The sequence below is a fragment of the Vanessa cardui genome, chromosome 7 (genome assembly GCF_905220365.1).
Source record: "Vanessa cardui chromosome 7, ilVanCard2.1, whole genome shotgun sequence".
NCBI lineage: Eukaryota > Metazoa > Arthropoda > Insecta > Lepidoptera > Nymphalidae > Vanessa > Vanessa cardui.
The window spans coordinates 4871078-5159435 of NC_061129.1; the positions used below are offsets into that span (position 1 = coordinate 4871078).

A 288358-nucleotide genomic window follows, 5' to 3' on the forward strand; every position below is an offset into this window, starting at 1 on the left:
TATTTAAATGCTACTTAAGGCTCAACTCGGAATATAATCGTGAAATGTCAAAAGATGATATGCGACACTAAATGAAAAAATATACATTAAAAGAACACGCGCATCAAACGCGTAAATCGATTCATGAACAATAATTCTCGAGCGAGATACAGGCTTGAGTTATTGCAAGTAAAATCTTGATCCCATACATTTTTTTCATATTGTAAAGGTTCAATTACATGGAGCATACCTAGCTGGTTATTTGAATATTGATTTGTCAGAATAACCGCTTAATCTTATAACTTGTTCAAGAGTTGCACGAACCTTGTCGTTTTGTTGGCTATCGGACGATGTCGAACGTCGGCTCGCATCAAAGACGTCGCCCCACGAACCAATGCGCCTGCGCCGGTGACTCGGCGTTTTACCTTCGAGTGCGATGTAAAAATTTTCCTTGTACCTTCGGGATCGTTGCCTCGATGTTTTTATTATAACGAAGAGCAACAAAATAGAAATCATAACACAAAAATAATGTTTAAATATAAGTTTCAAGCCGACAGATTCGAACGAGACCTTTTGCTCCGGAGTATAACAAAAACAATACTTCAGTCGCGTTCAAGTTATTAATTTTAAATTCACGCAAAACTAAAACGACACATATCGAAATAAAAATACGCAAAATATAATTAGTTAAGTCGTTTATCTTTCGTACTGGCTTACATAAAGGTTCTCATCTCGTTTTTTACGATACTCCTATCAATAGAAGACATTCAATCCAAATCCCGATTCATTTACCTGGTCTCAATTACATCGGATATCCTCAAATAATAATTGAGGACTTCCTACCGTTACGCCCAAACTATGTTTGCCTTTATAAAAAAAGACCCCCAAGCTCCAGGATAAAAATCTTTCAACGGGTTATACTGAAGTGGAGGTATCCGCTCTTTTGAACAAACAGATACTAGGAAATATTTATGCTAATCTTGATTTATTTTCCGCAAACCTAGATAGCAAAATAACTGTTTATATAATCTGTTTCTATATATAGATTAATTATAAATGGAAAAACCTACTGTATTTTGCAATTGAGATTCTTAAATGTGTGCGTTCTATAATTGGATTTCTTTGGGCAGCCTTTTTTAAATTCCGTCTTGATTTCCTACTCTTTCTGCTATCGTGATAATAAAATTATCTTACTGTTAGTAGGAAAAAACGAACGATAACGTTACAGTCCATTAAAAAGTCACATTTTATATAACGGTTTATTTATCAATGTAATAGGAATCATTACTTTATATATAAAAGTCAGTGAGTAAATGGCCGCCATTTTGCTCTCGCGCAGCATGCACGTGCAAACGGTGTAGACTTTCTAGTAACCTAACCCCGCCTTTCGGTCACACGGCGCAAAAAACTGAAATCGTACACCGACGGGGGGTGTGTGATCCCGTTTCAGATGGAGGGGATAAGGCACATATATGTTAAATACATATTCTTATACTCACATAGAATCGAAGATAAAATATCATATGGAATTATACATTTTCAAAGATAATTTATAATTAAAATTTGAAACAGAGTAATAGGAAGCGACTACATATGTAAATACAAATAGAGTATTCCATTCATAAGCTAAAATATATGCAGCTTCATTCATATATAAAAAGCTGTATATCTACTATGAAAATGATATCAGCATCAATGAAATCAAGTGCCCCATTATGATGGGAATGTTTACTATACATAATTAAGTTAATCGCTTCCACAAAAGATACCAGACAAAATGTTCGCGACTATTGATATTATAACAATATCATGCTTTTTAAAACCTATCCAGCCTAGCTTGAACCCCGCGTGCGTAAACTGCCCAACAAAAGTAACAGATTGAAGGATAAAATGAGCTAAACGTTAAAGGTCTTGATAAAAAGGTTGAATTATAAAGAGCTATAGTGAATTGTACACTTGTAAACTCGCTTTGTTAAGCGGCGCCTGCTATTATGGTCTGACAATACAACTTGTGTAAGAAATGTTTTTTAGGAATCTTTCATTCATGAAACTGTTAGATGCGTTTTGTGGCAAACACTCTGATAATGTAACCTGTTGCGACTCACGTTTGAAAAGAATTAACAAGGAAGTTTATTCGCTCACTACACAACAATCAAATTGTAGTTTTACGAATTATGGAGAGAATTTGTTGAGATAACTCGTAAAGAGCTTTAGGAAATCTCGTCTAATTTCATATAGTTATTTGGCCGCTAAATAACAATTGTTTATATTGCTTTGTTACAATTTTAAAGGTAAGTGAATAAGAACAAACACTTTACAGCTCTATCATTTTAGATCTATGGTAAGTAGCGCATTAACGATGTATAGACATTTCGTACATTGCCAATATATATGTTACGCTTCGCAATTTAGCCGTATTTTCAAATCCCTGTGAGGAAGATTTAAATTAAATTTTAATGAACGAAAGCAATTTATTTAAAGTTTAATCTTCGAAAAAAAAGACACTGAAATAAACAATGACTGTTAAATATTTTTGATACCCAATGACTGTGTTATTTCGATATTAAGGTACCAATTTAAAATAAATTGTCCTAATCATTTGGCAAGCCATTATACTCGTATAATATTATCGACGGTTTGATTTCTACGGTTTCAGTTCTTTTCCTAGTATTCCCAGCCATTGTTGCAATGTTATATTGAACATAGTAATTTAAAGTATATAACATATAATGTATGTGTGCATAATTATATTTTACATACATATTGTAATAGGTAAACGAAAAACAAATAAATTTTGTATACAAAACAAGTATTTAATACCAAGTAAATAAACAAGTACGTAATTATACAGATAAAAAATCAATAAAGAAGAGAAATTGAATAAAAAAGTATTTTATTAGTACTTCAAATATTCCTATGTAAATAATATTATATGGATCACGATAACACATAATTGTATGTGTACATACAACGCGGCGGTGTGCGTGTGCACGCATGCGCGGTAAGGAAGCTGCGCGTGAGATCCGCGCCGCAGCTGCGGCGGCCAGGTGTGCAGCCACCCCTCGCCCCGGCCCCGCTGTACTGTCGCTCACTCATTTATTAAGCTGAGATTTATTAGTTAAATGAAAATAACTGTATTATTATTAAACCTTTTACATAAAATATATCGTATTTAAAAGAAAGAAGTAATAACGTCTATTGAGACAATACCTTTATTTATAAATACATAGCTACGAGTGTATTTAAGCCTTCAGTAGTTGATTACATTTATTATTTATAGTTAGTAAATTTTATTTTTGTATCAAAACATTTCAAATTTGTACAGAAGTTAAAATCCATCAATAAATAAAGACGATATAAGCGTACCATTTACAAGGTTACACTTATGAAATATAATTGCAACGTCATGTAATATCTTCGCGACTGTACTCCACTACCCTCAACTAAATCTGTGAATGCTTGCGCAAACCCGCTTCCATGACACAAACAGCCCGTCAAGTATCGTATTTATTCGAGCCAATGTACGCTCGAAATATCTTCGGACTTTATTGGTAAACCCTCATGGGGTACCGGTCCCGCGAGTAATTATCCTACGTGTTTTTATATCGGATTTTTAGTGAATTATTATTTACGGTTTCGACTACAGTGTTCTGGAATTATTTAGATTCCGATACGATTGTCTATTTAATTTAACAATGTACAGTTGCTTGACAATGTTTGCATACATTTTTAATTAAATGGCCAATCACTCAATAACCAATTATATCGTACTTATGGTTTTAAAATTTTTAGTGAATTATATATTATTATTCATTTAAGCATTTGCTAATAGCTCTGCTTTATTACGTACAACAAACAGATGATTAATATATATTTATTTGTAATACAACATTCGATCTAATTAAAGTTCCAAAGTTCCAATGTTGCGTCGGTCAAAACACGATTTTTTTTGCTAATCCATGGATTTAATCAAGCACCTTAGTTTATTTAGACGTCAATTCAAACAATCTTTGAAAGCCGAAGAATTTACTTACAATTTTTGTATAAAATGTTAAATTTCTTATTGCAAATTACAAAAAAATAACAATTGTTATTCACCGGGAGCTTACCAACGCATAGATCTTTGTCAAAGATATGATTCTTCAATCCAATTTCCAATTTCAAAAAATATGATCGTAACATACTATTTATCTCAAACCCAATCATATATATATCAAAATTGATTAAAAGACTCATAAATTCTATCAAAAGTTTAAATCCTAAAACTCATTGGCTGTTGCGTTGGATAAATCCAAACGTACTCAAAACATGTACTTTTCGAAATCGACTTTCATTATTATTAATATGCCGTTTAACAAAGACTTTTTTCAGTTCTGAAAATTTATTTTATCAGTTGGGCGAAAACGACCTCACAGTCAGAAAAGGCTTAGGTAAAAAATTCTGATAGAAGTATCAGCAACATTTACGGGATGTATCTTACTTTTAGATATATAATAAACTATTCAGATTTTAATACCATCCTTTTATAAACGATATTATTTTCGAATAAAATTATAAAACAAACATTGTGACAAATAATTTTCCGTTTACTTCTGACCTGAATGTACGCCATGCGTTTAAATTGACCTCGTGCGATCAAAAGGTGACAATGCGAGTGATGATCACTTTCTGCATGATTTCGTGAGTTGCAATCTCGAAGCAACAATGAAATAAGAAATTACTTTTTTCTCTTAACGTTTTTGACGATACAATGCATTTAATTCCTTATGGTTCTCTTATACAGTTACCTAGCACTAGATTTGATTAATATTTTGATACCTAATTTCTATAAATTAAATTTAATATTACTAATCGATGATTCAAAACGCATACAATAACAACGCTGCATAGTATTTATAATTAAATAGTATAAGACAACGTCGCTTACGCTGTCTGTCCCTACGTATGTTTAGATGTTTAAAATTACACAACGGATTTTGAAGCGGTTTTTTTTTAATCTATTAAAAAAACGATTGATTCAAGAGGAAGGGACATAGTAAGACATTCTGCAGTATATTTAGTATCAGCATTGCAACCGTGCAAAGCCGCGCGGGTCGCTAGTTTGTAAATAAAATATACATACTTTTTTTCTTTGTACAGTTTACTTAATTTTAACTTATTAATTTTCTATTTGATACAAGCATCTGTATCTCAATATTAAGTAATTTATTTATATATATATATATATATATATATATATATATATATATATATATATATATATATATATATATATATATATATTTTAACCCATTACAACTTGCTTAGCGCTAATATTTGCAATAAATACATATAACATTTATTTTATATAAAAAAAGTATACGTAGCGTACACCAAAATATGTTGTAATCAGTCAAATATATAAAAGTAAAAATAATAATTACTTGAAATATATGTTACTAAAATTCATCGATTCTTATTTAACAAAGCAGTTGATTGTTTTAGAAATATTATGCTGTTCTCAGACTAACCCAGTTAATGTCAGGAATAACTTGACTTTAATTGATATTTAAGTAACGATTCGTGAAATTGTATTCATGCTTATGTTCCTTCCTGTTGTTTGAATTATTGTTCGTTAAAATAAAATACATACTTGCGAAAGTGTGGCGACGGATTCCATAATTTGATAAGCGATTAGGAACGTGCGAGTCGGGCCACACATGATCATTCTTTTGGATATCAAGAGACTTTTGTTATTTACGATTCTTTAAACGTTTAAAGATTTCTTCCTCCATTTATAATATAGATATATCTCATGCAAGAATCTAACGGAGTAGTGGGCAAATATGGTGAATTTCACCTTGGCAGATATTTGCCATATAATGGAAGAATTTTTTGTTAATGATTTTTTTTTTTGCACGTTCACAGTATTTTAAACGAGGATACGAAGCGATGAGGTCTTCTTATTACATATAAACTTTATTAAGTTTAAATTCTTACCTATTTATGATAAATTTCGTTTAATAGTAACCTATTTATTGATTTGGTTTTGTTGCAGGTTTGCAGTATATTGACCTTTCAGTGTCTGAACCGTACGATAAATCGCAAGTTATAAAGGCATTAAGAGAATGTATAGCACGATGCATCGCGGGCGCACGGCGATTTGTCGCATTTCACGGCGCGGTCGCAGGTCACGGCGCGGGGTCACGCCGTAATGTCACGCGGACTTTCAACCGGCCACGATAGTCCGATAAGCAACAATTTACTGTTTGTTAAGATCTAGATCAAATGAAATTTGAACACGCTGATAGGATTTTTTGGTAAACGGTTGATGCCATTCGACTGTCAATAAACACTAACAAACATATCATTATTTGCACCTTTTTGTTCGAATAAGAATACTCGTATACGTCATATTTTCGAGCTCCAGTTCTTGTCTTGTTATATTATCATATTTTTTTTTGTAATTAAAAACTACAGTCACAAGGGACATAACATCTTAGTTCCCAAGGTTGGTGGCACATTGACGATCTAAGGAATAGTTAATATTTCTTACAGCGTCATTGTCTATGGGTGATGGTGTCCACTTACCATTAGGTGGCCCATATGCTCGTCCACCAACCTATACCATAAAAAAATAACATCATACACAATGTATTGTATATGAAATGCTTATTTAATTTTACTTGAAATATTTTGGTAATCATCTTGAAACAACGTCACTTTAACATCCGGGAAGTGTGATAATTTTTTGCTAGAACTTGTATTCAGTTATTAATTTGCTTATAAAAAATTAACATAATTTAAATATATCCATCCTACGTCATTACGAAAAAACATTTTGATTTCAATGGCAAGAAAATTATATACGATTAATTATTTATTTATTTATAATACAGTAAATTCTTACTGCATATAAATACTAAAAATAAACCTAATTATCATCCCATATGTACATTTATAACATATTTATAACTGCATGAATTGGGCTAATATAGTTTTAAGCAAGTGTTCACGTTTAAGAGAGCCGATATAGCCCAATGATAATTGCGTGTACAAACCCAGGTAAGCTCGGCGGTAAAACATGAGGAAACCTGCATGTGACTAATTTCAACGAAATTCTGCCACAAATGTATCCAAAAACCCACATTGGAACAGCGTGGTGGAATATGCTCCAAACTTATTCATCAAAGGGAGATCAAGCCTTAGCCCAGCAGTGGGAAATATATGGGCTGTTAATTTTATACGTTGTTAATATTTATAAGCTGATATATGATTCCTACTAACATAAACATGTTAGGAAGACTCATGCTTATAAAAGCGGAGAGGGAGTTGACCACGTGGTCAGGACAGTCTCGTACCACCCATGCTTCACCAATCACGGATGTCTTCGTTCAATAAGGCCTTTGTACCTGTAACGACACTGGTACTCAATGTAACTAATTAATGTTTTTTGACGATGTTTCTATACATTATAGATTAACTATAACAATAAAATGAATAATAAATAGTCAAAATTAAGAACATAACTCAAGTATATCATTATATACAAATACGTTATGTCATGTATTTGTAGGTACCTATGTTATATTTTACAATGATATGTTTTACGAAAATCATTGTATTTTAAACAATTTGCTCTATTTAACACGCATAGCTAACACAGCGTACCTTTATAACTACATGTTCGCATCCGACCAACCTAGTGATTCCGTTTTCCACAGCTGAGTGAGAACGCGCCTGACTTCCGCTTCCGGAGCCGCGCCCGCGCAGCATCCGCAGCCACCAGACCGACGCGATCAATGCCTGTGAGTATCACTGTACCTGTTTTTTCATAAATATCTATCATTCTGATCATTTTTATTTTAATATTTTTTTTTTGTTTCGAATTTCATAACTTTATATTAGAGATTTTTTTTGAAAAATGTTTGAAAGAATATGTATACTACGATGCCTTGAGGTAATTAGAAAGTTAGTGTAGTCAAATAAAAGATTATATACTAACAACTATTTTAATTGGTGGTAGGGCAATGCACAAGAACATCTAGGTAGGGTATACTTTTACTGATATTCAACCGACAAACAGCAGTACTCAGTACTTGAAGGTTGTGTGGGCCAGTGCTACAGGCACAAGCGACATATCATATTAGTTCCCAAGGTTATCAGCACATTGGGGATTTATGGAAAATTAATATTTCTTACAGCGCCATTGCTTATAGGCGGTAGTGACAACTTACCATGAGATGGCCCATTTAGCTGTCCGCCTACGATTGTCGTAAAAAAAAAGAACAGAAAATAAAATCATTCAAATTACAGCGACAGTCACTTGTCAATAAAACTAAAATAAGTGGAAAATGTTTTGCAAGGTGATGACCTCCGTGGTCGAGTGGTGTGTACACCGGTTTTCATGGGTACGCCACTCTGAGGTCCCGGGTTCGATTCCCGGCCGAGTGAATGTAGATTACCATTAGTTTTCTATGTTGTCTTGGGTCTGGGTGTTTGAGGTACCGTCGTTACTTCTGATTTCCATAACACAAGTGCTTCTGCTACTTACATTGGGATCAGAATAATGTATGTGATGTTGTCTCATATTTATAAAAAAAAAGGTACTCTGTATGTAATATATATATTACTTCAGACGTATACCTAGGTTAAGTATATAAAAGAATTACTATTAAGTGCAATTTTTTTGTCGTATAAGGCAGATTGCAGATACTCGTGTGTCAAATCGGCTGAGCCGTCGGATGTCTACCCATTAGCCCGTCCGCCTTGACGCTTCCGACGCGCAGGAAACAATGTCCTGACGTCATCCGCGTCTCATGTACATGTCATGATGAGGGTATAATATCCCGTTACAGAAACACGACTATGTTGCTTAAACATAATTAAATAATCAATATAGATAGCCGTGCTTGTACAAACTTCGCTAGGCGTGAATGATGCAGTGTTTTATGATTTAAAAATAAATCAGTAAGTTACCTACATCCCGCTCAGCGACTTATTTGTCTATATATCCCAAATACTCAATGATTACATGAAGAATGATTACGAGTTCAAATCTGGAAAACTTGGTCGACTGTTTTTGACGCATGCAATTTAAGCGCAAAAGCTTTTTCAATTCATTTCGTGCTCTACGATAGTAAAATTAAATCATGAGGAACACATCATATGATAATTGAAATTAAATAAATAAAAAAAAGATCATTTACCTTCTATACTTCATTAAAAAAACAAAAGAAACGCTTAACACATTAATTATATTTTTATGATATCTACGCGTATTACACCTCACACACATACATACGCATATCATACGATTGGTTGGATGTTAAATACAAATAGTCATGTCTGTGTTGCCATATTTACAAATCATTACATCGACGTTACAATATCTCTATATTAGCTATTAGCTGAAAGATATTCAGTATAATAGACGCGGAGACGTTGATAAACGATGTAATTTGAATTAGTCGTATCAAACCGTTATAGAAAGTGCGATTAGATTCATAGAGGTCGCTTATACTACACATTCCAAAATCAAATCAAAATTTTATTGACTTAATAGTTCATTTTTTATTTTATATTAAGCTTTACCACAGATTCAAAATAATTTACACAGAGAAATCGGTAAGAAACTAATGATATAAAAAACTTAATAGGAATTAAGTAATCACATATAAGCATGGCCTACTACTTCGCTCATGCCGCTTTCATTTTAAACTATTGGCGTATTACTAAAAAAATGTATTTATTACGTCTGGATACAGTAACGTTGTAATGGGGAAAAGTAAGAGTAAACCAGATCAAAATAAACAAAGAGCTTTAATTAATACTCATGTGTTATAATCTTTTTATCACTTATACCTTAACAACGTTAAGGCACTTGTTAATAGTCCGGTTTCAGAAGACGGTTAGGGACGTTGAATAGGTATACATAACCTCATATCCACTGACAGCACAAATGAAAATCTCAGCTAGTCTTCATTGACTATTTCGAAGAGTGCTGACGGAACAAAATATATGTAAAAGCCTATACAATATTTTTAAAAATTGATGAAATGAAATTATGTATTTTTTATTATGTTGATGGATACATTAACTTCAATCATATTTTTTTATATTTCTATTCTTTTACCTCCTCCTAAAGCTGAGGATATTGGAGAAAAAACCTTCGGACTAGTAACAAATCTTGAGCGTTTCTGTCAATCTCAGTAGGAGCTCGAAGATCGTAGTTCGGCAGTGATAACACTCATGTTCTTTGGAAAGGACCTAGAGTCGTTGTTCCTGAGCATGATCTCTCTCTTGCCATATTGTATTGCCATTACCTCGGAGAGTGAGAGAATGTGTGAGCAAATTATGCTTCATTACATACTATAAAACAAAGTCGCTTACCGCTATCTGTCCCCATATATGCCTAGATCTTTAAAATTACACAACGGATTTTGATGCGGTTTTTTTAATAGATTGAGTGATTCAAGAGGAAGGTTTTCATGTATGAACAATATAATAAACACTGACAATTTTATAGGTTTTGAAGTGATGTCGTAAGTAAACATAATTTTTGTGCTTACATTGCGACCGCTGGCTCAACACTACGAGATCAAAATAATGTTTGTAATGCGGTTTGTATTGTCTAATGACAAAAAAGCTATGACATTCTGTATCATATTTAGTATTAGCTTTGCACCTGTGCGAAGCCGGGGCGGGTCACTAGAAAAAAGTAAATTTTACCTTTTACAAATTAAATAAATAAAATTTACTAAAATTTCCAATCTTGCCCATCTTTTCTTCAAATCAATATGATAATAATGAATATACAAATTCCTAGAAGACCGTAATTATATACTTAGCAAAAACCAATCAATAAAGCATTCTATTAAAACGTTGAAAACAAATAAAACACTAGTAGTATTGAATTGGTACATTGAATTCTATTAACTTTTTAATTTATCTACACCAGACAGCATGATCGCGAATTTATATCCGTGATATACAATAAAAGAAAAAAGTTATCATTCGCACCATAACATGATTAATCTATATTTAAAAAAATAAACATTGTTTTCAAGAGACTGCCCTATATATAGATATATGTATAGGTAGGTCTTTAAATAATTATCTGATGAAAATGTATTGATTAATGTCTAACAATATATGTTGTTTTCGTAATAAGACAAGTATTGTTTTGGTCTGATTCTACCCAAATATCTGCAAAACTGATTGACATCAACGGTATTGGTATTGTATTCTATACATAGTATGTCGCTGTAGTATATCGCATGGTACTCTTCTCAGGTCAAAAATAATGATCACATACAATAAAACATGAACTGCATATGAAATGAACTTGTAAAATAAGTTTAACTTTTTTGTTAGGATAATTAGAATTCATTTGAATAATAATGACATTTATACTAGTTTTAAGAGATGTTCTATATATTTTGTTGTAGGTCAAAAATATTTGAGTATGTTTTCTGACATGTCTTGTCTATTTATTTTACAGTTTTGCTTGCGAGCGACTGTAATCAGCAGTTATAATTTTTTTTTTACCTGATAAGCTTTACCTAAATAAAAAATTTGAAACAATATGTGGTCAGTCACTCAACACCTAACTCGCGAAATATGACAATCCTCATCTGTTTTATTTTATAAAATATGTATATTACCTACCTTAGGAACTAATATGTTATGCTATAAGTATTGCTGATTGGTGAATATTTGAACAAGACATTTTTTATCATACTTTTATTTAACAAGTTTTCGACCAATGATAGAGGTTAGACCTGGATCATTAAAGAAAATCTGAGCAAAACACATGAATTTCAATTCATCCATTTTTGTAAAACAGAAGCTCGTAAACCGCAACCAAACAATGAAAAAAAAATTGACAAACATATAAAAAAAAGTCTTAACTCTTTCCTCCTATCAAATAATTTTATTTTATTAAGCTGAACTTAAGTTCACACCTCATTTCTAACACTGTAAATTTAAAAAAAAATACAGACGAATTGATAACCTCCTCCTTTTTGAAGTCGGTTGAAAAAAGACAAGTCAATTGCACAATGTTACTTAATCTATTAATTAGTCGTATGCGCAAAGCATGAAGGTTCAGTGGTCAGTGGTCAGTGGTCAGTAAGAGGATAGATCAGCTGGTAGCTCACATAGCACGCGCAGCCGCATCCTGCGAGATGAGACGGGCCTTCCTGCGCTACGCGGTTGCACGCGCCGCTGAGCGCGACGGTGAAGCGAGGGAAAAATAAACCATGATTAAAAATATAATTCTATGTTTGTTTACGTCACATTTCCGTAATAAACGTAAAATAAAAAAGTAATAGGTTCTTTAGTTACTTCTGTGTATTATGAAAATGTTATCATTGTAGGACAAAAATGATAACTAATATGCATAGATACATATATACAACTACCATTAATATTATACCTATAACAAATAATTAAGTAATTTATGTAAATTTCTTAAAAATGCATTACAATTAAAATGAAAAGTAAAATTGAATTACAATTATTAACGTTATAGGATTGAAATTAAAGTAGATTTCTTATTATTTTTATGATATTATTGGTGTTTTTTTTTTGGTCCAATGTTCCCCTAGTTCCCCAACTAGTGCGCGGTATAACATTACGTAGCGGCCGGACATCGCGCGCCCACCGTGCAATCTAGCTCGCATTTAATTGTACCTACAGCATCACCTCACCTCACCTCACCTCACTTCACCTACTTCATAAACAACTCAAATTAACCTTCCATTAAATACAAATTCGATTTTTCACATCTAATGATCATATTTAATAAAACAATCAAATAATATGCGTAGTTATGTCAATTTAGCATAATTTTGCAATTAGTAGTTTTAAATAACAGAAGTTTATTCGGATTTCTTTTTTCTCTATTTAGGAAAGTTGCTCGTTGAACTCTTTCTGAAAGTACTTTCACTTCTTCTTTGCGAGTATTATTTAAATAAATATATTATATTCAATTCTAGTTATATCACGGTTAGTTCTTTTGTAAAGATACAATAGTATATAGATGCGGTCTAAAAATCATAATATAAGTAATAATAATATTTGTGAAAATTGTCATTGCTATTTTGTTATTACAAAACAAACAAAAAATAATCCTTACGTCATATATACGTCTCATTATTAACTACTTTGATGAATTCATAAATGAAAAGGGTCAAAAGTAAAATAAAAAAAATCCAAACTCAGTATTCGCTAATAGTTTTAGAAGTCAGTGTTTACACAGCCATGGATTTTGTGGATTGCAAGTCGTTCTAAGTTCTGAGTTATATGTTCCATCTGAGCTTATATATGTAAACAGGTACATCTGAATATGCGTAAACACTTGTACATAGTAATATAACGCGCGCAGCGCTCCTTTGAGAGAATCCATTTCATGTATCGAACCAAACAAAAATGTATTCTCAAAACAATTATATTCGATACTCCATAAATAAAATCATAATCAAAAGTAGAAAACCCAAACAGTTTTCCTAAACTTTTATAATAATATTAGCCGCCGCCTTTCGTAGTTCAGATGCATTCTTAACGCTGTAAGTACCAGATCAATTGAAATGACATTTAACATGATCATAACAATTGTTGCTTAAATTATCAAACTTAATTTCAGATAATATAAATCGTCTTCAAGATGGTAAATATCTCGTATTCCCAAATAAAGAAGTCGTGAGCACAAAAGCTTGTATAATATTCAATAGATAATATCGTTTCACGCACACGCTTATTATACTTCACACATCTTATATAATAGTACCTTTAACGCATCGATATTATATTATTATCGAACATGAAATCATTATTCATAAAATCTATAATTTTATGTAAATAAGTAGCACGCGTCTTAGCACCTTTTTATTACGAGCCAACGTCACAATATTATACTCGTACAGAGAGATTGGCACGGGGACGAGATACATTTACACATTAATACGTCAAATTCGATAGTTATGCAAAATTTTATGTCACCTGACGTTACTCAAATATTTATATCATGATTTTACATTCGTGGTCATTGAACTTTGATGTCGGATACAGTCGACGCAAAAAGCATTGTGAACGTTCATACAATTTTTTATTTTATTTTCTGAACTAATTTGTTAGATAGTGCAGCGTTCTTTCTTTTCACACAAAATAGCACTTTCTCTGACGGAAACCGATTTTATCGATTACAAATTGCAAGTTAATTATGAAATAACCTTTAAATCGCAACGTTTATCGTAGAACATACATCGAACACGCTAATATATAATGTAGATAATTATAAAAAGAAAACATTGACGAATTATCGACGGATCTTTAAACAAAAGAGAACAGGTGAATCAAAGGCAATCATGGGTCATTGACTGCTTGAGTGTCATTTGTGTGCGCGACTGTAGTTCTTTCGAATGTGCCATTGTAACCTATTGTGTTATCTATCGGTGTAAATTGTTCAAAATAAACACAATGTTTAAGCATTGTCGTCCTTTGTGTTCTATTATGATCTCTCTGATTATAATAAGGACGAGTGCAGACATCAGGCTTATCGATTTCCTAATAGACTTGTTAAAGAGTCTCATTTTTATAGAATACCCGTGTGCTATAGAAATGCGCTCAAACATTCTATTTTCAAGCTAAATAGATCCGTTTCGAGATGTAAAGAGAGTTGTTTAGAAAGGCTTTGTTTCTCAAATTGTCGCGACTCGACTTGTCTGCGTCGGACTTAAGATGGCAATGAATGCTTTTTATGTAGTCATTGTTGGTTAATTAAGACGTCGTTTGTTGTGTTTTATTGGTTCTGTGGGTCACCGGGTGAGTGGGTGTGTCTGTTTGTGTCTCTTACTGCTAAATCGATTCTTTTGTTGCTGGATGGGTGCAATTATGTGTTTTATGTAACGATTTGTATTGAAATTGATCGGAATCATCGGTTGGCTTTGTTTTATTGTTTATGTTTATTGTAACTTATAATCTTACTACAAAGATATTATAAAATGTTTCTTTATAGATTACTAAGGTAATGTTTTATAAATTCGAATTGTGATTTCTTTATCGAGTATTTCACTAAAAAATCACGGAACCTCAACCTTTTACCGAACAAACTATTAATTTCTAACAACCAATTTGTAACCTGAAGATATAATTTAATGATAACGCATAAACACGTGTTGGAATTCACATAAAAATCTGCGCAACAAATAAATACCGTCACACACAGAATTATTTCTGCCCTGAATGAATTTAATACGCATTTTAAAATATCTTTTCACGTGGGATTTATGACAGCGAAACCCGTTCGAAGGGTGGTCCGACTTAGGGTGTCGGCGAAGGGTACCTTGGACCCATTTCTTATATATTTTTTCTCCTTGACAAACCCCAGCTGCTATAATACGACATGTTATAAATAAAATCGCGATTTTGACCCGTCACGCGTATAAGGGATGCTCGTTATATTCGATGTCACAAATCGTTTTATCGCTTTGATATTGAACTGTAATATCTAATGAACAGGAAATAAAGTCGATTTTCATGTGGACAAATATTTTTTGACTGTATATCAAGGTTGGGTTTGCGTTACAGATTCGACACAGGACGTCCTTTCTGTTTTGCAACAATTATTTCTGAACCGAACTTGAACAGCTTGAATGCGTATGTTATGATGATGTTAAATTTTTAAATATTAGCGATATAATGCAATTTTAATACGACAAACAACATCTATAAAATCTGCACCACCCTTCTTAACTTTTATTAATAATAAATATTTAGCGCACATTTAATTGCATCCCCAGATTCAAGACTCTTCCGCGGCACCGTGGGAACTGCCTGGTCCCCTCCTATATACAACCTCTAGCCAATCCACTCACTAGCCAACCGAATTGTTGCTTAACGCTTACTTCATAAAACAATATCGATATTAGCTATTTTCATTCGATATCGCAATCCTAACTCGATCGATTCGATTTTCGAATGATTAAATATTCATAATATTTTTGTTGTTATATAGGCTATTAAAATTATATATCTACGGTTGCTTTTAAGTAAATATCATATTAATCAATAGGTCTACGTAAGCCGCTTATACAATATTGATTAAAAATTAATTATGTAATACAAAAAATAAACGAAATTTAATTAACGAGATTGTAACAGCCTAAAAAAAAGTCCTAAATTTATCCGATTTTTTTACCACTCATTACCTCACAAAGGCTATCGTAACGTTATTATAACGAAAGTAATAATTTCGGATCGCACAACCGATCGGGTGTAAAATTACATCTACGAAAATAAATTAAACACCAATCACGTAACACCATCTCTTTAAGTTACGTTGAAATATCGTTATAACGCATAAAGCCAGCTACACACACAGCGTCTTTGTCACTTCTGAGAGTACAACAAAAATGAATTTAATTTGTTTCTTTTTCATTTATATTTACTACAAATTAAAAAAATAGGAAGTAGTGTTTATTTCGTAATTTATAAAACGTTAAAAATTCGAAAGATGATTGAAATTTCCAAAGAATAAATTGTATGATTTTGCCGTCGTGGATATATATAAAAAAGGTTATTTTACTTTTCACTTTTTTGGTACTCTTGGAATTTTTATTTCTTTTAATATACATGTTGTATAAATATATAATATTTCCTAGGTACTGCCCTTTCAAATAAACTTTGCTTTATCATATAATATCGATGGTACAACAACTGTGAATTAATATTGTAATTAAAAAATGTACATCCTTGTACTAAAAAAAATATGTGCTTATTTTGTAGAATAAAATTATTACTTTCAATTTTCATCTTGAGCTACTTTTGAAGGCGTTATTCGTTTAAGTCTGTAGTAAGCCTTAAAACCAGTCATAACGAATGGACCGAAACATAAACTTTTCAAAGCACAAATACGCGGACGTAAAGTTTATTGGAAGGAAAAAGTAACGGCAAACAGTTCGTAGTTGTTCGATATTATCACGACTATTAATATAATATTTGCTATTTCGTTTTTATATTATTTCCAATCAATTTAATGATTCGAAGAAAAATATTCAGATATTTGTTTTTCTTTCTAGGCATTGCAATAAAATTTCAAATCGTTAATTTCGTTTTTTAGTACCAAGTAATTCGTGAAGCTAATTTATAATATACTGATAAGTTACATTAACTCTACACCTGAAGTTAAATTTGAATGATAATATACCTATGTAATTATTAAAACCGTTCTGTGGCGTCAAGTAATCGCCTGCGCATAGTATATCTATTCCGACGGCATATGCCATTATATAAATCGAATAAAATAATTTAAACGTAAATCGAGACATGTATCCTCATTTACGTACATAGTTTACTACTGTTAGTTTTATATAGCACTGTCAATTAAATACAAAATCGTTCAAGTATAAATATAATCTGCAAAAATAAATATTACCCATTTGAATAAATACCTTCTTTTCTATTCACTTACAAAATACAAACCTGTCAACATTAATTATACCTTATTTAACGTAAACCGGCCAACGCAACGGCTTGTAGAATCAACCCCAACAGAACGTCCGTTCTCTAGAATTATCGTAATTTAATAACGCAGTCTTAGACTCGTTACTGCACCGGTCCGGTTCCCTCGGCATTAAGCGCTATTCACTTGCGAAATCATACAATTGATCACTTGTCTGTCTGTCATTGTCGAAATTCTATGGCATATGTAAATTTCTATGTCGCAAAAAGTGTTTTAAGTCGTAAATTCGTAGATTATTATGTAGATCAGTATCTAACCACGTGTTTATGAGAAAGATTTAATGATAAACGTAATGATCTTGTTTAACTTGCTAATCATTTGTCCAAGTTGTAGATGTGGCGATAAAACTCGCCCTAATTTCGTATTTTTCATTCAATTGACGCTGTAGAGGGGGAAATGGTATGTTTAGGAAAGATTTTATGCCTAAAATGTATAAGGTTACAATAGGTACCTGTTAAATAAACTACAATATTTTTACTATTTTTATGTGTCTTTGTTTTATTTATTTTAATTAAATTAATTATGTTATTCGTAATTACTTCTGAGGAGTTTTAGTACTTATTCTAATATTTCATAAAATAAAGAAAAGGCAAAATCTCCTTTCCTTTTAGTAAGAAGATTGTAATCTATTACTGCACCAACACACGTTGATGTGGTAATTTTTTATGCAACACTTTCATCCATTTCATCTCAATATTAAATTTAATTAATAACAAAGTATAAAAAATCAAACGATTAAAAGATAAGTAATAAACAACATAAATCTTACACCGGACTATCGCACCTACGAAATAATTCATAACTATTTAAGCCCGTCACTAAAAAAAGTGAAGGTCATAATCCAATACAAATAGCACCATGTGATAGCACGTAAAACAGGTGACCTTGGCAGCTTATGATGATAAAAAAGCTTCATTTACACTGCAACTGTTATTTTGAATGAAGAGCCATTGTGCGACACACGCCCACATGCGACGACCTAACAGGTGTTGCATTGTTATATGCAAATTACACTTTCCCTCTCGAACTATACAATTTTTGGCTACTATGTTGCTACAAATGATTGAATTAAAAACTATGAATCAATGATCGTGACTCGGAGCTTAGGAGAACATTTTTACGAGAATACATTGTATGACGTCCACAAATATTGCGATAGATGATGGATTTTTATACGGAACACGGATATCAATGTTCCGTGATATTTTTTAATTAGGTAAATATAAGAATAGAAAGAATCATATGAGAATAAGAAAAAAATACTTTTGTTCGTTCTTTCATCGATTTCTTGATTCTTATAATTGTTTATTTTTGCTAAACAATTTTCTCAAATGTCAGTATGGATGAAGAAACCGCATGGCTTTTAAATAGTACTTGTGACAGTCTGTAGAAGTTCCAAACCTAAATATTAGTTTCCCTTTTGAGAACATTGGAACTTATTCCACCACGCTGCTTCAATTTAGTTTGGTGAATATACATGTTACAAAATATACTTCAAATTAGATATTAATAATTTTCCCCGTAATTCATTCTCCACCTAGCTCAAACCAAACCGATGAACTGAATTTGATAAAAATTTAGTATGAAGCAAACTTGAAGTATAAGGAAGGATAGGCTTTTTTATTTACTTTTTATGACTAACACATGACAATTATACCCCCTAATAGCTACATATTACATAAAAACAGCAAATAAATCGTCAGCCATACATCCCCCAAGAACATATAACGATAAATCAATCCTTTAAACTAAAAGTAGTTGCCAAGCACAAACTGAACACGACAGACAAGCCCAGGGCTTTGTTCACGTTCGTAATGCGATGTACGTGCGAAGTATCAATTTAAGGAACTTACAAGTTATATTCGCAACTTTATAAAGGGTCAAACTAGTATTCAAACGGATCTATTTAACTACGAAGGTCAGACGGTCATTATCTATCGATTTGGTTTAGTGATGTGACCGTTACGACTATTAACGTGGGAAATGAAATGAAATACTATTTAAACAAAGACACGGCCATTATATTTGTAACTTAGATTATGTATATCCTTGTTATATTAATACGTAAGTAGTGGTAAAAGTTACTCTTTTGTTACTTTTTGGAGTTAAGGTTGTGGAATTTCAAACGCTGTGGGACATTTTTGGAAGCAATACATTATTTACTCATACAAGGATTTTTCCGAATATATATTTGTATTATGCGCAGAACATCTAAACTGTTTCTGTATTTTATTACATGTGTGTGTTTGCAACTAAATAATAATAATAATAATAATCATTTATTTCAGGCTACGCCCATATAGTGTTAGTAACAATGTTCTTAAAACTAGTGTTAGTAGAGAATTACATCACAGTTACATTTATTTATTTTTAATATTCAATATGGATTTTAATCCAATGACGCAGCATTGGACACTCCCATCTATCAGCGAATACACTCAGAATATTATTGTTGCTGCCGCGGACACGCGAAAGCAACGACGCGCACCTCTTACGCATTATGGCTTTAAAGCCATCAATGCGCCATTCCGCGAACATGTTGGAAGCACTGTAGCGCCACGGCAGCCCCAACAACATCCTGAGCGCGTTGTTATACTGTACACGAAGGTCGCTATATTCCCGCATGCCATACCTGACCCACAGGCTACATGTGTAAAAAGACTGACAATATGCCTTGAATAAAGTCACTTTGACAGCCTCCGTACATCGAGCAAACCTGCGAGCCAGCATATTACAGCGAACCGATAGCGACCTTCGCTCCCTATCTATGTCAGCATTGTCTCTTAAATCCTGGGTTACCCAGTGACCCAGGTACTTAAAGCTGGTCACCCTACGTAGGGGTGATCCACAGAGGGATATCGTAGGTATAGTGCAGTACCCTTTGGCACCTGATTTAAAAACCAAAACTTCGCTTTTTTTGGCATTGTACTTGAGTCCATGGGCTTCCGCATAGAGTTCACACATTTTCAATAGCTGCCTAATGGCACCGATCGATGGGCTCAGCAACACCATGTCATCCGCGTAGCTGATGTTGTTAACGCACACTCCGTCAATATGACATCCAACACTACTTTTACTAAGCCCATCGATCAGCTGATTCATGTAAAGGTTAAAAAGCCGAGGTGAGCTTAAGCCTCCCTGCCTCACCCCGCACTCCAACCGGTATACATCGGAAAATGATTCCTCCCACTTCACACTGTTATGTTGATGATTATACCAATAGCCAAAAATTCGTATTAAGTCAGCCGGTAAACTGGTTTCTCTATGCAGCTTTTGCCATAGGACATTATAATTAACCAAATCAAAGGCTTTGGACAAATCCAGAAAACAGGCAAAGACAGGCGTCTTTCTATCCGTATAATACTGGACAGTCTGTTTGAGACATAATATTGCACTCTCCGTTGATAGTCCCGGCTTAAAACCAAATTGATTATCGTGAATCTCAGTATGTTTCATAAGTTGTTTATCAAGCAGACTGTCCAGCACCTTGGCTACAATAGTCGCCAGCGATATTGGCCTGTAACTGGAAATGTCCGAAACATCCCCAGTTTTGTTTTTGACTATTGGTATAACCATCGTGTACATGAGGTCATCTGGCAAATAGCAGTGACTCAAGCAAAGGTTGAAAAACATAGCCAACACCCGCGGTAGATGTATACCTGCGTATTTCAAGTGCTCGATGCTAAGACCATCATGGCCAGGTGACTTACCTCTTTTCATTTTCGATATTACTGTCGCAATCTCCTTTTCGGTGAATTTGACGGTACTGTCACCTAACACAGCCCCTGCATCAAACAACTGAGCCGATTTCCCGAGGGGTGAGTCGACTTTAAAATGTCGTTTAAATATATTGGCTATGTTTATTGAACCTGAGACTCCCGCTACGCTCACAGGGCGGCTCAACTTTGGACTAAGGCTGTTCGTGGACTTCCAAAATGATCTAAACTCTTTATTTGAGTGATTCTTGGCTAGTATATCCATTTTTATTTGTTGTTCATTGTCAGCCTATACCGAAGCGTTAAGCATTCGTACCTTTCCTAATATGAAGAAGTGCTAGATAATCAAAACTCGTCTAATCAAAACTTATAACTAACAACTGTGAAATTCCTTGAAACGGCAAAAGAACAAGGAATCGTAATAGCCTTAGTGGAAGAACACTATGTAAAATAACTTGTCAAATTTGGGTAAAGATAAAGTAAAAAAATTCGACGCTTTATATATTACCCTATTCTAGAGTGTCTTGTATGTATATAATGTACGCATTGAATTCATTTACGTGTAGTCTAGGTGTGTCTCACCTCGATAAGTCTGGAACGTTCTCGATTTTCCAGTCCGATATTGTTGCACAAGCAAATTAATCGAAAATTTTATCTATCGGGTCTGACCTAACAGCTTACTAATTTGACATAACCAAATGTCCATACCCGATCGAGATAGTCGACTAAGCGACGTTATTTTATGGAATAGGTTGGCGGACGAGCACATGGGCCATCTGATGGCTAGTGGTTACCATCACCCATAGACAATGACGCTGTAAGAAATATTAACTATTCCTTACATCGTCAATGCGCCACCAACCTTGGGAACTAAGATGCTATGTCCCTTGTGCCTGTAGTTACACTGGCTCACTCGCCCTTCAAACCGGAACACAACAATACTGCGTACTGTTTTTAGCGGTAGAATATCTGATGAGTGGGTGGTGCTTACCCAGGCGGGCTTGCACAAAGCCCTGCCACCAAGTAAATGACGTTATGGCATGTGCGTGAAGGTTTCTGACAGACATAAACATACAGGAGATATAATTTATAAATATATGTGCTGACTTACATAAATAAGAATATATACAAATGTAATGACGTATTACTTGGAATTTATAATATTTTGCTTTCTTTCATTTACTTTTTTATGAAAGAAAACACATGTTTAATTGAATATAAGTTATTGTTATTAAAGTCAGTATCGTTTTTTTATGACACATGTGAGCAAAATAAAACACATTAAAACTTATTTCTTAGATTACCAAAAAAATAAAAAGTAACATATTTATGTATAAAGTACAGTAAGTATCTAACTCCTAGATCAAAGCCTAACACCTCTAAAAAGAAAACAATTTCAATGATAACCTCATACTTGTCGCGATATTGCATCTTCGCCGAGCACGGGATAAAGAACAAACGCAAATCAGGCACATGCAAATTCAATAGTAGTTGCTTGCCCAGGTTTGAATCATAGTTTAAACCAGGTTTAATCATCGGTTAAAATTTACGAGTTACAGTACCTCACTTTTCAAATAACCTAAGTTTATACACAATTAAATACCTGTAACTATGCATGAATTTGTTTAGTTTCAAAATACTTTAAACCTAAATTGTTGAAAAAGTATTATATTAGCGATATTGTAACGTAGGCTCACACGTTGAGAACCTTGTATGTGATATTACAGCGTTACATACTAATAAACAAACATACGTATTTAGAACACACCTGAGTCAACCGATATCACTTGGAGGACGTTTACTCGTGTAGAAATTCAAATGTATACATGCAAATTTGTGTAATGTAATATATTGTTGTAACTAAATTATTGATATAATATTTCGCATTGTTGATGACGATTAAAACATAAGACATAAACTATTTATATTTCATAAAAAAGAAAATCAATAGCTTATAATTATGAAGTTTTTAGATACTGAAATTACTGGTTCAATCACGATTCAGGCCTTTTAAGAAATTTTTGGTAGCAGTCTGGAATTCGAAATTGAGTTATTATGTGTAAAATAAGCAGGAGCGTTCTTACTACGGAAATTACGTAAAACGTTAGTGTTGAGTCGAAAATCAATCTTCTTTATCAGTCTTATTTATGTCGTTAAAATCGCCCATGTCCCACCAATCTTTGAAAACTCAGATGTTATACCCCTTGTATCTGTAGTTACACTTGCAAAATAAGCCTTCAAACAAGATCAAAGCAACACTAAGCTGCTTGGCGGTAGGCAGTAGGCTATAAAATGATTGGTTGAGTCTACCCAACTCAAAAAATAAGAGTAAGGAGAGAACTTCTGGCCAGTAACTGTTTGTCTACTATTATTTGCACGCTGAGAATAGCCACCCCATCAGAAGATTAAAGATTTGTTCATCAGCAACCCATGTTTTTCCACTGCTGGACATAGGCCTCTCCAAATACACTGTGTTCTTACTTCCTGCCAGCCGTCTTGCGTCAATCCTCATTAAAGATCTGTTAAAAAATATATATAAAAATCATCATCATCAATCACATCACGGTCTGGTCTACTATTATTTATACCATTCACAGTTCTTGGTTTGCCTGAACTATATTTGTTTACTTAAAAATATTAAAGCCAACTTCGTCGGATGCGATCCGAGATTTGAATTCAGAACATCGGATTCTGCAACCATATAAGCCAGTCAACAGTAGCTAGTAGTAAAAAAATTGCTCGAATAAAAAAAATACCCTCAAAATAAAACATATTTAATTTAACGTCATAAGTATTCTTCTGTACAGTAACACTTTAATCCAAAAAATGATTAGAGATTCGGATATATCAACAACAAAACACCTATTCAATTTATTTACAATGTAAATGTTTAAGTTAATAAGTTCATTACAGTATTACCAACATAAGAAATGCAAAAAGTAATGATAACACCGCAAAATTTCGTAGCCAACTATCTAAAGATTAATCTGCTGTCAATATTTGCAATAGCAACATTGTTGAGTGAAAACCTTAATTTAAAAATAATTACCGTTCAATACAATTATACATAATGGTAAAAATAGATCAACATCGTTTTAAATTTTGCAACGAAATTAGATTAAAATAATATTACGGAAACGTTCTAAAATAAAAAAGAAATAAAAAAAACGTAGCACAATCATTTTTTTAATTAAATAAATATTTAAAATGAGAAATCTTAAGCCCACTACTTTTTACTTGCTAAATAAAGAACTGTTAAAAAAGTTCAAAGTCTATGTTGTGTAGTGATGCAACCACAAAAAAAGTATTAACAGCTAATTAAATCTGCCCACGTAAAGTGGCGCAAGCGGCACGCCTCCGCACCGACGCTTAGATCATTTTAATTAAGTAAGAAAGAGGATAGAAAGGCTCACTGCTATTTGTTTTATTAACTCTCGGAGAATATTTTGTTTGTGAAAATTAATTACTTAATTTTTTTTAACGTATATCGTGACTATTATAACGTCTGGTAGTACGATATGGAGCCTAGAATTTTACTGTCATCAAATATATCTAAGTACAATTATAGCTGATATATTATTTGTACTGTACATCATATTTAAGTATACTACGGATGTTTTGAATTATTTTAAGATTGACAGGAGGAAATAAATTGTATACTAACAATTATGAAATCCTTGTACAACTGTGACATGTATTTATAATTTGCAAGGGTTTTAATTCATTCAAATTTTTATTTGAATTGTCATAGTAAATGTCAAATTAAATCGATGTTTTTTAATTGGTACTAATGTATTTTATTGCACCGTTTTGGTAGTGATTTGTATAAGGTGACATTTCCAAAGGCAGCAATAGAAAATGCGATTTCCACGAGTCGAACGAGTCGCTGCGTGCGCGTAACGAGCGCTCGTCAACACCTACCGATAGCATCGCTATGACTGGCTGGAAATTATTCCGAATCGTAATTACGACGATTATTCACGGCTGGCCGGGGGCGGCAGCCATTTTTCAACAGTCACCGTTCTTAATTATGAGCCACGCTGGACGGCTGTCGAAGCTTTGAGTCGCGCCGTCACCTCGGGCCGACTTTGCTTTGCTAGCCGTACTCCGTGGACGGAGACGGCTATTCTTAAGATGTTCGATATATTCATAAGTATCATTAGAATGATATATTATGAATTTTAAGAGGTGTTGCTTATTACTCATTAATTGATGACACCTAAGAGTGCTTTTTTGTTAGTATTCTAATCACCGCACAGAAACTTTTTTACCACCGCAAAAAATAAATCAAAATAAATGTAACTAATATTTTTTTTCTATTTTATTTGAATTTTATATACATTTTAATAAGTGTAACAGGTCTTATTGGAAAAATAGACGAAAAATAAATATAAAGTTATCGAATGATTTGAAAATAGTCCATTCGATGTAACTCCATACAAGAACTTGACTAGTGTTTATTTATCGTTTTTGAAGGCTTAGAGAAGACAGATGGAATGCTATGTTTTTTATTCGAAGACGAAACATAAAGTAGGAAAAACAAATTTCAAAACTATAAATGGTTACGCGACATACATTCCCTCTGTTTTAATAATATAACTCGTTCCTATAATCGAACCTCATTACTGTGTTAATTAAAAAAAAAAACGAATGTTTTTGACTTTTGTCATTACGCCGGATTAAAAAAAAAATCAGTTCTTCGATCAAATATATTTGAGTTTAACTTAACGATCAAGTGATTGAATACTTAATACCATGTTATAAAAACTAAGCAAATCATTATAAACAGCGCAAGGCAGACCACGTGACGTCAACAGGCGTCCATTTATATTAAAAATAGGATAACAGCATGATTAAAATTACTACCACGCTAGTGAGAAACGACTTCTAGATAATAATTGAAATCGCCGTTTGGTCACGACTGTAGCGCGTACAGTTACAAAAAAAATACATTTAATTTAATATATTCTTGACTTAGATTAACATATAGGAATCCTTACATATATTGATGCATATTATGAATTGGACAATTTAATAATAATATATATTTAAAGCTATTTAGTCACATAGACTTAAGATTATTTCTCGATTGAGTAGTTACTACTATTAATACAATTTTTATTTGCATACTAATAGCATTTAGTGTTGATACATATCAAAATAAGTACATAAATAAATAAGGACATCCTTATCCTAATAAAATTTTTTTTCAATCAAATTAATTTATTTTACAAAATTATTATATCTCATATTATAATTAAATGTTGTTATATTAATATGTGATTCATTGATATAATATTAAAACCAATTTTGCCTCGATCGAAAAACATTCGAATGTGAATTTGAGCTTGATTGTACACGGCGGTTCCCGGGCGTGCTGACGCCGGCGCGTCTAATCGTCGTTTATTGGAGAAAACCGATTACTGCTTCGACCAAAAGTGTTTCGACATGTCACCAATGGGATTGACGAATCGAACTGGGCCGCCTGAGGCCGTTACTTTAATTATATCTCTTGACTCTTGCTTTGTACGAACTGCACAGTTTCAACATTTTGGAAAAGCTCCGAACTATTCGTTAGGATTGTGTTGCGAAAAGTAACGATTCGTTAGTCGTTTATATTAGGCAATGAACTAAATTCAAACGACAATACAACGATTTCGATACTCTTAAATAGATAGACAAGCAAATGTAACATCTAGCTATAAATAAAAGCAATGAAACATTATAGATATAAACTATGAGTGAATCGATATTGGTTTAAGTTAATTATTAAATTGCCTTACATACACAAAATTATGATACGTAGGCCGTACCTGGCAGGCGCTGCGTGACGGGCGCTTTCTCGTGAAAACTACAAAAAGTAAATTATATCGAGGGAATCGATCGTTTGATTGATGATGAGTGAGCATTTTTTAATTTATTTCAAGAATTCGTCCGCGTCTGTTGGGGTCAGGTCGTAATGTAAGATTAGTTGGTTTAGTGGGTTCCTTTATGCTGCTCTCAAAGTCTTACAGTACGTATTTGATTCAAATAAATATTTGATAAAAGAACTACACATATGTAAGTATATATTTAGTATCTTTAAACATTATATTCTTCTGCGATCGCTTTAATTGTAATAACTTTATTTTAATAATGACTATGAATGCTAGACCTTATTTAAATAGAAAATAAGAATCATTTTTAATTGTCATTTGATGAGATGTCATAAGATGTGACTAAGTAAAACCAACAAGATATTCAACAGTTACACTTTTGTATGTATATTAATAAACTACAGATATAAATACATTTAATTCCTCCATGTAAGCCAACGAAAAATCGAAGGTAAATTTAAAAATAGAATGTGAAATTAGTAATCCATGAGAGTCATTAAAGTAATAACATTTCTGTGCGGATTTTTATTGTCATAAAGTTATAAATATCAAAGAAAAGGAAGAAGAAATAACATTTAAAAACAGAACATTATTGCTAATTCTGTTAATTTTTTTTTACCAATTCGACGGAACCCAAATAAATATAATAGTATCGCGAGTTACCTTTTTTTAACACAATTTTTGGCTCAGGTGTCTATCGTGTCTATTAATATTAATTGACGTTTGTGAAATTTTGACTCTAATATACGAAGAACAATGACTGTGCATCGTCGGCGTGTAATTACTGCGCGCTCAATTTCTTTAACAAAAAATATCCAAAGTGTTTTTGTTACGACTTTTACCGAATTTCTATAATACTGTTAAATTTATATAACACGGAATATATAATTGAATTGATAATTGTTATAAAGAATCAAAGTCGAATTAAATTGTCGCGGTGTCTCTCGTTACAATCAAATTGACAGTTTTGTATTCATGACATACATATTTTTTTAAGTATATTACGACACAGCTTAGATGTAGCATCGGCGAATTCAATAAAACCAAATTCAAGAAAATCTATTGAGCTATTCGACGCTATTCGTCGCTATAGATTCTCGTGTCAGTTCAACCCGAGAAAGCAAGTGCATGTAAACCGACGTGTCAAATTGACGAATATACGAGGTCATATGATTTTACAATAACGTTTGTGTAAAGAACATATTTACATAAGAAATAAATTTTGGATAGCGTAATTAATTTGGATGTGATCGGTTTTACAAATTTTGCCGATGCTACATCTAAGTTGTGTCGTAGTATAACCTAAATAAATAATATAAAAAATATTATTGAGATCGAACTGTGTTACAAACATTTAACACAATATTTAATTGAATAGATAAATACATATAATAATATTATAATAAGTGATTAAAATAAATTAGTCTGCAGTACCCACAATTTGTTGAAAAATATTTTCGTTGCTTAAATTTTAAATTGGTTTAAATGAATAAAGCGTGGAATCCTCTATCTTATATCCTAAAGTATATATGTTTATTCGAAAACATGTATAGGTAATACATGAAAATGCTATTTATGTATTTGTAATCACATTGAACAACAATAAATATATAAAATATTGAATTTAAATAAGACGTAACTTAAGTGCAAGACAAAATTATGTTGTTGTACATACATACATACATATATGCCTACTGGATTTCAAAATTTATGTTACAATATAATAACTAACAAAAATATTAGTTAAATAATAATAATTGTACTCTGTTTTATTTGATAGGTACACTGACTAAGAGCTATGTAGGCATTACCACCAACGCATTGTAGGCAGGGTAAGAAATATTAACCATTTCTTACAGAGCCAATACACCGCCAACCTCGGTAACAAAATGTTATGTCCCTTGTGCGTTTAGTTATCGAAATACAACACTTCTTTGTAAGTATAACTGCTTAGCGAGCTGAGATGGCCCAGTGGTGGAGCTGAGATGACCCAGTGGTTAGAACGCATGCATCTTAACCGATGATTTCGGGTTCAAGCCCAGACAAGCACCACTATATATATAACAACAGGAACAGCGTGGTGGAATAAGTTCCAAACCCTCTCCTTACTGGTAGAGAATACCTTAACGCAGCAGTGGGAAATTTACAGGCTGTTAATGCTTGAGTCGAGATGGCCCAGTGGTGAGTCGAGATGGCCCAGTGGTTAGAACGCGTGCATCTTAACCGATGATTGCGGGTTCAAACCCAGGCAAGCACCGCTGATTCATGTGCTTAATTTGTCTTTATAATTCATCTCGTGCTCAGCGGTGAAGGAAAACATCGTGAGGAAACCTGCATGTGACAAATTTCATAGAAATTCTGCCACATGTGTATTCCACCAACCCGCATTGGAACAGCGTGGTGGAATATGTTCCAAACCTTCTCCTCAAAGGGAGAGGAGGCCTTTGGCCCAGCAGTGGGAATTTACAGGCTGTTGTTGTTGTTTGTTTGTTGTAATGCTTAGCGATAATGGACAAAAAAGTATTTACTAGTCAATTAATCTGTCGATTGGAAAAAAGGAATATATTAAGTGTAGCGTAAGTAGTATACTTGCATTATCAATATCATTACATGAGACTGTTCGAAACCATTCTACTTTGTTTCATGTTTCTTATCACCTGTCTACTTCATAATTATTTCAATTATATATATAATTGCTATTACATTTGGAACAAATAATTGAACTTTATACTATTGGATAACTTACGTCGGACCAGTAACGGGAGCTGTATAAATCATGAATAAAATAAATACCTATAATAAATTCGAATACTACGCTACTGTTAGTTGTAAAACGGCGTATATGACAATTAATAGTTTCAAATAAAAACTCCTAAGTTACTGTAGATTAGAGGTTTATTATTATTAAGCTATGTTCACAAACAAATATGCACTCTCTATACCCTGACCCCTTTAATCTGATGTGACAACAAGGTAAAAACGACATGACAAAGAGAATGAACTTTCCGACACAAGAAATTGTTAAAACTGCCAAGTCTCTTCTCAAATCTCAACTGAGAATTTATTTACAACTAGCTGTGCCCGTGACTTCGCATTTGTATTTAACAAAAAGTTACTAATGAAAGGAAAAAGAAAGAAAGAAATGTTTATTAGGACACGGTACATAATAAAAGAATAAAAAAATTATAAGGAAAACAATAAAAATAAACAAACATATTAACTAACTATAACTACTGACTAACTTAATCTACAAAAAAACAAGACAATGATACCTAACGTATCGTAAAGTTTACCTTATTTAAAAATACAGACAGATAGGGCAAGCAAATTTAACGACAGGTAGACAATTGAGCACGCCAAACTTAATTTTTCTTTCTAACAAATATAGAATATGAGTCCAGTGCTTAGAACGCGTGCATCTTAACCGATAATTGCGGGTTCAAACCCAGGCAAGCACCGCTGATTCATGTGTATAATTTGTCTTTATAATTCATCTCGTGCTCAGCGGTGAAGGAAAACATCGTGAGGAAACCTGCATGTGACAAATTTCATTGAAATTCTGCCACATGTGTATTCCACCAGCCCGCATTGGAACAGCGTGGTGGAATATGTTCCAAAACCTTTCCTCAAAGGAAGAGGAGGCCATTATCCCAGCAGTGGGAATTTACAGGCTGTTGTTGTTGTATAGAATATGGCTCGACTAAGAAAACATCATGAGAAAACCTGCAAGTCGAATGAAATTCTTCCACATGTACCTGCGAGCGCTAAGAGAACGAAAGTGGAATATACCTTTCTTTTTATTCTTTATTTTTTCAACGTCGTTTGAAGTCAAACGTAGCCTTTACATTCAAAAATAAAAGATTCATATTTTAAATTGAAATATCATAATATTTAATAGCCTTAAATATTCTATTTCACTTTATTTATTAATTATAAACTAATGACATGTATGATTTATTCAAACATTTAATGTCTAAACATGTTATAAGTTAAGGAATATTATGATACTTAAATATCACTTAACATTAGGATTATCTTGACCTTCACTAGTATGTTATTGACCTTAACATTTGAATAACAAATTTAATAAACACATCACTTATAATATAAACAAACTCACCAATGAGTATTTATATGTTTTTGTTTTTTTTTTTAATTTCGTCCTGGCAATAATAGCTATGTTACCAAATACCAAGTCTATAAATATCACGTTAGGCTAAGGCGAAGGTTTGGAGCTTTCTCCTCCACGGCTCTTAGGGCACAAGTAACTTTATAATAAATACATAAAATATTATTCAAATAAGTTATGTGCCAAAATAGTAACAAATACAATAAATGTAAAAAATACAATAAACGCTGCTTCTCATTATACTGTTAAAAACATTTTTTTTATCTTAACATGTAATTACTCCAACAACAACATCTAACATTTAATGGTCTTCCTTCATAATTTATTGATGATTTGACAGTCCAGTGGCTAGTTTATATTATACTCCTTATGCTTAATTATCCTCGGTTTTAATTCCGGGTTCTTCCATTTCCAAAAAAGCATTCCAAGTTTTTCCTGTAAATAATTTCTCCGAAGCTGCCTAGAGTCTAGAAATTAATAGTATTAATACTGTGCCTCAGAGAGCACATTAAGAAGTTAGTCCGACTGAACTATTTTAGTCAGGTTCTTACCTCTCACTATGTAAAAAGCGTGAGAATAAACAGTGCGTTGATTTTCTGGACACTCTTGTACATTTTTTAATATAAATATATATCTTGAAAAGAGGCTTCTAAATCGGTCTGAAGGCTATCACCACAACATACATTTCATCACAACATAATACTATTTTACTTGGTGGTAGGGCCTTGTGCGGGCACGTCTGGATAGTTACCACCTACGCATCAAGGTACATAGGCGATGGTGACCACTAAACATTACCTTGGTGCCAATCCGCTTATTTATTATAAATATGTTTGTATTCAAAATTGGTTATAAAAAGAACATAGAAACTTAATAAAAATATATTGTTTGTAAAACAGTCTTTTGTTTTATTAGATGAGCAGAACTAAAGGGCCAGTTTGATTGATCATCAAATTAATCGTCGAACTCGTCACGTCGACTCGGAATGCGTTATTTACGATATTTCATTATTTACCGGCTCCTAGCAACGCTTCTCGTAAATTTTGATCTAAGTATTTGAAGATTTAAATACAACAGAAGTGGCATTGTTAATTATTGAAAATAAAATGTTTTTTTGTTTTATCGAGCATAATTTTGTTATATATTTTATATTATTAAACTATTTTCTTTAAAAGATAGATATTTATTTTTTCACATAAAATCTATTTTATTTTTTTTTATTTTATGGCATAGGTTGGCGGACGAGCATATGGGCCACCTGATGGTAAGTGCTCACCATCACCCATAGACAATGACGGTGTAAATAAATTTAACTATTCCTTACAACCTTGGGAATAAAGATGAAAAATGTTCCTTGTGCCTGTAGCTATGACTTTGAACAAAAATAAATAATATTTATTTTAACATTATATAGGTATTATATGAGTTAAACTATATACCATAGATTGTTAAACCAACCGATTTTTAATTCCGATATGTCCTATGCTACATATATGTATTTATTAAATTAGGAACAACTCCCACATTTTGCATTGTTACTACGTCTACCACGTAATTAGTTTAGCATTATTTATTAATATTATTAATGGATAAATATTTAAATAAAAATAAGTAAGGAATCGTATAGGTGGGGACAACCCATTTATTAGTTATTCTACCGCCAAAGAGCAATACTTAGTATCGTGTTCCAGTCTGAAGGATGAGTAACCCAATGGAACTACATTATAAGATATTAATTTAAACGGTTGGGGAAGCAAAGAATAGTTAATATTTCTTGCTGAACCAATGTTGCTGCGGTGGTGACCACTGTTCATCGGGTGAAATATGAAATGAAATATATTCCATATGAAACTTGAAAACTAAATAAAACTTGCAAAAAATTGCTTAATTAAAACACTTAACTTATATTATTATGGGTTTGGGTCAGTAAAAAGGCGATTCGACATTTCTAATAATAGGCTATTTTACAAACGAAAAATAAATTGTGAATTATTGTAATCAGTGTATATTATGAGTTAAAAATGGTTATTTACTAAGGAAACTTGAAAATTAATACTTAATTTAAAATAACTAAAAATGCATTTTTTCAAACGTTTGTCACGTGACACAAAACGCTCCTGATTGGCCGGGCTTATGATGAAGTCACTTTCTTGTAAACTTTGCTTTTCTACTATATGTACCACAGATTAAAATACAGCAAAGTGACGTCACCGAAGCAGCGCAGCGCCATATTGTCTAAGTAGCGTTTTCGCGCGTTATTTAAATATGGAATTTTTAATATGATATTTTTCGGCAAATATGTACTAGAAATAAGTAAATCAACTTTTACTGGGTTCCTTAACCTCTACTAAATAATATAAAATGGATTTTAAAAACCAGTTAAATAGCCTATTAATTAATTCGGTATAAATAGATGAGAAAAAAGCCTTATAACTATTACTAACCTACTTTACGAAACTCTTATGTAAATCCTGAATCATCATCATCATCAATCATCATATTTGTAAAAAGAAACTGAAAAAAAAACCATTTGATTGAATATCAACAATATGAGTACAATGATACTAATTTTTTAGTATATCTATCAGGCATAACATTTTTCATTATATAGATACAAGAGCATCATACTTCATAACAGGCTGCTACGGAGTTATTTATTCGGACAGTCGAGTGTACCAGTACAGGATAGTGGCAACAAATGTAATTTTACAAATGAAAACAATATTTGTTTACCCAAGTGTATAATAAAAGCAAAATCAAAACATTCATTTATTTGTAAAAAAAAAACAGCTTTATTGAAACTGTTTTTAAATTGGTACCAACAACAACAGCCTGTAAATTTCCGACTGCTGGGCTAAGACCTCGTCTCCCTATGAGGACAAGATTTTTGAAACATATTCCACCAAGCCGTTCCAATGCGGGTTGGTGGGATACACATGTGGGGGTATTTCTATGAGATTAGACACATGCAGGTTTCGTCATGTTTACCTTCACCACCGAGCACGAGATGAATTATGAAAACAAATTAAGTACATGAATGTACAGTCAATTATAGGTACCAAGTACCTTAAAATCAAATCAAATCAATTTTATTGAAATAAACTTCACAATGAAGCGTTATTTAAATCTTTAATAATAAAATACTACCACGGTTTCGGAAATCAGCCTCTAGCGAGAAGAAACGGCAAGAAACGGGATTCAAACAAAGCTAACATTTTAAAATGTATTTTTTATATTTTTTAAATTAGTAAGCAAAATAAATAACGAAACGTCACATCGACGGAAAACAAATTAATATCACTATAATTGGTATACATATTATGTGTTAAAAAGTTCAAACAAAATCCTGTCCCTTCTAGCGAAACGAGTTCATCACGCAAGCCAGGTAGCGGAGCGCGGCGGTGCGTGCGTGTTATTAAGATTGTAATTTTAAATGAGCCCTTGTTTTAATTGAGTTATGGTCAGTGTTACGCCTGTTAACTGATGATATTTTGTGTTAGCTGAACTTTCTTAATGTAATCGTTTTGGAATTTATACAGACTTTATATACAGACTTTAACTTTTACTTGTTGATGCGTGTTTACAGGCACGTATTTCATGTGTCGGGGATGATCTAAGTTAAGATTATTGTATACCATGTGCAAATATTTTTTCGCACTTATAATCGAGGGCCTAACTTTAACTTAATGAAACCTGAACAAGAGCTCGCATGCTCAGTACCTTTTCATAATAATTATTATATAATATTATTTTAAAATAGCATTGTGTTATCTATAGTCATAATAATTTATAAACTAAGTTATATGATATATATATTTTAGTGGTTATATAAACAATACAGTAGGTATACAGGAAGGCAGAATTAATATTGTACACAAAACTAATATATGTATATAGAGCTATTATAATTTTATAAATGCGAAAGTAACTTTATTTGTCTTTTAGTCTGTTGCTCTTACAAAGCAGTGTATGTATATTTTAATAACAGAAGTCGAGGTTAATCTTAATCGCGAGCGGAGCCTACGGCAACCAGTTACTTATATGATAGCATTGTAAATTACAATATAATATTACTAGGTGGTAGGGTCTGGGTAGGTACCACCCACTCATCAGTTATTCTACCGCCAAACTACAGTACTCGGTATTGTGTTCCGGTTTAAAGGATGAGAAAGCCAGTGTAACTACAAGCACAAGGGACATAATATCTTAGTTCCCAAGGTTAGTGGCGTATTGACGATTTAAGGAATATTTAATATTTCTTACAGCGTCATTGTATATAGGTAATGGTGACCACTTACCATCAGGTAGCCCGTATGCTCGTCCGCCAACCTATACCATAAAAAAAAATATAAAATGTTTATATTCAATTATGTATTTTAAAAACTTTATATTGTATTATTGTAAAACACAAAACAACACAACGATAATTACAGACAACACTTAGTGTAAATGTAAATTAACTAGATACGACAGTACAATAACTTTTATTACTTCGCTCCGAGTTAATAAATATTTATCATGAAGTCGTATTAAATTTAATATTATTAATTTGTCGTGTTGCATTTAGTCAACCTAAATTACAAATATTCTATATAATTTCACGCCACGAAAATATCTAATTACGAAAAATTTATTACAAAAGAATTGCCTAAGAAACTCCGTTTATATAAATAATTCATACGTAGACATTTTTTTAATTGAATTCAATTGAAATTTGAGGGAATTGTTAAGCTTTATCGAAATGTCAGTATCCAAAAATTTTATCCGTTACTTTGACTTTGTTACAAAATACATTTATGTAAAAAACAAGCTTTTATTAATCCACGTATTAAAAGGAAAAAAAATCGTGTACTGGATTGAATTGTAGCCGGTAGCGAATGATGATTGAAATTCCTGTTCAATCAAAAAGTTTACTTATTTAACATTCAATTGCAATGTTTGACTCACATATAAATTAGAATCAAAAATATATTTACATATATATAGAGTCGAAATGGCCTAGTGGTTCTTGGCCTTGGTTCAATCCCAAGCAAGTACCGCTGTTTCATGTGCTTAATTTGTCTTTATAATTCATCTCGTGCTCAGCGGTGAAGGAAAACATCGTGAGGAAACCTGCATGTGACAAATTTCATAGAAATTCTGCCACATGTGTATTCCACCAACCCGCATTGGAACAGCGTGGTCGAATATGTTCCAAACCTTCTCCTCAAAGGGAGAGGAGGTCTTTAACCCAGCAGTGGGAATTTACAGGCTGTTGTTGTTGTATATAGACAAGGATCTACATGAATGACTCATCAACAGAAAACAAACTATCAAAGCTTTTCTTTTCAAAAGATTTTCTTACGTTTAAATATTGTTGACTAACTTAATAGCTTAAAAAAAATTACCAATTAAATAATTAATAATAACGAAATAAGTTTAGCTACATGTGACAGATATACTAGGCTCTCCTCTGTATATGATAATAATATTGAATTTCGGCCACTGAGCGCTCACTAGCAACAAATAAAATGTTCATAACTGCTTACGTTTAGAATTACACTATGAACCGTTCTCTATATAAAAAGAGGTCGTTCCAATGAAATCGAAAAGCAGTAATCATAAAATACATGACATCTAGTATTACAAGTCCACAGTCGTTAATATAGCAGATTACATGCCGTGAAACAATACGTTCTCACGAAGTAACGTACGTTTATTTTGGACGCGCACTACCTACGTGTAATAGCGTAATGATATTCTATTTCTTTGTAACACAAGGGCATAACTTCTCACGGAAACGAATTGTTTCAGATGTGAGAAACATCAATAAATACGATTGCATGTAACCGAAATTATATTCAGGATTTCATTTTAAATACCTATTTGAATACAAAAGTTTACTTTATAAATGACGTAAGTTTTAAAAATGTGAAGTAAAGTAACAGCCTGTAAATTTCCCACTGGTGGGCTAAGGCCATCTTCCATTAAGTGTTTGGAACATATTCCAACACGCTGTTCCAATGCGGGTTGGTGGAATGCACATGTGGCAGAATTACAACGAAATTAGAAACATGCAGGTTTCACCGCCGAGTACGAGAAGAAATGTAAACATAAATTAAGCAGATATATATACTGGTGCTTGCCTGGGTTTGAACCCGAAATCATCGGTTAAGATGCCCGTGTTCAAACCACTGGGCCATCTGCGCTCCGCTAAGTTTTAAAAATGATTGTAATTATTTAATACATAAAAGAAATATAGTAAAATACAAACAATACCTTAAGCATTCAGCAAACTTTTAAAACATAACATTTCAGAAATACAATTAACGATTATAAAAAAGATTATTATCGAAAATAATATTATTTTATTAATCTATCGTCGCCAGGTATTTCCTTAATAACGTTCACTATTTGCATGGACGAAAAATCGAGACGTCATTTAATAAATCACCGAGTGAAATATTGGTGGACGGTCGAACGGCGACCTCGCTTCCGAAACCCATCAGAGACGGGCCAGCAGAAACAAAAAGGCGCTGCCGCCGGTGCACTTCCGGTGCTGCCACCGCTGAAAAATTACTAGCGAGTTAATACATTATGAATACTTGGTGTAGTGTCCCGTTTGAATTGCTGCCCAAGCAATCATTACAGTGGGTCGTTTTATTCGAATTTCGAATGTCAGTTACACATTTTACGAACTAGCGAATAGATTGTTCGTTAGGATTTGTTCGAGAATAAATAAAACTGATATTGTTTGTTTTTCTGAATGAATTAATTCATTCTTCAAAATTTATCACTTAATTGTAATTTTCAGATGTTACATGTAGTAATTTGCAAGCAAGTCAATATTAAAGGACTATATATTTAAATTATATCCAAATCACACTTGACTAACTTTTCGTTTCGCATTGAACTCTTTTTGTGCGACATTACAAATGATAGCCATAACGATTGCCATTTGTCAATGTACCGTCTCGTAAGTACCAAAAAATCCTAATGAGATGACGCGCCACAAGATCTACCTTCATAATGGATACACTAATTCAGTTAAAGAATAACAGAATCACCTAAGTGATGTCCTTCAAACCTTCCGAGAAGTTGACGCATGATTGCTTGGTGAAAAAATTGTACAATTATAACTTTGTTGCTGTAACGTTGAGTCGCTTGTGGAACGAAATGGGCCCTTTCTTTTGTTTTCGACAAGCTCACGGGGCGAGCCGAATCAACTCGGCGACTATATTTGTTTTCTCTAGCGCTGTAAACATGTGTTTTGACATAGTCCTTTGTCTAACAGGTATTTTTTTGGAAATTTCTTCTATTTATTACCGATTGTAAATCTACTTGGAGACAAGTGACGATGTCGCTGATGGTTTGAATAATGTCCAACAATATTTTCGGTAAAGTAAATAAATAGAGACGATGAAGCAATAAATACCGTGAAGGAGACACTCTGACCGATTTCGGCTAATGGCGGTCACTCTCAACCAAGATTACACAACTCTGTAAGACTTCAAAAAAGAAGGTGGTTCTCAATTCGCCTTTACTATTTTTTTGGGTGCGTAATATACACAGATATGTGCACTTTCAGAACTACATGACATGTTAATGATTTTGTTTGCTTTTCAAAAACGGAATGTAATGGTGTTTTTGTAAAACAGAGCTGACATTCACCTGAGCCTGATCATTTTATTAAGTATTTATTAATTTAAAGTAAATAAATATGTTGTCCGTCGCTTTTCAGCATACACTTAATTTTGTTATGTTTATACATAAAAAATAACTATGTAAAAAATTTAAGTACCTAAAATAACTACCAGGAACAAGCATAAGTTAGAAATGAAAGAACGATAAAGAAAAGTTTGGCAGAGTATATATGTTTTAACAACATGACACATAAAAAAGTCGTTTAAAATCATAACGTACTTTTATAACATTGTTTTAAATACCATACTTATTATATTTTGGATAAATAGTTGACATGTTTTATTGGAAAAGGATGGCAGACGAGCATATGGGCCACCTTATGGTAAGTGGTCACCATCACCCACCCATAAACAATGACGCTGTAAGAAATATTAACTATTCCTTACATCGTCAATGCGCTACAAACCTTGGGCACTAAGATGCTATTTCCCTTGTGCCTGTAGTTACACTGGCTCACTCATCCTTCAAACGGAACACAACAATACTGCGTACTGTTGTTTACTGGTAGAATATCTGATGAGTGGGTGGTACCTACCCAGGCGGGCTTGCACAAAGCCCTACCACCAAGTAAACATATTTAAGTGAATGAGATCCTTCGAAAGATTTATCTAGATATTAATTAATTATTATCATAACCTTTTAGGATATAGCGTATTAGTTGAAAATGACAAATTTTATTATACGAGTATAATCTAAAACTTTACCCCAGACTGCACTACTTTTGCGGAGACGAAAAGTTCATGTTAGAAGATTTAGTTAATTCTATATTAAAAAAATATATTATCATGAAAATATATATTTTACTATGAAAGTTAGAAACACTATCGTATATGTACCGTTACCAAAATTGGTAAACAGGACAAATTGTTAATAATTATTGCACCTTCAGCAAAAGTAGGAAACACTTCTTAGAACTGTTAAGGCATTAAACTGTACTAAGAATATCGACGGTATAAACATTGACAACCGTTCAACAGTTTTTAAACAAAAAAAACTTGCTGAGTCAATTAGGATCATTCTGTTATTACCATTAGATGTGATACATTGACAAGTAAATAGAAAAAAAATAGTATATTTGCCATGAAGACATACATACGTATGTATAAATGATATATTCAATTATTACTAATTTTAAACCCTTGGAAATTGTTACGATTAATGCCACTTTTTGGGACACGTGGTACTAATGTTAAGCAATTCGTTTTGTTATTATTAATGTGAGATAAATTATGATTGAAATTATAATCCTAGCTTCGTCTTTTACTCTAGGGAAAGGTTCTTTCTGTGCAAACATAGCTAATAAAACTATCGTGAAAGTTTGAATATTTGTACGTTAGTGTCACTTTCATGACTTGTCTTAGTGGTAGTGAAAATATAAATACAATGTCATACCAAATGATAATATACATTATATTGTAGAGTAAACAAAATAAAATTAAGTATTACACAGTTCGTGTTTTAAAAGAAAACAGTTTGAAGATTTTTCTAATCTCAGTAATATTAAAGACAAGGTTTATGTGAAGGCGCGTACGCAGTCCCAACAGCATAACCTGCAAAAAAGTACCCATAAACAGTCCGTTTATGATGGCAAATAAAGCTGGCCATCTTCCCTGTAGTCCCGTAGTGAATTATTGCTTTATTGCTTCAGAAATATTTCACAAACAGAAAATATTTTATGATTCTCCACTTAAGAACCGCCATATATCATTTTAAGCCATAGATAATAAAATTCGTAAGTCGCCACGGGCGAGACAAAGGTTGTACGGCCGGTTGCAATCCGACGGATCTAAATTAATAACATTTCGAATATTTTAATGTAACATAAGCACTATCTCCTAGAATATTCTCGAAGCTCTTGTAGTATTTTTCGTTTGGAATATTTGTAAAAATATATTTGTAACATATTTGCCAAGACCCAAGCAGACATATTTACCCGTTAAACAACAATGTTCATCGGTATAGAACCTCCATGCTCTGTACCTTTGTTGAATCTAAATTGTTTTTTATTGGCACTTAAACCGAAACACTAGTATTTTATATAATTATGTTTTGAATATTTATTTGAAAAACATAAACACTCGAGGCATTTCGCATCGGGTCCGAGCAAACATAAAATTGGAATAGTTAATGCTCGAAGAAATCGTTAAAACGAGTGAAGACTGTAATTGGAAGACATTAAACGTAACCAGGATTGTTATAGCTTACTCTTAAAAACCTTTACCGTGGGCATTAGTCGTCAGTATTTACTCATATGTTACAATGTTAAATGATATGTGTAAAATTAACCATAGATTCAATCGTTCTTACAATAATTAGCACGTCATATTATACAATTTTAATTATTATCAAATTCAACTATTATGAAAGGATTGTAAGGAATCTTTAAGGGTCATTTTTAGGTCCTGTTCTATTTATCGTATTCATAAATGATCTTTCTTTCGATTTTAAAATGTACTTTTTGCAGACAATACTTTATTACTTTCCACGATTATTTGAAAAAAGATAGTAATGATGACGTAAACTGTGAATTAGCACGAATAATAAATTAGTTTACGAATCATATCGGTTTTAAGGTTACGCAGTATATTGATGCTAGAAATTAATAATTTAAGCTACCGATCGTAATGTCTAGAGTATTTTTAAAGTTATTTTTAGTATCGTAACTTTAGTGAGATCGCACTTATTTATACCTAATATAGGCGTACAGGCAAATGGCACACCCAATAAGTGTTTACCACCAACCAGCCAATAACCAATACCATACAAATAAATCAAGATGCTATATCAAATATTAATCATTCCTTACATCTGCAATGCATAACCAACCTTGGAACAAAGATTTTCTCTCTTGGCTGGCATCGACTTATTCAATAACGGAACACAACAATAATGGGTACTTCTGTTTGATAGAATATTTGATGAGTACCACCACCTATCCAGCCGGGCTACCACGAAGCCCTAAAATCAAGAAATTACTATCCTCATTCATTAACCCTAACAGTACGATTGTTTTCTGGCTTTTACAGATAGACGATAAATTGATAAATTTAATAAAACAGATTTAACAAAAAGGTACCTTGACAACTGTTATATAATTTAAGTTTTACCCACTTTAAAAAATATTAAATTAACCATTAAGGGCGGAAGAGCTATAGCTTGTTTTCATTATTTTTTTTCTACCAATATCGTTATTTTTTTAAAAACGTGATGTAAAATATTAGCCTAATTTTACATACGATGATAACGTCTATCAGAAATATAGCAATACCAGAAATTAATTGCAGTAGAAATGTCACACATCCAACTGGATGTGCCCTACCCCACCCATTTTTTAATAGAAAGTAAAGGAGCTGAAGACTTACCCGGTGGAACGTGACTACCACCGCCCGTGGACATCCGCAACACCTTTAAGGAATATGTAGGCTCTTTTTTTGAAGACGTATAGTTTCGGAAAAACCACCGACGAGAAAATAGACAAAAATAAAATTCCAAAAACAATATCGAGAGTTTATTCATTTCCTTTAAATAATCTTCCGAATTTTAATAAATTTTACTGCATATTTTTTTATTAGTTTTATTGAATTAATATTTGAATAACAATTAATATTGATGTTTCACATCTGATGGGCATCCCGTGACGGCCACATTTTTTCTTAATCATTTTGCGTGTTTTGCATGTCATATCCGCCATATTGGATTTAATATGACCATAGCCTATAACAGTAGTCAAAGACAAAAGTATAGAAATCTGATTTGTTGGAATATGATTAGTTGCTTAAGTACTTAAAACCGTTCTTATTGTTAATCCGTAATCGAGTAATTACATAACTTAGGTACAGCCCTAGTCCTACATGAATCATAAATACTAATTAATTACTTAAAGTGTAAGGTGCGCATAATGTGTATGAGACGGACATCCCACCATCCCATCTTAACGCGCCTCATCCCACCCCTGCGAGGTATCGCTAGGTAACAAATAATTCACATTATATTTGTTTACCTACAAAATATAAATGTATTACTACCTTCATTTGATTAATATTTAATGACTGATATAAATCGGTTCTGTAGTTGGTGTGATATGATTATCAAAATATTAATCCCTTATTTTTAAAAAAATCATAAAAAAAAGTTTAAATATAAAATTTAGTACTGTTTAGCCAAGCTACTGAACTGAATTTGATGAAATGTGCTATGAAACAACTTTCACCTTGGACTCTTAGGAAGGACATATTCATATTACATAGTACCGTAAAACACGAGCGAAGCCGCGAACGAAAAGTAGTTTAAAAATACTTTTTACTATTAGCGATTATCATACTAATCTATTATAGTCAATTACACTCAAACGGAAATATATTTAAAAAGAATACTCTGCTCACGAAAGAGATATTTTACAGTGCTAATGTAATACACATATGTATACATATATACATGTACATTGAGAGAATCTATTCTTTAATCTTATCTAAACGGTCGGTCAGCCTGTCGGCATTTTACACTTCGTGTGAAACTTTAGAAGTGGCGACGGGGGGTTCCATTAGTCAAAGTGATTAGTTTTCGACGCTTTAATGTTTCAATGAGATGAATAATCACCAGCTACAGTGACAAATGTGCTGGTTGCGCGCGCGCACCTGTGGAGGGATGCCCCCCTTTCAAGACACCGCTTCATCAATCTGCATCGCGGCCTATGTAATCGATGAAGATGTACATTTATTAATACATGCCAGTGTTACCATATGTGTATGTAAAATAATATACTGTTTTTAGAGACTTCAAGCCAATCCACCAGCTTCAAATTAATCTTTACTATTTACCTACAATGGATGAGCGATGAATGTTTTCTTACATCATTTGTACTATGTACGTTACTGTTGATTTTATTTTGACTGCTTGAATGCGATTAAAAGTTATCTTATTATCTTTCTACTAATGACAAGGACTTGGAGCTGACAAATCATTATAACTGGGTTGATTGGTATATATAAAATGGTATGATGTCATCCTGAAATATTTCAACCAAGACGACTATTCTCAAAGAAGCCTAGCTATATTATTGTTCACAAGTGTGTACGAATAAGTTCAGTTCTGATTCTTTCCTTCTCATAATCCAACAGAAATGAATAGAGGATAGACCTAATAGTTTTTCGTCCTTGAGGATGAATTCCATCGGAATGCAACTGAGAACTTCCCAACAAAAAAAAAACAAAGCAACTTGAATCCAGGATCTCGGGCGTGAGGTCTTATAGACTCGTCACTTGACGAACAGAGGTAGGTATATCGATGGGTAGCACAGCACTTTCCTACCGAGACTTCATAATTGCAATGGTTCATTATGAAAGGCGAGTCAGGGCTATTTCAAACACAAGTGACCACATAAGATCTAGATCAACACGTATGCCATTAAAATATGAAAACTAAAATGAGACTGAAACAAAATATTATATTTGAAATAAATATAACTAGCATTAATTATGTTTAGTATAATATTTTTTTTTAATTTTCATGAATTTAAGGTACGTTCATAAAAAATATTACCATATTTATGGTCACCCTATTTTTTATAAATGAGTTAACTAAGGTTTACGAGTCAAGGGTTAAAGCCCGACGTGGTCTAGTGCCGGAGTCTTCCACTCGCATCATCGAATCGATATTTTTAAACGTCAACTGCTTACTTACATCGATATTTATGTCGAATATATTATATGTATCTCTCGATATATTTCACTTCGCTATGATTGAACATTGATTGAGTTCTTTGAAGTAAGCCGCCTTCCACCTCGTAAGATTTACAACTGACGTAATAGCTACTGCGTTATATTATTATTGCTCGAGTCATGAAGTAAGCAAATATGACTATCAAAACGAAAGTGTATTAAAGTTTGTAGTGTATTTTTATGCAGATCATTTTGACCGAACTATTCCACTAGCAATTATTTTTCTTGGTAGTTTCGCGTTAGACAGTCTTGGTAAGTTCGTTAGCTTAATATTATTGTGTTCTGATTTGAAGGATGAGTGAACCAATTGTACTGCAGTATACTCGTATTCCTTAAGATAGTGATTTAGTGGATTGTTTTGGAGTTATTATTACCAATCTCGATGAACAGTAAAATCCAATTAACATTACGAGTCTACTTACCAATTTAAAAATAAAGATATACTATGATCATTAAAATAATTTTTAAATGTTGAAAATGAGTAACTACGTTTTTTTTCGGTAGAATCTGCATTCCCAACCGGTGATAGGTTCACTTAATATACTTTGTTAAATGACGATTCAATGCTTTTCGAAGCGTACTTGAATGAAGTATATTTTGAATTACAAAATATCTAAATAGTTAAAGATAAAGATATATATGAATAGCTATATGTATAATTATACCTATATAAGATAAAATTGCTTTGCAATTTTCATTCCATACAACCGTGTCGTAATTATTTTTACTTCAACAATGCAAAGATACTCTAACACCGTGCGGACATACTCAACCGTCTAAAGAAAATACTGTTCATAATTTCTCTAACCAATTAAAAAAATATAATACTTATCCTGATGAACATTACGACGATAATATAATATCCAGCCTAGGCAGGCAAATTCACAAACTGGCATTAGTATAATATGTGCCTAATAAGTCAATCGTAACGTGAATCTTCCTAGACAAATTTCGCAGTCACAGTTCGCAAAACGACATTAGCCACGGTTTTGCATACTGGCATATACGTAAGTATGTGGGCATGCCAAGTATGCACATCGCCATCGTCATAGACACAGATAACTATAGGTGATAAATTCACGTATTCGAACCATCGATATAGAACAATAATCATACCATATTAATACATTGAATAAGACTATGATGTGTTTATGTTGTTTAAATATATTGCTACAATATATAAATAATAAGAACACACATAGATACATACATAGTAATATTACTTTATTTATTATATGGCCATAAGTCACTCGGTTATGATGAGACAGACCGGCATCAGCCGTAGCTTCATAAATCAAAACATTCGTGCTGTGATTTATCAAACTTGGACGATACACTCGAGTTTTAAGTCTAACACCTGTCAGGTATCGGTAATTAGGATGCTGCGTTAGAATTTTTTAAGGTTATACAATTTTTAATGTCACCTCTACACTGACCTTTCCTCATATCTCTATTAAAAAAATCGAAATATACGTTATTCAAGTCATTTAACAACTTTTTTTTAGATTAAGTGAAGCTAATACACTTTCGAAAAGTAGATTCTACCGAGAAGAAACGGCAAGCAACTCAGTAGTTACTCTTATTCAACATTTGAAAAACAGTCATGTAAGTTAATTGCAATTATATATGCATGTAATATATCCTTATTAAAAAATGAACAATTTTTTCATTAAACACAATACACAATCAATAACAATTTAATAAATATTATTAGATAAAGATTAGCTTAGAGATATAGAAATAGTACATTCGCGTGTAATTACCTGCCTCCCAAATCATTAAACACGATTTAAGTGTTTCAGACTGCGGTTACCGCGGTGACCGGCCGCACGCCACACAACACGATGATGTTGCGTTTTTTCACGTGCCGGTCTCATTTGTAAAATGTTTTATACCTTTTTTATATCTATAAATATTTTTATGATACATTCCACACTGCTATTCGATCGATCGTAATCAGATTAATATTCATCATGCACTCGCGTTTCGATTTAAATAAGAATAGAAGTGACCTTACCCATTTTATAAATGAGCTGTCAATTTTTTTTAAACGTTGGAAAATGGCGCAAGGTCGTGTCAATGACATTTCTCGACAATATATTTAATTTATATTTATATCTAGCATAGATTGAATTCAATAAAGTTAGTATCAAAATTTTTAAAACATCTTATCGAAAATATTGAAAATTTAAGAATAGTTTTATAGTTTTAACAGTCTCACGATCACATAACCAAACAAATTTTACCAATTTGTACGAAACTCCATATCTTTATTCTCAAAAACCACAATTTTATTGTGAATTAACATGTTTATATTGAGACTCATTTGGTCAGTGGTCTTACGATGTATTTTTATTTATCTCGTATATCTGTTGATAAAAAATGAATCATGTATATTTAATAACAAGATATATTTTCGAAGAGTTGAACTTTAATTTCAAGTTATGTCCAGGCAGACTGGATGTCAAAGTTATGACGTGTTAGATTGATTATCGGATGGATGTTAAAATACGTTTTATGACTTTAAGGCGAGCTTTCTGTGTATAAGTATCCTAACAGATTCGTTACCGGCATTGGTTATGCTCGGCTCAATAACCGATGTGTTCTTTTTTTTAATTTAAAAACATTTCATCACCCGATGAAATTAAATTTGCGCAGGTATTTTAAGCAGATTATTGAGCGTTGTATTTCGAACAATATAAATAAACAGCGTTTTTAAATAACACGGTTATTTAAATGGGCGTAGTGTTCGCTTTTCGCTATCAATTGTTACAAGAGGTAGCATGAAGCTCACGTAGACGTATCATGAAATATTTATAATCAATGTTGTTACAATTTACATTTATTGACAAACACGTTATCGAAAAATAATATCATTACATAGTACCAAACAAAGTAGCTTACTGCTGTCTGTCTGTCCCTATGTATACTTAGATCTTTAAAATAACGCAACGGATTTTGACGTGTTTTTATTAATCGATATAATGATTCGAGAGAAAGGATTTTGTATATTACACATGGACAATATAGTAAAGAAACACTTATAATTATTGTAGAAGTATCTAATGCGATGACGTAAATAAACAAATTCTGTAGAATATTTAGTATCAGTATTGCACCCTGCGAAACCGGGGCGGGTCGCTAGTTGTTTATATAATTAAAACCTGATATATAATTAAAAAAAAATATTATTCTAGGAAATAAAATGTTTCATATATATTGGTGTAAAGTTTTGAGCATTCTACCGACAAACAGTAATACCTATGTAGTATAGTGTTCCGGTTTGCAACGTGATTTTACCTGGACATACAAGAGGCATACATCAACGATGTTTAGAATTAGCATCAGATGGGGACCATATTTAAATCATCAATATTTTAACTCTACCTCTACTTTTCAGAAAGTAGTTTTCAGTGAGAAACGGCAAAGATTTCGCATAGTTGGTTATAAAAAAAAAAATACAGACGAATTGATAACCTCCTCCTTTTTGAAGTCGGTTGAAAACAAATCTGATTTACAATGTGTTTAGTATCCATAGTTACTATTCTCTTCTCTATTCATTCGAAACCTAGCTTAAATCTATCTATATCCAAAAACGATTATATTCTAATGTGTAAATAGTCATTGATTTAATAGAAGTTCTACGTATGTTGTTATATAATGAAAAGGCATTTTGGCCATGTTTCCCAATAAAATGAAAATTATTCCACGGTGACACGGAGATCGACGACGTCAGTGACATGTGACTCCAACCTGCCACACAACCGGAACAAACGCGAGTTCAAAGCACGCGCGACGGCCCGTAACGTCAAAACATTCCCATCGCATGCCAAAACACGCTGACATTACATTTAAAATAAACAAATTTTTGTATATTTAAAATAGTTCAAGAGGAAATGGACCAGAGATTAGGACACGTGGAATTACCGACCCGACTATGCACGGGTAATGTCGGAGTCTATATAAGAATTTATATTATGAAATATTAAATTTTATTGGTTGGCATAATTTTTGCCAACAATGTCAACAATCATCCTAATCATCATTCGCCAATTTACACAAAAATTATATGAATTGATGACTCACTGCGTCTATGTGTGAAAACGTAGGTATAAAAAACGTTTTCTTAATATTTGAAATTATCGCATAGGTACAGATGCGGTGGACGGACTTTATTTTAGAGTTTACAGAAATTCTTGCATTCGACTTTAAAGGAAATTATAATAAAGAAATCTTTATGTTTCGGATCAACAACTTCCATAGTTAAATCTACCAACCATCATTGGAACAGCTTAAATCAGTTTAAAGCCTTGATCAAAAGAATAGTCTTTTGCCCAGCCTTAATAATAATCTGTTAGGTAAGCCTATTATAAAACAATATACATATACATACTTTTACTTTATGAGGAATAACCTTAGTACGTTAGTACTTGACCATAAACATTGCTGTTATTAGCTAACAACCTTCAACAACAACAACAGCCTGTAAATATCTTACTGCTGGGTTAAAGCCTCCTCTCCCTTTGAGGAAAAGCTTGGAACATATTCAGGTATTAGTTAACATGAACGCTTACAGGTCAAGAGTTTCCGGGTTCCGATAGTATAATGAATCGAAAAAAGATTATAGGTTTTTTTTGTCCAGAAATGATCTAATACAATTAAGGGTTTTGGGGTCCTGTATTTTCGCACATAATTGTGCCTTATAATATATCCTAATTCGATAGGTAATTTAGTAGTTAAAAATGGTCTCCAAAAACGTTTTCACAGATGAAGCTGTCAGCAGCGTCAATGGGTCAGCGTTATTAATTCGGATTAATATTTCGGATTAATTTCTTCGTGCTTTTAACTTGATTTAATAAAAAAATATATAAACAACATTGTTGTGAATTTCTTAGGCGATAATTAAATCTCGTCCTAATGAAAGCAAAAATCATGTATATTTGTATTGCATCCATACTGTTTTCAAATCTAATGATGTTCATATATTCGGATGGATATATTATTTTACAGCGCAGTAAGTTTCTTTAGTCAGATTTCAAACAAGCCTTTTTAACTTGAATACTTCCGCAAAACTTCAAGATTACAGCGCTTGAGATGACCTTTGACCTAAAATAAAGCGTCATTAAGAATACTCTCTATTCATTATTTAATCACAAAATAGTTTAATTTTTTGTTAAATTGAATAAACAAAACTATAACATAACATTTTTAAATTAACCTTTTAATTTTCCTTGAAACAATCACAATCTTAGTATATAGAAAATAACATAATCAGACACGTATCACTTTAATCTTTATAACTTTCTGTAGTCATTTTGTTTTCATCTTAGATAAAAATGAAAAAAACAATTAGATTAGAAATATATCTATAAGAATACAAGTAATCGAAGTATAATCTACTTAGATTAAACTTCTGACTAAATAAAGTGGAATAATCCGAATAATATATTACGAAAACACATATTATTAATAAATCGGAAACGGAAGTAGCTCCTATTTGATTAGGGAGAACATGCGCGAGCGCAACCTAGCTCCGCGACCCGAAACAAAACGTTCCATCCGGTTACGAAACATTAACAACAAGTACTTCGTTCACATTTAGTTATTAATATTAAATGACAGTTCTAACGAAAATAAGCAAACGTCGCTTTAAAGCGCTTTGTTTACAGCCGTTTCGCTTTAGTTCATACAATGTATCATTCGCGTGTCGTCTCCATAATCACGCCCACACTTGTAGAAAAACCATTATATGAACATGATAATTCCCGTTTTAGTGACTACGACATAAAAGTAAAACTACCTGCATATTGAAGGTTTATCTAACTCTTTAATGTTTGCTAGAAACATTAAAAAGTTAGTTTGTAAATGTTTGCAGTGGGTGCTATGACTGCTTATTATTTTTTGACCGATTTTATCTGCTTAAAGGCATCATTAGAATAACGAATTTCTCTCACAAATAATTTAATTGAAAAAAATGACGAGAAATATTGCATTGTATTCAAAACAAATGCTATTACTAATAAAAATTACTGATATACATACACATCAAAGTTTGTTCTAACTCATATTTTAATTAAATATACATTATAGCTGCGGAAACGCAACGTCGATTATATTCCAATATGACAAATTAATTCGGCTTTTGATTTTAGAACTGTTACGTTAACATCTAAAATATTCTCCGTTTCCGATCGGAACATAAATTTATATAATCAACATTGAACAAACTCGGGCAAACATAATTGTTAGGGTCCACACTCTACGGAAACGGTGCCCTAATGACACGTCTAATACGACCACGCGCGAGGCATCCCACAATTTACCTGTTACGAATTAGACGCAACCCATTATTTAAGTATCGGTAGCTAGCGTGCATCGTTATCATTAATTTGATTTCTTTCACGAATTCTACGGCGCCATTTGGCCACTAATAAGGCCGTTAAGTCTCATCGTAAAACGCAATTTCCCCTAAACTCGAAAAAAGACAACGCTTACAACTCAACATGAGTTAACCCGATTTGACGTGAGCTTCGTGCAATTGGTTACTTCTCATTATTATAATTCGCGGCTTTTAACTCTTGTAATACGTGAGCGTTGCGCTTATAAGAGACTACAAAGTTAAGGTAACGAGATATTTTAAATGGTACTTATGAAAATTACGGTTCGCCGATGAATTAGTTTTGGGAGTACGATGTACTTTTTAGGACGCGTTGGCGTTGTACCGCAAAGGTTAATTATTAGTGATGCCAGTCGCTTCGTGCGTGTCAGACAGCCTGTAATTAACAATAGCGTTTTAATTATATAAATTCTAGATGACTCGAAAATCTCTATGGTAAACTTTGAGCGATTTGTTTATTAGTAAACAGTATTTGTTAATTTCAAACTATAACGGCAAAAACCAGTCTGGATCCACCCACTCGTCACAACCGCCAAGCAATAATACTTAGTATTGTTGTCTCTGTTTGAAGGGTGTTTGTCACTACAGGTATAATATAATACTTTAGTTTGAAAAGTTGGTAGTGCATTGGCGTTGACCATTTTTGGTGGTAACCACTCACTATCAGGATAGACTATTAGCCAATCTACTTTTTTGAAATGATTAAACAAAAAATAGTAAAACCAAAAATATAAATATTAAAAAAAAAACTATATCTCATTCTAAAATTATTTTATTGTATTTATTTTAAGCTTGTAATAATTATACTTCTAAATAAAACAGTTACTCATTATGTAGGTTTATTCCTCTAATCAAAGGGCAAGTAAAGTCGTACGTACATATATAAATAAGCCTTATATTTGTGACATAAATGGTACAAGAGTTAAAGACAACATAAAATATTATGCGTGAAGCCTTGGATAGCAGTAAGAAAACAAGTTCCAGTTTAGTTTCGCTTTAAACTCTAATAATAATAGATGCAGCATTAGGAAATTATTATTTTTAGGCAATTAATAATTTATAAATAAATAACAACAGCCTGTAAATTGTCTACTGCTTGGATAAGACCTCTTCTCCCTTTGAGGAGAAGGATTGGAACATATTACACCACGCTGTTCCAATGTGAGTTGGTGGAATCCACACATGTGGCAGAATTTCCATGAAATTAATGAAGATGAATTAGAAACACAAATTAAGCTCATGAATATTCAGTGGAGCTTGCCTGGGTTTGAACCCGCAATCACTGGTTAAGATAAACGCGTTCTAACCACTGGGCTATCTCGACTCAAATAATTTACTCCTAGGTCAGATCTCACAATCCACTATATAAGTTCCTTTAAGTAGTAGTTCCATTTTTAAATCATATCGGTGTAGGTTTAATGACATAATATGCCACAGACTAAAAAAATATACACACGATCTATTATTTCTAACAAAGAGTGAAAAAAAAAGTTCTTTTACCGATAATAATTTAATTAGTTATCGATATACCATTCATCAACATCTTCAAATAGTAACTATCTATCTATCTATCTATTGAAAGGTCTATTGAAAGATGCCCGTCATTAGTTAGTTATTTCACACGCGAAATGAATCATCGTTCTTGCTAATTTTTAGCATCTAACGGAATTTAAATGTGCGTTTAACGATATTACACGCTTTGTTTAACAAAAAACTACTTTATAAAAATTATCACAAAAAGTATTGAATATTGTACAAGTAGTATATTATATAATTATTGTGATGTTTTACTTTTTTATTTTTCAAATGTTATATAGAGCCTAAATTGTTGTATAATTAGATTCAAGTGTGAAAGTTAGTAACATTTTGATTTATTATTAGGGTGCTGAGATAATACATATAAATACAAAAAACTGTTTATGGTTTTGGAAACCGAATAAAATGATGTAGAATATCTGTTTCTGCTAAGTTAGTTGAATATTAATTCCACTAGAAACAATCCGTGCAATGTAGACAGTGTGTCTCGTGTGTCGATACATCGATGCAGGTAGGCATGAATGACCGGCGAGGCGCCCCGCTGGCCGTGAGTTATGCGCCGGGCTCCCGGGGCGCGGCCGCTGCCTTCACACCTCCGCCCGCGTGTGGTCCCGCGGTTTACGAGCCGGCTGTGGCTGCTGCGCGCGCGCAGGTCACTTTAATGCAACACTGAGCCATCTCGCTGAATATTGTTTTGAAAAAAAGGGATATTTTTAGACACTAAAAAGATTATTATTTCTGTACTTTTGACTAAATAGTACTAAAAAAACCGTTCGGATTTTACTAGTACGCTAAAAGTATGTTAAAATTGTCTTTTAATATTTTTTACGTTATTTTTATATATTGTAATATAATTCATGTAGTTACACTTTTGACTCATCAACATCGAAATTAAAAAAAAAATACGAAACATATAAAAACTCTTTGAATTTTAGTACACTTATAGTTCTTTGATAAGATCTAGAGCTGGCTACATACGGCATAACGCTTTTCAAAGCCCACCTAAATCTTCCGGCGTTACTAGAGTAGATATCTTGAACGCGAGTATTATAATATTAGTCACATTAGTGTGTATACTTCACTTGGAAATTATTTTATTTCTCAGACTTATTACGGCCTGCCGGTATTCCTGAGAGATACGATACTGGCTGCCGCCATTTTTATTGGACAAGAAGGAAATTCTAACGTTTAATATATTGTGAGTAAAATGTTTCGACTTTTATTTATTTAAGTACCCGTGAGTACGGATCCGGTGTAGGTTGCATCCAGAAGCTATTTTAATAATAAGTATATTTATTTTTCTTTTGTAGTAGTAGGGTTTTGTAAGAAAAGTACAAAAATGATGTGTTACATAATATTTTTGAAATGTTCGAAAATGGAATGATTTTAATAACAAACAAACCACGTTTTTTTTTTAAAACAAAAGTGATTTTAAATATGTATTTTTTTTTGAGATATTGCTTCGTAATTGCCAGATGACATTCTTATACTTTTACTACATAATTGGTGGCTTAGTCAGGGGATGGAATAGTTAGGAAAAACCTGACTAAAGACATTATCTCTACTTAGGATTGGGACTGAACTGGAACGCCTATAGGAGCACTCTTGTGTCTGGCCATCCACTTTTTATCAGCACATCAATAGTGGTAATTACCAAGGAATATTAAGGAACTTTCTCCACACAAGTACGATTTGTACTTATTGTCATAGAAACGTTCTCGCCGCGAAGGTTACCCCGCGGGGTTATATATAAATATACATTAAGGAACTAGGAAAGGCTTTTTTCTCTTAGGTTAAAGAATTCTAAAATAACATCATTTTTAAAGACTCTCCCTTATACATTTAGTTGTAATTCCATAACCTCTTTAAAATTTACTCAATATTTACAGTTCCTTAGATTTACAGCCTTTTATAAACACATATATACATTTATAGAAAAAAAAATACCTAGCTACTAAATACGGGATGTCAGATATTTTTATCGTATTTTATACCCTATGTATATTGTAATAAGGGTTATGAAATTCTTTAAAAACTAAAAGGTTTACTGTAAGTCCGGTTATTTATCGCCGTCCTACTGCCCGGTAAGATTTATGCAGCCACAGGAAATCACAGCAGCGATTCTTTTATCTTAACCGTAAATATTTTATTTAGTGCCTTATAGAGTAATTTAAGGCTGGAAACCGAAGTAACTTAAACAATTTATACAATCAAGTATAAATTATTACCAATCTTAACTCAAATATAAGAGTTTGGGTTAAAAATATTTTTATTTTGTTTTAAACCTATGATATAAAATGTTTGGAAATTGTACATTTAAAAGTCGATAAAATACTTTTATATTTTAGCTATTTTAATATACCTTTAGTAGTATTAGTCAAGTAAGTAGTAATATCTTGATTATTTATTGTAATAAAAACTTACATTCGGATTACCTATAGTGGCTATCATTATAACTATAATCAATGTTATTTTAGTAAATAATAGGCTCAGTGACACAATATTTTCCATTTCAAAACCATTATAATGCATTTAAGAATATCCAGTAAATTCCATTTTTTCCAATAATTATTTTATATGTCTATATAAATGACTTAAAACACGTATTGCTATATAAATATCTCCAATATGCGCTTAAAATTTATATTTAATTTATTAAGTTTTTCTTGTTTATATCGAAGAGATTATATTCTCCTTTGTCAGAGCAAACATCCACTTACTATTTATGCCAAAAGTAATAGGTATAGAGATACCTTATTCTTTTTGCTAGTTTAAATGTGGTCATTAAACTTTATACATATGTATAAATGTTTAATAAGGCAAAAAATCTTCTAAGGCGTTTTATACGAGACTGGTGTTGTCAATAATCTGGAACGAAGTTTAAGTTCACATATATTTTAAAATATTTCTATGTATAAAATATACATAGAAATATTCAATAATTTTATATATATTTTTTATGGTATAGGTTGACGGACGAGTATATGGGCCACCTGATGGTAAGTGGTCCCATCACCCTTACTTTCTCAATGTGCCACCAATCTTGGGAACTAAAATGTTATGGCCCTTGTGCCTGTAGTAACACTGACACTTCAGACCGGAACACAACAATACTGAGTACTGTTATTTGGCGGTAGAATAACTGATGAGTGGATGGTACCTACCCAGACGGGCTTGCACAAAGCCCTACCACCAAGTAAAAAATATATAAAAATAGTCTCTATTATAATGCGTGACACATGTTTTTAAAAGTATGTAAGAAAGTACATAAGCAACAATTAGCATGAGTATTAATAAATGCTTTATATATAATAGTAATTTTGAATTTATGAAAAAAATGCATTTTGGATGTTAACTAAGCTGTTATTGGAACTGTGAAAGTAAAACTAAAGTGAATATTATAGGATTATAAGACCAGGACCATACATGACTATTAATTCTTGCTCATTTCTTAGAATGGACTCAATTGTGCAATATTACCGATACATATGAACGTGGTTATTTAAATTGTAAATTATTCATAATCCTTTTTTCATTCGTGCGTCCTGGACCTAATATCGTATGGCGGGCAACGTGCGGGGGCGTCGAATGCGAAAGATTTATTAAATGGCTACTGTATTTACCTCACAAACTGAGCAACGTAAGTGAAATTTATTTCGCATTTAAAATAATTATCCTCGCGCTGTTACATCGGTTACTTGGAAACTATGTTATTCGAAATCCGCTTGACATTTGCAATGCGCCGTAGATATAACTGATAAACTTACTGAATCTAAACATTAACATATTGCAATCCACAGATAATATAAATAATGTAAGGAAATGTTCGAATTCTAATTTTAAAACTATATTTTCTATAACGTTCAAGTGATGGCTATGACAATAGGCAGACTCGGCTCGGTACAAGGGATGCAATAAATATAGACGTTACGTGTTTTCAAGACCATAGTTGACGCACCTCAGTAAAGCTATCGCCAGAACAGTTCTTGATGTCCTCTGCCATTTTATGCTGACAATTGGTTAATAGACAGGCCGTTAATCTGGCTTAGGCGACTCAGACACAAGATAATACTATATTTGTTCCAACAACAACAACTGTAAATTTCCCATTGCTGGGCTAAGGTCTCCTCACCATTTGAGGAGAAGGTTTGGAACAAGGGTTGGTAGAATACACATGTGGCAGAATTTCTATGAAATTAGACACATGTAGGTTTCCTCACGGTGCTTGCCTTCACCGCCCAGCAAAATGAATTATTGGTTACGTTGCACCGAGAAGAGTTATTGTATATTTATAAATTATTGCATTACAACCTGTTTGGAGATTATGTGGGGATCAAATTTCAAGGTCATAATCAATCGCAATAGTTTTACATGCAATTTTATCTAAATGACATATTTTTGACACAAGGAGGTTTTAGCTCTGACATGGATATTAGCATGAGTTATTTATCATTTATTACTTTCTTAATTATTAAAAAGCTGTATACACCCAAAAGCCAGATTTCAAAAAATTTCTTCTAACTTAAATCCCTCTAGAGATTACCTACCCTCTGTAAAGATTTATAGGTTTTTTCATCGACTGAGCCTTCTCATTACTCGATTTAATCTTAATCGCAATTACTCATTAGACGAGTAACGATTACATAAACACAATAATTAATTACGATTTATATCTTTATGAATAGTACACTTCCTTAACAAAAATAATTTCATATACGAAAATATTAAGTAACCAAAAATGTTTTGTTCGTCCGAAATATCGCGGAAACAAAAAGGCAACGAAAGGCAGCATAACTCAGGCAGCAAGATTAAGCCCCGTTCGCAGATCCCATTTGCAGATTCATTCTCTTAGATTAAGTTACAGCCATTGCTACATTGTGGCGTTTTCATGAGAACTTTATTAAACTCCTTCATATATTACGCTACACGCTGCCCACGCTACACAGCACAGACATCCTGTCACCCTTGTTAACGTAAACGTAGTATCTTTCAAAAGAATAACATTATAGTTATGTACATATACTTAAAGAATTTACCGTGGTTACTGTCACAATATTGTAAAAGTGGTTTTAACTTTAAAATCTTAACAACCAATATTTTTACGTGTTGGATTTTCGTATATTTATGCCGCGTACCTTGGCTGGTCTAGTGGCTTCGTACAAAAAACGCCACAGACTCTGCAGTTCATGGATACACCAGGTTTGGCCAATAGAAAGTCATTACGTTTTTCGATCGAAACATTCTCAGTAACAGCTCATAGTCTGTAAGTTGGAAGTGTGTGCAAATTCGTACCTCGGAAAGCACGTGATGCCGTTAATCAAATGCTTGAGTTCCTCTCAGTCGTTTGCCGACTCATCGAAATATGAGAGTAAAGGAGTAGAGATTGTCTCTGTGTTAGCAAACACTACTCGTGCACTATAATAAATGGATATGTCTCCCTTGAGATTGGACGCCATGACAAAAATCGGGCAGAACGACATAATTATTATATTATTTATTTTTTTTACTTTTTCAATGCTCTCGTTATCGGATATTGTCCAAACAAAAATGGTTAGGAGTACCTAATCATTAGATAAAAAAATCCGAACAATTCTATATGTATTGAGTATGACTGCTTTCTGTAATAAAATAAACGTGAGTTTGTGAATACCAAACACCTATAAGCTGGAATAGTGAGTGAGGAATGACTCCGGTTGATGTGATGATATTATTAGTGTTATTGAAATTGGTATAAATTCGCTATTGTACTTTTCAATACATAAAACCTTACTTTAAAAGGATCAAAATGACTTATAAGTTTGTTGAATTTATTCTCATTTTGACAAGGAGAATGTTTATTTAGTTAACAAGTAACTACAAACACGAGACGTTTTTAAGTACCAGTTTAAAGGCACGTACCTACCTGTTTAATTGTCATCAAAGTAAAATAAGATAATTATTAAATTAACCTGTTCTGTTTAATAATAATCATATAACAATATCTATTAATATATTAGGTTTAATATCAAATCTTTTTAGATTCCTATTTTTAACAGCATATTTAATTTTCTCTATATATTTGATATATGATTTATAACAGTGTATTATTTCGGAATAAACATAACACTCAAGTCAATAACGACTTATAAGCTTTTAATTTAATTCATTTTATTACAGGGAATATAATAAATGGATGTACTAGAATATGGCAGTTCGTTATTCTCGACTGACCTTCACGATTAGACTCCACTCCCACTTACCATCAGGTGGATTGAGGCGTCTCTGGATAGGCATATAAAAAATATATAAAAAAATCTTAATATAATAAATAATAAACACGAATGAAGGTTCAATTAGAACCCACACATAAGTACATACATAATTAAGTTTTAAATAACATTTAACAATATCGATCAATATCGAATTTAAAATTATTTATTTCCAGAACAATTGTTATAGTTAACGCGTACTATAATCGAAACCTATCCAATAAACCTCTTGTAATATGTCACAGGGGTAAGATAAAGATGGTTGCAAGTTTCACGTAAGCGCGGTAGGCTACAAGATATCATGTTATGCTACCGTATGAACACTACCAAGCCTTAAGGTTAACTGTCCACAAAACTGAACGCACTAAATAGCACAAACATTCGAAAAAAATATCGAAAAAAAATACAACTAACCAGACAAACTTAATAATTGAAATCGTCAACAATATAACGCTTAATATATCTTCGCGTAGCTTCAAACAATGCTATACAACTGGTATACAAGCCTTAGAAGTCTTATATTCCGCGGAGGAGATGCAATCTGGACGCTTACAAATCGCACCGAGCAATGTAGGCGCGATTGAGTTATTATATCTTCCTGTTAGGCTACTTGTTTTTGTAGACGGCGTGTGTTTTTATTAATTACGCGCTATAAATAATAAATATTTTATGTGTAATGCGATACGAGCGCAGGTTAGCGCGAGATGAGGCGGTCCGATACAACGCGGGTGGACCATACTGTTATTATTCAACTTTTTGTAGTGATTTTTTATATTGTTTACTTACTTTATAAACGTTTAAAGACAATATACTCATACTTTGAATTGCTGATCAAATTAATGATGAATCTTAGGCCCTTACCTTAAGAATCTATTTAATATCTGATAAATAAACATAATATTTAAGTATCATATTTAACAATTATTATGTTTTTTATGAGTAGGCTTTACGTGTCGTGAAAAAGACTATATTTACATGAGTAATATATTGATAATCATCATCAGTTATTCTACCGCTAAATAACAGTACTCAGTATTGTTGTGTTCCAGTTTGAAGGGTGAGTGAGCCAGTGTAACTACCAGCACACGGGACATAACATCTTAGTTCCCAAGGTTGGTGGCACATTGACGATGTAAGGAATAATTAATAATTCTTACAGCGTCAGTGTCTATGGGTGATGGTGACCACTTACCATCAGGTGACCCATATGCTCGTCCGCCAACCTATTTCATAAAAAAAAATAAAGATAATCACGATTGCTGACTGAGTTTTTTCCAGACCCTGACGATTCAACACTAGATACTCGTTAAAAAGAAACTACACGTAAGGTCTATTTGTTAACTGAATACATAACATAGTAATTTATTATTATAAATTAAACAACATTGAACTTTAATGATAGTTTTCATTAAGATCGTTATTGAAATAGAAAGTTTATAGTTATTATAAAATAAGAAATTTAATTCGAACCTAGGTCTGTACGAGTATACAGAATATTATCCAATATTAAGATTGGAAATGCTTCGTTACGAGACGTGACGCTGCAAGCCAATGGCTCGTTAAATGCAACTTTTGTCCCAATCGATAAGCCTTCGATAACTTTGAAATACAATTTCTCTTAAGTTTAATATTTCCGAAGTAATGTGTTAGATGTTATATATTGATTTATTATTAAAAAGTATTTATATTAATGTTTTTTTTTTATTTACATAAAACTTCTTTGGATGATTGGTTAAAACAACATGAATATTTTTTTAAGACCGAAACATAGACGAAATTTTACCGGAATTATTCATAAAAAAACATTATTTGTCCATCTCTGAGCTTCTATGAACTGTTCTGAATTATAACAGTTATACTAAATAACGTTCTTTTTTTGTTATTGGTAACACTAACGCTCGTCAATAACTAATACAAAAAGAAATGAAACCGTCTATCAAACAAAGAAGAAAAAGCTGCTGAACCCTTTTTGTTTTTGCTTGTTTATAAACAGATTTACTTTACGACGATTACTTTAACAATAGTCAAACCTTGGTACTATTTTCATATACAATTTTACTTGTGTTCTAATCATTGTTTAGTCACTTAAAGCTTAAATAAAATAGATATTGTATACTTAGGAAATATATTTAAAAAAATAACTATGATACTCGTACCATAAGAAAGAATTTCTTAAAAATCAAATTATAGTGCCTTGAAGGCGGTATAAAATTAAAAGACGCGTCAAGCACGCGACACTAAAATATTTCACTCAAGCACTTCAATCACGATGTACGCCCATTGTTAAAATTTAAACGGCCCTTACTGCGGCACTTAATATTAAGACTTTTCAATAAATCACGAAAGTACTTATAAGTAGAGGACACGAAGCCAAATGACATGAGCTCAAATAATTTCACTAATATAAGTATGTTTAATTTTATTAATCATCGTTGAATATGCGTTCCTAAACTGGTCTTCATCCAAAATCTTCTAAACGAAAGATTGATATTGAAAAGCAAACAAATGTAACGATGTCAAAGGATTTTATTATTTTTTATTTTGGGTCCATTCTAGAAACAAGTAAACTGTGTCAAACGAAAAATAACAAAAATCTATATAGCCAGTAAACATTATTAAAGACCTAATTATTGATAAATATTTTTGTAAAACCCAATGCATTATGACATTGTTTATATTAGACAGCTCTAATACTAAAAAGGTCTTATCTATAAGTAAAATTAACTTTCTCCTTTTAAAGATTAAGCGAAGATGCATAAAGAGAAATAAATAGATATCTTAGATGATAATTATTACGAAAATAGACACACAAATACGAACGTTGTGAGTTGTGACATGAATCATGAACAGAGTGTGTTTTATTATTTTCTTAATTTTTTTTTTTTTTATTAATTTAAAAATGAACTCTGTAATAATGGAATTGGATGTGGGCGTTGATAATTGCAACACGTTTTTACATCCGCGGTGTTGTCATCATTCTTAATCATTTTAAACATTATATTTAATCAGGAAAATTAACGAATTTGTTAATTTTTGCTGATTAAATATACCTGTAATGACAAAATCGTGTTCTTTTATTCTGAACCTTTGATATATTAATTTAATTTTTGTTAATTAAGTATATCAATTAATTTGAAAATAAAATTAATGTTTGTTTCATTTATTATAAACAAAATTCACAGATTTACAGTAATACAGTATTTTGAATATTAATTCCTGAAAAATGCTCATTTCGCAATTATATGTCGTTTCATCGTTATTCAATCGGTGGTATGTTATTTAAATGATTTATCATGAAACATAATTTTAAGCCTAAACGTTTGAATGTTTATTATGATGCGCTAGGATTTGAATCAATATTGCAATAATATAGCCTCCGTGTCCTCCGTCCTCGAGCGATCCGGCCGGGAGCGTCTCGCACACGTCGCTTAATGTACCGATTATTTATTGTCATTATACGCTATTACCGTCGCTAATAGTCCACGCCGCACGACACACCGAAAATCATTTTACGAACGACATTTTAAACGGGCCCGGTTATTTGAAAAATTTGAAAGACACGTGCCTCGAAAAACATGTCACGAAATTTTCTTGACGCGTTTTTTTTTTTAAATATAAGTGAATTGTTCCGTAAAACACATACTTAAATTTTGAATAAAAATATGAATTCATTATTATGTGTTCAAATTATCGCGACTGAAGCGCTCCTTTTTGCCCGCCATGTAGTTGTCACGATTTCATCTCTCTTATATTTTTAAATGCTCGTATTTATTTATTTTATAATATGCAGACGGCCAATTGGGCTACCCGATGACAAGGGGTCACCACAAGCCAAACACTTTGTAAGAAATGGTAAACATCATCATTTTGCCGCAAACCTTTAGAACTCAGCTATTTTACCCCATGTGTAATTACACTGGCTGACTCACCTTTCAAACCAAAACTCCACAATGCTTTTTGGCCGTAGAATATCTAACGAGACGGTTGCCAGACCAGGAACGAAGCCCTACAATCTTACTTTAAACAAAAATAAATGTAGTACATAATTTACAAATATATAATAATTTATATTTATACTAACGACCCATTCCGGCTTCGTACGTGTGCAATAAGTACTGGTACTAAATATACTACAGAATTTGTTTATTTACGACATCATAGAAACTTCTAAAATTATCAGTGTTTCTTAACTATATTGTCCATGTATTATATACAAACATTTCCTCTCAACTCATCAAATTACCTATTTACATATTTAAAAAAAACCGCATAAAAACTTTATAGATCTAAGCGTACCTACATAGGGATAGACATCGGTAAGCGATTTTGTTTTATACTATGTAATGATCAAAACAATAAACGTCATAAACGCTAAAGTTGTTTTATATACATAGAAACCTTTTTGAAATAATGAATACGAGGTAAATTAAAATCCTTTATAATCTATAATGTATCGTAACCATTTCATTAACCGAAGGGTCTTATTAGGCACGTCACATGAGGAGGGCGGCCGCAGGGACGAAATCACATTCATCATACCCAACATATGTCGATATCAATCAGTCGATTAATGAACCAACCATCCATTAGGACACAGATCGCCCTTTAGAAACTCTACTCCTTTGATATTCGTATGTTTTAATTAGTTGCTTGACTTATTAACAAATTGCTTCGCCTACCAACATTTACATGGTATTATTATATAAGTTCATACTGAAACTTTAGAATTATTAACTTAAAACATTTTAAATTTAAATAATAAGTGTTGCCAATTAAAAAATGTATTTCAAAAAGTATTTATTACATTTTCAATCAGAATTTAATAAAATAAGCAATATGTAATAAGTTTTGTTGAGATAAGCCGCATTAGGTTTTTTTTTTACATTCACCAACCCGCATTGAGCAGCGTGGTGGAATAAACTCCAGAAACATTCATAGGATGATATTTATTATTTACTTTGATTTATTTTTTATCGTGTGTTCGGTCCAAGTACGTAACGAATTGTTATTTTTAGTTCCGCGTCGCTAGTAACAAATGGAAAATAGTTACCGTACGTATACAATTCTACCATCCGTAAACTATAGAAATCATTACTTGAAAATAGTAATTGGTAAGGATAGGTCGAAAATGGTCGAAATTCCTTTTAAAATATGGTTTATCCGAATTTCGGCGCCTCGAACCGAACCTCGACATTCGGCCGAAATTCGTTACAAATGCCGAACTTAATAAAACAAAAAATTACTTCCTTACATTAATTTTACTGATTTTTATGGATATCATACTATCTAACATAACTGTTAAAAACCGTTTGGCCTTTGTACACCCTAATAGGTATAAAATATTTATTTAAATAAATACTTCCCAATAATTATCTTCTCACTCACTGAGAAGGTGTAAAAATGTACAATGATTATTAACTTTTTATATTTCCTTGTTTCAGAGTCCTTAAGATTGGCGCGTTCGTGCTCTCCTGATAGAAGATAAAAGAAAAAAGTTGCCGTCTAGAAATATATTATAATTAGAAATCTTTAAAATTGTAAATAGTAAACAGTATTTATATCAAAATATTTTTAACGATGCGTCTCTTAATGTTTAAATAAAACTTTTTTTTAATAAATTTACGCCTTTTTTGTTACAAGAACTAACCAAAAATCTTCCTATTTATTTAAACAAAATTTGTTACCATATAATTAATTATCTGTATCTAAATTACTTTATATACGATTAGTTCTCGCTCACGTGTCAAAAAAGGGAAAGATTATACGTTTGAGTCAAAATATAACCTGAATCCTTCCATGAGGTTAAAGGTTCATACCAAATTTCATCATAATCGGTTCAGTAATTTACCCACGAAAGCGTAACAGACTGAGTTATAGACAACCGCATTTATAGTCTTAGTATAGATTGTTTACTCGAAACAAATTAAAATGCTAAAATAATACCTGTAAAAATTCGGTTAGAGCTAAAACCCCTTTCAAGCAATATCAGTAAACCTACTTAAGAACTTCTTGCAGGCTGTAAACTCCTTGGACAACATGGTCGCTCAATTGACTCCGCACACAATTGAGGCGCTATAGGCTGAACACAAACAGGGTTTTAAAAAAAGAAAACGACACATCGCAACTGTTGTGGCGATACATAATCTAATCTACCTTCCCTTCGTATTCAATTCTAGCACGAAGATGATGTGTCATCTATTTGTTTAATTAAGTGACTTAAAATCTTAAACTGACACACAATTTTCATTTTTAATTTATTAATGTAGAGCATAATAAATAAATTATATTACATATTTATCTGATACTCCTTGCTGAAAATATAATAACGTATTCGAAACCATATTGGCTGAAAATTTGCCACTGAAAACCCAAAAACCTGATCAATAAACAAACCTGTGCAGTAAGCTTCAAACCTCTTTCGTAATCTATTGTTTTTCTATATTTATGACTTTGAATGTTTTACTTCTAAAACACATTATATTATTTTTATAAAATAATATCAAGATACCTAAATATCATTACTATTATTAAATCATGTATTACTATTAAATTAATTTGTAATTGTGTTTTTATATAATTTACATGATCGATGAAGTCTCAGTAGGTACATCGTTGTAAGCTATGGCTATACTCTATTTACAATGTTATGGCGGATATAAGAGAGATTAGTATTTATTTATCAAAAATAACGATATCTAATTACCAATTCCAATAGTTATAATTCGCACTAAAAGTTTCAAATTACATAATTTCTACATACTAATTTCAGAACACTGTTGTCTTTGGAATTATTTTATTTTAGTTGTAATTTTACAAATATAGCATCTCGATTAAGTTTGGTGATACCAGAACAGACAAGAAACTCAACAATTACTTAAGCAGTCGTTCCATACTTATGACTGTCTTTATAAATTTAATTATTCTGCATAAATTATATAGGAAATACAATTAAATATGATTAAGAGCTAGAAACTAATGACAGTTAACCACTTGACACATGTCTCTTATTGCATAAAAGAAAATAAATTAAAAGGGTGTAAAAGAAACTCGACTTTTTATTACTTTATTTAATTACTCGCAGCTACTACTTATGTTAAGCCAAAACTTTCATTAAAGTCATCATTTTAAATTTGCAAACGAAATTGTTATACATTATACATTGCTTCTAGTGTACTGTAACTCAGAAAATTCTTTCTTAAATAGTAATCAATGGTTATCGGCCATGGAGAACATCTTGTAGTTAACATCAAATGTGGCTTAAGTTCGCGTGTGTTCAAACAGTCGACATATGGACGTGGGATGTCGATGTCAGGTGGGCCTGAGGGCACCTGTTAGTTTTCATATTAAAATAGATCTACCACAACTTTTAACACAACCAAAGAACAGTTTTAGTTTTGCGATTAGGTATAATATTGTCAAAATTAAAACTCTACAAATTTCTAAAAAACAGTAGCAGCTTTGAACTATACTCCAGCTATCCGTATTTACCCTTACTATTGTCGATCACAATACTCCAGTGCGAGTTGGTAGAGGATACAAATTTGCCATAATTTTATCAATATATATTAGTTTTCTGACGTTTTTGTTAACAATCATGAGAGGAATTGTAGACAAATCAAAAATCTAAATAATAAATAGTCAGCAAGTAGTTCATACGGCATTGTCCATCTCGACATGTTCAGCTAACTTAGTGGATAGAGCATGGAAACCACCAAACTGTAGTGAGTGGTAGAATATATCATTATCAGATTTGAAAAACTTCATCAAGCAGATATTACGCCAAACATTTTTGAGGATGTTTCAATATACTGTAAGCAACTATGTATCCCACTAGACGTATTTAGACGTCCGACTTAATGCATACATTAATCAAAGAAATAGGGAAAATATAGCATTTTCTAGATATTTGTCATGTGTTATCAACATAAGGTACATATGGTACCATAAATTTTTGCTTAATTCTATATGAATTTACGACTACCGGCAACATTAGCATAGCTATAAACGTATTATGTCCATACTTCAGTCCATACTTTCAAACTTCAGTGGACATGTCCAAGATAACCACCACTGGCCACTGGTACGTTGTTATTCAATTGTCGCCATGAACGAAATCATTTCACAAAACTCATCTTGCGGACGGCGGGTGACGACATGACACGGATGTAAGCACCTAGGTCATTTCGTGGAAATGCCATATCGATTAATGAAATAAAATGAAACCGGATCTTTGAAAATATTACAATAATCGTTGAATTTTGGGTAGATTTTAATCATATTAATGCCGATGGAAGTATTATAACTATTTGAAATATTTTAAAATAAATTTCATTAAATTTAATCTTTATAAAATTCATTTTAAAACTATACTTATAAAAAGGTTTAATTAAAAATTCTTACGTAGTTAATATCAACCCTATCTATACTTCATGGCGTAGATCGGATAACTCGAAAATCATTTCCAGTTTTTCTAGGTCGCTGTAAGCAACGGCGGCGACGCGTGCCCGGAAGCGTCACGGCCGCGTGAAGACCGGAAATGGGCAGGATGACCGGATCCTATCTCCGCTCCTGCCTACCTGCCGCCATGTTGTGACGTCACTCGCGCTCTGTGACAGCATCGCCAGATTGTGGATATATTTGGGGACTATTATTATGTTTATAAATAATAAATCTGTGCACTATGAATACCATAGTAATTTAAGCTATACTGGTATTATAATCTAAATGTAAATCAACTGGATTTTAAATTTAATCATGATTATATTATGTGATTATACAATAAAAAACATTCTCTTGTATGGCGAATGTTGAAATCTGTCTCCTAATTAAAAAAAATAATGCGTCACCGTATGCTCATCTTACAATATAAAATCTTAAATCATAGGTTTAAAACGTCACTTAAGTAGCATGAAAATTTTATAGAAGCTATTTAAAATCTAGAAATTTTCTAACGGAAGCTTCCAAGCTTTTGAAAACGCGATGTTCTATAAAAATCTTCTAAATCGTAAGTCTCCGCGACGGTTCCGAGCTGGAGCATCCACGGTTATCATTGCGAGAGTATATAATTGTTGGCAATTTCATGTCTCCATTCAACCCATGAATGGCAACCATTAGGCGAGGCTCTCAGCGCGCCCTCCTCAGCTAATAAGTGCATTTCGCTCTACAGGACTCCTTAGTGCCATTTTTAAAAACTCGGTAGTTTTTTAAAAATGGCCGGAGAGACCATTCTGTAGCTGTGAGCGGAGTTATAATGGGAATTGTTGTTTAATTGACGCTATTAAGCAATTTAGTTAAGTAATTAATAAGATGCGACTAACTCTCTCGCTTCTTGGCCGCGGGAGTAGTTTGTTAGTGAAAATTTAAGAAGCGGTTTAATTTCTGCGTATTCCAATGTTTCTTCTGAACATTTGAAATACAGCGTGTATTAAGCATTCACGTTAATAACATTCTGAACGGCTATATATTCGTAATAATACATATTATTGGTTTCGTGTTAAAAAGTAAAATTAAAAAAGGTATTTATAAAAAATAAGTTGTTGTATTCTAAAATTAGCATTTTATATAAAATAATACCATTTTTAGGTCCAATTGATCAGTTTTGAAATACTTAGATTAAAACGAAAATTTAGCTCTTCATTATGTCTACCTTCTTATGGCTTAGTATTTATTAATATCTTAATTTCATGTATTCAATTTTTTCTTTTAATTTTTAATTTCAAGGTTTTGTTATGTTTGTGTTATCAGTACATAATAAAATTTAAATATGAAATTCATTTTTTTTATTACATCTCCCAAATTAATTAATCCATTTGAATACTTTAAAATTTTGAGTACATTTAGATTTTAAAGTTGTAAGATAATGTCAAATTATATTTTTTACCTTTGATCATTGTTAACATTTAACATAAGAAAATAATGACCAATCACATACATTTACCGATGGAACCATCTAGGGTACTACGAACTCACCTTGTATAGTATCGTCACATAGCAATACCATATGGCAATACTTTGAACTAATGTATATTATAGTTTGAAGTGAGAGATTTTAATAACAGGGACAAGGGACATAACATCTAAGATCCCATGGTCTGCGCTTTAAAAGTAAAAAACCCTTGCGGAGAAAAGTAAAAAAACCCTTCTCACTACCAGGTTCTATGGCCAAGATGACTTTAAATGACCTAGGTCTTATTGTTCGAGGATCTTCCTAAAACAAAAATTAAAAAACCAATCTGCGAAACTGTCTTTACGTTTTCATTTAACGTCAGTGTTTGCAAATGCACTGCGGATTTGATTTTATTAGCCAGAATAAATGTTTACATGGATTAATTAAACTGAACTATTAATGTGACATAAGTACGTTAATATTAACATATGTAATTAATATAATATGTTGTCCTTGGTTTATTACAATCGTGCCTTCTCCGCCCACCGTTTGCGGCTTCGGCATTCTCACTCGTATACCAGCTGCCGTCCCACTGCAAAGCTTAATATTTACCGTAAAACATAACGAATTACCGTAATAATACCTTTTATTTACTGCTATGTTAAAGTCAACTGCTTATATATTGAAGGTTGCAATAAATAGACGTATTGTCAATTACTTAGGTTGTCCCTTGAACAGGATTATTGGTTACAAAAATATTACAGACAGAATTACCAAAAAACGGAGGTGAAAAGTAAAATTAGCACAGAAGATTACCTAAACAAGTACTTACAAAATTGAGGACAAAGATGCACTTTGTATACTTTTTTAAATCCATGATGCAATGAAACTCGCTCAGAGAGATTTATCCCATAACCAACAGAAATATAACTGCTATCTCGGGATTACTTCTGTGTACGACAGAAAATCATAATATTCCTTAGGACCTAGATCCTAAAAGACCTTCAGCATTCTTATAAATTATTCAATACATCAACAGCAGCTGTATTAAAAGTATTTCACAATAAAATTTGTGTGTGTAACATTTTTCATTATAAAAAAATCATTACACCTTTGTTCAAACTTTCTGTAACTTCTTGTATTTTGATTGGAGTTTTAATAACTGATAAGTAGTTACTTAAAAATAGTTGTTTAATAGTAACATCGAATTTAAAATAAAGCCAATTTCACTAAAAAATTGAGAAATTTAACACAGATACACTTAATTCTATTCCCTCACTCCCATATTCCAATGGGCCATCAATCCGACACGTCACACGACCATATACTTCCAGTACGAGACCAAAGACATAAGGCATCAGCCCAACCAGAGATTTTTAGTCATGACCTACACATTAGATCATAAAGGTAGTCCAATACATTTTTCATATTATCCATAACACAAGTGCTTTAGCTACATTGGGATTAGAGTAATGTATGTGATGTTGTCCAATACACATTTTACATTTAATGTCCTACTTAGTGACAATTTTGTGTAAGCACGTCTAGGTAGGCCTAACCTACTACGACTTTTTACATACTGGATTACTGTGTTCCGATATGAAAAGTGAGTCTGTTTAATTACAGGCAAAAGGAATAACATATCAGTTTTAAAGGTTACGGCGCATTGGTGATCTACAGAATGGTTAAAGAAACTAATTTCACTTCCTAATAAACTTAAAAATATCGTCCCATACCAATAACACGAATACTTAAGTAAGGACCGACCGTTCATATGTCTTTCACTTAAATATTGCGTGGCGGTACAGATTGTACTTAATTGGCAATTTAGTATACATTATATGCCGTCATTTAAACCATATTCCTTATTATTTCAATGAGTATTATCCCTGACAATGGAGCAGACGAGGTAAGTCACGACTCAGTGTCCCGCGGGCGGCCACCTGTGCTCCTGTGCTCGAAATATTGGGAAATATTATATTTTTTTTAATAATTCCACGTCATTACCAAACCGCAACGTGATCGTGTAAGCGGAATGCAAAGATTTTATGTTAAAACATTCATTACGCACATTATTAGGCAATTGCTTTGCAATTATAAAATACGTCCGAATCGTATCGAATGAGTTCAAACTAGAAATAAGTTTGTAAATAGGTAGATACGTCTGTTCAAGAAATTTATTAAGTATGTAGGAATATCCTAAGTTCAAATTATATTATAACCATTATTACATTATAGCTAAAGTTATAATATAATCCAATATAATGAAGAATCATACCTAAGATAAACAAAACTTAGGATTACCTGTTCAATGCAATTTCTTAATAGCTTTATTGATAGTGATCAAGTAGTGACAAACAGTACTTGATTAATATATCTTATTTTATAACACAACACGCTTCCACTTGACTACTTATATCCATTTTCATTTTACTGCCAAAATTTCGATAACCGCATCGTCAATATTCAAATCTCCTTTTTTCGAAAATCCATATTTCAAGATCATCCAACGACATCGCGTCATTTCGTTGACAATATTGTTTAATTGGCATTTTCCTAAGTTGCAATAGCCTAGTTTATGTAATATATTATTTATTATTATAGTCGTATATTTCTTTTTATATTGTACTTAGAAAATAATGAAAAAAGATAATCAAACAAGAAATAAATAATATAGCTCGAGTCTTTATTTATAAACACAACACAATAATATAATGTCAACTGTCTTAATAATTAATACGTTATGATAAATTCGAAAGATAATAATATACACAACAATATACACAACTAAAACCAACTACCCCTATCAAACAAAAATAAATATATGACATGCTAGTTGCCATCTACAGCTTCGCTCATTTAGAAGTAGTATTTATGTCTTTCATTGGTGTTTAAGCTTACTTCATACCAAAATTCATTAAATTGGGTTCAATGATTTGAGCAAAAGTCAGACAGACCGAGTTACTTTCGATAATTATAATATTACAGTAGAATTACAAACTATTACATGTGTATTAATGTGAAATTTTCCTAATATAAAATAAAGTAGCAAATACTCAAACTTGTAAATACTCAACTGTTGGTCAAAGGCCACCTCTGCAACTCTTGGAGCTCATTCTACTGCTCGAATACGGCTTTATAATAATACGCATGTCGCAAAATCTTATGTGATATATACAAGTCTAATAATGTTATCTATTTAACGGCGAGCACGATATGATGTGTGAACAAAAATGATTTCTTGGGAATTAGATAAGAATCTTAAGTTATTTCTAAGTAATATGTAATTAAATCAAATTAATTTATTTTTAATTTAAACTAAAGTCACACGATCCGAAATATCAACACAGTTATGAAAATGCGAATGTGAAACTTCAGACGTCTTCAATTTATTTTCTTCTAGTTTCACCACTTCGCTTCTTACAAGCACTATGACGTAACACTGCATTGCTATTTAAAAAATAAAGGAGTCATATAAGATTTTAAATTAACATGGTTATTTTTAATACTACGACCATTTAAAACGGGATGTCTTGTTCACAACTCTCTTGAACAAGACATTAGTAAATAAAAAAACTTGGTAAATATCCCGTTTTAAATAATTGTAGTAATAAAGGAGTCATAGATTAAAAAAATAATTAAAAAGTACAAAATGAGATATTTTCTTTAAAAAATAAGTTATAATTTATGCGAGTTAAAATTAATAAAACTGAAATTCATGAATAAATCTGAAACGGTATTCAAACAACCTGTTTCTCTACAAAAGTATTAAAAAAGTAAAATCTTTTTTTACCTATTACAAACAAAGCGACGAACACTTCCGTGAACATTTTTCTGGAAAACAGGAAGCAGGTTGGCACTAAAGCGGCTAGCGTTGTGACCAGCGCGTAGTAGTTATACAGACGTAACATCGAAACATCTTTCTAAAAAAAGGGTTTATACCAGTATAATTTATACGAAGTATTTCGTATAAATTAGATTACTTGGAGGTAGGACATTGTGCAAATATAAACTCATCTCAAAGATATTCTAGCGATAACGGTTATGGGATATTATTTAATTCCTATTTGAAGGGTGATAGAATCAGTGCAACTTGTGTAAAGCCACGTGGGTACATAACATCTTAGTTCCCAAGGTTGGTGGCGCATTGGGTATGTTAAGAATGGTTAATATTTGTTACAGTTCCAATATATGGGCAGTGGTAGCCACTTACAATCAGATAGCACCATCAGATTTACCCATTCACCAGCCAATATCCTAAAAAAATTTAAAAGAATAAATATAATTATAATATAAAGACGTGAAACGACGCAAAACATTTTTGATAATTAAACTTATGTACATGGTTATTCTAAATTATATCTGCACTTAGAATATAGAACATAGGCAAATGTACTGTGAATTATGTTCTTACCTGATAACCAGCAATAAGGAGTAAAAAATTGAGTATAACTCCCATTCCGAGAATGCTAAAAAGGACGGTAGACATCATGACCTCAACCGATGGGTCGTGGGTTATTGAAGTTTTTTGCAACTCCGTGGTAATTACCAAGCATGTTACAGATAGCACTGAAAATATCTGTGGAATACATAATTATATGATGAGGTTATTCACAACAATGGATTTTTAAACAGTTTCCGCATTAGCAAAAAAAACAATCAATTTTAATTTTGAAAAGTTAATTCATTTAAATCTAATAATCTAAAAATGTTATACAACAATGTAATAAGAATAACAACAGTCTGTAATTTTCCCACTGCTGGACTAAGACCTCCTCTTCCTTTGAAGAGAAGGTTTGGAACGTATTCCACCACGTAGTAGCGGCTGTTCCAATGCGGGTTGGTGGAAAAATTTTATACAAAAAACATCTAATATATATTTACAAAACAATATCACATTAATAATTATAGTTTTTACAATTAATGTATTCTTATCAACATACTCACAATATTTAGATAAGCAAACAAAATAATTCCCGGTCGTAAAGGTAGGCAGAAACAGCATCGATTGACATCTGGTACCTTCATTTGCATCTTAAGCATAATAATCTTAAATAAAATAAAAATTACGGTTAATTGGACGTGCGTGAACCACGATTAAACAATAATTACTGTTTGAATAGCAGACAGAAAAATAATTCGTAGGTGAAGGTTTATATTTTATACACCAATAGTATAACAACTCGTTATCTTTTCTAAAATTAATGCTTAACTGTTACAAAATGTATATATAAGTAATACGCATAATTGATTCAATATTAATAATAACTTATTTTCTCCGTACACATGCTCTACTAAGCGGATCTTACTAACAGTATTTTATAAAAGTGCGAAAGTATAGTTATTACTAAATAACCCATATTGAATTTATTATTTTAAAGAATGTTAAGCAAAATATATTAAAGATAATCTAGAGAGAGAATTTATATGATACTAACGACCCACCACAGCTTCGCATGGGTGCAATACGTATACTAAATATTCTACAGAATTTGTTTATTTACGACATTACATTAGAAACATCTAAAATTATCAGTGTTTCCTTACTAAATTGTCCATCTATACATATAATGTAATATACTAACACTCCTCTCGAATCGCTCTATCTATTAAAATAATTAGTTAAATTAAAAAAAAAAAAAACACCATACCAAACAACAACAAGACAAATTCAATGGGCCCAAACTCGATGGGTTTATTAAAGGCAGTCTTATCTTCGAGCCCTAACAGACCAGCTCATTGGTTCCAGTAGACATTAGTGTTTCAAATGTCAGATCTAAGAATCACACCTATCACATCTAGGAAACGACCTTATGACCTTGAAGAACTGAACCAAATTTCCACCAAACAGCTTAGAACACTCTCGACTGATATACTTTTAAAAAAAACGCATTAAAATCGGATCATTCGTTTGGGAGCTACGATGCCACAGACAGACACATTTACACAGCCACGTCAAACTTATTATAACACCCCGTCGTATTTGCGTCGAGGGTTAAAAAAACGAATCAAAATCCGTTGTGTAATTTTAAAGATCTAAGCATACATAAGGACTAAGGGACTACTATGTAATGATTAAATATTTTTATTATAACTATATTTAAAAAAAGACAACATTTATACTCTTGAAAAACAACCGTTTAATTTCTCGCTAGATAACACTCAATACAATAAATCGATGACAAAGGCAAATAAAAACAAAATATTTGTACATTAAAAATTTATAGTTTGTGTTAATACATCATAACCTTTACTGTTCATTGACACTTATATCATTTCAATACTTATTATTTACAAACTATATTTTTTATCAACTGTAGCTATTAAACATTACTACAAATATATATAATATAGATTAAATATTGTATAAATTATGACAATAAATTTAATGTGTGTACACTATCGTAGAATTGTACCCACGTTTGTAGGATAGTTTTTAATTTTAATAATAAGGACAAAAATGATGCTGAATGCTGTCGTTATAACTACTTTTGAAACCTGCTAATGTTGAAGTTATACTTCACGTTATGACAAAAGTATTAGAAAGATGTGCGCACACCGGGTGACTTGAAAATTAAAAACTACGCGATTAGGCTACTCTACTTTACGCCCTATCTTTTTTAACAATTTTAATTCAAATTATCGATAGTTTCTAACAATTTTACTAATAAACAAAATAATGTAATTTGGCTTCTAGTACAATATCTGTGTGGAACCCTAACAAATGTCATCGTGAGAAAGCATAATATATCACAACTTATTAAGTAATCGTTTTCAAAACCTGCGTAGGCGCATCAACAATCACTCTTAACTCTAATAACCTCTAATAACATTTAACCATGTTATACTTTATAAGCCTAATGATTTGCTTATTGAAAGTTATTGCATAATTGAGCCACCCGTGCGACCCTCAGCAGAGTCAAGCTGATTATTATTCAAACAGTTTGTTTATTTTCCTTCAATTACCATCTGCTTCACTTGGTAATATTTATATGTCGGTATATTCATATATTTATTTGTCTTCGTCAGAACATAGTAGTAAATGACACAGTAGCGACCGGCTTGATGGACAAGAATTATTGTTTTTCTCAAAACCTTATATATCTTTCTAAAACTACACTCATTGTCAGCTCTCATTATTGTTTTTACTAAATTTGTTTATTTAATAAACATATTTAAACTGGGGCAGCACTGTACAACTGAATTATATATTTTTTGTAAAATATGTTGTATAATATTGCATATTTAATAAATATTAAAACTCATCCTGACTAAAAACAAAAAATATAAAGATTTTTCGACAACAACATTATCACGCATAAATTTAGAATTCTGTATTTTTTTTATTTCGATTTCATATAGTTGTAGATTTGACTTGATCTATAATCTATGGTACCTTATAATCGCAAGTCTTACGTGAGTGGAATCGGATTTTTGTGACTTTAATTTAAAATATAAATAGCTAAATACTGTAATTACAAGTTTATCACGTTGTACAATTTACTATAGGTAAAATATTCAACTAATGTTCATATTATTTGTAGTAATTTTACCATACTGATCGAGTTGTTTTGAGGTTATATCAACTTATTCCGAAAAAGTTTAAAGTAAATTTAATTACGACTTACATAATTATGAGAATTAAACGAAATTACTTAATGACTACGGCAAAAATATTTTATACAAAACAAAAACATAAGCCTTGTAATAACATTTTATATGGTGTAACAGCAGACCAAAGTTTCCCTTTTAGTTAAAATTCACTCATGATTCACCGATAACCTTCTATTTTGTTATACATTGTTTACACAATTAAATTTCAGAAATGGCTGCACAACTTTTCAACCGCATTGGTCAAGTGGGACTGGGAATGGCCCTGGTTGGAGGTGTCGTGAATTCAGCTTTATATAATGGTAAAGGCATACAGTTTTTGTATCACCGTTGAGCATATAGTATTTTATCTTAAACATGTTAAATACATGCAATACTAACTAAAACAAAGTATAAAAATCATATACTCATTTTAAATATAGTTTAATAAATATTACTCTTGTGTATTCTATTATAAGGCTTTGTCAAAATAATAAATTAATCATTGCAGTGGATGGTGGCCATCGAGCTGTTATCTTCGATAGATTTGCTGGAGTCAAAAACTTGGTTGTCGGCGAAGGCACCCACTTTTTCATACCTTGGGTGCAGAAACCTATCCTTTTCGATATCAGATCAAGACCTAGAAATGTACCTACAGTGACTGGAAGTAAAGGTAATTAATCTAAAACTTACACTTACATTTAAAAACTGTGTTTATTAAAATAAATAAGATTGGACGTCAATCTATTGAAAATACTTTTTCTAAAAAAAAAATACTTTTCTAAACCCAATTACTTTAATAAAAAAATGTAATGTTTTCAGATCTTCAAAATGTAAATATCACACTCCGTATCTTGTTCAGACCAGTGCCTGATCAGTTACCTAGAATTTACACAATTCTTGGAGTAGACTATGATGAAAGAGTATTGCCATCCATTACTGCTGAAGTATTAAAAGCAGTTGTTGCACAATTTGATGCTGGAGAATTAATTACACAAAGAGAGGTGTGTATTTTTATTCTTATTTAAATTTCTTAATTCAATGTAGACATTACCATTACTTTTTAATAATTAAAAGTAATAAAACTACCTGTAAAACTAAGAACTAGTGAATGAAAATTAGTAAGGTCATCTTTTGTCTATCTTGGCATTTCCAGGAAGTGATCATTTATTTCCCAGTGTGTGCTGAGAATGTGTACAATGTATATTATTTCCAAACTCACTAATTGTAAAAATTATATTAACTTTTTACTAAAATCCTTTAACACTAATTACTTATACATAAAAAGGGAAAGAACAAATATATATTTGATCATATTCTTTTCTATATTGCAGGTAGTGTCACAAAAAGTAAACGAGAGCTTAACAGAAAGAGCAGGACAGTTTGGTTTAATTTTAGATGATATCTCAATTACACACTTAACCTTCGGCAAGGAATTCACACAAGCCGTAGAATTAAAACAAGTTGCTCAACAAGAAGCAGAAAAAGCTAGATTCTTAGTAGAAAAAGCAGAACAACAGAAGAAGGCAGCCATTATTACAGCAGAGGGTGATGCTCAAGCAGCAGTTCTGCTCGCCAAATCCTTCGGCACTGCTGGTGAAGGTCTAGTTGAACTTAGACGTATTGAAGCAGCAGAAGACATTGCCTACCAACTCTCCAAGTCAAGAAATGTTACTTACCTTCCTCAAGGCCAAAATGTATTGCTAAACCTTCCAACACAAAACTAATGAATGAACAACTTACAATTGCTGGTAGATGTTTAAGGTTCATGTATGCATTTGCATTATTAAAATAAGAAGACAGAATGTTGCATTTTGAAGAGTTCATATTGTTCCAACGGGAGTGTAGTCATGTGTTAGCTTTATAAATGTAATTATGCATTAAATAAACTATAATTTGTTGAATTTCAGTGATTTCATTTCGTGACATGAAAAAATTTAAAAAATGTTACAATCATTTGTATTTTTAAGAAAAAAAAACATGAGATACATAATGTAACTTTATTGCGAGAATTGTAACAAAATGTAAAAGATTACCCTTGATTCATGAATCATCACACAACCAATTTTATTTTGCTGTCTAGTAGAAAAAATTTGGTTTTAGTTTCTTCAAATGAATAAATCAATCTTTGATTCTATAGGAACCTGTTCTTCCTCTTTATCCAATAAATATTCTTTCTGAATTTGATTACAAAACAAATTTTCTTTAACACAAGTTTCTTTAATGTAATCCATTTCAGCTGCATTTAAATTACAGGGTAGGGTCAGTTTACATATATTAACATTTTCCTTGAAATTCTTTATCAAATTATCTACTTCCGTTTTAAATGCATCATTTATTATATTTGAGTCTAAAATTTTATTTTCAACAAGTTTCGCTTGATTACATGAATCTCTTGTCTTAGTGAGAATTGTTAATTCAGCAATTATTTTCTCGTTATCAGGACTTAGCTGAAGTGCTCTTTTTAACCTTTTCTGTGCTGCATCAAACTGACCAATCATTCTCAATGCCTTTGCATTATGAAAAAGAGCTTTTACATTATTCCACAGACTATTTAACCTATTAAGCTCCTTACAAATCGTACAAGATTTCAGGGGTTGTTTTGTTTCATTATAACAAACTAACAAATTGATGTACAATTTAATTAATAGTTTTTCTTGTATGTTCTCCTCTTTTTCATCAGCCAATCTACATCTGTGTAGCATATTAATTGCCTTCCTAAAAGACTGTATTGCTGCGGTAAAGTTTTTTGTTTTATGAAATGTAACACCTAAACTATATAGCACTTTAACTTCATGATGAACTCTATCAAATATATTAGGCTCTGAAAAATCTAGTTTTCTGGAAAAAAACAGTCATATTGTCATAATAAAATACCAAGAAATGAAAGCTATATTCATTTTAAAGTAAACCTACCCCTCTTTAGGAGTGTTGATACTTTTTATAAGCTTTATATAAAAAATGCAATCAGCTTTAGGCTTTATTCTAGGTGGGACACCCATTTGTCCATACATGACTACATATGACAAATGAAACACAGCCATCTCACCAACTAACATAGATTCTATGGCAATTTGTATACCCGGTAACAAGCCATTTTCATTAAGATTTACTACCTAAAACAAATATAAAATTATAAACTATAATTACAAAATATTCTTAATTTAATGTTTATGTATCTTACCAATGGTTTGTGTGACTTTGTATAATCAAAAGGCTCAGTCTCATTTTCCCAATAACCTGAAAATATTAGTGAAACAGTGCATCCTTTATGTAAAGGTAATCCTCCACCTTCCTCCAAAATCTTTTTCTTGACAAGTCCATTTTCATCTACTGGTTTCAATTCTTTCTCAAATTCCTCAAATGAGGACACCGGCTTTCCAATATAATCAATTATTTTGTCTTCATTATTATCAAATATGGCGTTATATTCTGCGTCATCATAATCTTCATTTATATGAAGAACAGAACCCGTCGTCAATAGTTTGCTGTAATGTACTTGCACTTTAAAAATTTTACTATTTTTAGTGAGTTTGAACTCCTAACTTTGTATAAATATTCTTATAATATATTATTTTATTGTACTGTGTGTTATTTCTAAGTTTTATTTATGTTATTGTATTATATACAGACTAACAGACTGTAACTTATGTGTTATTCAATATAGAAACTTGAAACAACATTGAATTGTCTTGTTGGTAATTTAGGTGTAACTTTAAGAGAATAACAGCACAAACCCTAAATCCAAGCCATTTTCTAAAGCTAAAGGAGGCTCTTTCGTATCCATTTTCGTACAAGCTTATTTGGAACAAATGGTAAGATTAAAGATGTTTATAATCATATAAATGTCAATTTAAATAACAATTGCAATACATTTAAATAAATCTTGACATACGTCATTGCTAAGGGTTTTAATAATTTGACATATTTTTTTTGTTAATTCTTTCCCACTGAAGTCTGAGATAAGCCAAAGGTATTGCACCATACGTCTACACGTTTAAAGCATTAAAAAATAATTCTACATATTTAAGTAAATTTTCAGCTTAAGTAATTTTTTGATGTTAAGGTATTTATCCTATTTTTTTATAGTTTGCTTAACATTTCGCTATCCATGTATGTTCCTAGATAAAAAAACTAATTATTTGATGTATAATGATTTTTTCAAACAACTTATTTTCGCTGAACTAAGCTACGACAAACAAAACACTCCAAAGTTTACCGTCATTTGTTATTTTTTTTTTTCAGATTTCTTTATTCGTTTAATTTCTAATTAAGCTAAGACTTAAAGACATTTTTAAAAAATAATAGCCGGACGAGCATACGTGGTATTATGAAAAAGAAGAAAAGGCTAAGAGTAAGTAAGAGCATTAAAAATATCGGAGGAAAAAACGTAAAGAAGGAGCAACTAACACTAGGGAGGCCAGATTTTGTGAAATAAGTAAAAGAGATATATAAAAATGTCGAATGAGTCGAGATGGCGCAGTGGTTAGAACGCGTGCATCTTAACCGATGATCGCGGGTTCAAACCCAGGCAAGCACCGCTGATTCATGTGCTTAATTTGTCTATATAATTCATATCGGGCTCAGCGGTGAAGGAAAACATCGTGAGGAAACCTGCATGTGACAAATTTCATAGAAATTGTGCCACATGTGTATTCGACCAACCCGCATTGGAACAGCGTGGTGGAATATGTTCCAAACCTTCTCCTCAAAGGGAGAGGAGGCCTTTAGCCCAGCAGTGGGAATTTACAGGCTGTTGATGATATAAAAATGAAAATTGGTTTGTGAGATGACTACTTTGATTTCATTGGTAGAGTGGAACTAGAATAGTACCGTTTTTTAAATATATTTTATTTTTATCATTAAATGCCCTTTAATTGACGGTGATTGGTCAAATGTCAGTGGCTTAGAAGGCTGTCCAAATATTGTCATTTTCTAAAATGTAATATTCTTTGTATAGAAATATAAATATTATATTATATATAATAGAGCAGTATTGGATGTTAACAATGAGCTATCCACTTTAACAACAAAACGGGTCATTGCGGGGTATGGCCTTGTGAAGACAAATTCCATGGGTAGTGGGCACCCGGTTTTATTTTCTAGCGTTTCATTAAGGGATACTTTATAAAATATAGGGTATAACAAACTCAAATAAATTTAGTATTTTACAAAATATTTATTAGCTTTTTAATGTTCATAATTTAACTTATATATGCAACATCACGTCCGTTGTTTTTGTTTCATTGCCTGTCGCAATACAGCAATATATGATGATATAAGGTCGTCCATTTTGTAACCTAACGATGTTTCACAAAGAATCTTCGTTCCACGAACAAAGTTGCCCATTGTCATGTGGAAGAAAGTATTACCTGATGACCAGTTAGATAGTTGAGAAAATGGATAGGTTACTAACAAATCCTGCAATAAAATAAAATATATAAGACATTGTTATAATGATTTTTTCTATCCATGAAAAACTTAGTTCATTAGACGATGACGATGTAATAAATTCATTACTTTTTTATATGTAAGCCCAAAACTTTTATTTCATATAACAAATTCAAACGAATAATTTTCGATTTTACTTACGCGACTTTGGGGGTGTATAACACTGACACCATTTTTATTTATCCCTATGACAACCATTTCGGGATAAGAAGGATCTGAAGTTTGCTTAACTTCAAAGAATGCTGTTCCAAATGTTGGAAGTTGATAGATTTTCTTTAAAAATTGCTCTTTCGCTTCATCTTCTGTCATAGGACCATGTTTAAGATACGTTGCACTAATCGCAGACTTCCACTGGGAATTTGATTGGATACTCGTCATATCGGGTGGTATAAACTCTTCTAGCATTTGTGTTATTTGGGGTAACAGAGATTGATCATTGCCATATCTAGCTCTATAAATTAGTGCAGCTAATTCAATTAAATCTTGTTTTGAAGTTTTATGATATCCACGTAAATATTTTGGAAGTTCTTGTGGGAAGTAAAATATTTGATCTGCGTTCTTATCTCTACCAGGTATTGTGTTAATCCACAGCTTCTTCATAAAGAATATTTGGTAATTCATCTGTAGTTGATTTCCCGCTGAAATAAAAATCAGTGTTAATTTTCTAATAAAAAAACTGGACTCAGAAAAGATAAAGGCAGTCTGTTCATTTTTAATACCTACCTCCACGCCCTGGACGTGTTTGTTTCATCCATTCTACAAGTTCATGAATAAAATCAAAGAAGTAATAATTTTCTGGAACAGAGAATACTTTATCAATAATTTTTACAAAAAGGCTAAAACCATCACTGTTCTTAAGGTTCAGGCGTCCAGTTATCTGCTCACAAAGCTCTCTAGCTTTTGTGGATGAATCAACTTCAAAGGCTTCATCGGTATCATCCGGGAAATATACTTTGTGATATATTTGCATACTTCTATGTTGTATGGCTTCAACCTCTACTACATACGGGGCATATATTCTTGGTCCACCTCTTTGTATTTTAAATATACGTTTTAAGCAATCTTTTGCAATAGGATGTGGTCTTGTCTTTAAAAATTCTACAGTTTCTTTTATTAAAACTTGTCCACAAGCAAAAATACCCGTAGCAAGCCACAGTAATTCCCATCCCCTCTCTTCACTAAGCTGTATTCTATTATTTGTTAATTGCTTCATTATTTGACAGTAAATCTCATCCCTCATTGCGGGTTCGTTTGTGGGTCTAAATATTTCATCTGTATATTCAGTAACGGATCTGGCTTTTGGCGTTGGCATATCACCCATATATTTCAGTATAGCAATGAATGATGCAACCGCTGCCTTAGACAACTTCTCATCATCTTGTAATTTTTTAAGTAACGGTTTTCTAATAGGTTCTCGAGCATGTGACCATAAATTACCAGAAACTGTTCTTTTAGCTGGAGTTATTGTTGATTGTCTTGATATTGTAATATTAGTATCATAATTTTCTCTAAAATGTTCCTCAGCAAACTTTTCAAGCGTATGCATCTTTTTCCTTTGTATTGTGTTGTACTTAGAATGAACATTTTTGTTAGTATTTATATTTCCTTTCTTAAATACTTCTAGTATCATAGGTGAAGGTTTCGATAACGTTGGTAAAATGTATACTTGCTCTGTTGGAAATAGGCCTTCTTGGCCATTGCATTCACCATGGCCCCAAGTTGCATTCATTAATGTTTCTCCTGTTGATTCTTGCAAAAGTGTAATTAGATCGCCTTTCTTGTATTGCAAGAATGAAGCAGCGTCACTGTATCCTTGAGAATCGCTTTGAGTAATAACATAAATTGAACGTCTTTTTAATCCATCTATCAAATATATAATCAGTGCACTCATTTCACTGGCATCAACACTCTGGAAAACAAATTCTTCTTGTTGTATTGTTCTAATCGTTATTCTTCCAACTTTATCAAATTCTTTGTCATCATCATAGGCTACATAAGTAACTTCAGGATATGATATTTCCAGAAGTATATGCTCTGATTGGTCTACGATATAAACACCAGTCCAATTAACAGCTATAATTATAAGGTCTTTATTGATTGTGTCACCTTTCAATTTAATAGCTTCAAAAAATCTTGAAAAGAGCATAGGCCATTTTATTTTAGAAAATATCACAATATCTTCTTTACATCTTAGAGGATCAACTGAAGATTGTATGCTCGGAGAAGATTCAAAAGCTTTTGTTATAAGATGTTCCCATTTTGTTAAAGCGGCATCATTTGATTGAATAAATTGATTCGGTATGTAGTTCACTATAACCTTTCTCAACACGTTAGGATCTATACGTGGGCCATACTCAATGTAGTGCTGCTGTGCGGCAATTATTGCCAAATCTTTTTCTGAATTGCAACGGTATTCTCCAAACTTTACTCCTTTCACCACCTGGTGATAAATTAAATTGGTAGCTACTGGATCATCCGCTGGATCGTGCCACGGTGTAAATACCTCTTTTCTATAAAACAAGCGCCAGGGAGCATTCTTTTCAGGAGTACCTTGTTCTCGGGCAAATTGTTCACATTGTGATATTGCGTCCATGATATGTTCGGCTTCACTTCCCAGTGAAAGGACTTTGTCATACAATGTTATATAAAGTGAAAATCCAAATGCATCAGAAAGCTCAATATTATCGGCTATTTGTTGACAGACTTCTTCAGATGTTGTAGCTGAATCTGACTGAACCGTTTTTATTGTTTCATTCATTAATGTCACAGTCAGAAGAATAGGTTTTTTTGTTTTCGTCGCTTGCAATTCCAACCAACTTGGAGGTTGCGTACGTGGACCATTTTTAAATGTTCTTACAAGTCTACCTTCACAGTAAGGGGCATAACCAGGCGGCCCTACTCGTATAAACGATCGTAAATAAGTAATAAATCGTTCAGAAGGTGGAAAACAACCAACACAAAGAGAGAGTAAAATCCAACCACGTGCATAAGAAGCTTTTGAAGGGTTATTGGTAAGTTGCTTGCATAATTGGGCAAAAATTTCATCTCTGCAAAAAAAAAGTTTATTATTAAATACTATTTTTGAATATAATTGATATAATTTAATTAAAAGAGTGTTAAAATTTTGCTACCTAAGTTCTTTCCTAATAATACCATGCCCAATAATAAAGTGAAGTTTCTCCAAATTCGTACTACGACGTGAATTCAACCATGTACTGTACATTTCGTTTGTCATGTCATCATTAACGAGATTTTTGAAAAGTTCTTCATTTAATTTAGTCTGCTTTTTTAGGGTTTTTTGGAGCATTTTACTCTTTCCCTGTCCATGTTCTTGAGATATCATTTCCTGAATAAATTTTAAATTAAAATAAACAAATTAGAAAAAAATTACAGGATGCTAAGGCCTCCTCTCCCTTTGAGGAGAAGGTTCGGAACATATTCACGTCCGGAACATATTCCATCACGCTGTTCCAATGCGGGTTAGTGGAATACACATGTGGCTGAATTTCTTTGAAATTAGATATATGCAGGTGTCCTCACGATGTTTTCCTTCACCGCTGAGCACGAGATGAATTATAAACACAAATAAAGCACAATAATATTCAGTGGTGCTTGCGTGGGTTTGAACCCGCAATCATCGGTTAAGATGCATACGTTTTAACCACAGCGCCCTTAATTCTGTAATCAACGTTTAATATTAATTTAAAACTAACTTACTTCAAATTCTTTGCTTTTTTTAAAAGCTCGGCCAACGGTATCGTACAATTTAGTCATGACTGGTACATTATCTATTTTATCATCTGTATATTTTGGTTCCGATAAATCACCCATAAACCTCAAAATTGTAATCCAAATCGCTTGAGATGCCATTTTGTCAATTGGAGATGGTAAGTCTAAAAGGGAGTGTTTCAACGGCTTTCGAGAATATTGATGGCTTATATTTCCAAGGAAATATGTGGCTGCAAACTTTTTAAAGTCATATTCGTCAAAAGGTTCTTCTTCCGGTTCTTGTGGCAGTGGAATAACGCTTGAAATTGTTGGCTTAGCTGTCGTTGTCTGAAAGTAAATTTACTTATAAAAACACATATTAATGTTAATGAATAAATAAGTTTTATTTATGAATATTATGCAGTTATTTACCATTCCAAAGCCTGTACCTCGTACCGTACCCGCTGGTGTCGCAGTATCTTTCAAAAATCCGAAAACATCGTCAACATATCTATCATCTATGACTGTATTGTTTTGGACATTACTTTCAACAGCAGCTTCCTTTGCTATCCAAATAGAAGACATGAGATCATTATATTTCTTTTCATACCCATCTTCGGCTTTTTTAATATCACCTGAATTGTTTTCTTTTTCTTTCATCAGTTGGGCTAATTTAGCTTTCATAATGTGACCCTTTTCCTTAACTAATTTTCGTACGAGATACCCTCTACAAAAAGCTTGAAGATGTCTGAAGAACGTCCTTAAGTTTAAGAAAGTTTTTCTAAGTTCCCTTGATTTAAGAACTGCTTGTAATCTAAGATAACCTCTTCTCATTTTAAGGAAGTTGCTTCTAAAACCTCGAGCTCGGAAGTGTTTTTGAATTGTAATAGCTGCAGCTCGAAGCCGCAAATATCTCTTTCTGCAGATTAATCTTCGAACATTCGCCTGCACTCTGATTACTGCCGTTATTAGCACTTTATGGCGCAGTTCTTCGAGCAAGGTGTCATGATGGTCTTTGAGAAAAACTTTTGTATGACCTAAGCGGAAATCATCGTCTTTCAAAACTTCACTACAGATCTTTTGAGTCGAGCTTTTACAGTCCGTTTTCTGTGGCAGTGGAATTCCAGGAATCACAAGTCGGTAGCGATGCACAAACTCAGAGTATGAATATCGTATAGGATATCCTGCCTGTCTTATTTTTGCAGTTTCCATCAAACCGGCATATCTAAGTTGTCGAACGCACAGCGCTCGGTCAAAAACCTAAAACAAGTTACAAAAACAGCGTTTTAGTAATTCCAGAAAAAAAGACGGATTTGCTTTTTAATGACTTACCCGTGGCTTTTTAAGTTCGTTTGGTTTTATACACCGTATGAAAAACGGATGACAGGCAAACAAAGTTTTCATAAGTGACTCGAGTGAGGTTTTGAATTTGTGACTTAAAGAAACAACTTTTCTGCTTCCACTTTGGGCTGTTATAGTTTCCGCCGAAAACAGATTCTTTAAAAACGTGTTATTGGAATCGAGTATCATCTCTTTTATATCTGCGGTTAACATATCTCTATTTTTGTCCAGAAAGCCTGAAATATAAAGTTTATGAACCTAAAGCATACACATCTATAATTTTTTGTAGTAAATATTTCATAATAATTGTATTTACCTTTTACTTCATACTGAACATCTCCAGCAAAGTGTCTTACACCAAACTTATGTTCGTGGGTTGACTTTGGAGTAATATAAGAAGTTTTGTTGCTATGATTATTATTAAGTTTAGATAGAAGCGTGAGATCAGTGCCTTTAGGAAATCTTGATTCTTCATCAATAAGTGAGAGTAAGTTCATAGGTTTCTGTCCGATTAAATCAAGATTTTCTTGATTATCAACATAGTTAATATTTGACCAAGTTATTCCTTCTTTAGCATATTGCTCTTGTTCCAACTTGAAAATATGTCTTACGAAGAATTGTTGCAAATTTTCATTGGCATAATTGATGCACAATTGTTCAAAACTGTTAGATTCAAAATTTTCAAAACCAAAAATATCAAGAATTCCAACTGAACCACTGGTAAGCTGTTGATCTCTATGTAAAGTTTTGTTTATAATTTCTACGATATATTCAAAAATATGCCCGTATATGGCTTTTACAAGAGCATCACGACCTTCCGTCGCAGCTCCAACTGAAATTGGGGACACAATTTTATCACCTTGAGCAATTAATGTTTTTTGAGTTAAAGCTTCACATAACCGTGCTTTGTTAACTCCGAGAAGGGCAGATATTCTATTAGCGTTTGTTGCATCTGCCACTTCAGAAGATTCAATATTGCTTACGTTAAAAGATTTAAACTTAAGATTTCCCAAGTGTAAAATCGCAGCAAGGAGGCTAAATATATCCCAAACATCGTTGTCAGAAAAATTAAGTACTTTAAAAGCCGACCTTATGTCTGAGAACTCCAGAGCATCATTACGACCATCACAAGTAAGCATTTTTCCTGAATTTAAATATTCAAAGTCTGCAGGTTTTCCCAGGTCCAGTTTCTTTTTTTCATCAGCAGAAAGTCCAGTTACCAGAGAATAAAATATGTGGTAGTTTCTTTCTCCTTTACTTTGCCTTACAATTCTCGATTTTTCTAATAGGTATTGATCAATATTTCCACCTTCTATAACTCCTTTACGACTAAAATAAATGTTTATATATTTTCCGAATCGAGAAGAATTATCATTTTTGACTGTTTTGGCGTTTCCGAAAGCTTCTAGAATAGGATTAGTTTCTTGGATTTGTTGTTCAATCCACGAATGTTTTCCACTCGCAGCTGCAAGATATTGCAATAGCAATTTGGTGCTTTCTGTTTTTCCCGCTCCGCTCTCTCCGCTGAAATGTATTACGTGATAATGATAGAATTAAATTATTTATTGAATAGTCAGGGTGGGTGTAGAAAAATAATATAATATTTAAATTTTTATGTGTGTTTTATATTGTAACGAATTTATGCATACCTGATTACCACACACTGATTTGTTGACGTATCTAATAATTCTCGGTATGAATCATTTCCAATGGCAAAAATATGAGGCGGTATATCGCCAATATTTCTATCTTGATAAAAATGAATTTGATCCATCGTATAAATTGGTAATATCTCATATGGATTTATTGCTATTAACATAGTACCTGTATAAGTCTGAAAAAAAAACCAATCATTATCATTACATACTTAGTACAAAAAAGTCGCTTACCGCTATCAATCCGTATAATATGCTTAGTTCTTTGAAATTACGCAACGTATTTCGATGCGGTTTTTTTTTAATAGATAGTGTTTCGAGAGGATTATTTATGTATACAATAAGTGTCTAACGTAATGTAAATAAATAAATTCTGTAGTATATTTATTGTCAGTATTGCACCCATGCGTAGCCGGGGCGGGTCGCTTGTATCTTATAAAATAAGATAAATTAAAAAAAAATTAAGTATATATTAATATCCAAATGAAGGAGCTCTTAAAGCACTTTTCCTATTACCTACTTGCTTATCTTATATTCTGAAACACTAAGAAACTCCACAAGTATGTAATTAGTTCTAAGTTTCATTATCATTTAATAATCATTATTTTTTTATGATATTGTTAGAAAGAGGTGCAAATGGGTCGCCTGATGGTAAGTGATCATAACAACTGTAACAAATATTAATAACTTTTTTCATCGCTAACGCGACCAGACCAATCTTGGGAACTAAGAAGTTATGTCCCTTGTGCCTGTTGTTTCTCTAGCTCACTCATCCTTCAAACCGAAACACAAGAATACAATAGTATTGCATAGTATAAATACAATGTTAGGCTGTTGAATGTCTGATGGCTTAGTATCATAGTTCGTACCCGGGCTTACATAAAGCTAACGTAATCATTTCATTCGTTTATAAATCTACTTGAATTTATTTCGTTAAGTACTATGCCAAAGGTAGGTTGCACAAAAGACTGTGTCTAAATTAATGTAGACCTCTAGGTATACACAGTGATTTTCAGTGAATTTTTGGTTTTCGAGTATCTAAAACCTTTTTCTTGTAGGTAGGTTCCTAATTATTGATCAGAATAAGGCCTCTATGATAGTTAAATACCTATCATAACAATAGGTAAGCAAAAAATAAATAAAAACATAAAACTAAAAATATCGACTGTCCTTACGTATATAAGCTGTTGATTGTAGCGTATATGCAGGTTTCGAAGAATTGTGTACTCTTGCAGTTCTCCGAGAGTGATCATGTCTTCCACGCTCCTAATAGAAGTCGAGTGTAACGGCTTAATGACATTTGTTGCAGCCGTTGAGAACACTTCTCCATTGTCATCTTTTACTTGTAATTTACCACCAGAACTATTTAGCACTTTAACGGCAAACGGTATGTCAAATTCAGACTTGTTCTCCGGTTGTAACCAAACATAGTCCTATAAAAAATAATATAACTTATCTTAGAACATTGCTAAAATCTCTGAGATTTAAGTGCATTTATTTACAATAGTTACTTACAGATATTTGTATGCGTTCTGCCATTTTTAACCCCTTTTATTGAGATTCTACTTATTGGCTAAATATTCCGGGAATTACATTACTGCTACAGTAATAAATGAAAACTGCCACATTTTTTATCAATGTTCTAGATTATTTATCATCATTGTATAGATAAATCAATCTTATCAGAAATACCGAATGATAGTGTTATATGACCACCTTAATAGGCATGATGATTGTATACTACTTCAAATTCAAATAAACAAATCTATATTTATACCTATCTTTATAAGATACGTAAATCATATCTGGGCTTGAAATATTTACGGGAATTTAATAATTATGCAAAAATTTAAATTAGTAAATACCATTTATTAAAATAATTCAGTGTTACAAACAACTTAGACTAATGATGATTCCATATTACTTCTTTTTCTCTTCTTTATCTTTTTTTTCTTTCGTTTTATCATCACCCTTCTTCTCATCCTTTTCATCTTTCTTCTCTTTCTTGTCTTTATTGTCTTCCTTCTTTCCTTCTTCTGCATCTCTATTTGTAATTTTATTATTTATGAGATTGTGTAAGGCAATAATTGATCTTACTAAAGCAGCTAAGTAGACTACAAGAGACTGATCATTTGTTTTAATGTATAAATTGTCAAGGAAACTATCGCTAAATATATCAGGAAGCAAATTGAATATATCTTGCAATTGGTAAATAATTTGATGGTTCATCGGCAAGGAACCTTGTCCAACTTGGACTAAATAATCTCTGATTTCACTCAGTTGCGAATGAAGACCACGAAGACCGAGTAATTGATTTGTAACTCGTTGGGAAAGGCTGCCAACAGTTGTATCCTTTATATCTCTTAGTAGATGTTCAACACCAACTTCTTCAGCTTCCTCGGCTCCAATCTCACTCGGTACATGTTCAAATGTCCTTGTTGTAGGGCTGCCATCATCATGAACTTCTTCTACAGCTTGGTATGCCTCAGTGGGCAAACCTAAGTCTTTAGGCTTAGCATCGATAATTACCAAGACAGAGTTAGGACAGTACCGTCTGATAAGCTCATTTATTGCTACATCATTCTGATGTAGTTTGGGGCCAGTGTGATACCAGCCTACCACTTTCTCACGAGCGTTCACCTTTTTAAACATTCCATACATGTTTTCCAGGTAATCATGATCAAGGAACCATACTGACTTATCCTTATCATCTTCATCAAAGGGAACTGAAAAGTAAAATAATGTATTCTTAAAAAATATTGCTAATTTTTCATAGATTTAATTTAGTTAGTACATTTATAAGAAAACAAAATATATATTGTAAGACTTCTTTGTCTAATTTAGATATAGTTTAATAACAAACCTTTATTTTAAATGCCAAAATAAATAAATAATAATGAACTATTACTTGATAAATTTTTTATTAAACTGAGATGAATTAAAGGACATTATTTGCTGTGACATAGAAACATATAGTTTAATGAAATTTGTTAAATATTAATCATCCGTAAGACCAAAATATAATTACCTGCAAAACTATTCGATACATCCAACACTCCCTTTGCTCTCCAACAGCCAAGAAGAACTCCTACGACACGCTTTTGGTTGCCAATTTTACCCATACGATTAAAATGGTCTACGACACTAAGTAACACCAAAGGATGAACCACCACTTTTGTGGTCACTACCTCCTGACTCGGCATTTTATGATTTTATATTTAAAATTCCGATATAGAGAATATTAGTACTGATTTTAAGAAATACGACAAGAATCAAATATTTTGTTACGAAGGAGAGCTATAGTGACAAAAGTAAATTCGCCGATCATCAACCAACAAACGAGAATTTGACAGTCATTCTAGATATATCTACTCTGTGGTCAATACAGATAAAAAAACATATAATTAAAAATTAGGATAGAGAATAATAAATTAAAAAAAGAATAAGAATATAAATACAAAATCCATAATAAATTAATATCTTATATAATCAGTATTATATAAATTTCATAATAAGGGCGTAGTTCTGTTAAGGGTGGCTCATTACATTGTATTCTTTTGTAGAATTCTTCTTTTATAGAATTGCTTCCATATAAATGTTTATCTATTTTGCTAACTATGGTGGTAGCTTTGGTTTAAATTAGTTAATTTTAAAAGACTTTCATCATGCATTTTGATGTTGCGGGTGCCTCCTTTTATCAAAAAAGAATAACATTCTATGTCACTTAATGCACTATTAGCTACCAATTAAACAATAATAATAGTAAAATTGTACTTTAGGAGATACATGGAACAAATGCCCCCAGCAAAGGACATAGTATATTATGTAGTATAAAAACATTATTATGGTGGATGTTTTAATAAATACGAATAATGAATACGAAAATTATATGTTTTTACCACATCATTACCCTACTTAAAATTGTTTCAATTTGAAATCTGCTTTACTCTTTAGTATTGTTATTTTTCGTGATATTTTAACAAAATTATATAAGGATTCCATGACTATGAAGTATGATGCAAATCTAATAATAATTATCTGTACTTTTGGCACTTGAAAGCAGCGTTGCCAATGTGTGGGGAAAAAAGGAAAACACAAAAAATAGATAAAGTAACATGACTTTTGTCCTTTATTTCTGTGTGGGTAACTTGTGGGGAATTGGCTAATTCTTTTCCCTGAATTTGGGGAATTAGGTGAATAGGTATTGGCAACCCTGCCTGAAAGTTCTATTTCAACAGAACTGTCAAATGTCATTAAAATAAACCAAAATACTGAAGGCTGAAGCACATGTTTCGCAGATATTCAAAATATTAACTTAACACTATTTGTTGTAATAAGTCCACAATAAATTGTAAAAACCCTCTATTTCTGTAACAAAATGAATAAAAGAACTCTCACATTTGTCACAGGAAATGTAAAAAAGTTGGAAGAAGTGAGAGCCATTTTAGGGAACAATTTTCCATTGGAAGTTGTAAGTCATAAATTAGACTTACCAGAGTTACAAGGAGAAATAAATGAAGTGTCAATTAAGAAATGTCAAGAAGCAGCACGCCTTATAAATAGGCCGGTATTTATAGAAGATACAAGCCTATGTTTTAATGCATTAAGTGGCCTTCCTGGACCTTATATTAAATGGTTTTTAGATAAGTTAGAACCAGAAGGCTTGCATAAGCTATTAACGGGATGGGAAGATAAATCGGCAGAGGCAGTTTGCACATTTGCATATAGTTCAGGCAATATTGATGATGATATCATAATTTTTCAAGGAATAACAAAAGGAACTATTGTTCCACCAAGAGGTTCTAGAGATTTCGGATGGGACTGCATCTTTCAGCCTCATGGTTATGACAAAACATATGGAGAATTGCCAAAGGAAGAAAAAAACAAAATATCCCATAGATACAGAGCACTAGATAAATTAAGGACTTATTTCTTAGAAAGGAATGGACAATTATAATAATCACAGTGTAGTGTATGTATGATGATTAAATAAATAAATGTTACAATTTGTTTTTAAAGTATTTATTACCACTATTAAATCTAGTATATTATAAGGATTAAACATAACATTGCTGTATATTTTAAGGTTATATGATCTACCATAATATTACAACCTAAGGAAGATTGGATGCCAGGTGCAATGTAAGATTCCAGATTAGATTTATTGTAATTCTTATAATACCAATCATTATTATCAACTTGTCTTGGCTTGTTATTATTTGAACTTTCCTCTGAAAATCTTGTCTTACCCTCGCGATTGATAACTGGGGAATAATTATATCTAAGATCATAGTGTTCTGCATGTGGTAAGTTAACCTTTGTTACAGTTGCGGTTCTACTGTGGTTTTTTGTTAAATCATCATTGTTTGGTAAAAGTATTGCAGAGAGAGCTGTAGGTTGGCTCTCAATATATTTATTTATTTGTGGTAGTGGTTTTGTTGTCACAATAGTTGGTGCTGCTGTCACAGTACTGGTTTCAAGCCATCCTTGAATAGACATATCATTACTTGTATCTGTAGTAATGATACCCTCTTTTTCTGTTGCTTGACTAATTGTTAGATTAGACTCCATTAGATTGTATTTACTTATATTTAGAGGATCAGTATTTTGTTCTTCTATATTTTTAGTTCTATTATATGTTACATGAGTACTATTATCATCACCGTGGAATGCTTCAAGCTCATGTATTTCACTTTTCATTTTTTTATGAGTTGTACTGTTTTTGCTAGTCGTGGTTGGTGGTATATTATCTACAGAGACAACATTATGATTAAATTTTTCATTATTAAAACTAGCGGCATTCCCTTCCATGCTTGTTTTTGTAGTATGTAATGTACTGATTGTTGGATCTGGTATCGGTATAAAACCATTTGTTGTAACAGGAAGCATCGGTGAGAAACCACCAGTTTCAAAGCGTGGAGGTTCTGTTACTTGATATTTTTTAAGATGTTGCTGACTATTTTTATTATCAGACCAATCTATTTTCCGACCAGTGTTTAATAATTTTCCCATGTCTATTGATGGTAAGGGAACACCGAAAAAGGTGAAACCACTGCTAGGAACTGGAACTTTCAATGCAATTCCTGTTTTTTTATGAGTTGTGTTGGACATTGCGGCATAAATTGTTGGTGTGTTACCTAAATGATTGTGAGATTTTGTAGACTGATTGACAGCAGTATTCATATTTTCCAGTAATGTTTCATTGTATGGGTAATCCACATAGTCATCATAAAAATATTCTGATTCTTCTGGTAATGGTCGGTTGTTTAATTTATTGCCTTGGTAATTATTTTTAATGTGTGTTTCATAGTCTTTGATTTTATCCAATGATGAGTAAACTTCTGAAGTAGCTAAGCTTGGTAGTAATGCTTCATTTTCATATGTCATGCAAGATTTTAGATCTTGATTCTTAAATTGTACATTCAAACAGTCGGTTTTCGAAAAAGGCATTCCTTTCACATAGGAGCCATCAGCACATTTTGGCCCAAGAGATGATGATTCCGACAACCATGACTTTAACCAAATAATGGCACAATTGCAGACAAGTGGGTTACCTGTATAAGAAAATAACATTAGTAAATCTATAATAAAACATTAAATTTCTTATAACATGTGACAGTGAAACTTACCATCAATATCCAAAATGGCGATATTGTTTCTCAACTTGGCAAAATTATCTTCGAACACCGATGTTAATTTGTTATGTCTTAACGACAAAACCTTTAATCTTGGCATGTTGTCAAATGGTTGATTACTAATGTGACAAATAAGATTATTGTCTAAATTCAGTTCAACGAGCCACTCCATATATTGAAAAGATTCCTTATTGATTCTTGTGATCTTATTAAAACTTAAATCTAGAACCTCAAGTGATACCAAGTGTTTAATACCTAAATTGTCCAAATTAATTAGTTGATTATTGCTTAAATTAAGATATTGCACCAAAGGTAAATTTTCGAAAGCTCGTATTGATATATATTGCAGTCTGTTGCTTTGCATCTCAATGATTCTTAATTTTGAAAGGTTCGAAAATGCTCGATCAGGTATTTCTATAATATGATTTCTGTTAAGGTAAATAGACAATAACTTCGGGAGATTGGCAATAGCCATTGGATGAATTATTTCAAGTTGATTATTTTCTAAATCGATAGACTCCAAATTATTCAAATCACGAAAGCTTCCAGTTCGTAATTCAGTTATTCTGTTGCTGTGCAGTTTAATTTCCGCCAAAGTTTGTATATTATTGATAATATTACCATCAAAGTTTTTGATATAATTATTGCTCGCATCTAATGTTTTCAATTTTGATAAAACGTTTAAAGAATTAGGCAATTCGTGAAGATTATTAGATGATATGTTAAGTATTTCAACATCTAAGCCCCTGCTTATTATATTAGGACTTATACTTTTTAATTTATTCTTGCTAAAGTCTAGCTCTGATAGTGCGATATTATTTTGTATTGCCATGAAGTCAAAATTTTCAACATTATTTCCATGTAAATTTACTTGTTTAAGGTATGGAAGTTTGATAAAACTTTTTGGATGAATAGTTATGATTTGATTGTCACTTATGTCTAGCACTTCTAAGCGTTCTAAATCACTAAAAGTGCTAGCTTCAATCTGTCTGAGGCCGTTTCGATTTATATAAAATCTACGTAAATTATGTAAAGTCTTCATACCTCCATACTGTATTTTTTGTATGCCATTATTTGAAAGGTCAAGAGTTCTTAAAGAAGGCAAATCTAAATCAGGTGATGGAAGCATTGGCAAACTAGTTATTTGATTTCTTCTTAAGTATAATTGCTCTAAGCCTCTTGGTAGACCTGGTAGAAATTCAACTAGTCTATTTGAACTCGCATCTAATTCATATAGATTTGGTAAATTACGAAAGGTAGCTGGGTGTGTAGAAATTAATGCATTTCCCGATATATTTATGTATTCTAACAAAGGAGTCTCCATGAAAGTAATAGGATCTATTATAGTTAATTGATTGTTACTTATATCAATTCTTCTCAAAGCTGGTAGATTATACAGCAATTTTGGCTGTAACCTTTGAAAATAATTATTAGACAAATCTAAACCTTTTAAAGCAGGTAAATTCCAAAATGGGCCTTCATTCATATCATTTAACGAATTATTACTTAAATGTAATTCTCGTAATGCAGGCATAGCAATAAATGCATCTGCATCAATAAATTTTATGTTATTTCTGTTTAAATGCAAACGTTCTAAACTTGGATGTCCTCTGAGAGCGCCTCGTGGAATTTCTTGTAATAAATTATCACTCATATCCAAATATCTTAATCGAGGCAATGCGTCAAGTAACGATCGAAATTCAGATATGTGCATTATTTTGTTGCCGATAAGTGAAAACTCTTCAACTCCGCTTCCTGATTGTTGTAAGAAGGATTCAGGATGTATTCGTACTATTTCGTTATAATTTAAGTCTATTACTCTTAATTTCGGTACTCTATGAAAAGCTCCGTGATGAATTATATTTATATTATTGTTTGACAAATATAAAATTTCCAACATGGTTTGATCGACAAACGCCCCTTCACTTAATTTACTTATTAAATTAAAATTAAGATTTAATGTGGAAAGCATTGGTAAGTCTCTTGTAGCTCTTCCTATCATAGTTGCGTCTGATATTCTATTATTACTTAAAGATAATTCGTTTAATTGAGGAAGTAAAGAAAGCGCTCGCATATGAATAGATCTAATTCCGCATTCGGTTATTTCGAGTTTTTTTAGTTTAGGCATATCGTAGAAAGCATTTTCTTTTATTGTATTCAAATTTAAACTTCCTTTAATAAATAGCTTTTCAAGATTTGGCAAGTTACCAATACTGTGTTCATTTATACTACTTAAACTTGCAGACTGTATGTTCACATATCGAAGTCTTTGCATATTAACTAAGGTGGGTATTCTTTTAAGATTATGTGATTGTATCGTTAAAGCTTGTAGGTTCTGTAGCTTCATCAAGCTCTCCGATGGTAGACTCCTAAGATCATTTTCCACTATAAATATTTCTAGTAAATGTGGTTCTTGAGATTCCAACCATGTTGCCGATACTCGTTCCAAACCGTTGTGCCGGATCATTAATCTAAGAATCTTGACATTTTGAAATAGTTTTCCAGGTAAAGAAGGCAAATAGTTGTTTTCAATGATTACTTCGTCGATGGGATTTCTAATATATTCGCCTATCCTTTGCACACCTTTTAGTACTTGTGGCAAATCGCTGTGCGTGCACCTAAAAATAGATACAATTAGAAAATATGCTTACTTTGAAAATAATTTTGTTTAAATCCTTGACTTACCATATTTGTACATCGTCTTGACGATGAGTACATATGCAGGGAAGAATTGTATCTGGCGGTGGACATACTGTTTTCTGTCCTAAAGCAGCTGTAATTATTATCAGAGTAAGATATATTAATATTTTCTGTTTGTAGAACTCCATTCCTCACAGACTGTCATTGTTGCATTCTTGAATCATTAATCGTAATTGTTATTGGTAACATCTGAAATAAAAAATATGTCTATTATAACTTTACACCTTCCGAAAATATTTAAACCCATTCTAATTAAACATCAATTCAACAATCAACTCCGGTATAGATAAACTTATCTATACGTGTATTAGTTGCTTATATATAGATCACAATGTCTTACATAAATAATAAGGGGCCATGATACCATTTTAAAGTTTTGAACTGCATGAAAAAAATTATGTCCAATCCGGAAGATTCAATAGTAATAATCAGTACATAGAGGACAAACATTTATATTGGGCTTAATAACTCAGAATTTAATTATTTATACAAGTTCAAAAACTAATTAAAATTAGAATTAAGTTTTCATAATATGAATAGTTGCGAATGTTACTTTTATGTAATATTGGTGCTGATGTTATTATTGTTATTGAGTGTTTTGATTTGTTTTTATAATATAATCGATATTTTTTAGTATTTTTGTTAGTTGGTATTTCGGTTTCATCTAAGTCTAATAAGTCAAGGATAAAGAAGTATGTTTCATCGGGTCCATATCGTGTACAATTGTACATAACCATTGGTAGTATTTATGGAAATGAACTTAATTTCAGACCGTGTTACAATAATGTTTCCTGTATTTCAAATAATAGTTTTTATTGTCGAATTGCGTCAAGGACGTAATGAAACAATATAACTGTTAAGACAATGGTCAGTGGTATACAGTGATTAAGTAACACTTTCACTACTCCAGCCATTGTTTTTATTTACTATCTGTGCCTTACTACTTGACGTCTTTGTTATTTAGGAAGTGTGCTTACGCAAAACTAAATTATTTTATACCATATAATATATTTTAGGGACGGTAGGACAGTTTTTCGAATTGATCAATATTTTGATTAATGATGAATATTATGATTTTGAATTAAATGTATGCATGTATGTTATTTTTTAAAAATATTAACATGAAAGTTTGTTGAACGGAAGGGCACAAATATGTACCAAGTCATTATTCTCCTTCAGACCTAGTGTCGCTACGCTAGTTGTTCTCAATGCAGACAAGCGAACTGGGTAGGAAAATAAGTGTTCCTAAGTGTTCCGGCGGGCTAGCAAACATACATGGTATCAGCGTGTACCGTCAACTTCAAGACAGAAAATCTCAACAAACGACCCAGGATTTGAACCTAAGACCTAAAAATCAGCAGGCTTGTGCGATTAATAAACGAGGTAGTTCTAATGATTTTGTATTTAAATGCAGACGACAAAAACATAGCACCTCACGATATATACTTATACTGCAAAGCACAAGTTAAATTATAATCATGTAAAAAAAAATATTTTTTTTAGAGTTTGGCTCGAATTAGACCCTGCGATTTTCGATGTCGACAAAACTGCGAGTAGTGTAAATGATGTATGTATTATATTAGTACATCTGCAATATACAGAATATCACTTCTTTATTTAATCGATAAAATACACTTCATACATCATTATTACAACATATGACAGTCACAGTTACGTGTAAGCGAGTAAAATAATTTTGTTTGTACAGTTTTCTAACGTAACTTGTAATCACTCAATGGGACCATGAGTTTTCGTTACAGTTACGTAGTTACGTCGTACATAACTGTCACATGATGGTATTGTCATAAAAACGTATTAAGTGCATCCTACGCAAAAGACTTAAGACTTTTTTTAGGAATCGCAAATGAAAAAGGAATGTGTTACAGAATTATTTTGGCCGATTTTAACTATTTATGTCTATTGCTTAATTATTCTTTCTTTATAATGTATTCAATAAAATAATTTATGCCTAATATAAATCGTCCTGAGTAGAAAATAAATGTTTACGGCTTTTTTATCGTTCAAATAGATGAATGCAAAATAAAACAACACTTTTTAGTCCTATGTTCCAGTTTGAAGAGTGAGTGAGCCAGTGTTATTACAGGCATAACATATTAGATGACATGGTTCGCTGCGCATTGACGGTGTAAGGAAATTAATTATTATAAGGTATCATCATTTAGTCCCGACTGGCATCTATATCAAATACAGAAAAAACCTGTCCTTATTGTCTAATGCAGCAATAACTCATTCTTTGATTTGATCTACGTACCCAAACGCATTGTTAATCTTTTCGATTGAAGATAAGCAACGTACCAAACTGCTTTACAAAATGTTGCAACATTTATCTATTTACGTTCATCAATAAAAATAGTTGCTAATATCGTTCTATCTATACTGAAATATAATTGGTCTATTTGTAGAAAATGTCACAATTCGTGTCCTCCAATGGTAATAATACTAAATTATAACATTTTCTCCACATCTCGTATCTAGATCGTGATTGCAGTCATCACAATTTCATGCATTTGAACATGTCCCCTTTACAGTATTCAAACGCTTACCTAATACAATACTTAGATTTGTCCTAAAAAACATGCAACTAACGGGTGGACATTTGTGCTCGAGATATAAGATTAGCTGAAAATACTATCAACTAATTTTGAGGATATTTTGATTGGTGCCAGAAGATACAAAAAGTTTGTACCAATACCAATAATATACCATTAAGGAACTATCGTATTGTGCAAATGAGTTGATCATCAATGAGGCGCAATTTTCAAAATATAAACGCACCTTTTAAAAATAATATATTATGCTGATGGTATTTCGGTTTCTACATATTCACAAAATCCGCAAATGCCAATCGAAATATGTACAAAATTTATTGATTATCTCTCAATACCGTTTTCCTGTAGTAATTGATAGTGTTTAGTTAAATTAATTAACACATAATATGAACATAATATGAATGCGATACCAACATTTCTATTTTACTTGGCAAGGTAAAAACAAATAATTAGTACCTATTTCATCTTCGTTTCTGAATCGACTTTTTTGGTTCATATGTAACAAAAGTTACTTTAATTTGGTAAACAATCTCTACATAGTATAATACAAAGTCGTTTCCCGCCTTTTGTTCGCTTAGATCTTTTAAAATGCGTAAACGGATTTAATGCGGCTTTCATAATAGTATGCTTTATTAAGAAGGTTTACATGTATAATACATGCATATTACAGAAACGAAAAGTTGAGAAAATCAATTAATTATACGCGTTTGAATTCAGTATGGGAAGCTTAATACGTATCTAAAAAATATCTGGTATAATTGTTGTCATATGTATTAGTTTTATAAATTGTATTTATTTTCTGTGTTACTTCCACTTCCATTGTTTTTTAAAATAATGACTTGCGTGAGTTCAAATACTGCCTACCTATATTATCTTGCGTGTAAAAATTCTGAGACTGGTCCTTATCCAACGCTCAATTGAGGATAACACATATGCTCAACATCTATATATTTACTAGACATTTATGGCCTCTTTAGAAAAATAATAATAGCGACTTTCAAGCAGATTTCATTACAGGCAGTATGTCGATATTATAAAAAAAAAAAACAATGAAATTTATTGCCCGAAAATGTGTCATCTCTATTTGACTATAGTAAATAGATACCTACAGCTATTAACTGCTTCCAGATTCTTACTAATTATTCCTTTGTCTGAAAGGATCCTTATTAAAATCATACTTAATTCCAAATTCATACATTTAAACCCTGTTACCTTTTAGAAAAAAAAACAATTCCCATAAGATGTGATGATGATGATGATATCAGTCACCAATGATCCAAGCGCGGTTAACGTGCGATATTATATTCGTACAATATCCAATTGCGTAACTTGGTGTTCACTTTCAAACAATCCCGGACCACTGAAGTCTCTGATAGATAAACACGGACTGTACACAAAGTGTATTTCGCATGCAAACACCAGACTTTCGGTTCATGGCTCGATGCGCACCAAGTAACTTATCTTTCACCATTGTAGCGCGTGCCTTCATACGTAACCTCGTCTTCTAGAAGTAGATGTGCAAATCGGTATTATCTGTGCCGATAATTTTAACACTAGAAGAAGACTGAGCAACAGATATAAAAATTGATTTACTAGAAGTATTACCAAATATAAAGTCAATTGCTAAATGTTTATGTAATTACTGTACCGTATTCGGTAATCAAATTATATTGCGTACATTTAGTGCGAAACATTAGGTACCTCCGTCAAAGTTGTAAGGATTATTTTCATATTTATTATTGCTTTTGTTATTGATTTTGTAATTTTCACGTGACGTAATAATTTAAGCTTCGTTTGTACCCTATTTTAAAATTATCAAGTTATCGCGTATTTTTTTTTTGTGAAAAACGATCGTTATGGGTGAACATTGATTTTATCTATCGCTAAACTATGCAAATTCTTTTTCAAAGAAATTTGTAAACGTAATTTAATTATTGTACCTAATAACTATTATTTGAACTGATTTCCAGTTCTGAATGTGGCAGAAAAACATACATTTTTGAAATTTCACAATCGAACTCTCGTTCTATTTTCGAATTTTCATCGTACAGAATATCTATAATAAAAAAATAACATGTCTGAAAAATTGTTTGCGTTAATCTTTGACTGATTGCAAAATAAAGATTGCATTTATTTTTATCAAGATTAATCCAGTAATGTAGCAACTTGGAATGTTTATACAATTAAATTGACATATTATTTAATAGCACGTTTGTCGTCGGTCGAACTATTTACTGTTAAATTACAACGTAACAATAACTGATTGATCTTAATTATCTACATACGACGTACATTTCCCTATTCCTGTTTAATTTTTTTTTATTATTAAATTTAAATGTTTACGTTTACGCTTTGAAACATTGAAGATTTCAAATTACGTAAGCAATTGAAAGTGTCAACTCCAGATTCCTAAAGGAAAAAAAAGCGATGTCGAATTACTTTTTATGTGTGCAAAGTGTAATAGTGTACCTAGTAGCAGTAGGATAGTGGGAACATTGCCGGAAGCAATTTTAAAGAGTTTTTATGCGAATTTTCTACCTACTACACTACGATGACCGTCCTTAGCATGGATTCCAGTGCAGTGATCCGCTCGTGGCTCAGTGAAGCTCTGCTCAGGGGGCAAGATTACCTTATCGTCGGAGGCGAGCGGACTTCTCGCTAGTGTATACGGCAACTCGAGACCATCCTGATTACCGTTCTTCTGATGGCCGTTTGTAACGTGAGGACCCCACCCGGTGAAGGTGACTTGTCGTCTTATCCAGGTTTCGATGGCAGCTGGATGTTTCAGGCGGAGTCAGCCGCATCTCATAGCTAGAGCCCTCCAGCGTTCGCGACATTTCAACGCGAATGCGAGTCCAAAGGTGGAAAGGACGCTCCCGAGGCTCAGGATATTGCACTCCGCACTATGTGGATTGCTAGTCTCCGCTGCAAACTGTACATTTTAGTCCGGATCCGGCCGGCTTGAGCCATCTAGGTGTTCCGGACTGGACATGCAGTACGGCACCCTTTAATATTTGACCAGGGACGGACTTCGAATAGCCCGTCTGGGTAGGTACCACCCACTCATCAGTTATTCTACCGCCAAACAACAGTACTCTGGTATTGTTGTGTTCCGGTTTGAAGGGTGAGTGAGCCAGTGTAACTACAGGCACAAGGGACATAATATCTTAGTTTCCAAGGTTAGTGGCGCGTTGTCGATTTAAGGAATAGTTAATATTTCTTACAGCGTCATTATCTATGGGTAATGGTGACCACTTACCATCAGGTGGCCTATATGTTCGTCCGCCAATCTATATTATAAAGAAAAAAAAATTATGTAATAATGTGTTCCAAGACAACTTTAACAATTTTATTTTTTTACTATTATTGTTTATTAAGGTTATGCGAGGCAGGAGACAAGAGCCTCCTGACCACACCTCGCTTCCCCAAATTTGGCATCCTGGGCCGTCGCCCAGGATGCCAAAATTTAAAAAGTTTTCAGTTCCAGTTCAAATTAAAAAAATCATTTAACATTGTACATTTGTGTATTTATTCAATACCTAATTTTATTCGTGAAAAGTCGAGATAGTTTGTAATGTAAATACTTAGTTTAAAAAAAATTATTCACTTTATGAATATGTATCAAAAAAGTGTGGAGAACCTACATTTTCTAAATTCGTGTAATCGACATCGTTTAGTTATATTTAGACTTAATAAAAAGTCATAAAAAATTTGCACATAAATGCCGACACGCCCGCTAATAAGGGCCTCAGAAAAATAATATTATTAATGAATTCATGAGTTATTTGCGACCATACGATATCCGCATTACAAAACCAGTTGACCTTGTATATTGCCAAATCGTTAGAGACGCGCAAAAAATTTTAGTACCTGCCCGACGATATGTATAAACAATTCATTTGGTGTCAAATGTGATACATTTCCTTATTTTGTTCCTATTCCTTATATTATAATGGTGCACTAAAATAACAACCGAATATACAAAGAAAATCTTAAGCCAGTAAATAAAACATATATATCAGTCATCGCTTACTATAAGTACCTTCCAACATTTAATTTACCATCATAAAAAATAATTCCAAATTTAAATGAAATCTTTGTTTAGGTTTTATGTTTAACGAATTTTATCTAAATTATATACTAAATATATTTTTTGAAAAACAATTTCGACAAAATTATGTATTTTTGACCTCAATAACTTACTGTGGATCTTATTGCAAAATAAAAATAAAAAAAAATAAAACATACGAATTGTTAAATTTTAACAATACGCATTTGATCCTACAGCCATTTAACTATGGACAGTAAGTTATTCACCAGATTATTCAATATTCCATAACGTAGCACATATTATATTATATGTAACAACTACAAACACTTGCTTTTAGATCATTGTATTGAGAACCGGTTACTACTATACTTATACTAATACATTATAACATTTCGAACTAAAGGGATCTTATTTTGCCTTCAAATTATTCATCTCACGTGCTCGCTGAAATTTATTGTTTATTCTATTTTTTTAATGGCACCTAATATTACTCTTGAATAAGGAACTCTAAAAAGGATTATTATAATTCTGTATATAAAACTATATTAATGATGAATGTTTAAATTGTACTACTGGGTTGATATGTCGTTTACGTATACCTCTTACTGTACCAGAGTCTATGTATGAAGGTCCACTTACCAGGACCTTAGAAGCCATGTAGAGACACCTAATCCTTTCCTCTTTCCTCTTCAATTTGGTAAGGTGTTTTTCTAACGCGTTAGGACTTAGGAGGTTAGGTGTATGCTCAACACTTAATATTTAGAATTAATGAAAAATCTAAAATGCCTCTACTGAAAAAATAAATAAATTGAAGGATAAACTGTTTTAACATATTTTGTTAAGAATTACTAACCTTCCGGAGGTTCTCGGACGGACACAAAAAGGAACCAGCAACGATTTCGAAGTATGCCGTTTAAAAACTTGTTAAGCAAAAAAAAAACGTCGTCGGCTTGTGTTCGATGTTCGAAAACGTTAGGTTCCTGCTATAAAAAATTCCAAAATCAATTTTAATTAATAAAATATATATCTAAGGCCCTCACTAAGTACTTGTTGCATGTCTATTTTAAATAACTTCTGTTTTTCGATTTGATAAATAATAATAAAAAATTGGTTAGTGCTATTTTTATATAAAGTTCAACTTAACCGGTTTCAAAAAAATAATGTATTTTTGCTAATTTAATAACATAACGCTCGTGTTTTAGATTCAAGTCTTGTCTTTTGAGTAGAGGTCGTTGCGGATAAAATAGTAATGATTTACATTTATTCTTTTTTTTGCTGTAATACTTAAGTTACTTTTGATCGCATATTTTCCAGTTGATATGTCACATGGACACAAAATTAAATTATTCTTTTTGTATCACAATTTTCGTAACAACTTTTGTTAGTGGTTCTTAGCATGAATTCTATATGAATTCATATTAAATGTATATGTTAATAAATACTAACAATAATATTATACCATTATTCCATAGTGATCTATAATGACAGTGTACCGCGTTATTATCGCAACACTAACCGAAAAATCCTTATTGAAAGCCGGCCAAAACGTCTTAATATTTATGAGCTTAATTTGTGGTTATAATTCGCATCTGACGTCTAACGATAAAGAAAACTAGGGAAACCTTTAAGTGTCAGGTGAAAATCTGCCACCTGTGTATCCATTAACCATACCTTATCGTATAAGATCTTAAACCACTTCTCAAAGGGAGAGCAGCCTAAGGCAAGCGGACATTAACAGCGTGAAACAACAAATTTTCTATTTTCATGAAGGAAAAATCGTTTTATCGATAAGAAAATCTAATTTGCTACATACTCGAGTATCCTTTCCATACGTACGTAATTAATTTTCAATGTCAAAATGGTATAGAATATTTTAAAGGTACAAAACACACCCACCTCTTACTCCAATAGAATTTATTCGTGACGTAAATATATAAACAGGTATACGAGCCCGTCTCTGCATTAAGATTCATTTTCGCATAACATCAATACATAACCAGTTTTTGATATCAAACACTAACTTAAACCTTACTGTTCACTTAACACGTTAACAGTACAAATCGGTCTATAAGACAGCAATAACGTATTTTCGCAATAATAAATTTGTTATATAAATAGTATATATTGTTAAAAATGACGTTATTAAGGAAAGCATGTTGTGCCCTGGCTATTAATGCAAGAAGATATAGTTCTAACGTACAAAACAAAAAGCCTCCGAAAATTTTAATCACCGGTAAGTATATTTAGGGCATGCATGTTTTGGTGTAGAAACTGAAAGTAGAAAGTTTTATTTTGTTTTGTAAACATTATTTTTTTTATTAACAACAATACAACTTTATTCAATTTAGAAATTATATTTACCTAATATAAAGTATTTATAAATAATTAATGATAGAAATAAATAATTATTACTTGTTTAAATATTGGTATCGGTATATTCAATTTGAAAGTAACTTAATAATGAAAATTTTCGAACTGAATATCACAAATAAGGGTCTAGTAACGACCTAAATTATAATCAGTGTATAATTCGCGTTATGTTCGCTAGAAAACCTTGACACGCGGTTTTGCAGTAATTGTATATTAGAACAACTCGTGTCGATATTTCGATATAATACTGATTTTTTTTAAACTAGTTTTAAGTGACTCGGTAAATCTCTAAAAACAGACAAACGTTTTTTGCCACTTATTATGGCCTTGCTATGTATGTACTTCGCAAATATACAAGCAAACACGGCAAATAAATTATATAACTATACCTAATTTGCATGTCAAACAACTTGCCTAAAACAACTTGTCAAACAGATTTATTGATTTTTTTCATATTTTAATGGAAAGTTTTTTATTCTAATTTTAAAACTAAGTATAAACTTATGACTTTAAATTAATAAATTCATCTATTTATGTGAATAGGCTATTTGACAATACGAAAAATAAATTGTGATTTAATGTAATCAGTGTATATTATGAGTTTAAAAATGGTTATTTACTAACGAAAGTTGAAAATATACTTAATTTATTCAAAAATACATAAATAAAAATGCATTTTTTCAAAAGTTTCAAATTTTTTGAAAAAATACAACTTTTACTGGATTCCTTAACTTCTGCTAAATAATATAAAATGGATTTTAAAAACCAGTCAAATAAAAATAAAAAGCCTTTTGTGTAATATTGATTTCGTACCTTAATTGCCTATGACCCTTGGTTTTAATATAATTATATGTCAAATAGTGACTTAAAAGATTTTTTAATTATTTACCTTCCATACTGTGTCATCACGATATATTAATAAATAAAAAAAAAACAGAGTGTCAAATCTATGTTTTGATCACAAACAATGCAGAGGGCCGTTATATGCTACCAGCAACAAAATGTTGGAATATTCTGATTTGAACAATGTGTAAACCTGTGCAACTAGAGGCACAAGGGTCATAACATCTTCGTCTCCGAGGTTGGCGGCGCATGAGCGATTTATAGAATCGTTAATACTTCTTGCAGCACCGAAGTCTGTGGGCGATGGTGAATTAAAATCAGATTACATTTACTCGCTAAAAAAACAAATGACGCGTTGTAAAATAATTTCTTTAAATGGTCTTGAAAAAGTAAACAATATATTAATAATGTTCACGCAGTTTAGTTTATATCTGAATTGTTTGTTGAACGGGTCTTTCCACGTTTTCACATCAGCATAAGTAAACGTATGACGAAGTGAGATAAAACAATTAACTTACACGATAATATTTCCTATAATTATTATTTAGTTTCACAAATATTGTATACTTAAATATCAAAATATGGGAAGTATTTAATAATATCCAATAATTCTCTTTGAAATATATTATATTTAAAGTTAAAATAATATTCTTATAAATAACAATAAATAGTGTCAGTGTTCGTATATTTGTAAATGAACAAGTCGGAAGTAAAAACTGCATAAAAATAATACACACTATTGTATATATTATTTGGAGTTATCCTAGACGCTTGCAAAAAGCCTGTTTGGGTGGGTTAGCCAATATTACCATATCTACGGCCAAACAACAATAATTAGTATTTCAGTGCTCCGGTTTAAACACTAAGTAGGTAATCCAAGCACAAGGGGTATACAATTTTAGTTCGTAAACTAGATGGCGCACAAGTAAAAAAACTTCTTACTTTTATTTACAAAACATTGCCTAGTACTAAACATAACTATCAGATGAGAATGTTATTATGTATGTTTTTCTTCTCCATGCACGTGTTTGTTTAGATCTTAGATTACAATAGTAGATCCGGCACTGACAACATAATATCAACATATAAATAGGTGTACACAAAACAGCTTAGTATCAATATGATTATCTTCTGTTTCTCAAGCGATTTTCAATTCAATTGAACGCATTTGTTTATACTATATGTATAATTAGAAGTAACAAATAATTATCACATTAATTCAGATTCTGATTTTATATTTCAGTAACTCTAACGCATTTCTTATTTAATATTCTATTTTCATTTTTCAAACAAATTAAAAAAAAAATCGCCAGTAAAGTCTTGCAACAGACACGCGCTTAAGATATCGCTAAAATTTTAATGATTAATTTTGTCCAATGAAATATTTAATTAATAAAATCTATGTAAACAAATGACGTTTCATTTTACAGGTGGTCTAGGTCAACTTGGAGTCGAGTGCGCAAAACATTTAAGAGGAAAATATGGCAAAGAAAACGTTATACTGTCGGACATTATCAAGCCAACGAACGAGGTTTTTAACGATGGACCATACATCTTTGCCGATATTCTAGATTTCAAGGGTCTTCAGAAGATTGTCGTTGATCACAGAGTTGATTGGCTAATACATTTTTCAGCACTCCTCAGTGCCATTGGTGAACAAAACGTACCGTTAGCGGTGAGAGTGAATATCGAAGGAATGCATAATGTTATTGAACTTGCTAAACAATACGGGCTTCGTATATTTGTTCCGAGTACCATTGGTGCGTTTGGACCTGATTCACCGAGGAATCCCACTCCAAATATAACAGTGCAAAGGCCGAGAACTATTTATGGTGTTTCCAAAGTGCACGCTGAATTGTTAGGCGAATATTACTACCATAAGTTTGGATTGGACTTCCGCTGCTTAAGATTCCCTGGCGTTATATCCAGTGACCCTCCAGGTGGAGGCACCACAGGTTGGTTTCATACATATGTAGATATAAGACTTCCTTAAAAAAATTTTAATAACCTTTAATATTTTTAACCAGATTTCAAAATGAGTTCCTTTTAACAAAAAAACTTCAACGTAAATCTATTATGCAATATAATTTTTATTAATGATCTAAATTAGTTTCTACCGCCTGTGATGCGTTTATACGAGAGGTCTTCAGGCGTGAATTAATTTAGTATTTAGAAAAATATTCAAAAGTTACGAATATTTACTCGCACATTATTCCGTTTTTTATGTGATGTTTATGAAGTTGGTGCGGATTTAGGTACTCTTGTTTCTTATTTGAATTATGTTAGCCTTTATGTTTGTAAGTCTTAGTAATAGTAAAGTTTTCCCCATGAGCAAAATAAAAAAAATTGTAGGTACAATGCAAAAATAAAAAAGATACATGTCTATATAATATAAAACCTAATAGTCACCCGCGGCCTGCTCACATTTTAGGGTGTTGGTTGTCATGTACCCTAAAAAAAAGTACCCTATGTCCCTTCTTGGAGTTCAAGTTTACTTCATACCAAATTTCATCAAATTCAGTTCAGCGGTTTGGTCGTGAAATGGCGATAGACAGATATACAGACATAGTTACTTTCACACTTATTATATTAATATAGAAAGCCATATAATATTCTTAAAGTTTATCCATATATTCACCATTCAAAACATACCTTATTCAACATACCCATACACACACAGCTTCATATAGCTTACGAATGTTTCGAAACTGTGATTTATATCACCGATGTTGAAAGGCAGGTAAGGTAACGTTTGATCTCGCATCAAATCAACGCTTACTTTACTTGATTGCGGTCAAGCCCATCTCACTATAACAAACAAAGTACCTATTTAAGTAGTTTTATTTCTATAAAATTAAAAATTTAACCAGTAATATTTTTAAGATTAGAATATGACCATTTCATTCATTCGTTTTTCATTCATGCCTTATTGCTAATTAAAACAAATTAATATGATTCCTAAGACTGTAATCATTTTTGCGTTTGATTTTCTAGACTAAAACTCGATCCCGGCTTCAGCGTCAAAAAGAGTTTAATTTAAATTATAATTATTTTAAAGTACACTTACGCTTATTTTATCATAATTATATCGCAATCGCAAAATTAGTCCCAGCTAGTACCTAAATTGCAAACTCAGTTGCTCATACCATACAATTACTGTTAAAACTGGAACAAAACAGCCTCCGTTCGCTATCGACTACCGTCCAGCACTAATCAAATATTAATATCCAAACGGATAAATATATTCGCAATTAAACTCGTGTTTTAATTGTGACACAAAAAAAAATTTTTAGTACTAGCTTGTAATGTTAGTATCTTGTAATAGTTATTCATGGTCTGGTCTAACTATCACGGCTTCGCAAAATCCTTTCTTAGTGCACCTCTGATTTGCGAAACGAATGTGTCTATGTCTTAAGGTCAAGCTGTTCATTCATAATAATAATAATCTGTGGTACTGTACTATCAATATATCTATTATTAGGTTTTAGAAGTGTTTTTACTCAAATAGATATATATATACACGTGGTAAATTAAATAGAACTTTATTTTTTTACATTTATAATCAAAATAACAGTAATCAAAGATTCGTCACAATAACAGGTTAATACCTGTTAATAACAGGTTAAACGCTGTCTGCTCCTCACAATTTCTCGAAAAAGTAATCCCTTATCCATGCGCGCGCATCTCCTTATATACCCTATTTTTTATAATTATTCCAAGAATACATATACTTAGCTTATCGATTATATGTTTTACAGATTATGCTATAGCTATTTTCCACGATGTGCTGCGCAAGGGTCACTACGAATGCTACCTGAAGCCCGACACCAGACTACCAATGATGCACGTGAAGGATGCCCTTCGCGCACTTTCCGAATTCTTAGAAGCACCGAGCAACACGCTCAACCGAAGAGTATACAACGTGACATCAATGAGCTTCACTCCTGAAGAACTGACCGACAAGATGATCAAACATATTCCAGATTTCACCATCACATACAAACCTGACAGTCGGCAGGATATCGGTATGTCACTACTAATTACTACAATTGTAAGCTGTTACGAATAAGCCAAGTGTAATCGCACATGAACAATTTTGCCATTCAATTTACGTATTAACAATCATCGAAAAGTCTATGGTATTTAATTCCAGTTATTAAGTCAATATCGTAATTTAGGAGGTAAAAACTAAAGTGGACATAAATAGGAAGAAAAAGTGTTGTATTATAATTAAATATAAGTACCTACTACTAATATAGTAGAGCTATTAGGAAATAGCTTGATATGTAAATCCAAGCCTTTGTTTTTTTTTTCTGTGATTGGATGAGTAGGATATAAGTATTATTGCCTATAAAACCCACAAGGCCTCTATACTGTGTATAGACAAGATCTATGCGAATACCCTTTAATGTTAAAAATATATCCAAGACCAGAAGATTTAGTATGTAATAATAGTAGTATCAAACTAAAGTCACAGTTTATAGAAGTCCCACAGCTGAGTTAAGGCCTCCTCTCCTTTTTGAGAAGACTTGGAGTTTACTTCACCATTCCGTTGCAATATAATTTGATGAATACACGTAGCATATTTTGATACGCCACATACAGTTGGTCTCTCGATGATTCCTATGTAGCACAGCACGAGGTGAATTGCAAACACAAATAATGCATACGAAAATCAATGGTGATTTACGTCTTCTAATCACTGGGCCATCACGGTTCGTAGTGGTAACAATGCTTTGTAATGTCCAACTGCAGAGCAAAGTTCACTCTTTTTAAGGAAAATTTTCGTTACTATAGGGTTGCATACTGGGCCCTCTAAATATGCTACCTACCCACTAACTATATTATGAAAAATCTAAAAATAAATATGTAATTTTTTCCAGCTGATTCCTGGCCCCAAGTGTTCGACGACACCGAAGCGAGACGAGACTGGAACTGGAAACCCACCGTGAACTTGGACGATTTAGTGTCACTTATGATAAAGGAAGTTAAGGAGAAAATAGTCGCTAATGGCTTTTGAACGAATATTTCATAAAAAATGTATATACAATTTTAATTACTTCCGTCGTTTTATTTATAAAAAAATCAAACATTATCATAAATTATTTAAGAAGTATTACCCAAATTTAATAAATAATAGTAATTATTGGCCAGCCAGCCGATTCAAAAGATCTAGGAGAGATCCTAATAATTTCAAGAGTATTGTGGTGTCCACTTCTAGAAAACGCCCTATCTGTAGTGAAAATAGGACTTTTAGCTCCAAAAATATAAAAAAAATTAATGAAAATTAATAATGTTGCCTAGACATTTCTATTATTCCGTACTCGTCTTTATTATGGTAAGGATTCTTTAAATATTAAGCCATTGCTAAGTTGAGGAACTATTTTGTTATTTAAAAAAATACCTAATATTAGCCTCAACTCTTGCATATTTATAGCAAGCATTTCATACAAATCGACTTGTAATTAAAAAGTTATATTCTATTGGGCGACAGTAGATACCTAGCTATGTTTTTTATATTTTTTTGTTGTGTTTGCGTGTTTAGAGTGCATGCACGTAACGAGTTTGTTTATATCGATTCCGTTGATATAAGATATCACAATAATAATGACATTATAAATGTGAAAGTTTGAATATTTGCATGTTTGTTACTCAATCACACTAGAAAGATAAGGGAGTTTGATTAAATTTTGAATAGAGATAGCGTATACCCTAACTTTACAGCACAAAGGTGCTTATTTTTGAGAATAGTGACATCCTTATTTTATATTATATATCAGATTGTGAACTGTCGAAAGATTCGGTAGATTATGTTCTAAATTTTCGGTAAATTATAAAGACTTCAACCTAGTCTAGCCGAAATATTATATACTATCGAAATTGTATACATTTAATTTTAAGTTGTAATAAATATTCACAATCTTTCGACGGTTTACAATACGGAACATGCACATATAATATTTATGAAAAATTTGCTATTAAAATGTTAATAAAATATAAAAGAAGGGCCACTGCATGGTTTATATTTGATATAATTTTGTTTTTTTTAACAACAATTACGAATTAAAGTAACGTGGAACGGAACGTATTTCAAAATACTAATATAGCGTTCAGTGACGTCACTCCTGTTATGGCTACTTATTTGAGGTTATAGTTGTAAAAAATTAACATTGTAATACAATTTATATATCATTATAAATTACAATTACAATGGAAGTTGGGTTTGTCAAAGCAGACTCCAGATTCCATTCAGCTTAAAATCGCTTCTCTGTTTCGTGACAGAAGGTCCAGTTAAAATGTATTTAATAACTTTATCGAAGTAGATGAATAAATTGGCACAAAACATACTTCAACAAAGCTTTCTTTCAGAGTATCGATAATCCATTTCAGATTTTTACAAAAAAGTTTTTCAAAGGTCGAGATAAAATACAAAAGTAACAACAGCAGTGACGTCATACGAGATACAGTTCCTTTTTGCGCGAAAATTTAAATTGACATTTTCATTGACAATTCCAGTGTTTTAGATTTTTAATATACTTGCGGTATATCCTATATGGAGTTCAATAAAATAAACACAAAAATAAAAATACCGCATCTTCTCTATTGCTTGAGATAGATTATAATCTAACGGTAGAATATAAAACTTAAAATTGCATTTATTAGATTAACTTAAAATATTGTTCCGTTTGTTTTAAATTATCGTTTAAATGAATATAATATACAGTCGTTATACATAGTCAAATTTAAAATAGTCTCCCCCGGATCGTACCCGACGCAAAGCTGCCCATAATGCAGGCTGCATTTCCACGCTGTACGGCAATGGACAACCTCTGCGCCAGTTAGGACCCGGAGTGACTGTCAAGTCCCCTCTCTCTAAGGCGATAGCCAATCTCCCTGATTAAGGAAGGGCATCCGACCCCCAACATCCTGACGTCTCGAAAGCTAGTGGCACAAATAAAAATATTTTACACAAGGAGGCATACTTCTACCGCTTTTTCGCTGCCACACTCTCAGCAGCCGCCCCAGCCGTCCGTGTTGTATGAGCCAGGTGAGATACTGAAAAGGTTGACATAGGTAGCATCCCACAACAAACTCCTCCACCTTTACCATGGGACCAGTGTCAAACCATCTGATCTCTTGCCATCGAAGCGACAGAGACCTGGTGGTTCCAGGGCGCATGGAACATTCGCCGAAAGCAAGGCCCTCTGAACAATGTCGTTAAGAGCGTGGTGTCGGGGAAATTTCCGTCAATTCCGAAGAGCGTCTCCAACTCCGCTACTCCCTCAGCAGCAAAAGGTATGATAATCCTGCCTCCATCGGAAGATAAAATTTTAGAGACCAGACTAACAACCCCATGCGCCGATGCGAGAAAGGCAGGCAGACACACATCTCTCACTCGTCGCACACCTAGACCCCCAAACCGTACAGGCAAAGAAGCTTGGCTCCACTGGGTGTCATTCAATGACACATTCAAGATGCTTTCCACCGTACACTTTAAGAAGCTGTCAAAGGAAGATATATCTTAAGGGAACAACCAGACAGGAGACGTCCTTATAAGATAGGTAATCTGTGGTACCGCAAAAGGTATATAAAATACAGATTTCATATAATACTATCATCACCTGGCAGACGGATTCCTACCTTTCTTCTATATTATATAGTGAATGGCTGAAGCGTCATCAGTCATTCAGTTCAGTTGCATTAAACTTTATAACATAAACACATAAAGTACGACACAAGTTAGATGTAGCATCGGCAAATTAAATAAAACCGATTACTGCCGATTTATAGAACCAATAGAAATAGCTCCCTATCGCGCCATTCGACGCTATTCGTCGCTATAGATTGTCTCGTCAGTGACTTGTCAAATTGACGAATATATTAGTTCATATGATATTACATGTTATTATGTTCGTGTAAGGATCATATTCGCATAAGAAATAAATATTGATAATTAGTGATAGCGTACTTAATTCGGATGTGATCGACTTTACGAATTTTGCCGATGCTATATCTGTGTCGTACTATACGTACATATAAAATCAAATTTATTGGTGATCGATCAAATTATATCGAAATAAGCAGGCAGGTAGATTTTAGTCTCTAATATTTTTAATAAATAAAACATTTATTTTTAACATAAACTTTTATTTAAGCATTTATTCATCATCGCCATTTAGTTAACTGTTAGTACATATAGGCAATATGCTATTAGTGTAAGAAAACATGACATTGACAACTGTTATATACAATATAAGAACTAAAATTGCATATCTTAAATAAACACTTATTACCTTTAAAGTACTATGTACATTTTAATTTTCAAGTATATTCTTACACTTAGGCATTTCACTATAAAATAGTTTCGTAAACACTAAAAAAGCGAAATCAGGGTAATACACAGATCCAGTTTAATACCAATGCAACAAACGTGATGTTTAATTTAACGCATTTGTGAAAAAATATCTACTTATAGATACATACAACAATTACTAAAAAAATACACACTTTCTATTATTACGATTTCCTTTCGATATTTGGATCAGAGTTTAGGATTATAGGCGACAGTTTCCATTGTATTCATTTTGGATCCGCATCTTCGATACGTATACAGGCAGTCCTTGACTTACGTCGTTTAGACACTAATCCACAAGCGCACGTCAATTGTTTCGAAATTCCAGCATAGGATAATTCACTTGTCGCGAAGTCAATGACACAGCAAGACGAAAAAAACGAAGCAATCTAATATGTCTCGACTTAAGTCGATTTTTTTTTTGAGACAACATCATACATTACTCTGATCTCAATGTAAGTAGCTAAAGCACTTGTGTTATGGAAATCAGAAGTAACGACGGTACCACAAACACCCAGACGCAAGACGACATAGAAAAATAATCTACTACATCGACTCGGCCGGGAATCGAACCCGGGACCTCGAGAGTGGCGTACCCATGAAAACCGGTGTACACACCACTCGACCACGGAGGTTGTCGTCGTCGTTTTGATTTACGTCGTGTATTTCGACACCCTACATACTATAACTACGAGGACTGCCTGTCCTTCTCGAAACTGAATAACTTTTTGAAAACCTGAATAATTAATATTAATATTGTTTATAATATTATCATTAATTATCCAACTTAAATTAAGAACCACAACGAAAATGGCCATGAAGTTAACGCCTTAAACATTTCCAGTATACGAAATAATTCCAGAGGTAATACATACAGTATTATATATAATACAAAGTATTTTTGATAGTTCAGTGTTTAAAGAAATAGTTGCCATGTCAGAATATAACACATATATATATACGGAAAATCAAATTGCAAAGTACAATTAACATTGAAATTTGATTATCTTTTAAAATTAAATAGTAAAATTATGTTACTTGTGGGAGTATAGATTGAGTTAATTATCTGTTATGAGAGCAATATGCTTTCTTTATTGACAATCAGTCTTCGCTGCAAGTCGTTAATCTTATAACGAGAATGGACGTAATTCAAACTATGCCTACACCTCCTATCACCACTACGACGATCGCTATTAATACGAAGTCAATGTATTATATAACTGGCTTTATCTTAAAAATGAATGCGTGTGCAAATTCAATAAAAACTTTTTGTGTCAAAACCGTTTACATATAGAATCGAACCCAAACACAACATTCATTTTTTATTAATTTACGTACAGAATTATTTAATTTCAATAAAATGCAGAATTTTATTAAAGTTAAATAATAAAAAAAGTCGCTGTAGTATTTCCTTACATTAAGTCACGTTGATACAATCTACTCGGTGTTACTAGTTGTGAAAATTCTAAACACTTAATAGCTATATTCAACACGTGACATTACTATATTGTTTTTCGTATTAAATATAATAATAACATAAAAAGTAAAATTGTATGTATATTTTTAACAATAGTAATTTGTTTTCGAACACAGAATTTTCATTTTGCTGTTTTATACCAACGCTGCACTTATAAAAAGTAGACAAAGACGAAAATAAAAAAATGGCGTCGGAGTATTTACAGCGCCTTACAAAACATATTCTATAGATACTATATTTAAAAAATAAAATGTTTCCGAAAATAAATGTCGGTCAACTTTTTAACGACGCAGCGTTATATATTTGTATAGTTCATCTGTTTAAGAATAAATGCACCTAACGAATTAATCTTATATTAATTTAGAATAGTGACTATCGTTTCAAATTCAACAATTTCAGCCTACAATGCGTTGTATTAGGCAAGTTTACATCGAATTATCAGCACAATTACATATATATTATAAATTACATAACACAATTAAAGAAAAAGTTGATACCGATGACTTTGTTAATCAAGAGATGTATTTTAATTGCACGAATACAAATTGTTCCATCACCATTTCAGTGAATGACACGTGTCTCATAAAGTACAGCACTAGTTGAGCGGGTACGTGCCGCGTTAGAACTAGCGCGCACTGGTAACTTTTGTCACGGTGACTGTTTCGTCACTATTGTCGAGTCCGAAGACGAGAGACAAAACAGTCACCGTGACAAAAGTTACCAGTGCGCGTTAGTGCTTAACCGCAGAACTACAACATCGCTGTCCAAGCTATATAGATGTATTAACTCATGAACGAACGGCATTCGTGGACGACGCGACTTACGCGTGGGGGGGCGCGCCTTTATGAGTTAATAGCTTTATAAATAAATATTGGACAACATCACATACATTACTCTGATCCCAATGTAAGTAGCTAACGCACTTGTGTTGTGGAAAATCAAAAGTAACGACGGTACCACAAACACCCAGACCCAAGAAACATAGAAAAGTAATGAACTTTTTCTACATCGACTCGGCCAGGAATCGAATCCGGGACCTCACTACTCGACCACAGAGGTCGTCTGAGCTTTAAATCGTTTATTTATTAACACGATAAATAACTTACTAACATTTCTATGAATACATGTGATTATCACGTAGTATTTAATCTGTTAGAAATTTGATATTATTGTTCAGCAAGTGTACTAAGGCACTTTATTTATTTGGAAGATATATATAAATGGAAAATTTATGGCACATACAAAATTTGTTACACACTGAATTATTGTATAACGTTATTTTTCCTCGGTAACTCGTATTTGAATTAATTTTAAGAACATATTATTTAAAAAAAAAAATTCAACCTAATTTATTCAAGCAAATGAATAAAACAGAGCTCATATTATATTACACTGTATACTAACTAGATATTTTTGTGTAAATTTATCATCAAAATAAAAAAACAACTTGCTTATCGCAAAACTTAACGAATAATTACATAAAATACAATTACATTTTAAATATCACGGATCCAGACTAACAAAAATTTTTATTAAGTCTACATTATAAAAAAATAAAAATATACGTATACCTATTTAATGGTGCTTTAAAGTACTTAAGTACACGGCTTCTATCGAGATAATAATTTTATATTATCATTATAATCACACGAAAATTATACTTTCGGTTCGCGAGGAATCTAACATAATTAAAAAAAAACGGATTAGTGTTAACGATAATACATAATTATCATTTGTAGTGTTGTATCTCTCTTCCATGTAGTGCTGTAAAACATCGATATTTTAATAACGACATTTTTTTACAAATCAATTTACTAAGAGCAAAAAAGAAATAAAGTATACTTCATGACATAGATTATATATGAGTTAGACAAAGGTAGGGCAAGATTTAACCAAAACGCACACAAAACTAGTTCATAGTCAATTAATAGTAAAACCTCTTGCATAATGAGCTATCGTAGATTCTTTGTTCATTCTCACATTCGTGTTTAATGACCGTAAAAAAAATTAACACGCAAGATTTTTTGATTACGTTTTTACATAAGTCATTCCAAATTCAAATTATGAACATAATAGCAATTCAATAACAGTAAAAAATAATGTAAATTTTTGTACACAAATATTTGTATCATTTTAGTTATGGACATTCCGTTTCATTACAAACATGACAAACAGTAAACAAACTTCGAAATATGAAAAACATCCGGAATTATGTCATAAAATTTTTGTGCAAGAGTCACTTTCGCAGAAAAAAAAGAAAAAAAATTAGAGTCGTTACCTACTAAGAATATTGACACGAATTCCAAATTCAAATATAATAATTTTTCCTTCAAGTCGACTATGAACAATAATTCGTTTTATATATGTATGTAAATTACGCAAACCTGTACCAATTATACAATAAATATGACTTTAATTAATTGTATAATAAAACGTGTTGTAATAAAACTCAGAAATATATTTTTAAAATATCTTCTGTTTCGAAGTTTAGTTAAAAAATCGTTTTGAACTAAATTCAACAAGAAATTTACTACCAGATAGTCAACATTAATTTCTCTAAGTTAGTCTAATCGACCTTGGATTTGAATAGTGTTAGAACTTGCAGTCAAAGTTAAAACAAACAAGCGGTATGTTTTACTTAACAGAACTTACTCTTACATTAATAACTTAGAATATTTGAATGGATATTCTCTTGACATTATGTTTATGAACAAACACCAATTTTAATTAAACTTATATAATAACATTTATATAGTAACAATCATTAAATATTGCACATCTTATTATGGCCATTGACAATAATTGACGTAGAACACATAGATATAGTCATCACCACATTACCAATTTAATACACAAGCAGAAAAGAAAAATGTTAAAAATAGTTTATTTAGATTCAGTAGACAAAGAAAGATAAAGGTATAAATATTTGTATTTACGTACAACAAATTTATTTACTCATTGAAATAGCCAAGTGAAATATAAGAAATGTTATTATAATTTTAGTAAACGAAAAAAAAATGCATCTATGTTTATAATAATAACGTGAATATGTTCGTTACATAATATATATTCTCTTACCATTTATATAGTACATGATAAAATAGAAAATCATAAATTTCATAGAACGCTTTATGTATACCGGCTCGAAGGACCAAAATTTCAATCCTACATAGTGAGTTATTGAAACGATAAAAAGCAGCACATATAACGCGTTACTGTTAAGATCTTATCACTAAAAATTAGAAAACATATTTCTGCGAAAATCCAATACAAAACTCTCAATGACATACATCCTATACATTTTAAGGCCTAATCATTTTAACTGAACGTTATAAGCCGTTTGTGAATATGAAAATAGGTTTAGGATAAAATATTCATCGTCAAATCGAAATAAGAATATTGTAAAATCAGGATACCTTGCCTCAGATGTTAACAATCCGATATCAAATCAGTTCCGATATAAACACAGTATAATACAGTTTGCTTTAATTATTCCGCCTTCATGTGTAGCTGCTGCTCTCTATGCATGTTCAGTTCTTTGAGGCGTTGTCTTAGCTGCGCTTTCTTCAGATTTGTCATCAGTTGTGTCGATTGGTAAAGCCATGAACCCTGGAAATATTTTATATGCTATTAAAATTCTGTATTATGTGTACTATCTATGATTCATAATAATCTTATTTTAAAAAGTCTGACTAACAGACTGAACTAGTCGTAAGGTACCGAAAATTATACTAATAAATCGTTATTTTTATGTGATATATATTAAAAATAAATAAAAAATTTAAAAAACCAAAAAACACGCTAATTGCATTGTCATAGGCACTTAATATATTAAACTTCTGGATATAATTGAAAATTGCGCTCAAAGATTCCGTTACATAGTTACATACATACACACAACCCATGCTTATAAAAGCGTGTTAAAAAACAAAATAAATGATAGTTGCCGCTCGTGTCTTCGTTCGCGTTTTAAGGGTTGATTGCTCATATATTAGATAGATAGATAGAACCCGTATCTTCCCTTGTAGTTAAAGCTTCCTTCGTACCAAATTTTTAAGTCAGTTGTTCACCCGTGCAGAGAAAAAGACACACAGACATAGTACAATACTTTTGCATTTATCATTTTGTATGTATACTACATTGTGAACTGTTTAACCTAAAAACATGCAATTCGCAATTATAAATACTTTTCGCTCTATCTGATCTTGAAGTGTCTTTATGAAGATATGCAGATGTAAACATTTTTGATTGGTAATTTTAAAATACGTCATATTGTAACAGCGTAACCAGTTTCACAAGAAATATAATTGCCTTAATTAACGATATTTATCATACGTTTTCTCAAACGCTTAAAAGTTTTTTTTGCCCGATTCGCTTGTTTTACCCCAGAAACTTAGGATACAAGCCATCTAGTAATGACTAAATAAACTAGTAGTTCAAGGCAAAATCACATTAATAACTATTTATATAAATACTCGAAGCTAGTTCAATATTAGTTTTATTTAAAACATGTCGAATAAAAAACTGTTTTCATGACCAACTGATCGAACCCGTTTTTTTTTTTATAAAACTATTTCGAAAGAGCGTAAGGTCGTCAATTTGGTTTGACAGGCAACCATTCATAAAATGACTACTGTAAAATATAGAAGTATTTAAATAACAATAAACGTATATGTTATTCTCATACATTCCATTTTGTTAGGATAATACAATAAGTAATAATATTTCTTTGTGTTTTTTGTATAACTACATTTTTGTTTCGAGAAAAATCTTACGATAAAATTAAAAGTTAAAACGCTTAAATCATTTAAAATTCCAATTCGGTACTCGAACATAAATATTTTAAATAACGTATCTGAATAGATTACAAAACAACGTAACCTTTGGATGTCCATTTAATCTCACAATCCGCATAAACGAATATATACAGCTTAATAGCGATTTAATGAGTTCTTTTTTTAATTTAATTACGTTTCTATATACACTTATAGTCTTTCAACGGATCGTGTAACGTAATTAAAGTAATGATATCTTTGTATTGTTAACATTGTTACTCTTCTAAATTTATATAAAAAAAAAGTAATATGCAATTGCGTTTTTCATATTACTAAAAGACTTTATTCGAGTCACTTAAGTTATTTATCGCGAATAATTGATATTATTTTGACGATAAATTAAGTAAATGAAAGCCGGAAACTTTAATAATAATAACATTAGGACTACTTATAATTCGTTTACAGTTAGATAAAAATAACTTTGAAATAAATTATTTATCCGCCCGTCCCGCTGTACGAATAAAATAAACAAAGACTCATACAAAACACCCCTCCCACTTTTCCCCTTAAACATTCAAAACTATCTTTTGTTTAAACATTATAAAACTAATTTATATTCCAAATTTAAACTTTCTAGATAAACCACTTTTAAAAGTGTTAGTAAAATCGGTTAGGACATCGATTTAGTAATCATAGTTGTTATATTAATAAAATTATTTAGAACGGTTATAATCGAGGAACTCTAAGATAAGGTACAATCACCGGACCGTGGCGTGACTGTAATACGAGATACGAAAAAATATATCAACTTACCACCATTATCATGCAGTTTAATAATATAGGTATACAGAAGACTACCGATATGAATAGTCCTTTGCTATCGAAGTATTGCTGCCTTGAAAATAGATTCCAGTTCCTCGCTGCAACTTCATTTATGCTCTCCGAAAAATAAACGAGCAATACTGCAAGAAAAAAATATATAACAATGACTTTTCAAATCTTCAATAATAATTTTCATACACTCTTACTTCGATTAAACATTTCATTTCGGTTTTTTATTTATCATAAAATAATAATAATTTTATAATGGACAATCATTCAACACAAATTATAATAAAATTTAAAATGAATGAACTTTTGAATGTAACTGATTGTTTACTTCGTCATTTTTGACATTTAAATTTTACTCATTGTTATTTCACATGTACATAATATACCAAAACAATGTGAGATAAAAAAGGTCATAAAAATATGTAAATAATACTTTATTAATTAAAATTAAGATAATAATACTATATGTGAAATATTTTGACAGGTACAAACAATCACAAATTATAATTGTCTGAGGAGCAAGATAAAATAAAACCTTGGGTTACAGATAAGAAATATGTAAATAATATAAGTAAACCAGTGAGGCGTTACTCCAAATTTTCACTAATTTTATGCAAATATTTAGCATAAACTAGGCGCCCGTCCCGGCTTCGCAGGGGTGGAAAGAAGTTTTTTTTTTATTTTTACAGTGTAATTATAATTTTTTTCTTGCCTATTTCCGACATGTTAACAATTGTTGTTCTATTTCAACTTTTTTACACAAAAAACCTTAATAAATTATATACCTAAACCTTGCTTACGAACCCAACTGTCTATTAGTAAAAACTGCATTAAAATCCACTCAATAGTTATGGAGTTTATCGTGAACAAATAGACTGATAGACGCGGCCGGGGGACATTGTTTTCTATATAATGTTTTAGTAAAGGTAGTCATAGTAACATTGATTTTAGCCCATACAAACCAACATGTGAAATCATTATTTATTTATAATATACAGATTGGTTTATCATAAATCACCTGATTTATGAAATCCAATGGCAATCAAAATAACATTTCAACTTATTGTTGTTTTTATTATTATCTATAGACATTGACATCTAAAATCAATTCAGATAAGTCCAATGTCCAAAGTCCTTCAATAATCATAGGAGGATATTTTATTTATAGTCCCTAAAATGGGTAGCAACTAAAAATAAATCATTTGAGGATTCCTACAAATAACCTAGATGAGCTAATTTCCACCTTACACTAAGAGTTCACATTAATACCATTCAAAATAAAAATGTATGAAATATATAGGTAAGCCAAGCTAGTCATATTTTTAACTCATACTACACTAAATATATTCATTTAACAATGAATATTTATAATTTCAAACACTCTTTGACTAACAATGTTAATTGTCAAGCAAGTTTTAAACAGGCATTGTTAAAGGTCAAGAACATAACATCAACTTTCTCGAATTGTTAATTATTTTTTTATTCAATTTGATTATTAGTTATTGAATGTTTTAGTGGATTAAATAATATTTAACTAATTGCTTTTAGTTATCAAATAAAATCAGTAGTTTTAGTGAATTTAATAGTATGTATATTCTTTAGGATTTCAAAAAAAAAATTTAATTTCCAATTAAGCAAAACCAAAAAAGTGAAGCATGTTAAATTAAATTTGATTCAATGAATGAATTTGATAAACATTCACACTAATTTGTTTCCCTGAATTAAGTTCTTAAAAATGGAAAAAATTATGGCAATTTCATGAAAGAATAGACATACATACATATACACCAGTAAACATGTTATACATATAATTCCTGCAACAAATGCTTTAGAAAATTTAATTTACATAAAGCAGGTGCTTGGTGTTTCTTAAATAAAATCATATAAATAAATTTAAAAAAAAAAAGATGGAAGATAAACAATTATCAATCAATCTTTATTTATCATTGAAACTGATTCAATTTTTTGGTATTACAAGCAATATGCATGTTTATAAACATTGTACAAACATCTACATTGGAGCAAATTGTTGCAGAATTGCTGTTTGACATAGAGTAAGAATATCAAATGTCTTTACACATTGAAATAAACATAAAAGTGTAAAATACTTTACTTATTGCTACTATACATACCCAATTATAGTTTTGATATTCCCATTTATCTACCAACATTTACTAGAAAATATGTAGTATTATATTTCAGTAATTTTATTTCGTATGATCTCTATATTAATAATCATGCTTATAGCCTTTAATAATAAAGATGGGTTATTAAATATCATACTTACACAATGTGATGAAAAGTATTATTTGAAAATTGCTATAATTCCTTGTTGAGAAACAGGTAAAAGTAACAAGTACATGAAAAGACAAGAGAGCTATGAGCCATGGGTCTCTCCATTCAATCTGAAATTAAATTTTATATATTAGACAACAGCTGTTAAAACAACATAAAATAAAAATAAATTTTGTTTGAAGCCAACAGGCAAACAAAAGGTATGGCTCTTAAATACATATAAAAAAAAATTTAAATCCTAATAATTCATAAATAAGTTTTCGATAAAAATATGTGTTAGAGTATTAAAAAGTTAAAAGTAAAAAAGTAGTTATTCAAAGACTTTAAGCGATAGTCGTATGCAAAATAAATAGTAGCGACGACCTCAATACAGGACTAATGAGAATAAAACTGTTCATATTAGAAACAATTATCAGAAAAAATACGATATATAAATAGAAATAATATCGATGTTTAATTTTAAAATTAAGAACTCTATATACTTTTTTTTAAATTAATATTCCGAATATTACACTTTCAGTGTTTATTTTAGAGTACTTAAAGTACAATCCTTATATTTTTATTAACGTATTTGCCGCATCATTCGGTGGACTGATGGAATCAACAAAATACTTACACTCTTAATGTATGAAACGAAATCTGATATTTCATTGACTTCGATAAAACCCTCCATGATTTTATTCTTTTAATATTTATCACAAAATTTACAGTTCGTATTTACTTTGAGTCCTCAGATTAATCACTAATTAAAATGTATAGTCACAGAAGTTAGTAGGAGTTTGAGAGTAACACAGTAAAGACAAAATAAATTTGACAAAGCGATAAATAAAACAAGTACCTACCGAGGCACAGATTATATTACGAAATAGAGTACACTAAATTTATAGCAATTGGAATTACACATAACGTTGTTACATTTAAAGTTGTTTATTTAATAAATGTAAATTGCCTGATCTATCAAAACAAATCTTTGATTTACTTTGAATTATAACTCAGTACTAACTCGATCCGTTGAATTTTAGGGCTCATCGACTGTGAATGAAGTCCAGCCTATGCTATAATTTTCTTTTATTTGGCCATGTTACATCTTCATTATATATAATAGCATTGCGAGCCATCTGGTACTAACTTTTATTGTATAAATACTCATTGCCTTAATTTGGAAAATGAGCCGATGTTTTAGTATATAGTAACAATATCATAAGATGTCCCAATACAAAACAAATTAAATAAAAGTAAATCTAAATTTTGGAATGATTGTTCTTATCACGCAGTCTGTTTGGACTTAGTGATGTCATTTTCATTTTTTAAAGTAAATTAATATTTTTTTGGGTTCAACAAGGCCTAGAATAGAATAGAATTTTGTAATAATAATGTCTGTAGAGTTAACTATGACAGAAATGCTATGTGAAATAAACAAGATAGGTATATACGTATACCGCCATATTAAAATAATGTTCTATATTTTTGTTGTCAAATTGTCAATTTGTAATGTCAATCTATAGTACCAATAAAAAAGTTGTACTTGTAAGTAAGCGAATTTTTATTTTTTTTTGGAAGTCTTACTAAATGCTGTATTGCTAAAGTACTCATTAACAAAAGAAATGTTACGTTATTAAGTGAAAATTTATATTATTATAAGTGTACTCTCGGATTTTTTCAATGATAACAAATAATAAATAATTTACTAAAATACCGGCGCATAAAAATGTTTAATCTGATAGTTTTAAAAGCAGTGTTCTATTTCTTGTGTTTTATCTTGGGCAGTGTTCAAGGGTATCAGGAAATAGAAAGTTATAAAACTGCAAAAGAAAGATATAATTTGGATTTAAGAGGATGCTCTTTATTTGAAAAACAATGTTTACAGATAGATGATGATCTCGATCTTTTGGCTTGTGCATTAAATACAACTCATAATAACAAGACTCAAGTTACATTTATTTGTCAACATAAAATTTGGTCGCATCAAGTCGATTTACTTGACAGTAAATTCCTCGAAAATAAATTGAGAGTACCATGTCAGGACGAACCCGGTATTATAGATTGTCTGGGCACAAATTTGAACTCTATAGACTGTGTTTTGAAAAAAAAACCAATTTTAAAAAATAAATCTTGTTGGAGGACTATAAACAAATTAGAAACATTAATCTTTAATGACTGGCAGATAACAGGTAATTTTTTGAAGAATTGCTTGGATGACATTGAGGCACATAATTGTGGTAGGATACCACCAGATCCAAAAAGCCTTTCTCAGACACATACATTGATATGTCTTCAAAGTCTTGAGGAAACATTGCGTCCAGAATGCCAAACAGAAATTACTGCTTTAAAAGAAATGAAATACAGTTCTTTACAAATTGACAAGATTGTTTTTGCTGCATGTAATTTAGATCAAAAGAACTTTTGTCCAGATGAAGTTCCCGATTCATTATTAATGTATAAGTGTCTCGTAAGACATAAATTTGAAAATGGTAAGTATAATTAACTGTCAATTTAATCTTATTACTAAACAGAATAGTAAGTGGTAAAAATTAAATGTTTTTTTAGCTATGACTAAACGGTGTCAAGATCAACTATTTTATGTTCAAAGAAACATGGTGATGAACTATAAAATGAGCAAGGGCTTGGTGAAATCATGTAAAGAAGATATTCGTAAATATCATTGTCGCAAGGGAGTAGTTGATGATAAAGGGGTACGCCTAGCACAAATTTTGTTGTGCTTAGAAAATGTTTCACGAAATGAGAGCATAAAACTTTCCCCTGAATGTGTTGCTGAAATGACTGATCATAGAAAAATGCTTATGGATGATTATAGATTATCACCAGAATTAATGCAAAATTGTGCCAATGATATAACAATGCTTTGTAGAGGAATAGAAGTTGGTGGTAAAACAATACATTGTTTAATGGAACACGCTAGACCAAGAAAACGAAAAGACAAACGAATAAGCTTAGCATGTCAAAGATCATTAGAGATATTAGTACAGGAAGCTGATCCAGGTGAAGATTGGAGAGTTGATCCAATTCTACGCAAAGCTTGCAAACCAATTGTAGATAGAGCATGTAGGGAAGTTAATGGTGGAAATGGAAGAGTTATGTCCTGTTTAATGGAAAAACTGGGCACAACTGTAATGACAACAGATTGTGAAATTGCATTGCTGCAAATACAGTATTTTATATCTAGAGACTTCAAACTTGATCCACAGTTATATAAGGCATGTAAATTTGATGCTGTAACTCAGTGTAAAGCTAAACTTCATTGGGCTGATATTAATGAACATCCATCTGAGAAGGATCCCTTAATACTACCATGCTTGTATAATTATGCATACAATTCAGAACTCAAGGGTATATTGAAACCAGCTTGTGAACAGCAAGTGAGAAGAGTGATGCGGCAAAGAGCAGTCAGTGTGGATTTACTTCCTGAGATAGCTGATACTTGCATAGATGACTTGGCTAATCTTTGCTTTGAAAATACTGGTAAAGGAGAAGAGATTATGTGCTTACAAACAAAGATTAAGGAGCTTTCATCTAAATGTAAAGAGGTTGTTACTAACTTTACTGAAACTCAAAGTGACCACATTGAATTGAATCCTGTAGTCAGCACTAATTGTAGAGTTCCCATTGAAAAATTATGTTCATCTGAACTGAAAAGTAAAAAAGATGAAGATGATATATTAGATTGCTTAATTTCACATAAAAATGATCCAGAAATAAAATCAAATGTAAAGTGCAGAGCTGCCATTGAACATGAACAACTGATTTCATTAAAGAATTACAGGTTCACTAGAAAGTTTAAAAATGCATGTAAATCATATGTCATGAGATTCTGTCCAAAGGCACAAACAAAGTTGCAAATTGTTATTTGCTTGAGTGAAATAATAAGAAATGATACTATAACTAGAAGGAAACACACTATATATAAAGAATGTCGTCAACAGCTGAGAAGTCAACTTTTTCAACAGAAAGAAAGCATTGATTTAGATCCAGATCTCAAGGATGCTTGTAAAAAAGATCTACAAGAGTTTTGTCCTTTAGTACCTCATGCAGAATCAGCGGCTTTAGAATGCTTACAAACAGCGAAGGGGAAATTAAGTGAGAATTGTAGGAAGGCCATATTTGTAGTAAGGAAACAAGAATTTTCAGACAATGGTGTGGACTATCATTTAGTAACAAGTTGCAATGATATGATAGATTTATACTGTCACAACACTGAACCAACAGTCCTTTTAGATTGTTTAAAGGTAGGTTTAACATAATCAACATTAGTATGTTCATAAGGTACAGCCTGTAAATTTTCTATTGCAGGACATAAAAAATTTACAGATTATTACCCCTATTTAGACAAATATTGGTTTATACAATACATACCATTTTTATACATGTTTTCTCATAATGCTAAAAGCTAGCATTATGAGCATGCTGTGCATGAGATAAATTATACACAAATCAAACAAATTTTATTCTTATTGACTCAATGTGAACTCATGATCTCTACATGAACATCATATATTTAGTACATCTTGGTGGATATTTGCATTTAATTTTAACCACAGACACCATTGTTTCGTTTCAATTTAATGTTTATTATGAAAATGATGTAAAACAAAGCATATGTATTATCTCTAGGCCCATCGTTTGGAGGCAGACTTTGATAACAATTGCAAAGTTGTAGTTGTTACTAGAATGATAGAACAAAATATGGATTATCGGTTCAACAATAACCTGCAAAACTCTTGTAAAGGAGACATAAAAAGGTTTTGTTCTGATGTAATTGGTGAGTTGACTGAATAGTATATTTTTGCAGCAGTACATATGTGTACATAGATATAACAGCATTAAATTTTTGTAGCCAATGAACCACATGATGTTGAGCTTCAAGGGAAGATGTTATATTGCTTGAAGGAGAAATTCAGGGAGTCGAAACTTGAAAAATCCTGTGAAAATGAGCTGGCAAATGTCCTGAAGGAACAAGCATTAAATTATCGCCTTGATCCTCTCTTAGGCAAACTATGTAAAGCTGAAATACAAACAATATGTTCAGTGCCAAATGACTCCATCACGAATTCCGATGGTCAGGTAAAATATGAGTATACTAGCCTCCATTTACCACAGTAGTTAATTTTTTACCATAAGATAAAAAAGAAAGCAATAATTGCAACTAGATCAATAACCTAAGCTGTAAGCAGCCATCAACAGTTTTCAATAGACCAAAACTTGTTAAAAATAACAAAATTTCACAGCACAATTGTATTTTTTTACAGAGAATTCTCGAGTTAGACTATAAATTATTGTAAGTGTTCAAATAGTGTTTTGTTTAAATAATTAACTGTATTATTCTATTCTAGGTAGAGGAATGTTTGAAGAATGCACTATTAAATCATAAAATTGTATCAGCTGAGTGCGCTCGTGAAGTTGTACAAATAATTGAAGAAACTGAAGTTGATATTGAAGCTGATCCCTTGTTAGAGCGCGCCTGTGCTTTGGACTTGTTAAAATATTGCAAAGATCTGGAACATGGAGCTGGCAGACGTAAGATAATACCTAAGTTATCTTCATAAATGTAAATTATAAGTGCTGATTTTGTCATTGCTAAATAAGATTTTTTTTGCAGGTTTAAAATGTTTAAAGATTATTCTTAACGACAGTAATAGAAAACTCGAAGCAGAATGTCAAAAAGAATTGTCAAGTAGATTGGAAATGTACAGATATGTCGCATCAGTGAGTATATTGTATTTATTATGTGTTGAGAACAGTTTTCACATAATGAAGTGCCAAGCTTCAACTCAACTGGCATAATGGTTAGATATGAAGCCGCAAGCTTCGAGGTCTTCTGATATTTTTTTTTAATTCTCCTGTCTTTGTGCCCGAAATATTTCCGGTCATACATATATGGATATCCCATCACAATGAATCATGACCGTGAGAGAAAAGAGTAAACTTGTGATTTCATACCCTTTAAGGTTTATTTGCCGCTGTGGCCGAAATCGGCTAGGACAATATCATCACCATACCTATCAATTAAAAAACATTCCTTAGTCCACCAATTTATTTTATAATCCGACAGTTTGTAAGTCTGCATATTTAGTCGATCGATATCCCAGTCTGATTCATTGTACCTTAAATTGCTGTTCTATTAAAATTAGGTGAAAAGCTGTAGTCGCCCGATCGGCAACTATGGTGGATGAAAATATTGAATAGAAATTCATAGTAGTCAAGTATATTTATTTTATATTCTATATAATTTCATGTAACCTTTGCTATTTTTATTTGAAGATATTATAGGTCTATCAAATTAATAGTAAAAATGACAAAATTTAAATCCTAATTTAATTGTCAGTTAGACAATCTTTAATTTAATAATTGTAAGTTCTAACATTGATTTATTTCCTTTCAGGTAAATGTGATTGAAAACTTTGGAGATGTTTATGATGAACTATCGTCATCACCATCCAAGAAATACTTTTTAGTTGTAGGAATATCAATTGTAGGATTAATTTTTATATTTGGTTTATATTGTGGCCGCATGACAAAGAGGGCTATGTATATAAAAAGAAAATAAGACACATTAGTGTAATAACTAGTTTAATAATATTCTTATTAGTAAAAAATTATTCTTTCCACTCCGTAATCTCATCAAAGTCCATTTCCTCAATGTTGTTAGATTCTGTTTTGATAATATTAGACTTCTCCTCTTTTTTTACCTCAATCTTAATATCACTTTTTAAAAGTTTCTGACTTTCTTCAAAAAACTGATTGGGATGATTAATACCTAATCCGAGATCTGTTTTGTGAACTGCATCAAAATATTTACTACATGCAATTTGGTAGTGACCTTTCTTAGCCATATCGACAACATCGTTGACAGCTGTAACATAATTAAAACTTTAATGAACAAAAAAAAAAAAACAATTTAAATAATAAATGATATTAATTACATAGTGTTTTTTTACCTTGAGTATCTAGTCCATATCCTTTTAGTTTATTTTTTAAGATGCCTGAATCACAATGCCTATATGGACAGCCATGGCATTCACCCGGCCCTACATTCGTGTTTATGATTTTTAAACAGTTGAACGGAGTGTAGTTTTTTTTGCTTCCTTCTTTACCATAATTATATCTTATATTGTAAGCATATTGTTTCTCAAACTTGTCTAGTTCCATAATTTTTGTGAATTCCTCCCTCCAGAATCTTAGGGAATCTTCTAGTGTGACACCTATACCTTTTAAGTAAAGTCCATATTGCAATCTTCCACCATGTTTGAGATGATGAGCTGAACGTAAGTGTTCGTGAAGTTGCTTCATACATAAAGGAAATGATTTAGCAGATAAGGAATCAAGACTTTCTATAGGGACTGTGACTTTTGTATCACTTATAAAATCATTGCCAGAATATGATTGATGTAAGCCTTTTAGTAAGGACACAAGTCTTTCATCTTGTTCAATCTCTCCTAAATGGTGACAAGCAACTGCCAAACTTTGCCGCAGTAGCATCCTAAATTGGGCAGAAAGTACTGAAATGAAATCTTTATGAGGAATATAAGCATATCCACCACGAAGATAAACTTTTCTTGATTTTACCAAGTCAAGAACTTCATAGAATTTTACCTTATAAAATTTAAAGTTTTCGAGATTTTGATTATTATGATAAAATGTTGATTCTCTTAAATATTTAATAAGCTCATTCTTTTCATCATCAGATATATTGGTGTAGCATAGATTGTTTATTTTAAAAAAAGAATCAATTGCATCAGTTTTCATAGTCATAAATCTCATTTTAAATAATTCTAGTTCTCGAGAAATAAACCAGCGACGTAATTCTTCAGTTCTACAATATGCTAATCTGAGTATGAAATGAGCTATATGATCTTTTCGCCTAGCTTCCAAATCAGCCTGAAGTGTCCCACAACCAGATTTTTCGCAAAGTTTAGCATAGTACTTTAATCCTTGATTTTTCAAATCGCTTATAACAAAATCAGTCCATTCCTCGGAGAAAATTCTAAGTCCCTTTAAAGTCGTAGCTGTTGCTAAACATCTTAGCAAAGTAAGTCTTTCCAGAGCTAAAGTTTCAAATTCTTGTAATGATATATTATCAGTAGGTGGAATCTTGTACATTTGTAAATCATGAGGATAAACATCAACAAGACTGCCAGTAGTAACTGTTTTTATAGATTTCCGTTTTATTTTAAATTCCATGATAACAAAATCAGTTTATAATTTGAGTCCCGTAATCACTTTATACTTGTTTTACTGTTCAAACTAAAATAATAAAACACATTCACATAAAGGACTGGAACTAAAATTGGCGCGAGTTTTGACGTGAATTTGACTTTGCCATTTCACTTTTTCTACACAAATTTTGACAGCTACCACTAGTGTACAGTCTAGTTAAATAAAATTATACTTAAAATAAATAATCCAATGTATTTTTAATATTCATTTTCAAAAACATATTTAGTGCGGATGTATGATTCGAGTATAAATCATTTTAATAATCGAGAAATCTTATTAGTATTTTTGATTTGTATAATTCGTATAAGAGGAATTTCTTGAGTAGTTGTCAATTGTCAAATTGAGCCTGAGTCAAGACTCAAGATTCAAGTCAAGTGACATGGATATTCGTGTCATGTTGGATATTGCATTTGAATTTAATTTAGTCGAAAACTAATTATAAATTTATATTTGGAATGATTTGTATATTGTTAGGGATAAATATGTTGGTTATTATCTGAGTTTATAAGTATATTAATTTATTTTATACTGGATATCTAAAGTTTAATAATATGGCCCCAAACAATATGCATTCGTCATTAGATGATTTAGTTCAATACACACAATTATTTAAGCCTCTGGCTACAATTTTCCAAGGAACAATTCTACCCTTTTTGTTAATTTATCCATTAATTTTCTATTGCTGGATATTCGTGTACGGTTTCGAGGATAACTTTGAAGCAGGGTTTGTGACTGTTTCGGTGGTCGCAGTCATACACATTTTCATTTGTCTTTGTTGCTACTGGAGTGTTCATATTCAATGTTTCTTGTCGTATACACCGGTAAGTAATCTACAATACGTCTTAAAGAGTCTATGGCTAAAACACTTATTAATTTGACCTTTCAATTGTAGGTTAAGAATCCTTTACAAGCGGAAATTGTTAAAGTAGTTCCTACTTCTAATAATGGGTTTTCCGAGATTGTCAAACTGCACCACGCGAAGGTAATTGTCTGCCAATAGAGTAATTTTATAATGATTTTTTAAGTTATTATTTTGTTACAACTAGACTTTGTGTCAAAATTGAAAATATCTGTTATAGTCTACAAAATCAGAAGATGCATCACCAGATGTCTGGTTCATATTTCAAAAGAGCAAATATGTTTATGATTGGGATAAAAAAACATTCCATACAGTTGAATTTCCTGCTAATAAAACATATGAAGAATATACTGAATCTAAAGGATACGTAGATGATGATTCCATTGCTGCAGCTGAGAAAGAATTTGGGAAGAATGAAATGATTATGGTATGGTATATAAGTACTTTACATTTAATGTACATTACATTATTCAGTAATCGAATGGACACTTTAAAGTTTTCAATTAATTAATTTCAGGTTGTACCAGAGTTTATGGAACTGTTTAAAGAACGGGCCACTGCTCCATTTTTTGTTTTTCAAGTGTTTTGTGTTGCTTTATGGTGCCTTGACAAATATTGGTACTACTCTATTTTCACTCTGGTTATGTTAGTTATGTTTGAGTGTACTCTTGTTCAGCAACAGTTAAGAAACATGGCAGAGATACGAAAAATGGGTAACAAACCGTATAATATAAATGTATATAGAAATAGAAGATGGCGTCAAATTATAAGTGATCAATTGGTACCTGGAGACATTGTATCTCTTACCCGCTCACTAAGTGATAATATAGTTCCTTGTGATATTGTGTTATTAAGAGGATCTTGTATTGTTGATGAATCTATGTTAACTGGTGAAAGTGTTCCGCAGATGAAAGAACCTTTAGAGAATGAAAAAGACCTCAAACGAAACTTGGATGTTGAAGGTGACGGCAAACTTCATATGTTGTTTGGTGGTACTAAAATTGTTCAGCATTCATCACCTAGCAAAAATGTGTCGTCTGGGTTAAAAGCTCCTGATAATGGTTGTATTGGTTATGTTATTCGTAATGGCTTTAATACGTCCCAAGGTAAACTTTTAAGAACTATTTTGTTTGGTGTTAAAAGAGTTACAGCTAACAATCTTGAGACCTTTGGATTTATTTTGTTCCTTTTAATTTTTGCAATTGCGGCTGCAGCATATGTGTGGATAAAAGGATGTGAGGATCCAGAAAGAAACAGATACAAACTATTTTTGGAATGTACCTTAATTTTAACATCGGTTGTACCTCCAGAACTGCCAATAGAATTATCTTTGGCTGTGAATACATCTTTATTGTCTTTATCGAAGTTAGCTGTATTTTGTACAGAACCATTTAGAATACCTTTTGCAGGAAAAGTTGAAATATGTTGTTTTGACAAAACTGGTACATTGACCAGTGATAATTTAGTAGTAGAGGGTGTGGCAGGTATAGGTGAAAATACAGATGCTACAGTTATACCACTGTCAGAGGCTCCCATGGAAACTATTCAGGTTCTGGCCACTTGTCACTCATTAGTACAACTAGACGATGGAGTTGTTGGGGATCCATTAGAAAAGGCTACTTTAAAAGCAGCAGAGTGGAACCTCACAAAGGGTGATGCCGTTGTACCAAAGAAAGGTAAATCACCAGGCTTGAAAATTGTTCACCGAAATCACTTCGCAAGTGCTCTCAAAAGGATGTCTGTAGTAGCTGGTTATCAAATAAACGAGAGGGGTTTTATAGAGACACATTACATAAGTAGTGTGAAAGGAGCTCCAGAAACTGTTAAAACTATGCTAAAGGAAGTTCCTAGCCACTATGACCACGTACATTTAACTTTATCTAGACGAGGTGCGCGTGTTTTAGCTTTGGGTTATAGAAATTTAGGAAAATTATCATCACAGGAAATCAGAGATTTATCGAGAGAAGACATCGAATCTGACCTCACGTTTGTTGGTTTTGTAATTATATCTTGTCCCTTAAAGAACGATTCAAAAAAAGCAATCGCTGAGATTGTACATGCATCACATTCCGTTGTAATGATTACTGGCGACAATCCCTTGACAGCATGCCATGTTGCTAAAGAGCTTAAATTTACACAAAAGAGTGAAGTGTTAATTTTAACTGAATCGAATAATAGTTGGAATTGGAAATCAATAGACGAGACTGTAGAATTACCGGTACAACCGTTTAAAACTTCAAAAGAGCTGACGAAAAAGTATGATCTATGCATAACTGGTGAAGGTCTTACATTCCTAAATAAATGTCACACTAATTTTTTTTTGGAAATCGTATCGCATATAAAAGTTTTCGCTAGATTTGCTCCGAAGCAGAAAGAATTTGTCATAGTCACTCTTAAGTCACTCGGATACGTTACGCTCATGTGTGGTGATGGTACCAATGATGTAGGAGCTTTAAAACATGCCGATGTAAGTACATTTTAATTATCCATTCTTCTTCTAGAATTAGGTAATTTATGATGTCTGAACATCTATTTTTAATTCTAAAGGTGGGTGTGGCAATTCTCGCAAATGCTCCAGAACGTATACGGGAGAAACGCGAAGAACGTCCGAATCCAATCGAGCCGGATCTTCCGCGTCGACTGCCGGCCTCGCGGGACGCTCGCGCCGAGGCCCGGGCCGAGGCCGCGGCGAGGCTGCGACGGGCCATGAAGAAGTTGGAGGAAGAAGATCAACCTCAACTCGTTAGGTTGGGTGATGCTAGCGTTGCTGCTCCCTTCACAAGTCGGCTGTCTAGTATACTTTGTAGTACGTAAATTATGTTTTTATTTTTTGTCTCCTACAACAACAACAACAACAACAGCCTGTAAATTCCCACTGCTGGGCTAAAGGCCTCCTCTCCCTTTGAGGAGAAGCTTATGGAACATATTCCACCACGCTGTTCCAATGCGGGTTGGTGGAATACACATGTGGCAGAATTTCTATGAAATTCGTCACATGCAGGTTTCCTCACGATGTTTTCCTTCACCGCAGAGCGTGAGATGAATTATAAAGGCAAATTAAGCACACGAAACAACGGTGCTTGCCTGGGTTTGAACCCGCAATCATCGGTTAAGATGCACGCGTTCTAACCACTGGGCCATCTCGACTCGTCTGTGTCTCCTACAATTTTTCCAATATTGCATTCTTTTTATTATTATTACAATTGTATTTTCTCTCTCTACTCACCAGCTTAGTTAAACTGCATGATATATATTTCGTAACGAATGAAGTGTACCATACAAATTAAAATTGCTTTGTATGTTACAGTTTGCCACATCATCAAACAAGGTCGTTGCACTCTGGTGACAACACTTCAGATGTTTAAGATCTTAGCTCTTAATGCGCTGATATTGGCGTACAGTCAGTCAGTGCTGTACCTCGATGGTATTAAATTCAGCGATGTTCAAGCTACACTCCAAAGTCTTTTGTTGGCGTCGTGTTTCCTCTTTATATCGAGATCTAAGGTTGGTGTTTTTTTGGATACAAGTATTAATAAAGTATTGTGTGTTTGGTTTACGCCTAGTACTTAATCAAATTGGTATTAGTTATCACATAGATTTTTTCTGAACAAGCAGTATTTGCTATTCAGTTTGAATTCCAAGGCCATCATTCACCTTGCCGTTATCTTATTTAGTCCAACACAAGGGACAAGTATGTCCCAAAAACCAGTGCACGCTATATATAACCACTAAAAATCCATCCGGATGGCTAATCAAAGATTTAAGGCAACATACACCTGCTCTAGACTACCACTAACTATTTATTTACAGAATTCTTTTCACTATTCCGTCTGTAAAAACTGTATATGTATTAAGGGATTAAAGCGTATATTATATATTTCCATAAAATAATATGATTCGTTTATCTCGTTTTCAGCCTTTGAAGCAACTGTCTAAACAGCGCCCTCTTCCGAATATCTTCAACGCGTACACTGTAATGACGGTGCTGGCGCAGTTTGCAGTACATTTCTTATGTCTGGTATATTTAGTGCGTGAAGCTACTCTGCGTTCTCCTGACAGGTACGTCCTATGCATAAAATTAAAAGAAAAAAAGTAAAGTTTATATGTAGAACTATTGTAGCATATATCAAGGAATGTACTAGTTAGAGCATGGTGGGCTGGGCACTGCCCCTAGATATTTTCAAATTTGGAAACTAAGATGTTAAGTTTCTAGTCCCCTATTCACCCTTTGAATTGGAACACTTAAGCCTTTTGCTTCTAGAGTAATATTTATTATATATGCTATTTTGCATATTTTTGGTGAATTATTTTCATCTTTTTCTGAGAATAAAACTATTTAATATTTATTTACAGGGATACAAAGCCAAAATTGGATATGGATTTATCTGAAGATGAAGAGCGCGTGTTTACGCCGGATCTCGTAAACAGCACTGTCTATATTATTTCTATGGCACTACAGATATCGACATTTGCTATAAATTACAGGGTAAGTTGTTTCAACGGCATTTACATTTTCTATACCCAGCTAAATAAAACTCTGTATTTTTAAAAAATAATGCATGGAGATGTGACCAAAAATTGTATAGACATGTGCCTTAAACTATAAGTTTTAGAACATATTTATTACAACCGAAACAAAAATTCCCTAATAGTCTAAGTACCCATTAATATAGAATGAGTTATATTAAGCTTTGACGCCAGGTAACAATGTTTTTCTCCGTAGCTATGTATGTTTGTTAGTATATATGTATGTATTTGTTTTTGAATATAAAAATAATTCAATGTATGTGTGTACAATGCTAGTTATAATCTGTTATTTTTTTCCAGGGTGAACCGTTCATGGAAGGTCTAAGGGACAACAAACCATTGCTGTACAGTATACTGATATCTGGTGGTGTTGTGTTCGCGCTGGCGACGGGAGTCCTTCCCGATCTATCTAATTTGTTTGAAATCGTGTACTTCCCTCCAGATGTAAGTCTGAAGTTATTTTGGATTGATATAATAGTAATGAAATAAAACAAAATATGTTTGTATTAATGCTTAAAAAAAATCGAAAATGTTTTTAATAAAAAAAAATTGAAAGATAGAAAAAGACCCTTTTAAACGGAACTTTTAGATTTTTTTTATAGGTTGGCAGACGAGCATGTGGGCCTACTGATGGTAAGTGGTCACCATCGCTCATAGACAATGACGCTGTAAGAAATATTAACTATTCCTTACATCGTCAATGTGCCACCAACCTTGGGAACTAAGATGTTATGTCCCTTGTACCTGTAGTTACACTGGCTCACTCACCCTTCAAACCGAACCACAACAATATTAGTACTGTCAATTGGCTGTAGAATAACTGGTCAGTGGGTGGTACCTACCCCGACGGACTTGCACAAAGCCCTACTAGCCCCTAGAATATTTATTAATTTAATTTTTAGTCATAATGGAAGAATTTATTTCAAATAAAATATATATACTGATTGAAATTATTTAATACATTTCTGTTTCAGTATCGAGTGATTTTAGTTCAAGTTTTAATAGCGGATATGGTATTCGCTTACTTGGTGGATCGCATCTGCCTGTGGTTGTTCGGGGACGCGCGCGTCAGCACCGTGACGTAGCGCCGCACGTACGCGCCCACGCACACACCGCGGCGACCAATCGCGTTGCAGTGTTCTTTATATCGTTGTGTGAATAAATGTTCAGTGTTATACGTCGGTGTGTGTGGTGGTCGTGTATAGACTCAACAGCTCAAATTATATGCATTTAAAGTTATGTAAATGTGTCAGTGGTATTTTATTTATGAGAAATAAATGTGTAGTACATTTTAATGTCGTTTTATTCACATACTGTGGTCAAGGAACTCTTAATTAAAATTATTGTAATATTATTATAATAAACTGTTTAAATTTTGTTAAAGTTATATCAGACATTTTATGTGTATTATATTATTAGGAATTCAAATTAAATGGAAATAAATAGACAATAGAGATTGTACATGTTTTTATTTCTTCAATTACAAGTTTTAAAACCATGTAAATCACAATACGGACGCTGAAAGACCTTAGAAGCTTAACTTTATAACTAAAGAGACGAAGGAATCAATGTTTGTATCCTCCATAACCAAGACCGAGGTCATAATCTTTCAATCCCAAACCGCTATCTAGACCCCAGGCGTTACTGAGTCCCAATCCATGATCGAGTCCCAATCCGCTATTGAGTCCATATCCACTGAGATCCAATCCACTGAGTCCCAATCCACTGAGCCCTAATCCACTAAGTCCCAATCCGTTATTTAATTCCCAACCTTTATTCAGGCTTCCAAGATTGAGAACGTTCGATGAGTAAGAGTAAGCCTTACCATGGATGGGCGCTGCAATAGGAGCGATTTGTTCATACACTGGTTGGATGTATTGTTTACTAATTACTGGGGCTTGTACGGTCTGTGGGTGAATTGCATTTCCAACGCGCTTGACGACGGCATTAAAACCTCTTACGGAATCTGCACTGTAGTCAACCACTCTCAAGGTGCCGTCGGGCTCGGTGAGAGAGTAAGAACCCTTGACGACGTCGCCATCGCGGACCTCTGATTGCGCCTTGTTGTCTCCAGTTTGTGGATCATTGACAGCATAGTTGAATTCATAGCGAGGTATGGACTGAAAATATATATTTGCTGCTAATAATATATATTTTCTTTATTTATAATTATTTAGAGGAAATAATTACATAGTAAAATATGTTATAACGTGTAAAATAAAAAAAAATGCTTATTAACAATAGTCTGAAACTGAATTTACAATAATCAGCAGGTCTGATTAAACTAGTTATATAGTTTTATTTTTTAATTCGGCAGATAGGCTATTACATATGACATTATAAAAAAATAAAAACTATATTTTCCTTTATTGGTATAGCTGCTAAAAATATTGTGTCAACTTACATAGCTGTCAACTGCCGCTACTTCATATCCTCCGCTTGGAGCAGCGACGGCTGCACCAATAAAGCAGGCAATCTTTGTCAAATAAAAAAAAGGTAATTATTATAGGTACTGTATTAACTGCACTGAAATGGATACGTATAAATAACAAGTTAACGGAAATAAAACCCGGTGATCAATATCAATAGTGTAATTATCGCGAGGAAACGTAATCGGATTGGAAGAAAAATAATGTCCTGCAAATGATAATCACGATGGATGTCACACATCTTCTTAAGCGTTTTCACTTCCTATTATATTAATATAACATGTTGTGCGATTGAGCTGTTTAAAATTTTTATATATGTAATACGAGCAGACCCGGAATCTCGTCGCTTTGTTATTATATTATATGAAAAATAATTTTTATCCTGAAACACGCATATTATAATGGTACAAATTTCATGTAACATTATTCAGCTTTTTTTCGAGATGTGCGTTAGAAAAACAGCAAAGCAAAGATACAAAATATACGTACTTATATTTTGTATAAAACATGATTGGTCATAAAGTAGAAAGATTTATCCTTTATATAATAATCACATTAGAATAGTAATAGTTTCAACTTACCGCGACAAAGATATGCATTTTCAATGTAATGTATTTTCTTTCAGCGCCTGAGCAAGTATAGTACGTTGCTTTGTATGACTGATAAAGAAATACAGCGAAAGTTGATTTTATACTAACCTCGCCTCTACGTTGGTTAACTCCTGATTATCCTTCAGTTTTTCACGCTCATTGACTATTCGAATAACGTGATTTGTACTATTTTCGTAACATCACAAAATTAGGGCTAATTACGCTATAGGTATTAATTCATACGCTTTAAACTTTCAATATTAGCTGAATAAACTTAAGATTAACTTTATACATGTATACAAATTATCCTTAAGTGTAAAGTTATGTAACTTAAAGTTTAAAAGTAGTAAGTAATTGATGATATTTTCTTATATTTTTTTTATTATATATAAATGTCGTTTGATTAAAACCTCTTTGGTTTTCTTTCTTTCCTTCATCTAATAATTACAGTGAAAATATGTTCTTAAGATCTGTGCATAATACAAAAAAACTATTTACACTGTATTTAATTAAAACTTTTGTATTATAATAATTTCGTACGTTAGAAATGAATATGTAGAATTGTAAGTAGCACCTTCACGCTAGGTGACCATCGAAATTGTAATGATACCGGAAAATTATTCATTTATTCAATATTTACATCGCAATTGGTTATAAAATGTAAACCTTCAATGGACATAGACGTAAGTGATGGATTAAATTAACAGTAAGCGACCTGGTTATTTTTTTGGATTTTAAGTAAATCATGAATATTTTTTTCACTGATATTGAAATGATGTGCACATGCATAATGGAATCGTATTGTGTCAGAAAATAATATCGTATTCCGATTACAATTTTTCCATTTATAACTTAGAAATCCTTATTACATTTGTAATATATTGGTACTGTGTAATATGTAATATACTATGTAATATATTGGTACAGTGGGTCTCCCGCGAAATGTAGCGCCGCGTTTATTCAAGAGATTTTTGTTTCTTTAAGAATTTCGAAATGTCATCATCTAAAATACATGTCACTTTTGGCGCCAAAATGATGAAGCCTTTTTTAAATGAAACGCTTAACGTAAGAGCATTTGGTTTCATTAGAACTGCAGTTGGTGTTCATTTAGAATTGCAGTTTGTTGACAAGAATTTAATTTTCTTTACTATTTTCTTAGAGGCCAGTAGCTTTTTTCTCTCTCTAATATTAATTCTTTGTTGTATCGTATTTAAGCGTATTTAGAGAGGCCAGATGGCCTAGCGGTTTGAACGCGTGCATCTTAACCGATGATTACGGGTTCAAACCCAGGCAAGCACCACTGAGCATTCATGTGCTTAATTTGTGTTTATAATTCATCTCGTTCTCGGCGTTGAAGGAAAACATTGTGAGGAAACCTGCATATGTCAAATTTCAATACTGCCACATGTGTAATCGACCAACCCGCATTGGAACAGCGTGGTCGAATATGTTCCAAACCCTCTCCTTAATGGAAGAGGAGGCTTTAGCCCAGCAGTGGGAAATTTACAGGCTGTTACTTTACTTTAGTCTTTTCGTATTTAGTAAATTGCAATCAAGAATCATCTTTATTTTTCTGCACATCTACGAGTAGGTACAGCTTTTCAAAATGAGGCCAAAACCGACATTTTTTATATGTAGCTATAAATTGTCCTTATAAGATTAGGTATAGGTTATCTGTCATATTTAAGAAAATTAGCTATTATAGAATATTTTTATACACAGTACAGATTAAAGGTGCAGTTCACTGTCACAATTTTCTAATACGTTTCAGAATTTCATTTGTCGTATGAAGCCATAAGGAGTGCGTATGAGTGTTGTATGAGTCTTTTATCATCGCGTTGTTAACCGACTAAAATTTATTAAATTATAGACTAGCTGTAACCAGCACCCTTCGCCGGGTAAAAATAAAAATTAAATAATTTGTTATAGCTGTCATGCGTTTTTCCGGATATATATAGTCTATCATTTTCGTAGTCGATTGTCCTTACAGTATACCATTTTTTATAATATCGGCTCAACCGAGTTATCTGGACATACCTACAGATAAATGTTAAAAAAATGGTAAAACTGATGTCAGTGAATCATAAAACGAATATATTTAACGAAATTTGACAAAAACATTGAGTGTACTTAGACTACATATTTACATAGTACCTAATGCATGTACATATATATAGATAAGATGTAAGTGTATGCGGTTCTTATATTTAAAAAATAAACGTTTCAGATAGTGTAATTTCAGTAGAATCGGGTGACAAAATAAAATTAAATTTGATGTGAAGTGTTTATTTTCCTTGATCGATTAGGTAATCTTTAAAAATAATAGTTTTTAAGCCAGTCTTAAATTTTATGCCATAATATTGCTTATGTAAGCTCAATTAAATTAATACAAATTATTCAACAATTAATTACAATAATTATTTTATATATATTATGACGTCTGACAGAGAAGTATGGAAGGAGAAGACATGCTGTGCCGACCCCAAATAAAATTGGGATAAGGGCAGGAGAATGAATGATATTATTAAGTATATGTAATAATAATGAGATACAATTAACTATATAAGTAATCAATGTAAAAAAATTGATCATAATTTTTTTTAAACCATTCATTTACATGAAATGCAATTATTTTATTGTTGACACATTTCGCTGACAGTTAGCTGAATTAAATTTATAATTGTTTCGTTTCTGCGTATGAAAATAAATAATTAAATTGTATATTTCTTAAATAGGATGAATAAGATGAATGAGTGGGAGATTATATCATGACATCATTTTAAACTTACGACTTCATTAAAATAACAATTATTAAAATTATAATCCATTCTACTACTAGTAAACGAGAAAGATAGTGAAGAAAGAATTTTGTTTAAAACTCAACGGTTTCACTAAAATAACAACCAAACAAATAAAATGGCGATAATCATGATGAACGGTTAGCTTTAACGTTTTCTAATTAAATAGTTACGTGTTATTATTTTAAGAAACCCAAGTGTTCCTTTCGATATTGGATTATTCTTCACGAATAGTAATTTATACGTTGCAGCAACTAATTCGGATCTTCGACCGCCTCATTACCCCTTTTCAACGGAAACACTCTTTCCAGACTTACACAAATTCACATTTGCAATCAGAACCCGGAGAAAAGTTCCGAGCCACCCGCGGCCCCGCGTCCTCCCCACGCTGCCTTTAATTAACAGAAAGTGGTTCATTAGAGCTTATTCATTAAAGCAAGGAGTAATTAGCGAACTCTAATGAATGCTGTAATAATGTAAGAGCGGCCGCTGCGGACTGCGGCCCGACTTCTAGATTAATCTAGAAGCTGGTATAATTTAGTAATGGCGTTAATTTATTACCGACTTGATTGCGGGATAAACGATCTATTAAAACTTTGCCTATACAGAGAATTTATTAACTGTTTTTGTTGGATTAGAATTAAGTTCTCCCATCAAAGGGTATTCGATTTATAAAAACGACGATATAGTATGTGAGATTTTTATACATAACATAATCGTAAATATTTAATTCGATTTTAAGTTACATAATGACTGAGTGTCTTCCAAATTTGGCTGTCAGCAAAGGACCCTTCGACTGCATTTTAAAAAAAATCAAACATTGCGCAATATGTATGTTTGTTTTAAAATAAATCATTATCAAAAACATAAAATCAAGATTATTATTTGTTAACCATGAAAGCTGACATTAATGAAGAATTGGGTAAATAATTTATAATACTTTCATTGTTAACTATAATTGAGTATAAAACTATTTAGTCTCAGTATTTTTTATTTAGTTCAGTTAAATTTCGAATACACATAATGATATATAAAAGAAACATTCGTTATCATTTTTCTTATTATTTGAAAAATCTCTTGTAAAGTCCCAGCCGGCATGTTAGCATGGTTTGCCGGACATTGTACGCATAATGATGTATACTGACATCACTAAAGTGTATCGTAATAAGCAGACTGAAAGAACGGTGTACGGCGATCAGAATAGGTTTGTCACATTTGCATGTTTTTTTTTAATATACGATATGTAATTTTATAAGCCTTAGAACAAATTTGTTTCAGTTTTTTTTTAGGACGACACTAAAAAAAATTATCTGAATTATATCTCGGAACAAAAACACATTAAAAAAAATATCATGACTTGTAGAACAGGTTATAGAATAAAACTCTAAGTATTTAATAATATGGCAACATATACAAAATCATTGCAGGCTGATTAAAATTTTCTTTTATAACAAATTGTCACAGGATTATTTTATAAAATACAATTTACGTTTCAAATTTCTAATGTAAAATGGAATCTTGTACTCGAGTTGCAGAGTGGACAGGGTGAGTTCGAGTGTTCTAAGTAAGTACATGTTATAACGAACGCTGCAGGCTACTTGCTAGGTCCCTGTTTGTCGACTTATATTATATACTTATGACTATTAATTCGGTTAAACGTATATTATTATAAACAAATTTATTCTGACCCATAACTTATTTACCCTTTTTAAATACAAGTAGAAAGAATGATAAAAGTATTTTATGACCAATTTGGTTTTGTTTTTTGTATCTATACTAATACTAACGACCCGGCCTGGCTTCGTATTTTACTGACGTTATATTTAACGTTTACAGCTTTTTTAGACAGTTCTGGACCATTAAATGAATGAATATTGTATTAAAGATACTTAATTGCATAAGAATTAATGCTGTATTGCTTAAAATCTTCGTAAATAAGCCATTACTTCTCGTAAAGAGTAAAGGATGAAAAATGGTTATTGTCGGTTATCCCTTGGAGATAAACATATATCATCACATACTTTTGGTCGACCTTTTTAAGATGTACAATACAGTGGTACATTATTTTGATCTATTTCGTAGGGTTCAGACAGTGTTTGTAAGCGAAAACAATGTGTGTGTGTATTAGAAACCTCTTAAATTATCTGTGTTGTGTTTGTACTCGTATTATACGTACATGTAAACCGTCTTAAATCACTCTATCTATTAAAAAACCGCATCGAAAACAGCTGCGTAGCTTAAGATCAAGCTTAGTTACGATCTAAGCATACATAGGGACAGACAGACAACGGGAAGCGACTTTTTTTATACTATATAGTGATTATAAATGCGTAAGTAACTCGGTAACCTCTTCACGCCTGAGCCGTTGAACCGATTTAGATGAAATTTGGTATGGGCAGAGTTTTTAGCACGGGAATCGCCATTTAATGGTCTTAATCAATTATTTCCTAAGTAAGGAATTTTTAAGACATTATAACTTAACTCTTAGTTAGCTTAATTAATTTTTGTGCATTTTTTACCAATCAATTTATTCAGAAGATGATTATATTTATAGTATCCTTGTATTTTATAAATTAAACGAATTTTATATAGCTTTTAGTATGGGTTGTAGGGAACAAGTATGTCAATATTATTTTTTTATTCGTCTCATAGTATAGCACTGTGCGAGTGGAAATAAATGTTTTAGGGGTCAAATATGGTTTAGGTACCAATCACGACCTCCTTCAGTTTTTCATGCATTTACGATATGTATTATTCGGTGGACGGATTGTATGTTATTAATTCTAATTAACATTCTAGTTGTATAGGTATTCAGTCAGTATGGGCAGCCTTGTTAGCATATCCAGTGTATATAATAAAATTTGCTTATATGGTATGCAGGTTAGGTTTTACTCTAAGGTTAGAGCGAGATTTAGATGGCTGATTTTTGGCTATTACTGTGTGAATATTGCAGGATGGCCTGCAGGCGACGCTATTGATTAGTCACCGGCGTTCGGTGGCCATCATTCATTCATAGTCCACACGTCAGTCAGGGCTCGCGCCATTTTTCCGTCTGTTTTTGCCATTTTTTCCGCCACAGCTCCCAGTACATATTTGATGCTGCCTGTCAGGAAGGAAGCATGGCTGCGTAATTGGTCCTGCCGGCGGATAAATTCTCACAAAGCTCGCGGTTTTTTGGCATCGGAAGCCGGTTAATGAGTTCCATTGAAAAACCTGTACCTATACAAACTAGTAGAAAAACACGATAAGATTTGGACTATTCGAATTTAAAAAAAACAGCCTAAGCTACAGATATATGTCAGCATCGAATCGAATGAAATCATTCTACTGAATTTATTGTGACAAATACTTTTTACAGTAGGATGATTTCCCCAACGATACGCGGACCATGAGTTAATCCAATTGTATTCGCTATGTCCAAAACTCTTGCTCAATATGCGTAAAGTGCGTTCGATTGTACATATTTCATACGATCATAATATATAAAATAAATTTATTCACTTTTACATATTGTGTTTATTAAATTATTCAATTAAATTGCAGTACAAATTTAGGTTATCGACTTAACTCCTAACGAAGCAGACGCAGAAAAGTAAAACAAAGTAAGTCTAGGTACGATATTATGTACTTTTTAACAAAAAAAAAAAAAGTTAACAGCCGTAACATTCTCAAAAAGAAATACAAACTGATATCTGATAAAATTTCTGTTATAATGAAATTCAACGTTTTCTTTTGCTTCGAAACGAATGCCATGGAAATATTTCTGAATACTAATTAAACATCTCGACGTCTAATTTTGTCATGAGGTGGACAAAAAAGACATCCGAAATGCTTGTTTACATAATCATTCAATTTGTAATTTTAAACAGCGGCCATCTGGTTTCTTGTCTCTCACTCAATGCAATGAAATTGACTTAAAAAAATAAAACATTACTGTAACTCAGCATTAAATTACAATAAAATTAATTTTGTTTCTTTTGATGTTTTCATTAAACAAAAGTTAAACAGTTCTGTGGACGCTTATTCGGCCACAAAATAAAATAACTTGTAATGGGGTTGTTAAAATGACGTTTTAATACGGTTCGAAGCTTATTTATTGTTTAATGAATTTTAATATACAGCCTTTATTTTATTTATTTTCATATTTGTAGTGGCCAAGTTTTTTTGTAAATTGCGTAGCATGATGCAATAACCAAATTACACAACATACCATTTCAAATACTTCCAAATAAATTTACATTCCGGAAGTGATTTTATAGATGAACAATTATTATTGAAAAATTCAAAGGTTTTTAACAATGATAGTTATTTGGGAACCTGCAGGGCTATTCTCTAACAAGAAACACGTAATGTAAATTAATTCCCATGGCATAACACGAGTTTAAAATGTCATAATGATAAATGTGACATTGACTGTAAAATTTATAAGATATACGTACAAAAATAGCGTACCTATCATTTGAAGTCAGTTGTCAACATTTCACGAGTGAGATACGAAGTGAATTTTCACAGAATCATACTGCTTTGACAATTCTCTCAATTAAACTCAGTTACAGCAAATTATCAGTGTAGCCTTGTAAAGAAAAAAAAATGTTATTAAATTTCACGATATACCTAATTTCGATTCAAGATTTCAAATTCAAATAATGAACGAAATACATTCAAACTTTACTTCAGAGTTTGATATAGACACTCACAACAACACATTGTACCAAAAATCTCGTAATAATAATTAGAGTTTATATGAAGTCTAATTAATTTTATTTATGAATATCTATAAACATTGTAGCAATTAACTTTTTCTTAAAAGCAGAATACATAGGCGCCGATTTTCATTCTAATTAATAACTACTAAAAATAATGAAGTTCCATACAAAGTTTCATCTCCAATTTCACCCTCTAAAGGATAATTTTAGAAAATTGTACTGACTTAAACTTTTATTCATAAATTGAAGGTTAAACAAGGATATGAGATATATATTTAGATATAGTGAGCGTTGGCGTCATCATTAAAATGATTATTATAGAAGCTTAAACAAACTTTTGTACATACTATCATCCCCAACTTCACGCTCTTAGGTGATGAAATTTTAGTAACAGCAAATTTTTTTTATAATCAGAAGACTCAATAAAAGTAAAAAAAAAAGACTCAAACTGATTAAAAATTACGAATTTCTATCGAAACTTAAATTTCTCTAAATGAGTTCATCATTGTAAATGATATATAGGACCTAAAAAGTAAAGTAAAGTATTTTTCACAACCGTAACAGAGGCACTATCATTATTCAAGAGGAATGTGTAATTTAAGAAACATACACACAACTAACGTATATAATATAGTGAATTGTCTTAAAATAAAAAACGGCGGTTAAATTTGTAAGAAAACTTCCTTCATACTCAACATGGATTTTTAAATTTTTTGTAATTGGTTTTTTAAATTTCAATTTTATTCAGAGAAAATAAGAAAGAAATAATAATTAGTGCACTAACAGGTACTTGACGTTTTTTGTGTCATCTGTGTTTTAAAAAAACACATTTTTATTATTTTTTAATGAAAATAATTTGTCGAAATTAAGATTATATTCTTTGGCTCAAATTTTTCCAGAGTTGTAATTTACGAATTAAATAAAAAAAAAATCTTTGATTGGTGCACTTTTTACGTTATTATTTAAAACCAGTAATTTGAGCACACGTATCGACGAAAGAGGTTGAACTTTTAATACATTTTCCTTGACCGTCTCGTTGCTCCAGTGACTAGGTTGCAGATGGCAAGGCCTTGGGCTGTTCCCGATGTGACAAAAATAATTGTTCCATTTCTTAATGTATGTTATTTTTATTTTGATATAAATCTGTTAATAAACCAACGCTAAGTTTTTTACAGCTACAATTAAAAATTGCTTTAGTTTAGTGTAAATTTTGTGATAAATGAAGGGGGTAAAATTGAAACAATTAGATTAATTTATAAAATTTAATTTCTCCTCCTGTCTCCATGTCTTAGGCTATAAGGTTGTAATTGTTTTGAGTAATGGTAACACCATAACTGTCATTTATTGAAATTATCAGATGCGTTTTTTTAATTTTCAATAATAATTAGTACTAGGCATATGAATTCGTTTAATCATATATCCAAACAATTTCTCGTAATATAATACACGGTAAGATGGCAAGATTCACTAAACGCTAACATTATACAGATTATAAATATGCCATGTCATAAATACACATAGCAAACAACAATATTGCTTTTACACTACTATGTTAATTAATGTTATTTTTTTTAATCAACCATTCGTTTTTTATTTAAATATGTCGATATACATAAAACATTGACATAGATAATTTAAAATATGGAAAATTTGACTTATCTAATTAAGTAAAGGAATGTTAGCGTTTAAGATAACTTACTATATTCTGAACTAGATTGTAGATTACGTTTAAAAATGTTTGTTTTTTTTAATTTACTTTTTAACAATAATGCCTTAGATAAAAATAAGCAATATTTAGATGTGGCAACAAAGTCAAGTATATGAAACGTAATCTAGAATCGAATTCGTTCGTGTGTACATATAATTGTTTGTTTATTTATGATAGAACTTGTAGATCAGTATATACAGAGACCATAAGTAACCAGAGTTAAAACTTTGAAGATGTTGGCATCAAAATTATTGCTAAGATTGCGCCTAAACTTTAGGTACAAGTGTCTACTTATTCTAGATTTTATACTAATATTTACAATTTTAATGAATATTATAAACGGGCTATTAGAAGATAAAGTAACAGCTCGTTGATTATAAACGAAATAACAATTATTCGAGATATTTACAAAGTTTGCAAATCACAGAGCATGCGTGCGAGAGTTTTTTTTTATATGTATAATTAAATAACGTTAATCATAATAGGTACATTTTGGCAAGAATTCATAATGATTGTTCAGCGTAAAATTATATCAGCAAGAGACCATTTTTTTTTTAATTTTTTTGATTTGAAATTTACATCTGACAGACAAAGTGTGATTTGCATACATTTACAATTGCATAAATTATAAATAAGTATTGTTGTTCCTATAATTTGATCGTCACAAGTAATATAAGAGTACTTTTATTTTCCAACGAAATGGAACGAAGATAGATGTCTTAATTTGTTTCAGATTCGATATTCAGCAAGCATTACACGAAGTTTATTGTATTTTTTTATGTGATTACAATGAGTGCTCAAAAGGGCAATAGTCGATAAAAATCCCTGTCCCGCTATACTATTTCGTTTGCGACTTAATCGTTTATTCTTTGTATGGATTTCTAATATTACTTCCTTAAATCACATAATGTTTAAGATATGCCGTTTAAGTTTCTCATTTACATTTCATTATCACTTTATAAATAGAAACAGCGCACTTGTGTTTAACACATCTCATTCACATTAACACTTTAAGTATTCAGAATTGTAAGAAAATTTACATAGCAGCGAGTAAGTTTTACATAAATTGCCATTTTCACAACCGAAATTAAATATTTAGTGGGTACAGCCGTCAGCATAGTCACATAACTTTGTGTATAGAACCATAGAATATAGAAGGAACGCTTAATGCTCATAGTGATGTACACGAGCTATGTTGACGGGTGTACCGGGCATAACTTAACAATGGCTCGCGAATTATTACTGACCGCATATTCGTTGAGACTAATTAAGTAGTTTGCCGCTAGTAATAATTTACTTTAGCCGGGAAATAGTTCGATAGTCTTTTGCACAACACTGTCACTCAGAGTCACCGTCGCTGGACGACGGCGCGCGAGGCTTGAGAGATGTGGTGAGGTCGAGCGCGGGTTCCGCCATGGGGACACTCGGAGCAACAACTGGTGGTAGAGGCGGCCTTAGAAACGGTGGTACCGCTCGACTGGGATCAAGCTCCGGCAAAGAATAGGGTGGTGTCCAGCATCCCGTCATCGCCGGTTCGGGTTTTATCGCCGAGGCGCTCAAGTACGAACACGCCATCATCTGTAAAGAACATAAATGCAATGGTTAGATTTGTTTGCAAAATAAAAATAGTTGTTATATAACATCGTCATAAAAAAGAAAATTGTATTTAAAACTATACACGCATTTTTTTATTCCAATTAAAATAAGTAAGAATATAGTTATCCAACATTGAACGTGTACATTATTATAATTGGCAAAGCCATTTGGCGCATCAAAAGACGATCCTTATGTATATTATGAATGTAATCACTGGGAGAGTAGATTGAAGTAAAACAGAGCTTACATAAATAATGAAATATGTAGGTAACATTATGAGATGAGAGGCCTAAAGAATTCGCGAGTGGCGCCGGGTCTCTAATCACGCTAATGGCCAATGCGCAGAGCTCCCTCCCTCCTGGAGGCTTTCAGGCTAATGCAGAGTGGGCGCAGGAGCAAGTCGTTTAGTGCTAAATCGTATAACATGTCCGTCGCGACGCCGCCGCTATCGAATCTTTCCAACTCTCTATCAAAGTAATAACGCTCAATTCAATCAAGAGAAACTATGTAAGTAAGTATAATAAAATCTACGTGATATTTAGTTTCTCTTTGAATGAAATGGAGTCACTATCATTTAGTGATTAACTGCCATGCCAATATATGTTTATTTCCTAAACCTATACTAATAAATGAATACATCACTTAAAATACTACTAGACCAATATATATAAAGCTTAGATCGGAAGATGCAGCGTTTTTAGGAAAGTTTTGGCATATAATATTATCATATAAGTTACTTGCAGCGCTTCTCTGTTTCACCCTTGAATTTCATTTCCTTTTTTTAAATATTTGATACAAATATATTGTGAAACATTTTCATAACATTGACATGGATTTTTAATATGTCTTTAGAAAATTATAAATAATCCGTTTAATATATATATCATAAAGCCGGTGCAGCTGTCGGCATCCATTTATCATATATCGTCTGTGGAATTGATTATGCGGCGGAACAAGCTGTTCTAAGCCGCGGTCAGGGTACGAATCTTTCTAGATTTACTTTATGAAATTTTGTAAGAGTATTTTCATTTCCTCTAAATGAACCTAAGCAAGCGTAGATTTTTGATTGAAACGCGAATTGGTTATACACTATAATAACACTTTCATAGTTAATGCTGCGAACAAAGGTCTCCACACAATTGGCAATAGTTCACGGAAACAGCTGCGCGCTTATACGGAGTGTTCTAACAATGATATTGTAACTTTAATATTTATTGCACTTGATGAACTCGGCGCAAGTTAGTGCAAGTAATATTGCCTACATTTACTCTACCACGAATAACTCGTACACATCGTTTCAAGCAAGCTGCATTAAAAAGAGCCACGTCCGTAATATTAGTTTCGAAGAACGTCGTGCCTTCAAAACACTGTGTATGGGCTTAATTAACTTGGCGCTATTGTACCCACGTTAAAGCGTATACTGCATAATTAAACCCTTTACGTAAACGCTTTAGTTAATATGTTTAAGCGTCGGTATTGCTTTAGGAGACCTAAACTCTCCTATGAGAATAAACAATCGCTAGAGGCGGCGCGCTGGACGAAGCTCGTAACACAAATGAATTAGTGGTGTTTTGTCCCCCGACCTCGCTCGTCCCTTACCCCCGTAGGAGGGGGGGGGGGCGGGAGGCATGTTGCGATTAAAATATAATTAGGCGCTCGGCAATTGTTTCGCCATCGAGCCAGGTGGCGCAGCTCGGACGGCTAGGTAAATTAAATAGCCGTATAGGGTTTCCAATAATGTGAAGCCGCGGTATGCGCGCTTATTACCTAATAATAGAACCGGTGAACAATACGAGGATCTCGGAGCTGATTAATTGTATCGCGCTGGTTAAGGTTAAAAGTGAACAGGAAGCGGTTGGCGTGTGATTGATAAACAAGTCGACGGGGGTCGATATCGCACGTGTAACGCGATATTAATTATCGGTAAGACTCGGCTTGTAATAAATCACGGCCAGTACTTTCGGCAGTAATGAATTCAAACGGGCCGCATTAATTGCGTACCTAATTACGGGCGGATGGGCTAATTTATCACTGTCGGATTATGAATTAGGTATGGTGATAATTAAACATGCATAATATTTGTGGAGGCGACGCATTGTCGTGGCCGGCGCGCCGCGGGCTCTGCCGCCGTCGTCGAAACAATTGCGTTTCAAACTAATACGAGCTATTGAAACTTGCCCGAATGTTTGCCGTTATGTGCAGGAATTAAGCATGCATGGAAAATTAGCCCTATAATTTTTAATAAATCATATTCATAGAACAAAAGATGTAATTTAAATTAAGCTATTCTATACATATTTTCAGTATTAGAATATAATTTGAACTAACAAAATAAACGTATTATTATTATTAAAAACAACATGATACTTAATACCTTTTTAAACAGTAACGATCATAAAAAAGTTTTTATTAATAAAAATATAAGTTCCAAATTTAAATTAAATGTTTTTGACATAATAAACATTCGGTAAGCATAATGCCCGTGAACAAATAGTGTAAGGCAAACCATTTTCATTACACGCCTAATTGAATTTGTTAGTTGTGCGAGTTACACATCCCCAAAGACCGAACTCCACGTAAAGTACTACTAAGGCCAATATTCTTTATTGTTCTGCTTATTAAGGCCTCTATTAAATTAAACAATTATTATATTTCTACCGTTCCTTTGTAATTACTTCTAATATTCTTGAATGTTCTATTATTTCACATCAGAAATATACACTAACTGTTAACCGCTCCGCTCGGCGTAGATTAAATTTAGGAATATTTTCTTTATGGATAACAAAAAAATATACATCCGTGTTTTTTTTTAAACTTAAACTTTTGTGGTATATAATAAAATTACATATTATATATATTTACGCACAAAATACGATTTTTATATCTGTATATATTTTAAAGATTCGCATTATTTCGAGATGATCCTGTCATCTCAGTAGGTAGCATGTTTAACACAATCCATACAATTGTCAAATTTTTGAAAGCAATTCTGTCGGCAAAATGAAATATCATGAGAGGCGAAATCTATAAGTTCTATATACAAAGGATTAGTTAAGTTTTTCTTAAATACTCACTTGTATCAGAAATTTATAAACAGTGTATGTCTATCCAGTTTTTATGAATATTGTAGATCATAATATGATTAATCGAAAGTAAAAATAGCTGACGTATTTATTTAAATCATAGTATTACAAAATGCTAAGCTCTGTAAAGGCGTAGAGCGTGGTAAGATAGTGGAAGAAGCGGAAAGCGATAAGCTCTATGTAGGTTATCTGGCTTCAGAAGCGCTGTGATCGCTTGGCACTATACTGAGTGGATTATAATAGCTGTTTATATATTTTTCTTCTTAACAATGAATAAAAATACGATCGTTTTTTATTGTATAAGTATACGTACTGACAACTACCACTGTCTACATACATATGAACTGTAAGAAATTTTAACAATTCCTTATATTCCTTGGGGACTAAAATGGTATGTCTTTTAAATCAGTACTTGCACTGTCTCAGCCTTCAAACCGGAACACAACAATAAGTATAATTGGTAGTTGGTAGTATATCCTTTAAAGTTTGTTTTTATTGTATTCTACTCACGCAAAGCCGAGACTATTAAAAAAATGGACATACATACAAAATTGCCTAAGTGATAATGGTCAGGCCTCCTGCCCTGTCTCTCTTTGCGTGCGATTTGGGCCTTTAAGGATTCTGCAGTATCGTATATCTTTCTAGCAAACTCAAACCGTACTGTTGATTGTGGGATTCAATACGAGGTCATAATGGTTTTGAACTCTGCTAATTGCAAGCCTTACAACTAATGAACATATAAAATTAAACTACGTTTATAATTATTGCATCAAATTACTATTCTAATTAAAAATTAAACACAAATGCAATTAGATTTAATATTTTATTTAAATAAATTTAGTTTTACGCAATGCGAAATAAGTGCTCTACGATATAATAAGGAAGTTTAATTATATTGAAGCAGTAGTTACAAAGGCATGAATCACAAGTTAATTGATTTACAACAACAGTTTGTATTAACAAGTTAGGAAGGGATAGAGATGTACACGGGTTTACGCGCTTAATTTAATATCGGCATTGAATAGAAAACGTCTCGACGCGTACAATGGTCCATCGGTATTCCATTAACTAGTCCGGCAAACATTGCGGGACGCATCCTCACTGTAAAGCAGCTCGTTCATTTCACAACGCACCAATAAGAACACGTATTTGTTTAAAGAATATACATATACACTTGATATGCATTAATTTCTTTTATTATATAATCATTTTGTATGAGTTTTGTATACTAGAAAATATATTAGTAGTTAAATAATGATCAATAACTTATTACATATTAGTTAACGTAATCGAATTTGTGTAAAATGTAAATTTAAATATTATAAATATATTGTATATTTCCTGATTCAATGATGCAAAAATTCCATGCCACTAGCTATCTTCTATATTATGGAATAGAAACAGTTAATGATTAATATATCTTTATTTATATTACAATACTATTTAAAGATATTTATTTTCCTAAAATCCGTTTGTGGTTTGAAAAGGGATATACGGATAGACGGATAAATATATTGTGTTTAATTCTAAACAACGAGTGAATCCGGTCCCTTATCCAACACAAAACGATCGCTAGCGATACCCACGGCCGGGACATTCGTATTCGATTGTAACAACACTAACGACTGTTTATATTGGCGGGAACCTCGTGCGGCGACCGTAGACCGGACCGACTTCGCGACACAATACTAGACCGCCTAAATAATTTAATAGCTGGAAGCGTCGAGCGATTCGCAAACAATTTAATATAAGTTGGATAATACGTAACTACTACGTGCGGATATCTTGTTTGTTTACAAATAAATATTTCTCATTTAAATTTTACACTTTATTACACTAACTAGCGACCCGGCTTCGCACGGGTGTTATGATACTGTAAATATGCTACGGAATTTGTTTATTTACGACATAACATTAGAAACTTCTAAAATTATCAGTGTTTCTTAACTATGTTGTCTATGTATTTTATACAAAAATCTTACTCTCGAATATCTATTAATCTATCTATTAAAAAAAATCGCATCAAAATCCGTTGCGTAATTTTAAATATCTAATTATATATACAGACAGCGGTAAGCGACTTTGTTTTATACCATGTAAAGATCTTTAATCTTTTTATAATTTTAAAAAATTGCTTTAAATTATTTAAACAGTAAATTTTTGAAATTTAATATTTAACGGGAATAAAAATAATTACTTTCAAAGTGAGCCGAAAAGTTTCGGCGATCTACGATAATTACAGAGGTCTTTTGTAAAGTTTTGCTAGCCTAAATGAACACTGAACTGTCTGTGATAGAATGGGGTCTCCGTGAAGGTTTTAGAGTTCCGTAGGCAAAACCAAATCTTTAATTCAATAATAAATCCTCTTTGTAAACAATGTTAAATTAGTTATGGGGTATTATGTTTTGTAACTTTAATTAAGTGCTATAAAATAAATAATAATTATGAAACAGATTGTGTACTTATACTTAGAATAAATCCATACTAATATTATAAATGCGAAAGCTACTCTGTCTGTCTGTCTGTCAGTATCGCTTTAATTTTGGTACACACATAGTCTAGTGAAAGGCTAATTTTTTGGAACCAAAGAGGTATGCAGTACGTCCTTTTTGTATACCAATCATCAACGTATTATTTTAAGTTAATTTGTGAATATATGTGAGTCGAGATGGCCCAGTGGTTAGAACGCGTGCATCTTAACCGATGATTGCGGGTTCAAACCCAGGCAAGCACCGCTGATTCATGTGCTTAATTTGTCTTTATAATTCATCTCGTGCTCAGCGGTGAAGGAAAACATCGTGAGGAAAGCTGCATGTGACAAATTTCATAGAAATTCTGCCACATGTGTATTCCACCAACCCGCATTGGAACAGCGTGGTGGAATATGTTCCAAACCTTCTCCTCAAAGGGAGAGGAGTCCTTTAGCCCAGCAGTGGGAATTTACAGGCTGTTGATGTTGTTGTGAATATATTCTACGCAAGCAAAGCCGAGGGTAACAATTAAAAAATATAAAAGTAAAATGTTTGACGAAACAATATTGAGTGAACGCACAAAATATTAGTTTCGTGTGATACTTAGACGGAAGAATGCGTGGCTTGACACGGACTGGCTTTCATTGTCAATGATATTAGTGTATGCTTATTTCGTACTTATATATTTTTTAAGTCATTAATGAAACATTAATTAAATATTCAATACAATATTCCTTAAAATTTTATTTTTATTAGCAACATAATCGACTAATATATGCACATTTTTAGTGAAACCTAATAACGCAGTAATAGTTGTCATGAAAACCATTTCAAAGATGCTTAGAGCATTATTAGCTATGTCATCTAGTTTTGATTTTCATACACACTAAACATTCACATTTTATAAAGTTTAGCTTCACTGTAAATGGTCTGAAAAGAGTAAATTTAATACATCAAGTTTCAGCAGAGATACGGCCCTACGAGATAGAAGTGATAGTGCGGGGTGGGGCAATAAATAAGGGTGGGGCGTCGCGTGCGCGGCGGCAGTTAGTTGTGTCGCGTGCGCGCGCGCTCATTCCTTATTCATGCTGATGCGGCACGCGAGTGGTACGCATTAATCATCCGTCTCCTTTACAGGTTTCAACTGAACAATTTGACATTGCAGAAGGTTACGATTTCGAAACTTTTACATAACAAAATCTTGGATTAACCACAATTTTTGATAATGTTTGAAGTAACATTTTATTTAATGTACAAACTTATGTTAATAATTGTAAGTCGTTTGTAAGTCAACATTGCGTAACAAAAAAATCTGAACCCATGATTGATTGCCGTTACATAAGCGTATTACATTTTGGTAAGTTTAACGTCAAAGGATTTCGCATAATTCTCGATTCTCGTTATCGTTCGAGTTGCTCTTTTACTTCAAAGCTGGCGTTTCAGTTACAGTTTATTATTAATAAAAATTGGTCAGGTTTGTACGACGCGGTGCGGTGCGGTGCGGTGCGGTGCGGGCGCGGGCCTGGTTGCCCGTAACGAGCCGGCCGCGCTCGTTATCGGCCGCCGCGCCCGCCCGGTCAGCGCCGCGGAAAATTCGCCCGAAACTGACGCGCGTGAAAATTTAATGAACGGCCGGACGCTAGTTAACTAAAAGGTAAAGTGCACCCTCTTGACGTGTTCGGTAAATATTAATAGTGAGTGTGCTAGCGTGAGCCATTAAAAATGCACGAGTCCGCGGACACGGGCTCGGGCCTCGTTCATTAGCCTCTTTACGCGCGTTTCTCTCCAAATTAACTGCCATCGCCACGTCTACCCACGTATGCTCACTAGTCAGCGCGAGACCCGCGACGTTTCTATTGCTCGCGCCTCAGTGCCCCTCTTTTCCGCCAGTTGCACTTTGTGATTATCGAATTTGTCCAATAAAATGCGACATTCAATATCGAACTTCGCTAGCTTCGTGCTCTACATGGCCCTGGGAACACTTCCTGAACGGAACAAGTTTTGTATCAGAGCCGTTTTAAAACTCTTACGACTATTAAGGATAATCGAAATTGTCTAGTCTCGGAAGTCGAGAAATTGCTGCGCTATTCGAATGATCTAAGTTATATCACGTCGCGGCTCGTTACAGGGGGAATCTTAGGAGTATTAGATCTGGTGAAAATCGTACGACGAGGAAAGTCCTTGGAGGGTATGACTGGTATTGTGACATTTGTAACGCAGTAATGAGGATCGTTAATTATGTATCGCAAGGTGCGTCACCGTTTCAATTCGGCGCGGTTCAGTGTCGTGGGCTCTTGTGAACCAGGTCAAGGGTTCGTCAACTCTCAACTCTGAGGGGCTGCCAAATTAATGAGGCACTCCTTTGTAATAAAGATATAACAAGAATTGCGCACGCGAACCCGCGCCTACCGACTTCGATGTCATTAAAGATGTCGCGAAGTCTCAACGCGAGTCGTTATCACTTCTTGTCTAAACAACTGAACCTATTCATTCCAAATAAATTTCCCAAATTAAGTTGACGGACGAAATTTCAATATTCAAGTAGCGTAATTATTCATCAACTTTAGCTCGTTATCTTAAACACTCAAAGAGGACAATCTTTAACATATGTATCACAAAAAAGTGCGACAGAATGCATTAATAATATTAAGGACATAAAAAAATATATATTTGATTAACCTAGTAGCAGAGTTCGTATGATACACGTGAGCCACAGAGCGCTGGCGGGAGTCCTAGAGGGCTCACTGGGCGGTAGATTACAGCGGCTTGCGGCTGGGGGTTTCTAAGTCGTGGCTAATTGGATGAGCCGGGGCGGGCCCAATTAGCACCGTTGTGATTCATTTTAATCGAGCGCTCTCGTCTACTCATGTCAGGTTTCGTTTAAGAGATTTTTTTAGCCGCATTCGTCGTATATGATGTTTTATTTTCTATTTTGATTATTAGTCATTACTACGTAGCAATGTGTGTTTAACATGAGCTATAATTAAATAAATATAAATATTGGACAACATCACATACATTATTCTGTTCCCAATATAAGTAGCTAAAGCAATTGTGTTATGGAAAATCAGAAGTAACGACATTACCACAAATACCTAGACCCAAGACAACATAGAAGACTAAAGAACTTTTTCTACATCGACGCAGCCCGGAATGGAAAGCGTGTCCTCGAAGTGGCGTACCCATGAAAAACGGTACACTACTCGACCAGAGTCCAGAGGTCTAAGAATAATTAAACTTCTTTATACAGTAATTTTTTTGATTATTCTGACATACATCGATATTTTTATCTGATAAATTCAATTTTAGTACTTAGAATTAAGTACAAGAAAAATTGAGTAGTGCCGCCTAGCAAGTAAGTCACTGTTTCAATTCCAGGTCGGATTGTTTCGGGTCAGGTCATCAATCCTCAAAAATAGGCGTAGAGAAAATATTTTATTTCAAAATATAGTACAGGTGCTACTGTATAAAACATGAAGTACGGGCAAACGACTTTATTACCTACAAAAGCAAGGATTAATCAACTAAGTCAGTTAACATTTTCGGTGCAGCGTGACAGGACTGCACTTTACAGCGTTCGGAAGATTGAATTCGACGTGGGCCTAGCGTTTTCCATCTAGTGAAATGCGTTCGATCGAAGCACATCAAGTAGACGTACGCGTCCATTAACAGTGCAAGTTTACAAAACACAGACTGGGCGGGCGAGAACGAGACGACACGAGAAACCACTTCCGCGATGAGATGGCGCACTTCCTGTGATTGAGCGCCCGCGAGCTATCCTTTTTCCCCGAAATTAGCTATCAGTGAGAACATGCCTAAGTGCTTGAAATATTTTCATGTACATACTTAATGAGTGTATTTTCATTGAGTTTTTAACACGAGATCAAAAATTTATTATATTCAAGTTTTATGTGTAGTGTACCTAATATGCAGACGCTTTTTTTTAATATAATTAATAAAGAGTATTTATTAACGATGACTATGTTATTTAATTTAGAAAACACATTGTTTTAAATTACTTTTTTGTGAATTAGTTTGTTAGTAAACACCTGTTAACTAAGTTGCTTAACATAAATGAGACCACTGATAATTATTTACTACATCATGAAGTAACATACTTTTATTTGAACTAGATAAATTTAATCTAAACAAAACCATCAATCACGGAAACAATAATAAATTGCCAGCGTAAGCAATGAATATTGTAGCACAATGTGTAATTTCCGCTGCATTCTATTCCACCTCTCTCGCTCAGCTAAGTAATGACTTAGATCCATTTCCAGATAAATAGCAAATTGAATGTGTGCCCCGTAGCCCGCACGACCACCCTGTCCGTACGGGAACACGGGTGCATCATATGTTCAGCTGTAACGCGAGCGAACTTGCCGCGGGAGGATTTATTAAGTTTAATTGAGACGTTTTAGTGATTAGACGAATAATCATTGCTCACCTCCACCCGTACGTATGGAACACCTCCATCTACCAAATAATTGATATCTCTTATTTTCTGTTAGTCTTAATTGCTTGCTTTGTTTTTCACGCCGGGAACGTTTTGTGAAGCAAACATTAAACTCGAAAAACAGGTAATTTCGGGTGCAACAAGCACCGTTAAAACTATGTTTTAAAAGTAATTCCCCGACGGTAATAGCTGGCTGCGCCGATAACCAGTGAGCATTTACAATGTTTTGGCTGGTCGTATTTTTTGGCTTGTTTTACGGTCGGGGAATATGAAAAGTTTTGAGAGGCTCTCGTCGAGAGGCGTAAAGGAGGTTTACGATGCGTCTTCAAGTTGAATGCGCCACATGTTCGCGTGTTTCGCTGAATTTCAACGCGGTATAACCGCATTATACGTGCTATGACCTGACCATGAAAATTTTAAACGCCGCAATTCAAACTAAAAGGTTGTCTACGATGTCGGGATAAAATCGCGCAATGTTAGAGCTCTCTTTTTTTGTAAAATATGTTAACCGAAATCGTTTTAGACAATCGAATTGGAGCAGCTGCAATTTTTTCCCGTCCAGGAATAACAATGCGTCGCTTCTTATATATTCTCGATTAAATTTTGGATACGAGCGCCAATGAACACAAATTCCTAGAGTCGGTCCAATAAAGGACGCCGTACAGCCGCGTTAGGAGGCCATAAACGAACGTATTATCCATGTAAGGCGGAATAGCCGTTGCACAATTAATTGTTTCATTTTGGGAAACAATTCCCGCTCCTCATTCAATTAAGAGCGGCGAGTGCGGGCTGTGGGGAGAGGGCGGGGGGCTCTCCCGCCGCTCATGAGACGGACGTATTAATAGCGCCTGCAATATTGATATACTTGTATCGTATCCTACGTACCGCCTCGAATACGATATTGTTTGTTAGCGAATTCGATTTGTGTCGATCATAAATCTTGCGCCTTATGTTGAATTTGGAGTAGATTGAATTCGACTTTGTCTTGGAGTATAGAAACGTTTACAAACACTCGGCATTAAGTAAAACAAAAAGGGGCATTCCGTTCTGTTATTAGACGCGCCTAAGTGATGTAAGAAACGCGTCCGTTTAGAGTGTGAATGCTCAGGTGATAGCGGGACTCAATTAGCAAAAACACACAGAATTAAGAGAGACAAACACGTCGGTCGAGACACACGATGAGATGCTCCTCAATCCGAATTTTATATCAGGCATTCGTTATTCATTGTGTTTGTCAAGAAAATTACTGTGGACCTTTTAATATAACTTCGCGAGTCTCTGAAACGGGCTACAAATTGGAGTTGGTAAAGAAGTTCGCAAAAGTCACGCTTTAACCTTAGCGATTATTATTAGTAGCAGCGTGTCAAGCGTTTAATAAATTTAATTTTGTGCCATGTTTTGCTGATATTTACCTGTTATAAGTTTTCGATATATTTTTATTCGTAATAATATAGACATCATTATCATTTAAATCTAATTGTTTTCTTTCCAAAATTAATTGCTTTTAACTCTTAAAATTTTGTCTATATTGAAGAAAATGTACAAATTTTAAATAAAGAATAATTCAATAATAGCTTTTTGTTTCTCGGATTTTTAATCTGTGTTATTTTCTAGAGATTGGAGAGCAATCTGTTAGATTGGTTCATTAAGGTCTCCATTAGTGAAGTAATGAGTCGCGATGCATACAAACCAGAGTGCAAAGCAAACGAGCGTCTCCGTCGCAACACTGTCGTTACTTCAAAAATATTTCTATAACTTATCAAGAATATACGAATCTTTTAAAAAAGCAGCAAATAACATCCTAAACTTATTACTTTTAACTAATAAAAAGGGCAGAGGTATTTATTTATAATTCATTGAAATCTTCTTGTTTTAAAAAATACAATTGATTTCATTACTATGTTTGAAAAGTCTTTTGTAAATATAATTAATGTTAAAAAGTTGCGTTTGTTAGATTAACATCGGACTGATATGTAAATTTAAACTAAATCCTACTAATGTTAAAGTAGATTTAAGTCTACTTCAAGGCTTGCGATATCTATAAGAAGATGCAAATGGCAATATGAATTGGCAAATGGGCGATCTTATGGCAAATTGTCAGCACTGCCTATAGTCTATGCTATCGATATTATACCCAGGCACCATCAAACTAGGGGACTAAGATGTTATGGTGTTAATATCAAAGTTTATATTAAGCATATAATTGTCTTAACAATAAATATGCTATTATTCGTATTTTGATACTTTATTATCATATGGATATTAATAGAGATGTATATATTGAAATATATACAAATGGAATGTGCCTCTTTATAATGTATGTACATATATGACGATATAAACATTAAAATAACACTGACGTCATTTGTTTCATGTATATTTACGACAGTGACAAGAAACGCTTGTTAAAATAGCTCGTCTGCGTCGGACACGACGCTTAAGACGAAAATTAGCTGCAGCTTGGAGGATTTCGAGTATGAATGCAGGTCGGGCGATGTCCATTAGCATAATTGAACCTGCGGTGCAGCCACCTACGGGACCTTTGTCACGGTACACTATTTGACAAGAAAGAAAAGATATACCTCAGCCAGATCTGTTCACTAATTGGATGTTCTAGTTTCAAAATATGTTATCCCCGCCTCGAGTTTATCTATTTAATTAAAAAATTTCACAATTAATTAATTTTAAGTGATGTAAATTTATATTCTTTCGTCATTAGCGTTGATATTATATACTTTAGGCATGTTTATGTTGTAATTTGAATACAAAAGTAAATTAACGACGGTACGATCACGAGTGACGTTAAAAGCATATCCATTGTCGGTTTACAAGAGACTAAGCGAGGGTTGCTAATTAACTGGTAAACTTTGATGAGTCCTCACGCTAATTAATACGCCGGTGGGAGGACGGACGCCTCCTTGCAATATCACATGCAGTGCAGCTTACAGGTGCACGCGTGTATTGTGAAAGTTAGTCTAGATAATAATTATTTTATTATGTTATTGTTTTATTTATAATTAATTTTAAAGCTGGATTAATGTGTATGATTGTTATCAAAGTTATATTTTAGTTTTATATTTTTTACTTCATTTTTGTGACTTGGAAATAAGTTATCACTACATTTTCAAAACTCGTTGTCGCACGCGGTTTCGCTCGTGTTTTAGGGTGTTGGTTGTCAGGTGTTAGGCAAAAAAGTACCTTATGTTCATCCTTGGAGTTCAAGTCAGCTTTATACCTAATTTCGTCAAATTCGGTTCAGTGGTTTGGCAGTCAAAGAGCGACAGATGGATAGACAAACTTTCACATTTATAATATTATTATAGATGATGTCCGGTTTTCACTGATGATGGAGTGATTCACGAGGAAGGTTTGGTTTCCTAATTCATTAATATATTGTGTAAATAAGTAACATGGTGACGATTGCTGAAGTTGCTGGAATTAAATATACCAATATACAGAAGTTAACTATTATGATATGTACTGACATAACACTGGGTAGACTCGTTCACATATTATATTTTGTTAAATGACAATTCAAAAGTGCTTGTAAAAGCAGACTTGAACAAAGTATATTTTGATTGATTGATTGATAAAAAAAATATAGATATTTATTACCGCGCGAAGCTGAGTCTGGTATTTAGATATAACAATACTTAATACAGAATTGTAATTATTTTTACATAAGACATATAAGAAATATTAATATGATCTTGACCTACAAACTAGTGTTATATTTGAATTAAAAAGTAATACTTTCGTACTATAAGGAAACTTTTTTAATCAATTAATTTATTAAATTAGAAGTGACTGTCATTGTGATTGGGTAATATCTCTAGATGAGTGTGACATATTTATAACGTTCGTTTAATTAATTTATTATTAGATAATGTTTTCTTTACTCTTTCATAATCACTTATGTAATAATAATTTTAATTAATATGGAATAGCTCAGTGATTTTGTAAATTGTATTTTATTTGTAATGTATTCGTACGTGATATCCCTTTTCTGTGTCTATCGATCCTTTTTTGAGACTTGAATTGATTTAAACGTCAAATACGTCGAAATAAATGGAACGAAATCAGACTATAAGTGAAATGGTTGGGAGGAACTTTTTCGAGTAATATCAATACGAACATGGCAATCCTTTTAGTGAGTACTCAAAACTGACGGAGAAAGTCAATCGTGGACGCGGTCGCACCTGGGCCGCAACTTGCATAGCGAAGTTTTGCTTCTTTATGTAGTGTGTAGTATGCTCTTAGCTTCGATTCCTATTAATGTGTGCGTATAATGTGTTATTGTCAATTTTTTAAGAATTTTTTTAAATCATTGTATCTAATTCGTTGCGGTTTTGATAACCATCGAAAAATCAAAAAAAATAATTATGAAAAATAGTTATGTTTTGTAGGCTTATAATTTAGTTTGTGATATTTCTACGATTCTCTTTCTATTTTTATTATTTGCTTGAAAATCTTGATATTTTATAATGTCTTCATTGAGTTTAATGCATTCTAAAACTGACACATAACAGCCTTTTACTTAGAGCTATTGCCATCTGAGCTTTGCAACTCATTAGAGGGTTAAGAGCAGCAACATTAGGTTAAGTAGTACTTACAGATTACCGCGCCCAACGAGCCCAACGAGCCGCGGAGACGGTGAAAATATATCAGCTCTTAAGGTAAGTACGACATTCGAAATGTATAAAATATATGAAGCGTAGCGAGAAATATAACAATGAAATTAATGTATCGTCATATTCGTGAGACTGCTCTGAATATTGTTAAATTATTTTGATAATTTGATATTGGGAATTACAGAGATAAATTGAGTTTTAAAGGGAGCTTACGTCCATCACCTTAGTCAGTAAAATACGACAATACCTAATCTACATTTATATGAATTTTACAATGATTATTACAGACGCATCATCGTTGACGAAATTCAAAATTATTAATATTCGTTTTAATTAAAGATTTTATCCAAACAAATATGTATTAATAGGTGATAATTAATTTATGATCATTAAACTTGTTATGTTTTGGCTATTAATATAATTGGCATATTTTAAACGATTTAATATCATATTTATAATGTCATACAAAAATGATTTTATTAGCTGTTAACATAAATAATAACATTGGTTCAAAATAAAATATTATATTGAACATTGTTTATATAATTATCACTACAGACTATGATCGTTGATAGAACATGTCTATCCTCAGCCGCAAGAAAAAAAAAATCAGAACCGAAATTGTAAATGCGTTTTGATTTTAGGCCATAGACAGATACAACGGCGATGAGAAGGAAATTAAAAAAAAAAAACTATTAAAATGGAACAGATTATTTATATTAATAGTTAATTACATAATTTTAATCTCATAAGAATTAATAATAATTTTGAATTTAATTAATTGATAATTTATTAGTGTCTCATTATATAAATAACTATAATAAACGACTTTATTTTTTTCGTGTGCGTGACTACTCGAGAAACGTCATATACATATTATATTATATATTATATAGTACGACACAACTTAGATATAGCATCGGTAAAATTTGTAAAATTGATTACTGCCGATTTACACAATATAATTAGCTCTCTATTGCGCCATTCGAAGCGAATCGCCGATAGCTTGCTTTCTCGGATTGAATTTAGATTCAATCCGAGAAAGCAAGTGCATGTAAATCGACGTGTCAAACTGACAAATATTCTAGGTCATATGATATTACAAGTTATTACGGTTGTGTAAAGATGATATTCACATAAGAAATAATGATTGATAATTTGAGACAGCATACTTAATTCGGATGTGATCGGTTTTACGAATTTTGCCGATGCTACAACTAAGTTGTGTCTTGCTGTACTAGTGTGCGTATACTACTTAGTGGCCAACAATCCGCTACGGTATTTTTCGACGCAACTCTTATAAATAATAAAACAATAAAAATAAAAATAAAAAACGTTTTGGTTGTTATATTCAAAACTATTTGTTACAAACTTATTTTACTAGCAATGTTTTTTTGCTCGTGTGGGACAAATCTGGCAAGGCATATTCGATATTACACATGGTAAGCTAATAAAGTCGATATCACATTATAAGGTTTTGAATACAATGAATGGATTCCTTATAAAAACATTATACAAACTTGGTCTCGCAGTGCGCGGTCTCACCTGGCCCGCAGGCTACATTAAACGTATTGTCGTGTCGCCGCGAGTCCCGATCGAACCTCAACAACTTAATTGAAAACCATCATACTGCTCGGGTACATGGTAACCCTTTTGATCGGTGAGTAGGTGTACTGTACACGTGTTATCGTGGAATATTGTATAGTCCGGTAATTGAATAAGGAAAGATATGGAGGTTAATTAATATTGTTTTTTTTTAATTTGACGGGGTTATATTGTACTAATAAATATTTTACATACAAAGGTTTGTTTACATGTGTATTACGCATTGTCACTCGAATGACTACACGAATTCTGCACTGGAAATCTTAAAAGTTAAAGACTATTAAAAATGATTATTTTTTATAGGAAAAATAAACTTACTAAATTTAATTTGTAGCCAGCCATAACAGTTATTTTTAAATATATACTCTGTATTTATGATACATTATTATTATTTAGCATACTCCACGATAGTAGTTATGTTAATTATCTAAGTTCATTGAACTTACAGAAAAAAAAATCAAATCTGTTTAATTATTCTTAGCGCCTAAGCAAGATTTTCATTTAATAACAATGAGGACTATAATACTATCCACGAATACAACATAACTATAGGATCGTATAGTCTATTATATTATAAACCTTAAATAAAATGTACAGATTAAATTCGTTGTTAAAAGTTTTAATTATTATGGTAGTATTATTCATATTGAGGCAATAATATAAAGTGAAATTCTCGGAAAACTAAGTAAAATTAATTCAAATCACTGTTAGTGTGTAATAAAGGCCTACGCCAGCGCTGCGGCATCTACAGGGAGTCCAAAGAATACGCCAAAATGTCCCAAGTTTCTTCAGGCAATCAGGGCTTAATACCGTAGTGAAGTTTCAAGTTGGAAAATTATAGGGAGGGGGTGGGGAGTCCGCCGCGTGTCATCTCGTAACATCAAAAATGCATTTAAATCCAGCGCAATAAAAAACAGCGGCGGGAAGTTTCACTACGGCCAAGGGATTGAAGACGCTTGCTTCTGTGCTACGAGACTTTCAAATATAAAATATGTAACCATTTGTTCTGTTTTTTACAATCTGCGACCTATTTTTTTATTTATTTAAAATTCGAACAATCATAATTCGTAAATATTTTTTAAATCTTTACGAGATTTTTATCGAGCATTGACAAGACTTCTTTCAAGGAGTTTCAATATGATTGTACTTTTTACGTGTTGTAGTTTGTGACATAAACATTATGTATACCTACACAACTACATAAAATACAAGGAAACTGATATCAGTTGTATATATTTATGTTTTTATAGTAACGTCAATGTTTTTTTTTTTAATATGAGCACGCACACTCTCGTCGTCATCCAATTTGTAACTAATAGTATACACGTATGGTTTTCACAAATTATTAATTTCTTTAGATTACTAACAAGCGTATGAAACAGCCTTTTGTTATTTTTGACGCTAACAAAAATATCCTTGTATAAAGAGTATTTTAAAATAACACACTAGTGCAGCCGAAAAAAAGTAACACTATTTTTGTATCGAATAAAATGCAAATGAACTCGTACCAAAAAGCGACATTTCCTCTCTGTAACGTCTTTATTGAGGGTGAATTTACGAAGCCAAAATGTAATAGTGCCGACCCGCTAACATCGGCCCGGTACGGTAACGCGACGGATGTAATAATTAGCCATGTGATCGTGCTGCTGATAACGCGTAAGAATAAAATTAAATATCTTCAAGTTATTAGGAATCAAAGCGTAAAAAATAATTTAACAATTTTTTTTAGCTATGATATGTGGTAGAAATTAATTTCTACTAAATGCAATTCAATTTCAATGGATACAGATAAAATAATTACAAACCTTTTTGCTTTCGAATATAAATACAAGAACAAATACTACCTACGTATGCATGTATCTCTTTATAAAGCGATAAAATTGAATTATGAGGGAGCATTAACATTAATATCAATTACAAATAACTCATAAATTCAATGGCACGCGTGTAATGCGACAATTTAACAGAAAATTAAAATAGGCGCCGCAAACCGCGGACGTCAATTCGCTATAGTTTGTCCAATTTATCAGTGCTGAGAGTCGTTCGGAAATAATCGTAATCGAACCGAGCACTGCGCCGAACAATATGGGCCGATGTCGGCCTCTCTAATTGGCCCTTACCTGGAGCGCACTCGAGAATGATAAAGCCCCCATTAGCCGCCCTATTATTTACCTACTCGTCATTAGCGTAGACTTCATTAGGATAACGAGATAACAGAGCCAGTTCGAGTAGGGAGCCCGTAGTATTTTTGGTGTTTTTGAACGGAATCAAGGAATTTTTGAAGAGCACCTATCGAGCGCCCGGGGAAAAAGAACGAGCTAATTATTTACAAGCAGGTAAGAGGACGGAGAGAGTCTTCGGTGGCACTTAAGGAATGAAAACGAGAGACAATTGAAGAATTGACGAAAAGGTAACAGACCACCCGCGACCGGCGTCGGCCGTGCGTCGGCCGCGCGCCGCCCGCGTATGTAATATTCGACGCATGTCATTAAGATCGCTATCGTTTATAATAGGAAAAATATCGATGTTGCATTGAGCCCTCGGTGCTGTTCGACAAAAAACACGCCGAATTTATTGTTAATTATAAAACTCCGGCGTCGAATATTAACCCGGAGATGCGATGCCGAGATAGCAGCGGGCCTATTTATTTATTATTTAGATATCCATTGGTGCGGTCACGACTCCATATTGTTTCGCTGTAATGGCATTAATGACCTCGGTTTAAAGTTGAAGTGTTAATTTGATTTAAAATTATGCCCTCGATTACGATCTTCACGTGGAAGTTTTACCCTAAGCTTTAATTACAGCGGTGATCCCTGATGGAGTTGGCGTGATATGGCTCTTTTACGTTTAATAATATTATATTATAGCTTTTATTAAGTACTCGATGATTAAATGTACGGAGCCCGCCCGTCGAGAATAAATACGCATAGCGTGTTACGTGTTACTTTTATTTTTAGTAAATATTTGATTGGTTATTAATGTAATTTGTTTCATGAATATAAAAAGGTTTAATGAAATTATTTTTATTTAGTTTCCTTCTGTGTAAGTAATAAAATATTTAGTTTTTTTTTATATTTTAATGTATTCATGAATTCATCTTCGTGTACATCTGTCTGTGGCATTGTCTCTAAACAAAGTCACCGATTTAAATGCTTTTTTTTATGTATAATAACTGTTTTGTCGAGATTGTTCTTAGTTATTATGCATAGAAACAAGCCTTTTAAAGGTCATCTTTACTTTTCTAGCGGGAATAAAGAGTTCGTTATTTCGACTCTAAATTGGAAAACCTATAGTTTGTTATCAAGTAGCTTAGAATGAGTTATAATTTTCTTTTTAATCCAAATCGATTCCCACCTATTGGGTCTTGATGAGATACGCCAGAAACCACGCAAGTGATGGAGTGGTTTAACAAATTTAGAAACATATAATGGCAATAAAACTTCAGAAATCAGAGAAATGATTCAAGACGTACACAGAATAAACAAAGAAACATTGATGTATTTAATTAGAACATACACAATTTACAAAGATGACCAAAATTATTGAAACGTTCACATTATAAATTGGATTTATGTTGTATATACAGTGTTGTATATTGTTATGAAATTAGTCGAGGACCTTTCTCGTTAAACTAAACAATTTTTTTTGTAGCGATGCTCAGATCTCAGGTAGATTTTTTTTTTGTTTTAATTTAAAATGGTTGTCAAAAAAGTTAATATGACCGTCACACAACACGCAGATACATCAAATATAATTAATATTTGAGCTTGGATTCTTATCTAAATATATATAATTAAAGTGAATATAATTTGATTTAGATATTAGCTACATATATTTAAAATTCAAAGGTGATACAAAATTTTATATGATATTCTGTTTTTAAACATAAGAATTTAAGTATATTAAATTTTCAATAGGATTGAATCATGGCGTAAATAAAAATAAAGTTGGGATTCATCTTCAAGAGATGAGTTATGCAATTTATGCTAAATTCTTGATAGCATAAATAAGCAACGCAGCTAATGATGCAGAAGAGCTGATTCGTTTTAATGTCTATAAAAGATTTTCTTTTCTGACAAGGAAAAATCATTTATATTATATAATTGGTAATTATTTAAAAGCAAAGAATTAATTATAGATAAATTGGTTACCTGAAGAAAGGCTTAAGACTGGCTTATCTACATATTACACAACATATATCTTATATAAATATTTCCTTACAAATAATATTTATTCAAGTGAATTAATTAAATTAATACCCTTTTGACCGATTTCGATATTATCGACGGTGGCTAATTGCAACGAGTCAACTCATTAATTCCAAGCGCTAGTGTTTATACAGTGTAATCTTTACTAATAGTATAGTGAAAAGACAATTTGATAAAAGAGATGAGGCAGATGAACCCTAAGTATGGGAATGTAACCATGTCAACTTTTTAAAGCTGCTATGGAACAGTTTTTTTTATATAAAACCTAATAATTTATATTAGCCCGACCCAGGCGTATATCAGGCCACTAGACCAACGAGAAGAGATGAATGTGATCTTAATTATAAGTCTTATGGTATAATGCAATAAGAACAAGACAGATAAAGCAATCGTAGCGCGGCTGAAATACGATCGTCGTTCGTTGTAAACGTCACATTAATTAGCATCCCGCTAATGAAGAATTATGGCGGGCTAATGAGATGAATGTATTTATTAGCTTAACAATTACATCGAAGCTTGATTTTGATTGTTACATTGTATAACGTCCGATTGATTTATTAGTATTGAACGTTATATTTAATAATTTTTTTTCTTGAGCATTCTAATACTGTGTAACATCAACAATAGGACATAAAAAGTGACAGTTAATTTTAATTGTAATGTATAACATTTCACATAATATTCACTTTAAAATGTGGCTTTAGGGGCGCGGATACAGACGCAAGTACGAATTTTGTTTTTTTTTTTTTTAAACCATAATCTAAAATCTATTTGTTTGCTGAATCAAAAGTAACGATTGACTCGAGTTTTTTTTTAAATCTATGGAGAAGCAGTATTGTTTTTAAATGGGTACTTGGGCAAAATAGCCGCGGCATTATATAAACAATAAAGGTTTTATTTTATTTTTGAAATTTATAAAGTACAGAAATAGGTAGCGTTAAATATAAAAAAAATATTAAAAATATTTTCAAAAATGGTGTAAATATTGGAAATATAGTTCCCTGCAAACCCTTTAAGATCGGGATAAGTGTGAATCGTTGTTCAAAGCCGAGAAAGAACAAAGCACATTACCTCTAAAGAGGGCGCAAAAAGACGTTAATAATATTCGTCAAAGCACTCCGGTTACATTAAATCAATTTGCCCTTTCCGCGCGGTAAGTAGCGAACGCTGTAATTGATAAGTTGAAATCCTTGTAGCGAGAGACTAGAGTTTGGCACTGGCAACTCGGTTTTCACGTCATATACGGTATCTTACTTTGCGTAAATTATCGTTTTTAACTTTACTGTCTGTTACGGGACATTTGTCTGCAACTAATTGAAAAGTTTAAAAATAGAATATTATAAACCTGACAAGAGTATGACTGCAGCCTAACAATTTACTTTTGATATATTTTAAGGTGTGTCCTCTTGACCGATTTCGGTGACGACGGCATACTTAACGAAGAACAGTCCAATGCGCAAAATTTATTAAATTACTCGTGTATGTGAGCAAACATATGTCCCAACACTCGCAACAATGATATAGCATATACAAATACAGCACCAACAAGCTTTATGTGGTCTTCCGAAGCAAGGAAGGTTAATCATGGCATCAATGGCAATTTCCAAACTGCTATATGAACTGCAACTTAGAAGAGATCATTGAATACAATGAAGCTTTATTGCCACAAGCCAGAGATTGAAGCAAGGGTATTGGGATTCACAGCTTTACAAGCTATCCACTAGGCCAACGAGTCTGTTAAATTATAACAGGATATTACGTATTATTTAAGTGTACTTGTAGATTTGTGTGGTTCGTTTCAAGATGTAAACGAAGTCTGCAACTTTACCTTCCGTCGTCTGTTAGTTAAGATATAAATTTAAAAATATAATTCTATAACTCGTTGCAGGAAGCTACGGCATGTTTAAAAGTGAAAGTACGTACTGACGACCCAATAAAACCGGTTAAAATGCCTTCGATTTGCGATTAATTGCAATTATATTCAAAGCTCATTGAATGTTCTGAGCATGACGACTCAGGCGCACGCGTTATATTACAATATATAATTTCACTAATACATAATGCATCAATAATATCAATTAATTAATAATATATCATGCAGAAAACGAATTTCATGACACTAATTGGTTCAATATTAAACAAAGTGTTTTTTACATGACATAGTATATAAGAATACATGATAACATTTATATACATGCATTAATTACAGTCTCTTGGCAGCTACTATAATTCTTATTTTAATGCTTCCAAGGGGATCGCATATATCCTTTATTTTATGGACGTTATATTTTTCTGTAACGTGGTCGTTAAGTCGGTTTATCTTGATCTCGATCAGAGATTTTTATTGATTATTATTTTAATTGATTTCAATTATGTAGGTAGTATAAATTAAACATTGAGATATTATATTTTAAATAAATTGATGCACGAGCCAAGTTGAGTTTAATTTTGATAAATTACATTTATAAGCAGAACAATTGAATTTAAATTATTACAATAGGTGTTAGATCATTGTCATTGTCTTTAAATTCAATTAAAATAGTATTAAATTTAAAAATCAATTTCGACGGAATGTGTTTTGTTAGTTTATTATTATAGCCGATGTAAGTTTTTTATCGAGTAGTCGCCATTTTTAAAGAAACATATAATTGAATTAACTTCGATTATTAAGAAATAGATACAATCATAATTGAATAGAACCGTGGTTGACATTTTTATTTGTATTTATCGATAAGCATCATGTCGGAACCACACTTTATAAATATTTAATCTGTGGTTACAGTTTGAAAGGGACCGTAAAGGAGTGCACCGGAACAGATCGTACGACAATATCCTAATTCACTCGCGCGAATGTAATCCATTAGTGTTCCCGGCCCTCTTCGGGGCGCCCCCTAGCCCCCGCCATTCATAATATACCTCCATATCATTTGTATTGGCACATGTTTCATATGACTAATGGACGAGGGCACATTACAGAGACATCTGCTTATTGCAATCAGCGTGCTTATAAAAATCTTTATGTGATTGACAGCAATGTTACGTGATGATTGTGAACCTACTGTTTTTTTTTTACGTAATAATTTTTCTTCTTACAGATAATAAAAATATGAGCAATAAATTAAATATCTTCTAAGGTCGTATATATTCATGCCTTTATTTAAAATAAAATAAAAAATTAATCTTAAAAAATAATCTTCCACCCACTCCAATGCGGTTCGGTACAAGTGGTAGATTTTCATCCGAAACATACACGGTTTCTGAGCAAATTAAAATTCATTGGTGCTTAAACGTGTTACAAGTACACAAGTCCTATATAGTTTCTATTGTTTGATAATAATTTATATAGGTTTTGTATTATTTATTAAACTATACGTCGTTAAAATTAGTCAACAAATTTCAGTGTAACGCTTTTAGAATGAGCGCTAACAAGCAAAATGACTGCAAACGTGACCGCAGCCTCAGGGAGCTGCATAGAGGCTGCTTTAGGGCTTATTAATTACTGAATTAGACGCCGCTGCTCTTGAGTGAATTAAAGTGACGGGGAAAATGTCCCGTCTCGCTATTTTGCATTCATCTTAAAAGAGAAAATCATTGTACGTAATTTTTTTTTACCAACCAAGGCTTCCAAATTTAAAAGGAATTATTCGAATTAAAATCGATTATTGTCATTGATAAGCAAACAAATTAAATCAATCTTCAAAGCTTTTAAATCACATATCGATAAACATCATCTACATCAACACTAACATATTTAGAATATTAAAAAAAAAATACGCACAATACAAATAATTTTCTAAATGAAAACATGGATTTTTACTTAACAATTCACTCTGTTTGCCCTCTGAGCTTTAATACATTTACCTATCTGCATAGATACCGTTATAGCGTTTTCAGAAAAATTAAAGAAAGTAATCAGCGGAATTACGTCGGCTACTAAAATATGTATTCGTCATAAAAGTATGCGTCGACTTCTGTGGAGGATAAATATTCATTATAGAGGATCGTCGGGCGTTTTAGCGGGATTAAATGCTATTAACTCGCGTCGCGATGCTCTCTCGAATCAATCGAAATTGAATATCCGAATTGTTGGTACGAGTAGTGAGAGCCTATTCGATTAATTGTTTATTTAGTGGTATGTAATTATGTACGAGTTCTTTTATTTAAATATGAATCGATTTTCTTATTTTTAAATCGATTTCATAATCGAGATTCTGTTGGTAATATCTGTTATTTTATTTAATAAGGCTAAAATGTCAGGCGTATCGATAGCCGGTTAATTATTTAGTCGACGCTAAGTACTTACAGCAAGATGTCCAATTATTTCTTAGTTGATTATATAGAATATAAAATATTGAATGTAGATTATATCAACATCTGATCTTATAAAATAACGATCGTTAATTATTGCTTAGTCTTATGTTTGTTGATGATATATATAGTAAAGTTTATTTTTATTAAAACATTGATAAATTATTACCGACTATAAATTAAAGTAAAGTAACAGCCTGTAAATTTCCCACTGCTGGTCTAAAGCCTCCTCCATCATTAAGGAGAGAGGGTTTGGAACATATTCCACCACGCTGTTCCAATGCGGGATGATGATCACGATGTTTTTCTTCACCGTCGAGTGAATAGTATATAGTGGTGCTTGCCTGGGTTTGAACCCGAAATCATAGGTTCTAACTACAGGGCCATCGCAGCTCCAAAGAAACACTATACACGCAAAATATTTTGTTTGTTATTCAAATAAAATCGATAACATGAGATAGGAAAGCTATTAAAGAACTCATACATAATACACATGTATAATATTATTCGAATGATGTTACTTATAGGAGACATGTCAAATATTAAAGATGATGTTTTTAATAAGTACATTTATTATAATTATTTATTTTAATTAAAAAGGTACTCGGTATCGCTGCCGATTTTTTTTACATCGTTCTTTAACTCGTGCAATTAATAACTGTTTTTATCGTTGGTATCAATGTAAAATTAGCGTCCCTAAATTATATTTTCATGACATTTTTCTTAATAAGAATGAGTTTTGAATTCTGTATTGAATTAGTCGAGTTATTACTTTTATTTTGTTTCAATGTTAATTTGCTTATATTATAAATGGGAAAGTTTGTGTGTTTGTAACCATTTAATTCTTGAAGAACTGGACGATTTTATTTATAAAAAATTGAATTCTATTTTAATTCATTTAATTAAATGTCGCATATTCTGTACACGATAGCTTATTAACGTTAACATATATAAATCCGGACTAAGGGAACGCTGCCAAAACTATAATAGATACAAGAAACGTTTAAATATAAGATTTTTAAACCTCCAAAACGTTTACTAAAAAGTCCAGAGATATATTATAAAAATGCTTGTATTATTAAAAAAAAAAAACAATATGTATTTTTTTGTTACACTTAGAAACAATAATTTACTTTACTATTCAATAATAATATTCAAGTAATAAAACAACAGACATAAGGTGTAAAAATATATCGTAATAATATTACTCAATGTTAATACATTCAGTTTGGGGGACATCGTTCGGCTTAACACTAATTGTATTATATTTCTATTGATCCGATTCGCGAAGTCGGGTTATGTAACTAGTTTTATTTATTTTTTTCAAAAAAAACCTAATCAAGCGGATAAAAACTAGTAAAAGATACAACTAGTACGGATAATATATGCTGTAGAGTAATGAAACTAATAAATATATCGTTTTGTAATTATGTCGAATGATATATTACAACCCTTAAAAATATAATCGAGTTTCTAATCAGTGTAAAGACGTTTCGTCTCATTCAATATGTACGAGCGTTGTAAACACCGCTCAAGTTGAGAGCTACCCACTAATTAATTACTCAACTCGCTTTCAATTAAATTAACTCGGAACGGGGCATCGACACGCACAGAATCGAGCGATTAAGATCGTTAATGTCGATCAATTTTCCTCGTTAGCGATCAATAAAGTTATTACCGTCCTGTAATGTTTGCACGTGATGCGATTCTATTGGCATCCAGCTAGTGTTTAGTTTATACGGCTTTATCGATGTTATAATCGATTGTACACTTCGATACAAAAAGTACGTTGATTAGTGAAGTATTTCCAATAAGGATGGTATTGTAAAGACTTACTTTACACAATCGATTTTTTTAGGGTTTAAATTTAATTTGAATTTGAAATAATTTAGTTATTCTTTTTTTAATTACTTGCATGTTTAAAATACGCAATCACGTGGAATAAAATATTAATTGATTTAATATTTTTTCTTTGAAAAATAAATGAGTAGGATTATTACTAAATTAATTTAACTTAATTAGAATTAAAATTAAGTTACATTACCGGTATACATAATAATGAATATATTTGAAGTAAGGCAATTATTAAAGGCTCAACGAATAAAGTACAACTTAAGTTTAAAATTAAACAATGGCCTCCAGCGTTCAGATATAAGCGATATCCGCAAACAAAACCGAGTAAAACAAAAACATAATTTGAAAATTTGTATCTTAAATACGGAACACTAAAACTAAATTGGCCACTCCGAACTAGTTGAACCGAGTTTTAAACTGCGCCCTTAGGGGGGAGGGGACGTTTTAATTACGGCGTTTAAGTAAAAGCGGCGCAGCATCTAGCTAGGTGCATTACACAGATTCAACCACCAAAAGCCTCCCACTTAGCTAATGAAACATGTTCGTGTATAGTGTTTTAAGCGTCGTCGCAACGAGGCCTTCTGAGCATTGTGAGCAGAACTCGGGCCTCGGCGAGCGCGAGCGGATTCGGTGGACTCGCCTCCGCAAATCCTCATTTACTTGCATTATTTTAATGGAGCTATTGTGGGCGGATGTCCTTTGTCGTGTGCAGATGCGGATCCGGCGCACCGGGCTGTGGGAAATGTGCCGGTGCATAAGTGCATCACTGGCCTCGTTCGGCCGGTCGATCCCGAATTAAATAGCAGAAAGCTCCATTTCAATTTAGGGGATTTGAATGGATCCACTCTAGAATCACAGAAGAAAATGAGCTTTATTGTAGTCGTGGAACCGATAAAATAGACGCAACCGGAAAGCGACGTATCCATTTAACTAATTAACTGGGACGAAGTCGTTCCGAAACCGCGCTCGCGTCCGCAGAGAACCCTCGGACCTCTAATAACTGGCTTCCCTAATAAGCTAAGAGGTTGTCTTGCTCGTATAAAAATGCAATAGACGGGACCGAGCAACGACGCCGTTTAAACTTTTCAAATTTTGTACAGCGCCTTATTATTAATTTTAAATTGGGTTAGTAAATTGCTTAGCATGTGTGTATGTAATATGTTGTCTAATGTAAATATATTATGTACGTTTTGTTTTATTATTCACGACCCACAGCTCCCGCGACTTTGTTCACGTGAATACTTAAAATGCTAATAAAGTTTTTAACTTTTATTTATACTTTGTCGTGTTTTATGACAATCAATTCGTTGGTTATCGCGTGAGATATATAGAGACACTACACTTTTTTCCACATAATAGCAAGTCATCACTGGTCATACAATTTGGTGACATAAGGTAATTTAAATCTTCCTTACATGCGCCTCCAAATTTGGTAACTATGATGTTATATAACGTGTTGCTATTATGCCAGCATTGATTCACTCCTTCAAACCGGAACACAACTGTAATAATATTTTGAATACATGATGAATAGGTGGTACCTACAAAAATGGGCTTGCGCAAACCCATACCACCAAGTATAGAAAATATATTTCCTATTTCTACATAAATATTTTCCATTTCCAGATTGAAATATTTATTTTATTGTATTGTCTGTACTTAATATGCAGTTACATATCTGAATGAATAATACAGTATATCAGTTGATTTGATTTCCAAGAAATTAAATTCCGAACATTTTACTTTTAAAAAATAAAATTTAAATTGGCCTCAATTAAATGGATTGCTCGCATAGTGTCACCGGTTGATTAATTCCTAAGCCTCTTGACGCCTAAACTACCTTCATAATAACTAAACTAGACACGAACTGGGCCCAATGAATAAATTAAACACTAATTTCTTGACACACTTTGTCTCAGGCGGATCACCTTGTACGTAATACCAGTAATATCGTTATTATTTTAACTACTCTAATAACTCATTCCCGCTTCATTGCGACATTTGCGATTTGAAGTTTTCGTTAATATTTATTCATAAATGGTTTCATAATACCACGAAAGCACTAGAAGTTGGATGCATTACGAAGTTTTTTGCACTTTAAACCGATTTGGGATAAGTTATTAGGTACCTCGAAATAGATAATTAGTGTGAAAATAATTAAATTAGGTGAGAGCAGCGGATCGTTAGCTGCACGCAACATTAGCGGGTTCGACGTCCGGCCGGCTCTCACGAAGGGCACTAATCTTTTAAGCAAAAAAAAAACGAGTTAATGTAAACAACCTCGAGTCATTATTTTAATGTAAGAATAATTTATTTCATTCTCAGTCGAATCATTTAAAATGTATATCATCTTTGTAATTTGTTATGATATTTTGTCACTTCAAATATGGAATATTTTTAATATTGTTTTTTTGTTGTAATATTAGTTATACATTAATGACCATCGACGAAAAAACGTTTTTATTCCATTTGGATGAAATCGATAAGAGACCTTAAACCATTGCATGTTTTTAAAGATATTTAATATTAAAAATGTAAATCAAATGAAAAGAGAATATTTAATAAACGTAACTTTCGAATGTCGTGCTAAGTTACTGCAAACGACCTCGCGTGCCGCGAACGCTCACGGTATATAGAATTAGATTGCTAATAGATAGATATCAGTCATCAATCAAAATGTCCAACTTTATGAAGCGATTGTTTAACTCAAATAGCGCCGTAGGTATTCTGAGGTAGCTCTGGACAGACGAAGTTTACTGGCGTAGCGTTTGCTCACTTATCCTTTGACAAAGAGTTGAAGATCTCACCTGTCCAGCGCACTACGTCAGCGAACTGAGATCAGAGAGGCAGGCGCCGAACCTAGCCCGAAGCCAGGTCCTTTGTGAAAGATTCCAAAGCGAGTGCGAGGGCACTTTGATGTCGAGCCCGGCGGGTAATTTGGAAAAACGTTATTTAATTAACTTTCGACAAGTCCTAGTAATCGTGTTACAAAGCCGCCAGGTGAGTGGTCAAGTCTTTGAGCGCGGCGAGGGCGATACCGAACTTGATTTTTACGCCATAAGCGCAATAAAGGTGCTGTCATTTCCACGTGTTTTCCAATTAACATCGCGCCTTTGACCGCCATCTCTCGCACAAAGTAATAGCGGCTCTTTGTTTTGCAGTTAACAACATAGTTTAAATAAAGCTGTGCTCGTAATCGATCCCCTTCGGGCTAACGAATGACTGTACCACTTACTTTTTATACGTAATTACAACGGGCGACTGGCAGGGTGTTTGCAGTCTTCCAAAGCTTTATTAGCGGGACTGGACAGTAGTTTTATGAGTTGCCGAAATAAGTTTGGGGGTATTTAAACTTTAGAATTGGTTAACAGTGCATTTTGCGAGAGCGCCGCCGCCGTAAGCAAGCGCGAGACGAGGGACGCCCGCGGCGCTCGGACGATGGTCGCCTACGAGATAATTAACTCTATGAACTATCCCTGTGAGAGCTATTTAATCTAGAAAATTGTTTATATTATAAATAATTCGTTTTATTTTTGAGTTATTTAACAAACAAAACGTATAGCGAGGGAAAGTTGAAAGCGTATACTTTTAAATGCGGTCGGTATATTATGATACATGGTGTCCGAAGTTCGCGCGTTCCATCCGAGTGAGTACCTCATACAAACAAAGCGGACTTTGTGCGGTGTTCATTGAACAGCTTAATTGCATTTCTTTGCTACTTCACTATGTTCCTCGCACGTCTCATAGTCGAATTAGTACGTTAAACAGCTCTTTTAGAAAAATACCGTTTGTTTCATAAACGGATCTCACTATACGTGTCCTTTAAAATGATTTCCAAAGCCAAAAAAAACGGGTTCAATGTTTTTATAAAAATATATCTGGACTTTTAAATCCTTTTCGAATTGAGTTACACGTTGAATTTAGTAATTAAAATGAAGACGAGCATTAAGTATGAGTAATAAAAGTTACTGTTACTTGTCACAATACAATTCGAATCGCAAAAGCGTAAATGGTTTGGTAATCCACAAAATGTTTGGAAGCAAGTTTATATCATCAGTGTTTTGCAATTGTGTGTTCTATGTATAGAGGAATAAGGTTGTCAATAGTGTTTATCAAGTGGGTGGTTTCCTCGTCTTCATCTCACTGTTTCGTTTATGATTCCTGAATTTTTAAAGCCTTTGAAAGGACATGCATTTTGTATGTTACATTAAAGCGAATACACAGACATATATTTATATGACTATATTTTCTATTACAATAATACAATCAAATCATGTACTTTTAAAAGTACTTTTATAAGTCGTTGAATTGCATAAATACTATCAACTCAATACTTGTATTATTTTCGTTGTTTCATATTATATTATTTTAAATTTGCATTATGTTTATAATCACTAATATGAAATTTTAATAATATTTTATACATATAAGTAGGTTTACCTAATTATTATTATTAGGTAAAAAGTCGGCTTTAAGCAAAAATCTTTTATATTTTTTTTCATATAAGCCAAAACATTTGTAAAAACTTCATAAAAAAACCTCATTAAAACGCATACGTGTATTATAGATGTTCACTTTAATTAAAACTAATTACTTATGTCCGTTTTATTATGCCATATTTGCTACCGGAATTAATTAAATATTTTACGTGTTGGCTGCTTTAGTCACGGATAATAAATGTCTCGTAATTGCTTGACCAGGATGTTTTAACTGATTGCGAATTTAAAGTGGGATAAAATCTAATGCAACGATACATATATGCGAAACGTTTTATTCAGATTACATTTTATTTAATTAATTTGTTTGCAAGTGTTAGTCTTACTTATAAACTATGATTTAAATGACAGCTTAATTCAATAATGATTTTAATCATCTATTTGACATTCGAAAAACAGACACTCAGTATTGTTTTAATAATCAATCAGTAATCAATATTTACACGTGAACCCGTTTTATAGTTAGCGACTCGCCCCAGATTCGAAGGAGTTATTTTTATAGAATACCAATGCAGCAAAATTAATTGAGAAATTATTAATATTCCTATTTATCCCCTCTTTTCAGCTTATCATTTGTGTTAAGAGTGGGTACGAAGCCCAAGGGGTCAGGATCGATCCTGCTTACATCGCAAGGCAGCCCGTAAACTACTTGCCCTACCACCTATTTGGTGGTAGGGCTTAGTACCCGTCTGGGTAGGTACCACCCACTCATCAGTTATTCTACCGCCAAACAACAGTGCTCAGTATTGTTGTGTTCCGGTTTGAAGGGTGAGTGAGCCAGTGTAACTACAGGCACAAGGGACATAACAGCTTAGTTCCCAGGGTTGGTGGCGCATTGACGATTTAAGGATTAGTTAATATTTCTTACAGCGTCAATGTCTATGGGTGATGGTGACCACTTACCATCAGGTGGCCCTTATACTCGTCCGTCAACTTAAACCATGAAAAAAAAACTATTGCGCTATTGATGCTTGTGTCCGATTAATCGATAAAGAAAATGCTATGATGTATAATTTACACCCTAATTAGTTAATTAGGGTTACGTATAATGTTGCTTTCTTTAATTAAAAAAGAATTCGATCTATTCCTGGAGATTACTCGCTCAGACAAACAAATAAATTTCACCTCTTTATAATATTAGGAGAGATAAAATTAAAATTGCCGATTATAAATATTTGCGAAACAAAATAAACCTAAAGGAATTAGAATTCGAAAATGTTCAATTAATCGCGATTCGTTTTGAAGATATCGGAAATATGTCTGGTGAAAAAAATCATTTAATAAAAATTAAACAAAAATATACATTTGCCATTGATTAAAATCCGATTTCATCTTCAAATCTAACCTTGGTCTGGTGTGTATGATTAAGTACATTGAATTGGTATCTTGTAATTTCAAATAAACGCTTATCGCTGTAGAGTAAAACTCTAAAATTGTTGCTTACTTTTCACATATGACTTTACAGTCTTAAGAGCAAACTTACATGCATGGGCATAGAACGTTATTTTTCATATCTTTTTCTGTACCTTTTAAGTGGTCGCCACTACCCTTACATATTGTCAGCGTAAGAATGTTTTATCATTTCTTGCATCACCAATGCGACACCAACCTTGGTAACAAATATGTTATGTGCCTCGTGCGTCACTTTCTGTATAGTTATGTATAATTATTAAACGTTTTAAAATTATAATATACATAAATGCATCCAATCTATTGTGTAACAAAAAAACATATGTATTTCATTATGTTCATGCTCGATCTATATACCGTCTTGCAATGAAATTTTCTACATATATCTACTCTAATTATTTATAATACAGTATTCTTTTAAATTTTTTTACCATTTAGTTTCATATTTATTTTTTATTTATAATCAAGATTTATACCGCATTACGTACTTATTAATATGTATTTTACGAAGCGTTTATTTAAATACGTCTTCATAGACACTTTGTTATGATTAATGTTAAATATATTTTAATAATGTTCTTTATATTTGACTAACAAATACTATAAAACAACTAGTGATCTACCAGAACTCAGAAATCTGATGCAGTGTTTATTAATTTCACTGAACACTTTTTACACTGCGTTCTTTGTTGAACATGAACATTGGAAAATACTTAAAATTATTGGCTATCGACTCTTAAGTTGTTGCTTATTAAAAATAGTTATATGCTCTCGTAGATTATTCGGCATTTTTGACGTATACAATTGGTTCATATAACATCTTTTATAAACTGTTCTTCAGGGAAGTCCTAATCAACGTTTCACATTAACTAAAATCTACCATATCTTCCCTAAAACGTTTAACTTTATTATTACCTAACTAATAGTTTTAATTAAGCGCAAATTAAAAATAATATAATGATATAAAGTTTAATATAATTTACGAAATTAATTAAATATGTTGACCATGAGCCAAGGATATTAGTACACCAAGATCATATCACAGTATCAGATTTCTTAACAACTTGAAATTTTATTATTAGATAGTGGATTTAAAAGTGGGTGACCTTGGAGATAATACGAGACGAAATGTGTTCAGATAAAAAAAAAAAAATGGAAACAAAAACGTATTTACGATGCTAACATCCCGTAACGACTTCGTGTATATTATATTTCGTGTTAAGACCTGTTCACACTTCAAGCAGGAACTGAGTCTGGTTTGTTACGAGTCGACTTTATATAAGTGGAGTTCAGAATCAGATAGACTTAGATTATTGTATCTAGATAGAATGTCGCACTACAAAGGAACTGAAACAAACTAGCCAACTTTATTATCTTGGTGTGCGTGACAGCTACACACACACACTACTACACACTCGCCAAACATCATACTACTTTACAAGAGTGAGTGTATTTAATGACCAACTCTTCCACTTTTTTTTTCGACGCGTTCTGAGCTTTGAGAGTCTATTTACACAGAATATAGAATCAGAAACATTTATAATAGTTAACATATTTTACCTAAGAAGATGATGAGACAAACAATGTTGTCTTCTTTTTTCGAATGACAGAATATTGACGAAAGAAAGAGATAAATCAGTGTTTATGAAACACGCGCTATGTAACATTCATAAATGAAATCCGAAAAAGTATATGTTTCCATAAATATCCTATTAATGAACAACGACACCTCCTTATAAGGAGTGTTCAAATCTTATTCCACTAAGTTTCCAGGGTGGGTTGGTGAATATATAATCTCACCTGACACGTGGAGATTTGTACTCGAAATATAAGCGTTATAGATATGTAGGTGGTTCTTGGATTTCACATTGTTGGTAATAAAATCTTTAAGAGACATTTATACATAGCTATTGGCTTAAGAATTGAATACAATAATTACAAGTACGTATAAGATTTGTAAAGAGAGGAATGGTTACGAAACAATTTGTTTCCGATTGCACAATACAGTGTTTGTGATTCAAATGTCAAGTACTTTAAAGCGTACCTGAATAAAGTATGTTTACATAGAGTTGTTTGACGAAATTATCACATATGTGTTGCATAAGAGGAAAAGGAACGACCAAGGGCCAACTTGGGATAACAACTTGAGATATTTGCTATTGCAGGCTCCTAGTAAGTATAGGGATAAAAGGTCGTTAATTGTGTACTTCGGGATACGTCGGTTTCCAACTAATCATCGTTGGCATCCGTCATTAGTGCGGTGAGCATACAAACGCAAATACGTACGTATGTTTGGGATATAATTTCAAAATCATTAGTGTCGCTATATCAGTGTTAAACATCAATGTGTATCTATTCCAATTTATGCGATTAATTAGATAATTTTGATAGTAATTGCAATTACAGTAAATGAAATACAAAATTGTCGATAAAATATAGAATCAACATTTATTCAATCGTTATTATTGAAATAATAATATTGAATAATTATTATGCAAGCATCATATTTGAATATGAAATTTAGACAGCTTTTGTCGCTAACCGTGTATTAGATTACCACTACGCTTCAACGATCTTGCTAAATAATTCTGACTTACTTTTATTTGTCTTTCTCTACTTAAAATGTCGTTGTAGAGTAAAAAATAAGAGCGAATACTTAACAATAACGTATAACATTAGTAATTGTTTTAAGATTGCAATGCCAATCGAAATATAGGTTATTTAAATTCTGCTTGGTGGTGGCGCCTTGTGGGTAGAGCACCCACTCCTTGTAAATTATACCGCCTAACAATGTAACATCTTAGTTAGGTTGGCGGCGCACTGTCGATGGAAGGGATTAATATTTCTTACAGTGCTAATGTCTATCGGCGGTACCATCACTTACAATCAGATAGATCATTCGCCAATCTGATTTGAACTGTTGTTCAGTTTAGCATATTAGTAACCACAGAGCTATTGATAGTATACAATTACTCTAGACACTCTTTTTATACATTCGTTATATAACAGTAAAACAAAACCTACCTCCTCATAGTCTCTGTACGAGTGTTGCGCTGGCGCAAGCGTCGGCGCAGGCGCAGGCAATGCTCATTCGCGCGAACGACGCGGGCGACCCACTTTGCCCTTGCGCACAGGCGCACCGGGAGTCGCCGCGTTCGCATTCTTCATCAGCTTCTGCCAGTCCTGCTCGCAGACTAGTGACCCCGCGAGCATATAGTACCTGCGACAGTGAACCCTTAGCTTAACATCGATCCTCAAAATGCAGTCTGCAATTCTACTATCAGATAATATTAACGGTTCATAAAAAAATATTATCATTATCATATCATTAGTAAAATAATTAAATGTTACTAATCATAAGTATGTAGTATAAAATAAGTTATCGATGTCTGTTCCGATGTATCGATGTGTATGTATGCTTAGATCTTTAAAATTACGCAACGGATTTTGATGCTGTTTCGAGAGGAGGGTTTTTGTATATAATACAAAGACATAGCAAAGAAACACTGATAATTTTAGAAGTTTCTAATGTGATGTTGTCAATATACAAAATCTGTAGTATATTTATTACCAGCATTGTACCCGTGCGAAACCGAGGCGGAAAGCTAGTACGAAATAAATATAGTATTTTTAAATACAATTAAACTCAATTGTTTTTTTATTTTTAATGTGCCGACAGTGTGTGGATTAAATATGAAACTATACGATTTTGTTTTCATATTGGAGATTTTTATCCGATTGATAATTTACTCATTATCGAGCTTGTTCATCTGTTGATCGGTGGTAGTTTTTAATTTGACAATTAATATGTGGTGTAGTGCAATTTAAATATCGAATAAAGGAATTTGAGTTCGGTTTTGATTACATAATATTTTTTTAATAAATCTTTAATCGTATATTAAACAAATGAGAAATATTAGATACTTGATTTATGGCGATTAAGATTAGATAGAAGTATTAATTTCGGATTTTGCCTGAGATTTTCTTATATATGTTATATAATGTCATATTAACATATGGTACACGTGTATTAATTCCGATATCTTAAATGTTATCTTTAAACACAGTATATATTTATAAATTTGCATCTTCTACACATTAAAAAGCGCCGCTAAGCTGAGATGTTTTAATAATGCTTCAGAGAACCGTCAATCTCTCTGTCTAATGCCCATTGATAAGATTTATATCAACATAATTCACTATTTTTATAGACTAAATAATCTTGTATTCAAATAAAATAATCTTGTGGACAATGTATATTTTAATTATATATTTGTATTTTAATGATCATTATTGGAAAAATAATGAGAGAGAGATGGCCCAGTGGTTAGAACGCGTGCATCTTAATCGATGAATGCGGGTTCAAACCCAGGCAAGCACCGCTGATTCATGTGCTTAATTTGTCTTTATAATTCATCTCGTGCTCAGCGGTGAAGGAAAACATCGTGAGGAAACCTGCATGTGACAAATTTCATAGAAATTCTGCCACATGTGTATTCCACCAACCCGCATTGGAACAGCGTAGTGGAATATGTTCCAAACCTTCTCCTTAAGGGAGAGGAGGCCTTTAGCCCAGCAGTGGGAATTTACAGGCTGTTGTTGTTGTTGTTGTTGATCATTATTGTGGAAGCTATACGAATTGGAAGAAATCAATCATTTTTCCACAAAATCGATGATCATCAATATCTTATCGATATAAAGATGTCGAAAGAAAGATAATGTTAAGAATTTCTCTTTAAGGGCGATTTAATCGTTATGTATTCTTTTTAAAACGTGATAAGTACCTATCGCCTTGCATGAGGTGTGAGCCGCACTTCGAGCACGCGAAGCATTTTATGTGGAAGACGTGAAGGGGCTGCTGCGGCGCGTTCGTCCTCATCACGAACTCGCTCGCGGGTATCGCCTGCCCGCACGCTGCGCACGCGCCGCTTGAGCCGAACATTCTGGAACAATAATGAGAACCAATTACATACATTATAGTTCTTGGTGTTATCAAAATATACCTCTCTGTTTGTAGTTAAGTTAGTTGTCATCTTACTTGTAAGCGCTAGATTTTAAATGTTGTCTTACAAAATGAAAATCCAATGTAAACGGTATATTTTCCAAATTGTCTAAATCATTGAATAAAATTTGTGTGTTGATTGTAAATACGCTTATACAGAAATTTCTAATTTTGGATTTGATTTTGATAGTTTTTATAATTTATTTATATGCGTTCGTGAAGTAAACATCAATAGTAGGAATAAGAAAGTAATATCATCAACACAGATTTATTCAATACATTTATCGATTGTAAGTTATTTTTTTTAATTTCAAAGACATTATTCCAAAATATGTCCAACAATAATCGTTATTAGAGTTCAAAGTTGTATGTTGATCTAAATGTGTATCCATTTAATCGGAAACGAAAATATTTGTGGGAATGGATTGGTTGCTATCTATATCAGGAATAGGAAGGCAATAAAGCAAATTCGTGGATAACATTAACCGATCAATCGCAAGTGGTAGATTTATGATTGGAATTATTGCGGCTTACACTAAACAAACGAAAGCTAATAGTGTTTCATCATCTTAGCTGGAAGACGGCAATCTAAAGGCCACTTAAAACAGGGCTCTTTCAAAATCCCAGTCAGCTATAATAGAATTGATTCGCAGACGAATTTGTGATCACAGTAATATGGTCTTAGCACTTTAGGATGCTGCTCGTTCTCCGGTATTTTTTCCCTCGGGAAGTCTGTTGCGCCCGCCACGTCATACAATAGTGTCTTGGTATTAAGATTCAGTGGCAACAAATGATCTATATCTGTTGGAATCCCTAATATCAGCGGTGTAAGGATCCCGTGCCCGATATGAAGGATTTGAGGTTATTCCAACATTGTTGCTTTCTTTGACCGAAAAATATGAGATGCACTAAAAATAAAAATTGTGAATGTTGTGAACCTGCAAAGTGAACAATTATTTGGCTTGGGGATGGATCATTGAACTCTTGAGTCATTTCGCCTTTATATCATAGCAAACTAGAGTTTTTTCTTTATGTTGATCAACACAACGTGTAATGATCATAAATCTATGAGAGTGGAGCAGAAGTAAATTCACACACTCGACTAGATTGTATCTCTACAAACAGCAAATCAACGATAGTATTCATATAACTCTTATGTTATAAAAATACTTAATCTATAATGAAAAAAGTAATTATTAACCTACATTAACCTAAATATTAGTAATTTAATATGTAATATACGTCACTATATCAGTCGTCACCAACTACAGGATGCAAAATGTTAGATTCTTTTTTTCAGTTTCACTGGCTTACATTTCAAACTGACAGTAATAGTTGCAGTTTGAACAATACAAGTGGTATGTGGGTGAGTGGGGGTGATTCTCATTTGTTTCTTTTATCTAGCAGTTTGATTTTAATCAGATCTGACAATTGTGTTTTCTTGGAACCAATTTACCATTTAACAATCGTTAACGTGTTCTATAAGAATTTCCATACGATTCTAACAATGATGACGTATTCTGTCTGGCAACAAAAAAAACACAACTAGCGAAGTATCGCGTACACGGCTGTGCAATGTAACCTACGGCTCGTAAAACTTTGATAAATGGATAATAAAACAAAATAATGACAGCGATAATAAAACCCTGTGTATAAACTCTAGAACAGACGAGTAGTCGAGCTTTTTGACGGGTGTGAATCTATTTTATGTTAATTTTTCGCAGATACAACTTTGTTTGAAGATGTAAAGATGTAGACACATACGTACAAACGTACACGAAAATTCTTTATTTTATTTCGCATTCATATTCGAGTTCCATCAATCGTAATTGCAATTAAAACATTTAAACATCGATCATTCAGAAATAGTTCCAAAACATTTTATTTATACGTCTTATTACTTATTACCTCGGCTGGTGGTAAGAGTGCTGGGTCACTTTTCACTGAATGATATTCTGATTCAACATTCCCAATTGCCAGAATTCTCGTCACGACAAATATTTAGCATCACTTGTTTACATCATTAATGAAAATAATTCGTTATGAATAATGTTGCTAGCAATCTTGCCTACACATTTTTTAAATATGTGGCCAAATTTTTAACTCACAATTGATAATATATTTTTTTTTCATTCATGAAGTACAATTAAATATAGGCTGAATATACCTATATTATTTTATTTAATACATTAGTAAATGTATCAAATTATATAAAAGCGATGTTAATTTTAATAGTACTACTAATTCTTAAAGTTTTAGGTAATATTTGAGAACTGTATTTATCCCTTAATATGAATTAGTTGGTTATATACATATGTATAAGATTCCGGGGTCACTTTACAATTACATACAGTAATATTAGCCTTGGTATACGTTTAACTCAATATAAATGTCAAATCTATTATGGCTAACATTAAAATAGCTCGAGCATTGAGCAATTATGCCTGTCAAGTCTAGAAGCAAAACTTCCGGCAAAATCTTACATTATACACATAAGCCGACCAAATATAATCGTGTTTAGTTTTTATAATGATTATAAGTGATTTATTGCAACACTAAACATGGCTTAAGGGCGAATTACCATTTAAGCGTGTAATTGAAGTTTAAAGCTATAATGAGTGTAAGCGTGTATGATAAGATATAAAAGTATTAACATGATCAATATCTAGTAATGGTTGTCACTCCTATAAATGTTTGAGACGTTTGAATGCCTCGCATGATTTGGGGAGGTTGGGGAAAGTTGAACTCATAAATTACTTTTTATATTTATATATTATACAAATATTCTATACGTGTGTATTAACTGAACTTTCGATGTACTGCGTTCGGGAAGAAAATAAATTCACACAGACGTATACATCGTATGTATGTTCAATAACGAATAAATAATGACAATTTTCTGATTGACTGAGTATGTATCAGATACGATCAATACCAGATCGCACATAATATATTTATCATACTCGATTTCGCCATAGCTTTCCTAAATTCCTACCTACCTCGGGAACCTTGACGCTATGTCTCTTGTACCTGTAGATTTACTCGCTTAGTCACTCTTATTTCCGGTGGTAATATATTGTTGCGTATTGGTAGAATATATGAGTAGGTGGTACCTACCTACTTTTCACAAAGTCAAGTAGTTTATTGTTACATTATAAAAATCAACAATTTGCAGTTTGTGGTATATCAGTACCTATTAGTTACATAATATTTAATTTTTTCAGATTTCAATAATGTTGTTATCGTATTATTCGACCGCTCTACGCCACCGCATCCCATTATTATGCATTACCGGTCACACATTGTAATAGAAATGTCTGATTAATTTAGTGGCTTCGATCGCATACATTACGTAGCAAACAACGCAAGCATCAATTTTCCCCAAGTCACCCAATAGCCACGAGGCCCTTGTTGCAGCTGTTGTCATTTAATGGCCTCATTTAATACTTAATGAGTAATTATTGCAGCGGCTATTACCGTCGAACGGATTCGTATTATTTACAACCGTACTGAATATATTAATAAATCGTAACAATCCGTTCGAAGCCAATCAAAATTTAATTACCTGCGCTTCCCCACTCCGAAATAATTTGAAGCAAACATCGCTAAAAGATAAATTTGAAAGTCTTAAAAGATAAATTCACTTCAATCACTCGCAGCAAATAGGATTTCGTTTCATTTACTCCGGTAAGAGCGTTTTCAATTAAGGAACGCCCGACAAACAGTAGGTATCGGCGTATGAAGGTAAAATTAATTAAACCGAGCCAAGACAAACATGTACGAATCTATTTGTGTTGGACGCTCGCGAGGATGTGCGGTACACGATATACGAACTTGTCCCATCGATAAAAATGTTACGAATACGCCTTCAGAAATCAGAGACGAGTCTCAACTTATATGAGATATATGAAACTTTTCATTCAGATTTGTGTCGTAATAAACCCGTCCCATAATAAATATTTTTAAAGTATTTATTAACAGCCATTCGTTGTAATTCCAGCTTTGCGCTGAGTATATATTATTCTACGTCGATTAATTACTTAAAATTAATCAAGTTTTTAGTGAAAGGGTACGAAATTAATCTCGAAGTCTTTTAGATTACCTTCATATGTGTCACGGATTTATTAGAATTCGCAATCGGAACTAACTTTTAGGTTTCCTTTCAAACTGATATTAATTAAGACATGTGTAATGAGGAAGTTTGGTGTCTCCGCTACCAGCTAGTCGAAGTTTATTTGCCTTCGTTACGTGTAAAATTGAATACGTTGCCGTGAATCCTCATTAATTTAAGATGAAGACTGTATCTTGACATGTTATTTTATTCATTACGGGAATGTCTCGAGTCTGAATGTTCACGTGTCGAGTTTAGATTGTTACAAGGAACATAATTTAAAAGCTCTCGGGAGATCATTAGCGGATAAGGACAGGTGAGAAAGATTTCATGTTATATCTCCGTAACTTTTGACGTTACGGGGAAAAATGATGAAACTAAATATAAACAATATATTCGATATTACACGCTTTATATTCGTTTCATTTGAAGTGGGCATTGATAACGAATTATTTGAATGAAATTAAGAATGTTTAATGAAATTTATTAAGCAGCTTTATGTATAATAATTCCAAATTGAAATAAATAATGACATTGGATGGATATTTATTCTTCAAAACAACAATCATCGGATCATTTAGTACGAAGTGTATATAAGATTCGTCAACTTGTACGTAATACAGTCAAACTGAAGGAGTGTCCTATTCAAGAGTTAATTACGTCACTTGAATAAAACGAACGATGTCAGAATTTTGATAAATGTAGGAAGCAAGTCAATTTTAAATTTCGAAAATGACACTAGATTAAATTGATTGCATCCAGCTGATAACGCTACCAGGACAAGCACTGAATCATAGTAGGCTCCTCAAGTTTGAGGTCATTTATTTTATTTTTACGAGTTTTATAATTACTAATGACATTATGAGATGATCGTTTTAAAATTAACATTTAACAAAAAGTTTCTATTTAAATACTATTTCCTAATCTATAATCATTGTGAACAAAGTAGATCAGATTCAAGGATATAAAATTGAAGTAATTCGTCATCAGTAACTTACTTGTTCTATCGATGGAATAATTTAAAGATTATTATAAAATACATTCGATGAAAATTACGAAAAAAGAAATTAGCAATCAAATTTTAAAAAAATGTAAAAACCCCAAACCCTGCAACGCATAAGCGGCTTACCAACTTAATGGAACAAAACTTCGCGAGCAAATCCTCCCCGAGATTCCCAAAACTATGTTAGAAAGATGAAAGACGACGTAAATGTGAAAATTAAAATCAAACTAATTATTTAATGGGAACATCTATTACTTATGGTGGTTAGTAGATTAGCTGTACACTTTGTTTGTTTTGTTTACTTTTTTTTATTCATGAGCCAATATCGATTTTTCAATGATATTGTTTTAGTAATTACATTATTTCATTTGAATACGATTATGATTGAGGGCTCAATAAGTTCGCCTACAAAATTGTACGGGACGGGACATCTTACTTGTTGCTTCCTATCCCTTCGTAGAGATGATTTTATTTTCGTTTTCATGTTCATGAATTATTACACGGATATTTGATATTTATTAAAGCTAGAAGATTATTTATGTAATATGTGATAAAATTTACACGTTTTGAAATTGTTCGAATCGAAATATGACAAGGGTATTTATTCTATTAATCTGTTTAAATGTAATTATATTGATTAAATTATATCCAACAACTTAGGTTTTTTTTAATGTAGTACGAATTATTTACAAGTACAGAATTATTATAGATTAATCTCTCTATTACTGATGTTTTTGTTTAAATAAGCGTAAAATGAAATTGAATGTTATACATGGTTCGAAGAACACGCAAGAAAATCTTAAACAATTTACTAACATCTTATGCATGTAATAAAGATCGCTTACAGTATGCTAGTTACGGCAGTAATAAAGCAGGCGAGTTATCGGATGTCGTTATAATCACAATGCATGTTAGGACGGTGGTGTATCAAGTTAGCACGTCGTTAGCAAGAAACTCGTTAGCGGCGCGTGGCGTCGACAAGGCAAGAATTTGCTAATGACGCGTGCCGCCCGCTCGCTCGCAAGACGCAAGACGCGGGACGCAAGGCTCCGCAGAGGCAGTACTCGGCAGTCACGTGATAAACTTACGTGTATATCACTAAAAAATATATTCAAGCGTGAATTTGTATTTGGAACTCTTTTCATGGAATATTTTATTTTATAAAAATGTTGAATCAAAATTTTAACGTGGCCAGCACAGTTTTTATTAATGAGACAATAAAATTGTTTATTCGATCAATTAAATACAACCGAAGGTGATCGGAAGGCGTCGAAAAAGATTTATTGCTTTCCGATAAAAATACATGGACCGATATAGGAAATGTAAATTTTCGGAACATCCCACACATGCAGCTACAATTAAAACGTTAAAAAAAAATAAACTATCGGTTTTTATAAACATTAACGCACAACCGTGAAGCAATCTCGTATTCAAATTGACATAGGTAGTAAAACAACAGAGCCTCCGGACTAAGTTCCATAAACTCGTTCCGAACTCCCCTCTACACACTCTATCGGCGATTTTTAATTAAGTCCCTAGCGAGCGTCGAGCGAGCAAAGTAACACCATCAATTCATTATCCTAAACTCCGGCCCGATTGTTCCTCGCTCGCTACTTACGCAAACTTTCATTTTAATCAAGCGTTTAATTAAAAATTATCCGAGAAAAACAAAATAAGCCCGTTAGGGCGGTCTGAAACTAATTAAGGCGCATACGATGAGCCGTCCGACAACAGCGGCCGTGAGGTGAGCGTCCTTTAATTAAACGCCTGTTCTACTCCAGTGGCCGCCCGCGCCGCCCGCGCCGCTCGCCGAACTATTACTGCGCCGCCGGTCGCGGAAAGTCTACAAGCTATCCGCGTTCTCATTGAGACAATCGCTTAATATATCGCTTCTTGAAACATTTTTTTAGCAAGGTTAAATTTAATCTCCTTAAGAGGAAAGTTTTTGCTCAGTTGTAGAAAAAAACGGACACTTGCTTTCCAAGTCCTTTACTCCTGTATCAATCTTAGACTAAAGCTATTTCATTAACACACCATACAACAAAAAACGATTTCAAAAGATATAGATCTTTTTTTGACTCAATTCTGTTAAATACCGTTTTGGGTTTATTTATAGGAATCCATGTTGGTATTGAAACAAATTAATAATGGAAATTTGATATGAAAATATGATACGTCTAGTTTATTTTTGGTTGTAAGCGTAAATTAAAATTGTAAATAAAAGTATATTATAATACTAAAACACAGCACAAAACCGATATACCCAAATAAAACAGAACGATGGCGGAGTAGACGCAAACTTTTCTAATTAATGTTAATTTATCAATTAACTTGCGCTAAGAATTAATTATCTCAGCATTACGATCCCTGACTTTATTAATAAACTTCCACTAATCAATCTTCTAAAATAGCCCGAGAGGAATATGGAAAATCTAGTAATTACTACTTATGAAATTACAAGCTGTTTATTTAGGTTAAATTCATTAAGATTCTCTTTTGTACTTTTCAACAACAGAAGAAAATTTGTTTATGCAGACGGTATGAAACATCTTCATTAGATTGAGAAATCTTCTATCTCCGACTATCTCTTCTAATTACATCGAAGTTATTCCGAAAACAAAAAAATGCCAATAAATTGGAACGTTCATAGTATATTTAAGAAATATAAACAAATTTATACCCTGATTATGATTTACAGAAACACCAGCTAACTGAGTAATACATATTATTAGTGCACAATGTGTGTGCAAAGTGTAAACACAAGTGGAGTTTCTTTCTAAGTTCATAATCCGATGAGTGGACACCAGTGACAAGAAGTAGGTAGTAGTCGAAAAATTATCAAGCGTTTTATGAGGCACGGGAGTACAAACTTTTTGACAGAAACTCCAATAACTTTTTAACGATCCGACCAGAATAATTAATTAATAATAGAACAATTATTCTCAATTTTTATATTTTATATTGTCTAATGAGTATTAATAATGAGAAGTAATTCTGGTGGTGGGGATTTGCACACACAGTTTGTTTGGTTACCACTCCCTGGGTATCACATATTATATCGCTATAAAGATAGAAACTGCATCAAAATCGGAACATCTGAAGTAAATATAGAACATTGGAGACTTTTCGGTTTTTTTAAGTGACTTAAAAATTACAATACATTTTAATTTAAATTATAAAATGTCAGTATATTAATGTGTGTTAATTTATAACTAAAGAAATCTATTTTGACAAAGAAATGAAGTTTAGAGGTGAAAATTTATTGAGATGTCAGATGTGTTCGGTATTTTTTTTATAAATAACCGTTTCTATTTAAAAATGTTCAAAGTATTAATATAAATCATTATTTTACACGAACCATAATAACATATTTTTCTTAATAAAATCACAAACGGGTTTGTATTATTTATGAGCCACAAATTTTAATTAATTGACAATTAAAATAATATAAACGGTTAATATATAACATCAAACGATGCATTTAGCGTTTGTAGATTTAACATTAATTGAAAACATTCAAAATATGCGGTTCGTCCAGTTTTTGTAATAAAACGAAATAATTTTTTTTATCAAACAAATCTTAAAGATATTTTAAAAACGCTCGTTTGTAATCTTGATATTTTTTATCAGGAATTGACGCTCGAACAAAATATTCAACGATAGAACCACTAATTCATAATTCCAGTCACATTTAATTAAAGTAATAAGCATCGGTCAACACATCAGATTTAATTGGCCACGAGCGCGCGTATTAATTACACCAATTATCTGTAACATTCATAAATAATAATAATTTATTGCTGGCAACATTTGTCAAAAGCCGCGCTCACACGATGAGCTAATCGACTATCACCGCTAATTGCCCCCGTCCCCGGCGCCCACCTGCCCGCGCCCCGCGCGCCCCCCGGGAGGGACCCGGTACGGTGCAGGTCCCGCTCCCCGCTTGCCGCTAACTAATTAGATAAGTTTGCAACTCCACTGTACTTCTGGTGCCCCGCTCTGCCGTTAAGCATCAATCTTTTTAATTAAACATTTTTGACGTTGCAATGCGATTAGCCATCGAACTCGTTTATATGCTAATAAACAAAATTATATTTAACATTTGAATACCGAAATTAATACTCAATAATACTAATAATAAATACGCTTTTTAAGTTTTAATTAAGACTTATAATTATAATGAATCCTATCCCGATTAAGTTGTTACCTAAGCTTAAGTTAAATAAGCAAATATGTTACTTGCGTAATTAATTAACGATTCAAACGTATTATTTAAAAACATTTACTTAATTAAACTTGATTTGAATAGTGCAAAAACAAGGTTATCTTTATGTTTTATTAATGTGAGTATTAGTTTGATTTTGTTGATTTGATTAATTAAGAAATTTGTTAAATCTCATAATGTTATATTCGAAAATAATTATGTTATGATAACGTTATGGAAATTTCGCCGGCATAATTATAATAAACAAATAATTTACACCGCATATCGATTTATCTGTCTAATAAAACAAGTGTGGAGCTATTATAGATCAGAGTTGGACAATATATCAGCAGTTACAATAGCTCATTGTCCGTCGCTCAGTCTGATTAAATAAATAAAGGGGTGCCGATCTGAGACGCTCGCAGAGATCTTATCCTGCAGATCGCGACGTTTATAGAACTCGCGATGTATGCCGAAGTGATCTCTCTATCTATTATTATAAGGGCTTTTTATCTCTGAATATAATCGTGACCATCTAATCTGTAGCAGCTTTTTCAGCGCCCCGCAACGCGAGTTTGATCTTTATTTCGATTGTTTTTGACGATGTCTCGAATGGCGTGCGTGTCTCGTTAGTTAGACTATAAGATGCGACTAAGATGGATGATCGTCTTTCAAAATAGGAAGGTACATACTATTACATAGTTGTTCGGTTTGCCGTGAAATAAGCTAATTGATATTGCTTTCATTCGCTGACTTGCAAAAGCTACTGTCATTTGTAATAAGGAATTATCGCAAGGTGCATATCTGTTTTAAAATTCTGCACTGATTCGATATAACATAAGAATAACATCGAGTTTACAGATACTCAAACTGCTGCTGCTTACAATAATAATAATGTTATTTTAGCGAAAACAAGGAATAATAAATTATAGATCTGAACAGGCATATATTAACATTGTTAATGAATCTCGACGCATTAGTGTTGTGTCCAGGACGATCGTTAGGGTGCTTTATTTAGGGTAAAAGGCCCAGTAATTGGACGAGCCGGATACAGCGCACTCACAGGTGCTTGCTCGGTGCGTACTCCCTCTTGTGGCGATCGCAGGAAATGAGAACCAATTTGAATTTCTTCCGTGGCGAATCGATTAACAGCGACGCCCTTAAATCATTCCCTCTGCACGGTTATGATATACGATACAAAAATAATGAGCTGCCAGCTTAATACTTAATAGGTCGACATTAAAAGCCGGTAAATTAGCTCGACGGAATATTTCTTTGTGAATTCGAATTTATATTTAATTTATATATATTTGAATATCTCGTGATCTAAAGAATAGTTTGTTTAATTCAATGAACTAAAACATTTCGCTCAACACAATTAAGTCGACAAAAGTTACGATAAGCCATTCCGTAAACGGGTTAAGAGCTAAGTTCATGTTTATTCATAGTCGGATTGTTGGCCACAATCTGCACAGAATCTCGGCACGAAACTCATTTTTCAACTTCATAAATTATCGGCCGATATCTGAGGCCGTTCCTACCTTAATGAGGTTGTAAACAACAGTCTAATTAAACTCCTTAATCGCAAAACTCAAACGGTTACCGCTTTTAAAACAAAACCTCGCAATTTTCGAGCGACCACCGCGTAAATAGCTTTCGTTATATCGGGCCGGCGATCGCGGCTCATTACCTTCACCCCTCCCTAATTAGATACCCTTCCTTCCGTCCCCTGCTATACCCCTTGTCCTGTCCGGATTGTTTTCTAATAATTCCTTAATTTAGGAACAATTTAAACTCCCCATCACACCTAAACGATTTATTTAATTTGAACACATATATCAAATTTGATTAAAATCTCATTTAGAAATTATTGTATTAATTTGTATTAAAGGAAACCTGTTTAAAATGTTGTCTATCTATTCGCCGTGAACGTTTCTTTCATCGTGGGTATCAAGTATTATACAGTATAGTATTTTTATCCAGCTCGTATTAATGAACTATTATATATTTTTATTAAATTAAATCATTTATTTATACTTAAAAACTGCACGATGTAAATGAATATTGTTTCTAAAGATGTTAAATGAAATGTTTATTGGGAAGTCGAATTTTCGTAATTTAAAATTTTGACTTCGATTTTTGTTTAATTTGTTTAGCTATTACAGATTAATTATGCTGACTTGATGACAATGTCTATCAAATATATCTAATTATCGATATTAACATTATATATTTCAAGAGTTTGTTTGGTTGGGTTTTTGAATGCGTTGTTCTCAGGAACTAATGGTCCAATTTGATAAATAATTTTAGTGTTAGCTCCCCATCGAACCGTTATCGAAGGCTTTTTATAAATCACACTACAACCAGTAGAAGCGAAGCATTAATGAAAAAAGTATTCCTTTTGGGAGTTTTCGTTGCGTGCGCTGCGTAAACGGCCAAAGCTTCGCAAAAAGCATGTATGACAAAACGTGTACTTAATATATGTAAGTAGCTAGTTATGTATAAACTAGGCTTCAACTTTCGTTTTTTATGTATACAGGGAATATTACTGAAACGTTGGTTTTGCTAGCTGCAACGTAATGTAATATTGTGAATATAATTGCACAGAATTTTGATAATCGTTTTAGTAACATACTTCAAATCATAAACTCGTAAAAAGAAGTATAATAATAATATCTTGCCATATATCACTCTGATTGTCTAGTTATATGAATAAGAGTTTAAAAGATATATTTAAATCGAGAATAATAAATAGTTAATAATAAATAGTTAATAATAAATAGTAAATATTACAAGACAATTTTCTAGTTAATGAATATAGTAAATGATTTTGTGATTGCTCAGTTTGATGAAACATAACAACAGTGTTTTTTTAAAGAAAAGGAATTGTCAGATAAAAATCTGTAAAACGATAGATCAAATATGGAAGAAATTTATAAAATCAGTGAGGCGAGTCACGTGGTCACCGTACAGCGAGGAGCGACTTCGGCGGGCGTCGCGGCACAAAAGAGTTTTTTCGCCGTAATAGACGTCCCATCGACATCATTAACGTATCGACAGAGTTAGCCGCGCAGTTATTCGCTAATGTGACAACAACACAGAGAAAGCCCGCCGCAAACGAGCTATCTTTTCGGCTAAGGTCTGGGACACACATGAAATTTAACATACGATATTTTGGTTTAAATCAACTAGTTGTTGCCCACGGCTCCGCTTGCCTTTTAGAAATTGATTAACCTGTATTTTGCAAAAAAGGCAAATGTTCTTTCCTGGGGTTCAAGTTTAATTTAGTGGTTTGGTAGTGAAAGAGCGACAGACATACGGACTGGCAGAGATACGTCCGCATTTATAGTATTAGTATAGATTTATGGAATTAAAACAGTAAATTCTGATTGCACGTACAAAAAAAGCCATCTAGTTAGTTACTACAATATAATCATTCTTCTAACAATTTTGATTTATTAACTTAGTATTGAATTTCAATGGAAAGTTATACTTATTTATTAACATACAATAACTAAATTCAGTAAGAATTTTTAAGTCAAAAAGTTAAATAAATCTGATGTCCGGTCTAATGTTTGCTGTTTGTTGAAGCTGCGTTTTTGAGGAGCACGTCATTAAGTAGGATGTAATTTCAATCCGACCCTCCGAACTAATTACCTACGAATAGACACTGATCTACGAAAAATTAATTCGGAAGAATTTTATTTAAACAATAAATATTTCAGTTGGTTGGTACCTAGTGTGTTCCAGGCAGGGGGTGTATTCTAATCGCGCGTTAGCGTGCCCCGTTTTTGTGCTAACGAACAGGTTGCGTTAAGACGACGTCGGATCGAGTCCGACGGGGAATTTCGCCTCATTAAAAGTTGTGACCTGCGGAGGCAATTTAGAGGCCCGCGACTTCACTGTTACTTATTAACGAACTCACTTCACACTATCACTTAACATTTGGTCGCCTCGCGACTGACTCAGTTCGGTCTTGAAATGTCAATTCTTTCCTAAAACGGCGATGCGCGCCTTGTCGTAAGCTATTTAGTTGAATGGATTTCATGCCTGTGCACTTTTTTCTATACACAAATGCAGTCATAAAAGGACATAATTGGGTATGGTTGGTTTTGATTTTTGCTGAATTCAACCGTAGTAATTTGTTTGTATACATCAATATTCAACGAGCTCTTTAATAGGATAACCGGCAAAAACTTTTGAAATTATTATATTCCTAAAATGATGAGAATATAAAACATTCGGATATTTTAAAACTGCTAAGCTAAACGACTCGAAAACTTAACCTTACCTTATATTCTTTTTTGTTAAATTTTGTTTTATTTATTTATGGCTAGTATAAGTTTTATGAATGTAGTATTATAGAAAATTATTATAATTCAACTTTAATAATATACAGGTATTCTAATTTCAGAAAGACGATCAACATTTCTAGTCACGGTAATCGTGGTGTCAAACATGCAGGGTACATTGACGGCTTCGATCGCGTTTGTTGAACGAGGGAAGACTTTGATGACTTCAACATCTAGGCAGCGCTTTTGGAGGACTACAGGATAATTGTTTGCACCTCAAACAATGCATATCGGAGTTGCAGCAATGACGATTTTTAACCGACTCCAAAAAAAGAATGTTATCAAGTCAGTCCTATATTTATTCTTTTCCGATTCGCAAAACTTCTTTTTTTGTTTGGAAGACAAATTTTAAATTCTTTATGTTTTTGGTAACTTTTTTTATCACGTTTCATTGTTGGTTGTATTTCGTCGTCATTTTAACAATTTTCAAATGACAATAGGTCTTAAAGACGTTGTTATTGATATAGATTAATTACTTAATTAACAGTGACCGTACTAGGAGTCCAGTCACCAGACGCGTCTATTTCGAACTTTCTAATACGCTGTTCATCAACAAATTCATTATGTCGTAAAGGAGCGTGCGAGACCGAAATATCGCGGGGCTCGTAAAACCGCTCGTAAAGACGTTTGTTTACTAATTCGAGTGGGGCAGGTGGGGCGAGGGATGCTGCGAATAATAGCTTTACTAATATACTACACGTAAAAATTGAAAATTCGCTCGGAAATAAAAAATAAGACGTGTTGTTATATTGATGATTTTGCTTATGGGTTATTATTAATGATTTGACATTTATAATGTTAATAAATTATTTTCTTTAACAGCGAAACTTGCGTGTGGATAACGTCAATAATTATATATTCGAAATTATTGTGTAATTTAATTATGAATATATGTTTCATAATTAAAATTAAAGATTATCGCATTATCTCACCGTTTCGTTTGAATACATTTATTCTTATTCTATATTTTGTTAAAGATTATATAAATATGAAATATAAAATACAAAAATATTTTTTAGAGACTACTTGTAGAAAGTATTTTGTAATAACACTACTTCTTTAAAAAAGGCACTGACATTATTTTCTAAATATCCTAAATACAGTAATATTTATAATATTGATAACACACTATGAATTACAGCTACTGCAAAAACTAACTTTCAGCAAGCTTCAAATGCTAGTATATTTAAAGATAAAATTAGATCGAATAAGATAAATCAATTAAACCACGAAGAGAAGACAAACGGAACATCTGACATTTGACTACTTGTTATAAGGCTGCAACTATTTCACACACGTCGTAGTCATGCGAGGTTAACACATGAGGTTAATTAAGATCAGAGGCGGATCTATAACTAGTTGCGCTCGAACTTGCCGGGAACTAGGTAATTGATACGATTTGATCGTCATCGCAACCGCGCTCGTTTCCATCGAAATCAAATTTGTTTCGTTAATTTACTTCATTCAGCTGTAATTTGGTTAATTATCTCTGTGTACCTTACGTGGTAATCTGCCTTGAAGATGACATTGGGGTTACGATTCATGATTTTGTTCTTACATTATTTTGGACGACTTAAACAACACAATATTAATGGAAAATCGTTGCAAATTCTAAACGTTTTGCAGATTGAACTGTCAAATTATGTAATATTTTAGTTCATTATAAATGCATGCATACATGCGTTTGTGGTAAAAAAAATATGCTAAAAATAGAATGCAAAAACAAACAGAATTCATAAAAGGGGACTCGACACCTGTCAGCGGCTATCTCCTGCCTGCACACCAAATATGATCTTCCCGTCCAATAAATATCGTTGTATGACAAGTTAAAACTTCTGCAAACTGAATCTCGGCTAGTAATATTAAAAATTCCTTTGACAGTAGTGGCTATCGAATAATGATTTGTGTACGTCATGCCGGCTTCCACTGTCATACTTACGCCAAATTTTCACCAGATTTTTTTTGCCTATTTTCGACGACTAGCCGGACGCTGGGCACAGCGTTTATTTATTAACAAAATTCGTACGTCTACCTAACACGTCTCGTCCGTTAACTTTGAGCAGTCTAATAGCATCCGTGTAACAATGGAATAGAGTTCCGAATTCGACACCTCGTCGAGTCGGAGTTGAGTCGTTGTCGGGCGAGCGGGTACCGTTTACGAGGCTGCATAGGCGCGACGCAGCAATGCGCTCGTGCGCTCCACCCATATCAATTTCGAATAGGTTTCCTATCCTATTCGGCCAGCACGGGGAGATTGCGTTTTGATCGTTTTGTGTGTAAAACTGTTGCCCTAAATTAAACGCTTTAATAATAGAATAGAAATAAAACCAGACGCTCGGTTCTGTTGACGGACGTATTGGCATGTAAAAATCGAGCGGGAGCGTTCGGATTTGCTTTTAATATTTTATGAATTAGTCGCTCGTAACATATATGTAAATAGGGTCTCACCCCGATCGCGGACGAGTGCATCGATTCAGAGTATCATCAATTACAAACAAGTTCCAATTAGAGATAGTGCAGTTACAAATCAAATTTAACCGAGAGTCCTGTACGAGAGTCGTTCACTAATTAGAGCTGCGGGCGAGGTGCCTCCTGCGAACTAATCAGGTGGCTAAATAATGTAGTCGTGACGGCGTCGTTAGCGCTCGTGAGACAGACGTTATTAATTAACATCACTCTCCCCGCACACACGCCCTCCCCCACCTTCACCCCCCGGCTGGCCCGTGTGTCGCCTGCTTGCGGGGATCGTCTCGTTTCTGTGGATATTGTACATCAATTTGAATTTTCTAATAAATGTGTTCATTAATATATTATTGTTTCATTTCAATAATTATTTAGCTATTTCCAATAAAACTAAATTTCGAATCCACAACACAGTCTTTGTCGAAAGATGAGAAAGATGAGAGAAGAAAGGAAGTTCTCACATATGTATTCTCAATAACGTTATATTAATTTTCAATCATTTATTTAATCTATTTTCATTAATGTTATGCACCAAACCAAGTTACGAACGCAAATCAACGTAAGTCGAAAACGGTTTATTAAAAAACCTCTTTTCAGTTCGCATCTGGTCTAGACTGGCGATGGCCTTGCACTGTAAGACAATTTCCAATTAAGAAGCTGGAGTCAATTTATATAACAAAGACTGGTTGGTGTACACACGCCATGATCGGCTCATCTCGTGAATTTCTCGTGGCCTTCGGAACATGACTTCGGAGTGCTCTGACGAACCCGGCTTGACATGTTCGATAACTCTTACGACATCAATAAACTGTTAACAAACACTATTATATATTTCCTATAAACAATTTGTTGTTTAAATTAAATTTACTTGTTTATCTATTTTCATAATTAAAACTATATAAAGAGAATAATTACTAAATCATGATAGCTTACAAAGAATAACGTACAAATTTAAAGTGTATTGTTAAATTAATGACTAAGTAAATACGACGGACGAGAAAAAATACTGTCGTACATTTAAGCTAATGAATACAATGAAATGGTATTCATTGTATATGATTCTTTTTTCTTATTTAAAGTTTGAACTAAATTAATCAGAGCTCGTCAAAAAAAACAGAATCAGTTTAACCCAATATGTAATGGAAATCCAAACATACACAAGTCACCAAGACAAATGATTATATACGTAATAATAGTAAATTGTAAAATAAATAATCGTTGTTAAAACGCATTATTATCTCATAAATATTATGGAAATAGTGTGTAGCTGTCAGTAGCCGATTATCTGTATTCTGATTTACATACGGCCATGTGTTGTAGAGGCATTCACGTCGACGGCAGAGGCATCGTTAAATTGATTTTGACAAATACTCTAACAATTCTGACCGCCATTAATGCAAATCTGTTTTCATTATTCTTATAATATGTACATGTTTTATATCGATATAACGGCATTAATAAATAAACCCCTGTAAACGCATACGGTACGTTAAAGAGATATATGTATGTATGTATTACAGTAGGTGGTCACTATCGTCGATAGACAATGATGCTGTAAGAAATTTTAACCGTTCCTTATATCGCCAATGTGCTACCAATCTTGAGAACTAATGTTATGTAAGTTGTGTCTGTAGTTAACTCACCCTTCAAACCGGAAAATATCTGATTATATTTATACATATATGCTTCTATATAAATAATCAAATCTGAGATACTCAATAATGTAGTCGAAATAAAATAATTTGAACAACAATATTTATTATAAGTATCATTCATAAAAAATATATAAATAAAATTAAGTTTAACTATGTATATTATAGAAAGGAAAGGACAATCTTATTAGTAAGTTATAATTTCTTAATGATGACATAAAAATCTTGCAAGTGCATAACGGGGTAATGCTGCCAATATAACAATTCTTAATTATATGACGTTACTATACAAATAATATTAGCCATACAAAAATCAGTAGGTGTTCAGAATTATTTGAGTAGAATAAAATAAAAAAGTGAGTGACGCATTTCAAGATAAACAATCATAGCATAATATATCTTGAAGTAAAAAAACGGCATAAACGTCGCGTCGTGAATTAAGATCCAAAATTTCCATGAGACGAGTTCGAATGTTACCACTTAAAGTCTAAAGCAATAAGTCAATTAAACTAATTAAATACACACATACAATATTGGTTAATACCAAAATGCTATTATAATAAAATGATAATCAAAGAGATATAAAATTAATTAATAATATTTAAAACGTGGGCGCGGAAGTTTGCGTGTATACATATGTTGTTATAACATTCATTAACCGAGGTCAGTCGGTTCATTAAAATTGACAGAAATAATTAAGAACAAATAAATTTCAATAACAAGCACATTTCAATTTTTTCAATTTTAATATCATATTTTTAATTACTTTACCAAATGCAGACAAAACTTGATTTAATTTAAATTCAAGTATATACACTACAAATAATTTATATAATAGTTTTAAAGTAATGCTTGAAGTGAAATAGGTTTTAAAGAATTATATCTTTATCAGTTAATTAAACAACATAGATATTGAAATTAATGTACAAGAATGTACCTTCACGAAGAAATGACATTATGTGAGTTTGTCAAAATAAATAGCATACGTTTTTCTTAAAACAATTAAGACATCTGCAAGCACCCCGGTGTTGCAGACGTCCATGGGCGCTGGTAGTCTTTTTCCAACAGGTGAGCTTCCTGCCCGTTTGCCACTTAAACCATGACAACGACAAAAGCGTTTTCCATCGTCCTAATTAATGCCACATTACTTTATAGAAATGACTTGGGAATTATATGACTCAGCCTATACACTTATAACAAGTGATAACACTGCTGAGATATGTGTTTGATTTGATATCAAAAATGACCAATGGCAATAGAGGCACTTATTTCTGACTATGCTTTTGAAGTTTACCCAAAGGCTACAACTTTGCATGACCAAAGTGGATATCGGTAATAGAATTCCGGACATAGATTGGTCGTTTGGTCTGCGCTGTTTAGACGCTACGACGCTGCGACGGACAGACAAAGAGACAAACGAAATTAATTGGGGTCATACGCCGGCGGCGTAATCCAATCGTTGCAGGCTACGAGCCTTTTACACGACTCGACCAGGGCAAGAAACTCGAACTAACTTTACGACCGCAACCAATTTGTTTGCGATACGGATTTACGACCTCAACTGATGATGTATGTATTCACTACTCCTGTAACTAGTTATACATTACATTTTTTATGGGATTTTTTGTGGCATCGTAACGTCCGACGCTATAATATCCAGACTGTAATAATAATCACTGCCAAAGTTTCTAAACACCAAGAGCTCTGGGCTTTTTCTAATTTTATTACACTTAATATTATTTTTGCAAAGATAAAAATAAGTTTAATTATCGAATGCTAATGTAGTTTGTTCTGTTTATGCACTATTTGAAATGTTTGAAAGTATAATTGGCGATCTTCTGCCCGATATGGCGCTGTACACAAATCTTGGCATCAAGATGAGTTAGGCGACATCAATTTACGTACAATGTGAATTTGCACAAGAGAAACGTTCGAGTCCGAGGCACTGTCTCATTAGAGGCGGGCGGTTGCAATTAAACTGTGCGTCTTTTGCGCGTTAACGAACGACCAAATTGGAAGCCGCCCGCCCTCGACACGTGCTTCCATAAAATACTTTTCAACATTCAAAATAAATATTTACCATGATATTGTCGAGTAATACTATCCCCACAATGTATTCGCTGTCGAATAATTACAATTGATGGATGGACGCCTCAACAACCTTATATTACTTTGATAAAAGACCGCCTTTATAGCGAGCGGGTTTGGTCGTTACTCTGCCAAGGCGGTGTTTCAGTAAATACAAATAGTTATTTCGTGCCGGGTTTGGCCTTAATTTCAATATACTTGGAAAGTAGGTTTACTACGCCAATTAAAGTCATTGGACTCTTGACTAATGAGTTTTAAATTTAAACGGACCGCAAATATGTTTTATTTATTTAAACTAATTTAAAAACGGCACGCTACAGTCGTATTGAATATTATAGTATAGAGGATAATTTCAAAATAGCTGAGCATAATTTGTTGAGATTATTAGTGACAGTTCAATTATTGAAACAGTATTCTTAACGCGAGTTTTGATGAAAGAAAGTAGGGTAATAGAATATCATCGGCGACCAACTTCGAACCGAGCGCCGAGACAGACATATGTAATATTTGAATGATAAAAATGATTTATTCACGAAGTTCCACTACAAGTTGCAAATGTGAAGACGGTTAACAATGTGAAAGTGTGAGCGAGTGGTAAGAAGTTGGTTTACAGGCTCGTTAGCGGTGGCTGATTGCCGATTGAGCAGCAATTGCCTTGATTGACGGAGCTCTAACGAACTCGCTTCAAGAGCTGGACGTGCCTCGACGCTCCGATCTTTTAACTCTTAAATGTTTTCAACTTTGACAGGTAAATTTGGTCAACGCTCGATTGTTACAATTTAGTAGCAAATTACTAAGTTTCTTTTTTTGTATCAGTTATTGTTATTTGTTAAGATTTAAACACCTACCTCGAACAAACAATCCATTAAAATCTGCATTTTTGTAGAATACATGTAAGAGAACATTAAAATAGAGAATCTAATTTTGTTTGCCACTCGTAGAGGTGCTACGTGCTACGAGTTTTCTGATTGCTGGGTATTTCAATCGAATAATTTAGTTCGATTGATGTAGTTGAATCTCTACGGACTTCGTTCATTTGTAGGCAGGCGGCCATGACACAATGTATAAATAGGCATGTTACCGTTCCATTCATTCACTACCCATGTTCTATATAATCTCGTACGCGCAGGTATAATTAATCATTACTAAATTAAAATCGAGCAATGTTAATTTAACGTTTACGACGCTTTTATAGTCATGAGCCGCGTATAAAGATAACAACTCCGCGACTAATTTTGCGCGTAAACAGTAATCAGCAGTATGAAACATCTCCGGCGTCTTTGTGGGGCGAGACCGCAATTCATCATACCGGGACAAAAGGCGGTTGATAAACGCGGTATTTGTTTGCGTGAGAGAGCGTTAATTTCGTTAAGGAGTCTCAATCAGGGAAGACGTGTAAGTAAAGTAGACGGGCGGCCGCCGCGGGAGCGATTCGAGCGAATTACCGTACCTGGAGGCGCAGGGGCCGACTCGTTAGTTGTTGTTTGCCGAGTGACGCGGGTCAATCAGCAGAGACATGCACGGAACCGCACTTCTTCATCCCCCCCCCCTCCGTCTCCTCGCCCCTTGCCCTGCCGCTCGTTAGGCCGCGCCGTCTCTGTCAACTGTGAGACGAGCTTTATCGAATCTACGACGCACGACCCACGCCGCGGTTGGCCCACTCTTCGTTCCTAGTTCAGCTCGCAACCGCCGGTAAACAAGGGAAATCAGTGTAAAACGAATTTATATTTCCTTTATGAATGGCAAATAGAACGAGCTCAGAATTACAGCGATATAAAGGATACGCCGAATATAGTAAATAGATGGGTAGAAAGGAAGACACGTACAGAAAATCAGAGCGTAATTATAATGGGAGGCGTGTACCACAGCAGGGTGGACTTAGTTAATTGGGTCGAATTCCTTGCGTTTAGCTAATTAACGTCGAGGGCGCCTCGAGGCAGCTGCGGTCCACGTGCGAGACCGGCGCGGGTCGGGGCGCCATGCGATCTTCTATTACATTAATTTTCTACAATCACGTTATTATTATTTGCAGTAAATCTTTCAGCAATAATCCTTAATTGGAATTTATGGTAACGTGCAACTTATTAAAAATACAATGCGGTAGGTAGAACGTTATAGCCATTAATTAGTTACTACACATACTAAAAACTTTGTTACCGAAACTCTAAATTAGTACTAAAAAGTTTTTCAAAGACATCAATTTAGCCGGCTCTGAGATTCCATCGATTGGTTGCTTCGCAAGGCTGTACTTTTTGTCCCTTCCACAGGTAGAAAATAAAACGGCTCGAAACATTTTCATAACAATGCGCCTGCGGCTTTCTCAGTTACTTTTTTGGATGTTCGAAAGGTTTGACAGACACGCTATTGTCATCGTTAGGTGATGCACTAAAAACTTTACCTTTTATGGATAATCAAAGATGATGATCTGGAGAAGTAAAACGAATGCAGTTGAACGGATACTAATTAAATAGTTTATAAAATAACTTATTACTTATACATGTACGATTTACCAATTGTTTAAACTTTTATTTAATGAACCATTAAGCGTCCATTTTCAATGTATACATATATTTTTATCAAGTGGTAAAAACTCACCTTGTATAATCGCTTTTGCACAATATCATTCCGCCTTTGAAGTAGAAGGAGCGTCCCATATCCGCGAGAGCTTGACCACAACATGTACATTTTAGACAGCCGTGATGCCAATATCTGTCGAGGGCGTGGAGAAGGAACCTTTCTACTATTTTGCCTCCACAACCCGCACATTCTTTTAATGCAGGATTGTTGTTGTTGTGAGGATAATCGTGGCCATTCGATGCGAAAGCGGCCTCCGGTGACGGCGGATGTGGTGAGCTGAGCTCCGCGTACCCGTGGTAGTGCGGGTTCATGCTCAACGCGCTCGCTGCCAGCTTGACGGTTGGAGCGGGGACCGCTCGCACCGACCACCACAACTACACGCCCTGTGGACAAATTTAAAATATTATTATTCATGGATGTAGGTTAAATATTTGACTTATTCGAATCAATATCTGATATTAATCTTTTGCAAAATTGACTGCTATTTTTTTCTTCTTTTGTATACATATTTGATGGGCCTGTGGATGGCCATTCGCGTTTATAAAATTTTCCAATTAGCAATTTCATACAATTAGGAGCGGGGTGAGGTTTTCTGCGGGATGGCGAGCGGGACGAGAGCGGGACGCGGAACGGTGCGTCAACCCGATCCAATTAGCTCGCGGCCAGCGGAGTGGCGGGACGCCCGCACCGTCTGAGCGCTGCTGTCGCCATAAAACTTAATTAAACGTTTTAAAACAAGTATTCATTAAAGAATAATCAAGCTTATGTAGTCATAAATAACCGGATTGTCCCGCGCAGAACGGGTGCCGTAATTAAGACTGCACAGAGTTGATCAAACGCACTGATTTGAAACTACCCTTCATTAAGAGAACGCGAGGCGAGCGCGGGAGCTTCCGCTGCGGTGCAGAAACTAATTAAGAATAACGGACGCTTTAAAAGCGTAATTAATTTAGATTGTAATTCTATTTCTCCGAGAGTAAAGTAGACAATTATTTCAGTAGCCCTTTCTTTTGGAACGATTTGCTTTGCTAAATGTAATTTGGTTAATTTTTGTGTCCGAAATTGTAAAGGGTTGTAACTGTAGATTAAGTTGTTATTTGTTCGCGTGATCTGAATAAAACATTACGACTGCTTGAAAGAGATGTAGTATGGGTTCAAATATTGGTGGGATCCTGTAGCTTTACGGTATAGCAAGAAGCAAGCGTGATGAAAGCCATTACTTGTTGTCGGCTATGTCTAATGAAGGCTATAAGGGCCAGGCGGGCTGGCATAGGTGGCGTGTAGCATACCCCATGACCGAGTTGCGTGCGTACTAATGAGCGGCGTCGCGTGCAGCTATAAGCACTTCGTTAAATCGCACCCGGACTACGCTGATCTACTGACTACGTGTATTTTTACGTCTTTGTTTTGTTGATTTCGCGAACACGTGTTTTGTAACACGTACCAGCTTTCGGAGATTGTAATCGACGCTCTCGGGCGACCATTAGCTGGATTAACGGTCGATTTATGACCACAATAAAAACTTTGAAATGGAACGTGATAGTACAGCAACTATTAACTATTACACCGCAAGTCAACGAACTTTGCGTCTAGCGATATCATCGTTTCGATGATCTTATTATTTATTTTTTATTGAGTCCATTGACTATTCCAACCTAGCACGTTTTTTTTAACTAAGAGGTGATTTTGAATTGATGTATGTTGCATTTTTATTGCATTGTATTATGCTTACTGTATACTTGCAGTGAAGGAAAGATTTGAGGGAGATCTACAATAGGATTTTCTTTAAATTTGTAGATTTTCTATAAATTAGATAGTAATGGGTAAATCTAATATTTTTTCATTTTCATTTTCATTTAGGTATTATATTTACTAATATATAAACGATCATATTATTTATCCCAATATATTTGTCTACAAATCTGCGATATGATCTTTTTTAATATTTTTAGCGTTAAGTTATATGTGTTGATATCTTTTGGGTTAATCCACACTATTTTTCCAAATGCTTATCAGTATATGTCTGTCTATTAGGCTATCACGGCTAAATCACTAAATTGATTTTAATCGGATTTGGTTCTAAGTAAGCTTATAAGGTAACATATATAGACACAATTGTTTTAATCACTTAGGAATAAAAATTGGCAATTGTAATTTATTGGCAGTTTTAAAAATTTCCGTCCGGGTAAAACTGTGGGTTTCTGGTAGTTATTGATAAAAAGCCAAAAGCCGCAGGAGAGAACTATTATGTCTTTAATTAGGAATATGGATAGTTATTTTATTTCTAAAACAATATATCAATACATGCCCACGGTTTATAAAATCCAATTTAATATTTTTTAACTCCCAAGGTCAATTTTTTATAGATTCGTTTGCCAGTTATCCGCCACCCGTTTTTCATCAGAATATTTTTTTACGCACACAATTCTTAAAACGATAATATCTTCTAAAGTGTCCTTGTTGTCAAATGTTATAAAGAGACAAATTTAAATCTATATTAAATACAAATAAAATATAATTAATTTAAACGAATAAGGATTAATATGCATTGGAAATTTCTTACTACTTTATAACTTAAAATAAAAATAGATATTATTAGCGTACTTAGAAGATAAATAAATGCCTTATAAAAACCTACAGTTTCTTAGTAGGTATTTGTTTAGATGTTTCTACTAAGGTTAAGCCTTTTTTTTCTCGATATGAATGCACTAGGTGTTTTCCCCAAGTGAAGTGGGGGGTACGTGGGAATCTCCAGTGCCTTAGACGACGAGTGCGCCCTGGCACACCGGAATACCCACTAAGATACCAGCGGTACCCTCTCAGTCTCTTTAGCGGGTGCCACAGGATCGCATACCGCATGCTACTGTGGCGACTAAGGTTTAAGTTGCGTTAGTCGTACAAAAAAGGTTTTTTGGATAATACCGTTTGGCTATTTTTACAAAATATTTAAAAATGATAAATAAAATCCTGTTTTTCTCCTAAATTTTTGTTCTTTCTATTAGTGGTAACCGCATCAATATCCGTTGAGTGGTTTAGAAAAAGTTTCGATGTTTTATACTATTTTTAGATTATGGATCGGTGTAATACTGTTTGTCGGATATGTATGAGTAAAAATTACGTCATTGTTGAAACACGAAATACCGTTATGTATAATTACTCAAACTTATGTTTGTTTCAGTCCCATATATAGTGACAGAGGCAAATAGATCTTATCACGTATGTGTTAGAGTTGCAAATCGTTTTCATTTGATTTCCCGCGTTACGTGGTGCGTGTTTAGGTTGAGGGTGGCCTGGGAACTTGGCAGGTGCCGTTTTCATTATTCAAGCCCCATTGATTGGATACTTTGTTGCCGTTTAAAAATCTTATTACCAACCGACAACAAAGAGGAACGAGCCTCCTCATAGCGTCACAGCCCTCTATTTACCTGTTAAGTGATTTTTTTTCAATTACAGCGATGAACTGCACATTCGAATGTCTGACAACAAACTGGTAAGTCATCGCGTCAGACATTTCAACGCAGTTTTATTACTTCAAAGCGTTGCTTTTGTAAAATAACTTGTACGTACGATTTGTAATTTACTATTGAGTGAAAGTTCTAGCTAAGCGATAAAGTACGTGTAAATAACGTAAAATATTAAAGACAACAAATTTATTAAATTCAAGTAAGAATATAAAAGTCTATCCAAATAAATCATATGACCTGACTATCAATATCAACGCACAGTCAAAACTATTGAGTTATTTTAAAAAATCCTTGCAAAGAGATTTTATGTAAATTTTAATTTGTTACCTACTCTGTATTAGTTTTACTTGTACAACGTTAGTACAGACAGCTAATATTTGTATAGATTATTTTACCTGGAAGTGTTATTAACGTCGATAATAGCATCGATATAGAAAAGTGTATGTACGTACCACAAAATCAATTTTCATTACATTTGGATGCTAAAAAACAATTACAATTGTCACAACGCAATGGATGGCGTTCAATGAAATTCGTAAATAACTTTTTACGAAGGACGGCGTTAATTTAATTAATCATTGCGGGGAAATTATTAGAAAAAAAAAAATCAAACTTTCCTTATATTCAATAATTAGCGACCGTTTAAATTAATTATTTTGGACTGTTAATAAAAAACGGTCTCATAATTACCCAGGCAATTGGAAAATTATAAGACAGCCTGGGGGACTCGTGAGATAATCATTCTACCCTCAGTTTGAAACACACGGTAAGACTGGCCCTTGTTTCATAATGAAATCACATGTCTAAGTAGATATAGGTATACTTTATTGAAAAGTTGTATAGGGGTTGTATATCAGGGCTTCTGGAATTATAGTAAAATAGATCAATATAGACAGATAATAGATTTAAAACTTTTTCATCAACATGAATCAATTTATTATTACAGCACCTTGCGTATACTAATTTAAGGATTTATAACTAATTGGAACTAATGTAAAAGTAGTTCTATAGTGTCTGAGTACGGAACCCTTTTAGGGGTAAAAGGATTCCGTACTCAGAGTGAAATGCAACAAACACAAATTTAATAATCTAAACATTAATACAACCAATATACGAAAATCGAATACGAAGCATTCACATCACAAAACCGGTCACTAACTTCACGAAGGTTTCAAGAACAACAGCGGAGCCCGCGAATAACGTAATTAAGGCGAAACCGCCGGCAAAATTAAACGCGAAAACGGAATGAGAATGTGAGCCTAATTAGAGCCGGGGGGAAGACGTTGCACCGGCGCCCCTCCTCCCCCCCCACACCCTCGCCAACGGACGGAATGCTCCGCTTTGAGTCTATGACAATCATTACTAATGAAATAAAACATTCAGGTGTTAGGTTGGATTATACTTTTAAAGGTTATACGAGATATAAAAAGAGGAGGAGTTTTTATTAGATTTGGTAATGTTAATAAATGTATTTAAACGCTTAAGAAAATTACTCTTTACAAAGAATGTCTATTAAAATCGGACATTGTTATGACAATGGAGAGAAATAGAAAGCCAAATTTAACGGTGCTTTACAAACTTAAAAGCGACGTCAATTTATCATCGAATGAATTGTTGACGAATGGTTTATTACGAAATAAGCAAATTTTGTTAATATTGTAATTATAAAGTCTATCCGTTATATTCTCATATTCACAATAATTAAAAAACTGTGGTCAAATTGAGCCCACTCGTTGTCCGAGAACATAAAATATCCATTTCACTGACGAACCACGCTGTGCCGCGTTGATTAATTTTATCCAATCGGCTGAGATTTCAACTTTTCCTTTTGGTTGTCAAATGTCATACGTTACTTTGTTTAATGAAAAAAAAGGAATACGAAACTAATTAAATAGACACGCTATATTTTCCATGGAATAAAAACAATCATATAATTTTATTTATAGAGGTAGATGGAGAGATGTAGAAGTATATCAAAAATAAGGAAAATCAACTAAATCATAATATAATCTATACAGATATTATAAAAGCGACTGTAACTCTACTTTTCTGTTGCTCTTTCACGGCAAGACCATTGAATCGTATTAGATAAAAATTGTTATCAAGATTTAACTCCAAGGAACCACATACATACGCGAGCCGCGAGCTACTACTAAACTACCAGTTAAACATATAATGTGAATAATCGTTGATATTATGTTAACTGATATTTTACAATCTTAAGCGAAGATACAGAATATTCAAAGTGTGCATGTATACGAATATAAAAAACAGTGCCGGCGGCTTATATGTAATATTTGCATAAAACGACGGCTAATGGTCGAAGCGCATTATTCATCAGAGTGACCTCAAAATAAGGAACCGTTCGGTTTGAATTTGCGGCCTTTGTATCATGTTATTATATGTGTTTAAAAATAAACGAATCAGTTCTTAATACAATTCCTTATTCACAAAACAATGCGTAGTTCATAAGTTAAAAATAATACTTTTCGTTTGAATTTACGTATCTTTTATCATATCATGTTGAAATGTTGTGCAATTATTTTTGTCACTTGCATAACCGTAACTTGACTTAGTAGGTTGACGTAGTAGGATAATATACCAAAATATTATTAGCTAGGAATTTATATTTGTTTTTTTATTAAAAAAATATAATTAACGTTTTAAACGATATCCACAAACGTTTTATGTAAAATAATTATAAGCTACAAAAAAAAAATTGAAAAACACATATATATGACGATTAAATTTTGATAAGCATAATACGGGTCTAGGCGAAAGATAGATGTTTTCTACTTCGGACACAAGAACAAGCTGTGGCATTCCTGGCATGTGGAACAAGACGCAATATTATTTTTAAAGAAGTCTTGACACCTTTGCCTCCGCACATTTAACTGAATACCATCGATGGCACTTCGTAAGCCGTGCGAGTAAACGCCTTAAGATTTGCCGTATTCATTTTATTAGCCTCAAATATATTTTATGATCGAAGTTACACGCGTCACGCATGTTAAGTGGATCGTTTTTGCTCGACACTAATGGCTCAGGATTTGTCATTGTCGTCAAACAGGTGTGTCGTGACGAAAAACACGTGTAATGACCATACAAATGCATACAATGTCGCTTACAGATCGGCCGCTCTCACCGACTCCACTCGTAATTAGAGGCGGCCGAGCGGAGCGACACAGAGCCATGAGAGCCAATCTAGCGAGTTGCGACAAAATTAGTGACTTTTTTTTTTGTTACGAATTGTTTGTTTCATTTTACAATAGTTTTTATACCAAAACTCGATACAACAAATGAAACTTTATTTCATTCATTTTTAACAGAAATTGGATCGATTTATTTTCTTTTATATGGTTCGTAATTTGTGGAGATTAGGAACACGTATTAAATAAGATTATTTTAATGTTATTCGAAAATGGAAAAAGTTTTGTTAGTATGTTTTCAATTATGTATTTTATATGAATTATATGTAATAATAGCAATGAAAGAAGTTCATATATGCTAACTTACAATTATATATTCTATTAAAAAATGGATAGAAATAAATTAGTGTGAGTCGTATTTAAGCACCATATCCATATTACAACACAAATTACTCACAAGTTTTCGTGGTCAGCAGAGCGGGTCTTCATTTCGAAGCAAGCGTCCATAACAGCTGTATGTCCGACAAATATATTAACTATCTGTTATAGAGTCATGGTATATAATTTTGAAATATTCATATTAAATATGGAAGCAGACGGATGGGTACGAATAATTTTTTAGTTTATAGAGGTGTAAAATTCGAGATCTTAAATTCATACTATGGCTAGCAAACTAGATTTAAGAAAATAAGTCTAATAGCAGTTCAAAGAAATTCATTAAATTAAAAACAGTTGTTTGTAATAAGTAAATTGAATGAAACTTATTACTATTATTATTAGCGAATGATATAATATAACTTTATTTTTTTATAATGTGTATGTATCATATAAATTAATTATTATGTATCAGTAATTGTTTTTAAGTTATTTTATACCTATACGGTTTATTTGTATGTCGAAGTTTATCAGATTTGTTTACAGCATTTTTTATATAAAAAAAAGTATATGAAGTATTTATCCAATAATTAAGTAAAAAAAATAGTTCAAGTATTTAGATTATTATATGAATACAAGTAAAATATTTGGTTTAGCAAAGCGCTCGCATTGATGCAGCGCGGTGAGCGTTATCAATGCTAAAGTATGACATCACGTGATTGTCATTGCTGACAACGTTCCCGATAAGCTATAACTAAGCTATACGTGGTGATCCTCAATCAATGCACTTTGCACAATCAAGCGAAATCATCGCTAAATAACTAATTACACATCGATAATCATCCATTGTTTTGAAATACACACAATATGCGCGTACTCTACGAACATATTATGTACATGCTTTGTTTAAATTAAAATTCATTAATAATTTTCCCCTTTAATACATTAATAACACTAAGAGTAGAATAAACTTTTTGGGTTTGTGAATTCTATCAATGTTCCTATTTACAGAATAAAGAATTATGACACAGTATAAAAAAAAAATCGATAAACGCTATTTGTCCTTTCGTATGCTTAGATCTTTCAATTTACGCAACAGATTTTCATGCAGTTTGTTTTACTAGATAGAGTAATTTGATATGAACATTTTTGTAAATAATACATAAACAATATAGTAAAGCAACAAGAAGAAACCTGTAATATTCTTAGTATCAGCATTGCAGCCGTGCGAAGACGAGGCGGGTCGCTAGTATATTTATAAGATTATATAAGTTACCCCCTTCAGATTAAGAAATAAAATTAAACAATATATATAATGAAAAAAGGCCATAAACAATAAGTATAGTAATTATTTTTTAATTAACACAATTGAATGTGCGTGTCTAATTGTTGAAGAAAACGTAAACGTAACGTGTTGTAAACGTCGGAAAGTATTAATAGTTATAATAGAAAAAAAAATGGGGGAGTGGAAGAGAATAATTAAACACGTTACTACTTTGATGTATTACTAAATATGTTTTAATTTAAACTACTTTACGCTCGAAGGGCGTTGTTATGCCTCTTTTAATGCATTTAAGTTATTATTGCGTAGTATTTTAATCTCAAACTAAAATTATATATTACGTTTCATACTAAAACGCGCTGCATCTTCCAGTATTGGTTTTTTTTTATAATATCGGTAGGTGGACAAGCAAGTGGGCCAACATTGGCACTGTTATAAAACTGAACCATTCCTTACATTGCCAATGCGCCACCAACCTTGGGAGCTAACATGTAGGCACATAATTACAATAGCTTGTTTTCCCTCCAGCCTTCAAATCAGAACAACAATATAAAAAATATTGCTGTTTGGCGGTAGAACATATGATAAGGAAGTATCTTACTGGTCACCTCGCATAAAGTCCTACCAAGTAGATGTATATTGTAGTAAGCTTAGAAGTTAGGAAGATTGTTGTTTATCAATATAGACTATTAGGTTTAACTTGAATGACATAAAATGTGAAAGTAACTCTCTCTGTCTGTCTGTCTGTCTGCCTGCTCTTTCGCGACACAAACCACTGAACCGAATTTGATGAAATTTGGTATGAAGCAAACTTAAACTTCAAGAAAGAACATAGGCTACTTTTTAAAATGACACAAGACAACCAACACACTAAAACGCGTGCAAAGCCACGGGCGACTATTAGTTTAATATATTTGTGGACCCCCATGATGAAGCCTCAAACAATTTCATAGCGATTATGTAACACCATGCGCCGGGGCATACCGAAAGTTACGAGTACGCCAATGACACGGTTATTTATCGCTATACTTTCTAACCGATTGTACTTATAGTGATCTTTTAAGGGATTTATTTATTATCAGTAAAGACATTGATTTATGTGCAATATATTAATCATTTCAGTTCTTGTTTTATTGTTCATAATATCCGGTGATAAAAAATTTAATGACGTTATTAGTCATTCGGTGTGTTACTTGCCTTATCATTAATGTTGGTTTGTTTACTATATAACAATATTAATATGTGTTTTGTTGATATGCTTTTTAATTGATTTATTTAGAATTTCAGTTTTTATACGTACTAGGTGAATCTACGGTTTTTTAAATCTTTAACTCCTCGAGTGATGAATCAAATAAAGTACTCTTCTTACCCGGAACTCAATACCAAATTACATGTAAATAGGTTCGACAGTTTAAGTGTAAATAGGTAACAGACAAAAGTTAGTTTCATAGAAGTATTATATTAAGCCGTGTTGTTCGTGATGACGCGTCTATTTTTATGGATGCATGTTTTCTCGTAACTAGGCATTTTTTTAAGGTAATATCGCATCGTATACCTACACTTGAAATTTTACGAATAAAAACGTATATTTTGATACTTGTGGAAATTTTGATTACTTATTTAACACTCTTAATGATTTACTATAAAGTTAGGTCCATTATCTTTAAAAAATAATATGAAATAAATTTAGAGATAAATTATAAAGATTGATTGATTGGTTATTGAACAAATTGATACACTAATTTATGTTTATTTTTTTGTATAAATATGACGAAAAAAAAGGTTTAAAAAAGAGAGCCTAATCATAAGTGGGTTGCTTATACATGTGCGACCTCGAACCTTTTTAAACCAGCCTGGTGGAACAAGGTTCAAATCTTTAATTCCCAAGCAGTATAACATTGTTATATTTTTTAAATAATTATTTCAAATGAATATACAGTTGAACAGCAATTTATATTAAAAAAAGTTGCCCCAAAGATTTTCAATGTAGCGTTTTTTTTTTAACATAATTACTAAATTAACATTCAATTATATAAATTAAATTTCAAGTAAAGGTCTTTAACATCATAAAATTATAATTATCCATAACGTAAAGAGCCAATTAAATATTGAAATAATTCTAGACAACCTCATTTATAAGAATGATTCATGAATCAGGTTTAATATTAGCGTGGCGAGATAAGTATTAGCTTGGATTTAATTAAATTATTTACGAAGTTATAATAAAATAAAAACGAGTTTTCCGATATTAAAAATGATTAATATTATTATTCATTTGTTTACGTTAGCGCTTTAATTAAATTAATTTAATGTCTGGTCACGGAATCAATGAAATCGTTTCGATGTTATGACACTTAAATAATTAAGAACGCCAAATTTAATTTGTCAATTTTTCTTTCACAAAATACAGTTACGGTAAAACGGTAAATTACGTATTACCGTTAAATGCGCATGCGTTGTCAACCGCAACATTAAATTCTATAACAGGTCTTACCGCCACTTTGATTTTCTTTTTAACTTATTCGAACATGCGATTCGTTTATTAATAACAGACGATTAATAATATTCTTTGATCAGTCGGAGATCGAGACGGCCCGCGGCTGCGGAGAATATAAAAGGTTCAATTATAATAAATGTAGTTAATTTCAATCAAATAATACTACTAATTACCGGACATCGGGTCGCTTTGTAATCACCGCGCAACAAATGACTCTATTGATGATCTTAATAGTCGGTTGCGGGTCTGTTATAAAGGGAACTTCGGTGCCTATCCAGTCACGACATCGAAGCAATCTAATGAAAACTGTAACTGTATTAAAACTATTTCTATTGGACTTTAAATACACTTTCATGTATAATGGCCATAATTTGCTGCAATTGAGCCGCTAAGTGGGTGAAATAGCATGTACATTTCGTTAACCTACATCCGAAAGTATCTAGACGTCGTATGCAAATATGCTTTTCAAATTGATGATTTCTCTTTTCCTTTTAAATAGTCGATTTTCTAAACGTTTCTTAAACTTGAAATATATTAACAGAAATACTTTTAACGAATAGGAAAAATAGTTGGTACAATTTTATAACTATCGAACAATATAAAAATAAAACGTGCTTTTAGCACAACATGATTTCCTTAATGATAAGCATACAAAATTTCTGATATATGACGTCTGATAGAAATAGATGGTCGTAAGCGACATGTTTTTCTTTCATTAGGAAATAAATAAAGTAACTTATAAGGTTCCATATTCTCTGCCCTTATATGCGTGGAGCTATAATATTTTTTTGTCGTACGTTGCGAAACAAATTAATGGCAAAGAAAAACAAGACTTCTTAATAAAGTACACTTTGAATTAAAACAGTCTATAATTGGAAAATACAAGAACATTAGGCTCCATCATTCCAAGACAGTCTTTGATATTTATTTAATGACATGAAACTCCTGTTTCAAATAAATGGTCTAGCGGGATGTTAATCGGAGGTTCATTTCTACCTCATTAGCTCCTGCCTGGGGCTCCGCGTGATGTCATTTCACCTATCAAATGCCTTTGTTTTAAACTAATTAGAGTTTACCGGTGCTCTGTTCTGCTTATCCTTACAATGCTCATTAAGTATGCTTCAACTTAATAACAATTGCGACACGTGTACTTTTTTATATAAAAAAATACCTTCGCAGTTTTTCTTCCTTATATTTATGAATACATTTATTTCAGTGAGTTTATTACTTTAAGTATTTTTGTTACAGCTCGGGTTAATTTAAAATATTTATATACGATATGAATATTAATAATTTAAACGACTTAAAAATATGTTTGCTTGTTACGTAAATGGTGTAGCCTTGAAGAACATTGTTTCTTAGTAAAACTAAGCATTGGATTTTCTTTGACAATTCTGAGAGCTAATTATACAGTTTGACATACGATGACTCTTGAATGTAATACACGACCTTCGTTGGTGACCGCTATTGAAATCTAACGTTCAAAAATAAAGTTGCTAATTCTAAATTTAAAAATCAGCCGTAAGAAGTCCTCGTCTCAAAAATCTCATCGTGTTTATTATAAATACATTGATATGAGAAAAAAAAATCCACGAAGATATAGGAGTTGTATGATAAAATACACGTCTGATGGAATGGTGATGGAAGTTTTTTGTTCTACGAATAAATAGTGACATTGATGGACACGGGGCTGTCCAGGAGTACTGTGGGTGGTCTCACCGATGTATTAACTGGTTCTAATTTACCAGCTTTTTTCCTTGTTAAATCAGATGAAAATCCATCTCAATTGTCAGATTGACTTCAAGAGATTGACAAGTTAAAGTATATTATTGTTTTTATTTCGGGTTTTGCTGCTCTCGTCCACGTGGTGTATCTTATTTCAAATGAGTTTGTATATATAATTTTTATTATTAATTTTTCCAGTATGTTTCTATTTTATATTTATTATAATAACGAAATCTATCACATTATTCAACGAACGGTTTTGTGTCAAGAAAAAGATCAACTTTTGATATGACCTATTATTGTAACTGTGACAAACTTAACATAATATTAGAATATCAACGTGGCTTTTGTGGCTTTAAAAATAAGATTGATATTTCAATGCAATCGCGTGAATAGATCCTAATCTTTACACTGACAGACAGATGCCAGGTGGCCCCCTGACATGCTTCTTGTGACCCGATTTTATTTGTCACCCCAATTAAACTACGTTACAATAATAATTTATTTTACTGTCACACATTAGTATTAAAAAAGAAGTTTGTATTTGTGAAATCATATATTTATTTAATAGTGAAATATTAAATATGTAATATTTATAAATGTTTGTTTTTTTTTACGGCTCCTATTTCGAATGACCGTTATTGATAAATTACAGTTTAAATAAAAACACAATTCTCTAAATCATATATCTATTGACATACATAAATAGAATTGTCATGTTATTTTATCGTCCATATTGAACTAGTATATAATAATACACTAAGTTTTTCTGTCCCTACGTTGGTATAATTAAATGACATGTATTTGTTAGCAAATCAAACAAAATTTAAGATAACTGTCAAAATATATCAACGATTATAATTGATACATACATTCAAGTATCATTTCATGTATATAACAGTCATTCATTCGTTAAATTTCGTTATAAACCTCTTCTCTACTAATTTCATTCTAAAATCAGTCCTATAATTTGTTATTAAAAGACACGTATAAAACGACCACGATCAGTACTAACAACTAGTATAACATTCGAAGAAACTACAAAAACAAATAAATATGAATTGTAATGAAGCGTTATTGTACGATAATAAAGCTAAATTGATTAGCGGTGGTCGACTCCCGCGCAGGTAGGCCGCATTCCATCCCCCCTTTCGAACCAGACCCGGGAATGTTTGTCATAATGTAACCCAACTGGGCTCTTTATAAAAACTTTGATTCAACGGAAGAGGGACAAAAGATGACGCGAGACAAAAAATGTCTCCGAAAATATTTTACGATTTGAGTGTTTTTTTTTTAATATAATGATTTGTAGATCATTAGCATCGATAAATTATTTCAACTACAGAAAAATATCGTACCACATAGCTATTAAATAATAAATAAGGAATTTTAAATGCTTTTAATTGATCTTTTATTGTTTCGAACGAATCTCTCTCATCAACATTAATCAAACAGAAAACTTGTCGTATTTTTAAATACTTATATTAAAATTTATTGCAATATTATTTTAAACACATAATTAAACCCAATGTCATTAATAATTCATTGCTCGCGAACGACTCTTAAATTAGCAATTAGGATATTAAATATTTGAAGTTAATTAATCACACGAAAAGTAAAATGCGTTTCTCATTATAATAATATAAAATATATACATATATATTATTTATGCTTAAGTCGCATTAGCGAGTATTTCCGCAATACTTTTACATATGGAAAGTTTTAAACAAACGACGTTCTCCTTCATTGAAACAACTGCAATCAAAATAAATTAATTAACAAACGATTGAAATTAATTTAAAAAATTATATTTACCATTACTATCCATAGAATTTTTAATTTATGATTTTTGACTGTCAATAAGAAAGTGTACTTATCACTTCTATTTTGAATAAAGATTTTTAACTTTGACTTTGATTTTTAATGATTACTTTGCCCTTTATTAAGTTAATATTTCAATCATCTATGTACATATTCATAGATATACTATTTTATTTGTTCATGTTATAATTTTTCTATTATTAAGAATAAAGAAGCATGGTTATATACGAGGCGAAAATGAGCGTTAAATTAATATCAGGCCAAGGATGCCATCAAAGTAGCATTTGGCGTTGAACCAGTGTTTATATTGTGTCATGGAATAAACATTAATTTCATACAGACTGCACAGTATAATATGCGCCATTAATGCTTTGTTTATGCCCATGTAATGTAAATTAAGAACAATGAACAAAATTATTTCGACGTCTTAGCTTTACCGTTCTTAATCGTATTTAGAGACACATTACGACAAATTTAATATTAATATATAAAACGATATGACATGCGATCGAATAACTACTATTATATCTTGCTCTTGCTTCATAGCCTGCTCTAAAATATGAGTATAAGTATATAATGAATAAAAAAAAATTATTTAACTTTCAAATAATTGAGTTTACTTGTACATGCGAAATAAATTAACGATTTTTATCTTCATACATCAGTAAAGCGTCTTTGATGAACGTCCTTGTGTTATATTTATTGTGTTCCGAACATTTTATTGAGCTAGCGGCGGCGTAGGCGCATGTAGGTATACCTACTAGTCATAAATTTATTACTGCTGGCAATAAAAATACAACTAAAACATTTCCTACACTTTGATTTGACCTGTTTACACAGATCAAAGCGGGAGAAAATAAATTTCATTAAATATAACATCATAACATACGGTAGGTCGACTTTGTGGTGTTTATTATGAAATGTGAACAAACGCGGCCTTTAATAAAATAAAATTAGTTATTAGGCAATACCCTACAAAGAGAGAATACACTAATGATGTAGTGATGTGTATTATCGCGATTCGTAAGTGGTACACGTGGCTGCTAGCGTTGTAGGCTTCCCTCGCGTGAAGGCATCCAGGCTTCAATGAATGGACGCCGATCGGACTTCCATTCAACCCGTTTGGTCGCGCACTGATTACCGCCTGTTCGCTTTGAATCTTATCTACTATGTGTGCTACGGAACGAAACGGTTAAGAATCGACAACCGCCGACGGATCGGGTTGTACGACCCACAAAAAGTGTTCGCGTTGACTCTAACGAATTTTCTCTTTTCATTCACACTTTTTTTTGACGTTTTTTCATGAATGAAGTCGTGTCCGGGATAATTATTGAATTTCAACGATTCGTTACGAATATCGATGAACCGGAAGCCTATTCCGCGGGTGATTGCATCAAGTGGTCAAATTCCGACGTACAGAAAGCAATTTTATGGTTTTTAGGTGAAATTCAGTTCTACCGGGCGTAATAAGCGCTGTGATTTTCTATCGCAATCTTCCTGTTTACGACATCGACAAACGGATACTAACAAGTTTAAGGCTGTTTTAATGTTTTTTAAGCGCTCTAAGACGCAAATAAATGCGTAAAGGTCGTGTTTCAACAGATTATAATCGAGATCGTATCTCACGTCTCGGTACAGGTTTATGTGCTGGCTATTATAGGTTAGACAATATTATTATTAGAATAGCATCGGACGCAAGCAGTAATTTATATCGTGACTATCGGTGTCGGCAAGCACATGCAACTATAATTGGTTCCCAATAACTGTAATTTGAATTGTCGTATTAAATTTTCTATAACAAACAAGAGTATATGCAGTCGTCGGACGGGTATTAGTGCGGCATTATAAAACGAATCAGTGGTAATAACGCAGGGGATCTAATTAAATTGCCGCCGATAATAATGGCACTTGGGCTCCCCTCACAGACCCCTCGACATTTATTATTCCTGCAACAGTTCCCCGGAACACTGTGCTTTAGTTTATTCAACATGTAAATGAAATGAATTATAAATCTAAGATACGCTACTGATCTAGTACTCAACATTTTTAAGCGTTACATTTTAATAAAAAATATCTGCATCACTTCGTATATTTTTGTGATAGAAGACCTTGCTAATAGTAGGAGTGTTTTTTGAAGATGTTTGTTTAGATCAAAAAAGTCGTATCGTAAATATTCTAAAACTTATCAAATGTCTTCCCCTTCTGTCCGTGCCGCACTGTCGAATTGCAATTCACGGTAATTCAGACACACACCTTTATATTGTTATATCTCCATTTCATTTCATTGCTCGCTTGGGACTACATCTGCTCTCCCCCCGCCCCGCACCAACCCCCCCACGTCCATTAGTGTTTTGTGAATGATTTAAAAGCTCTTTCGGATAACTACTCTGTAAGTGAGTAATTTAAGACTTGCTTCCCATTTTATCAGTGCTCCCTAATTTTGAGTGCGCATTAAAACATTACAAGCGAATATTACTTGCGTTCAAATGGCTGATGAACAATTTTTTTTCGGAGTGCCTGGATTTTTTTATGTACTGGGGAGGGGCATTATCTCCCCGAGTAACGATTAAAATTTCTCCAAAATAATATTCAATGACATTTCTTATTAAGTTGTTAACGTTTTTATCATCTTCGTCTCTTTATAATATTATCAAAAAGCGTTTCAAAGTGAAATTACAGAAAAATGTTACTGGATTTAAAATTTAATAATAATCAAGATCAAATAAACAAATTAATTGATTTTATCTTGTTGCACTTGTCATATTAACGTAACTATATATATTTAAACGTCACAATTTAATTGATAAAATATTAAATGAATTCAGAGTAGATTCAAACAAATAAACAAAGCACGGATGAAAATACATTTCGGTAACCGAAGCACAGCGGAAGAAAATCCGTCATCTCCCATTCGTAAATAACGCGCGTCGGTACATGCAAATGAGCGTTATGGTAATTCGTCGGGATGGGGCGGTAATGATAAGATAAGGTATTGTTGCGGCCGGAGATACGGCTCGTAGCTTGCATTCGTTCGCTCGTCGCTCGAAACGATGGAACCGAAACATTTTTTAACACAAAACAAATGATTTTTATTCGATGTCCCATCCGGGACGAACACTACGTTATTATTATTACTTAATTTAATTTTAATACAATTATAAACGTTTAATAACAAATATTGTACAATTAGTCTTAGGTGACACACACAATCACGAAGGAAGTTAAAGTTAAAACAAAAATATAACTTTGATGAGAAAAATAGATCCAAAATATGTTTATTAAATAAAAATTTAATCTTTTAAAAATAGACAATCTAAAAATGTCAATTACTAAACTAATTACGACAAGTTCTTCAATACATCCCACATAGTTTAACCGCCTAAGATATTATTTGTTTTGCTTATATAAAATTCTTGATAGCAATTTGAAATTTAATATTATTCCAAGTATGAAACATAACCGCATATTAAAAATGTAAAGTTTTTGTGGATAAATCCAAATTTACAAGCCATCATGATACCATCGAGTTTCAATCGTAATAAAGCAGAAACGCAATTAACGGATTAAGTGAAGATTTTTTTATTACCAACATCAATCATTAACATGATACTACAATGCTACTGATAAACTTTAACGTCGCAAAATTGCAGTTAATTTTTCTTACTAAATGATAACTGTCATCGAGTATTAACAATGATATAGATTGGGGTAAATTGGCAGATAAAAATAATTTATCTATTTTTGTGTAGCTAACGAGCGACGCAGCGGGAATCTTTAGCCCCTACTTCCCCTACAGACACCCAGACGCCGTTGTTATTATTTTTATTAGACGGTTCTTTTTATAAATGAAAGACATAATTTCAAGGCTAGTCTTATTTTTAAAATATTCTCTGAAATATTTTGAGTTGCGCACACGCAGGTAACATGTTCCTTCTCTAACGGAATATTGTTTTATCCGTAATAGTTCATACACAAAAATGTTTTCTAAGCTTTTTATTATATTACAATCGAATCTATTAAATTAAATCTAATAGCATAGACAAATGTTAATATATTTATTTCTGTTGTCAAAGATCTATACTGAAATCCAGTAACCATGACCTACTGATCTCATCATCCCCAAGTTGCCTTTAAAAAGATGCGTAATTGATTGAATCGACGCGAGCTCATTTGGCTGATTGTACTGAGCACCGAATTGCGTATTTAACGTATGGGAAGGACCCTTTTGAACCGCTGCCAATTTAGGCCACCCTCTAGCCGATTCTGGGGTGAGTGAACTGTTTATGTCGAATTTTGTTTTATTTACTCATTTTTAACAAATTTGTATCTAATTTAGATATATATTTTGATAAGTGTTTCAATTAAATATATTTAATTAAGAATTGAATTTATCACTCGAACAGAAATGTACTCATTATGTGGGTGGGTATGGAAAAATACTTAGATTGAAGAGCAAAGAAACGTTGTAAATCGCGGCGTATAATGTTTAATGGGTCATTTGCCATATTATTATCACCGTGCAAATATCCCGCCCTGCGAAGATTAGATTACAAAAGACGATTTCGAAGTGTGTGAGAAATATTCAAGTCTGGTACAAATATTGAAATCGTTGAATAACGAAAATGTCTTTACTATACCGATTATGTTCATATTTTAAATATGTATATTATCTAACAAATTACGCAATTATATTCTATTATTATGTAATTGTTTCTTCTTGAGAAAATGGCACGGAAATAACTATAAATAACTTTGCTATGATTGAACAACTAAATGTTAATTGCTTTCATATATTACAATATGTAATCTATTTTATATCAAGATTTAATCGAAATATTTCGGGAAGATGGCGACGATATGCTTAAGACGAAATATGTCAAAACGTTTTTCAAACTAATTTAAGTATAACCGGTTTATTTAGTAATAAAAATACTTTTAGGTATGTTCTATATTTTGAATGTTGAACAATGTTTTAACGCATGACTTCCTTCACATAGACTGTAAAGGAAAAAAAATATAATTGTTATTTTTATCGTGCATCAACTTTGAATCAGAAACTCCCGAATTGTATTCTACTTTAAATTCCAACTTCAATTACGTAATATTTCGAACAAAATAATTGGAAATAAAGTTCATATTCACGTTTAAGTCCATTATAAAATTCATTATTACACAATAAACACTGTACAATTTATGTTAATATTTTTTGTACGTCTGCATGTCATTTCGGCAGTTTAAAAAAATGACTGTTATTATTATTTCAAGGTTAAATGCAATTAAAGTTATGGTGATGTCATTCTGTAATCTTTGGTCTTAGAGGTTCATTAAAGAATGTCCATGTTTCGATAATTAATGATTCTTTTGTTATTTAAATAATTACCTAATGGAAGTTTTTGTGTGTTTGGAGTTAATCAATCATTCTATATATAAAAATGTAAGCGTATTTTTTAAATTAATGCGTACGTAACTAGCATTGTCCTCAAATACATCCTTGAGATTGCTTGAATACATTTCTGTCAATAGGTCACGGATATCGTCAATCGTCACAAAAGTAACAGATGGCTCATTGTATTAGGACTATAGATAAGCCACATTTTAACAATTTTAAGTAAACATTTACTCGAGTAACAACCAATGACATTTTAGCGTCTTATGAAGCGAGACGAAATATGATTTAATAGTATTGGATTTGACAAAGCAAAATTATCAAACCGATTTTGTGCGTATTTTTATATTAATCTTCTACAGTGAAAGTGCGAAATGTTTAACTTAATTTGTAAATGTTTGTTTGTATATTTTACATTTTATTAAGAAGACTAACATTCCACCACAGACTATACCATTTGATTCTTGTAATAAACTATGTATATGTGTATGTAGTCATGTATAATTATGATAATGTATTTATCTATTTTTATTTCAAATAACGAAGCGACATACATCATAATTGCTTTGATTTCGTTGAGAAAAATTAGACAGTAAAATAAAATAAAATTAAAATCAACGTATGTTTCGAATTAGGACATCACGGAACAACGAAATTGGTGGAAGAAATCCCGCAATCAATTAGGCTGTTATATTTAAAATTAATCACTAATTTGCCGCAAACAATCTTAAATTATAAGAAGGATATTGTGGGTGAATCACCCTAATAAGTTAAATAGACATTATCTTAGCTATTATAGAATTAATAAAAGCAGTGAGTCAGCTTTTAAAATAAATTAAATTAGATCGCCCACTATATTGGAAACAATGAGACAGAGTACGATGTTAAAAGTCGCAATTAATACGAGACAATACCGACGAAGAACAAGTCGGCTCATCAATCAGCCATCTTCCCTCGTTACACATAATTAATCATGGAATATAATTAAAATTCCCGATGACACGGCGCGATCACCACAATATAAGGATAGAAAATTGGCGTTTAGAACATTCTTAAAGGGTTGGCTGCGTTACTTGAAGCCGTTCGGCTGTACAATCTGTTTAGAATTAAATTATGAAATTAATCATTCATTCATTTTCCTCGTGTTTTCGTTATCTTTAAGGAATATAATGTTTATCTTAAATCGATATACAAACGTTATAAGATTTTGCGTTAGCCAGACAATATATCTTATGTAGAGTTTTTTACATGATTAACGAAATGTAGTCAGTGATTATATTAAATGTTATTTCTATGAGAACCAAGGTCACCTTAATTGATTTACGTCAACATTCGTATTCAACATTGTAATAATATGTTAAATAATCATACGGAAACTATTTTTAAACACGGCAATTAAATGCGAATAATAAATAAAGAAAAATGTATTTTGTACTTTACGCGTTTCTTTTTCATTGCTTAAATTAAATTGTTATTTAAAATTAGTTATTTCGTTTTACTTTCTGTATGTTATTTTTTGATTAAATCAAAAAGTGTCAAAAAGTGTCAAGAGGAAAGAAATTTTGATCTATGGCTGTTAAATGTATTTCTTGTCTCTGCAATTGGATTATTGAAAATTAAAAATGTAGATGTCATATTCGTATTGTTTGTTACCCAATAGCTGCCGTAATCTCTCATCAAGTTATCATTAGCTTACAGTAATGAGCCCAAAGATAATGTTAGATTTAAGGCGCCTCACAGACGTCTATTATAGTGTAATTACCTAGTGACTCAGCACGGCTTTGTTCGTTGCATAGGATCCGCGAACAAACTTGTTTTAATTAATTTCGTGTCTCGAACAAGCTTTCCAGCTGATTGTAATCTACTTAGTTGCTGTTAGCGATACGGACGCCCCGATAATGAAGCAACATATTGTTCTAAACTCGGCTTACGGATAAGGTTTAAGGGTCAAGACTAACAATACGTCACTGTGCATGAGATACAATGAAATAAGAACGACGAAACATCGAAATCGCGTAATGAATAGCCGGTTCGACAATGCTCGCGTTTCTTTATTAGTTCGTCGCTAATGCATTGGAATGCGAATATGAATTAACGCAGCGGTTCGAGTTTTTGCGGCTAAATCGAGCCGTGGGCCAGATAGTGGACACACCGCTTTTACTGCACTCTCACAACTTCCATACTTAGTAGTATTTATAATCTCGCAGCGTGGCGCGTGTTTGTTTCGCCCGTTGCCATGGCGACGGGTGAAATATGGCCTCTGTCTTGCTTCGTTTATAGCGGTTATTAGCTAACGATAGCCATTTATTAGACCTTCTTACACAATATTTAATAGCAATACCTGGCTAATACTGACTTTGGATTATTATGTTTATTTATTACATTGAAACGTAAAAATTGAAAGGGTACTTTGTAATAATCTTATAGAGGAAATATAATAAAGTTTTATAATTAATAAATTGAAATTAAAAACACCGGTGTTTATTTGAAAAAGTGCCATTATTAAACCTTATTAGTTATTATGTAAATGTTTCTAGCACGTGGGTAACACTAAAAATGAAACCCAACAAAAATTGGCATAGCGGCAGTTAAAATATTACTCCTCATTATTCTATGGCAATACTTATGGTATAGGTACTTAACCGTCGTTATTTGTATTAACAAATAGAACAAACTTTTTTGTCGTCGTTATAGATTAGAAAAGTGATTCTTAGGATATTATAATTATAACAAAGTACGATTGCATTCACAAAAAAGTCGTACTGAGTGATACTTTGATCTCATAAAAAATAAAACTTAAAAATACCCATGCAAAGTCGTGATGATAGGCCAAAGCTAGTGTAACAATTATATAAAATGAATATCGCTTACAGTCGATGATAACAGAAATTCAAGAGCATCCGTCTAATGATTTTCAAACGACCACACTGGGTCCGTTTCACAAAACAATAATTAGTACCAATTACAATACTAAATTTCCTCTATAATCAAATAGGATGACTGGCACAAGTTGAGTGGCCGCACGCGGAGGGAAATTAAGGATAACCGGATCTTGCGTCTCGCTCACTCTCTAACATTAAATATTTCTCGTTTTAATACCGTATTTTAGCGTACAAAGTTCGATTCGTTTTTATGCGTTATAATATTCAATACAAGAATTGTTACGTGTCTCCCTAAGGGGGATAAGTTGATTTTGTAATGGGATTATTTTACATAAATAATAAATGCTAATTACGTAAGTAATATATAATAAGATAAATCTATTAGCAGTTCTAAGTTATGCAAGTTCGTATAATTGCAACAGTTACTTTTATTTTTATCATAGTTTTTTCAGTTTTAAATCAGAAAATAACATGTCCGTTTAAGTAATATTAATAAATAACGAGAACCTAAATAATAGTTTTATTGTCTATGGTTTTTGTAAATATCGTTGACTGCCTTAGATGGAGACGATCTACGCCACAGAATAAATAAACTTTGTGTGACTTTGTTTATTTTTCTCTGAGGTTAAATTGGTTATTCCTAGAAAAGTGGACAAGAGCGGTAATCGTCCAGTAAACAAGTGTACCGTCGATTTCCAAATAACAATACTGAAATGAAAACACTCTTAAGATACGTTTCTAATACATAAATAAATATATTAACTAAGAAAATATTTGAGAGTTTATATCACACATCAATTGAAGCTAGTATTATTAAATATAATTACGTAATTTGATTAGATATTCTAAATAGGTAAGAATTTCGGAAGAATCAAAATGAATATTAAATCTATGGCGAGATGTTCGTTTCCGCCAAAAGGATATGTAGCTTTGTAGTTGGTATAACCTGTAATCGAAACCGGTTTGTTCAATGTGGACTTACGGAGTGGAGAGGGCATGCGCGATATCAAAGCAGGTGTGTGAGCCTACTGACTCAATGAGAATTCCTATTCGGGCTCAAAAAGTGCGACTAAGAAATACTAGAATATTTATAACTACATTTGAATTAAGAATCAAAATTTAAATACACTGAAATTATGACGTCACAGAATTAAAAAATTATAATCCTTTACTGATTTAAAGCGTGCACGTGTACGCCGTATTCAAATTGATTGAAGTTGCAAGATCCGTCAATGAATAAGCGATAAACGACTTATAAAACAAGAAAAAGTAAGGAGATTATGAAAACTTATGCTTAGAAGCAATGATTCTGAGATCTACTCCGGCAAGTACAGATATTCCAAGAACAAGTTGGGGTGGCGTGTTTATAACGCGTGTTTAATAATTTAGCAGCGCCGGCGCGCGGTCCCTTACCGGCCGGGTGCTGAATAATGGATGCAACAATAATATGAGTAGACCGTCTACATTCAATACTTTAATGTATACTACTAACTATTACACTGATGACTACATCAAGATTGATTAAGTTTGAACCGTGAGGGAAATTCAATTAAAAATGTATAAGCTCGAATTGTTTTAAGTTGTATGCTTAGGATATACGGATAGAAAAGCCTCACGTTGGTGGTTAATTTGTGTTGGCAACACCATGAAAACTAGAGGAAATATGTATATCTCCTTAAGAAGGGTAAAATTGACTTGCTGTCAGAATATATGAATCTAAACCGATTATTGCAGGGTCAAACCTAGACAAGTATAACTAATTTTTAACAATAAGCACATATTTGTAATATCTGTTACACGGCTTCGACTAAATAATTCAAGTGGAAACCTACATAATTTGGACAAAGATCTGCTACACATATACCACCTCGCTTAACAGCAAAATAGCAGTGTGAGCTCCAAACCTATCTTTTTGGAACCTTTTCATTCAATTACGGATGGAATGGAACAATATTTGCCTAGTATTTTATATTTGCAGGCTGATACGATTTCTAAAATATTTGTTTTGTTGGTGTGACTTTTTTGTTTGTTTAATACCTCATTGCTAAGAATAGGTTATATAAATTGAAACGAAAGATAGGACATCTATATCGATAACCTACACCAGAGTCTTAAGATATATATATTTATACATAATCACTTTAAACTTAAGGGAAATTGATGTGTAGCTTATGTATTATCCTCAAAATTAACATTTAGTATTGGTCAAAATATTCAGAATTTACACTCAAATAAGCTAGTTCTTTTCTGTTCTTTTAAACCAAGCTAAAGTGCTTGGAGTATTAGCATAACCAACTTTTTCGGAAGAAGCCTAGCTGAGCGACAGTGTTGCCATTTCAATATCATAGTTTGGTAGATTTCTAAAAACAATTGATACCACACCATAATAAAAAAAGGTTAAAACATTTTTGCTAATTATACGAGTTTCTACATATAATAGCTATTAAAAGAAAACAAGATATATACCAGTGGAAATAACGATTAATTAAAGAAATGAATATGATACAATAATTAAGTTAATTAAGAGCATAATAATCTTAACGTATGATTTAGGTAGATATATCATGTATTTGCATGAGGGTGCAGCAGAATGCATTTAATTCGTTAATAAATCAGGCTGCGGGGGTGGTGCGGGTTCATTAGGCAGATCGCCTGGGGCCTTCCGGGGAGAGCTGCCCACTCCATCCGTCCTTCTATTGCTTGATGCATTTAATTTAGCGAGAGCAATGTATGATAGACTAAATTCGATTCGTCGGTTACATTCCCGATTCCGTAGACTAAAGTCTAACAAATTTCCTTACAAACATTGAGATGTTTACAGAACAGGATTCATAGCTCCATTCCCTACGATATTAGCTTTTCAATATATACCTTGCATTGCTGTATTGTATTTAAACTAAAAATCATTTTGTAATTACGTCGAGTCATCATTTTTCGAAAAAATCGTTCTCGTTAAATTTCATACCATCTCTTAATAGTTGACTCGATAAAATCTTACCTAAAATAAGTTATTAATTGGCTCTCATAACTCAAGCTTATCGTTGGCATAAATTAAGGTAGATATTCGCGCGCGGGCGCCTCGTCCACGCACGTAGTGAAACTTTTAATTGCATTGAGCTCTATCACTGTCGTCAACACTGCGAGTTATGAACACCCGACTGCTTATATTCTTCGACTCTTTTTAGCAGAAATGATATATTTTTTATTATAATAGTCACCTTATTTCTTAAAGATATATTTGGGATTTGGGACCTACGTCAGGTTGGCAACATGGGTATGAAAATCCATTATTAACAAAATAAATTGTCCCCATATATCTCTGGGTAACGTAAATATAAAACAATAGAGGCCGGGACCGGACGAGAGACTCATTAATTTAGATGATTGTACAATTATCTAAATATAAGCGGAGCGAGACGCCCATGCGGGGGCAGGGTGTACTTCAACCCGAAAAGGAGGGAGGGGTGCGGGCACTCGTTTTTAATTAAACCGGCGATGAAATGAAGTGGTCCGTGTAATATTGCTTAGACATATTTTAAAAATTAATTTTCAAACCAGCTCTTTAGCAATGATTTCAACTACAAAACGACGTAAGTCGAAGCAATCTTTTTTCTTCTGATTTGTTTTAGGCAATTTGAAACTTTAATTTCTGGCTCAAGATGATGAAGGGTTGTGAGTCTCGGCGCCCCTCTCTCTCTTTCTCTCTATTTACTTTCCGTTAAAGCTTTAATTAAAAGGATGTCTATTTTAAACATAATTGATGTTCAAAGTAAATAAATCTTTAATGGTTTAATTATCTTTTAGTAATTAAGTTTCACCTGACAGTAAAATAATGAATACTCTGCTCACCGAATCTTTCTAATTACTGATTCAAAGATAGTGCCTATTTGGAACGCATAGATAATGTATGAACACATTTATCAAGTAAAAAATCCGCATGCTTTAATAATATCTCAATTTAACGAAATATATTTAACTAGTTTTGTTTTATATTACATATTTATTTTATTGCTCTTAAGAGTACACGGTTTCTGCAAAGGACTAAGTCTTGCACTTTCTCGAGTATTTTACAATGCATTGTTGTGTTTCTAAGTAAAAGGTAGCTTGAATACTTTGCAGCTGCTCGTGGTATTTGTTTAACGATATTCTTAAAGGCCGTCGTTCTCCGAAGTCAGACAATAAGTTGTCAAATAGTTCTTTATACTAAATAACATGTGGCACTTTCTTATACCGAGAGTTGTACTGTAGTGTCAATAGACATGTCCGTTTAGTTTCTTCACATATAATAAGTACGCAGTTTTGTTTACAAACAAACCACATTGTTCTCGTACTAGATTTAGCATGTGCGCACGCTACATTTAACTTACATTTTTGTAGCAACACAAACAAATCTTACTGATAATTACCTTAAGGCTTTTTCCCGGAGGTCTCACGCGACCAGCCTTGGTGCCTTAATAGAATCGTCGAACTCCGAACCGGCACGATGCACCAAACAAAAAACTCAACAATAACAGAAAATAAAAAAAAGCACTAAACGTATTAACTCGATTAACTACACCGTCGAATGCAGTCTCGTATCCTTCAAGTTCGACAGGACAAAAAACTTGAAGCACAAAAACCTTCTCGTAAAACTTTAGAACAAAAACTGTATAGAGAACTTCGAAAAAAGTAGATACGTCAGAGGGGATCGACGACACTTCCCCATGCAGCGTTTCGGTCGCGACTGAAGCACGCGGTCGCGCGCGGGGCCACGGAGGGGAGCGGGCGGGGGGCGGCGGCCCCGCACCTCCGCGGTATTATTTGATTAATTCGCCTCCCCTTGTATACTCGTCGAGTCGTCATTACGACAATGAACGTTAAGTTTTTAAATTTCAGTGAGAGGGCCGCAACCTTCACCTACTGTTTAATTATTTAATTGAATAAATTAAGATCGACCGTCGCCAACAAAGATTAGACGTTAATAAGCAAACGCTGAAGGACTCGTCCCGTTCATAGTTAATTACGGCGTCGCAGTACGCTCGCAAAAAATCCTTGCTTGAAATAATGAGTAATACCTACCAAGGAACGTTAGTCCCGCTAATTGGAGTGCATTTGCATACTGAAGTAAAATAAAGTCAGAGTGAGTTATTTTGATGAAGTCGAATGCCGGCAAACGGCGAGCTAATAAGGTGAGTACGCAAACACACGTACACGTGTAAGAAATTCTAATATTAATGCTTGTAAAGCACTTCTACTTTTACTGAGTATTACTTTCAGTGTATAACTGTTACTTATCTGCCAAATTCAAGGCGAATATCTTGTTTTTATACACACACTAATTATACAGTTCACTTAAGAAACTTGATGAAAGTAATCGTTGTAAAACGCTGTTACCAAATTTGGCGTTGTGATAAAATTTATAATTTAAATTGTAATCGACTGAAATTTGTATATTAATTAGTGTATATGAATTTGGTTACGTTAATTAATAAAGTCGAGAGTCTGTATTTCGGTCACTGTATATAATTTCAGAGAAAAGACATCTGCGCAATGGATGTAACATTGCACAAAAATGTGTGCAATTAGGTATGGCCACTTTGTCAACAATCCGACACGATCACGTCATTTTAACTTCAAACTACTACTCAGACTTTTTTAATAGAACCGGGATCCAAAATCAGCATAGCCAGCAGTTATATAAACTAGGTATTCCACCTATGAGGAAGTCTACCTTATGTCATTTTTTTTATTATCATTCACTTTTTACTTTTTTTTTAGTGCCAGTACTTATATGCAAAGATCAGTAATCCTCATGCAAGGCATGATTGAAACTAATATTTTAATAAATAAATATTTTAACATATTTTTTTACATAAGTATAAAGGGTTCATAAAGGTACAACCTAATTTTACTTCTGATAAAATAATCTTTAGATTCAATCTCGCATTCCTATCTATATTGAAATTCCGCAAACGTTATTACATTTATAAAATCATGATAAAAATCTAAAATATTACTCATTGTAAAATTTATTACGGGATAATATTGTCTTCAAAAATGTTTTGTTACATTTATTTCATGATATATCTCTTTCTCTTTTCGTTCATCCGAAACCTATACGAAAATATGTTTATGTATTTGTATGAAGTGTAGTCAAGGATTTTTTAAGATGATAATAATGGGGATTATTTGATAATTTCGTGGTCGCTATTATCATGGGTCGACGTCGATCGATCAGACGGCACCGGCGCGGGCGCAGGTGGGCTCAGATGTTTGTGATCACGTTATCAAATTTGATGAATACTATTATTAAATTAATTATTCATTAGGTAACACTAAAAAACCAACACTTAGGGATATAAAATATTTTAAAGAAAATAATTAATAATATTTAATTTAAAGTAATCGTCCATTATATATTTATATAAACAACATTTTAGTTTTATATAAATAAGTTTTTTTCAAACGATAGATTGATTCAAGAGGAAGGTTTGTATTCATGTAGAAAAAAAATACTGTTTATTTTAGAGGTTTCAGAAGTGGTAAAAAATCACATTTTTTGTGCTTACATTTCAAACGCTGGCTGAACCCTACTAGATAGAACAAAATAATATACCACAGTATTGTACCCCTTCAAACGATCTTCAAAAAAGTCTGCTATGGTATATGTCTATTTCTTAGGGATAACTTTAGTTTTTAAGAGAAATAGTGGCATACAACATTTATCCTTATATAAATAAGTACTTTGAATACTAAAATGATAAATTAATATTTTTGAAAATATTACAGATTTAAAATGCAAGGACATAGCGGTTTGTATTGTCTAATGGAAAAAATGTTTTGAACGTAGTGAGACATTCTGTAGTATATTTAGTATCAGCAATCCACACGTGCAAAACCAGTACGGGCCGCTAGTATTATAGTAAAGTTTTTAATAATGAAACCGTTTGTCAACCGTAACAAACCTATATTCGTTGTTTTAGTTTTTATACACATTAAATAATTTGAATTACAGTCGTTTTTTAATTCATTCATTATACCTATGATATCTCGAGATGAGATACATATACATACATATATGTATATATACGAGTATATATTGATTGGTGGGCGGGGTATGCGGGTACGGAAATCGTTACATAACATGTAATTTGAAAATTACATTTGATCGATCGAAAACAGAGTAAAATTTCAAAGTAATTTATGATAAAATTAAATGATTATGTTTGTCATTTCACGAAACAACATAATATCTATTACACAAACAGTTTCATAGTATGGAGCAATATCTGTTTCAAAGAGCGAAACGGGGCTCCATTTCAATGTTATTAGGCTTATTAATCACGGCCATCTTGGTTGATAAATAAAAAGCAAATTTTGACGTAGACAACTTATAGACTGTCCCAATCGAAGTAGGAATACAGTTAAAGAAATCTTATATTTACGTATTTCATTCGATTTGCTAATAGCTAAGTTATATTCAACACTACGAGGATTTTATGATTAATATATATTTATTTAAAATACAAAACTATAACACCAAATTACCTATATAGTACATTTTTCTACTAAATAGGACTGTTGGTCCATTGGTGGAATATTTACTATTTATTAAAAATATAAATGATAGAATATTGATTATGATAAGCGGTACTAGTTTTGTATCGTTCACTTTTTTATTTATCCCATAAGATAAATGTCTTATGTTACATATTAAGAGTTCCTTTAATCTTCATAATAAGTTCAATTATTTATATAAATTGACATACTATGTCAACCAATAGCTGCTGATGGATCTCTCCATTACGGGCAGATTGTATTAATATCAGTGCGCAAGAGTGCTAGAAAAACAGAAGATCTTTTTATCTTTCTCTAATTCATGTTTGATAGCCGTGTATGGACACAATTATACAACGATCACTTTTCTTCATTTACATTACATTATAATAAACGACATTCGGTATTAGTCTCTATTGCTATTCATATAAAGTTCTAAATCGCATCAGCATATATAAGCGGATAGATTAGAGTGACAGGTGAATGCTAGTATTATTAATATTATACATTTTAATTGGATACGTGGATGATAAGTTATTGGAGGCGGTTAGGAAATTTTAATGGGTGTAAGTGGGCACAGCTGATATTATTAGATTTGTTTTGGACAGCGCCCGCCGCTATGAATAATGACTTTTGTTACACTTTTTTTTTGTATCTCATAAAAATAGAAAGGTGCGCTTAATAATTGTAACACAATTAATGTTATAATAAATAACAGTTTTAACTCTTTCACCTCTTCTATTTATTTGCCATTCGTAAATAAATGTATTAATAAATATAACTTAAATCGCTATGAAAACGTTAATATAGTAGTCGATTATTAAGAATTATGGTTTAGTTGAAACAAGAGTACAATTAAGTCGGCAGCACACTGCACTCTGTAAGGGCGGGCATCCAGCTCGTCCGACACAATGTGCCAAATGACGGCCGCCCGGTACGCAAATGAAGAATATTGTCGGACTCCGTGAATGCTCCTTAATGATGCACCAGACGCCCGTGTGCTAGACATCACCCACACTACATTTGCGCAATTGTTAACTTGTTAATTTGGCATTATTGTACCGTTTTGTCGAAGCTTGAAGTAAAATAAGGATACAAGATTCGTTGGTTTTGTTGCTATTGCTGTTTGCTGGCATTCAATATGGTGACAATGTCTGCCGAACGCTTGTATGCGAAACTGCAGATTCATATTAAATTTTGTTAGCGATTATACTGGTTTTTTAAGCAATAAATATTGTTGCATTCGAATAGATAACAGAAAGTTAAATCTTAATAATGTAACCGTTACTCAATCGTCTCGGAATAATCTTTATCAGTATATTTCCGCTATCCATATTAGCTATAAGCCTCGTATTCAAAACCAGTTGCTAGAACGCGTTTTTATCACGTGAACCTTTGAATAAAGAGTTTCGTAACGAATTCTCAGGAAATGGGAACTTAATCATTTCCACGATAATATGTATAAACCTACAACTTGTGTGAAAGGTCATTATTATATAACGATAAATTCCTATTTAAATTAGCGAATTTTCGTCCAAAAAGGTTTTATTTAATCATCTGCTTTGCTCATTAGTAACTATAGAAACGGCGTTGCATTTTTAAATATAGAATTTTATTGCACGACTCCTTTTGCGAAACATTTCCAATTCGCCTCATTTCGACAAATATTATTATTATATTGTTCTTATTAGTTCACGGAATTGAAATAGTTTATAAAAACACCACTGTAAACATAACTTAATGGAGATCAATTCTGTGCTTTTAAAAAATTGATTTAATCCAATACAAAGGCAAAAACGTGAAAAGAGTTCATCAAGCGTGAAACCTGATAAAACTGTAACTTGGGAAAAAAAACATTAATTGTGTTAATTGAACTGATTTCCTGTGCTTTTCTATATAAAGTTTAAACATGGTCCCACTCTGCGTCCGATGTGCTTCAAAAGAGGCACAGAGTATTCTCTCCGTCTACTATAAATACCGATTCCATAGACTACTAAATACAGTAGTTTAGTAGTCTATAGTTTCCGCATAATACGCAGGAAGACAGACTTAACAAAATACACATAAAGTATTCTTTAAATACCAGAAATATATCAAAATTTTGGAGTTATTAAATTTATAATACTAACTATAAGTCTGAATAAAATCTCTAAACTTAACAGAAATTGCTGTGTAATCTTAACTTTCTAAATGTTTTATTAGAACACTTATTTAAAATAAAGATATACTAGACGAGCAAGAGAACTATCTTGTCACCTAGTCTAAGTGTGATGTCGGTTTGCTATAACTCGTAAAACATCTAGGGAGAAATTGTGACGATTACGAGTGCAGTGAATGTTGAAACCACGAACTAAAATATCATATCTTTAATATTTTAACGTTCGAAATGAAATGTAAATTCTAAAGTTATAGTCACTCATATGAGTGTATTTTCTTTACTCAATCAATATCTTTATTTTCACGTTAAGTTAAAGTAATTCTGTCAGTTTGACGCTCTTTCACGACCAAATCACAGAATCGAATTTGATAAAATTTGGTATGAAGTAAACTTGAACTCCTAGAAAGGATTTAGGCTACTTTTTTTGCCTAACACTAGACAAGCTACACCCTAAAATGGGAGCAAAGCTGCGGGCGAATACTATTATAAAAATAAAATAACTAAGATTGAATAGTACATTGAGTAAAAGTAATACAATTTTAACACAAATTTGTTTCAAAATCATCACATATTTATTTTTAATTATAAATTTAATGCAAGAGCACAGTGAATAGAATGAATAAATGTGGATCTTAGCAGAAAATAGTATGTTTAAATCCATCTTTTTTCTATTTCAACCACAAGAGTGGTAACGTAGAATACTTGACCGTTTATCTTAAATAAATAATCTATTACCTTCCCTATTGATTCGCCAAAAAAATGCGTTTTGAATATCGGGGAACTTGTTGCCCGAACTTTCGAAGTGAAATTAAAGTAAAGTAATGAAGCTTAACAGTATTGCATTATATCTATCTATCTATCGATCTATCTATCTATCTTTTTAACAAGAACTATCTTTAGTGCCTAATAAAGCAAATCGTATGGCATTTTCCATATCATCGATTAGAACAAAGATACACTTTTTTAATGTAAGTGAAGAAGAACTTAATATCGGATCACTTTCTGTCACAAATGTGGTAGATATCAATCTGTAATATCGCTTTGTTACGTGGTGGAATAAATTAAATCATCTCCTTAGAAGGTTGGAACTATATGGAACTCTTTGGCAAACATGTTATAATTATATATATGTTTATATTTTCATATTACGTTGTTTTACTTTTAGTGAGACACTAAAAACTAGTTTATATGTTCCGTGATTTTGAGATGTAGCTTTAATAAGATCACCGCATCGCTTGTTATAGTTAAAATCGTCGATACTGCGGTTTACTCGCTAACGCAGTAACATATGATACTTCGTACTAATTTTTTTTTTGGGATTGTTCAATAGAAAAATGTGTACAGCAAAATATAACATGTATCTTTAACAGAATTAACAGTAATGTCTTTTCCTCTGAAAATTCTTACTCACTTACACTTGCAGTAATTTTAAGTATTTTAATACAAATGTAATGAATGTATATATTTATATATAAGTGATATAGTATTGATAAATAGATGATTGTTAATTATTACGCCACAGCTGCTTTGGACTGAAAAATATTTGTTAGTCATAGATTGTAGTGCGTAATAGCACATTCAAAGGTAAGTAGGTAATTTCTTTTTGCAAGGTATCTTACCTTGCAAAAAGAAATTACCTATCACTTGAACACTTTTACTAGTGAACACTAGGTAAGTAGTAATAAATATGATTTCATCGGCATGAGGGTAATTACATCTTATTTCTCATTCAATATCATTTGTGTCAATTATTAACCTAAAAACAAATCTTACTTAGAGCCATTATTTTATTTTTCCGTAAAAACTTGGACCTAATAAAAAACTTTATACTTTGCATTGCCTTTACAAGGACTAAGATGATGATTTATGATTCATTGTTCTAAAACCTTATAACACAGATTATTTCAAGACAAATGAAAAACGGTAAATCTTCTGACAATGTTTAAACAATCATAAAATAAATATTTCGCAGACAAAAATATATACCACACTTTAAGTAACAAATCAAAATTTCTTTTAATCTTAAATTAAATCATTAATTACAATAAGGAACACACTTTAAAGTCAAATTGGTGCGTCTCCAATTTGGAGTGGATAAAGGAGACAAGAAAGATTTATGGTGTACATTTGACCCCTGGCTACAAATTGAGGTACAAAGGAAGTGATGACGTGATGTGACCCGACGCGCTCCACGCCTGACCCTGTGACCGAATATCAACAGCTGTATCTATCGTCAAGCTTTACTCTGATTCCATACAGAAATTATTTAATGATTACCTATTCTTCACTTTTCACTTTAGAAATGAGTACACCTAAATTAATCAAATAAAAATATACTTTATTACCATAAGCTTTAAGATGCACTTTTGAAGTAACGTTTACTTACCGATATAGGCAAAACCCAGAAGTTACTCTTTTCACATAATTAAAAAGACAAAGTGTAGTACATATGTATGCTATAAATACGTTAATTAAATAAACTATATAGTTATTATATATGACTAGTCATATGACTAGTCATATAATATTTAGTAACTTTGTAATTTGATGTGTTTGAAATTGATGCCATTCTTTCCAGACTCATTTCGACATGTTGTATAATTTATGTCAATTATTTATTAATAAGAAGGAACTATGAATTTTATGAGAAAAACAGAAAATCCAAAATACTTATCATTTAAATGGATTGTGCATTAAAATAGCGTGAACGCTTAAGCTGTAATCCTTCTCCTTTGCCGTTGCCTACCGCTAAGTACTCAGTTACCATTATTAAAATAAACAATAGTTAAATAATTACAAAGTCGGTACTTCCAAAGGCGAGGGTAATATAAGTCCTAACAATTTCAACGATTCTAATGCGTTATTGCGTTTTCTAAGGATTCTTAAGTTAAACGAAATTGAGCGCAGGTAACCAGAACCTTTTTATGAATTCGGATTAGAGCAAGTTTAAAGAGCGTTGGAAGAATGATGAAATTGGCGAGAGACAGGACCAACCGGCTTAGCGACGTCATCGAACGAGCGCGCATTACGTTCGATTGTAGGGCCAAGCGCGGCCTAATTGCCAGCATTGTGTCGGCATGCAGATGTGAATGGGCTTTGATTTGGGCCCAGGGGCGCGGGGACCGGGGCCAGGGGACAAATCGCTCGTTACGGCTGCAGGTAAACTTTCATTGAGCGTCGGAAGGCGTCGGACGTGAGAGGCGGCCGACAAAATGCCCTCGTTATTCGCCGCCGAATCACCCGCTCATTGTGTTCGGGGAAACGGTAGACGCGGTCGCCGAATAACGAAAAAGACTTTAATGAGGCGTGAGAACGCTCCAAATGAATGATTGTATAGGGCTCGGTTTAATGAAGGATTGATATTAAAGTAGCTTTGATTAACGCGCTGCAAACTTTCCAAATTAAGGAAGGTTTGTAAACAGAAAACAATTCCTTTTATACCTCCTCCTGATTTGGCCTTTGGAAAACTTTAGAACGGATTAATGCAATTAAGTTTCTCAGTCCTTGTTTGAAAAGACATAATAACTTATAATACACGGCGATTAAAGTAATGAATATGGGCATATGACCACGTACAGGATTACCTTGTGCGTTCTTTTCCTGCAGCGTTCACATGTTACTTCCTGAAGGCAGACATAAACGAACTCTTATTAAAGCGTGTGTGTGTTATGAATTCACTATTTTTGTTATTCTCTCTTCTGGATATTTGGTTCATCGAACCACCTGTTGTTTTATGGGGGTGAGAAAAACTCAGTCGGGAGATCGGGTAACGTCTCCCCACTTCGATTCAAATCGACACCTCGCCAATTAAGGTTGACTGTTAGCGTTTTAACATAGTCAAGTTAAGAAGTTCAGAATAATTAGTGAATCGGATGCCATATTCAGATTTTATTCTATCACCGTAATAAGTTACTATCTCTTCTTCTTCATTAGTTTTTATTTTGCTATATTGATAGTAAACGCTGACCACAAATATTTTTCAAACAATATGGTCAGCTCCCGTGGATTATTTTCATTATTTGCTATACTTTTAAGTATATGTATGATAAAAGTAAAATTTACCGCAATTTAACGTAATGTTAATTAAGTTGACTTTTGAAAGAGAAATCTTTAGGTATTCATAATTAGCTAATGTAGATTTTGACGTCTTGTAAATTTAATTTGTTTTTTATTTGAAACAGTAGTGGTGCACCTCGGGGATCAGATTGGGTCGTATGTCGTGACGGTAAATGGTAATAAGCTCTTTTATTCCTTCATGCTCCTCCACCACAGTTTTTTTTTATTAGTGAAGGATTGCTTTTGGCCCTACTTGCCTTTACAGCATCACCGGTCTGTCGAACGAGTGCTAGACTCAGCCCTGTAGTTTGAGCCCATTTGGTCTCGGGATTGACGTTCGTCCTTAGGGTGTCTCCTATGAGATTTCACCTTCGGCTCAGAATATAGTCGGTGGGGATCTCCGGTACCGTATATCATTCATGTTTATTATGATTCTGTTGAAACTACTGGTGTAAGGTACAACCATTTTAATTTATCTTTATTTAATTAATGATTACTATAATAATTGTCATGTATAACATTCTGACATTCACGATCGTAATATGCGGTGAGTTTCGAGTTTTTTCTTGCAGAATAACACCACAGTTAAATAAATCACACTAAAATTATTAATTAACGTCTGTAAACGTATAATCATTATAAACAAATACTAATAAACATAAAAAATTTAGCTGAGTCATGTTTGAACAGTCCTTGCATACAAAATAGTATGACTAGTTGTGCTACCGTTCTACAACGTAACCTTAAACTGTTATAATAAGCATTAAACGTAATAACAGGAAACCAATTAACTACGTTGTTGATCGTTACGATCTTTGCGAAGGCTCGACAAAAAATACCGTCACGTAGATGTTCTAGTAATATGCTCAGATTATAAAACAAAAGGCAGATGGAGCGCGTGGAATATGATTTTGAAGCAACGAAAGCGAATACATATTCCCTGTCGCGTCAGCTGATGACGCGTGTTTGCAAGTACAACGCAATAAGGTGATGTATGTTTTTCACTATCACAATTTTTTTTAAAGATCGTTTCTAAAGCATCGTTATTGACCAAAGTCAAAAAAATCCCTTATATTTTACGCCAAAAAGGGAGAAAGCCCTTTTTAGGCGATCGACTCTATGGAGATTAATTTTGTTTAGTGGTGGAATAAGCTCCAGAAACCCTTAGTCCACAACAGCAGCCTGTAAATTTCTCACTACTGGGCTAAGGCCTCCTCTCCCTTTCCGAGGAGAATGTTTGGAATATATTCCACCACGCTGTTCCAGTGCAGGTTGGTGAAATACACATGTGGCAGAATCTCTATGAAGTTAGACACATGCTGGTTTCCTCGCGATGTTTTCCTTCACCGCCGAGCACGAGATGAATTATAAGCACTAATTACGCACATGAATATTCAGTGGTACTAGTCTGGGTTTGAACCCGCAATCATCGGTTAACATGCACGCGTTCTAACCACTGGGCCATCTCGGCTCCTGTCCTTAGTCCAGCAATGGGATATTTACAGGCTGTTACTGTATATACGTTGCGTTTTATGACCTGTAACTCAAACTGACTACATATCTATAGGCTATATATTCATAGTAAATAGAAAGCGCAATAAATTGAGAATATCGTGCTCAGTGTAGAAAAATAACCTCAGCTCCCACTTACTTATCCCTAGTTCTACCATGTGATAGGGCTTTTTCCAACCCCTATGGGTAGGTACCATCCACCCATCACATCAAGAGTGAGTGTTGACTCACTCACACTCAGTTTAACTGACATAAAACTACAGGTACAACGCACTTCATTTTAGCTTCCAAGATTTTCAAATTCGACATTCGGGATGTCAGGAATGGTTAATAATTCTTACAGTGCTGATCTAAAGATGACGGTGATCTCTTGTCCCAAAAGGGTGTACGCATATCTATTTAAAAAAATGTAAAATAAGTGCAATGTAAAATTTGGAGTGAATAAAACAATGGAAAATTCCAATATTAGTTGCATTCACGAGCTGTTACCGTTGAATTCACTTTTTTTAAATGATGTTCGCTAGGTGACCTGTAATGTGTGATCGCTCAAATCGGATCTAAGATCAGAACATTTATGATGCGCAGGCGCAAATTGGAGTACCAGTAAATATTACAATTCGAATCTTTAGAATTAGCATTATTATCATTAAATGAGGAATGGGTTCCGTCTTTCGAGTAAGTCGGTCATTATGGTACCCTCTGGACACAGGACAGGTGGCGAGGGTGCCCGGGGCGCAACGGCCTAGCAGTCGTGCATATTGCCGACATGTGTTTGCAAATAAAAAAAAACACCATGTAATTGTTCATTAATAGCCAATTTCTTTTAAAATAAAATTATTATTCATTCGATTCGATGGAGTCGAGATGGCCCAGTGGTTAGAACGCGTGCATCTTATACCGATGATTGCGGGTTCAAACCCAGGCAAACACCACTGAATATTCAGCGGTGAAGGAAAACATCGTGAGGAAACCTGCATGTGACAAGTTTCATAGAAATTGTGCCACATGTGTATTTCACCAACCCGCATTGGAACAGCGTGGTGGAATATGTTCCAAAACCTTCTTCTCAAAGGGAGAGGAGGCCTTTAGCCCAGCAGTGGAAATGTACAGGCTGTTGTTGTTGTTGTATTATTCATTTGCTCCAATATATTGTTCGTTATTTTTTTAAATATTTAATTATATTATTACGTATTATAATTCTATTTTTAAATATCTAGATTATAATAGAGACACTTAGTCTATATACAGGCTGGTCGAGTAACTACCACCCATAGCGTATAAAAGGCCGACAGGCTGTTTTCTAACTTTTTAAATTGTAGTACATTTAGCAATCTACGGAGTTGATCTCTTGTTTCTGGTTTGCTATCATTAAATATGTACATACAGGTAGAAGAGACCTCGTAGAATGGATAGGACGGCTTATCAGTTTGTCGGCTTTTTGTACAAACATCATATTTAACAAAAAATATATCTCGATGATGGTCGTACGGCAAGTTACTCCTCAACAACAAATTTAAAATACAACAAACTTTGTGTTTTTCAAATGTAAGATACAATCGATAAGCGCATATTAAATTATATAAATATGGTTATCGAACATAATGTTTTCAGTTTTTGTTCGTATCTCAATCAACATTGTGGTCATAATATTTCTTCTGATACTGTATAATGCACTCAACATTATCTTACGTTTGAGACTCACGTACACGTGATTTCAATAATTCATATCAAAGGCCGCGTTCACACTGCGGTCTCGGGCCTCACGCGCTCCACTCCTACAATTACGCGCTTGTGTCATATTTACAGCCCAGGTAATTGCCATTCAATTACGAGGCCAGCCCGCTGCGCGTGCGGGCGAGAGGTCCGAGGGCCGGTTGTAGTGCTCTCTCGCTCCCGCACGGCGTGCAGCCGGCTAGCCATCAATCATCGAACACCCCCCGCTGGACTCAGTAGGGATGGGACTCGTCACAAAGCGAGTCTCAGTTCAACAAAGCTCGGTAAGTGGGCAAACGCCACGCTAAATTGATTCAGAACCATTTCGATTTCGGACGTTGTTTAGCTGTATTAATTTAACTTGTCCATTATTGTGTCCGAACTCGATTATTCACGCCGTTCAGTTGTAACCAATTAAGTACCGCCCGCAAAAGTGAACTCTTTAAAAATTGAACATGTTATGGATTTTTTATGATTGTATAAACATTTGTTGACTTGTCACCTCGAAATTCATTAAATTTTTTATCGTGTACTTTTAAATTGGCACTTTTACGCAAAGTGATAATTGATATAATTAAAATTAATTAGAGTGATACCCTACTCAATTCGGATATCACTAATTAAGTCTTATTTAACGGAGGCTGTTTCGCGAGAGTCAGACACATTAATGAGCTTTTTCCTTGTTTTTCATTTTTCATACGACTGTTAGGTGTATTTTAATTATTGCGAGTTTATTTTATATGAAGATGATGTAAAGGTATTGAAAGAAGGAATTTAATTAACTTGTATTCAAATTAATTATGTTTTATCATAGTAAACTGTAGTCATAAAATTAAATGAAGTAAAAAGGTAAAAAAAATATATTAATTAAAAACATCGATAAAATATAAGTGATTGCCAACCCTTGAACATTCGATGCGGAGTGCCACAGGTATGCAATCTTTCGCTTTATGCTTTTGCCCTATTGCGCTACGATTCGATACTCGTTCCATTTTTAAATCAAATAAAACTTCAGAATCGATGTTACTCTAATCAACTAAATCGAAGGAGTATCGGACACACGTGAAATTTAAACGTTTTCCTTTATAGATTATTTTTCGCTTCCTATTTGAAGATTTTGTAATAAGTTAGATTTTTCATATTCCAAAATTTTTAAACATTCATATTTTCAGTTTTCATAGTTTGATTCCTCGAGAAAAATGCATGTTGATTTTTTGTCTGTATGTATAACACAACTTAGATGTAGCATCGGCATATTCAATAAAACCGATTAACGCCGAATTACACAACCACTAGAAATAGCCCCCTAACGCGCCATTCGACGCTATCCGTCGCTATAGATTCCCGAACCAGTTCAACCCGAGAAAGCAAGTGCACGTAAAACGACGTGTCAAATTGACGAATATATTAGGTCATATGATATTACAAGTTATTACGTTTGTGTGAAGATCATATTCACATTGGAAATAAATATTCATGATTTGGAATAGCGTACTTAATTCGGATGTGACACAACTTAGATGTAGCATCGTTAAAATTCGTAAAATCGATTACGAATTTTAACGACGCTACTACTACTTTCTAAGTTGTGTCGTACTATACTCGTATATATAATGTTCGTGTTCGCTTCTCATATCTTAGAACAAATTATGATATTGACTCCAAGCTATGCTTTATATGCGATGCGTAATAACATCATGAACGTCTAATTAAGTTGTCCTTTAACAAGGTTTACGACCAGTTATTAGACTTCGTTAAAAAAGTAGATAAGTATTGTTTGTCAATGATTAGACCTTTTTTAAATTGAACTTCGGAAATATATACAGGTTTTTTATAGTCAAAAATGTATGCGACTTTAATCAACAGATATGGTAGAGCGATTGTTTGCGAAAATGATTCTGGAAATCGTTTTTCTTTCAACGCTTCGTCATTTGTTTTTCCACTTATGTAAAGATTACTTCAATGTAAAAAATTGTGTAAGATACAGCCAGTTAAATAAAGAACAGCCTCCTTACAATTTCGAAGTGAATAGATAAAACCACTCGTATCATTTAAATTCAGCAAGTAAGCTTAGAATAATAATTGAAAGAGTTACTCAGTAACGAAAGCGAAGGTACAGCGTAGGTAAATTAATCTGAGATTTTTCTTGGAAAGTCGGTTGCTTGTTTCAATTACGTTTACTAATGACTTGACTTTTGCTCGCTAATTAGCTACCTCACTAATTAATCACAACAGGTTCGCCTTGTAACGAACGTTGCCTAATAATATACGAATTTCTTGTTTATTTACCTTCAACGTTTGTTAAATACGATTTTAACTAGATGAGGTATTTGTCAATATCATCGTAGGTTGATGCTGTGTTTTGTTATTGTCATGAATATATTTTATAAATTAATTATACGATTAATTATGTTTACTAGATCTCTAGTGTATATAATTATTCATTAATAATAATTAATATTGGATAAAATCACTTACATTACTCTGATCTCAATGTTAGTAGCTAAAGCACTTGCGGTATGGAAAATCAGAAGTAACGACGGTACTACAATCAGACCAAAAATAACATAGAAGACTATGGAAGTTTTTCTACATCGACCCGACCGGGAATCGAACCTGGGACTTCGGAGTGGCGTACCTTTGAAAACTGGTGTACACATTAATCGACCACGGAGGTTGTCGAATATTAATAGGATATTATTTTGCATACCTCATACTAGTTTTAAAGTAAAAACTCTCCTCTTAAAGAAAAGGGTTAAACTGATTTCACCGCGACGATACACGGATTGATTGATAACTTTCTTAACTACATGTTTCCAAATTCATCCGATATAAAATGTATATCTGACAATGTTCCAAACAATGCCAACAAATTATTGCAACGGCATTAACAATGTACAGATTTATTGTCACATTAAAAATATTTTTCACCTTTAATCTTAATACTTTAATGATGTTTTTATGGGTTGAAGTAATTCTGCACCATATAGTCTGAATAAAAAGCGAATACACGCAAATAGACGAATTTGGTACTTACGTTACTTGGTGATAGGGCTTTGTGCAAGCCCGTCTGGGTAGGTACCACCCACTCATTACTTCTATTAGCATATTCTACTGCCAAATAACAGTACTCAGTATTGTTGTGTTCCGGTTTGAAAGGTGAGTGAGCCAGTGTAACTACAGGCACAAGGGACACAACATCTTAGTTCCCAAGGTTGGTGGCACATTGACGATCGGAACGTCCTCGGATCTTCGCTATCGCTGATTAAGATCTATTCAATATTATTAATGTACGATAGCAAAACATAATAGAAATTATGAATATACTTCTAAGTAACTTGTATTCAACATTGTTAGAACTGTCCAAATGAAAATCGAACCTGATAAATACTGAAATTGTTGTAATAAGCCGATTCATATAGGTTAAATTTAGTTCCACACAGAAACAATTTAAAAGAGTAATATATATCCAAAAATAATTACACTGGATCGATAAAAGTTCAAATGACATGGCATTTAATTTTAAAATAAAATGATACTTTAGGACTGTAAGATGACTGATTATTATTGTTTATTTGATCCAGACAAAAGGTAATTTCATATTTATTAATATCTTTCAAATTTACAGTAATATATATAATGTAGGATACTTGCCTGGGTGGTACTTAGTCAGCTATTCGTACAACTTTCACTTTAATAGGCATTCAGTTTTAAATTAACCTATTACTGTCAATTCAAATAGATGTTTTACATTTAAGCTCAAGATTATATCAATATTAAATTCATATTCTCTTATATTTACTTAAGAATATTTATTAAATAATAGTCGCGAATAATAACTTTACCAATAACTTTGTACATATTGTTGTATATCTGATGTCGTTCCACTGATTTTCGTCTCGGAGGCTAACTACGTATATTACAGGTCAGCAATCTTAACACAACTGGAAAGTGGAGTGTACAGGACCAGGAGTGTATAGATTTACGTGCTTTCCGACGCCCGGGAGAGTATATATAAGAGAGTACAGACTGTAACTCACGGACTCAATTTTGTTACTCAGAATTTTTCGATGGAAAGATCGAAAATCATAATGATCGGACCTAGGGTTTGAAACCCCGGATTTCGGGCCTCGAGAAGCACAGCCGTATATCTGTACTTAATATTAGACTAGCGACACAGTCGTTTTATGTCTAGGCACTATAATCTACTTGAAAGTAATAAAAAACGTTGTAAGGATAGTTTATATTATGTTTTCAGCTTACTAACGAAAACGTCCTGAACAGTGTGAAGTGGAAGATAAGGAATAGGAAAGGAGACTCCGTCACGTGATGGTATTGAATTTTCACTACAAGGAGACATTTTATTAAACAATTGGTTAAGCAAAAAGTAATAGCAGTGATGATAGCACATCCTTGGAATGAATAAGCGCTTGCGGACTATTTTTTTCATGGTATACGTTGGCAGACCTGCATATGGGCCACCTGATGGAAAGTAGTCACAGTCACCCATAGACAATGACGCTGTGAGAAATATTAACTATTCCTTACATCGTCAATGTGCCACCAACCTTAGGAACTAAGATGTTATATCCCTTGTGCCTGTAGTTACACTGGCTTATTTGATTAATTGTTTGTTTCCACATCTAGGCGTTGTAAATTATTCTATTTATGATCGGTTACAAATCTACAATAAAACAATAATAGATACAATTCTATTTACATCTCGTACAATAAAGGTATCAAGAGTAACAAGATAACGAGTTAAATACGTTTGTTAAGCATTTCACTCAATAGTATCAGATGGTCGAAGCTAAGAAATCATAGATACCACCGAGGTTATTTACATCACTTATCTTTTATCTATTGCTCGTTCGATTGAGTGCTCACTTGAATAAGGTATGTGTTCCACTGTATACTACATTCACAACATTCAGCATTTGATGCTTAAAAATACGTCGATACTGCTGAACGAATTTGAATCAAACATAATTTATAGATACGATGTTTCTAGGAGCTGATCATATGATACTTATTTAGTTAATAAAAATGATAAATATAAACTCTTTGCATTACACAATCTATTGACATATTAACCAAGAGCTTAAGCAAATATCACCGTACTAATTGTCTAATAAATCATTATTTATAATGTGTAACATATTTTTTTTATATAAATCATTCTAATTGATTGAACCGATGTCGATCGATCTGTTTGGTTTAGGTTGGACCCGGTAGGTGGCGCTTACATATTTAAAATTATTTCTTTCACGACCAAAGCGCTGAATCGAATTTGATTAATTATCAAGCAAAGCAAACTGAAACACCAAGATATAGACTTTCTTGGTGTTTCTAATGGCTAATTTTTTCGTCTAACATTCTGACAAGCTAAAATTCGAGCGATGCCGCGGGCGAATACTAGTCCATAGATAAATAAACTTTTTATTTATTACATTTATAATATGAATATTAAATATACAATTACATTATTAAATGTTTAATTACAATAAAAAGTAAAATTAAACACAATGTAATAAATATGATAAAAACCAGAATAGTATTTTATTACTTATATATACTATATACTTTATTAATAAATGAAAAGGACGATATCACACATACTATGGTATGTATATCGGAAATCGATGGTGTGTGGTATTCGTGACCATTTGACAAGTGCATGAGATACTAGGATATGCGCTGCTAGCCATGTGTACGTAGTTTTTACATCCCCTGGCCCTGCATTAACACCCTATTTATATCATGTTAACAATGCACTGCGAGGCTGTTTAAAACATTTGTAATTTGTTTGAAATATTAACGAATGTAAATGCTTCCTGTGGCTTTCGCATTCAGCATAAAGTGCAATTTGCAAATCATGATTATGTAACTTAACGTTTTTATAGTGCATAAGTTTTAGGTAAAGCTTACTGTCTTAATTCGATGAGATCACAAATTGGATAATATCGGCACCAGTTCAAAACCAAGGATCAACAGTCATTACATTCCAGATTCTATGTACTGGAACTGATATTGAAATTTTTAGCTATAGAAAAATTTAATAATTTTATGTTGGACTGAGTCAGAATTTGTACTCAGAAACTAACTCCTCGTGGCAAATAAACATAATTGCTTACGTAATTGAGATAAGACCAAAGCAAGGGAGCGAGATATCTCCATAAATCTATTGATGCTAAAACATATGGATCGATCAGTCAACATATCAGTCTTGTAATTTGGTATTATTTAATGGTCTTAAGCGACATCTACATTGTACAGGACTATGTACTCAATATACAAATAGTGGCGTCCACTGCAGAAGATCAAGGGATTTAGAACCATACAATTCTAAGCTATATGATTATGAAATATATAAGATTTGATTATACATTCCTATGAAGAGCCTTGTTGTAGTTTATTTAATCAACATATACATATCAATAATTATCAATTTTTCGTTTGTTCGACTTGTTTCGTGATTAGTGTTAAAGATTAAAGGTCTTCTAAGGTCGTGTACCAATAAGTTTTCACGAAATGTAGTTGTAAATTAATTTTATGTATTTTAAGTACAAAGCAATAAATCCCTAACTCATCAGGGCTCGCAGACAGCAGGGGAGTTGGTACTACTGATATGAGAATGCAGCATGAATTATCAGATCAGGGTTATCTTGTAACTGTAAATATCTTAAAGTAACAGGATACTAAATTGTTCAGACAAGTACAATTGGTTAGAATCACCAACAATTATATAAAACTGATGATCTTCAAACATCTGAACTTTAATCATACGCAAGATTATTATTATTTTTGTATTAAAAAAAATGCGCTACTTACTCTAAGAATGTTTGGAATGATTTGAAGATGGGACGGTTCTATCGAATAAAATAGACGACCTACGATAAGTGGGTGCCTTGCTTCTTTTCTTATCTTAAATCGGTTAAAAATAAGTAAATAAATGTTCATATATCAGATTAATATTTTTCTACTTTTATTTTAAGACGAAATCCGTTGTCGAGTGGTGTGTACACCGGTTTTCATGGGTACGCCACTCCGAGGTCCCGGGTTCGATTCTCGGCCTAGTCGATGTAAATTATCATTAGTTTTTTATGTTGTCTTGGGTCTGGGTGTTTGCGGTACCGTCGTCGATTTTCCATACCACAAGTGCTTTAGCTACTTACATTGGGATCAGAGTAATGTATGTGATGTTGTCACATATTTATTTATTTATTATTATTTTTAGAGTCTAAAACAATATAACATTGTTTTTTGATGGTGCCAAGATAAAGAATAATGTTTACAGCTTAGATTATATTTTTATTACTTAGTTTCTTGTATCTAGAATCTGAAGGATGTCCAATAACTCTATCAGCATTATTTCATTCAATTTAATAGCACCATGAACTTCTTCTTTAAAGCACTGTATTCAATAATCGACCGTATATGTATGGTTTTAGAATCAATCTCCTATGAGCTTCCTTTTTCATCTCACCGTTATCGTAGTTGTCACGGTTCTATTTCATATTCTAATACTGTAATTAATATCTTGATTTTAATTCAGTATAATAAATTTAATACTACTATATGTTTGTGAAATTTTATTAATCAATATTTTGTATTATATAATTATTAACTCATTGTTTGGAAGGTATTAAATTCGGATTTTCTCTTTATTCAAACAAAGATGAAAGTTTTAAGAAGTCTTCTGTTTATCTGTTTAAAATATAATGTATACAATAAACATATATTTAATGAAACACCAAGAATTATTTTAAAAACACAGAATGAAACATGCGCGCGTGTGTGTGAGTATATCTACATGATATAAATATGTAACACACAGACATTATTTTAATTTTTAAAGCGTATCGAGAAAGTGCTAAGTAAGTAATAAAGTTGTTTGTAGGTGACAGAGCAATAAAGTACGGCATTCGATATATATCGATATATTCCGATATAAACAGATTATAAACATTAAAAGAAATTACTCGCCTCAATCCGAATAGACACCTATAATCGGATCGGACCGAGATAGTGGTCGGATGTCAACGCGATAGCATCTACGCGCTAGTCACGCTGCGCGGGCGCAAGGTATGGCTTCATCGACCTAGAACACTAAAGAAATTTCATTCGAAACTCACGATGTTCTACGGCATTGTGTGTTGTCTATGTCATTGATGGGTTATTGATTTCGATTTTTATTCAATTTTAATAATTGAAGTAATCTATAGATGTTAGATTTTTTAGCGTCGAGCTGTAAAACTTTTGTCGCCACACAAACCGGCATTTTTTTTTCCTATCCATAGTGAATGTTATAGATTAATCAAGATCTCGACCAATGACATCGCGTCAATTTGCTGTAAAATGTTGTCTATTTGCCTTGTTTCCTGCTAAAGAATCGAAAAGAGTATAAGTTCACAGTTCCATCTACTTTTAGACTTCACGTAACAAGCATCTATTTATATATTGGTTTTGTTAAGTAATAAAGTAACACACTACGATTAAAAAGATTATGTACTGTGATTGGATATCTTACTTCAGAACGTAAATAACATATTGCTATTAATCTCCCTTCGAAGAGTAAAACTATACAAATTTCCTTCGGTAAAGGTAATGGAATTTAAGGTGTATTTAATTATCGCTTTTATATTATCAGCTTAATAATTTAACAAATACTATGTCCAAAACATTAGCAATTTTTTTCACATCGGCAGTTCCAAGATAGTTTTTCGAATAATTGGTATTTTTTACATTGAATAAAGCGTTTAATATCTATTTTAGGAAGTTCTTTTTTTAAGATAATTAAAAGTCCGGTGATTTCGCATTATATGAAAAAAAAAATGTCTTGATTCAAGGTGTATTCCATATGAAGAAACTTGCGTGTAATGTCAGAATTTGTTAAATATATCTATTATTTCATATTATTCTTCGGAAAAATAAAAATTAAAAACAAAGCGAGCCCTGTAAATATTTTAACATAATTCAATAAGCTTTAGTTGTACTTAAACATTGAATATAATCCGAACTATTTACTCTATGCACCTCTAAGCAAAGTGGACATCAACTATTGGCTGGGAAAATTAACATGACTGTGAAAATTATGTTTACACACTTAGTACTCATTTACCGAGAGACGTGCGAAGTGTATTTATTTAAATGAATAACAACATGCAAACTGTCCTTTTTTACATTTATCACTTTTAATATGACGTGTTTTGTTTCTGCAATTTCACCTTTAAAAATAAGTATAATTTTTTCTGGTTGAAATTAATGAATATTTATCACTTAAATATATGTGATTCTCAATTCCATTCGTCAAAATAATTGATACATCAAACAACGCTTCTGTCGAATAAAAATATCTAAACTTTCTCCTTGTGACCATAGAAGGTATTTGCTACGCTACATGCTTTACCGGCTGCAAATGTGTTTTGTAATTCATAAGACAATAAATTGCACTATCGGTAACGAAAGTAAGTCTATCCCTCTATTTATCCTCATCACGATTAAACCACTATACGATATACCGATCGTTATAACATTTGAAAGACGTGAACTGGAGATAGAACTGGATGAGAACATACGCATAAAAATTACTTGCGCTTTAAGGAAAATAAGGTTAAATAACAATTATCATTAAATCTGAGAGAATATACTATCAAATTTAATTGTATAATTAAGAATATAAATTACAAAAGTATCATTTCGATGTTTATTTGACTAAACTGACATATTCGTTAATTTATTATAAATTTAATCTTTTACCCCAAACCGTCGAATCAGCGAAATGGAAATGTATAGGATTTTATATTGAAAGGAAATATTAATGAAATTATTATATTGTTATTAAAATGACGACAAACTGAGTCGTTAACTACTTGATTTGCATGCAAGTTGCGTGTTCGCCTGCGCGTGACCAGAACAATGCTAATATTAAAAACACGTCAAAATGTATTGACCGTACAGGTTCTTGGGTACGCTATCTATATTATGTGCCATGAATAAAATTATGTAAACCTTGTAGTAATTATCGTTTTTTTTGTTAAGTAAATTAATAGTCCGGCAATGTATGACTAACAAAAATCGTATTATGGAGGTACGAGATGACTGTAGAGGTGTTCCGTAGGAAGAAATTAAATACAGAACAGGACCGTGAGTTACCAGAATGTGTTAATAGAATAATATAATTTAATATATGAAAGTATGTTTGGTGTCTTGATTTGATTGATGTCATTTGGTTTTTGTATGGTATTATCACATGTTGGGTGTAAGTGGTCACCAACGTCCACAGACAATGACACTTTAAGAAATATTAACAATTCCTTACATCACTAATGCGCCAATCTTAGCAACTAAGATGTTATGTCCCTTGTGCCTGTAGTTACACTGGCTCACTTACCCTCCAAACCGGAACATAACAATACTGACTACTGTTGTTTGGCGCAATAATATCTATATTTGAATGTAAGTTATTTCCCTTAATGATACATAATTATATTTTCTTCTGTCTCTCTGTCTTAACAATATGCAAACAATATAATACTTATTGATTATGTAGTTACATAATATCCAGCGTAGGTGATTACGAAAAATATTCAAAAAAAGTTTTGTTTTCTTTCTATTTTTAATTGTAAATTAATAGTGTTGTTAAACGATTCAATTTACAATAAATGTAAATGAATACAAGAAAATACTTCTATTTCGAATGATTTCTTTATCTCGTGCTTATTTGAACTCACGTCACGTAAACTTCTAATAAGATATTTCCATATTAAATGACATTCGCCTATCGCGGAATATTTCAAGCGAATCCAATGTTTGGTCTTAGTAATTAAAAGCAAGCTTTTAGTATGTTAATGGAATTCAATTAAAGGAAAATTACCCGCAGTTTCTTGTTGATACTAACTTGCGATTGGTTTCTTCCGCTGATGTTATAAATTTAAATATGCAGTTACTGAAACTACTACCGTAAAGATATACGCCGTTCTGTTTTTAAGACAATTACTTTATTTCAAGTGAGTTCCTGATTTTTTTTTTAAATAAAGATATATTGAAAATGTAAGAATAACTTGTAATAATATTATTTTTTACGTTGAAAGAGTGAATTTCGTTCAGCGTCGAATAAGCTTGATACAAAATTACAGTGCTTAGATTGAGATCTTAATTATTTCATACCTAATTAAATAATTGTTCTTCATTATAACTTTTAAAATATACACATCAAGTTTCGTTCGCAAATACTTAAATTTTATACGGAACATTTATTATGAAGTGTTTTATTATAAAGTTTAATACATTTAATAAAAATATTATCCGTTATTAAAAGAAAAGTAAAATAATAATGTTTTTGGGATTGGATATTTAGCACTATCTTAGTTTTAGAAGCTGGAAGCTGATTAAGATGCTTTTTATGATAATGTAATGCGTTGCAATAGATAAGTGCGGCAACAATCTGATGTGACCCAAAATAAGTCAGACAGGAGATTCATAATCGTATTTACGTGTTTTCAAAGGCTGGTCGACTAGAGGTTTCTGGAATCAAACCCGGGACAACGGGAACTGTAGCTTTAAAAAAAGTTCACTAGACTAGAATTTGAAACAGTAAACTATTTATTTGTAGAATACACGATTGTGTTTGCAAAAGTATTAATAAATAAATTATGACTATTAGCGAATATACAGAAGCTATTATCGGAAATTTATAGACCAACCATTTTCTAAAGCGCCGCGATATCAAACACGACGAACTAGGCCGGAGTCCTCTTATTGGCAATCACGCGATCGATGGCGCCCCCTCGCGTCTCGCAATCAGCTCCATCAAAACTCGAGCTCATTACTCAAAATCAATTAGCGTTATTAGTGCGGCGCGTCTTCGTTAGCCCGTGATGGAGGGTAATTTATTGGCATCTCTTAATTAGGGATAAGTCTAATTGGAGGCTTAGTCGTAACGAGGCCCTCGAAATCTGACGTCCCGGCGAATAAATTGGTCGGCGAGCTACGGCCTCTGCACGCACTCCTCCCGGCCTATTGCCGCTTGTATTCTGACGTGCCAATTCTGTTCTTATTCCATAGCCAAGTACCTTCAACTATTTTGTATTTAACTTAACACTAACGAAGTACTTTACGTATTATGTTTATCCTGTTTATGACAAATTATAAAAAAATTGTGGCGGTTTTGAAACTGCGTATATATCCAGTGTTGATATTTAAAGCTATGCAAAAGATAATAATATTAAATTTGAACCAAAATAATGAGTATTATGACTTAAATTAAAAATCATTTAAAGTTTAACAATTCATAAGATAATCTTATTTTAAGAAGCAAAGTCCGATTTCGAAAACAACAGTTACCATTTCTCGTTACTTAAGCTTACGAGAAGTTCTCACCGCAAGCGATGTTTATTGTAAATGAATATTGATTTTAAGGACGATTTCACACAAATTAATACTGGTTAGAAGATCTATTTGCGGGTTCGGTCGTTGTGGTGTGCGTTAATCGGTGCGGTCGTCGCGGTCGCTCAAAGCGGTATAAATAAAAAGAAACATAAGGTTCACAAATAAAAGAGTTCGGACAACGGCATGATCAAGTGCACCGAACGATGTAACGCGATATTTTGTAATGTGCTTTATTCTGCAACGCGCCCGACCCGTCCGGTCCGGCCGGATCTATAATTAGAAAGAATTCTGGACACACACTTTGCGGGTATATCTTTCGATTTTTTAGTCTTTACGAAAGTACTTTTACTTAATTTTGATTAAATATTTTAAAAGTTGGATGAGATACGAAGCTCTTTTATGTATACTATTTTTTTATATGTTTAATTTATCTTATATACCAAGCGTTATCAATGATCAATGTCAAACCTGTTTATATACCTCTACGTTCTCCTTCTGTGGTTGGAATAGACTTCTTCAGCATAAGCCGTTTTATAAACGCGTAATTGTTGAAAACGGAAATTATTACATTCATTCAATTAACTCTAGAAGTATGTACTAAGTGCCACACAAGTAACTATGATTTAATATTGATAAAATAAAAAAAATTAATATCAACAACATAAGTTATAAATTTTAAAAAGACATTTTTATTTTTGATTATTAAGTTCAAGCAAAGTAAATAAATGACCCGTAGGCTTTATGATATATAGAAACTTATTAAGCAGTCAACACTACGACAAACATGAGATCTAAGCTAAGATGTTGTCTCATGCGCCTGTGTTTACACTGACTCACTCACCCTTCAAACCGGAACACAGCTATGTAAGGTATTTAGCTTTGAATCAGGATTGCGTATAAAGGTTTTACTCAAATCCCAGCTAAATACTTATTTTTAAACGTCTTTAAAAAAAGAGGTTATAAGTTCGATATGTATGTATGTAACATTGCTAGAATATTACTTATTCTATTTGAGTATGACGATTCATTTAGGCTTCCAAACAAGTGTGCTTAATTTCGTAAGTGTATGTTTGTAGGTTTGTTCACGAATTTCTCGAAAACTAAAAGTGGTATGGAGATGACCATTTTTAATCTAACTTAGGTAAACTTCAACTAGGGAACATTGTAAGTTTCATTTAAATTGATCTTGTAGATTTATTTTATTTTTAGTTTACTAGTTGTTCCTAAGTTTGAAGTCGGTTAAATTTTTAATAAATTATTGTTTAGTAGCTTGTTGAAATAATTATTATGCAATACATTTGGAGATACCTAAAGTTATCATTATTTCTTAATTTAAAATACAGTAATGTATTGTTAACTTCACGTATGATCAAATCATGTGATTGTGTGATCAAGACGTTTTAATTATCATTATGATGTGCGAAAGCAGGACAAATAAATACATTCACTTTCACATTTATATTATAAGTAATAAAATTATACCACGAAGTGAATGTATTTGCACAATGAATTATTTATATATTTTTATAGGACGATCTACAAACAATATGTGTAATGCGCAACGATTGTTTTCTATTACGGAGTTTATTTATATTTATTGATATACCTATAGAACATTTAATAATCAAAGAAATGTAACTCTGCATTTGTAAAAGAAAACTAATTTTGTAATTTGTTATTTATGTTATATGTTTCAAATTTTAATCAGCCAACACATGCCAAATGTACATTTGCATACTTACTTATCAAACGTTTATAATAATAATGATACATTTTTCTTGAAATTTCCACTTGACTATTCTAATTCCAGATCACGACACTTAACTCGTTTTACATGCTATGATTACCATCGTTTATGGGCAAACCAATAGCGTCGGATAAGAATAATCTCTCTTCCAAGTATTGGCGATCATTATCATATATTTGTGATAGTAATCAAGACGGCTTAACATGGTAAGCTCGTTACGAATGATATTTACAAAATAAAAGAAACGGTCATAACAATACGAGTACGTATTAGTCAGGATTAACCTAGAAGAATTGTGCAGAAAATATAGTTCATTGACCTCTACACCCGGGGCATTAATAACTTAACGTCAAAGCACTTAATATCTATTTATAATAATATGCATTTCGAAAACTGACATCAACAGTTATACGAAACAAAAATATTTATTTTTTGCGAATGACGCATACAATGATACATAGATACATGTGCGCCTTTCACATTGGTGATTGCAGGTTCGATTATCTATCATTACTTATGTGTTAGACTAATACTATAATAATAAATGTCCATCTCTTGATATTTCAAATATATTCAGTACTAGAGACTGCAATGCTGATACTAATACTACCGAGATTGTGTATTTACGACAACAAATTATACACTTCTAGAACTGTCTGCGTTTCTTTACTATATTGTCCATGTATTATACACAAAAACCTCCCTCTCGAATCACTCTATCTATTAAAAAAACCGTATCAAAATCCGTTGCGTAAATTTAAACATCTAAGTAAACATAGGGACAGACAGTGGTAAGCGACTTTGTTTTATACTATGTAAAGTGTACAGAAGTTCATTAGACAAACATTTTATGAATACTGTTACAATAGGATTACGTTTTAAATAATGCTTTAGATACATGAATCTGACATAACAGACCCTTCGTGACAAAAATGCAGAATAATTAGTTTCTCTACTTGGCCGAGAGAGCCCCGCTGAGCTACTTTCTCGCATGTTTGCGTGTTTTATCAAGAATTTTCTTTAACTTATGCATTACTTATTTGCTTAATTAATTGCTGTTAAGCAATTAACAGGCAAATAAACCTGTTTAATTTAAAAAAAAAATGTTCGCTATATAATCGAAATTGAAGCCTTCGAAATTTTAATATCGTATTGTGCACTTATGTTATAAATCAATTCGAATTAATTTACATAGCATGTGTAAAAATCCTACGTAACTATACGCCAGCGATACTTGTGTATGTTTGAACAATGGAACAAAGTAACGAAATTTATAAGACCCGGATACTTTAACTCAGAAACTAGCGCGTTATGAAGGATGTAGGGACAACAATTTGGCATTCATAAAAGTTACAAAGATCTCCCGCGCTAATCTAAAAGGAAACTTTGGAATAGCAAGAGAATATACGTTTGTACATTTACATACTTTCTTGGGACGACGACTCAGACTAATGCCTACAATGTGTATTATAGCATTTAATATAATAATAACGTAATGAAACGACTCGCGCGAGAGGGGCAGGAGGGTAGGAGGGGGGAGAGTGGGGGAGGGGTACCGCGGGAACCGGTCCGTTGAGGTCATCGGCTGCGAGCCTTCCGCGACCAGAGTTGCCAGCGTAGAATTGACTCGGTTGCCCATTTATGTAATTATTCTAACTAGAGTTTTACTGGGACACTTTTGAACAATTTATTTCCATTTCAAGATGGCTAGAACTGAGCGCGCTCACCGATACTGTATCCATTTACAATATTACCATTTTATAACTCGTTAAAAATTAAAGCACATAAAAACTTTACAAAAATTTCAATTAAAATAATAATTAGTATAAAATAAAATTGTTATTTGGTGCATTATGTAAATAATATGCTGTGCTTAAATGAGTTACTTAAGGCACATCACAAGCTATGCGTCGACAACACTGCGACGGTTATGGCATACTTGGACGCGCCGCCCGCGCGTATGTTAATGCTCCATTAAGATTATACTAATTGAAAGCCAATAAATACAACGGCTATGAATATTAATTTTATTTGGCTTCGCGCGGTTAGTTTCACGTTAGGACCGGATCAGTTGAACGTTCGCGTGCGGGGAATAGCTATTTGACTTTCAATATTTCATTGTGGAGTCTCGATATGATGTAAAACCTAAGAAATGTACGACGCTACACAAATAAATCGATATATTTGTTGCATATTTTGTTCTAATCTTATGTTTTATATTGAATATTATGTCACGCAAAGTTGTTGTGGGATTAAGTTATACTTATAACACTTTTATTTAAAACTAGTAGTCGCCCGCGGCATCGCTTGCGTTTTAAGGAGTCGGTTGTCATGTGTCAGTAGCTTCTGTCCTTTCTTAGAGTTTAAGTTTGCTTCATATCCAATTTCATCACAATCGATTCAACGGTTTGGTCATGAAAGAACGACAGACAAACAGAAGGAGTTCATTTCATAGTTATAATATTAATACAGATAATATAGATTATGAAGACTAAGAATGTTTCAGAGAACATTATTAGTCAATTGCACACTAAGGATCGGAGGTCGGTAAACGCTACATAGCGTGGTACTCCGTAGGCGAGCATGACGTCTCGATATTCCCGTCAATCGCGTTCAAGCCGTCGATTACGCAGGACAAATCAATTACCGCTCGCATTCCACCGGCAGCCGACCGACGAATTCTCTGTCATGATCCTATCGCTTAGTGATGACCTCTCGTCGGATATGCCACGTCGCCAAGCTGCGGAATGCAGGACATTGCGCCGCAAGCTGCCCGGCCCGAGCCCTAGATTGGCAGCTCGGGCGCAATGGAAGACGCGCTTCAATCAACAGACCGTGAATTCCTCACATTCAACCATACATATACGTATGTCAGGAGAGAAACGTAGTACCTCAAGTATGGTTCAGATTTGACCACGTCAAGAATTTCGTGTTCGAATCCTGAGTCGGAATGTTATCAGAGCTTTGCATCGGCACTCCGCATCAGACATGTCAGACTACATTTCTACATTTGTAAACCGTTAATCTTCAATACTAAAACATTGTACTCTGTAATTCTCGACGACAAGTCGTATCCTGTACTCGGTAATAAGCTAATTGGATATGAGTTATTGATCCCGTAACTTGGTATTACCGCGTTGGACGCGAACCGTGAAATTTGTTTGAAGTGACCAATTGCTTAATATTTACAAGAAAAACTGTCTTTATTAAACTGCTTCATTTTTAATACGTTCTTGACATGCGCAATGACATAGAAAACAAAATGAGCACGACTTAGCTTTACCGTTTAATTATTTAAATCATAATGTAGTGCTTGGAGAAGTGTAAACTTTTTTGTCATAAGATATTAATATATGAAAAGTCGAGGCAGCAATCGTTGCCCACCTAATGCAATAATATCTGAGCCGCTTTTATATCTTGTGCTTGTCATAAGAAAGCGTCAATGTTTCTATATAAATAATGTTATCACTATCACCGTCCCGGCTTCTGATACTAAATATACTGCAGAATGTCTTACAATGTTCGCAGTTTTTCAGACATATACATTTAACCTTCCTCTTGAAATCTATCTATGTATTAAAAAAACCGCTTCAAAATCCGTTGTGTAATTTTAAAGATCTAAGTATACATAGGAACAGACAGCGGTAAGCGATTTTATTTTATACCATGATACCGTTTGCATCATTGGAAGAATCATTGCAATATTAACATTCATGATTATATCTTAAACTAAAACGCAGACAAAGTGTCACTTTTAACAATCTTGTTGTTTTCATGTTCCTTTATATTTCCTACTCCAAATTCATATAATTTAACTTTTGAATCATGTTTTTTCTGTCATAATACTTTAGGTTAGAGAAGCTTTGAATTTTATACTTAAAATATATAGTAAAATACTATATATTTTAAGGATATGTATAAGAACAGCTTTTAATAACACTGCTGGAATAGCTGGTAAAATGTGAACGTCTCAAGATACATTTGGTTTCATTCCATCGAGATAAACGAGATGATTTGTAAACACTTTAGCACTTGTAATACGAGGTCGTGTGGTTGATTATAAAGCGATATCTACAGCTATGAGGTTTATCCACTGGGGCATCGATAGAATGCAACAGAAATCTGTTTTCTTGCATTGAAATAATACCTCCTTACAGCTGTTATTTAGAGGTTTGATTTTAGTGTAGATGCGATGACGTTTATATGGGGATTTTCCAATTTTAAAAGAACAATGATAATTTTGTTGTATGCACGCATGGAGACAAAAGCCTTGGAATATATTTTGAGAAGCTATTTTTAATGAAGAGTTAAAAATTTAACAAAAATCGCATTAAATTAAAAAGTAAGGTAACAGCTGCCCTACTGCTCCAAAAAAGCTTGTGTACTCCTACTCTCTTAAGGAGAAAGTTTGGACCTAAGATTTATTCCACCACGTTGTTAATTTATTTTAGCCCAACGTGTTTGTATTCAAGTATTGATACAATTGAAAAAATACATCAGATATTAGGACCAATTTAGGAAAGAAGTCTGTCTACTCGTAGATAGTTTTGTTGGTACAACTTCGTGCAAGCACGTCTTGTAATTTGCCATCCATTCATCAGATATTTTACCGGCAAACAGCTCTACTTAGTATTGTTGTGTTCCAGTCAGAAGGGTGTGTGAACCAGTGACACTACAAGTCCATGAGACATAACATATTAGTTCTCAAGGTTAATAGCGCATTGACGATGTAAGGAATGGTTAATATTTCTTACAGCGCCGTTGTCTATGGGCGGCGGTAATCACTTACCATCGTACCTGTCCGCTTACTTACATTACAAAGAAATACTATCATACTACATTACTGGCATTTCTTTTGCCGATAGAATATTCCATACAGATATAATCAGAGTTATTTTTGGTAATAATTGTTTCTCCATGAGTGTAACCGCAGTTGCGCCATAGACGAAGACGTAGCCTTGGGTCAATGTTGAGACTCGCGGTTTGTTGAGTTGAGTTCGAGTGACTGCTAATTATTTTTCGGCCCTCATTGCGACAGGAGATAACGAACTCGTGCGGTTTGGAGTCCGCGGACCATTTCGAATGATATTATGTTTAATCGCATAGTCGGTATTGAAAATAATCGGTTTAATGCACCTCATTTACTGTGATATACTTATAGCAGTCCTCAAACACTTTACTTTTAGCTTAAGTATTATTGTACGAACTTTTATTGTTCGCTTATAGTTTTACTTAAGTCAACTTATTGTATATCTTCATCCTAAAAAGAAAGATCAGTTTTTAAACGGGTTTCGTGTCAGGTTTCATTCATTGAACTCATTCCATGCTGGTAAAATAAGCACGAACAAAAAATAAAGTTCATCTCATTATCGTTTTTATAAATTCTTACTATTTTTTAACAAGTTACATTTTTTATTTCTTGTTATGAGTACTTAACCTTATAAAATAAAATTAAAAGGAATTATTTAAGATAAGTATAGACAAGCATAGAGTATTTATATACTCCTTACACTATTCGAAGTGGATGAATTAATGACTAAGGAGGTTTTATAAATCGAACATACTTGACACTAAGTAATTGTTTGTGATACTAAAACATCTGTTTTTTTCTAAGGCAACACTCGATAACACTAGTATCTGAAGCTGCGCCCACGCACAGTCCTTTCAATTTTATGTTAATCGAAGAGTCATGTTTCGAATCGAAATATAGTTTTAGGTATTACGGTACATGGGTACATTAAATGCACCATTGCCACGGGTTATTTTCACGTTTACGACTCAGCATTGACACATCGTAAAGATTAGTGTTGCTATCAGTATTTTATTTGCGAACGAATTGATTTGTACATTTTGTTACGTAATAGGAAAACGGTATCTCTTATAGATTATATGCGAAAATGTCTTCGTACTTTGTGGCTTATTTAAGCAACAATTGAAAAATCGGCACTGAAAAGCGTGTGACGCGCGCGACTACGTGAAAGAATGACTTCATAAAATTAAATTAAAATACGTAATACCTAAGAAACAATAACAAACTAATTTATAAACATAAAATATATAACATATAAATATAACAAGAGATAAAATATATTCCATCATTGCTGCACATACGATATTATGATAAGGGCTTAATTAATTAGATTTATAACAGCTTGATACTTGAAAAAAATAAAAATTCAAATATTTATCATTAAAAAAATACAAAAATAATAACACGTTTATTGGACACAGATATACAAAGTTCCGCGTAAACAAAAAAAAAACAAAGAAACTTAATTCAAACTAAACGAATAGTCTTTCCAGGTAATTATAATCATAATACAATACCTTCTTATGTTTTATCAGAAATTGAACAATTGAAACAAAACAGCAGAGGTAAGCATAAGGGCCTCCAACTCGAGTGCCTATTAATTAAGAGGGTTGAACCACTTCGCCTCTAATTAACTGAAGACCCAGCCGCATTCACTGTAATTAGTTTCCTTGGAGGGCTGTTCTCACGCTCTTGGACCTTAAATACGCAGAATAACGGGAGTTTCATCGATTCGAATTATGCAAACAAGACAAAAATAGGAGTAAAAGAATCAAACATTACATAAGTTCCGAAGCATTGGTCTAATCATCGCTGACCGCGAAAATATATGTGATATCTCTTGGTGGTAGGGCTTTGTGCAAGCCCATCTGGTTAGGTACCACCCACTCACTAGTTATTCTACCGCCAAATAACAGTGCTCAGTATTGTTGTGTTCCGGTTTTGATGGGTGAGTGAGACAGTGTAACTACAGGCACAAACTAACATCTTAGTTCCCAAGGCTGATGGCACATTGACAATGTAAGGAATAGTTAATATTTCTTAGAGCGTCATTGTCTATGGGTAAAGGTGACCACTTACCATTAGGTGGCCCATATGCTCGTCCGCCAACCTATATCATAAAATAAAAAAAAATTATAATTATAATTGTAAAACATATTCATACCCATTTGAAACAATCAGTTATTTTCGTTGGGAATTATTTTTGGTACACAATATCCTCGTCAACTCATCGCTGTACAAGTAAACGACGTCGAGAAAATTGTCCAAACGTAAACAATCGCCTATTAACGGGCTTCCAATAACGAGGCGCACGTAAGAGAGATGTCATAGCAGTAATGTCATTACTCGCGGTCAGCCGTCGCAATTTGTCTGCAAGTACGTGGATCGGCTATTAATCCCTCGATACAATTAACTACTGAACCACCGTCAAATTGATCGTTTCCCTTATTTGGCGAATTCATCATTCGCGTCAGCATTATCACTCTTCCAGTCTTTGTATCGATAAAAAACGCGTTATAATTTTTATCTGTTCACCGTAAAGCATTGTAGGACGATTAGTACTGCCCATTGTTTGCGCTCATTTTACTTTAGATCCGATCAGGATTAATAAACAATCGGATAAATTAAAACAAATTCAATAAGAAATTAAAAACAATAATACCCTGCCGGGGTGGTCGGGAATCTTTATTAAATCTCGAGCGAGTAATAAAAGCACAGTTAAATGCAGAGAACTCTGATGAAAATATTAATTAATGTTTCGGAATGGGAAACATGTTGCTAATTAAATGGCGATATCGCATAAAACGTAATTAGAGGCCGGGAACATTCGTTTCTCACGACGCGGACGATGCCCCGGCGAGCGCGGCCCGCGCCCGGTGCGGTACCGTCCCGCGGCCGCTGGCTCATCTCTCGCGTTCACGAAAGGAATGCAGCGATCGTACGTACACGAAAACAGGTTACACCCGCCCGTCTTACATACTGACATCAAAATACACACGCTTCATACTACGACTTTTTGTCGCGCTCACTATAAATACTCCGTTAAATATTTCGAATTTTCGTAATCGACAGCTACAACGTGATTTCTGACACTACATCTCCGCTTCAATATTGAAAAATTCTTAGTCGCAAAACATTGGGAGTTTATAGCAGAAAATTCCGCGAGCGAACTATGAACATTCCGAAGTCGCTGCGGGTTTTATTAAATAAACTGACTGGCAACTATTACTCGCGATGATGGACGCCTCAATGGGCGGCGTAATTAAAAAAGTCAATGATCACTTATTGTAATTAGTGGTTTATCGCTTTGCCGACAAAAAGGTAATTGTTTCCCGACGGCTATCAATCTGGCTCTCGCTCAATGGACGTCGGACGGGACGCTCCACGTGCGAGACTCGATCGCTTGTCGGTCTAATCGTGTAACTGACGCGGCTATTTTTGTTACGATATTACAAATGACTTGTGAATAACAGCTTCATTAAATAAATTGAATGCTATTTCGCCGCGGTAAGCTATATGTAATTGATGATAGCAATAATAAAATATGATCATATTCTTGCTAAAATATTTATTAAAAAAAATTTACCGACGGCTGCGATAACAGAAAAAAACGTGACACGTTAAAGCGTTTTAATTTACGTAACGCGAAATGATAAACAACCCACGATGCAACAGTCATTACAAACGAAATGAATCTTATCCAACAATCGAACAAACGGCAGAAGCCTGGTTATTTCATAATGAGGTTATTGCCTAGCATTCTAGTCCTTATCTGTCTAGTATGCCGTAGCGAAGAGCAGCACCAAATTGGCGTGGCGGAATACGCGGCGCATGCGATCGGGCCCGAAGATATAGCTAATTAAGGGCCGCATGCGCCGATCTATTTGGCGAGATCTACTCGCTGACGTGTGAAAACACCCAATTAATTAACGCGAAACGTTCACTCGATCGCGTGCTATTAAAGACCTAGACTAACTCCTGAGTTGCCGTTCGCGATTTAATTTGAAAGGTTTCCGCGAATCGGGTGATGTAACTGTTCAGTCATATGCATATCGTGATCTGAGTTATACGGTCGGATCATGTCGTTCGATGATACAGTATTACGCTTTGTTACGTTTTTAAAGCGTTATACATAACATTATGGAAGGTAAAAGGAAAGTTACAGCTTTTAATAATCCCTTTAGTGATCTATCCTTTCGAAAATATGATTTGGAGTATATTCCAGCACGTTACATGAAATTGGTTGATAGAAACACATGTTGCTGATTTTGTTAATACTAAACTGAAACGAAAGTACATAATATGACCATGTTCTATTCATTTTTCATAGAGAATAAAAAAAAATTATTTACAAACTATGAAAATTAATACTGAAATAAAAATCTAAGCAAAAATGAAATTGCTAGATCATTTGCGAATGAAAGCTGAAATTGTGTCGTACAATCACCATTCACTCAGATAATAGAATCGATCTCACATTAGCTGCAGCGTAGAGAGTGACGGCACTCAATTAACCCTCACGGTCAGACGCTCGAATTCTCCGACACGTTATTAAAACAGAACACCGTGTATACTTAGTTCCGTTTAAGTAGAATTATAAGAATAATATTGTTTAATTTAATATTCAAATAGCCGAGAGCCGAGATAGCCCAGTGGTTAGAACACGTGCATCTTAAACCGAAGGTAGGGTGTTCAAACCTAGGCAGGTATCACTGATTTTTCATGCTTAATTTATATTTATAATTCATCTCGTGCTCGGCGGTGAAGGAAGACATCGTGAGGAAACCTACATGTGTCTTTTCAACGAAATTGTACAACACGTGATTCCACCAACCCGCATTGGAGCTGTGTGGTGGAGTACGCTCCTAAAACCTTCCCCTCAAAGGGACAGGAGGCCTTAGCTCAATAAGAAATTTACGGGCTGTATATGTATACATAATAACAACAGTATGTGTATGTATATGTAATATTCAAAATCAAAATATTAATCACTCAGGCTCTTGTAAGTACATTTGAATCGTCATGTTACGGTATTAAATTAAACGTAAACCCCGTTTCAGAATTTAAATTATACGAAGTGCGACACCGTGGGGTATAATTTATTAATAGGCCAAGTCAAAATGTATTTAATTTAATTTTAATAATATTTAAGCAATAAATAAATTTTCTATCATTAATTACAAATTAACCTTATCCCAACAAACTGTTACATAATAAATGTATTCAATTGAATTATCATAAAAATACATCTGAATCATGATTAAATCGATATGGTGGCTTGGCGAAAAGAAACATTTTTTTAAGTTTTTTTAATTGCATAAGTGGGATATCTGATGGTAAACAGTTACCGCCGTTCTCTATGAGTACGTGTGCTCTCATACAAATGTTAACATCATTCATTATTATCTTTCAAACCGTACACCTTTTTTTTCTCGCTGGAAAAACGCTTTACGCGCTTCCCCACGTGATGAAAGTGTGGGGGTGTGTGGGACTCCCCGGAGCCCTGAACGCCGAATTCGCCCAAACACACCGGGTTTACCCTCTAAAAAACCAGCGATACCGTCTCCGTCTTTCGGCGGACGCCACGGGATTGCTTACGCATGCTACCGTGACGAAACCGTACACTTATTTTCAGAAGATTCAAAACTTTCTTACCGAATTACATCCTCATTGACCAAAATTCCAAAACTAGAAGGAAGTCTGACACGACCCGACGATCATGCACTGATTTAATGCACAGAACCAAAAAGTTAAGCGAGTTTTCCAGTGGTAAGGAAAAAAGGAAAAAAAAGCATGTCAGAAAAATGTAATAATTTTTTTGGGACCCGATCCAGTATTCGTACCTAGGACAACAATATAAATGGCTGCATTGCGGCTTTCTATGGATAATTCCAAAAAGATTACATTGCAAATGTTAATGAACATTAACTCCAATTAGATATATTCACGCTAATCTAAAAGAAGCTTTAGATAGTAGAGAATAGATGAACGCGATGACCGTGGTGTAAGCGAGTGTTAATGGGCCATTTGCCGAGCGCTCGTCTAATTGGCGGCGCGGGCGCACGCTCTAAAACGATTGTGATACCAGGCACGCTAGCTTTCGGATATATGTACAGAAGAAATATTAACCGGCACAATACTAAATAAAATATTTGTAAATTCAATTTTACAACTTAATCTCTAATATCCAAGTCAAAACACATAAACAAATAATCATGAACACAATTATTATTCTTTATATACGAATATTTAAAACAAAAACCACTTATCAGGTGGCTGTTTTCCAATTTTATAAAAAAAAATATTGATAGATAAAAAAAACGGTAAGTAGTGATATATCTGAAAGCTATTAAGGGATATCTGTTAAGCGTATATTTAACTCTTATGCGATTGAGGTGTGCAAAGAAATGAATCAGTAATGTTAATAAAAAAACAAGATTTTTAAATTAAAGATTTATCAGAGGACGGGAAAATAATAATGATGATCCCGATGACCGCGCCTGAAAACGAGTGTTAATGAGCCATTTGCCAAGTACGCCTCTAATTGGCGACGTAGGCGCACGTTCTACGAGCGATTCTGATAAGAAACACGATAGTTCGCTTTCATGATTTATCGAGTATAACATTTTTACTTATAGAATAGCACTTCCATTAATTTATATTCAACAGCAACAAACAACAATAACAGCCTGTAAATTTCCCACTGCTGGGCTAATGCCTCTCCTCCCATTGAGGAGTAGGTTTTGAAATATATACCACCACGCTGTTGGTGGAATACATATTTGGTGGAATTTCTATGAAATTAGACACATACAGGTTTCCTCACGATGTTTTCACGAATTATAAAGATAAATTATTTACATATATTCAATTACAATTAAATTATATCGATACAATTAAACTTTTGTTTATTGTAGTGAATGTAGTAGGTACTAGTGATTATCGAAAGCGTTTTACTTATAGAATTTTTGTTTAACGCATACTTATTCGAAATCCGTAAGCGCCTCGTCGACATGTGTAGTGCCCGAGAATCAATTCAACAACAAAAGTATTCCCAAGGAGTGTTAACGTCAGACATGCAAGTGAAATATATGATAAATTCATTTTTCATAGAGCACCGACTACGAATAAATGTAAGCAAATTATGACTAATTGCTGGTTCGTGTAAATGTTGCATACGAACCATTTTTTCCCATCGATGTAGGAACATTTTACATTCACTAAAAAAGTTGTAGCCAGTGAAAACTGGCTTCTTGGCGCCTGAACTGAATTTCAGCATTTAACCAAAGTTAATGTAACTCTGTTTTTAGGATATATATATCTAGGATGTTCTTTTGATCTTATTTCTAGCTATTATAGCTCCTGAACTCTCATCATAACGTTTATTCCCCTATCACCGATATGTGAGAAAGAAAAATAGTGTACCTAGCTAGTATATGAATTGAGCCGCCAAGGGTGTAATTTACTAAGAAGATTTGTATAAAATACTGATAAATAGGCTTTTGAACATTAATAGTACTAAATAAACCCAATAACTTTTTGTAGCCACTGTCCAAAATAGGGAAAACTAAACTTTTCCTCGTATTGATTTATACCTAAGTGTTAATTTTATTTCCAGACAAGGCTCTATATAAACAATAAATGATAACTTGAAACTCTTATTGGTATCGTTATGTTTAGATTTTGATATAGCGGCGTGTTCTTCTCGACAGTGACTAGCCGCTACAATCAGTAGTCGCCGTCACCAGGAAATTAAACCGGCCGCTCAGTCCCGCGACGAAGCCCGTCACGTCACCGCGACTATTAGCTAATGGATTTTGAGTGCTGTGCCGTTTCAATTATATGCATTATGTACTCGTTCAGGGTGACGTTTGATTTTATTGTAGAGCTTAATTGCATATATTTTAATTTAAATATGGAATAATTAAACTGAATCACATGACAAGATATTTTTATAATTCTTAGTACCAAAGCCTATAAGTCTCACTGGCGTAAAGCCTACTAAATTCTTCAAGGTTTGGAGCTTATTCCACTACGCTGCTTTAAAGCGTGCGGGTGGATACATAAGTAGCAGATTTTTATCCGAAACATGAGGGTATTCATGCGATTTTTGTTCGTTACACTTAGGAGCACGAGATGAATTACAAAGGGTTTATAATGAAATTGAATCATACGACGAAATAATTTTATACGTTTTATCCTACATAGTGTTAGGACTTTTTCCGAGTGTATCATTTTAGGACTAAAGATATACAAGATTTTCCGAGGGTTCATTTTAAGACTAATCATATACCTACTTCATATGTTTTATGGATAAACTTTTTGCTGGACGGATAATTATTTTAAAAAGATTTCATTAGATACTATCAGTATTAGAGACCCAAGGCAAGTTTAGGCAATTAATCCTTTCTAGTAGATTACGTATATCATATTTTAGTATATGACATTTGTATAATAATTTACCCCTAAAATACATACAAATTTTTTCATATCAAAAGATATATTGTAAACGTATACTATAATACTATACAATACAATTTCTTTACTAAATGTACAGTAATTTTATCATTTAAAATCATTTGAATACTGTCGAGTTTGTTTTTAAAACAAATATAATTGAATTCAAGCCTATCATTAAAACCTGATTCGTATGATCATTAACGTAAAGTAATTTAAATTATTTTACAAATAAAATAACTAGATAAATAACGAACGTTCTTTAAGCAAACCAGCGTGCAGTTACGATTAATACATTTGACTCAATTATACATTTCTGTCGTTTTATCGTCGGTGTCTTCGATAAATTCAAAGTGTAAGGAGGCTTAAGTTGTTCACATGATAATATGTGCGTTGAGGAGCAGGCAAGTGTAATTAAGCGGCAGTAGACAGGTCTGCAGTAGCCGGTCGACGGCGTTTAATTTCCTGCTGCAACGATTCATAGCTGCTCTCTGAAACTAATGATGTACACAAACTAAGTACGCGCCCATTGAATCTATTAACAATAAATTCATTATTTTATCATGTATTCTCTGTTAAGCGACTTTGTTGAATTATGACTTAATATATTTGTGAACCTCAGTAGCGCAGTGGTTAACTTATAACGTTATTCGGAGATTTTGGGTTCACATCTGGGTAATCATCTCTAGATCAAATTTGCTTTATTTGAGGTTATAATTAATCTCGAGCTCGGGGGCTAAGAAAAATATCTTGAGGAAATCGTGGTGAAATAGACTCCACATCTGTTCATTGAGCATGGGTCAGGCCTTAACCCTCCAGTCGGTCGTATACAGGCTGTTCCTTTTTTTACTTTTAGTATCATTTTAACGGCCCAATCTGCCTGGCATCAGACAGACAAAAATGACAGTTTAACTTTTTCTTAATGTAATAATATATACATAATTTCTTAATATTATATATTTTATTGTTTTTCAAATAAAATTAACTATTCGTTCTACTATGTTCAATCCAAAGGCAAGGATCACATTTTTTGATGTTCACCACTAGTAACCATTTTACCAGTTAATATTTTTTGATCACAACTTTACAAAAATGACTTTAGTTGACAACTCAAAAGTTACCATTTTGTTTTCGTTTGGGCTAATATTTAATACAAAGTTAAATGATTATTTAATTAAAAACTATTTCATTCGTTACAAGACCAAGTCCAAGCATCCTATTTATGTCGCAGTCTTAATAATGAGGCTTGTCTGAAGATTAATCTGCATTGTGCCGGGAAGAAAGTGACCGAATGACGTTTAATTTCCTTCGTAGTGGGCGCACTGGCCCACTGGCATATCTGATACTGAGAGATTCAATTAACACTTCGCACGGCTGTAATAGTGTCTACATTCGAACCGTTTTGAGGCAAATTTATTTTTTACACGCATCTTTATTTAAAGTCAAAGTTAATTGAATATAGTTCTAATTTTGAAATTTTAACATAATTGCAATAATACGTTTTATTCGCTGTGAAAGAACTATGTCAAAATAGCTCTGCTTAAAGGCAAGTGGTAGTGCCACGCTGTATACCTTCGGGTTACAGCCGAATGGGCCGGCACGCCCGGGGAAGTACCACTCTCTCACTTAAAATCGGCGTAAAGTGGTAGTTATGCTACCGCGTTTCGTCCGGTAAGTGAGAGTTCCGGAGGCCCAATCCCCCTCCCCCCCAAAACTTGATGGTTGTGCAGAATTTGGTTAAATTACCCCAGGAGGGTACCATCAGCGACAGCGGTGGAGAATCCCTCTCTGGGCATCCATGCTCAGGACATACACCACCTGAGCAGGGATGCCCAGGCTGCCCTCCGAATTCTGGGGGGGGCAATTTTGCGCTCGCCACTGTTCGGGGCAAGCGGAGCAGGCATCATAAGGCAACCCCTACCACCCTCGCTGTGGACTTCTGCAACATAAGGGGACTCAACTCCAACCTCAACGCCGTTCACTACCATCTGGAAACGGCGAAGCCGGCCTTGCTCTTTCTAACCGAGACCCAGATATCTTCTCCTGCCGATACGACTTTTCTCTCGTACCCTGGGTACAAATTGGAACATTCCTTTATACCACGAGCTGGGGTATGCGTTTACGTCAGAGATGATATCTGTTCTCGACGCCTCGGCAGCCTTGAAGGACAGGACCTATCGATTATCTGGCTGCGTGTAGACTGCGATGACCATCCGCGAATCTATGCGTGCCTTTATAGGTCCCATAGCGGTAATGCCGAAACCGACCGACTGGTTGAGCACGTCCAAATGGCTACAGATTCCGTGCTTCAGCAGATTCCATCCGCAGAGATCATTATTCTGGGTGACTTTAATGCTCACCACGCAGAATGGCTCGGCTCACGCACCACCGATCATGCGGGTAGATCTGTTTTGGACTTCGCTCTAGCATATGATCTGACACAACTGGTCAACTCGCCAACGCGAATACCGGATGTGGAGGATCATACACCTTCCCTGTTGGACCTTCTGCTGACTTCACATCCGGATGGCTATCAGGTTATCGTCGATCCCCCTCTGGGCTCGTCTGACCACTGTCTCGTCCGGAGTACAGTGCCGGTTGTGCGGTACTCACGGCCTCGCTTTGTTGGGTGCCGCCGAGTATGGCACTACAAGTCAGCAGATTGGGATGGGATGCGGTCTTTTTTTGCATCTTACCCATGGGGGCAGATTTGTTTCTCGCCGGATGATCCGAACGCTGCTGCTGACTCTGTTGCCGATGTGGTGCTTCAGGGTATGGAACTATTCATTCCTTACTCTGCAGTACCCATCGGTGGCAAGTCCCAGCCTTGGTTTGGTCGCTTCTGCAAAACGGCATCACGCCGAAAGTGGGAACGCTATCAAACCTGGGCTAATGCATCTGCGTCTCGTGATGTAAATACCAGCGCATTTAAAAAGGAATACAACTCTGCCTCTAGGTCCCTCAAAAACGTGATTGCTAGGGCGAAGACGGAGTACATTGGCAGAATTGGCGAGAGACTGGTGCGTCTCCCTTCAGGAACACGAGCGTTCTGGTCTCTCGCTAAGGCTGTCTTAGGGAATTTCTGTCAGCCATCTTTTCCATCTCTGCACAGAGACGGTGAGTCATTGGCCCATACCGCGAAAGAGAAAGCTGATCTTTTAGGCTCTCTCTTCGCGTCGAACTCGACTCTGGATGACCAAGGAAAATCTCCACCAATAATTCCGCGATGTGATACCACGATGCCGGAGGTTAAATTCCGGCAAAGTGCAGTTCGTAAAGCACTTCTTTCCTTGGACATTCATAAGTCGAGCGGACCCGATGGTATCCCTCCAATCGTGCTACGGACATGTGCTCCCGAGTTGGCACCGGTCTTAACGCGTCTTTTCCGGCAATCCTACACATTAGGCGTCGTCCCGAATTCCTGGAAGACAGCTTTGGTGCATCCGATCCCTAAAAAAGGCAACCGCTCAGACCCGTCCAATTATAGGCCTATAGCCATCACCTCCTTGCTCTCCAAGATAATGGAGTCCCTTATAAACTGCCAGCTCCTGCGGTATCTAGAGGAGAACCAGCTGATTAGCGACCGCCAGTACGGTTTCCGTCGGGGTCGGTCAGCCGGTGATCTTCTAGTTTACCTTACTCACAGGTGGGCTGAAGCAGTTGAGAGCAAGGGGGAGGCATTAGCAGCCAGCTTGGACATAGCGAAGGCCTTCGATCGCGTGTGGCACAAAGCGCTTCTTTCGAAGCTTCCTTCCTATGGGCTTCCCGGGAAATTATGCAATTGGATTACCAGCTTTTTGGCAGATCGGAGCATCAAGGTCGTTGTCGACGGTGCATGCTCTGACTTAAAATTCGTCAATGCTGGTGTTCCACAAGGCTGCGTTCTATCACCCACTCTGTTTCTTCTGCATATCAATGATTTGTTGCAAATCGGGAACATTCATTGCTATGCAGACGACAGTACCGTTGACACCTTATACACCGGCCGCGCTAATATTTCTTGGGAAAACGTCGAAGAGAACCGGAACAAACTTGTGTCTGAAATCGAGTCTTCATTAAACGAAGTCTCGAATTGGGGCCGGCTAAATCTAGTCCATTTCAACCCCAAAAAGACGCAAATTTGCGCGTTAACCGCTAAAAAAACACCATTTGTCGTATCTCCACGATTTGAGAACATTCCGATAGCCGCTACAGGTAGTATCGGAATACTTGGCGTTGATATTTCGAGCCTCGTTCAGTTCCGCGGTCAATTGGAAGGCAAAGCCAAATTGGCTTCAAAAAAGCTGGGCGTGCTCAGCAAGGCGAGACAGTACTTCACGTCGGCCCATCGCCTTAAACTTTACAAGGCGCAAATTCGGCCTCACATGGAGTACTGCTCTCACCTCTGGGCGGGTGCTCCCCAGTACCAGCTCCTTCCATTTGACCGCATCCAACGTAGAGCGGCTCGAGTTATCGACGATCAAGCTCTTTCCGATCTCCTTGATCCTTTGGCTTTGCGTAGAGATGTCGGATCACTCTGCATCTTCTACCGAATTTTTCACGGGGAATGTTCCGAGGAATTGTTCGGATTAATCCCGGCTGCTGAATTTCACCTTCGGACATCTCGCCAAAATTCTAAGTTTCACCCGCACCACCTTGATGTCCGAAAATCCACAACAGCGCGATTTCTCAGACATTTTCTGCCTCGCACAACCACTTTGTGGAACCAGCTTTCGCCGGCGGTTTTTCCGAACCGATACGACATGGGAACCTTTAAGAAAAGAGCCTACTCCTTTTTGAAAGGCCGGCAACGCACCTGCAAGTCCCCTGGTGTTGCAGGTGTCCATGGGCGGTGGTAGTCACTTTCCATCAGGTGAGCCTCCTGCTCGTTTGCCTCCTATGCCATAAAAAAAAAAAAAAAAAAAAAAAAGGCACCATGTTTTTTTTTAGGTAATACGACTAAATACAGAAGTACCTACACCGCCTTGTTAACTTGAAAACAACTCCAACACTCTATTAGTTTTCCTTACTTAAACAAACAACATTATTTTGGGTATAATGTACGCGAAAATGATTATATTATATCTGCACACAAGTAAATACAATTAACGTTTGATGATAATATTCTAATGAATCGGCGCTAATGAGTGTGAATTAGCTATGAAATATGTTTAGATTGCGGGCGGATACAGTTCAATAATTAAATTTAATAACTAGATTTTGATACTGGATCTTACTTCATTAACTTTTATATTTATCAAATATACATATGCATACTGGTATATGATGGTAAGTCATACATCATACACATGGACACTGTAAGAAGTTTCAACCATCGCTGATGGTAAACCTTGGTAACCAAGATTTTGAGTCCCCTGTGCCTGTATATACTCTTTATATTAAAATTTGAATAATTATAAACATTTAAAAATTGAACCGAGATAGCCCAGTGGTTAGAACGCGTTTATCTTAACCGATGATTACCGGTTTAAGTCCAGGCAAGCACCACTGAATATTCATATGCTCGGCCATGAAGGAAAACATCGTGAGGAAATGTGCATGTGTCTAATTTCATACAAAATTTTGCCACATGCTTATTCCACCAACCCGTTGTTCCAAAACTTCTCCTTATTACGGAGAGGAGGTCTTAGCCCAGCAGTGGGTAATTTACAGGCTGCTGTTGTTGTTGTAAACAATGCTCAATTGCAAAACATACTCATGTTTTAAAACAGCCATAAAAATATGTTGCAAAGCCCATATTTTACTAACAAAAACTAGGTAGGCACGAAGACAATGCGAGGTAGAGAGTCGTTCAGACTAAACAGAGAAGTAATTTTCCCGGGCCGTTTCGAGCGTCGCGTGTTTGCTAGTTAGAATTCGGGTGTAGTTCGGAAATTAATCAGAGCCTATTGTGGGCGCTTTGTCGCGGACTCCGGTGCCAATTATTGGCTGAACGACGCGTTCGCGTAATTGAACCAGCCTCCAGGCAGTTCCCGACTCTGACAAATTCTGGAACTTTTCACGAATCGATCACCTATTGCGTACAAAACAAGAATATAGATGATGGAAAAGCGTTGAGCTAATATTTGTTGACTTCCGGACAGGATATATTACATGCATATATTATTGCACATAAGTAACATGACTAGTATTTTTATATTTTGAAAAAGAGTAACTACTGAGTTTCTAGCCGGTTCTGTATTTCGAACCGGTGGTACATTTAATGTGGTTTGATAAATGACGATTCAAAAGTTTACAGTTTTACTAGCCTACTTGAATAAAGTTTTTTCTTGAAGAAATATTTTGTTTTTTCATATATCCATGGTGGTTGATCCAATGGTCATGTGTAATTCACACCATCATACTAAGAAAAATAAAGTACAATTTATATCCGTATAAAAACAGTTTTGTTTCAATATCTATACATAAGTATGTAAGGGCAAAACAGATGTGTATTTTTAAACGGAAACGGTTTAAAATCTTCGATAAATTTTAATTGATTTAAGTTTTACACAATAACGATTATTGTCGAATTTCGACATCTAGACGAACATTAGTTACAAATAATGGTATTAATTGTAATTCATCTTAACACGTTGGCCGTGGCATAATTTTTTTTCCATTTCCTCGTCTGAAAACTGTCATAATACTGGTACGGGGCTTATTAGACCTCGTACGTTTAAATACTAAAACTTGATATGATGTGATGCTGAAATATGATCGAATTTCATTTCTTTCTGTACATGGTCAAAAAGACCCCGTATAGAGTTCTGCATTCTGTTTTCAAAAGGCATAAATTTATTTATCATTTATATACAATATATCAAATAGCCGCACTGCAAGGGATGTCTCCCTTGCCATACGAGGCGTATAAGACCTCGCTCCGCATTGAACATGTTCAAGCCACATGATTATTATTTTGTTCTGCAGTAACAACTTGTAACTGCAGTTTGTACAAAATCGTCCCAATCAAGGACACTCGCGTGAAAAAATCAGAGTTGAGTGTAACCCGTGAAATGCAGTTAACAAGCACATCATAAGTAATCACCTGCGAGTGAATGAAATAAATTGCACGTTTCCATTTAAAATATTCGTTATCGAAAAAAAAAATTGAATGAAAACATGGTTGACTCGGTCGCCTCGCAATTTGGCGGGTATTGGGCTCGTTGCGCGCAATCCACTGATTGATTACAATAAAATAATTTGGGCGAGAGCACTAACTTTGTAACGTCAGTTATTCTTGTTAACTACAGTTCAATCGTTTTTTTATTAATATCCTAGTCAAAATTATTTGAGGAAATCGTTTTTAATTGTTAACAATTTAAACAAACTATTAAAAGTATAAATCATTTTTATTTTATTCTTTACAATAACAGATACAGTTCTAACACAAAGTATACAAGTTAATTTATGAAAATAAAACAAAAGAAAGTCAAGGTATAATATAAGCATAATGAACAGTGTAAGTCTACCCTTAATCCCCTTCCAAAACTCGTATATAACGTACACATTTGGGAGAACAATAAAAAACAAAAACAACTAAGTCCTAAAGTACCCACGTAATGCAGTGGAGGGTTAATGAATTTAACCGTATAGTCCTAGCTTAAAGAGAAGAAATTAAAACAATGGCGAGTGTAACGCGCTGGTAACCGCCGAATTTACATTCCTCATTGCGAAAACACATAAAAATGTTCTCATTAACCTGGGGTGGTCAGAAAATCCACCCACTCGAATGCTCGCTCGCTGAATGTTACGCATTCTACGAAATACAGTGCGACTTTTACTTCTATATATGTTTATAATAAAAAAAAAGTTCTATTTTTAAATTATTAATTGTATACATATTCTTATTATTAAAAACTAACGGCCTGTCCTGGCTTTGCACGGGACATAAGCGTTTTTTTAGATTTTACCTTTTATTTATATTTTTTTGCTTTTTTCCGTCATGTTTAACATTTGTCGTTCTATTTTAACTTATTTACACAAAAACCTTAATAAATTATATACCTAAACCTTCCTTATGAATCACCCTATTTGTGAAAACCGCACGAAAATCCGTTCAGTAGTTTTGGAGTTTATCGCCAACATACAGACAGACGCGGTCAGGGGAGTTTGTTTTAACGATTTAATAACATTAAATAACGAATTATTCAAACGTGCAAAAACATAAAATTAATATTCATTTGTTTCTGACTTTTATTTTCTAAATAAAATAAAGTTATTAATTTTAACTTCAAGTACTGGTGGTGGTGGTGACTTTTATTTGAGGTACTGTTTTTATTCAGTCGCATTAATATTTAGCGCATGGATTGCATTCACAGAGCGCCGTACAAAGATCGGACGCTAGTAATCGCATATCCGCGTTTTCATTACAAACTGCTTAAAATACCGAGAGACAATAGCACCGGCATTCCTGGGACAGTTTTTATTGTGCTTAATGTCCAGTTCACCGCGGTTTCAAATGTTTTTAATAAAATGTTTCCACTTGTACGTTGAGCAATAAAACGGACGAGTTTCGAGACACACGTAATATAACTTATATTAACTTATACCGTACCAACGTCTACAAAATTTTGACTACATGAAACAAGTCTTACCTCGGTCTTATAATATTAAAGAGCGTTTTTGATTATTGATAGAAACGGAAAGGCCGTTTGTTTGTGATCGTTTGGTGAAACG

The 288358-nt window shown here is 33.0% G+C and overlaps 14 protein-coding genes across 15 annotated transcripts; 5 read left to right on the forward strand and 9 right to left on the reverse strand.

Annotated features, from left to right (window-relative positions):
* Positions 1-71439: 71439 nt before the first annotated feature.
* On the reverse strand, positions 71440-73704 carry LOC124531282. The gene is made up of 4 exons (XM_047105794.1): positions 73618-73704; positions 73085-73249; positions 72464-72593; positions 71440-72120 (listed from the first exon to the last, which is right to left on the reverse strand). The coding sequence occupies exons 1-4, from the start codon at positions 73702-73704 to the stop codon at positions 71984-71986; spliced, it is 519 nt and encodes a 172-aa protein (XP_046961750.1). The 3' UTR covers positions 71440-71983.
* Positions 73705-76020: 2316 nt separating this feature from the next.
* On the forward strand, positions 76021-78164 carry LOC124531099 (protein l(2)37Cc). Its single transcript, XM_047105553.1, has 5 exons — positions 76021-76179; positions 76494-76583; positions 76772-76933; positions 77083-77264; positions 77595-78164. The coding sequence occupies exons 2-5, from the start codon at positions 76496-76498 to the stop codon at positions 77985-77987; spliced, it is 825 nt and encodes a 274-aa protein (XP_046961509.1). The 5' UTR covers positions 76021-76179; positions 76494-76495; the 3' UTR covers positions 77988-78164.
* A 77-nt stretch (positions 78165-78241) lies between these two features.
* LOC124531098 (inactive peptidyl-prolyl cis-trans isomerase shutdown-like) lies at positions 78242-80167 on the reverse strand. Its single transcript, XM_047105552.1, has 4 exons — positions 79998-80167; positions 79445-79748; positions 79177-79376; positions 78242-79101 (listed from the first exon to the last, which is right to left on the reverse strand). The coding sequence occupies exons 1-4, from the start codon at positions 80045-80047 to the stop codon at positions 78369-78371; spliced, it is 1287 nt and encodes a 428-aa protein (XP_046961508.1). The 5' UTR covers positions 80048-80167; the 3' UTR covers positions 78242-78368.
* A 1276-nt stretch (positions 80168-81443) lies between these two features.
* On the reverse strand, positions 81444-90081 carry LOC124531104 (myosin-VIIa-like). Its single transcript, XM_047105559.1, has 11 exons — positions 89931-90081; positions 89591-89848; positions 88410-88594; positions 87077-88284; positions 86752-86996; positions 85852-86679; positions 85429-85767; positions 84843-85057; positions 82435-84758; positions 81853-82349; positions 81444-81681 (listed from the first exon to the last, which is right to left on the reverse strand). Exons 1-11 carry the CDS (start codon positions 89952-89954, stop codon positions 81484-81486), a joined length of 6321 nt encoding a protein of 2106 aa, XP_046961515.1. The 5' UTR covers positions 89955-90081; the 3' UTR covers positions 81444-81483.
* A 182-nt stretch (positions 90082-90263) lies between these two features.
* LOC124531284 (26S proteasome non-ATPase regulatory subunit 7) lies at positions 90264-91785 on the reverse strand. Its single transcript, XM_047105795.1, has 2 exons — positions 91444-91785; positions 90264-91141 (listed from the first exon to the last, which is right to left on the reverse strand). Exons 1-2 carry the CDS (start codon positions 91616-91618, stop codon positions 90336-90338), a joined length of 981 nt encoding a protein of 326 aa, XP_046961751.1. The 5' UTR covers positions 91619-91785; the 3' UTR covers positions 90264-90335.
* A 793-nt stretch (positions 91786-92578) lies between these two features.
* LOC124531205 (inosine triphosphate pyrophosphatase) lies at positions 92579-93426 on the forward strand. The gene has a single exon (XM_047105696.1). The coding sequence runs from the start codon at positions 92794-92796 to the stop codon at positions 93370-93372; it is 579 nt and encodes a 192-aa protein (XP_046961652.1). The 5' UTR covers positions 92579-92793; the 3' UTR covers positions 93373-93426.
* Positions 93427-93430: 4 nt separating this feature from the next.
* On the reverse strand, positions 93431-105313 carry LOC124531204 (protein artichoke-like). Of its 2 annotated transcripts, none has more exons than XM_047105695.1 (4): positions 105225-105313; positions 97736-97939; positions 95045-97668; positions 93431-94969 (listed from the first exon to the last, which is right to left on the reverse strand). In XM_047105695.1, the coding sequence occupies exons 2-4, from the start codon at positions 97876-97878 to the stop codon at positions 93456-93458; spliced, it is 4281 nt and encodes a 1426-aa protein (XP_046961651.1). In that variant the 5' UTR covers positions 97879-97939; positions 105225-105313; the 3' UTR covers positions 93431-93455. The 2 variants fall into 2 exon arrangements, with proteins under 2 accessions (XP_046961651.1, XP_046961650.1); XM_047105694.1 differs by lacking the exon at positions 105225-105313 and adding an exon at positions 101533-101565.
* Positions 105314-106385: 1072 nt separating this feature from the next.
* Positions 106386-112644, forward strand: LOC124531392 (L-threonine 3-dehydrogenase, mitochondrial). The gene is made up of 4 exons (XM_047105961.1): positions 106386-106604; positions 109015-109539; positions 111343-111609; positions 112468-112644. The coding sequence occupies exons 1-4, from the start codon at positions 106505-106507 to the stop codon at positions 112602-112604; spliced, it is 1029 nt and encodes a 342-aa protein (XP_046961917.1). The 5' UTR covers positions 106386-106504; the 3' UTR covers positions 112605-112644.
* Positions 112645-120431: 7787 nt separating this feature from the next.
* On the reverse strand, positions 120432-126144 carry LOC124531009 (transmembrane protein 18). Its single transcript, XM_047105397.1, has 4 exons — positions 125932-126144; positions 125308-125425; positions 123003-123151; positions 120432-121023 (listed from the first exon to the last, which is right to left on the reverse strand). Exons 1-4 carry the CDS (start codon positions 125986-125988, stop codon positions 120904-120906), a joined length of 444 nt encoding a protein of 147 aa, XP_046961353.1. The 5' UTR covers positions 125989-126144; the 3' UTR covers positions 120432-120903.
* Positions 126145-126802: 658 nt separating this feature from the next.
* Positions 126803-132252, forward strand: LOC124531123 (Golgi apparatus protein 1). The gene is made up of 7 exons (XM_047105585.1): positions 126803-127786; positions 127863-129559; positions 129945-130092; positions 130168-130394; positions 130664-130847; positions 130930-131036; positions 131713-132252. The coding sequence occupies exons 1-7, from the start codon at positions 127024-127026 to the stop codon at positions 131875-131877; spliced, it is 3291 nt and encodes a 1096-aa protein (XP_046961541.1). The 5' UTR covers positions 126803-127023; the 3' UTR covers positions 131878-132252.
* Positions 131888-133648, reverse strand: LOC124531124 (DNA primase large subunit). Its single transcript, XM_047105586.1, has 2 exons — positions 132269-133648; positions 131888-132183 (listed from the first exon to the last, which is right to left on the reverse strand). Exons 1-2 carry the CDS (start codon positions 133509-133511, stop codon positions 131927-131929), a joined length of 1500 nt encoding a protein of 499 aa, XP_046961542.1. The 5' UTR covers positions 133512-133648; the 3' UTR covers positions 131888-131926.
* Positions 133649-133893: 245 nt separating this feature from the next.
* Positions 133894-140228, forward strand: LOC124531122 (endoplasmic reticulum transmembrane helix translocase). The gene is made up of 10 exons (XM_047105584.1): positions 133894-134368; positions 134440-134529; positions 134627-134833; positions 134924-136873; positions 136954-137212; positions 137714-137910; positions 138323-138465; positions 138760-138892; positions 139234-139377; positions 139908-140228. The coding sequence occupies exons 1-10, from the start codon at positions 134099-134101 to the stop codon at positions 140016-140018; spliced, it is 3504 nt and encodes a 1167-aa protein (XP_046961540.1). The 5' UTR covers positions 133894-134098; the 3' UTR covers positions 140019-140228.
* Positions 140229-140385: 157 nt separating this feature from the next.
* LOC124531195 (cuticle protein 7-like) lies at positions 140386-142065 on the reverse strand. The gene is made up of 3 exons (XM_047105685.1): positions 141944-142065; positions 141338-141409; positions 140386-141053 (listed from the first exon to the last, which is right to left on the reverse strand). The coding sequence occupies exons 1-3, from the start codon at positions 141959-141961 to the stop codon at positions 140499-140501; spliced, it is 645 nt and encodes a 214-aa protein (XP_046961641.1). The 5' UTR covers positions 141962-142065; the 3' UTR covers positions 140386-140498.
* An 8639-nt stretch (positions 142066-150704) lies between these two features.
* On the reverse strand, positions 150705-240065 carry LOC124531138 (LIM domain transcription factor LMO4). The gene is made up of 5 exons (XM_047105605.1): positions 239728-240065; positions 212759-213123; positions 190073-190231; positions 188313-188508; positions 150705-152742 (listed from the first exon to the last, which is right to left on the reverse strand). Exons 2-4 carry the CDS (start codon positions 213049-213051, stop codon positions 188376-188378), a joined length of 585 nt encoding a protein of 194 aa, XP_046961561.1. The 5' UTR covers positions 213052-213123; positions 239728-240065; the 3' UTR covers positions 150705-152742; positions 188313-188375.
* Positions 240066-288358: the final 48293 nt, after the last annotated feature.

Bases quoted from the DNA above. Each gene is read 5' to 3' on its own strand.
- LOC124531282 (XM_047105794.1), bottom strand. From the start codon at position 73,704: ATGCAAATGAAGGTACCAGATGTCAATCGATGCTGTTTCTGCCTACCT. The intron at 73,250-73,617 runs GTGAGTATGTTG...TGTATTCCACAG, and splicing joins TGTTTGCTTATCTAAATATT to ATATTTTCAGTGCTATCTGT. The intron at 72,121-72,463 runs GTAAAAAAAGAT...TTTTTTAAATAG, and splicing joins CGTCGCTTTGTTTGTAATAG to CAATGCAGTGTTACGTCATA.
- LOC124531099 (XM_047105553.1), top strand. From the start codon at position 76,496: ATGGCTGCACAACTTTTCAACCGCATTGGTCAAGTGGGACTGGGAATG. The intron at 76,934-77,082 runs GTAATTAATCTA...TAATGTTTTCAG, and splicing joins TACAGTGACTGGAAGTAAAG to ATCTTCAAAATGTAAATATC. The intron at 77,265-77,594 runs GTGTGTATTTTT...TCTATATTGCAG, and splicing joins AATTAATTACACAAAGAGAG to GTAGTGTCACAAAAAGTAAA.
- LOC124531098 (XM_047105552.1), bottom strand. From the start codon at position 80,047: ATGGATACGAAAGAGCCTCCTTTAGCTTTAGAAAATGGCTTGGATTTA. The intron at 79,377-79,444 runs GTAAGATACATA...TATTTGTTTTAG, and splicing joins CAAAGTCACACAAACCATTG to GTAGTAAATCTTAATGAAAA. The intron at 79,102-79,176 runs GTAGGTTTACTT...GTTTTTTTCCAG, and splicing joins ATCAACACTCCTAAAGAGGG to AAAACTAGATTTTTCAGAGC.
- LOC124531104 (XM_047105559.1), bottom strand. From the start codon at position 89,954: ATGGCAGAACGCATACAAATATCT. The intron at 86,997-87,076 runs GTAAATACAATT...TTTATATTTCAG, and splicing joins TGTTCAGTATGAAGTAAAAG to GCTTTCTGGACAAAAATAGA. The intron at 81,682-81,852 runs GTAAGTAAAATC...ATTTTATTGCAG, and splicing joins TTATACACCCCCAAAGTCGC to GATTTGTTAGTAACCTATCC.
- LOC124531284 (XM_047105795.1), bottom strand. From the start codon at position 91,618: ATGCCGAGTCAGGAGGTAGTGACCACAAAAGTGGTGGTTCATCCTTTG. The intron at 91,142-91,443 runs GTAATTATATTT...TTTACTTTTCAG, and splicing joins TGTATCGAATAGTTTTGCAG to TTCCCTTTGATGAAGATGAT.
- LOC124531205 (XM_047105696.1), top strand. From the start codon at position 92,794: ATGAATAAAAGAACTCTCACATTTGTCACAGGAAATGTAAAAAAGTTG.
- LOC124531204 (XM_047105695.1), bottom strand. From the start codon at position 97,878: ATGGAGTTCTACAAACAGAAAATATTAATATATCTTACTCTGATAATA. The intron at 97,669-97,735 runs GTAAGTCAAGGA...ATCTATTTTTAG, and splicing joins CAAGACGATGTACAAATATG to GTGCACGCACAGCGATTTGC. The intron at 94,970-95,044 runs GTAAGTTTCACT...TTTCTTATACAG, and splicing joins CGCCATTTTGGATATTGATG to GTAACCCACTTGTCTGCAAT.
- LOC124531392 (XM_047105961.1), top strand. From the start codon at position 106,505: ATGACGTTATTAAGGAAAGCATGTTGTGCCCTGGCTATTAATGCAAGA. The intron at 109,540-111,342 runs GTTGGTTTCATA...TATGTTTTACAG, and splicing joins TCCAGGTGGAGGCACCACAG to ATTATGCTATAGCTATTTTC. The intron at 111,610-112,467 runs GTATGTCACTAC...AATTTTTTCCAG, and splicing joins TGACAGTCGGCAGGATATCG to CTGATTCCTGGCCCCAAGTG.
- LOC124531009 (XM_047105397.1), bottom strand. From the start codon at position 125,988: ATGGAGGGTTTTATCGAAGTCAATGAAATATCAGATTTCGTTTCATAC. The intron at 125,426-125,931 runs GTAAGTATTTTG...ATTTAATTTCAG, and splicing joins TCGTTTCATACATTAAGAGT to ATTGAATGGAGAGACCCATG. The intron at 123,152-125,307 runs GTAAGTATGATA...TTTTTCTTGCAG, and splicing joins AATACTTTTCATCACATTGT to TATTGCTCGTTTATTTTTCG.
- LOC124531123 (XM_047105585.1), top strand. From the start codon at position 127,024: ATGTTTAATCTGATAGTTTTAAAAGCAGTGTTCTATTTCTTGTGTTTT. The intron at 127,787-127,862 runs GTAAGTATAATT...ATGTTTTTTTAG, and splicing joins AAGACATAAATTTGAAAATG to CTATGACTAAACGGTGTCAA. The intron at 130,395-130,663 runs GTAAAATATGAG...ATTCTATTCTAG, and splicing joins TCACGAATTCCGATGGTCAG to GTAGAGGAATGTTTGAAGAA.
- LOC124531124 (XM_047105586.1), bottom strand. From the start codon at position 133,511: ATGGAATTTAAAATAAAACGGAAATCTATAAAAACAGTTACTACTGGC. The intron at 132,184-132,268 runs GTAAAAAAACAC...ATTATGTTACAG, and splicing joins ATATGGACTAGATACTCAAG to CTGTCAACGATGTTGTCGAT.
- LOC124531122 (XM_047105584.1), top strand. From the start codon at position 134,099: ATGGCCCCAAACAATATGCATTCGTCATTAGATGATTTAGTTCAATAC. The intron at 137,911-138,322 runs GTTGGTGTTTTT...TCTCGTTTTCAG, and splicing joins TCTTTATATCGAGATCTAAG to CCTTTGAAGCAACTGTCTAA. The intron at 138,466-138,759 runs GTACGTCCTATG...ATTTATTTACAG, and splicing joins ACTCTGCGTTCTCCTGACAG to GGATACAAAGCCAAAATTGG.
- LOC124531195 (XM_047105685.1), bottom strand. The intron at 141,054-141,337 runs GTAAGTTGACAC...ATATATTTTCAG, and splicing joins TAGCGGCAGTTGACAGCTAT to TCCATACCTCGCTATGAATT.
- LOC124531138 (XM_047105605.1), bottom strand. From the start codon at position 213,051: ATGAACCCGCACTACCACGGGTACGCGGAGCTCAGCTCACCACATCCG. The intron at 190,232-212,758 runs GTGAGTTTTTAC...TTATTGTTCCAG, and splicing joins TGCAAAAGCGATTATACAAG to AATGTTCGGCTCAAGCGGCG. The intron at 188,509-190,072 runs GTACTTATCACG...TCACTGTCGCAG, and splicing joins CACCTCATGCAAGGCGATAG to GTACTATATGCTCGCGGGGT.